At 48.1% G+C, this 288358-nt stretch overlaps 1 protein-coding gene across 2 annotated transcripts; it reads right to left on the bottom strand.

Annotated features, from left to right (window-relative positions):
* Nucleotides 1–53020: 53020 nt before the first annotated feature.
* On the bottom strand, nt 53021–279745 carry RXRA (retinoid X receptor alpha). Of its 2 annotated transcripts, XM_027823386.3 has the most exons (11): nt 279266–279745; nt 133034–133299; nt 120143–120293; nt 117787–117966; nt 97594–97650; nt 88990–89159; nt 78610–78739; nt 72451–72583; nt 71083–71174; nt 67791–67896; nt 53021–62951 (listed from the first exon to the last, which is right to left on the bottom strand). In XM_027823386.3, the coding sequence occupies exons 1-11, from the start codon at nt 279291–279293 to the stop codon at nt 62804–62806; spliced, it is 1461 nt and encodes a 486-aa protein (XP_027679187.1). In that variant the 5' UTR covers nt 279294–279745; the 3' UTR covers nt 53021–62803. The 2 variants fall into 2 exon arrangements, with proteins under 2 accessions (XP_027679187.1, XP_007061070.2); XM_007061008.4 differs by lacking the exon at nt 97594–97650 and having other exon boundaries at nt 279266–279743.
* Between the last annotated feature and the right edge of the window lie 8613 nt (nt 279746–288358).

The raw sequence follows: 288358 nt of genomic DNA, 5'->3' as shown, positions 1-288358 counted from the left end.
GCAGAAGGTACCCTCATCTGTCATCTGCATCCATGCCACAGCTGCTTGAGTTGTTCCCTATCGCAAACACCCCTGTGTCTGAGCTCTCCCCAGGAAACTCCAGTGCCAACAGAGTATTATAACAGCACGTCTGATATCACGCTCCACGAAGCATGTCTTGTGACTTCACACTAACACAAGGAGCCGGTCCCAGATGAACTATGGGCTTGTTTGTTTTTTGAGCTGCTGGGTAAAGATGTGACTGTTTTGGGCAGGATGACCCCTCACATGCACACACAGACAAAGCTTAAAGACCCACAGCATGTGCCTTCTCCCACGTAAGTCAATAGAAGTGTTGCTATTGACTTAAATGAGAGCGGAATCGGGCCCTCACTGCATTCCATCCCTGTACCTATATACCAGCCAAATCCTTGGCATGGGCAATCAATCGGGCACTTCTTTTCAACCTGCCTTATAATGCAAGAATGAGGGGACATTCTGTGAACAGCAGCACATTTTAAAGTGATCAAAGGAAATACTTTTTTCCCCCTGATGATGCACAATTAGCCGGTGGAACTCACTGTCACAGGAAATCACTGAGGCCAAGAGTTTAGCAGGATTCAAAGAGGGACATTTCCACGGCAACAAGAATATTCAGCGTTATAACACTAAAGATGAATTTAAAATGCAAGTTTGGTTCAGGGCATAAGCCAGCCTTTAACAAAAGGAAGTGGGAAACTTATTCCATAACATCCCACTAGGGGGATCCCCATCATCTATCATATTTCAAGACCTTACGTCCCCATAGAATCTGGGCACTTCACAGTCTTTAATGTATTTATTCCCAGAACACCCCTGGGAGGCAGGGCCACAGAGAGGCCAAGGGAGTAGACCATAGTCATGCAGGAAGTCTGTGGCACAACAATTTGAACCCAGATTGCCGCTGGCTGTGGCTAGTGCCCTAACCACTGGGCCATTCTTCTTGTCTTCTTACACCTTCCTCTGATTTGGTGGGGGCCGGCCAGTGCTGGAGACAGGCTACTGGCTAGATGGACACCAAGTCTGATCCAGGTTGGCGCTTCCTAAATTGCTAAAATCTGTGTCTGAGTATGGACCTGTTTCCCTAAATGCAATGAAAAGGCTACCCAGGCAAATGAAAGACCTGTTGTAAAAGGTCTCCGAAAGGATCCCAGCCCCTCAGTTCACCTGCAGTGTAGATTTCCTTTCTTTGTGCAAGTTTGGGGCTGGTGGAAGGGTCTGGGCTGACTTCTTCAGAGGCCAAAATCCTCTACCAAGCATAACACTCTCTGCAATGTCAAATAAGAGAGGGGGAAATTTAGGCTGAATACCAGGGAAATCTTCCAGCCAGGGAGCTATGGTAGATGACAGAAGAGTCTCCCAGAGTGATTGGTGGACGCTCCATCTTTTGGGCGTCCAGTTCCTGTGGAAATTCAGTGGGAGCTGGGACCCCGACTCCTTCTGGCTGCTTTGGAAATCCCAGCCTCAAACAAGATTGGAAGGAACTTCAGCAAGGGTCCTGTGGGGAACAATCCTGCCCTGGCAGAGACTTGGACTAGAGGATTTAATAGGCCTTTCCCCTCTCTAACACGTATGCTCCGGTGCTGTGATGAAACAGTTTAGCCTTCAAACAATCCCAGTAATCCAGTTAGGGCTCGTGGAAGAGTTTATCCCAGACAACAGTTAGCAGATGTCTTGTTTCAGCCACTTGTCAAGGAGCGATAGGCCTGGGATATGGCCCAATCTGGCTCACTCTGCTGGGGGAAGAAGTAGACATGGAAGAATATTATAGTAAGAGGCAAACTAGATACCATTAACTTGGGTTTGAATAGATACTGGGAGTGGCTGGGTCATTACACATATTGAATTTATTTCCCCATGTTAAGTATCCTCACACCTTCTTGTCAACTGTCTAAATGATTGATTACCACTACAAAAGTTTTTTTCTCCTGCTGATAATAGCTCATCTTAATTAATTAGCCTCTTACAGTTTGTATGGCAACTTCCACTTTCTCTGTATGTATATATAATATCTTCTAACTATATGTTCCATTCTGTGCATCCAATGAAGTGGGCTGTAGCCCACGAAAGCTTATGCTCTAATACATCTGTTAGTCTCTAAAGTGCCACAAGTCCTCCTGTTCTTTTTACACATATAATTGCCATCTTTTGACAACAGACACAGCATTTCACAAATGCATGGGGCCAGATCCTCAGCTGCTGCAAATCAGCGAGCTCAATGGAACTACATCAGTTTACACCAGCTGAGAATCTGGCCCATGGTTTTGGAAAACATGGCCAATGGCAGGCAATGTGCATTTTTTAAATTCTCTGAGATAACACCGCAAGGATAGACTGTCCTGGGACACTGCCCAAGCCGGATCGCTGCACTCGGAGAAGAAACAGACCAGAAGGAATATGCAGAGAATAAGAAACAGCTCAGGCAAGTCCTAGCAGAGACAAAACACAGCCCCCTCGTCCCAGCACTGCAACTTCAGCAAGAAGGCCACAAAGCTACCTGGTGTGAAAAGAGAGAGCTACAAGAATCCCTCCTCCCTCCAGGTTCCGGTAAAGTGAGTGGAAAGACTCCTGGTGACTTGGAGCTGGCTTAGGGCCAAGGGACACGGGATTTGTGGTTCTGTTCAGAGCACCTTCATGCCATGCCGTTGCTATTGGCTGTTCTTGGAATAGTGCAGACACGCATGTACATGTAATTATTATTATTTATATTTAAGCAGTGCTCGGGGACTCTAAGCCAGATCAGGGTCAGCTGTGCTAGCCCATCACTTTGACCATGTCATTCCTCTCTTAGCATTCCTCCATCTCAACCGTAAGCTGATTGTCTTCACTTTCACGGCCATTCATAACATCCCACACCCTCCCGATCAGCTCTCATTCACTAATGAGATGTTAACTTCTGCCTCTGGTTGGCCCATGATGACCACCTACATAGCCCACTTGTTAAAATTTTCAAACAAGCCCCCTGGGGTTCATTCCCGTGCTGCGCCTCACAATGGGGAGACACCCCATGAACAGCTTCCTCATGAGCTACTTTAAAACACTTCTTTGCCTCAGTGCCTCCAAACAACCCGACAACAGTTATGCTACTGGTGTGCAGAGACCACAGACTGTCCCGCTGACCCATAGCGACTCATTCTTTCCTTGTGCTCTCCTGTCTCTCTGCCTCCATCTATTGTCTCTTGCCTTGTACTTCGATTAGAAGCTCTTTGGGGCAGGGGCAGTCATTTTGTTCTGTGTTTGTACAGTTCCTGACACAACGGGATCCTGGTCCATTACTAGGGTGACCATACATCCCATTTTGGCTGGGACAGTCCCTGCTTTAAGCCTGTCCCAACTTTTTCAGCAAAACTGGGCATTTGTCCTGTTTGCTCTTGCCCAACGGGACAAATGCCCGGTTTTGCCCAAAAAAGTGGGGTGCGGCCACTAATGGGGTGCAGAGGAACATACTGGGGGGGAGGGTGACACCAGCCCCATGTGCGTGAGAGAGGGCTCGGGTGAGCAACTTGGGCCAGGCCAGTCTACTGGAAGTTAGGACCCCTGGGTTCTATTTGTGACTCTGCCACTGCATCTCTGAGTTACTCACTTAACTTCTCTGTCCCTCAGTTTCCCCATCTGTAATTAATTTTACTCACTTGAGTTAATTAAAGGCTCAGGATAACATTTTCAAAAGCTCCTACGTGATTTAGAAGCCAGGACTTGCACTCTTAAGTCACTTACCGGGCTTTTGCAAATCCCACCCTTAGTGCTTTTGTGTTTAAAGCACTTTGACGTTCCTGGACAAAGTACTACTACCAGATAGTAGTTACAGAATCTCTCTGAGATCTTCTTCACACAGAGAACCATATTTACACCTGTGCTGAAATGTAGGGAACAACCCTGCATTGCCTGGAGTGGGATTGAATGATCGAATGGGTCACCCAGGGTTAGATTTGCAATAGATCCATTTATCAACAGTCGTCAATGAAGCTTTAAAGCTCTGGGTGAGAATTTACTAGACACCAAACCCAAGGTTCCTACCCAAGTTCTACTCTGGTAGGCCCAACAACATGAAGTTGTATATTCTGTAGCTGCTGCCTTACATTTCTGAGCTGGGTGACATTCTCCCCCCCCCCCGCCCCCCCATCCTATTAAAAGGTATTCTTTCCCACCTCTGGGGAGTAGAATTGGCAGGTTCTGTTCCTGGCCGATACTCAAGATAACCAGGAGACAGTAATTATCAGCCCATTTTGCTTAGCAGGAGAGTAAAGTTTGTGTTTTGATCAGCACACTGGGATGCTCTTCCAAACAGCACTTGTAGGCACAAACAATGTACAAGCTTGGTGAGTGTCCCATGTAAGGGAAACTGTAGCGGGGAAACCATTTGTGTATGAGAGAGAGAAAAGCAATTTGGGAAAGAAAGCCTGATGGAGACTCTTTTCCCTTTATGTCTCAGCTGCCCTATGTAACTTGCCTTTGTAAGCATATGGGCATTTGCCATCAGATGGTAAATTATCCCCGGACCCTTTAGAATAACAGATTACTCGTGCTTATAGGCCACGGTGGTTTATTTGTTTTGTAAACCACTGCCTTGCCTGCTGCTCAAACACAAGGTCTCTCTCCAAGCTGAAACCCCAAGCTGTTAGGACCAAACAGAAGTGCTATTCATCCCCTGACCAGCCAGTTCAGTCGGGTTACAGAAACCCACCCGAACCCCCTCACGTGGCTCTGCAATGCAAAATCCCAGAGCACTAATTGGCCTCTAGCAACTCGTGCAATGGCCCTGGCAGCAGGTGCAGGGTACGCTTGCCTTCTCTTATCAGACACTATCATACTGAGATCGGGGCCCTGGATGGCCAGACCCTTAGCTGGTGGAAATCAGTGCAACTCCCCTTACGTCAATAGATTCTTTTGCTCCATCACCTCAAAGAGCTGTAACAATAGGATTCCCCTGTGGTGGGTAAACTTTTGCCCATAAGCATTTCAGTTGAATCTAGATTCCCAAAGACAAAGCTGAATGAATTTGTCCCCTCCTGACTAATACACAATGATGATGATGCAGGAAAGGAAATGCAAAAGGAAGAGAGAGGCATTTTTAGTGTCAAATGCTGACCGGTTACCTTGAGCCTTTTATTATTAATCATATTTATTATGCAGTGCCTAAGGACCAACCAAGACTAGGGCCCCATTATACTAGGTGTTGTAGAAACCTGGAGTAGAAGAGGATTCCAGCCCTGAAGAATTTACAGTCTAGACAAGACAGACACTGGGTGGGGGAGGGGTAGAACACACCAGCCAAGCGAACAACGTGACAAAAGCAAAAGTCACATTAGTTCCACAACTTTTGGGGTAATGGGGTAGTTTGGTGGTTGGTAAGTGTATCAGGCGTGTTCTGTGTTATTTGGTTTCTAATGGTTTTAAAGGCATTTATTACAACCATGGCAGCTAGCACTGCTCTCTACCGTGAGAAATAAGGTGGCTACACAAAACTCCCTTTCCCAGGACAGATGTTGGGTTGCAAAGTAGGAGTATCAATTTTGCAGGAGATACGAAATCAAAAACAAACCAAATGCCTGCCCTCAGGAGACATTCCCTTATGAAATACGGAAATATGAAAATACGAATAGGGACTGATTCCTGTCGATTGCTGTTGAAACATCCTATGGACGCTAATAGAAAATGCTACCCCACTATAGAATTCTTTAGGATGGATAAATAAGCTACAGAAAGGAAGGAGGCACTTGTGGTTAAAACACTGGACTAGGATTCAGGAAAGCACAGTTCATTTCCTGGCTCCGCAACAGACTTCTTCTGTGACCTTGGGCAGGCCATGTAACAGGTCCGTGCCTCAGTTTCCCCATCTGTAACACTCCCTTTTTCTCTCTTATCTATTTAGATTGTAAGCTCTTTTGGGCCTTGATCTTACTATGTGTATATTCAGTGCCTAGCATAATGGGGCCTGATCTCAGCTGTGGCTGTCAGACACTCCCATGATACAAACAACCACAAGAAAGGGAATAATTATTTATGGGGGTTTGGAGTCATGCCCCAGAACCCTATTACATTTCTAGAGGACCTGTGAATGGCTCCCCCTCCCACAAGGGAAGCCCTTTTTCTGAATTAAGCAGCACACACAGTCCAGCATATGCCCCCACCCAGTGTTTTCATTGCTGTTTCAGCTTCAGGTACAACACAGCAGTTATATGCAGTCCCCTGCCTGCTCCCTGGTTCAGCCTTTTATACCGCTTGCTTTCCTCCTCAGCGCTGTCCAGCTGGTCAGCTAATTACCTCATTAGTGCCTCAGGCTCCCTACAGGTGCAAGTGATCCTTCTACCCCTCCACGCCCAAACTACCTCAGTCCCTCCTGCTCTAACTCACTGGTGCCCTGCGTGTTCTTCATGACCAAGCTGCTGGCTTCCAAAAGGCACAGTTTATAGCTACTAACGGCCCCCCCGCCCCCAGTGATTTAATCCCTGTAGGACTTTTCCACAGGGTCAGCAGGTTTTCTGTAATACATAGCATGACTGCTCCTGCCCTGTCCTTCCTGGACATCCCCTAGCAAATGAATTAATAAATAAAGCTGAAGCTTCAAAAATCCTACAATATAAGAATGTGGCCCAGCCTCTCTGGGCAATTAATTAACAGTCTTGCTGGCTTCAGATACAGGGTCCATACACGCATTGTCCTAAGCATGTTCCATATGACTGGGAAGTTTTATGGAGCAGAATTCAGCTTTCTAAGGTCACCATAGAAACAGCTTCCATAATAACCCCCCCCTTTTTTTCTGTAAGAAATGAAATCCATACATAAGCCCCGCCAGCTCGTTTGCAGCAAGCCTGTTTTCACGGTGTCACGTCAGCACTATCCGCCTAGCACAAAAGCATTACTGATTCCACAAAGAGGAAAGGGCAAAGTTGAAATACTTTGGCAGTGGGGTAAGACTCCGCACCATGGGCTCTGCTCTCAGAGAATAGATCCCATTATAGGATTTACCTCCCGAGAACCGCTGAGCAATGTAATCAAGAGAAAACAGACCACCCATGACCCTGAGCAACAGGCTTATAATTTAGAGCTATAAGCCTTGTGTTTATGGGACCACCTGGTGATAGCTCTGGTCACTAAGCAAATCCAAAGGGACAATGCACTCCTTAGTTATAATAATAGCGATCTCTTTTCTTTCACAGATCTCAAAGTGCTTTACAAAAGCGGTATCTCCATCCCCTTTTTACAGATGGGGAAACTGAGACACAAAGAAGCAAAGTGACTTGCCCAAGTCACCCAGCAAACTGGTGGCAGGCAGAGTCCCAGCCCAGTGCTCTATCCAGTAACGCATTGTCAAAATGATATATGTTAACGATTTTATTATTTAGATTACAGTGGTGCATAGGAAACTCAACTGAGGCTCAGGGTACCACTGTGGTAGGTGCTTAGCAGACAAATAACAAAAATGCCAGTCTCCGCCCCAGGGAGCTTCCAGTCTTTGACTTTTGACACTGCTCCAGCCCAGAATGATAAAGCAGACCCCACTTCTCACACCTGCTAACCCGTGGAAATGAACTCACAGCTGAGGGCAAGCCAGGATCAACCGTCAAACTAAGCACAATTTTTTGGCTTGACAAAATCAGCTGAAATAGCAGCAGAGCCAAATTAATTCAGTCTGGAGGACACACAAAAACCCAGCCTCCCACACTGTTAGATTTGGACCCAGAAGTGACGGAGCTAGACACAGGGGGAGATGATTTAAACACAGTTCTTTGCTGTGGTGACTTTCTTGTTCTGACAACAAACGGAAATAAGGCTCTGCACTGAGGACAAAATGCCCAACAATTTAAAAGAGGCAGAACATCACACACCCCTCGGGCCGAGTTTTTCCTTTAAATTCCTCCTCTAAGGCTCATCTATGCATTCCAGACTAGTTATTCAGGAGTGGCTATTGCACTTTAAATTCATACCCTACCTTAATCTGAATTAATTTACAGGTATATCTTTATAAAGCTCAAGAACCAGAAAGCACTGATTCATTCCCCAAAGACTGCTTTGTCTTGATCATTCCCTGAGGGCTAGATTGCGACTTTGCGTTCTGCCACCACCCCCTTAGCCAGGAACTGTCTGAAGAGTGGGAAACTACTTCATCCCCTTTCGTGGAGCAGCTTATCTGCTGAGCTGCTCTGGCCAGCAAGTAGAAAGCAGGGCTCCTACCTCTCCATCTCCTCCACATTGGTTGGCAGAGCCGGCACTAGGCATCAGCAGACTAAGCAATTGCCTAGGGCCCCGAGCAGCTCAACGGGGCCTCCAAGTCGCTTTTTTAGTATGTGTTGTGGGGAGGAGGGGCAAAAATATACTTGCTTAGGCCTCCAATGGGCTAGCACCAGCACTGCTGGTTGGCCTTGGACTGGAGCAGGGGAGTAGGTCGTGCTCTTCTCCCTACAGCTAGTGTTGCAATCTGAGCTGGAGCGGGGAACGGAAGCCTCACTCCCCCTCAATCTCCAGTCCAGCTAAGGGCTGTGACCCTGTAGCTCTGAGGAATTAGCTCAAAGGCCTCAGGCAGCCTCTCCTTGCTGTCACTGACAAAGTGCCCAGAGCTCCTTTCACCAGGGGACCTCAATGAGCTGAGCCAGGGCTGTGAAACCCTCGGCAATAAATGAGCCAAACTTCTTGGAATGGCGACAAATGAAGAAATCGCTCGGCGAATGTTGAAGTTAATGTCACATAAAAGTCAGCCTAGTAACCCTGATTTGTCACGGAGACAGGCAAAGTGCCTAGTCCCTGGCCAGATAATCACTTTCCTTATTAATAAAAATAATAAGTCAGAGTCTTTCTTTCTCCTCACTTTTTAATGGCAGCACACCATATTGTAGCCCAGTGAGATTTACTCTCAGCGTCAGCCATAACTCATCCCCCAAACACCATCTGTCATCTACCTCTCACCCTACCACAATATGTTTTTATGGCTTCTCATGATGGACTGCGAGATAGTGTCATTTATTTCAGCAGAAGCAGGACTGCACCAAAGCACAAGAGAATGAAGCATAGCCCATAACCAGCCCCTTATCTTGTTAATAGTAAGATGATAACACTTTTCATTAAGGCTCTCACAGCACCTTCCAGTCTCTGGAGAGGTCAGGTTATCTTGTTAAGGCCGCTGATTTGGAGTCAGAAGATTTGGGTTCTAATCCTGGGTCTACCACAAACTCCCTATGTAACATGGGGCCTGTGCTCCAGTTCCCCATCTGTAAAACAGGGCTAATAATTCTGTTTTGTCTGTTTACTTGTAACCTCCTTAGAGCAGAAACTCTCTCTCACTGTGTTTGTACAGCACCTGACACAACAGGTCACAGATCCCCATTGGATCCTTTCAGCAGTACTGTACTACAAATAATAAAGAATAGTCCTTACTGTGAAAGCTAGGAGGAAATGATCTTCCCAGTGCAATATACGTTATAATGGGACAGGGCTGCCAGCAGCAGGGCATTCTCCTAAAGGGATCTTCAACTTTGGGATTTAATCCACCAAGGCAGACGGCCCAGGCCCATCTCTGTTCTCATAAAACAAAAGAATTGTTACTGAAAGCGAATGGCACAACTCCCATCTCTTCTCCGTCTAGGTGGCTGACTGTCCATACATCCCGTGGGCCAAATACAGGTCTCACTCACACCAGGGTGATGCCAGTGAAGTCAGCAGAGATTCTCCACAGCAACATATGGGCAGAATTTAGCCCCAGCCACTCACTGTAACCTTACAATCTGCCCTATAGCTGCGCTGCCCCGGGCAGAGAGCAGACCCTGTTGTAATTCCCAGTCACAGGGCCGGTCTAAAATTTTCCATCAGAAAAACTGGGTTTTTTCTACAAAACCTTTCTTACAAGCAGCATCTGCTTTGCCCTTGAACTTCTTGCATTTCCCATGAGAACGCTGAACATTTTCAGTAAATAAATAAATAAATAAATAAAACCCAATGGCCAAAAATATTATGGTTTTAGGAGTTGCAGGTGTTTTGAAAAAAAAAAGTCAATTTTTTCTGCAGAAAATGTTTAAAAAACTATTTCTGTCAAACTTTTTCGCAGGGGAAATAAATATTTTCTAACCAGCTGGAGCCACAATCCCTCGCCCCCATGTGGAGACAGGGTAACTCAGTCCCTTCACCCATTTTTAAGAAGCCGCTCATTGCCCAGCCTGCCCCCAGCCAGCTGCCATAGCCCCCCAAGGTGGGAGAGCCAGGAGAGCCCTTCGAGGTATGTTGGGCTCAGCCCAGCCCATGACTTACCTCCTATCCCTCAGCCTCACTGAGGACCTAGCAACATAAAGGGTTAATCGGTGACCCCAACTGGGTGCAATGGGGCTTCATTAGAAAAAGTGACCCCAGCTGTGGTGGTGGAGCCGGCAGAGCATGACTTCAATCAAGCTGGGAGCTCGGGAGAGAGAGGGAGACTGTGGGGGGAGGAATAAGGGGAGTTTCCCTCTAGGAAGAGCCTGCGGAAGTCAGGCTGTCACCCACTGGGAGCAGGGTAGGCTTGTGGGGGAAGAAGCCCTGAGTTAGGGCCCAAAAAGAGCAGGGCGATCCAGGAAAGGGAAGCAGTAGGGGAATCCTTCTGGGGAAGAAGCGAGATAAGAGAACCGCTGCATAAGCCAAGCAGCAGAGGACTTCATTGGAACCAGAGAGGGGCAGAAGAACTATGAGTTTGGGCATTTGATCTGGACTTCCAAGTTGCACCTTTTGTTACCCTGGAAGGGGAGTGAACTGTTACACGACTTGGCCGAAGGCTCAAGCCACAGAAAACCCAGAGTGGGAGTTGGAAGAAGCTACTGGCTGGGACTGGCCATTATAGCCAAGGAAGTGGCCACCAGGGATTGGGCTGGAGAGGTGAAGTCCCTTGTAATGTTGTTTCCCGGCATGAAGAAGCACCCTAGGGGTGAGGATGTGCATGTATAGGTTGTCACAATCTAGCCCTAAATATATTAAAATACAGCTATTATGTTGCATGAAATCTCCCCACGGTGGATGAATAATTGGCTAATTTGCCATAAAAATGTAACTGATTCTTTGGGAGATGTTTACAGTCACATCACTTGAGAGGTTTCATTCTCTACCGCTTCATTGTGCAATTTTAGCGTAACCTGAACACTAGGCTTGCCTCTCCACCGTAAAGGAAGTATCTGTCTTAAATTGTGGCATGTCCCACCCCGCCTAACTCAACTGTAATAAACCATCTGAGCCCAGCAAAAACACTGCTATCTGCACCGAACCAAAACAAACAACCCGCAGAGCAGATGCAGGCAGCTGTCTAGGAAAATCTGCACTAATTGCTGTTTTGTTTGAGAATTCACAGCCTCCATGCCATTTGAATAACTACTAAAGAAGGGCCTTCCCTGTGCAAGCCATTATAGACACCGTCATCAGATATATGAAAAAAATAAAACCCCCCACTGCAGCAGGCGTGCAGCAGATGAGCAGACCCTGGGTACTGTAGCAGGAATGCAAGAAACCTACAGGCCTCTGCATCCTATAAAACATTCACTTGAGCAGTGAGCACAAGGCTTTGGGCCCTATGAGCCTGTGAGTGAGCCTATGAGCCTATGAGTGAGCTGCCCAGCAATTACCCTTATGCTCACTGCTCAGGCGAGTGGTTTTCAGGATGTAGGCCTGTGGGTTTCTTGCATTCCTGCTACATAAGCTAGTTCTCAGACTTGAGCAGTTGGCCCATGCAGTCAGCCGAGCTGCTGTGACGACACGGCTATTGTTATCCCAGCTCTGTTTGATCGGGTTAGACCAAAGCCCGCTGCCTGCGTGTGCTGCGCCTGCGTCTCCCATCTGCAGCGTAGACGTACCTTCCAGTGGGTGATGCCACAACACAACGAGCCAGATTTTGCCATGCGGGCAATTCTCTTCGAGGTTACTGGGAGAAGAAGATGTGCATCTCTCTGTGTGCTTCTCTCGTCACTGAATGCCACCCAACGGTGGCAGAATTTGGGTATGGGAGTCAAGAGACCCACAGACCTGCTGAGGGATGTTGGGCAAGTCTTTCACTTCTCTGCACTTTTGTTGTCCCATCTGTAAAATGGGGATAGGCTGTTCTTACTTAACGCATGGGGATGCTGACCAAACACTTGGCAGCCTTCAGTAAGAAGCAGAGCTAAGCTTTGCCGCCCAGGCTCCTCTTTAAATGGTGCCAAAGAGAAGATTTGGTACATCTGATAAAGAGCCATTGTGAGACGTGAAGAACTAAAGCTATTGAGCTCTCCCTATTCTTAAAAGTACCAAATTGGAAGTCAGTAGACCTGGATTCTAATCCCGGTCCTTCCGTTTTCTTGCTGGGTGACACTGGGCAAGTCCCAGTTTTCTAAAATAGCCCTTAAATCTGAAGACTCTAATTTTGGATGCCCAACTGGACACACTTTGGATATGGCTAGCCCGTAACTGCTATTCACTTTTAACATGTGTTAACTAGCATGACGGTAAATCATAATGTAGACAAGGGACAAACATTTGTTCCTAGTGGTGTTTAACCGTCGGGTGGACTTGTTATTGCTATTATTGTCCTCTCTTGCAGTACTGGAAACCCAAACACAACAGTGGTGTGTAAGCATGCGAAAAGCAGGAAGTGAAACTGACCTGTCTAGTATCATTGTCCAGGCTGAGCTAAAAACCAGCCAGTGAGCCAGATTTTGATGTTCCTTACTGCATGTGTAGTACCATTGACTTCATCGGAACTGATCTTGGAGCAGGGTATGAATGAATGTGTGTGAATCTGGCCCAGTGCAAATGGTGAGACGCAAATCGGAGTTTCAAATCTCTTTCATCTCTAATAAATGATGGAGTTAGTAGCACATATTAGGGTTGGGGGTTTGAATGCATCATCTTGATAGTGTCCCTTTAGAAGTATAAAATGCCAAGAGACCCTGAAAAAATGATGAAGCTTTTCATTTCCCATATTGATTTATGCTCTACAAACAATACTGCACGCTGTCACTTACAATTTCATGCTGTGTTACTTACACCGCCTTCCCTATGTAACGATATCTGCAGATGGGAGCGAGATTTGGTGCGCTTCGAAAAGAAGGGGTAATATTTATATCTGACAGCCTGTTTTCTTTGGTCAGTGTGTCTAAGGATTTAAGTTCACTATTTCATGTCTAGGCTCAGTTCCAGGCCAACTGAAGTTACAGGGTAAGAAAGAAACTTAAAGACTACAGCAGAAAAATGTTCCAGTCCATGGGCTTTAAGTCTTAACTAGTCAATAAGACATGCCATGGGATACAGAAATAAATTAATTACAGGAATTCCATGATCTCTGTCTAAAGGAGCATGCAAACTTTAATTGGGTCAAATATGAATGTGATTCAGGACTGAGGCACGGAAGAATGTCTGTTACCAATGCAAAACTCAGGCCCAATGTGATCAGCTGCCTGTGAAATGTATCAGTACCGCCCATATGTGCATTACTGGGATTATAATATAGGCATTTCAAAACCATAGCTTCAACAGGGGGATCCTATGGAAGGAAGAAGGAGCTAGGAGAGGAAGCAAAGTTACCAGCACTAGGATAGCTGTGAAGTGCCAGGGGGCAATGCTCCAGGAGTCAGTGTGATTTAGTGGATTGGGTACCAGATCAGCAATTAAGAAGCCCAAGTCTTACTCTTGGCTCTGCCAATAAATCTTTGTATGGCAAACCCCATACAAGGGCTTAATTGTCCAGAGGAGTGATCATGTATGGTGACCAGCAGACATTAGGTCTTGTTCTTCCAAGGCTCTTATACATCTAGAGGAATTTCATGTGGTAGAGAGTGTAGTGCCCTAACTTTAACCCTACCTGTTTAATATCCATTCATGATTTAGGAAGATTAGTCCTGGCTCCAAACGCTGCAGCTTGTGCTGTAACATGATCTGAAATAGCACAGAGGTAATAGCCTGTGTAAAGAGTAATTGTAGATGAATAATATTTTCTTCACATGGTGATTAGAAAAGCAAAGGGGGTTCCAGGGATTTTCGGTCACCTCTACCTAGGTGGTGGTATCATAGAATGGATTATTAGGAATTACACCAAGAATGCTTTGAGGATCAGATATGTTACTTGTCATGACATATGGAATCACAGTCTGCCTTAAACAGAGTGTTTAGTAAAGAAACAGCTACAACTATAGACACAAAGAAACAGGCTTCCACACAGCTTTATTCCCAGTTTTGTCTTCCTTGTCTACCAGGTTCCACACCCGCTCTGGAATGTTGTGCTGTACACAGAGACCCCTAGAGGCTGAATGACACATTACAAGGAAACATGCATCACTTGTAGGAAGCAATTATTTATTTGTGAACTGTATGTATCAGCTATCAGTGGCTCCAAGGATTTTATCCCAATTCTCCTCTGATAAGCATAGAGCATAGAATAGAAATGTGTGTGGACTGGGGCATAGTAAAATTCATGAGAGCCCTTAAAATATTATCGGAAGTAAAAATGGGTCTGACAAGAGGATCCTTGTCGACTACCGTAGGGCTGTAATTGACCTGGGGCTAGCACCAGTGAGAATTTTGGAGTACAGTACCTTAGGTTAACAAGGCCATAGGAAGTTGGTAGCGAGGACCATTAAGTTGTAAACACTACGGTTTTATTTCCACTCCCCCTCCTCCCCATGCACAAAGATTAAGTGAAAAAACAGCTGAACCTGAAGGCTGCTAAAAAGGCCGTCTACAGCATGCTAACCGTGTACTCTGAAAGGGTCTAATTTGCCTCTTTCCAGCCTTGTCAAAAGGAGCTATTCACCGCCACCACTGAAGAATCTTGTTAAGGGTTGAAGACGTCATCATGTGGACAGTGTTAATGGCTCGTAAAGGTCAGCCAAATAAAAACCATACATACAGTCTGACTGAGGTGCAGATTGGCTGTGCAGATCGCACGTGTAAACAGGCTTAAACGGAGTGACACCCCTGCATTCTCCCTTAAACTGTGAAAGGAGCAGGACTGTGGGGGGGCTACCCTCATGCTAGGGAGCAGCTAGCTTTGCTTTCCAACTAAAGTCAGGCAGCCTGGATCCTCATCCCCGCTCAGTCCACTGCGTGACTTTGAGCCAGTCAGTGCACCTCTCGGTGTCTCTCAATAGCTTCCTCTTTAAAATGGGGCTAAGGATACTTGCCTCGTGCTGCAAAGGGCTTTGAGACCCACCAATGAAAATCTCCATGTAACTGTTAAGTATTGTTACTTTTTGCTTCAGTGGGACGAGTCCTATGCTTAAAATTAAGATGTGCTGGGGCTTTATTCAGACTTATCACCCACTAAGGTCAGTCCCACCCAACACCTTAAGCCCTGCATTCGCTTATGCTCATGCTTAATGTTAAGAGTGTGAGCAGACCCATGGAAGGCGATTAAAGCTAAGCACATGCATAAGTGTTTGCAGGATCAGGGCCTTAATTTTTGGTTTTGTGTCCATCATGTTCAGAAATGATGTGCGCATTCTCAGGTTGAATGTCATAATGTGGAAAAGAAGAGAAGGTAAAACTTCCTTTTCCCTACAGCTCTAACCTTAGTAAATAGGAGGAACAAACATTTCTGTGCATTTCTGGTTAAATCTAAAAGCAAATTTTAAGGTGCCCATGTTTGAGACCCTTGTGTGTTCACTTTCCAGGAACGTTTGAGCTTTACTGGTGCCGGGACTCATGAAAAGCGAGGGTTTAGCTCAGATATGCCGCAAAAAAGTGCCATGGATTCTCTTCCCTCAAGGGAAGCCTGATCTACAGCCCATTGGTGTCAGAGCAAGGCTCTCAGGGTGAGTCTGCACTGCAGCTGGGAGCGTGGCTCCCAGCGCAGGGAGACAGAGATACGCTAGCTCTGCTCCCGTTAGCACAGTAAAAGTAGCAATGTGGACTGGCCCTCCAAGTACAAGCCAGGCCGACCCCCTAGGTCCATACTCAGGTGGCTAGCCCATGCCACAACATCCACACTGCTATTTTTAGCTAGCGTGTGCCTGTCTACAAGGGCTGGGAAGCACGCTCCCAGCTGCAGTGTAGCCAGGCCATTCCTGGCGTCAGTGAGCTTTGCATCAGGCTCTGGACGGCTTATGTAACTAATGCACATGCAGCAGATTGTGAAGATTAGAGTGGCCTGGGCCATTTGCAATTCAAGGGGCGTTGATTTGTTACGTCAGGTGGATGTGTTACATAAGCTAGTTACCACCCGTCTTTCATTGTACTACTCACAATGCACAGGCCAAATGATCTGCAGACCAACAACTACTCACTGCGCCATTTGTTACTGAATAATAAATAAGCTGGAAACTGTTGTATTCTGTACACAGACAAATCTCAAAATAAAGAAAAAAGCAAAAGTCATTGACTAAAATATTCACTGTGAACTGTTTGCTCAGCTATGGAAGCTGGACTGGGAATCACGGCACCTGGTTTCCCTTCCCACCTCTGCTACCATCCTGCTGGATGATCTTGGGCAAGTCACTTCCCCTCTCCCTTTTTGTCTGACTTGTCTACTTAGATGGTGAGACCTTTGGGGTAGAGACTGTTTCTGATTATATGGATGGAAAGTAGCGCTGGTTAGAAATTCTTCAAAACACTTTTTTTTTTTGGTCATTGGAAAATGCCAATTCATTGAAACAAACTTTTCATGGAAACACGTCTTTTTAAATAGAAATTTCATCAGGTTTCTCAGGAGCAGGTTGAAATTTCTCGTCTGAATCAGGCAGAATAATTCCAGGTAAGTGCCCCCCCCCCCCACTGGACCGTTGGCTATTCAGGGGTGGCTCTGTGTGTGTGTGTGTCTCTCTCTCTCTCTTTCTCTCATTTTTGTTCCACATCGAATGAAAACAAATGTCAAGGTCTCAAAATTTGTCACACAACAGAATTCTTGGTTTCTGGCCAGCCCTAGCGTACAGCACCTGGCACAATGGGAATCCAGGCTCAGGTTAGTGTTATAACAACAATGCTAATAATTCTAATTCTAGATAAAGCCTAGTTCTGTGTGAGACAAAGAGGTTTGCAGGGTTTTGTGGAAACCTCCTTTTGTTATCACGCCAAAAGCTGAATTGCCCTTTGGACTTTTGCTCCAGTTTGGTGAACAAAATACCCAAACCAAAAGCCAGCCAACAGTGCCAAGTTTTGCCAAGATTTAGGTCCAAAGCACAGGAAACCATTGAGTTTTAAAGTTTCCACCTGAAACTGATAGTGTGGAGGAAGGTAGGCGAGACTTTGGGGCTGACCCATCAAGACGATAAATGTATCTTTAAAATTCTGAAGGTGGATTCCAGCCATGGGAAATATTCTGGGTAAGCAAAGGGGTGTTGCCCAGCTGTGAAATCAACAGCTGGAGCTGTGCACACTGAATTTGCAAGGGATCTGCTTCCAAATTCAGCCAAGAGACATCCAACGCCCTTTGCTTTGGTGAGGTTTTTACCCATCAGCTCTTTCTAATACGTTTACATAATTTAAGCAGATGAAGAAACATATCTTGCTGACCTGCTGATCTCCTGGCAGGCAGTGCACCTCACTTCCTGGCTCGGGGAGCCCAGCTGGGAGATGCATGTAACCCAAATTTACATTTTTAAGTGTGGAACATTATTCATGCCCAGATGGATGTCTCGGTGGGGGCAGCCCTGACGCAGTGGAGAGGGACTGTGGTGGAAAGGTTTTGAGGATTCTCTGAGCTCCGCTCAAGTGACAGGAAGTTGTGCATTTTTTAAATCCTTGCAGATTAAAGGCTGCTTTTTGATTACCCACAGAGAAGCCTCATTGTTTAAAATATTCAAGTCAATTGGCTGCACTGAGGGGGAGAAATGTTTCAGACTCCCTTCTGCACATCCTTTCCCTTCAGTAAAAAATGCCAGGGGCAGAAGCCCCAGTAATGCAGAGACCTTTGCCAGAGAGCCCCTTCTGGCGTTAAAATTCCATTTTAACTACAGATGGGCCCACCTCTGTTCTGAATATCCCTGACCCATGAAGCCTGGATCTAGAGCCAAGCTTTGCAGCTGACTCCAGTCTCAGGAACTGGCCCATGCGAAACTCTAGCTCTCCAAATACTCCCTGCACTTTGGGACAGCTCAGGTCTGGAGCCACATTTTGCATCTCATTTTCTGTGCTACAATTAACCAAAGGGAATAATGGCTGGTGTCACTGCTCCTGAAAACCCACAGTAGGAGAGGGAACATGCTTGTGGTTCCATGCACTATATAACAGGGAGTTTATTATTAACATGAGCATTCCTTGACACAGTCGATGGTTACGCTGAACAAAATAAGGAACCGGCACACCCTCTTTTAGTGATCAGTGTAAAACTCAGGGGCCTGATTCTCTGTCTTAGCAGCTGTATAGCTCCACTGACCTCCATCAAATGACTCCTGATTCACGCCACTGGGAGTCAGATCCGAATCAGATGCACAGTTCCCCTCAGCCTTGGTTCAGAATCATAAACCACAAGTTTCCTCATCTGGTGTCCAAACCGAGGGATGAACTTCCTGCAGCCAAGTCAATATACCTGCATTAATTTATAGGAGGTCCCCAACAAAAACGTCCCTGGGTGTATGTCAGTTTTAAGAGAATGCTGCACAGCTGTGGGAGTGAGTGAAAGGACCCTTTAGCTATGAGCCTCCTGGGGTACGGTACCGGCCCTCCTGCCCCAAAAAGCACGGGCCCCTACCACTTGAGCTGAAGGAGAATCTCTATTAGCAGGATAGGGCCTCTGATACACAGTTGAGCAGTTCTAAGTCCATCCAGCAGAGGGCAGTGGTGCACTTATAAACAGATTGGTACAGCAAGAGTCGAATTGGTTGAAAATTTTCCATCCAAAACTTTCTTTTAGATGGGCAATAGCTTTTTAGTCAAAACAGACCTTTTTGTGGGAAACGTCTGGGTTTGATTACTTTTTTTCATAAAACAACCAAAAAAACCCCAAAACAGAGATGTGGGTTTTGGCTGAAATTTTTCGGATTTTGGGGATGATGGTGATGGGGGTGATGGTGATGGGGTTATGAAAAACCAAAAAATTCTAAGAAAAATGTCATTTTTGCCTACTTTTTTGGGGGGGGACCCCAACATTTCCCATTCAGTACTAAGTGTGAGGCATACTCAAGGGAGAAAAAATAGTTTTTCACATTGGGGATAGGTTTGCAATAGAGCCGCAGTGTACATACAAGAGAGGAATTTTACCTTACACCTGAGATTTCTTGTGATCTCCTTCCTTGTTGCAACAGTGAGAGCCCATAAATAATAGTTTGGGACTCAAGTAATGCCTGGACTTAACTGTAAGCTTTGATCCTTCAGCTCGATCCCAACTACTGATGCAGCCTCTGCATTTGTAAGATGGTGAGTGTGACATCCTGACACCCCAGTCTTCACCACTGTCATGTAATTAGGATATGTTTTGCACAAAGGATGCCTTGTGAGGTATCATTCTAAAAGTCTTGATCTGCTAGACAGTCATATCTCATTGGATTGTATGTGCTACCATCGTCTGTGAAGTTATGAAGTTTGGCTACGTATGTATGGCCAGCCCTCTGTGGAGAAAGAGGTGGTTAGGGACTATTTAGAAAAGCTGGACATGCACAAGTCCATGGGGCCGGACGAGTTGCATCCAAGAGTGCTAAAGGAATTGGCGGATGTGATTGCAGAGCCATTGGCCATTATCTTTGAAAACTCGTGGCGAACGGGGGAAGTCCCAGATGACTGGAAAAAGGCTAATGTAGTGCCAATCTTTAAAAAAGGGAAGAAGGAGGATCCTGGGAACTACAGGCCAGTCAGCCTCACCTCAGTCCCCGGAAAAATCATGGAGCAGGTCCTCAAGGAATCAATCCTGAAGCACTTACACGAGAGGAAAGTGATCAGGAACAGTCAGCATGGATTCACCAAGGGTAGGTCATGCCTGACTAATCTAATAGCCTTCTATGATGAGATTACTGATTCTGTGGATGAAGGGAAAGCAGTGGATGTATTGTTTCTTGACTTTAGCAAAGCTTTTGACACGGTCTCCCACAGTATTCTTGTCAGCAAGTTAAAGAAGTATGGGCTGGATGAATGCACTATAAGGTGGGTAGAAAGTTGGCTAGATTGTCGGGCTCAACGGGTAGTGATCAATGGCTCCATGTCTAGTTGGCAGCCGGTGTCAAGTGGAGTGCCCCAGGGGTCGGTCCTGGGGCCGGTTTTGTTCAATATCTTCATAAATGATCTGGAGGATGGTGTGGATTGCACCCTCAGCAAATTTGCAGATGATACTAAACTGGGAGGAGTGGTAGATATGCTGGAGGGCAGGGATAGGATACAGAGGGACCTAGACAAATTGGGGGATTGGGCCAAAAGAAACCTGATGCGGTTCAATAAGGATAAGTGCAGGGTCCTGCACTTAGGACGGAAGAACCCAATGCACAGCTACAGACTAGGGACCGAATGGCTAGGCAGCAGTTCTGCGGAAAAGGACCTAGGGGTGACAGTGGACGAGAAGCTGGATATGAGTCAGCAGTGTGCCCTTGTTGCCAAGAAGGCCAATGGCATTTTGGGATGTATAAGTAGGGGCATAGCGAGCAGATCGAGGGACGTGATCGTTCCCCTCTATTCGATACTGGTGAGGCCTCATCTGGAGTACTGTGTCCAGTTTTGGGCCCCACACTACAAGAAGGACGTGGATAAATTGGAGAGAGTCCAGTGAAGGGCAACAAAAATGATTAGGGGTCTGGAACACATGACTTATGAGGAGAGGCTGAGGGAACTGGGATTGTTTAGTCTGCAGAAGAGAAGAATGAGGGGGGATTTGATAGCTGCTTTCAACTACCTGAGAGGTGGTTCCAGAGAGGATGGTTCTAGACTATTCTCAGTGGTAGAAGAGGACAGGACAAGGAGTAATGGTCTCAAGTTGCAGTGGGGGAGGTTTAGGCTGGATATTAGGAAAAACTCTTTCACTAGGAGGGTGGTGAAACACTGGTATGCGTTACCTAGGGAGGTGGTAGAATCTCCTTCCTTGGAAGTTTTTAAGGTCAGGCTTGACAAAGCCTTGGCTGGGATGATTTGATTGGGGATTGGTCCTGCTTTGAGCAGGGGGTTGGACTAGATGAACGCCTGAGGTCCCTTCCAACCCTGATATTCTATGATTCTATGATTCTATGTGCTACTGAAACCTGTTGTGAGGGTGAGAACACCCACAAGCAGCCTTTCAGGTACAACAGTAAAAAGGCCAAACAATGTGAATGGCTCACTGAGGAAGTGCACAGAAGCAAAAGGATTACCCCAGGAATTGTGAACAATAGAAACCTCTCCGAGATAGCACTACACCATGGGAACTGTTGGATCCAGGTTATAGCAAAAGAGAGGTCACAGCAAAAGAGCTTTCCAGCAAGTGGGAAGAAGATATAAAAGGGGGAAATGACATCATGTGGGCACCTCATTCTCCCTACAACAACACACCTGGAAACAGCTGAGGAACAAGGACTGAACGGGGGAAAGTGATGGTCCCAGGCTAAAGGGATTTCTAGACTGTGTATGAAAACTTGGGAAACCCAAGCTGCAAAGCCAAGGCAGCCAGTGCCTTAAGAATCTGCCAGCCTGCTTATCACTCAGGGTGAGAATCTGCTAATTCATATCCTACCTATCTAGTGTGTTAAGCTCAGTTTGCCATTTTGTTTATTTACTAGGTAATCTGCTTTGATCTGTTTGCTAACACTTATAATTCCTTAAAATCTATCCTCTTGTAGTTTATAAACTTATGTTTTAATCCAAACCAGTGTGCGTTTGACTAAGTTGTCTGGGGAAAATCTCAGCATGGTTACCACAAGTGTGCATGGTCCTCGTCACATTGAGGGAGAGGTGGACCGGGTGTTAAACCCACATACTGGCCAGATTTGACCGGGGCAGGACGGTACTGCTCTGGGGTCCTAGCCTGGGAGACTGGTGGTTAGAGAGCCTACATGTAACTGCAGCTGGGTATGTCCCTACCTGTGTGAATGCTGGTGAAAGTGCAAGATTGGAGGGCTTTGCAACTTGTCACAGCAGCACAGTGTGAGAGGGAGCTCTGGTGGGTCAGAGGGCTCAGCGATACCACAGCTCCAGGTGGCATGCCGGGGGGGGGCTCCAACACAGGTAGCATGAGTTTTTATATAGGTGTCTCACTGGCAGATGACTTTATCCCAATAACAAACACACTGAAATCCCCCGTTCGCTAAAGAAAAGCTAGGAAAGAAAGCTGATTTCACTAGAGGGTGGAGAGTGAGATTTTACACCCATTTTTCTTTGTACCTATCTACTCGCTTGTTCATGCAAAAAAGGTATGGAGAAGACGTGGGATTTTACTGCATCATTTTTTCAAAAGTTATTTATTTATTTTCTGCAATCAAGTTGTTATGCTAAGATGGTAACAGGGATAATTGCACAAAGTCTCTTGTATGAGAACTTCCCCAGAGGACTGCAGAGCAGACACAAATGTGGTGAGAGTGAAAGAGACACAATTCATGAAACTGGTGAATCAGTATCATTAACCTCTGGAGAAACAGACCCCACAACATGCATGCTTTATCTGGAAAATATTCTTCAAGGAGTAACCCAGGAACATAGAGTACATCAGCCGCAAACAGTGACTCAGGAACTCCAAAGACTGAGGCTTTCCCAGACACTAAGCCATCCCCGAAAGAGGAGCTTTCCCATCCCACTGCTGTCTCTCAGCCGCAGGCTTTGAAACATCAATCACGGTGCAATCAAAGCCACCGCAACCATCCACCCTACTGATGCAGTTGGCAAGCATTAGAGCTCCGTTCTCTCCTGCGCTGTGCAGGGGGGCATCTGGGAGCCAATTTCAGCTCCCAGATTTTTGAGATCTATCTCCGACGCAACTTAGAGCAGCTGCCGGGCGGTTCCAAGTTGTCCCAGCAGCCCAGAGTTCTCTGTGGACCCCAAAGCAATGGAGGATTGTTCTAGCAGAGGTCTGCTCTGCTAGGGCCCCAACGTGCCCATATACCAGGAAGTCAGTCTGGGGGGGGCAGGCACAGATTCAGCAGTGCTTGCGCTGGCAAGCAATTCCCATCCAATGAGGTTGCTGGTTATTTGAAGCCAGATTCTGGACCTTTGTGCCATCTCAATAGTGCAACAGGGCCTTAACTATGTGGTTAATCTACTTGCATTACTGGCCTTTCTCTGTCTGTGGTCAGGCAACCTGGAGAGGACACACAAAGGGCAGCTACAAGGAAAAGTTGCTGAGAGGGCTTCACTGAGGCGGGGGGAGATGTTGTGATTTTCACAATGACCTGAATTGCTGGGTAGTGGCTGTGACATTTCTAGGCATAGCAGGAATTGTTAGGCCCTTGTCTGGACTCTTTCATTCTCCATGGTAGACACCCAGGCCATATGGTTTATAACACTATGCGGCTGTAGGAAGCCCAAGGTTTGGGCTGGATCAGATCAAATTCGGGGCATCACACCAGTCTTTTGGATTTCAGAATCACATCAGTTTCCAGGGATGGGGCGTTGGTTTGTTGTTACCAGCAGCCTCCCTCCTGCAACCAAAAGCAAAAGGGTCTGAGATCTGAGAGCCTTCCCTAGCCGCCCCCCCCCACCCCCCCAGTTTTCATTTTAACCATCCCCAGGTAACTGGAGGGAGAAAGTGGTTTGTGTTTGTGTTCTCCAGGAGACAGTAGGAAAAGTGCAACCAAGTCCACTGCTCTGTAGTGCAACCCGTCCAGGGAAGATGTGGTCGGCTGAGCTAACAATCCCTCCCCTGCTATCTCTGCCCACCCGTCAGCCAAGCAATCGCCAGATCTCCCCACTCTTCTCATGGCTCCTGGAATCGGGAGGTCGACTGGAACGTATGGGCAGACATGCACCAGGGCGGGGGAAGGAGTATCAAGTCTCACTGCTTTGGGGCCTGAAGAGGCGGGAGAGGGGGAAGCCATCCCAGCTGGGGAATCCCTGCTCTCAGCAGCCTGGAAGTGCAATAGGAAGGGGATTTCAGGCCTCCCCTCATTTATCTGTGCTGACAGATGTCAGCAGCGGTTAACGTGCTGCTGTCTGACACAGAGCAGGTCCTGCAGGATCCTCTTCACTCAGCACAGCTGGGCTCAGCCGCTGTGATCAAACTCCGGGTTTTAGTTTCTTTCGGGTGCTGCTGAAAGAGGCTGGACACACGGCCCTGAAGAGACTGAGGCCATCACATTGCATGGAGAGCTGCCGTGCGACCTTCCCTCAGCCCACCTCAACAACATGCCTCCACCCTGACCTGGACGGATGGCCTGGACTTCGGGATGAGGGGCTAGTTCAGTCTTTGAGATGGGGGATGGTCTCATAGCTGAGGCACTGGGTAGGGACTCAAGAGATCTGGGTTGGACGCCTGGCTCGTAGGTCGTGCTCACGGGCTTAGGGTCAAACTGATGGCTGGATGTGAGGCTAGGAAGGAATGTTCCCCCAGGTCAGATTGGCAGAAACCTTGGGGGTTTTGTTTTTTACCTTTCTCTGCAGCATGGGGCATGGATCTCCTGCTGGGATCATCTGGGCATAATTCACTTAATCAGTTCTCTGCCACTGCAGGGGCCTCTGGCATCGGTGCACCTCGGTGTCTCCTGGTCTCTGCCTGGGGCACACGGTTTAGTTAGACCAAAACATTTCAGCCCTTGGGAGACTAAAGACTTTGGGCTTAATATAGGGGTGTCTGGGTGAAAATTCATGGCCTGTGATATACAGGAGGTCAAACTAGGTGAGCTAATGATCCCTTCTGGCCTTAAACTCTATGAATCTCCTGGTGTGACCTTGGGCGAGTCTGCCTCAGTTCCCCAGCTACAAAACAGGGATGACAATACTTCCTTTGCCCCATCTAAGTCAGATTCTAAGCACTCCACAGCATGGACCTTACTACGTGTGTGTACCGCACCGAGCACAATGGGACCCTGGTCTTGGCGCCTCTAGGTGTTACCGTGATACAAAGAATAGTGAGTCTCCATGACCCATCTGCCTCACTGCAATCACCAGGCAGCCATAGCTGTGATGTGAACTTCAGCAGAACAGAAACCGCACTGAGGTCACCGAGTCCTCCCCCCAAAAGCGCAGGTGGAGAACTTCAAGTTACTGTCATGGATGACCAAGAGGAGAAATAATCCTCGATCCCATTTCTGCACAGCCCAATCTCTGTCGCAGCTTTTAGGCTGGGCTCCTTTATTTCTCTTCTAGCAACAAGGCCCAGGAACACCCAAGTGTCCACCTCCCTTTGGTAAGAGACCAATCCTGCCTTCTAACCTTTGCAGGCAGTGAGCAATGCAGAGTGGGCTGGTTCTCACAGAGCCCTTGTGTTTATTGCCCACTGGTTTTTTTTGTTGAGGACAATCCCCCAGGGGCCTACGCCCGGTCAGCTGTGCCAGCACCATGCTCCCATTTTAAACAGGCAAGCGAGTAGCGAGAGAGAATCAGGATGGGCTGAGGGGAAACCGCTGTAAGCGTTAATCCACTGAGAAATCTTCATTTATTAGAACTGACTGTACTGGGGTCTATTACTACTGCACAGCAGGGAAGCTGGAGGGATGGCAGGGAGAGCTGCTCGTGGACAAAGAGCGATGAGGTGTTAGTGGAAGAACATCTTTATTTGCAGACAGCCGGGCCCTGGCAGATGTTCGGCATAAGGGAAACACTGGATAGGGATGGTGAGGGACAGGCAGACACTGTGGTTGCGTGAAGGTTATAGCTACGGGGAAATGTTCTTCCTGGGAATGTTGTGCGAAGATTCATGAATCCTCTTTTGACCTCTGCAGCTCCGCTGATATTCAGCAAAGTAAAAAAACTGGCTCTGATACAGAAGAGGAAACAAGAAGAGAAAGGCACTCACAGAGAGAAAGTGGGGCAGGGAAGGAGGGGATGTTTCTCTTGCATTTGCCATAAATAGCTCCATGCCCAGCTTTAATGAATAAGAGAGGTGGAAAAATAAAGACCATGGGTTATTCCAGTCCTAACAGGGCTCCTCGTACAGCCCTGGTGACTGGGCCAACAGTCTGGGACTGGATCTTCCCAATGGGACAGGAATTGACTTCGGCACAGGAAATGCTGAAAGACTTTCCCAGATTGCCAGAGCTGAGCTAACCCTAAAGAAAAGGACGGGGGTTGGGACCCCTTGGTTGAGAATCGATCACTCTTCTGTCTTACTGCCTTTGTCGTTAAAAGCCCCCGGGAGATAATGATATCAACAGGTCTTCCCTACAAACAGCTTTGCGTTAGCCCTCAATGGGCATTTCCAGCAGCTGATGACCCTTACCTGTTTGCCATTAGTCTTTGTCCCGATGTAAGCCCCACTGCTGTCATATCTGTGCAGCTTTGTTGCATTAGACTGAAAGCCCCTTAAGGCAAGGACAGTCTTCTTGTTCTGTGTTTGTACAGCTCCTAGCACAATGTGCCCATGAGTGATATGATACAATAATAATAATAATAACTAGAGCAGAACCTCAGTTTTATGAACACTAGTCTTACACATGACAAGTTCCCCGATGGGAAAACGATATCATATAACCAAAGTGAGGTTGGTGAAGAACAAGCTGACATCCCTATACATTCTGATGCCTTCAACTCACTGGAAGTCTCTTTGCCATGGTTGGAAGGACAAGAAGAAACTGATTCAGTGCTCCATGCTTCAATTTATGCACCATACACACTATAATTTTGAGATATTCAATTTTATGAGCTCCTCACTCCCCAATTAATTTGTAACATGGGGGTTCTACTGTGTTATAAATCGGAGGCCATATGCAGATGTTGCTAATGCCATTCAAGTTTAATAATCACATTGCACGGGGATAAGGGGCTCTCTTAGCTCTGCTTTTCAGGGTCAGGCTCTGAATATGATGCAGCTAAATTCATCTCACCGTAGCTATTGTTCTGGGCTGCCCCAAATTACTAAAGCTTTCTTTAATAAAAGCAAGCAATTGGCATGATTATAGACTTCATGTCCATTGTTTAATAACATATTTTGGAATCTGCAGCCATTGCTAAAAACAATACCTTTTCTGGACAGAAAAAAAAAGCCCAAGAAATATCAAGCTGAGTTCCAGAAGCACTTGAGCAAGTCCAGACTGCAGAAGATAATCACACATTTTCGAATGCCTTTCACCATCATGAAGGATCACAAAGCACTTTATAAACTATGGCCCCAATCTTGCAACTACGTACACATGGGTTTAGTTCCCTTGAGTTCAGTGCAACTGCTCACATGCAGACAGTTATATGTCTGGAGGAGTATTTGCAGGATTGGGATCCTGTTTAAATATCACTGAAATGCAGCCATCTCTGGGGTAATATGGAACAGGCTGTTTAATAGTGCACAGCAACATTCCAACAGTTTTAGACAGGAAGTGAAGAAGAAGAATGTGTCCATCTGAAAAAACTGAATGAAATTACCCAAACCCGAATATGGCCAGATCTCAGGAGTTAACGTTCTTACAAAAAAATGTCTAGGATCTACACCAATTGACTATAATTATTATTTGTATTACAGTATTGCCCGTACGCTCCAATATATTAGGCTTTGCGCACTCACATAGTACAAGACACTCCTTGTCTGGAAGAGCTTATAATCTAAATAGGCAAGCTAGACAAAAGGTGGGAGGGGAACCTGAGGCACAGAAGTGCAATACCTTGCCCAAGGTCACGTAGCAGGTCAGTGGCAGATCCAGAAATAAAACCCAGCTCTCCTGAATCCCAGCCCAGTGCTCAAGCAGCTAGATCAAGCCGCTTCCAGTTTGGGTTTCATGTCTCATCTGAACAATTCTGCTGCTTCTTTCATGGGGAGAAAACCCCGCCTACACTGATGTCACCAGAACTTCACCGTACCATACACCCCGCTGCATGGCACTAAAGCCTGCCTAGGCTGTTCCTTTTGGCATTTGGTTTTCTTTCCTGTTTCATAGTTGATCTCCCTCCCTCTGGCTGGGGGTTACGGGCTCCATTAGTACTTTTCAAAAGGCTGTTACTCCAAAGACACTCTACAGTAGTTTCCACACCCCCACACCAAACACTCGGTACATTTCCCATGGTGATTAATCTATTGTCACGTCTGACAATTTCACTGCCCTTGTTCTTTCCCTCCACTCTGAGTAACAAGAACAAAATTGACATAGCTTTGAACTCTGCACTCTGGCAACTCCCTCGATGCAGTCTGAGCTCTTTGAACTAGCCTCGTTGCTCCGTCTTTCCCTAGGAAAAACTCTTATCCCTTACCTCTCCCCTCCCTTGTAACTTAAGGCTTCATACAGCCCCTGTTTTAGATGACGCTCCAAAATGCCAGACCTCTAACCAATACATTCTAGTATTTTGAGGCAGCTTCTCTGCTGCAAATTTTTCCAGAGGTTCCCATTCATAGTCTCGAGCCAAGGTTTCCACTAATTACTCTTCATCAGTTCCATTCATCAAGCAGTATTTTAAGATGGTTTAACCCCTGTCAACTAAAGCCCAAATCTTTGGCACGTTCCTGGTTTTTCCACAGGAAACCCTGCTGAATAGGGCTGACAAAAACATTAGCCCTTTAAGATCCTAAGTGATGCCCAACTTGGTGCCAAACCCCTGACCCCAAAGTGTAGCCAAAGGGGGCGGGGGGGCGGTGATTGGGTGGTTTTGTAAAACCAGCGGGTTGCTCCAATGTAAAGCTTGTTTTACACCAAAACTCAGGGCCAAATCCTCAGCTGGTGCAAGTCAGCCTTCGACTTCCACCAGCTCATCTGGCCCCTCAGATTTGAAAAGAGGGCAAGAGACGGTGCCCATTTGGACTGAGAGGTCTGTTTTCAGCCAGGCTCCAAGCTGGGACTCCTGGCATGTTGCACTGGTGCTTGATATGTGGCTATTTTTTAAAAAACCGGCTTGTGATGGTTCTAGCCAGCAAGGAATTCTGGCTCCGCTCTGCCCGACGGGCATTCAGGCAGGCTGTGACAGCAGTGCTCCCAGGCCCAGTGTGTTATATAGGAGCACAGAGCTCGATCTTCTAGATGCAGGAGACTTTGGTTTTTCCCCCTCTGTAGAGATCAGTAAGATACAGCTCAAGCCAGAAAAGTAATAAAGACAAAGCCCATCTGGTCAGCTCCCTTTTCCTGATTCACAAAAAGTTAAATAAAACACCAGGACTTTTTTTAAACAGCCAGTAGGTTCTTCATATTTTCCCACTTACATCATCCAACATGGTTTGAATCTACAGCGACGGTAAACTCTCAAAGGCATAATTGCAGTAGTCTTAGCAAAAATGAAATCATATGGTGTTCCCAAGCTTCTCCTCCCCCGCCCCCCTTTTCTTTTATTATGTTTCTTGTGCAGCTTCCAGATGTTTCCTGGAAAAAAAGAAAAAACAACCCACATTGCCAGGGTTTGTGGAGTGGAAAGGGCCGCGTGGCAGCAGGGTCCCTGGGCCGGAGGGCGGTGGCGAGAGGAGAACACACTGAAAGCACTGGGTAGAATCAAAATCCCTGCTCCATTGTCCGCATTCGGACAGGCTCCCAGTGACTTCAGTGGGATTTCTATCTGAGTACAAACAGAGTCAGGAGCTAAAGATGCAGCTTCCTAACTGGACCATCTTTCTGCCCCTCTAGCAAGCCTAAGGCTCGATGGCCCCTCCATCAAACGTAATGGCTTCCCTGACTTGGGATGGCTTGTCATGGCCCTTTAGGGGCTACAGGTCTGCATGGATCATTACAGGGAGTGTGCTGTGGCCCCTATACAGAGCTAGTTATGCTAGGTTGACACCAGTTGAGGATTCCTCCATTCCAGGGGAGATCCTCAGCTGCTCATTTAGAGCAAATGTAAGGTCCCTTTGCACCACTCTGGACCTTGGCAAGTGGCAGGACCCATCCTGCAGTCAGAACTCAGGGACATCAGTGTGGATCCAGAATAACTGCTTTGGCGCTGATGGGCTTACTCCAGATTTACAGGAGCATAGTTCAGAACAGTGTCTTGGGAATACACACAAAGAAGAAACATTCTCTCCACCACCACCAACACCAAATGTACATTCAGTGGTGGGTGAGGGCCGTTTCCAGTGCTTTATTTCAGCCTGCTGCCGAATGTGCCTCTGAGTCAGCTTGGGCTGGACTGACACCCATTCTGGTGCCACTGCAGCCTTCGAAAAAAAAATCTCCCTGTAAAACAGACTCTTTCATCCAACTTTCCATGAGTCGCAGCTTTTCCATGTGCCCTGCGTCCCCTGGGCTCGCCTGACACTGCATGTTTCCAGGATGAAATGAAGCACCCACAGGAGGAAGCGGCCCGTCCTTTGCCAACGGCAATATTCTGTGGTGGACGTGAAGTGCAAAGAGGAAAGTGGGGACGCGATATGTTGGATGCCCCAAGGGGCGGAGGCCAAAGAGGGGGATCCATGTGTGATTTCTGTTATCGGACCATCAGCACCAGGCTCGGGGAAGCTCCAGTGATGGTGGCGGTCAGCATGTGTCTTTGGTTCCATACCCCATTCTGGAGCATACACCCAGGGCTTCTCTCACCCAGTCACCCTACAGCACACGCTCCCCACCCCCGACAGGAGTACATGCCATTTCCTGCATACAAGCCCTTCACTCCCAGCCATTCCTAGGGGAAAAAATCCTTCTAATAGGCCCCCTTGAAATGGCAAGATCCCTGACCACCCTTCCCTCAGATTCTAACAGTAGCCGCAAAGGCTAATGTACCTGACCTGTGACGTTTGGCCAACCACCAAGGATCAGAATTCATCTCCCCTCTAAATAATCATGAGATTGGTTTAACAATCACAATATTTTTTTTAAAATTAATCAATCAATGTTGGGTTCTTTTTATTTGTCTCAGCCTTTAGGTCACACGCAGGTCAAGTTTCCAAGTTTTGTACAACCACAACGGCTAGACACTTACTTTATTTTAGAAAATAAAAAAGTTGAGTGTCTCCTGTAATCAAATTACTCCATGAGGTGGGGATTTATGGGAAATGCCAACCACCACCAGAGTTGAGCACAACCCCATGAGGTTACCAAGCCCTACCATGCTCAGATACGCTAGGCGAGCTACTGCTAGCTACCTGAGATGGTTGACCCCTCAGTGTCCCACACTGGAGTCCCAACTGCACAGCCCCAGGGAATCTCACCCTACCTCTAAATTCCTGCCTTCACGGACATTTGGTGCTATGCCTCCCTGCACATTCAGCCAAGCCTCTCCTTAGCATCTGCCATCTTGTTTTAAAAAAATAAATAAAAAGCACCTCACTGCTAAATGACTCAGAGCTGCCTCTTGGGATGGAAACCATTTCTGTGCAGCTCCGTTTCATAGTGTATCCAGGCTCGGAAGAGCCTCTTGCTATGAATACCCAGATCGCTGGTGTGAGAAAAAGTTTGTCCTTTAAAGAAGCTCTGTTTGGAAAGTTGACTTTATGCACTTTACCACAGGGGGCTGTTGAGTTTGTGCATGGCCATCACACCAGTGGACCTTACTTTGCATTTAGTAAAGGGAGGCACAGGCATGTGGAGGCTGAATATAGGCTGTACTTGGTGGGACTTGCTTGCTGTGTACTGCACAAGAAGTCCGCCAGTTTGTTCCAGAGGCAGCTGCCATTTTGCGATCAGATTCAGCTTCCCATGAAAATAGCACATATAGTAAGCCAGAAAGGGGAAACCAGAGAACACATGGGGTTCAAATTTGCTCACATGATGGGACAGGCTCCACTCTCAGATTCATCAGTGTTCTTTCATACTCCAGATACTCTCAGTTACCCTGGTGTGAATTCAGAGTAACTGCATAGCCCCCAGTGGAGTCAGTCCAGACTTTTGCCAGAATTTGCCCTTATGGACCCGATTTTCCTCTCAGTCTAGTTTTATCCCAGTGTCACTCCATTTACACCAGTGCAAGTAAGAGGTGAATCAGGCTCTGTATCTTTAATCTGAAATGGTTCTGGCACTTCACTGGGAATAAAGGCATGCCTTCCCGACAGCAATGCAGCGCTTTAGACATCCAGTGAGTGGATCACCCTGTGGAGTCAGGAACTGACTGAGCCTCGAAAGGAATTCCCTGCTTTTCTGGGAAAAGCTAAGGCAGAAGCTGAGCCCAAGGACTGCACAGGGGAAAGCCATTTGGCATGGGGAGATGTTTCCTCTGAATAGTGACATTGGCTTGTTGGCTAGGCTTGCACGGTGCTGTTGAGCACTGACATGGATGTTTGACAGCCACAGGATTACGGTTTATATGGCTACAAACCCATGCTTGGAACCATGTAACTAAATCGGGTAATGTCATCATGGACGAATATAGCAGGCAGACCTGGCCTGAGATACGTGCAGACAGCAGTGAAAGAAAGAGGAGGATTTTTGTAAAAAGAGCCATCAAATAGGCCAGCATCGCTACCACTTAGGGAAAAAGGAGAGTGCAGAGCAGGCTGGTGAGGAGGCAGGGAAGATGCTGGAGAGAGAACACTATCCTAGGCCTGAATCTGCTCTTGTTTACCTTGGGGTTACTCCTGGATTCTGAGTCAGACTCACAACCTAAGCCTCTTGGCTGGGATGAAAAAGTGGTGGGGGTGATAGGCCCTTGAACAGAGTCCTGTCTGGAGAGAGGTTGTCTGCATGGCACGGTCTCAAAGTCAATGCTAGCGAAACAGGGCAATGGGGAGATCTTCCAAGGGGTGAGCAATGAGATGTCATAGACCTCTCCAGGATGAACTTCAAAACCCTTTTCAGCTGTGAGAGCCCCAAACACCCTTTTCCACAACCACCAGGGGCTCCATTTAGTGTCAGAGCAGGATAACAATTTAAATCATGCCCCTGTAAATTCCATCATTTTGCTTCCATGAGGTAGTTGCTCAGAGGTGCATAGGTCTCCCGATCCACAATTACTTCCCTTCCCTGTTATCTGCCTTACCTCCAGGAGCCTGTTAGCATCCCCTAGTGGGGCGGATCATGACACCTGTTAGGAGAGCAATCAACATGCTGAAAGCAAGATGCAGAAGGCGATGAGTTCACAAGCAGCATCTGTAAACAAGTAGACGATTCGAAAGGCCAGGTTTCTGGTGAACCAACATTTTTATTGGACAATAATTCACACTGTTTCTTGTTGCATTTCTCAATGCACAAAGAACACAGGGATATCCTCACTCAGAATTGTACCAACCAGCATGGAACTTGGAGGGAGGAGCACAGGTTGCAAGAGGGAAGCATTTGGAGGAGGCACCCAGAAGTAAGTCTGTGTGCCCATGGCTGGAATGCTCACTGCAGCTGCAGCATCTCTGTAAATAGTTCTCCGAACAAAGAACCAGTTTAGTTTTACAAGCATGGAGTCCTCTCATGTTATTACCCAGCACGCGGTACATGAAACAAGAATGGCCTTTATTTTAGATAAAGAAAACAAGAAAGAACAGTAATAAAGGCTCCAGGAGCAACAGTATGTCACGCCCCTCTGTGAAACACTGCACTGATCACAAAACGTCTGCCTCTGTCTGCAGACAGCAGAGTCCATAGGGATTTCAAGGTGGAGTACACAGAAAACAAAATATACCACATTTCCACGCTCACAGATGGCCATTTCTATTGGCAGGGGAGAGTGCGTGTGTATCAAACTAGTCAGCCATAGGTCCCCTCTGCTGTCAAGCTACCCAGACTGGTTACATTAAAAAGAGGCCCCCAATCACCCCCTCTATCAGTTCGGCTTCCATTTCTGCAAGCCCATCTATTTTTGAAGTGTTTCGGACACAAGGACCCCACGCCTTTCTGTTTTGAACAGTACTCCCTGCCTGTAGACCATAAACTCTGGGGGTCACCAACTTGTTTGACACAGTTTGCCTACTAGATAGCCCCCCACACTCTAGGTAAGATTTCCAAATGCACCTAGTGACCTAGGGGATTTAGGCTCCTAAGTCATGTAGGCCCCTTTGAAAGTCTCACCCTATCTTAGTAAGACTCGTGCATAGCAGTTCCATAGGACCTTGTCAATTACCACAAACTGCCTCCACAGAAATGCGCATCCAGAGACTGACACTGGCAGAACATGGTTTCAATTAAGGATGTGATTCACTGAACTTGCTCTGGGAAGTGTAACAGACTCAAAAGACCATGCCTGCACCCCTGCATTCTCCTCCCCTTCTTCGTTTCCTCTGGAAAGGAAGAGAAAATGGCTCAGACCCGCCCAGGACTGCTTGCAGTGAGGCTGGCTTACCCAGCACTCTTGGGACCAGCTGTTTGATTTCCTGGGGCTTGTAATGGAAAGGTAGGAGAATGCCATAGTGGCAAGGGGAGGAAGGATCAGCACTGGGGAGGGAAGGGTCCATTCTAAAAACCCAGAGTTCTTCTTGCCCTAACATCTACAGTGAATCAATGCTCCCCAAGTATAAGTAGATAAGGGGTGATCACAGCATCTCCAAGGAGGGGAAACTTTGCCCGCTCTAGCTAAACAAACCAAAATAGCCTCAGCTTCCCCACCTCATCCGAAGAGAAAATTGGATCCCACAATCTCTCTTTTTTTAAAAAATCTTGCAACACACAGAAGATGATGGGAGCAAATGATTTTTGCAAGAACCACTTTTTCCTCCACCCCTCCCCCTTCGCCACCCACCCAGCCTTTGGATACAAAGGGAGAGATGGATCCCACAGACAAAAGGCGGATCTGCAAATGCCATTCCCCAGCAGCAATCTGAACATTCAATCCCCAGCAGGCTTTCAAAAAAAAAAAAAAAGAAGAAAAGAAAAGAAGGAAGGATGACATCACTTGACCGCTGGACGAGACAGGGAGTCATTCCAGAGAGAGACACAGGCAATTTACCAATAATGAACTGGGCGCTTCCTAAGGACTAGCAAGTCCATTAGCAGTAAGAATGCGGGCTGTGGGCTGGGAGAGGAACAATGGCAGGGGGGTTAGGCGGGTAGAGAATACTATCACACAACCAGCCAAAAAATGTGAATAAATATATTGGATCAAATTCATCTTTGGAGCAACCCCAAGTCAAGTAACATCCAATAACTTCATAATAATGCTTCTCTTATAGACGGTCTTTCATCAGTAGAGCTCAAAGTGATCAGCAGGACTGACCCCATTTTATAGCAGGGAAAGTGACTTAGCCACGGTCACTCAGCAAGCCAGCCAGAGGAATAGAACCCAAATCCTAATCCAGTACTCTATCAACTAGGCCATACTGCCTTCCTTTCAGTGGAGATGCACCAGGTATGACCTTGGCCCCACTGATTTTTGAGCCTCCTGTTAATAACAAGAATGTAGCATGGGTCAAAAAGGGGGACACAAGCCTTTGGACTACAGATGTCTTCCCCTGGAATCTGTCAGACAGCGGAACAGCAGGAGGTGGATGGATGCGGCTAGCAGCCCTTTGGGTCTATTTCTGAGTCACTTCAGAAGCATTCAAGACTTGGTTGGTCTATCTGTTCTTGGTTGTTTTCTTTTTCCAGAAAGGGAGATAAAAAGGAGAGGTAATATTTTATTCAGGTGAAATTCACCCCTGTGCACAGAGACAAAATAAGGCCTCAGCACTGATACCCTCAAAATAGGGCTTAACTGGCACTTTTGTGATGCATAGCCTTCAGCTAGCCCTCTCCTTGGGAGAGCCCAGGTCTTCTTCTGTATTCTATACAATACTGAGCAGACTGTCAATGTTTAATGGTCACCACTGTAAAGGCCTGTACTTAACCACTAATCATGATTGTTCTAAGGTCCTCCTCTACCTTGATACACGTAATTTCCAATGGATGTTAATTGAATCATGTCCATCCAACATAAAATGAGACCTCACTGGAGGCTCCAGAGGATCAAAGGGAAGTTTGGTCTGACAAAGACTGTCCTGAGCGTCGATAGCCTGCAGTTTCATTTCCCATATCAGGCCAACCAGATGTCATAGGCCGCCGTCCAATTCCATGCTAGAGTTTGTCTGTGTTTCCTTCCACACGCTACAGCTGCCTAGTTATTCCTTGAAGAATTTGCTGTCCAGGGACTGAACTTCCAAACTGTATGGCTCACTCCACAAACCATATATGTTGCACGGTTATTAGACGGTGCAAATAAATAAATAAGTATGCCAGCCCAGGATTTCGGCCGCTGTAGAAAGAAAGAAAGAAAGAAATGTTCGGTATTTGGGTCGAGGAGCCCTGGAATCACACAGTCTATTGCACAACCCTTCTTTTCTTACATTTTGGCTCGGCGCTTTGACTGCACTAACCCCGTTTCCATGTCGCTGTTATTTTATGAGCAGCTTATAGAAATGTGTAGGGTGGGGTTTTTTTAATTACAGTTATTATACATGGAGACAGTTCAAATGACTGCAGACCACCTCCTCTGACTACCAGGGGTTTGCTACACACACACACACACACACACACACAAACACACGAAGCTTCTCAGTAGATGCTAATGCCTCAAGGAAGGAGGACGGGGCAAGGAAGACAATTTGTGGGAAAGTTCGTTACATCTCCTTCCCCATGCTGACAGTCGGTTTGTTGTCTCCACCTGTTATCTCTCACTTTATGCTAAACGCTCGGAGGCAAGGACCATCTTCCTGCTGCGCGTTTGTACAGCGCCTCGCACAATGGTGCCCCCATCCCTGATTGAGCCTTCTACTGTAAAAAAAAGAATACATCATGATGATGATGATGAGAGGAGACAATCTCTAGTAAGCTGGGCCACACTGAGTATACTTGGTCATGCCAATGAAAATATAGAAAGTGAACGGAGAGACAGGGGGCGAAAGAGACGTTCCAGGAGGCGGAGGGTTAAAGCCAACTAAACAGTATGTTCATTGGAACTCGTGCAAATGTTCCACTAGCTAAAATGTGCAAGTCTTGCAGGAGCCTGGGGAGGGGGAGGGACGTTTGGGTAACTGTTGCCAAAGCAGGCGTTACTAAGGAGACATTCCAAGCCAGCCAATGAGAACAGGGTCCCCATTACCTCAGCAACATGCTTAGTGGGGCAATGGCACCATCTGGTGGCTGGGTGTCCATCGGTGGCATCAGGCACAAAGTGCAGGGCAAGGGGGCTGCAGACATAAATAAATAAGTGCACACCGGCGGTCTTTATCCCACCGCATATTAAGCTTAGCGTACTTGAGTTTTGCTGAATTATTTTTCCGGCGCTTATAGTAACATCCCAACAGGATCTCTGCCCTCCAAACCGTAGCATGCCAAATCAGTCGTCTGCCCCTCCTTCATATGTTTTAACTTAGAAATTGTTAATCCTAGTTAGCTCATTTTAAGCATAACCAGGTTAATTACTCTTTAGATGCCAAGACGGCAACTTGGCATTAAAAGGTAGTGTAGTAAGTGTAACAACAGGGAGGAGGTTGGAGGATGGCGAGGTTAATCATGGACTTTTTCCAGGGCGAGCCCTCACACAAGTACTCCATTGAAACCAGTAGAATGACCACCACTGATGTCTTATGGTTAAAATGCTGGTCTGGGCCTCAGGAGAGCTGGGTTCAAATCCTGGCTCTCCCGCAGACTCCCTCTGTGACGTTAGGCAAGTCACCTAATCTGTCTGTGCCTCAGCTCCCTGGCTGTAAAAAGGTGCAAAATTATGCTTCCTTTCTCCTATCCTGTCTATTTAGCCTGAGGAGCAGGCACACAGTCTCACTTTGTGTATGTACAGCGCCTAGCACGATGGGACCCTGATCTCAGCAGGGAACTCTAGGTTCTACTGTAACAGCAATAACAACAATAAATAGTAATTGATTTCAGCAAGAGCAGGATAGGTCCTGGTGATGGGCAGCAAACCTCAAAGGGATCAGTTTGGATATGGGCCTCAAAGCCCAGATTGCTTCTCAGAACTCTCAGTCCACAATACAACTGGGCTGAAATTTCTTAAGATCAGGCTTATCTTAAAAGACTCCTGCGACTTCCTGCTCTGAAGTAGAGCTGAGAATAGCCTTTCTGCTGCCTTCTGGTGGGAAATCCCCCCACTCCAGAGCCCAGGCTGACCAAGAGGAGTGGAGAGCTCTAAAAATGGAAAATCTGGGCCAAAATTAAATATTAACTGCATGGTTTTTAAAAGGGGCGGGAGAGATTCAAGGCCAGAGCCTCAGCTGGTTTAGATCAGCCTAGCTCTCCCCTTCAGTGCAGCTGCAATGATTTGCGCATACACACGCACACACTCGCTCGCAGGATTACCTTGAGAAGAAATGACTCTGTGCTAGCCAAGCACTTTACACACCAGACTGCAAACCATAAATAAGCTGATTTACCCTAGCTGGATGCAAGGTTTGTGTGTGATGTGCAGGGGGGTTTTCTGATGGATCCCCCCCCACCCAGTTCTGGTGGAAACCCAAACTTGAGTAAAAGCTTCATTTACAAACATACGCTCTCGCCATGTAAGCAAGCTACAGGCCTTGTCTTTTCCCCCTGCAAACTGTTTCAGTACAGCTGCGAACTCTTTCTTGTTTACATTACAAAATGAAGGCAGCGAACAACAGCTGTGCTGTCGAAGTATTTATGAGAGAAAGGATGCACTAGTATTTCCTGAGAGCTGGTTCCAAGGCCCAGACCTCGTCCCCCCCCCAGCACTCCAGGAGTTGGGAGGGGTGCTTTCCATCTCCCGGTTGCCACTGAGCTAACCTTTGGAATCGTCATTCTGCGTGGAATATGCCCATGGAAGAAAAAAAAGGAACCCCGTTTATTCAGCACAATCAGGAGTAGAAACAGAGAGGCCGGCTAATTAGGGGCCCTGTAAACAGAGCTGCATTGACAACCTGAGAAAATGTGCCCCACAGCCCACGGGCCAGTTCGGGAGCTTGGCAGGGTGGGTGAAGGCTCTAGGGCAGGGATCGGCAACCTTTGGCCCGTCAGGGAAATCCGCTGACGGGCTGGGACGGTTTGTTTACCTGCCGCGTCCGCAGGTTCGGCCGGTCGCGGCTCCCACTGGCCCGCGGTTCGCCGCTCCAGGCCAATGGGGGGTGCGGGAAGCGGTGCGGGCGGAGGGACGTGCTTTTCCACTGCATGCATCTGACGAAGTGGGCTGTAGCTCACGAAAGCTTATGCTCAAATAAATTTGTTAGTCTCTACGATGCCACAAGTCCTACTGTTCTTTTTGCGGATACAGACTAACACGGCTGCTACTCTGAAACAGACTTGTCACTTTCCCTTTGCTGGCCCGCAAAGGGGGACACCAGGAGTGGACAGGCATAGAAGCCCTGGGACATTCTGGGTTAGGGGGTCTGGTGAGGGAGGCTATTTTAATCCTCAGCTCCCCTCAGTGGAATCTTGCCTGTACTCCCTGGTGCTGCACTTTGAGGCCCTATATGCTGACATTTACACCCAGCGTTGTCAGGTGAACCAAGTGTTTCTCTCGCTCTCTCTCACACACACACAAATTATTCCAAAATTGCTTCCACACTGTTCTCAGACCATCCTCCCCGCCCATTTCACCACCCACTCACTCCCTCTCTTGGCTTCCTCTCTCCTCCTGCCTCCAAGTTCAAGATTCAGGTTTCTGCCCAGCCAGACCCACCCCAGCCCTGCTTACATCACGTTCTTCCAGCCTTTCCCCTAAGCCTCCCACGCTTGACTCTGCACCTTTCTGTCCTGCCTGAAACAGTCTCCCAGTGTCCATGTGCCAGGCACCCGCTCTCAAACCTGCATTAGCAGAGCTTCCTATGCTGATGGCCATACCTATTGCCACTCGGCCTGTTGCACTCTGCATTGTTTCTAACCTAGGCAGGGCCTGGTCCCTGAAGCCCTTGCATGAGCTATCCTTACCTCAGTGAGTAAGTGTGTGAGTAAAGGTTGCAGACTGGGCCCTCAGGATATGTCTACGCTGCAATGTAAGCCCAGGGTTTGAACTCAGGCTCAAGCCTAACCCCTCCTTCCATCTACACATGTTGTCCTAAATCAGGGCTCGAACCTAGGGCCCCAGGACCCCATGGGGTGGAGGGCCCGAGCCTGAGTCAAGCCAAGACCTGGGTTCAAGCCCCACGGCTTTACAGTATAGACACACAGTCCCACTAGACTTATGCTCTGGGAGTCAACCAAAAGTATTCCACAATCCCACGGACTGACTTCCTTTGTCCTCTGAACAGTCAAGTTTGGTGGACAGTCAAGTTTTCCCACACGGCACCATGAACAGGGGCTACAATGGTCACATTTTGGGAGGGCATTAGGAAGTCTGGGATATGGGTGGTTGGGCTCAGGCCCATATAATGCAGTGTAGACACTGGCGCCCCAGGTAGGGACCCAGGGTTCAACAATCCTAACCTGGGGTTACAAATGAGAGTAGACATTCAAGCCTTAGGTTAACGAACCCAGGGTCTGCTAATTCGAGTTCTACTAACCCTGGGTACACTGCAGTGTAGACATAGCCATAAAGTCTAAGCGCCTCAGGACCTGGGTCTTGGCTTTTAAAGTGCTTTAAAAATCTCTGTATAATAAAGAAATGTCGTTCTAGGCACTCGAGTTAATATTAACATAAAAATAATATTCACCCCTGAGCTCGTGGCAGGCAAATAAGACTGACTGGATAAGCCAGAGAGAGCAATTTATGAGGCACCATATGTGAGGTATGTACAAGAATTATAAATGATTAGAGAGAGACAGAAATATTGTCTTATTATAGGAGGCAGATTGCGCAAAGGATTAATTCCTAAAATGCCCTCACGTTGCAGAGACCCAGCCATTAATTCCATGCCTGAATCTCTGGCTGGCTGCCTGATTCTCCTCTTTCACTTCAATGGATCAGGAGCCACTCCACTGAAACGGATGGAACTACAGTGAGAACTCAGTGACAGCTGGTTTAAAGGAGAGGAGGCGCAAGGACTTTAACCTTAGTTGTTTGCCTGTAGCGAGCCAGCTCCTATATTTGATTGGCATTTCATGTCGGATTTCTCCAGCCAAGGATATGACTTTAAATCTGTCTAGAAATTGCAAACCCAGACGCAAGTTACCTAGCGGCCTCAACTGGGTTCAGAAGCTCAGTTGTGCTAGTCGCTGTCCAGACATATAGTAAGAGACTGTCCAGCCTGTTGATTTGGACTGTAAACTCTTCAAGACAGAGACTAAGGTGTGGGGTCAAGGAAATACCATTATCGCTGGGGAACTGAAGCTCAAAGAAGATGAATGCACCAGGCCAGGGAAGCACTTAAACACGTGTCAATCCATCACGTACCATGCTGAATCAGAGCCACCGGCCACAGTGGGAGACTGCGGCAGAGCTGGGAATGGAACCCACTTCTCCTGAATCCCAATCTAGTGCCTTAGCTATAAGGTCCTCCCCACTCTAAAGGGAGCGACGCTGCAGCTCCCTGCCCCCAGGCAGTACTCTTTGAAGAATCAGGGCCTGAATCCCACTGGGAGGCAGTAAGATACAGATGAAAGGCCCTAGCTAGAAACTTCACAGGAACAAAATTAATATTGCTAGCACTGGACAACATCAGTATGCATTATACAAGGCCTGTTGAGTTAATTAAAAATGGATATTTGATACCCGGCCTGAACAGTGCCCTGTACACGTCTAGGGATTAATAACTGATTTATAATTTATTTGCACATTCATTCACTCTGTTTCCATGGGGCGCCGGAAGCCCATGTGTACCGATACATCACACGGGCCAGTATGCGCACTCTATCCATAACTGTCTCGGGGTGACATACTGGAGCTGCGTGCAGGCTGTAATTAGTTACTTACTTTAGAGGCTTTTTATGAGCGATCATACATCTCTGGAGAAAGATTAACAAAGGGTTTATTTCTGCTCAGCTCACGGCAGATGTCAAAAAAACTGAGGCTCCAGAAATTATTGATTTGATTTCCATGAGGCTTTGCTTTCAAGGTAAGTAAGTGGTTCAGCCGTTTGGCTGTTATAAGCCAGAGACGCCATATTAATTGGTTTCAGAGTAGCAGCCGTGTTAGTCTATATCCGCAAAAAGAACAGGAGGACTTGTGGCACCTTAGAGACTAACAAATTTATTAGAACATAAGCTTTCATGGGCTACAGCCCACTTCATCAGATGCATAGAATGAAGTGGGCTGTAGCCCACAAAAGCTTATGTTCTAATACATTTGTTAGTCTCTAAGGTGCCACAAATCCTCCTGTTCATATTAATTGGGGCCTCATTCACTGCATCACAGAAACAGGCCTACTGAAATGCTGAAAATGGTTTTTGATTTAAGCATGTCTCAAAAACTTTCCTGTATTGGCACCCCAGGTTGCAACAGAAAATAATTTCCAGGCCTCCCAACTCGCAGTGGTGGTCGTGATCGGCAAAAGTTAGACCATAACCCCTGGGTTTAAGTAACGGCAAGTTCCCATGGTATGTTAGGGGGTAATTTCTTGGTAACAAGCTGAGATTCAGGACTCGCAACACCAAAGGACTCTTTTCTAGGAGCTATGTGCACTATTGCTAACCCTGAGCCTTCAAATCTCATGAATCAGGCCCCGCACATCATGAGATTGGCTTCAAAATCATGGGAGTAAGACAACAACAAAAAGACCAAAAAACATTTTGAGTTCTTTTTCTTTGCCTTCTGCATTCCAAACCTTAAGGGTGCACCGAGGTCACATGTTCAAACTTTTCTCTGCAACATGAAGGCCAGAAACCGACTTGGTCGTTTAAGAAAATGCTTAAATTCTCATGTAATCGTAAAGAGTGGGGGTTGTAAGAACACTACCAAATCTCACTTGGAGACTTGGCAACACTGGGCAATTGAGTTAATGGCACAGATGTTCCGGGGTGACAGTGTAACGGCAGGGTCAATATTTAAGAACCTTGAGTGAGGGCAGGCTGGGAGGTGGACAGAATTAATACCAGACGGGAGGGTAGTAAGGGCAGGGAAGTTGGAAAGTATTCTGAATATTGAGTAAGATAGACACTGATCAGAAATGGTGAGTTCAGTTTAATAATGTTCTGGGTGTCCCTAAACCTCCAACTGTCAGGAGCTGGGACTAGATGCCAGGGGCTGGATCACTCGAAATTGCCCTGTTCTGTTCATTCCCTCTGAAGCATCTGGCACTGGCCATTGTCAGAAGACAGGATACTGGGATAGATGGACCATTGGTGTGGCTGTTTTTAAGTTCTTATGAAGGAATTAGAGGCCCATCAGAGGTCAACAGTCTATTGACTTCAGCAAGGTTATTCCTCATTTATACCAGCGTAAGATCAGAATCAGGCCCATGGCTCGCCTTTCTTTGAGCTTATGAACTAATTTACACAATAGTCCCTGGGATGACAGAATGACCATAAGACTATTTTGATGCTCTGGGCCAAATTTAGCCCTGGTATAAAAGCTGGAAAAATACTACTGAACTCAGTGGGGTTGTGCCTGCTTATGCTAGGGCTGGATTTGGCCCTGTGACACTGGCTAACTCAAGTTATGATCACTCCTGGGGCAGAAAACACTTCATTGCTTATATTATGGGAGTGCCGAGAGGCCCAACCAAGACTGGGGCCCAATTGTGCTAGGTGCTGTACATACACATAATAAGAGACTTACAGGTGAAATAGACGAGATAGACAAAGTTGGGGGAGGGAAAACAGAGGCACAGGGCAGGGAAGAAACATGCCCAAGCTTGCACGGCAGAGAAGGGAATAGAACCCAGGTGTCCAGATTCTCAGCCCAGTCTCTGTTGCTGAGCAAATAGTTCACAATTCATACTTTAGTCAACCACTTCTGCTTTTAATTCTGTTTGCAATTTGTCTGTGAACAGAATACGACAGCCTCAAACTTATTTATTATTCAGAATTATTCATGAATTGCTGCAGTGACCGGTTCTTGGTCTGCAGACTGTTTGAACTGTGCATTGTGAGCAGCACCGTGACTGACAGGCGGTAACTAGCTTATGTAGCACAAGCACCTAACGTAACAAACTGATGCAACTTGAATTTCAAATTGCATAGTCCGCTCTAATCTTCACGATCTGTGGCGCATGCCCTGTCAACTGGGCCCTGCTGCCGCTCCAGACAGCGGAAGATACTCCTCTTATTTGCATCAGTTTTACACCAGAGAAACTCCACTGGCTGCAGTAGAGTCACTCCTGAATTATACTCGTATAAATGAAATCAGACTTGGCTTTCAAGGCACCACATTCCTTGGAGAGGAGCCTCAGTGAAGTGTAAATCTGCAACGCTCCACTGATTTCAATAGAGCTACTCCAAATGACACCAGTTCTGGCCTCTTACAATGGAACTTTCCTTTATTGCTAGTGCATTATCGGTTTTTCAGTCCTGTCTGTACTCGTAAGTTTCTTACTGCTCAGTAGGATTCTGAACATAAATCCTTCTCTTTTCTTCTGCAGTGTTGAAAATCTGCCACCGGTTGTATATTTTTAGATTTGAAAAAAATGTGGCCTTCAAAGGCTCTGAACGCTCACGAGTACTTTAAGAAACAAAACATATAGCTTTACTGTCAATAACAGCAGCCTCAAATGGACTCCCTGCAACCACGGAATAGAACTAAATTATTGCCTTTTACAAAACTGATGGCTGACTGCTTATTATTGGCTTTCATCTTTATTACCTCTTCAGGCAAAGAGGTTGGAATGACAGCAGCAAATAGCTCCCAGCAAATCGTTTCGGACAGCCAGTCTCTCCTACAGACCTGTCCATCAGACCTGTCAGGGAGATGAGAGATCCCTCCAAATGCAGACGTGATGGATAAGATGGTGGCCCGGGGATTAGCAAAGCAAAGAAATAGCCGTGATAGTCAGCAGAGTCTTGCCATCTCAAGATTCCTGGTAACACTAACAAGAGAAGATAAAATATTTCTATACAGCCAGCAAATCAACAGATCATACATGTGCTCCGAGCGCATTGTAACCAGTCTGAAATACAAGGAGGCCCTCAGTTGTGCACTTTCTGAAAGCTGAGCATGCATCTGAGCAAGAGCTTGCTAACCTGTGCAACAAGGAAGTTTATTCCTCCATCATGGAAAATGCAGGTCCCAGTCAATATTGAGGCTGTGTGCATTTACTCCAGATTTTTAAACGCACACCAGTCTATGAGCAACTTCGGTGCAGGCCCCGGACTTCTGGAAAATGGCCAGCGTACCCCTTGGTAGGGCTGGCTCCAGGCCCCAGCGAAGGAAGCAGGTGCCTGGGGCGGCCAATAGAAAGGGGAGGCGCTCTGTCCGTGATTGGGGCGGCACGTCCGTGTCTTCGGCGGCAATTCGGCGGCGGGCCCTTCACTCCCTCTTCGGCGGCAATTTGGCGGCAGGTCCTGCTTCTTTTTCTTTGCCACTTGGGGAGGCAAAAAAGCTGGAGCCGGCCCTGCCCCTTGGTGTTGCGAAGTTGGGTGCATCCCAGTTTGGGCCCAGCCCTGTATCTCATCAGTGCATTGAGCTCCCCTCAGAGTCAATGGCAGATCCGCGCTACACATGGAGATGGGGCCTACACAATCCTGCCCTAAGGCCATGTTTGGATGGCCTTGAAGATTGTTTCTCCATGCAAGGAAACCAAACCAATGCCAACCACCTCTCACGGCAGGGAGTTCTAGGGAGAGTTTGTGAAATCTCTACATCGAAGGGAACCACCAGACCAGACTTTAGTAAACTGTAGCAGATGCTCAGTTCACAGGACTGATCTTGCTCATCGGTTAGATCCTCATACAAAAGTAGAGAGTGGGGGAGGCAAATTTGCATGCTCAGGGCAAGTGCTCCCACGGGCTACTTCCTCCGAGTTTTGCTATTTTCAAGCGGACAAAGAAAGAAGGATGTGGCAGGAGGACACAGGGTACTGATATGTATTTAATGGTAAAACAGTTGTTTTTTAATGTAAGATTGAGAACTGGGAGATAATAAAGTAGTTCAACCATTTCAGCAACTGTAGGCAGCGTTGCCAACACTCCAGATTTTATTCACAAAATTCCAGAATTCTCACAAAATCCCAGAATTCTCACAAAAGGTGGTGTTTTCTTTAAAGCCTCAGCTCCTGGACTCACGTGATTGTTTGAGACTCTCAGCTTGCATTTAAAAATTAAAGTTCCTAACCTTTATGGTTGTGAAGCAAAGCCTGTCCATATGACTCTAGTGTGACCTAAAGGTTCAAAACCCAGAAGGTTAAAAAGAATCCAACATGTATTTCTGGTGTCACCAGCTGGTGCTATTACACTTAGTCTTCCAAGTTCTTTGTGTGCGAGAAGATTTAGGTCTTGGAAGAATGGCCGTATTGTTCTCAGTTTTGTTATGCGGTTGCCTTTTGAGAGAAGCTGTGGCAAGCAGTCAGAGGGTTTGCTGTCCACCTGAATCTCTCTAACTAGGATCAGTTCTTGGGACAGAGTAGCTTCCTGTGCATGGGCTGTGGGTGTGTGGTTCCTGGCCCAGAGGATTGCCTGCATCCGGTTTGTGACTGCTTCTGTTCCAGGATCAGGTGTGTGTGCAAACAAAGCAAATTACACCCTGCACATACCCATACTCGGTGTCACTGGTTTCTCCTCCACTCTGAAGCCAGCGTTCTACGGCCCCAGAATTCTGCCACCACTCAGCGCAAGGGTGAGCATGATTTTTCTTAGATGACGTGATTTTTAAGTCAAGCTCCTGAATTTTGTGGCTGTGACTCATGACTTTTGAACACTTGGGATTGGCCGTAGCGAGTATGGTTAAACAGATAAAAAAACTGGCCAGGCCAAAATCCCTATTAGCTTGATATTCCATAGTCATGGAGCTGCCACGTGAGCCTCTGTATTTGCCTCCAGGAATCACCTGTCACTTAGTCTCTTCCAGGAGGCAGATTAGAGTCCATAGGGCTCAGTCGCAGGGTATTTTTCATGTAACAAGATGGGGAAATGTCATTCTTCTACTGTGACGCGTGCAAAAATCCCTCCATCATCTGAAAGGGAGGGCCCCTCGAGACAAGGGCTGGGCTGTGCAGGGTTTATGGGGTCTTAGTCGTGTGCTTTCCTGACGAACACAGTACGTTCTTTGCAGTAATAAGGTAACTGTTAGTTCTGAGCAGGAACAGACAGGCTCAAGCAAGCCTTGTTCAGCCCTCTGGAGTAGGACTGGTGCATCTAGTTTCAAAGATTGGGCAACGTCTTCAAATCCCCAGAGACCCACGTCCTGATCTGCCTGTTCAGCCAGTGAACAAGGGACAGAAGAGTCTGGATATCTATAACTGCAAACACCCTGCAGGTATTTTGAAAATAACATGCTCTGCCCGGGGCACTAGTGACTGGAAGTTGTTAGCAAATTACAGCTTCTGTTGTGGGGGCCTCAGTTCCGTTTGCACAGAAGAGGTGCCCACCATCACAGCTGGTGTCAGCCAAGAGGCTGCGAAACTGATAGACATGTTTCAGTTCGGACTCGTGCTCATTTCAGGTCAGGGCTAGCGGAATACCAGGGAAAGCTTGTCTTGCCACCGCCCATACTGTGCTCTGGTTAATCAGTTGACTTGACTTTCCAACACTGTCACGGTTTGGCACCTTTCACCCCATGAAATGCACAAAGGAAAACAAATACTGTCCTCTGCTTAGTTTGCAGGGTTGAAATATCTACCTACCTTAGGCTGTTCCCTTGGCACATATCACCTTGGTGTCTATGTAACCACGTTCATGCCCACTCAAAAAATGTTCTACAGAGCATTTCCATGCCATCTTTGACTCCCACGCTAATTATGCTTTCAACTACTCTCTAAGAGTGAAGACCACCTATGAACTCGGAAACCAGTAACTGCTTGTTTGTACCAAAGAAAAGCCAGACGGTACCACCAGCTACCAAAAGCATGAGTTCCATAATGGCTTTGTTATTACGCCGTCCTTGGGACTTACCCTCCACGCCAAGGATGGCGCTTTGGGGGATCAGCCCACAAATGAACAACATTTTCCCCAATAAAACCATTGTGATGTGCCCTTATGTTTACCTCTATGGAGTCAACCCTTGTTTCCTCACTCAGTCCAGTGGGGATGGCACTGGGCTAAAAGGAGTCAGGCCTATCTGAGTCAGTTGCTGTTTGACCCTGAGCAACTCACCTCCTTGCTCTGGGCCTCAGTGTCCCCCTCTCTGCAGCAAAGACTGGTGGAAACATAAAATCCCAAACTTTAGACCATCCAGCAGGGACCCTGGGAAAAATGTAAGGCTTAAATCTTACCCTAACCTTTTGAAAAGAATCCATCTGAAACATCGTCTCCGATTTCTTCCATGACAGCATCTCACTGGTGCTTTCTCTCCAGTGCAGCCGGCAGCCCAGCCAGCAGTCCATGTTGGAGAATCAGACCAAGTCCTTGTTTAAAGCCATTCAGAACAGCAGGTATGCAGCTAAACCTAGCATGCATTAACCAGGTCTGACTGGGTGGATTGGCTGTGCATTTCCATAGCGACAATTCCAGGAACAGGCACTGGAGAGAGAAATTAACTAGACCAGACTTGAGGCAATCAGCTGCCTCAGCTTGGCACATGGAGAGAAGCCAGGAGGCCTCATTCAAAGATTAGGTTCCATTGATCACCGTTGACAGAGCACTGGACTAGGCACTCAGGAAGGCTGGCTCTGCTGCTGGGTGACCTTGGGCAAGTCATAGCCCCTTTGTGTGACTCAGTTTCCCCATCTGTAAAGTGGGGGGTCACGATGCTGACCTCCTTTGTACAGTACCTTGTGGTCTTCAGATGAAAAGTGCTAGATAATCGCTAGGTACTGTCATTAGTCCTCAGAGCTAGTCAGACTGCTTGCTCCTCCCTTGGTTAGTGCATAAGTGGTGAGCTGACCCCCAGCACCAGCGCCTGTGTTCGTTGTTCGTAGGGATTCACCGAAAGGTCCAGATGGATAATTTTCAACCTGTGAGTTGTTTGCAAAGTATCACTGTTCATCATTCATCTTGTGTGACTGGTCCCCTAAGTCACGTGGTATTCTTTCTGCTCCTGTGATTGGATAAGCAACTGTTTTTTTCCCTCTTAGGATGACAAACAGCAAATAATGTCTTTTATTTTTCAGACAAAAAAACATTCACGGTGAAAGAAGCAAAACTCTCAGGATTTGGGAATAACTGCAGGCATAGAAATTTGTCATGGGCTAGTAGATGAGGCACTGGGTTTGGAGTCAAGAGGCCTGGGGGCTATTCCCAGCTCAGCCACTGACCAGCTGTATGACCTTGGATAAGACACGTCACCTCCCTGTGCCTCAGTTTCCCCTCTCATTCTTTGCCTCATCCCAAGCATTTGGGGCAGGGACTGTCTCTTACTATGTGTGTGTACAGCACCTAGCACAGTGGGGCCCTGATTTTGGTTGTACTATACTACACTATAAATAATAAAAAGTCCACAGAGAGCGAGCAACTGATAATATGACCCTATGAATCACAGTGAATCAACCACACAGTGCTTTCATTATTTCAGTTGTGAATCAGAGTCCTTCTGGTCTTCAGTCAACTCCACCTTTATCAGTATATTAATAATTATGCATATTTTAATTATTTTAATTAGGTTCTCCCTGGCATAATAGTTTTCTCTCTCTCAAACACCAGCTAAAGTATATTACCGAGAGAGTGGTTGCACATAAAGCCCTTCTGATGAATTTCAGTGTGACCATCTGAATGGGTTTAGATTGTGAGGGACTGAGTCTTAAAAGCATCTTTTCTTTTAGCCTTCTGCAGTGGCAAATCACCAAGCCAAGAGTCATTCCTCACTTTGTTAGTAGAAAAACAAAACGTGGGTTTAGTGGAAGTGAGATGTTTTGGAGTGCCATATGGAAAATGTTGCATGTAAAGCCAAACAAAGGTTTGCCACCAGCTTTGCAGGGGAAAGGGATGCTAAATTTTTATGGCTAGTATTTCTCTCCTCCCTTGGGATCTCAAGACCTTTTGAAATGAAAAGTACACATTTTACGGAGTACTTAACTATAAGCTTATTTTTAACCCTTTCCCATATTTTAACAACAAGAATTCCCCTCATTAATTTAAAGGAAAATAAGAAGAAATACTGCTTTACACAGTGGTCAGTCAACTTATGGAACACACTGCTGCAGGAAGTTAGTGAGTCAAATACAGTGCAGGGCGTGAGGGTGGAAGGTTAAAGAAGCTATGGTGAAAGTAAAGCACATGCTTCAAGGGAGTAAGCTGATTGGCTGCAAGGGTCAGGAAAGAATATCCTAAATCTAATCACAACGTTACAAAATTCGCAGTGTGCCTTTATTGGTGGTAGGGAGTGCAAACCAGAAAGAAGCAGCAGCCATGCTTGAAACAATAGGAGATGGCTGTGAGAATTCATGCACACGGAGCTGCACACATTAAGTAGGGCCCATGGATGTGTACAAACCAGAGAGCGAGCTGCAGGTCCGAGTTTCAGGTGAGCCAGGGGACAGTTGATGGCCTCTAGTTTCAACTGAGTTTCTCTTCTAGTTCTGGCCTTTGCTCAGAACAGAAACTCAGAGTGACCACAGACCCATAGGGCATGAAACAAGATTAAAGAGCTCCCCCGTGAGCCTCTTTGAATTAAAACCACTGAGAGCCTCTCCCAGACCTCTGCCTCCTCCGGTTGCAAAGATTTCCCAACAGGGTTTCTTAAAAATGTTCCTCTAAAGGCAAGTACAGCACCTTGCCCAGCAGGTGGCAGCATCACTTTGCGCTTGTCAGCATACCACTTTGCAGGGACTCCAGGCCCACCCTGAAACCTCTATCCCCAGCAAGTTTAGGTAATCAAGAGGAGCGTTGCTTTTTCTGAAGGAGTCTCCCAAAGTACAGCCTCCTACAGAGAGATTAGAGCAGATCTGGCCTGATGGTTTGGTGACAGCCAGAGTATACAGTTCTCTGGACAGCTGGGCCTTGCTATTCAATATCCCTCTGTGTTAATGAGTGTGCTAACAAAAGCAGACACTTAGCAAACAACAGAATGACACTGATGCTTCCCTTTCAATGAACAGGAATGCAGATTAAGTGGGTTATATCATTTATCCACTGCTATAGATGAGCCAAACAACCAATCATAGTTTGACATCACATTCAGAACGGTTTGACTGCCCTGCCTGAAAGCAATTATAATGGGGCAATATGGGACAAAAAATATTTAGATGATTGCTATATCCTATGTTAGGGGTCTAAGATCCACAGGGATAACGCAGCTAGAACCCAGTCCAAATCTCAGATGTGCTGGAGGCAAAGCTATCTTGTCCATCTGTGGATCTCTCTGCAGCAGGAGACCAGAATCAACTCGTGCTTGATTCCAAAGCCCTTAGAACTCACTGACTTCCATAGGACTTTACAACACAATGCAAAAGGCATCTCTTCGCATAAACCTTTCCTCAATTCAGGCTAGGCATTTTAGTCTCTCTGGGCTTCAGTTCCCCTTCACATTCTGTAAAATGGGTAACAATCTGCTTCACAAGGGCGCGGAGAGGGTAAATACATTAAAGACTGTGCAGTGCTCAGATGCTCTGCTAGGTAACCGGTGCCATGATGTAAAGTACTAGAGATAGACAGACTGTGATTCAGCGTGAGTCCTGATGGTATATTAGTATTACTCCTAGACCAGAAGGAAAATTCAAGGGAACTCGCCCTCCATTCACCCTGCTTTTACACCCAGCATAATTCAACACCCCTTTCCACCTGTGTGTGAGAGAGGAGAATCAGGCCAAAAGGCTCGAGCTTCTTCACACAGCAAACTCAGCTAGTCCAGTATCTCTGTTCTGGGGAGAGATGTCACTATGGATACCGGATGTGACGGGGAGGCCTGCAGAAGTGTTGCTTGGCAACTTGATGCAGAAGATTGAGGTCCCCACTCAGGCCGCTGGAACTGTGCCCACAGTGAAGGCTGCCCCGACCCTCCTTGGAGGCATTACGATGATTATCCTAATGGGCTGGTTGGGGTGAAAAAGCCACTCGAGAGGGATCATTAGGAGAGAACTAGCCCATGCTCCTTGGACAGTTAGTAAATGACAAAGTACCAGAGAGAGAAATGATCTCTCGTGTTGTATTCCCAAAGCCCCTATCCCCGCAGGATTGAGTCCTGGCAAGAAATAATGGAACTTTGCCCTCCTATCTAAGGATCTCAAACCACTTTACAAACCCTAGCAGCTGATGGCTCACAATTCCCGCTCCCCACTGCTCTGAGGAAGGGAAGTGGTGTCACTTACTACAGGGCATGAGGAAGTTAAGTGACTTCCCCATTGTCACAAAGCAAGTTGGTGGCCCAGCTGAATAGAGCCAAGGACTCCTGACACCCAGGCCAGTGCTTTAACCACAAGACAATCCTTCCCAGGGCTTCGCCTGCAACCGCAAGCATGCACTTAGCCTCGATCTGTTTCCACCTAGAACGCTGGACCAATAATGGATTTGTCAGTTCGTTGGCAATTTCAAAAAGTCGGGAAAAAAATGTTTCGGGTCAAACAAAAGGTTTTCTGTTGGTTTCAACCATTCTGAAACATTTTTGGAATTTTTTTAAAAAATGAATTTAAAACCATAATGCAACTAGCGATAGCCAAACCAATAGACCTGGACTTCCCAAACGCAACCTAGATGTCCTAGTATGTCTCCACGAAGAGCTCTACTAACATTAACCAGCCTGCACAACCCTTCTGGGACTGGCCACTATTATTATTCCCATTTCACAGTCACAGAGCCCAAGGCAGACAAAGATGAATTCAGGAGACTTGCCCATCGCCACAGATGGAGAGCTCATGGATGCCAGTGTTGGAACACAGGAGTCCTGTTCCCTGCAGCTCACCTCTCCAACAGCTCCTGACTCTGGCTGTGGTTCAGACAAACCCCTCTTGATTCATTCCCCTCCCCGGCTCCTGCTTTTCAGTGTTGCAAGTGCCAAAATACATCCATGACACCTGTTCCTGCAGTATTTTCTGGCCTGTTGTCATCAGATTTTGGATCAGCGCCAAACTTCTGGATGCTCGCAGTATTGCCGGCCCCGAGCATTCGAACATCAGGAGTCAGGACCCAAAATATCATGAGACTGGCTTAAAAATCATGATTTTTTTCAAAACGAAAGCTGAGATTTGCCCTTTATCACATGCCTCCAGGAGCTGGGGATTTAAGAAAAAACACCAGCTATCACAAGACTCATGATAAAATCAGGAGAGTTGGCAACACTCTGAGTGGACCTAGCTAGTCAGATCTCTGAACCAGCCGGGGTAGCATCCATGCACCAGTGTCCAGCTTCTCATCCACAGGCTAAAGAGATCTTTAAAAATATAGATGAGTTTTGTACGCTCAAGGCCCTAATTTCTGGTGCCCAAAATTCGGACAGAAGAAAAGCCCCCACACATTGATTGTATGTAACAGATTTTATTACATTAAACAATAATCATCTGATACCAGCAAATCAAGAAAAGTTCAAAACAGGCGCTTTGATCTCTGCATAAGACAGAGAAATCCCAAAGAGTTTTCCAAGCTCCCCGCCTCTTACTCCCTTCATGTTCTAAGGCCATGAGAAAGCAGCAAATTGATCATGAACCCTCCCCCGGGAGGAGAGGAAAAGAAAGGAGAGGGGAGGGCAGAATAGAGAAACTTCACAAGTGAGATTTCGACAAACACAGTGTTGATCACCAAGAAGCTGTGAAGAGTAAGAAAGAAAGAAAAAAAGCTGTTTCATGTTTACCTTCTTTTTTAAATATATAAACAAATCTTATGTTAAAAATAAATGTATTTTAAAACCAGTGAGCAGCTTTTAAGTCAGACTACTAATCAATCACTACAGTGAATGTGAGTCCTCTGTTAAAGAGAAAGAATATCACATCGCCACCGGTCCTAGCCACCTAGCTCCACCCTGGGAGAACCAAAAAACACAGGAAAGGGAGGTAAATATTTATTCTCCAAACACATACTGTTGCCTGCAGATTAACAAGACAAATAACCAGCCTCTGAGACAGGAGCAAGGAAATTTGTCAGCTCAACAGGCTCTGTGTGCCGCCTGCTCCTCCCTTCACCTGAGATACTGCCTTGGGGGTGGGGGGTGAATTTCAGCCCTATGCAGAGGCCCAGAATGGGCGCTGTGTATTTAAGAGCATATGTGGGATTTCAGCGGTGAAAAGGCCAGACCTTTCTTCACTCAGCAGCATCCGACTGTGTCCTTTTCCCCATTACCATGTAAAATCTAACCCAGTTGTAAAAACCCCTCTCCATTTTTCTTTAAATTGTCCTTAGAAATGGGGCAAAGCTGGAAGCTCAATTCCAAACATTCCCCCTCAAACACGATGGATTTGGAGGGGATCCAGCGGTGAATGGGATCTGTTTTCAGACTGGATGCAGCCAATATTTCCAGGGGAACAGCACAAGACGGCTAACATCTCATATAGCCAGCTGCTCTTTCCAGAAGTCCCCCGTTCAAAATGGCCCAAATCAGCTGATCTCCCCAGAATCCCACAAGACAACATTTCACAAGAACAGCTCACACCATTTTTGCAGCTGTCAAACCTGAACCACAACCCAATCCCTAGCTCTCAGAGCTTCAAACTGCTATCTTAACCCTAATCTAGATCCAAATACCAGGCCTGACCCTGATCTCTGTTACAGCATGAATCAGGAAAGATTCCACTGAAGTCAATTGAGCTGCACCAGCATCAGCTCAGAGTCAGGTCCAAAGCTCCTTGGGGCCCATCTTCTGCCATTTCACCCTGTTGCAGTATTGCATACTTAACCATCATGACTATAGTACTGTGCAATAACAGCCTCAAACTCTGCAGTAACACTACGCTGTAGCATTAGAGATTATTACTGCAGTATATTTTCCTAAAGGCTTGCACTAGTGAGCACAAAATGCAGCGATCTTGCTAAATATGCTGAGTTTAAGGTAAAAACTTCCCCCACCTCCCTTTTCAAACAAAATGTAAGTGCTTTTTAAATTCACAGATCAGCACTAACTCAGTTTAAGCCCCTCCCCCCCCAAACATTTTGATCTATTCTGTAACAATTGGAGAACATTCACCTCCACTGTAAACCCAAGAGCAAATCCAGTCTTCTTTGTAGCACCAAGTTCAGGTTAGAGCCCAGACCACTGCTAGCAGCTACTGTTCACACACAAACTGCCTTAGGAATTCAGTGACACCTCCCTACACTGCAATGCTCCCACTTGAGGGCACAACTTGGACATCAGCAGGGAAGGTGGGTTTAAAACAACACAATCTCCTGGTATCTTCATGCCAGCCCTCAGGGGACAGAGTGTCAATATAACGTTGTCACTGTGTGAGTGAGAAGTGTCACAAAAGGACCGGGGTGCGCCTACGCTCCATGCTGAGCCGAACACTTGGTGGATCCCAAAGGGGCGTGGATTAACGTCTCCATTGTGCAGTCACGGTCCTGCTATATTAGTTCAAGGTATCGATGTTTTACAGTGGAATAGGCTACCCAAAAGGCAGCCTGGCTCCTCTCTATATTGGCTGATCACAAGCACCAGAGCTGCACAAAACAATCCCCCTCAGCAAAAGAAAAGCCAAGGGGTAACCTCTGTTCCCAGACCCTCACCCACCCCTCCCATTGATATCAATTGTCCACGTAGGGCCTGATCCAAAGCCTTCTTGATGTCAATGAAAGGACTCCATGTGCACAGGACTCTACACCCTTAAGTCTGACTACGGCCCACAAGGTGCAAAACTGAATTGACATTGGCTTTGGATCTTCCATTGTGCATTCACAGCGCTCGTCATCAGCAGTAGGGGTTTTACACTAGGCACCATCCCTATGACCTGTTCACCCTAATCTCCAGTGATCAGCCTTAACAGCTTTCCAATGGCCTGCATTAATTACAATACCTGAGTATCTGCAGCATTCCCTCGGGATCCCCTATGCTAAACAGGGAGAATTATGCCACCGCTGTATTTCTATTAAGTTATCTAAGGCAAAATCTGGAAGGTGTTATGGGTGGTTTGCCTATGGCAGAGGGAAAGCTTTTTCCCCACAACAGCTAGTATCCAGTTTGCTTCTAGGAGTGCCTGGAGTTCTGAACTGTACCACGAGCATTCTCTGGTCCTACAGGTGTTTCGGCGAATTCAAAGGCTCATCTGGCTGAGCAGCAGGCAATGGGGGAAGGAAAATGTCTGTTTTCCTCCACCCACCCAGCCAACCCAATTGAAAGGTTTCGGGCCACTTGCGATCATGTATCGCAGAGCATAACACCAATACAGGCTGCGTATTCTGGAGCGCGTGGCCTGGGAGGCGAGGAACAGCTTGTGTTTTACACTGGAGTGGACAGGTCTGTGGTTCTCGAACGGGAATACAGCTCTCACACAACAGTGGCTGGCTATTGGACTGAATTTCTGTCCTCTGTCCAACCGTAGACAGATCATGTGTAAACCAAATGGTAACAATAACCTAAGAGAGCCGTCGAATCTCAGCCTCTCTTCTTCTGACATCAAGCAGCTCAGGTTGCCCAGTTCAGGAAGGGAAAAGAAAAAGCCAAGTGGAGTAGAAATGTAAACAGGACTAAAGGTGGCCACAAGGTGGAGCTGTGCACACTGGTTCATTACAGATACAAGTGAGAAAACATGAAGTTTGCCAATGATTCCATTGAAGTACTGGTGGAGGACACGCTCCAAAGCCCAGGGAAGTCAATGAGAGAGTATTTACATTGACTTCAATGGGGTTGGGATCAGGTCTTTAAAGAGCAAACCAAAGAACACCCATTAAGAACAAAAGAGGGCTTGAACCAGATTATATTTTAAAACGCTCGTATATTTTCTTTTTTTTCCTCTCTTTTTTTTTTTTTTTTTTTTTACAATTCTAATACAATTGTTCATCAAAATACTGGCGTTTCCAGCAGCATTTTGTGTGTGTGTGAACAATAATATACGGTAGTGATTTCACAGTAAAACAGACCTGCAGGAACGCCGGATAAACATGACAAGAGACCAAAAAATTTTTTTTTTCGGAAGTGGTGGGGGAAAGAATAAAAAGTCCATTAAAAAAAATATTTCCAAAGAGATTTCATAGAAAGCCTTTAAAACACTGTCAATTTTTTCTCCCTCTCATTCAGGTTTCCGTCCCTTTGGTGGAACATCTATACAGAGAGAAAGAGTTTACAACAATCTCTATAGAAGCAGAAATAAAACAAAGAATATGTAAGGGATAAAATTACATTTGTACAAAAATAGATTTTTTAAACTTTATTGATGATTTAGATATTTTTTCCTTATCTTCTTTTTTATTTATTTCTGTTTTTTTATTTTTGTAATTCTTTCTACATTTTATTTTATTTTAGCTATGCACCCCATAGCTAAGGCATCTCTCGCTAAGTGTTGGGAATTGCTAAAGCTATTTTAGTCAAATCACCTGCTTCTAAAAAAAAAAAAAAAAAAAGCATCTTAAAATAGATGCATTTCCTTTGTCTTGAGTTATAAAGATCCGGTCTTGGTGCAAGCCAATCCAGAAGGGGTTCTGATACAATGTACTTGCTTACATGAAGCAAAAATGTATGAGAAAAAAAAAGAATCAAATTAAAGAAAACAAAAAGTCTGTAATTGCTACGGTTATAATATATGTATATGTGAGTGAGGATATTTATACAGTGTATATATCTACAGTACATACATGTATACACACACACATATGTATCAACTTAAAATAGATCATGCACTCTGGTCACTGATGGGGACATCATCAGCTATTTAGCCACTGCTGGTAACAGGGGCCAGCTACAAGGTCACGTGTCTCCATCCTTGACCCCACTTCGACCACCACCATTTAGGATTGTCCTCAAAGAGTGCCAAAAGGTTGACTGGGAGATCGGTGGTCAGGTGTGGTTCCTTTGGTCCTGCTCTGATGATAAAGAACCAGCCTTTGTTCATTTGCTGATTACAAACATTTAAGTTCCGCTTGCCCTTTGGAAAAGAGCAAATCACTTCAGGGCTGCTGAACAGTCCAGGTAGAAGGTTGCGTCAGCTTTGCTGCTGGATGTGTGCCACTTACACCCGCACTGGTTTCAACGGGCTGATGGGTGGTGGCAGTGTGGGAAGGGATGAGCAGGCAAAGAGTCAAAGGATGGGTGGCTGAATATATTCTTCAGTTACGCAAGTGGGCTGCAGTCTGTTCCAAAGAAATATACGACTCCGAGAGACCGGATCTTACAGTTCACTGGAGAACTCCAGGGACTGGGGGTGTAGCCAATTTGCTTTTCCAGTCCTGGACGTTTGAGACAAAACCAATCTGATGTATTACTTTTCCCCCGCCGCAGACTTCTCTGGGTTTAGGCTGGAACGTTCCCCTTCAACGGATGTGACGCAGATTTGAGTTGAAACCGCTGTCTAAAGGTTGAAAGTGCAGAGATCAGCTTGGCTGCCAGGAACCATGGGGCCAGTTACACTGTATGTTGCCTAAGTATACAGTACATGTACGTTTTCAAGGCCTTTCACGCAAATAGCTCCGCGGTGAAGGTTTTACATGAAGTGGGCGTTTGGGAGTTAGGGATTGGGGGAAAAGAAAGTGGGGGGAAGGTGCAACGGCTTCTTGAGGAAACATCCTAAAATGCACATTGATTTAAGCTCAGTTTGTTCCAGGATCCAGTGGAAACACACACACAAGGCAGCGAAGAACATCCAGTGTGGCAGGTGGGTGGCTGAAGAGCTGATGTTTGTGCTATCTTTAGAAAATTAAAGATTGTCCCACCAAACAAATATAATAATAATAAAAAAAACCAACCAAGAATTAAAAAATAAATCACCTTAATCGAACCAGATTTTGCGAGAATACTAATGTCTGGTTAAGTAAAAGTCCTAGCTCTCTAGTGAATAATGTGCCTTTCCTTTTTTACCCATGTATCACCTCTTCAAACAAGCATGTATTATAGTTATAATAGTTATAATGATGAGGAGGGGGAAAAAAACCGACGTGAAGGAAGATACAAATGAAGGAGTCAATTCAATCCAAGTAAAAGCGGGTCACTTTAAGGCTGCTGCTGCTGCAAAAGTCACAGAGCCCATGTGGGCTTCTGTGTCACTCCAGCTGGGGAACTAGCAGGGCCGGGAACATTTGGGTTGGCATATGGTTTTGGTAACTGTCGCTTGCAGGTCCTGAAATGGGTCGTTCATGTTTGGTCAGGGTAAAATACGTTCCTACAAATGCTGCCTCGACTCCCTACGGGCCAGATCTTCAGCTGGTACAAATCACCATAGCCCCCACTGATGTCAATGCAGCTCTGCCGATCTGCACCAGTTGAAGATCTGTCTCTACCTCTGCTGAAACACCCCTCGAAATTAAAAAGAACCTCATGCTCCATGCTTAGGAGGCATTATTATTATTATTCTCATTTTAAAGAAAGGGAAACCAAGGCACAGAAACGTGCCCAAGGTTACGCAACAAGTCACTGGCAGGAGTCCTGACTGCCAAACCGCCTGCTGTAACTGCTGGATGATACTTCATCTTTACACTACAGTATTCTGCAGGGATGCTCAAGTTTCTAATACTGGTACTGCAGTGTTTGACGCTATTGCTCTAGGATACTGTACTATTTATTTACTGAAGAGCCGGGGAAGCCGTTTAGACTCAGACGTGGTTCTACATTAATGTGGGTGAGATGTGCTGAATGCTCATTAGATCGCAGCTCTGCCCACCTTTCCCCAGGGGGGCTCAGAAGTCGTCGTCCCCCCCGCACAAGTCCGTCTTTGGCCTAAACCAGCCCCTGTTCCCTAGCTCCTTCTGACGGCTGATGAAAAGCTGGCTAAGAGCTCACATTTGCAACCTAGAAAAACAAACAGCAACTTAGACTTCCAGCCCCAACAGAGCTCCTTTCAAGCATCCAATTGAAAAAAAAGGGGGTTCTGCCCAATGGAGATAAACAAGAGTAAAGGTTTATTACAGTGCTAGGTTCAATGGGCTCTTTAATAAAGCACCCTGATATTCTCGGGCAAGCAGGCTCTAGGCAGACATAACACATAATCCAGGCTTCTTAGACTCCTAAAACGTTTAAACACCTGAGATTCAGTAGCAATGACAGGGATGGTGATCCAAAATGCTGGTTAAAAAATAACCATGATGCTTTTGGGCTCAGATCCCATGTGCCAGCCTGGTGGGAAGTTTACAGGTACCCGCAATCCCCTGCTGACCGCTCTCTCACGCTTCTGATGGAAATGCATAGACCATGATGGCCCACGTTGGCATCCTCTAGATAACTATGTTCTCTTGCCTTGTTTCCTTGGCAAATTCTTCCAGGACGAAGCTGTTTAATAATATTTTCAGCAGCGCCCAGGCTGCCAAAGAAACACAGCCAAAACACGTTCCCTGCCTCTGTGGATTTGACACTTCAGGCTGGCCTGGGGGTCAGTTATGACCTGAAATCCTTGTTTAACTACAAGACGGCATTATTAGCTGATGGAACTTGAACTGCCAGCGTGCTTGGAAAGTGGGCAGCAGCTGCAAGATTGAGTAGCAACCATGCCTCTGAATGAACACAGGTAATAGCCCAGGGCTGGATTTGCTTGATCACACTTGACTGAGACACAAAGCAGCTATTTAAAGAGCCAGTTGTAACGAATGGGGCAGGAGAAGAAATAGTTTTGGACGTTAATAATTTGTCATTTTAAAGCACAAACCAAATAAAAGTAGCAGGGAAGTCCCTGGTAGGGAGCCAACCGCAGGCATCTCGTTCTTGGCTTGGCCCAAATGCTCCTTTCGTGTGTTAAGAATAGCTACTTTCCTCTGAAAAAAAATCAGCAAGATACTTCATTGTTTCTTCTGCTTTTCCTTTTAATTTGTTTTCTAGCTTGGCCTCAGGCGACACCTGGCTGATTCGCTGCCCCCTAAGAAGCATGAGGATGTTCCCCAGAGTTTGTGCAGTGCTGTGTTTTGGCAAATGCACAGGAATTAAGTGAGAAACCAGCAGTCTGTTAAAAAAAAAAAAAAAAAAACTGATCCACCTTCCCCACACATTTTTTAAAGCGGCTCCTGCTGCCTGGGACAATCAGCCAACAGGCTGAAGAGCTGGAAAAATCTGTAAAAGTGAGATCCAGCAGACTGTGAAATAACCTCCCTACTCAGGGAAGTGGTGGAGTCCTGGTTGTTCAGGTCATTTCCAACTGGACTGGACAGAATTCTGGGGAATAGACTGTAGGGAACAATCCTGCTTTCTAATGAATGGGCTAGATAAGATCTTATTAGTATCTCTGATCAGCAAGTAATTGCTCCTCAGTGGTTGTGTTTCTAGGATCGAAGCATTTAGGGAAGTACCTAAAAACCCACCAGCCACCTTGCTGTCCAAGAGATCAGAGATTTTTGAGTGATCAAGCTAAAGTTACTGCATTTTTGTTTCCTGGCTAAAGCAGAATTTTTATAATACAGCTTCCCTCAGAATTACCACAGAAACATGGAATATCAGCCAAAGGTACTGCAAAGGTAAGTAGTCCCTTCAGTGCTCCCTGCTGTTCTCGGATATCTCCCCAGGCATGGCAAAGGTTTCCTGCCCGGGCCCTTTCAAAACGGAGGTGTTCCTGAATGCTCATCACACGTTGTTCTAAGAAAATGGTGCGAGAGTCCAATGGAGAAAGCAAAAGGGTTTTTTGCGGGGGGAGGATGAGGGGATTTCTTTGCAATCTCTATTCTGAGATGGTAAATTTAATATTTAACCAGAAAATGGAAAATCACCTTTTTGGCCACTAGGACAGAGCTGCACCCCCATTTCCTGATCCCTGTCGGGAGCACCAAATCACCCACAAAAATCAATAACTAGAGCAGACGGGGAAGAGTTTTGGGGAAGGCACAGCCCTCACTTCACCAATCAATCTCACCAATCAAGTGCTGCCCTAAGGCCCAATTTATCATTGCCTGGCACCCTGTGCAGTCATCTACACCCATGCTGCCAAATCGTCAGATGAGGGTGGTAACATTTTGCACTGATGTCAATGATTTGCAAAACGGTGATGAATTGGGCCCTATTGACATGCACGTGAGCTGAAGAATTGGTTATTCGCACCACTATGCCCATTACGAGCTCCTAGTAGCCATCAGTCCTACTGCCAGGCAAACTGGCTCTCCCAGAAGCCCTGACAATCTGACTAACATCAACTAGTTTGCTTGGCCTGGCTGAGCAAGTGTGCGTGGACACCAGAATGTGAAATGCACGTAGCGTTATGGGTCATGACGAATGCCTGTGTGTTAAGGGAGAGGTAGGGATCCCAGTAAGACTCTTAGGAGGGAGTGGGAATTGGAATCACTGCAGCCTTAAAGCAACCGCTAGAGACTTGTGCAATCCGGATGGTTCGTGTTGTGATTGGCTAGCTCCACAACTGAGAGAACAGTCATCTTTGGAAAAATCATGACACGCTGTTGCTTTTCCAGAAGGAAAGCAGGGCACTGAAGTCACCGCCGTCCACACTGCCCTCCACACACAGAGGGGGGCTCAGTCTCTCGGTGTGACCGGTCATCTCTCCGTTCAGGTCATTAGTTTGGGGAGGGCGAAGGGGATAAGCGATCAATCACACAATCCCCTGCTTTTCAATTAAAAGAGAAGGCTCTGCAAAAAATCCTCATTCGCGACATGGCAGGGGCCATTCCAGAGCGGCTTTCCTCGAGAGAAGTAAATACTAATTGTTAGAAACCAAAAATATATATTCTTTCCTCTTTCAAAAACTCCATCCTCTGAAAATATCCAGCTGTGGGTAAGCAGGATTAAACCACTCCCCCAGTCCATCCAAACCCCAGCAGCTCAGAGTTCCTATGGGTGGGATCAACCCCGCTGCCTGCTTCCAACCAATCATCTCAGCCACATGCAGAAATCCAAACCCAACTACGGCAGGGGCAGACAGGGAGCTGAGAAGCCTGGCCTTCAGTTTGGCTTCAAACTCAGGTGTGCCAGGAGGCGGAGCAGGGGGGTTGTTTGCTTCTGAAACGCCACCTCTCTACATCTAAAATAGTAAAACAATCGTCAGCCCCTTCGATGCAGCAGTGACAAAATGAGCAGAAGTCAGTGTGACGAGGAGGCAAGGGCCAGCGGGGTGTCACCCTGGGTCAGACGGAGAAGAGCGGATGCGGTCTCTGGCACTGGGGAGAGGGAGGAGGAAGAGGAAGAGCGGAGGTGGGAGGAGGCTGCTGAGGCCCCTGCTGGGTGAAGGGACTGACCCAGCTGAGATTCTCTATGTCATTTGGTGGGGTGCTTCCAGCATCTCCATCAAGAAGGTGTCGATGGGCGTGTCTCCTATTAGCTTGAAGAAGAACAGGTGCTCCAGGCATTTCAGGCCAATGGATCGGAGGGCGGGGAGGCGAAGCAAGAGTTTCGCAAACCTGCAGGGGGGAGCAAGAGTGAAGAAGAGAACATGGTTAGACCCCTCACACTCAGCTGGTGTTGTCTATCGGATTCAGAGGTGCAGTGCAGCACGGAAGGGAGAGCTCGCATGGCTCCTGTGAACATTCCTGGTAGAGATGGGTCTAGTCCAAGCACAGGTCACCCTTTGGGTTGGACCTCTCTCTAGTTACTGGAAGTCACATGGCTAAATCCCCCGTGGACTCAGGACACCGAGAAGTTACCAACTGACTCTCTCCCCTGCGGGACATCCAATCAAGGTAAACAATGACAATAGTCTGCGGTTACCAGAAGTGAAATAGGGTAGAGGGAATCTCTCCCTCTGGGGTGTTGGGTTTGCATTTGGCAGCACTCTGTGTACAGCCATTTAAGTCATTTTCCTGTTGTCGTTTGTGTGAGTCTTACACAATAGTAGGGGAGAGAAGAAACATATTGTGGCAGGGCAGCAGTCAGTGGAGACAACACATCAGCATCTGGCCCTCTTTTCTTTCCCCTTTAGATATAGGAAAATGTGACTATAAAAGCACAAAAACCAGCCAGGGGGGCTGGGGTGACTTTTTACTCATTTCATGAAACTGACTAGAATTCAGCCTGACTGCATCCCCTTAATGAAGTAACACGGCAACTCACCATAGCCAGCAATGCCACAAGTCACTCTTCACACATATCCCCAGATAGGTACCCTGCTTCAACGGCTCTCTGCCTTCGGGACCCGCTGGCAAAGCGGAACTGTGGGCTGAGGGGCACTATACCCGGGGTGAATCAAATGGAAGATGGTAGCATCTTCTCAAGCAAGGGGTTGAAGTTGGAGCTCAGACTTGCCCCCCAGGCAAAGAGTCCACTGTATGTGCCAGGGCAGGTGTTAAAACACAGCCCCTCCTCCTCTCGCTGGGGTGGGTAAGCAGCTCCCACTTCTCTTTGGCTGGTGTTTTGGAAACTGCCCATCTACTTTATCCACCGGCTAAAAGGAGCTCTCTCCCTCAGCTCAGCCCCGCAGAGGTGCTTTTCCCGTTGTGCCCACGATGCTTCAAAAAAATTGCTGACAAGCAACGAGTGCTGCATTCACATACAAGGGCTTTGATGCTTCATGGGAAAGACTTTCAAACCACAGGAGAAACAGCGTTTGGCACTGAGGGACACTCAAAACCGGAGCAGGATCACGGGTTTAAGGAGCTGGCTCTGTGGCCTCAAAAGCTCCCCAAGCAGTGGGGGACAGACAGGCCCTGGTGATTTTCAGCAAAACTCTGGATGTGAGAGGACCTCCCCCACCCCCCACCGTCGCCCACAAGGCTGGCCAGCAGCTCTGCGGAAGGCTGTGCTCTGCCTGCCCTGAATCTAGAGTCCAGTGGAGAGGAGCCAGCTGGTGGGGAATACACGCCAGGCACCAGTGATCCAGAGGGAAGAGAGGAGGCCAGGAGCTCCCTTTAGCCGGGGTAGCTGCAATATGGCTTCTCAATGTGATGTGGATTTTGACCCCAGGGTAAACAATGGGACTCACCTGCAATTCCTGTTCCTTTGGGTTGATAGGCTCAGGCCCAATGAGTTAGGAATTGCATAGGGCGCAGATGCAGAACTGTCTCTCCAGAGACCCTTCTCCACCCCCACCGCCACAGCGGCTCCATGAGATCTCTGCTCAGCTCATTTGGCTCCCCCTCCCCCCACCCCGCTACACACCGTTGCGCTTTGGATGAATGTTTTTAAAGAATTCCTATTAATAATAGAGAATGTCTTTATTTATTTATTTGTATTGTCCCCATGCAAGCAGGGCTTCAAAATAAGCAACGCAGTTTCAAGGCTGGAGCTGGGCCAGGGAAAGGAGTGTGTGTGTGTTGGGGGGAGGACAAGGACTGTGTGCTCGTGTGTGTGTGTGTGTGTGTGTGTGTATTTGCTGAGCTGGAAAGAGCAGTGGGACAAGGGCCAGAAAAAACAAATCAGACCTGCCATCCCATCCAGGAAGTTTCACTCTAAACCAAACCAGATGATGGTTGCAGCCTTCGGATACATTTAACCATGAGATAACCAGCCCACCGCGCAATGCACCAGAGCTGGGGCTGGGCAGGAGAGAAGGGAGCTGATTGTGTGAGGCTGCTTCATGTCACGTACACACCAAGCCCGCCCTGCTAGAGCAGCACAAGGAGGCTGGGGCTCAGTTATGTTTGGCCTTGGAAAGTTTCCCTTAGCCTGGCTGTTGTGAAGGAGTTGCTTATTTGGTGCACGAGCATTTACACTATTCTCGTGAGCCCAGTTCCTAGAGTACAATATTTATTCATAGTCTTGCAGGAAGAGCATCTGAAACTCACCAGTGGACTGTCTAGTCTCTGGTAGTGCCTACTGTGGGATGATCCAGTAAATCACCCACAAAGAATTCAACTGTCCATTGTTCTACCAGGGGAGGAATTTCTTCCTGACCCCAGATGGGAATCACATTGTGTCATTTTTTAAAAAAAAAAAATTATTTTTTTATTTTTAGGGTTGGAAGAGACCTCAGGAGGTCATCTAGTCCAACCCCTCGCTCAAAGCAGGACCAACACCAACTAAATCATCCCAGCCAGGGCTTTGTCAAGCTTCTCGTCCACTGTAATCCCCAGGTCCTTTTCTGCAGAACTGCCACTTAGCCAGTCAGTCCCCAGCCTATAGCAATGCATGGGATTCTTCCGCCCTATTTAGGAATAGAACCCAGGACTCCCGTCCACTGGACTATGGTATCGGTCATCTGATGCATTGAATATTTCCTTCCATTTCACGGTGATCACTAGCGTAGTCCTCAGAGCAGAGAGATCTCCAGTGGAGTCCTCACACCTTAGTCCAGCTGTGTCAAAGCCATTTAGATCTTCATGGGTTTTGGAACAGAGCTAAGCGAAACGGGGTGATCTTGCTTTACAGGGTTTTCTGAGAATATTTGCTTTGGTTTCGATCCAGGTAGGTTCACACCTCCCAAATCTCAGGTTCCAATGAATCCAGAAACTCAGAATCCCAGAGCAACTCAGAGCAAAACTTGGTCGCAACTCTGAATCCCACCCTGCTCCCATGAAGTCTGCTCAGATCTGAAGTGCAAACAAAGGAGTAGTGATGAGCACAGGCTGGAAAGTTCAATGTGGATTTTGCACACCTCTCCAAAGACAGGGATGTTTGCATCTGGGGGTTTGGGTCAGTCCATTGCTGAGGAAGAGGGCCTGATTTTCAAAGGCAGCTCCCATTGTGGCAATTATGGCTGACCACTTATTTCGAACCCAAATGGGAGTTGAGATCTTTTGAAAATTACTACAAAAGTTCAGTCAAAATTGGGTCCAGGCTTACTTGAAAGGTGAAATTTACATGAACCTGAGTTGGCTTCAGAGCTGGCAAGAGGATCCAAAACTTAGGTGAGTTGCATGGGATTTTCTGGGCTTCAACCAACCTTTCCTGTCCTTTTCTTCAAGGTTGCCAACCCACCTCCCACCATCCTCCAAACCAAACAGGGCAGGCAATAATATTCACACTATTTTTAGCCCATTCTAACAATCTTACAAAACACTGCTTGATTACACTCCCAGCAGCCATGGGTCTGAGCCTTGCTTGATCGCACACTGAAAGGGTGTCTCTTGTTTACCCAGCTGCAAAATGGGTAGGTGATCCATTAGGTTAGAGTAGTCAAAGGTGGTCAGACATAATGCTTGCCACTTTGCTCACTTGCGTACTACTGGCTATGGAAACTGATGTGTCTTAAACCGCATCAGCCTGATGAGCCATCCCTGGCTCAGGGCCGAATTTGACTTTTGATATTGAAGTCCAGAACATTGCAACCTCAAAGCAATTTTGGTTGGCACAATGGCTCTCAATCGTTGCATGAATCAGTTACTGTTGTAAGAGGATCCATTTTTTTCTACTGTCCAGCAAAGGAAGCCCAGAAAGCCAGATGAGATGTGAATCTAAATTTCTACACTATTTTGCCATTTTTACTGATATACACATTCCTTAACTGACTTGTACAAACAGGCAATTCACAATGCGTTCCTTCATTTTGTTCCTGACCGTATCTTAGCTGGAAGTTGCCAACACCAAGCTGTGACTGGGAAAATGCGCCCACTCAATTCTGGAATGATCCAGGAAAGCATTGTGAATTTCACCTCCTGTACCCAGCTGGATTGGGGTGGGGGGAGAGAGAAAGGGGGAGCTTCAACTGAGGCTTTCGCTTCCCAGCAGTGATGCTCATGTGCCACTGAAAATTAACTCCGTGTGTGTCTTGTTTTTCAGTGGTTTATTCTTGGTGGTTTCCCCTGGGGTGCACTCATCCCATTGCTATGTGTTTCTAGTGGCTACAGTAGGGGATCAGAAGGAACACAATGGTTCTTTTCCCAGCACCGACTCGCTGCGTGACCTTGTGCAAATTGCATCCCTTCTCTCTGCCTCCATTGGCCATTCAGTAAAATGGGGGTGGTGACACTTCTGCACTTCATAGTGGGGGGCTTGTGAGGCTCCATTGATCAAGCAAGGCAAAATTAATTGTTTAGCTTCAACCGTGTTGCCTCCACTTATACCAGCCGGGAAATGTAGTTCTCAGTCTCCAATTACTCATCTATAAAAGGTTCACATTACCTACCTATATGATTCTTGCAAATCTTAAGGCTTGTAAAGGGTCTGTGTTCCCCAGACAAAAGGCACTGCTTCCAGTAAGTGCATAGTGTTGTTATTACTTGGAATGGGGAGGGGACGACACTTCTTGGAACCCTTCCCCAGGAGCAGCTTTTGGATGGCACTGCAGACAGGTCTTGTCTAGTAGCAAAGAACAGGAGCTTGGTGCCAGCCCTGCCCATGGCAGGCATCCATGCTCAGACACTCACCTTCCAGGCTGGTCGGGGTATTTGTGTTTGCAGTATGCCTCTAGTGACGCGTACACCTTCTCACGCAAAGCCTCCACCTCAGCGGGGTTGGAGAGTCCTTTCGAGTCTGAAACACAACAAGGACCCTTAGCTGAGACGAAGGCACATTTTGGAGCTCGTTGGACATTTCCAGGATGGAGACAGTAGACGAGTGAGGAGTATTGACTGGTGGGCCGCGTACATGCAGAGCCGTCCCCTAATGGCCAGCTAAGGGGAATGGATGTCTCCGGTCACTGGTTTGATTCTGGCCTAGTTTGGTGGTGACTGAACAGCACTTTAGGGGCACCTAATTGGAGAGGATTGTTTGGTGCCCGCTGTGAAATGAGTCGGGGCTGATGGGGGAGGGTGTTTATCTCAGTTTAGCTCCCAGCAGTCGGGTTGTTGGCTGGCTCAGCACAAAGGCCGAGAGCAGAATGGAAATGGAGACCAAATTGCTCTGCAACCCTAGAATGGAGGCCCCCCGTCCAGGCCAGGGTTGTGGTACAGCACTGACAAGCAGTGTGCTGCAGGGGACAGGGAGGGGGACCTGTTTGGATAGTGCTTTCATTCCCCAGCTTCTTTCACAAGCAACAGAACTCAAGTCAGGCAATGGTTGAGCGTCTCTCCCCATTTGGGAAATCAGCGTCCCCTTCCGGCCCAGGAAACCAGCTAGCTGGATGAAGGGAGAGAGCCAGGGAACTAGACAGGGGATGGAAACAGGAACTGATGGCCTTCATCGGCCAACTGTGCCTGCTTTTACGCTGCGAGCGAGGAGTGGGGAGGGGAGTTAGGAGGCCATCTATTGTTTCTACCGCAGCCCAATTAATCCCCTGTAAGAAAGAGCTACAAAGAACAGCTCTGGAGCTAGTGTGCTAGTTACATCCTCAGGACGGATACAGCACTTGTGTCAACCCTGCCAGCTCTCTACAAGCCAGAGGGGGAGTTTGTTCTCTGCGTTGATTTAATCCCTGGCCTCTTTGCTGGGATTGCCATTAAAGGGGCTGGCTGTACAGCTCCTGGTGGATTTTGCACACTGGGAATTGGATTTCGATTGCCCTAACTCAAAAGCAATAAGGGTCAGCCACTCTAGAGCTGGCCTGGATGGGAAGCAACAGATTCTCCGCTCCATTCCTCAATCCCCGGAGCCACGGGACTCAACCCTCATGTGACAGGAACCCTGTAGTTAGGGGACAAGGGCCATTTTAAGCCTTGGCCTCCTGGCAGAGGCTGCCAACAAGGGGGACAGTTAGCACCAGCTATAGTGCTAGTGGTTTTTGCATCATGGACACAAGGGAACTGGTCTGAGACCACCGATCTCATTTCATACAGGCCACTGAACTGCCATCGGAGGGTGGCAACTTCTGGAGGCTACCGATCTGGATTGCAAGAGTAAATTAAAATATCTTGAAAGGGTTTAAAAAAAACCCCAAACATGGCAGAGTTACACTCAAATATTTCCTACTCGGACAAATCCAGTTATGCTGACTAATCTCAGATTTGGCTTTACCCCCTTCGATTCATCTATTGCGCTGTGCTGCCGTATTCATCCATAAAACCTGCGATCGGAATCCCAGCCCCTTTGTGCATCAGTTCAGTGGGTTCTGGGAGAGCTCAAGCGATTGTGCGTCTGACGATGGCTGCGGGACAGATAATCAGCTGTAGGATTTGCTTTGCCTGACTAAGGTTCTATCCTGCCCACTCTGAGCATCTCAAATCCAGCACTTTGGTTCACTCCAGCGATTATGAGCCCTCATCAAAAAGACTTAAGCTCCCCTCAAGCCACTGACTTGTGGTTTTTCCCAAATGCAAACCACAGCAGCAGGGCCAAAAGAAAGCCCTTTTTTTGGCAGCTCCCTATGGGACTTGGTAAGTATCTACATTCCCTAGCTGATCCCTTTGACAATCCCACACCTTCTGCACAGCAAGGCCTAAGTCACTTAGAAGCCTAAATCTCCTTTCAAATGCGACTTAGGTATTTAGGAGCCTAAATCCTATTGACTTTCAATGAGACTGAGACTCCTAGCTCAGTGTCGCAATGCTGAGTGAACCAATGGCTAAATGCTTTTAAAAATCTGGGCCCTTGTCCACTTTTTGGAAGGGTGAAAGGACTCCCAAGAGGATATCAATCCAATGATATCCTCGAGCAAATGTATCACGGGAACCTCTCCAAGACTTTCTCTTTTGCCAGACATGGTCATTCCCAAATTACTGATGATTAATGAGAAAACCACCACCAACGATCATCAAGGTCTGCTGGAACACGCAGCTAGTGGCGTGTCAGTTACATGGAGAAATGCCATCCTCAGAGTTGTTTTGTTAGGGATAAATCATCTTAATCTGATGAGCCCTGTGTGTGTGTGTGTGTGTGTGTGTGTGTGTGTGTGGTGCTGTTTCTCACAAAATCCAACAATTGTGGCCTAGTGAGGGGTTGTATAATACTCCCTATCCAGCTGCTATACGAGCATTTCACATGGATCCAGTTACTAAGTTTTCTAGAGAGTGTTGGGCACTATATGGAATCAAGAATAATTAACACTGGCCACCATTTTAGTCTTGCCTTGGAGATATCCTTTTTTAGAAGGCAGCTACAAAGTAGTTCTCTAGTTTCGATCCACTTTTGAACCTGTTTGGAGATAACAGAACAGCTTTGACTTCTGAAATCTCAGATCATTTTGCCTTTGTTGGGCTGCTGGCATAAAACGGTGCAGGACTCCCTGAAGATCAGTTCAGCACTTCCCATTAACACTATCTGAGAATCTGGCCTGTTGGACGCAACTAGGAAAACCCTTGTGACTAAATATGGTCCAAGCAATCTTCCGAAGAAGTGGTATCAGCTGGCTTTTGCGCTGTGCTAAGCTCAATTCCTAGCTACCCTGCGCCTACAAGAGAATCCTAATATCTGTAATGTTTCCTTCTCCCCAGGAGGAAATGCCCCTTAGTCTGACAACAAAATATTATATTCACTTTAGAATAGGTAGATTTAAGATGTGATTATGGCTATTTCTCTAGGCTTTACCTACACCAGCCCTAGATGGAAGGGGGGACTACATATAATACACTGATAGCGTAAACAGGCATATTTATAGCATCACACACTCCCATCCTTGGCACTCCCCCTTGATTTTCTGTCTCTTCTCTTTCGCTTGGCTCTCATTGTGTTTGGTGCCTAGAGTGATTTGCAGTAGCATTTTACAGTCAATAAAAGAAAGAGCCAAAAGAACAGAGCCCCAGCCAAGCCAAAATTGGGAGATTAAGACAGAGCATCTGAATGTACCAGGGTTGAAGAGGACAATGGCTCGCAGGCAGCCCAGCTCCGTCTTGTCCATCTGCATGTCTCGCATTTTTGACACGAGTTCTGTCAGTACTCTGCAGGGAGACAAAAAATTCCATGGGATCAGCATGAAAAAAAAACAAACCCTGGGCCAGCCCCTCAACTGATGTAATCTGGAGTAGGTCTATTGAAGTCTATGGAACAGTGCCAATATGTGCCTGCTGAAGATTTGCCCCCCTGATCCCTTCTCTTATTCTCCTGTTGCACAAACATAAACCAAGCTGGGTGCCTACGGTTCCTGAGAGACATAGTGAGGACCATAAAGACTATCTTCAGAGCGAGTTTAGTAAGGGGCTTTGACACTGGAGAAAGGCTAAAAAGTAAAAAAGCCAGGTATCCAAAAGCAATTTCCTCCGCTGGTAATTTTTATTGTTCCCTTTCCTCTTATTGCAGGTGTGTTTGCGCAGCTTTTCCTGTGAGATCCTGCAGTGAAGTCAGGATCCCACTCCTATGATCTCACAGGAAATGAATATTATCACCCAGCTCAGAAGAGGGACGGAAGGAGGCAAAGAGGATGAGACGTCCCTTGGTCGCAACCCAGCTATCTCTGAGAATTATCAAGGGCAGATGATGCAGTCACAATGTGAGTGGTGTTCTGAGTAATAACTGGGTCAGACAGTAGGGAAGGCTCACGTTAAAACGCTTTGCCAAAGCAGTGAATTAAATGCGCCCTAAGAGCAGGAGCATGGCGCCAGCTGAGTATTTTTGGTGCTTTTATGTTGTTCAGAGTGAAAATCAAATATTTTGGTCCAATTAAAGATGAAAAGCACAATAAACAAGCATCCTCTTCATGGCATTAGAGCCAGCTGGCCCCCATGAAAGATGTATTAATTTGCTTTGGGTGAGCAGCTCACAAATTATTCCTAGTTGGACGTTTCTGTGCGTTTAAAAGGAGAGACTTGAGGTTGCAGCCTGGACCGACGTGGATGGCAAGTTTCCATATGCATAGCACGGCCTTAACTACACTTTACAACTGCATGTGAACTGCATGAGAATCGCTGGCATCATGCTGGAAGGTGTCATGTGTGCTTCCTCCATGTAGTTATGTCACGTCACATCCGGATCCTCTGGAGTTCCGGACCCAGACTTTCCACACAGCTTTAATTAGTGAAATTCAGTGCTGGCTTGCAGCCCTTCTCAATCCTGGCCATCAGTCCCATCCCCTCAAACCAAACCCCCATGTCACAGCTCTGCCAACAAACCATAGCCCAGACCCGCAGCGCTCACTGCTATTCCAGGCTCCCCCGCCCAGGGCTCTGCCAATGCACCTCAGCCTAGAACCCTTCCACAACACCTGGCATCAGCCCCCACCTATCAAAGATGGCGCCGACTCCTGCACTGTGAGCGCTGTTCCGATGCACATGGAGGCCAGTGGCCAGGAGAATCCCGTCTTTCACAGCTATGGAACGGTGGGAGAAGGAGGCGATTAGAAGCTCATTCCAGCCTGGAGAGAAGAAACAACGAAGGATGATGGTTAATACCAATGGCTCCCCTACGGCTTTCGGAATCAGTAGCGCCACCTCCCAGGCACTAGCCTGCTCCAAGAGTCGAGGAGGGGTCATTGCAGAATGGGTCTTGGCCCCGCCCGGTTTTCTTTGGGAGCCACCCCTGTTGCAGGAATCCCAAGTTAGATGCCAAATAGTCTATGGAAAGATCCCTTTCCCGGTTGTCAGAGGGGAAACTATGGGAAGAAGCAGTAAAAAGATTTTTAAACAAATCTATTGCCAACATTAGGTAATAGAGGCCATCTCCTCTACAAACAAAATGCTCGCATTACAGCAAGTAATTCCCCTCCCCAAAGTTTCTCTGTACAGACAGCAATTGACCTGTGTATGTGTGTGTAACTACACATACCTAATGTGGCCTAATACCCATGACATGTGTCCAATAAGGAGCTACTATTAAAGTTGTTTCCAAGCAATAAGCATGCAAAGGAGCTAAGAGCCTATGATTCAAATGCGTGCTTCTGAAAACTGTTGGGGATATTGTCTGTTTCGGTCCTCTGCTTAGACTGCAAAGCTCTTCAGGGCAGGTACCATCTCCTTGCTCTGGGTTTGTACAGTGCCTAGCACAATGGGGCTCAGGTCTGGGGCCACCAGACATTATTCCAACATAAATAAATAATGTTTTCCATGTTGTTTTATTTCTTTAAAGTGTAGGTGCTTGTCTTATTAGAAGTTGTCACTGGAAGTCAGGCATCTGTGAAGGTATATATATTATACCTTCTGTGCTTAGATATTAAGGGGATAGCTACAGCTGGTTAAAAAATATATATGTGTGTGTGTGTGTGTGTGTGTGTTGGGGGGGGGGGAATTTCATTAAAAAAATATCCCCAAATTTCCACATTCAAATTTTCATCAAAATATCAAAATTCCGGAATCTCTTGACATGCTCTACTGATGTGTGCCTTGGAAACATCCAGGATGGATAAGAAAAGATGGGTCCGCTAGGAGAACTGGGAGCCAGGACTCTGTGATGCAATTGCTTGGCTCTGCCATTGACTTGCTATGTGACCTTGGATAAGTCACTTCATCTTGTGTGCCTCGGTTTTCTCATCTGTAAAACCGGGCTAACAACCCTGACCTACCTCACAAAGAAGGGGGGAGGCTTACTTGATGTTTGTACATTGCTTTGAGAATCTCAGGTGAAAGGAGCTAGAGAAGTGCAAAGTATCTGATTCCTCATCTGACAGAGCCGCCTATTGGTGAAAGCTGGAGACTCAAATTCTAGTCCCACCTCCAGTCACTGTAATTTACATGCTAATCAGTAGACAAGCCCGTTTCCAAAGAGAGGTGTGTACTGCCCTCTCTTGGCACCCGGATGAACTGCAGCAACATGTCAATAAGCTGGAAAAGCAAGACAGCCACAGAAGAAATTCTTCTCTATTAACCGTCCGCCTCCCCCATTCCATAGAAGGCACGTCTGGGAGACGTCCTGGAGAAAACAACTTCTGCTGGTGGCTGATACTTATATCAGCAATAAGCATTACGCCCAGGTATGCTGGTGAGTAGCTTGTTTAGGGATTGTCATATTTACATACTTTTGCAATCACGGGCTATGCACAAGGTATGTCATTAGAATGACATACACGGGATAAAGTCCACCATTTCTAAATGGCCATAGGATGTTTCGACCCCAATTAAGAGAAGTATGCAACACTGCATACCTCAAGAGGGAACAAGGGCAAACCATGGGGGCTGGAATAGGGAATAGGCATTAACCACACTTTACAACTGCATGTGAACTGCATGAGAATCGCTGGCATCATGCTGGAAGGTGTCATGTGTGCTTCCTCCATGTAGTTATGTCACGTCACATCCGGATCCTCTGGAGTTCCGGACCCAGACTTTCCACACAGCTTTAATTAGTGAAATTCAGTGCTGGCTTGCAGCCCTTCTCCTATTCCTGTCCTCAGCAGGCCCTACATGGCAATGCCAATGCATCTCAGCCCCATCCAACCGCACCCTGCCAGTCCTTGCCATTTTCCCCTACAGCTCTGCAATGCTGCCAGGCCAGCTTCTAGCATCTCCCCTGCTATTCCATTCCCGGGCCTCTCAAAGCCAGGAGTGCGCCCACCATGCATGAGCGGTTTTGTGTGTGTGATGGTTTTGTGAGGTCAGACGACATCTGCATTATTATTTCAAAGAAGGAGAAATTTCAGATAATCAGCATAGCCCTACTTATTTGTCTTTAGCACCTAGAGGATCCAACCCACATGAGGTATCCATTTATGGGGACTACTGTACACACACATATTAAAACACAGTCCCTGCCCCAAAGAGCTTACAATCTAAACAGACGAGACAAAGAAGGGGAAAAAAATAAAGTAGTATTATCCCCATTTTGCAGATGAGAGATGCAACTGAGGCACACAGATTATGTAGTTTACCCAACATCACACAAGAAGTCTGTGGAAGAGCTGCGAATAAGGAACATGGGATTGGAAGGGACCTCCTGGGTCATCAAGTCCAGGGCCCTACTATTGCAGGCAATCGCTGGTTATCACCCTGTTCATAAACCTATCGAACTTGGGTGAGTTAGGGTTCTTGTCCTCCCTAATCCTTGTTTGTAGGCGACTCTAGAACCCCCACTCCTCTGATGGTTTGAAACCTTCTGATTTCCAGCCACATCTGATTCTTGGCTAGTTTATCCTCATTTGTTCTTGTGCCAACACTGTTCTTTATGTTACATAGCTCTTCTTCCACCATGTATTTATAGAGAGCAATCAGATCCTGGCTCAGCCTTCTTTATGCTAGGCTAAACAAGCCAAGCTCTTTCAGTCTCCTCTCGTGAGATGAGCTCTCCATTCCCCTGATCATGCTAGTGGCCCTTCTCTGAACCTCTTCCTGTTTGAATTCAACTTTCTTGAACACGGGCAACCAGAACTTATGCCGTATTCCAGATGAGGTCTGACCAGTGCCTTGTACAATGGCATTACTACTTCCCCCTAGCTCTACTGGAAATCTCTCTCCAGATACATCCTAGGATCACATCTGAACCCAGATCTCCTGGATCCCAGTGGCTTTATCCCAAGACCATCCCTTCTCCTCAAGACTAGCTTTCTTCTCACTGAAAGTAAACCCAAAACTGCCCATGCTGGTTTCACTTGTAACGCGAACCTAGGCACATGACAGCAAAGAGGCCAGCGTGTTAACTAACTGCACCACCAAGAGTCTCAATAAGCCACTCGGTCCCATTAAAAAACCCTCGTGCCTCACATACCAAACAGAGAACCTTTGGCCAGCCCACTGTCTAAGCTGCAGGACCACCTCAAATTATCTTAATCATCTCAACTGTAATTCAGACTTGGAACGGAAAAAATAACATGAAAGCAGGTTTAAAAACTTGGGTTTTTTTTTCTTCCCCTTGAGAAAGTTCTAAGAGGGCGGATTTTAAATGATTAAAGATTACATGGCACGTCTGATTGAGGACCCGTCTAGCTCCTGCTCCTCAGAAGATGCGAGTTCCATTTATTTTGCCACAGAGGATGCATGGATGAATCCGACCGACGCTTTTAGCTAAATTTTAATACTTAAATATTTCATAAGCAGCTGTTCTCAGCAGGCCGCTCTCTGCACTCAATAATAGATAAAGCTACTAGTTAAAAGACTTTAGGGAGGTTATCTGAGGCCCCACTTGATAGAGACACTTGGATTCTGATTCTCTGTCGGAGTTGTTCCTGGCACTGCTTTTCCAGGTCCTGGCACTTTGCCTTCCTCGGTAGCATCAGCCTCTTGGGCACATGGTTAGGAGACATGAAAACAACGCTAAAGGTCAGAGCAATGATGGAACCTACATTGCTAAGGTGCTATGGAGTTGGAGTAGCCCTTGTAAAATTTGACTCACCCAAGCTGGTAAATTTTACAAGGCAGCCTTAGAGAATTAAGAGTTTGAACCGGGAAAGTCAATACAGATTGACAGCAAAAAAATGCGGGGGTAGGGTAAGAACATTCACAGAAAATGGACCTGACGCTGATCACACTAACAAGCCGTTAACTTTGAAGGTGTCACTCCAGATTTACACCAGTCTATAGCTGAAATGAGTGAGAATCATGCAACTGTTTGAACATAAGAACAGCCCTACTGGGTCAGACCAAAGGTCCATCTAGCCCAGTCTCCTGTCTTCCGACAGTGACCAGTGCCAGGGGCCCCAGGGGGAATGAACAGATAATCATCAATTGATCCATTCCTTGTCGCTCATTCCCATGCTCATGCTTAAAAGGCAATACCAACAAAATTACAGGGACAACATCAAGTAATTTAGGCCTCAAATTTGGGTTTTGTTCATTTTATTTTATTTTTTACAAAACTGAGAACTGTTGTCATGATTTTTTTAAAATACATGGAATATTGATTTTTGTTTAGATTCAATCAATCATTCTCCCTCTATGGTTTTTGCATACAGTTCTCACTTTGAAGATCCATTTCCATAAAGATTGTTTTTCCAAATACTTTTCTACCAGGAGGCTTTAGAGATGCTTTTTTAAAATAAAGCGTTTTGCATTTTTCATAGAAGGCCCTGCAAGTGCTTTACAAACACTGATTTACTGATCCTCAGAACACTCCTGGAAATTAGGGGAAGTATTATTACTGATGCGTCAGCTGGAGCACAAAGGAGGTTATACGACTTGCCCTAGGTCATAGCGAGTGGCAGACCTGGGAATAGAACCCAGGAGTCCTGATTCCCAGACCACTGCTGTAACCAACAGATGAAACTGATGACTTCCTGTGCCAATCCAATTAAAGTCCAATGAAATTAAAAGGTGAGAAAGTAAGACAGGGCCTGCCTTAGGTAATTTACAATGTAAGTAGGCAAGGCAAACAAAGGAAGTATTATTATCTCCATTTTACAGATGGACAACCGAGGCATAGAGACTGATTTCAATGGGTGTTTGGCACCTAAATATCTTTGATGATCCGAGCCTAAGTGACTCGCCCAAGGTCACACAGGAAGTCTGCAACAGAGCCAGAAACTGAACCCGGATCTCCAGTGTCTTAGTTCAGTGCCTTAACCATTAACAGCACCCCATGCAGTGCTGTAACTCACCGGTGCACCAAACAGAGCCTTGATTTCTTACTTTCTAAATAGTAACACTTTTTCATTGTGAAGTACAGAGCTATGAGTTATGGCTGGGTTTCAGGGTAATTTCTTCCTTAATATCAACTTTGCCATTTGCTGCAGGCGCTTTTAATAAGATAATGTATCCATCCACTTTGAATATGCAGGCACAATATTCTGTGATGACAGGCCAAACCCTTTTAAAATCAGCTGTATTTACCTTATCTGACAATCAGAGCTATGCAAACAGTTTCATGTCCAAACCCGCACCTGTCAAGTTTTAGTTTTGGATTCTCACTCCTTCTGTTTTCTGTGCATACCTTCCAGCATTTGGTCTGAAATCTGCACAAGGGGAAGACGGCATTTTTAACCGCTCACTGCTTTTAGCCTGCCCCCACTAGTTCCTCTGCAGGGAGAGGCAATTCAGAATGAGCCTGGAGAATTGTATTTTTATCTTTGTGGGTGGGAAAGGATGGGTGATTTCCACTCCCCTCCCCCCCCATTTCTGTTTTTAATTTTGATCACACATTTTATTTTTGTGAAATCTGGCAAAGCCCCCAATCCAGTTCTCTTTCAAGTCTCTGTGAGCGAGGAAGATATTACATGGTTCCTTCAGATTTCAACAACCCATCCAACTTCTGATACGCTTGCCTCTCAAAAGATGAAATGGAGTGATTCTCGGGCTGACTGGCAGCGGGCTCTGCACTTTGGAGCAGGCTTAGTGACATGTTTCTTAGGGCTTTTAAAATCCTTCTTGGCAACTAAATTATCAGTGACTAAAAGGCAGACGTGACTAGTAGCCTTCAGGTTGTAGTGTACTAACTGTAAATATAATATTCGTCCTCGGCAGAGCATCCCACCTACACCGACCAGCCCTGTTGAGATCTTCCTCACTAAGATATCCCTCTTACCTGCTCTGAGTAAGATGACCTGGTCATCCAACGGCAGTTCTGAAAAATGGGGAATTCTCTTTGCCCATTCCACCAAGGTGAAGAGCTGTTTATCTGCCGCTTGGCATATGTTGGTTACCGGGTCATTGGGCTGCAAAGAAAAGAAGACTTAAAATGAGGCACAACAATGTAGCGCAGGACAAAGAGGGGGAATCAGACAAGCAACTGGGATGGATCCGCTCGGTCTGAGGGACCCAAGGAGAAAGATCAGCTCCCTCACACGATTACTACACTGCGTTTGCCTTTAAAGGAGGAAATTTCACGCAATGCACAATTTTGGCCAGTTGAAAAATGGAAGGTGACCATGAACACATATGAAATGTCAGGATTTCTGACACTGAGGGTTAATGGACTAGTCTCTGGCCACTACTGATGTAGATTCCATCTGTGCGACTGATGTCCCATTGCACAGAGACCTGGAAGTTAGGAGGAGGAGTAGCTAACCTGGCAAGAACTTATCTATAAAAATATTGCCAGAGCCTCTAAAGACCAGCCAAATGGGCTCTTACATGCAAAGGGGGCTGAGCTAGCTGGCCTAAGAGAACCCTTTACAGCAATCTATCAGATTCTGAAAGCTCAGGTCTGGCTGTCTGGAGGACGCTCACAAAGCCGCTCGCATCTTCGTACTTATTATCTGTATTACAGTAACACCACAAGGCGCCAATGGAGATCACGGCCCCGGTATCTCAGGTGCCATACCTATACCTAGTGAGAGACAGGCATTGACCTGAAGAGATCTCAGTCTAAAGAGACGAGGCAGACAAAGGGTGGGAGAGAAAGATGAGGAAGAGAAAGGAGCAGAGACTCGTGCAAGGCAAGCCAGCAGCATAGTCCAGAGCAGAACCTAGATGTCCTGATGTCCAGCACCATGCCCTATCCACTAGAGAGACCATGGTCCCTCTCAGTACCTGACTCAAGTCAGTGCTGCTTGGGTTTCATAATCATTGCAATCCAAGCCGACACAAAAAGGAAAGAAAAACCCTTCTCCCAGATTCCTTCTGCGGGGGAACGGAACAGGTCACGTGTTCCAAGCGTCAGAATGTCATAATTTAATAAAACACGACAATAGGGATACTAAAGCAAGAGAAAACCCCTTCCCTTTGAAATACTACCCAATAACAAAAACCATCTGCTCGTTAGCTGGACAGGCAGCCTAAACAGACCAAATCCCTGTTTAGAGGAACTGCTAACAGCTCAAGTGGGATTGTGATTACAAATTGGATGAGACTATCCAACCCTCTGGAAAAAGTAAGAAAAAAAAAAAAAGTCTTCCGCTATTTATTTTACATCTCGGAACATGTATGTCTATCTATATATATACACACACACACACACCCCTCTATAAATTTTTATATATAAAAGTCTGTCTATACATACATAGCACCGTACGGCTCCATTTAGAGGCCGCACCTTTTATTAAGCATAATTGTGTCTCTCAATGTCCTTAAAACAACGTGTACAAAACCAGAGAATGTGTAATTAATTATATTACCTTTGGATCCCATGGGAAAATCATACTAATCCGGTGCAGCCTATAAATAAGACATTCTATTTAGAGACAGATTCTGCCTCCCTTACTAACCGCACACAGAGATCAGGAAGGAAAATTTCCCCCTGATTCACATCTAGCCAGACGTATGCTGGTGATGTTTATTTTTCCACCTTTCTCTGAAGCATCAGAGACTGGCCAGAGCTGGAGGTGGGACTCCAGCTAGGTGGCCCAGTGCTCTGAGATGGTACAGAAAATCCTCTTTCTAGGTGCCTGGCTGACATGTGTTGCTCACATGCTCAGCATCATGCTGATGGACAGATTTGGGATCAAGAAAGAATTCCCCCTTTAGTTCAGATGGGCTGGGACTGTGGGGCCTTTCACCTTCATCTGCAGCGTGGGGTGTGAATTGCCTGCTGGGTCATCTGGGCATATCTCACTTAATTCCTCAGGGCTTGGTGGCACCTCGATTTCTCCTGTTCTCTGCCTGTGACATACAGTTCAGTCTCCTGAGGACTGAATTGCATTGGTCTAACTAAAGTCTTTGGGCTCAATAGAGGGGTAACTGGGTGACATTTAGTGGCTGTGTTATACAGGAAGCCAGACTAGAGGATCTAATGGTCCCTTCTGGCCCTAAACTCTCTAAAACTACGAAACAAGTCCTGTTTGAAAATTAAAACACTACTCGGTGGCACTACTTGGTAGATCCATTTATTCATGCTGACAAGTAATTTCTACCATGATTAGTCCCACCAAAATCAATGGGGTTATTTGTGGAGCAAGGTTCTACTCAGTGTGAGCAAGGGTATTGCTTCCAGACCAGTACAAGTGATGGTGGCCAGATATAGCCCCTCAACTATAAGCTCCTTGGGGCAGGGATGTCTTCCTCTGGGTCTTGTACATAGCACCAAGGGCACTGTCAATGGATATAAGTATATATAAGCTGTGTGTATGGCTGACATAGTTGTACACACGGTGATGTAGCTGAATAATAGAGAAGGCCTATTAATGAAGATGGAGCAGAAATGCAACACAGGTGCGGTTAGTCTCTTGCACCGATTTCACTATACAAATATACAGCTCACACCGGATATCTGGCAATTGGTGTCTTGTTTTTACCATTCACAGAGGAAGTAACAGTGATCACACGTTGACAGGCAATTCTGAATGTCCATGAGAAGCTTCATCTGGGGAGTGAGGGACCTGGCCCATGATTGTAAGGGGGACAAAAGACTGGTGAGGGAGGATGTAACATATCCTGTGGTATTTCCCTGAACGTTAAGGCAGACAGGGACAGGAAAAGAATGTTAAGAAGGGAACGATGGTGAAGACCACACAGTGGATAAGATGGGAATTGTTGACCTAAAACAGGGCGCTCAGGGAGGTAGAATGTTGGGCAGTGTGCGGGACAAGTTGCTACTCCAGAGACCAGTGAATGAGTCTGGAAAGGGAAAGTAAAGACACTGCAAGGGAGACTGGGGGAAGGAAAGAGTTGTAAAAATAAATAAAATGAAAGTGAGGTTCTGAGGTTACTAATGCAAATACTTCCCTTTCATTTTCACATTGACTGTATTTTACCCAGAAACCACATTAAACATTCAAACGCTGGATGAAAAGCAGAGAAAATCCTATTTTTGAAGGAGCTAAGATTGAAATGTTGAAAAATATCCCCCCTTCCCTCCCCATTCCATGACATGGCTCTGAGAAAGCCCTGCTCTCTGCCACCTAAATGTCCTTGTTCTTAACCTCTTTAAAGATACCACTATGCTGCTACTCAAAGTGCTTGCCTAGGTTATTCTGCAGCCACATAAAAGGAAACATTGACTTTTCGCCTAGGTGGCCAACAGCTCAAATCCTCAGTACTTAAAAATAACAAGCACTTGGCAAGTGCTTGGAGATCAGGCTCCAAAGTGTCTTCACCTGCTGCCTGCAGAGAGGGCTGGGGGCACGGACTTGGTTTTAACGCTCTCTCTAAGATGCTGGAAATCTCTGCTGAGGAGTTTTCCCTCTTCTTGCTCCTCTCGAGGAAAAGGACATGAGAGAACACAGGTATCAGGGCACTATTTTCTAGACTAGGGGCCAAAGGTAGAAGTGTTGTCCTGTGAAGGATCCTGCAGGGTTGTCACTCTGCCTTGGAGATGCCAGTCTGAAAAGAGGGACTGCTGGGTCTGACAAGGATTGGGAGGGGAGGTCAGGAGATGTTCAGATTACCCTCGACAGCCCCCATATGGTTACGCCAAGCCAGGAGCAGGGTCTGGCACCTTCTGATTCCTTCTCCCTTGGAAATGCTGAATTCAGAGTCTGCAGCATTCAGAACAGTCTGCAGACTGAGGCGAGCAGGGACAGTGATACGAGCAGTTCACCTGAGGTCCCAAAGCGTTATACTCACATCAGCGACTTCGAGCCTTACAGCCCACCCTGGGGACTAGGGCAGGATAATCCTTGTTTTACAGGTGGGAGGCTCAGAGGAGAGGCTAACGGCTACAATTTTCAAAAATGGCCACAGATTTGGGGAGCTCAATTTGAGAATAAAATAATAATAATAATAATAATACCAAAAAAAAAAAGATGTTTCAAACTGGGCACCCAAAAATTTAAGCATCCAGAATGAAAATCTGGGCCTTAGGGACTTGCTCACTCAGCAAGATGGGAGCTGAATTAGGACTAGAACCCAGGAGTCCGGGCTGCCACAGTGTGTGTGTGAGGGATGGAGCCTGGTACAGCTAACAGGGGCACACTCTGATAGGAGACTATGTATATGCTCTAAAAAGGCGCCAGCCATGGCCTGATGGGGGACATTAGTTTGCCTACACTGGGACATGCACTAAAACTGGTATTCTGCAAGAATTCCACACCACAGCAAAGGCCATTGCATTTTGCTTTTGCTTTTGAGTAGGTTACCGGGATCCATAAGGAAAAGGCCTCCCAAAAAGTGCAGCGAGTTAGTTATCAGCGAGGCCTCGTTGCCTTGACGTGGCGTTGGTGATTCCTTAAAAGCAGTTCAGGGCTCTGCTTAAAATTCCTCAGAGGGGGCCACTGCTGGAGGGATCATGCCGTTGGAGACAACAGCAAGTGTCAGCAAGGCCAAGATTCTGCCCAGCGCATGCTTCAGGCTAGAGAGAGATGACATAGGCCTGTCATAGACTGATAATCCATCCAACGTGCTTTAATTATACCTCCGATTTCTGTTCCGGGAACAGCTATGGCATTTACTGGCCTCATTTTAATCACTGTAGCATGAGAAGCAGCTAAGGTTATAGCAGCCCGGCCTGCCTCCAAAAAGCAAGCTGGGCTTAGAGTCTTTGGAAGCCTTCCTCATTCATGGCAAGTGATTCCCAAGCCTTGCAGTAAACGGTAAGGGCAAAGCATCAGCGCATGATAGAATTAAAGGACAGTCAGGCACCTGATCCTGCTGGCGAAAGAAGAACTTGGAAGCATCTTCCAGAAAACGATCACTCAGAACCTTCCCTTCAAATGCCAAATAAGAGCTACTGAGGATAAGGCTGATCACAGTTACAAGCTTTCCCTTTCAGTGCCTAGGAGGCCATCCGAGGAGAGACTTAGACTGCAGAAGCCCTAGGCACAGGGTTGTCAGCTGATAGGCATGGAAGGGCAGTGACACAAGGGGACAGCAGTGGAGAGACAGAATTCCTCCTTTCCATGCTGCTGAGTTATAGGAGTCGGTAGAGAGACCTTAATGCTGGCCTCTAATTGCCAAGCTGCAGGAGGTGATCAGCTACCTACAGATGGGACAGAGCGCTGCTCCAAGAACACCCGGCATGAAGGTGCTCTAGTGGCTCTGGGTGCAGACCTCAAGAGAAGCCCCACGATGAGCTTATCCCCACGCTGCTCAGTGTCACGGGAGGGTTTTGCAATATGCGCTACGTGAAACCGAGACCGTTTAAAACAGGGAGCCGTGTGAAATGACAAAACTGCTCAGCGTCACGATTAGCAGCTACCCACAATCACTAAAGAGCCGCCCTTGGGTGCGATCGCTCTCCGAGCAGGTGTTTTAAGGGCGACCGTTTAAACCACAACTCTCAGAGCTTGTGTGCAATGGACAGGTCTGAGCATTTTCATGGGCAGGTCTCTTCTCGGTCACTGCAGCGTTAGAGCCCTTCTGCTCGGGAGAGGCGAGTGGAGCATGGGAGTCCGGTGACTCAGGTCAATGCAGTGTTTTGTTATAGCTAATATTCCCCTCCCCCATCCCACTGGATCCTGCCACCCAGCGGGCTCAGTGGGAACCTGCCATATCTCCCCTGCAGCCAACGTTCAGCTCCAACAATGGTCTGGGCCAGCTCACCAGAGACAAGCCACACCTGCTCCGATTCCCCTCTCAAACCCTGAGAAACCTAGGACAGCCTCTCCCCAACGTGCCCCCTGCCACTTGAGGCCTGAGGTCTTTACACAGCCCACACAGAGCCCTGCTCTGCCCTGGGTCTTGCTCGTGTGCCCACATTCAGCCTGAGCCGCTCACAGTTGCCGCTGGGTGGATCGTTTGGGCTCTGGTGCTGGTGGGCCACACATGGAGCGAATTCCCTTATTCTCCTCCCCTGCTGTCCACTTGGAGAGCAATGCTGAGGTCCTGCTCCTACTTTTCCAGGTTTACACAGGATTGGGCAGTTCCCGGAGATTACAGAGCCTCACAGACCTGGGCGAGGATTGCCACAGCCTGAGCAAGGATTGCAGGCACGCAACTGTAGCCCGGCGGGAAGGATCTGGTTATAGGCAGGGAGGTTGTAGGAGAGGGTTAGTTCATACAAGGCCTTGTTTTCGCCAGCCCAATCTGGCACAGCCCTGGGAGAAAGTCCCTGGAATCACAGCTGATTCCATCCTCCCAGATGAATTCCATGTGGCAGTGCTGGGAGCAGATGCATCGAGGTGTGGGGGCTTCAACACAAGGACCCAACACACCGGGCTAACGGGAACCAGCTTGTATTTTACGCTGAATCTATTAGGTACTGAATTTGTCTGCCTTTCCATCACAACAGCTCTCCGGGGGGAAAGCAGACTCTCCTCTCTACCCACCCTGTAGCCTCCTCACTGCTTAGCCACTGATCTCATACATCTGCTAAACCTGCTACAAATGTCACATAATTGACAGAAGCCGCTTGACAATAACAGGACATTTCAACAAGCCTCCCGCCTCTATTGAGATGCGGCACACATCCTTGTTCACCGTAATGTGTGCTGAATTATGCAGGAACCAGCTTTCAATTTGTTACAAGAGGCTAGGGGAGAGACAGTGCCAGATGAAGCCATTTATTTTAGCTCCCTCTCTGGGGTTTGTTTTCAAGTTGGCGCAACTCTGGCGACAACTCCCCCTGAAGTATTTTTAATCCTGATCGCCCACACAGCCGAATAGTATCAGAAGCACCATCATTAACTGAGGCACAGATCTCCAGCTCCTCCCTGCAGGGAAGCCCCGACTGCTTGATGGGGATGGGGATGCTCTGCTGTTTATTTTGAACAGGAAGAGAAGCCTGGCATCCAACACCTAGGAGGGTACAACTGAGCCCAGTGTTTGGTGCATCACTGAGCTATCCGATACAAGTCAGAGGCGCATACAGCAGTTCATAGGCTGGTAGCTTCATTTGTGATTTTCTGAGGTGCCACCAGACAGGATATTCCCTCCTCCCAGTCCTATGCTCAGCTCTTGTTATTTTGTAGCGTTGCTGTGTGCTGAGAAAGAGCTGCCTTACCCCACCCCAAAAGCGGCTGCATTTTCATGATTCTCATAGATATCCAGTAAAGCGTATCGGAGTCACTGGGAAAAATGCTACAGAACAATAAGATATTACAACATATTATCGCTGTCCCATTGCACTGCTGGTGCCAAGAGCTCAGGTGCTGCCGAATGTCACGCAACATCATAGGTGTGCCTGGGGCTTCACGCACAAATAAAACGGGCACAGTTCCTTGTCCAGAAGAGCTAAGCACAATAAACTACGAGGGCAACTCAAAGTTTAGAGCGGAGAGACGGCATCTTTCTGAGTGCTCTGGACACATTAGCATGGCTTGGAGTAAACCAAAATAACTGACTTAGAACATGCTCCCCACGCTTCTTACAATTAAAAGCGGAGGTGCCTCTCGGCAAAGAGCTGAGTAGAGATTTTTGCCATCATCCAGTACCACCTCTTGAAGGAAGAGGCCTTAGGAATGGAAAAGGATCTGGGAGAAATAGTGCAATTAAATCTGGGGTAAAAAAATCTACATCATCAGCGTGGATTTCCGGTTACAGAAGACAATGAGGAAGCTGTTGGGGAGAACATGTGCAGTGACAAAAGACTTTTAGTGGAAGCTCAGACACATTCTGCAGACATCTCCCTTACTATGTTGTAGGGCAGAGCCAAGCACCTGAAGAAATGGTCAGCTAGTTTGTAGCAGTATACAGGCATGCTGCAAGCTGATTAGATGACCGTATCTGCCCATCTATTCGATCTGAGCGTAGTGGGCCTCAAACCACCGGTGGCGCAGAAGTTATTCATTTTAATGCTGAGAGCTGGTGGTTCTCTACTGCATTCAGCTGTGCCAGGATCGGGGGCAGGCAAAGCTCAGTGAGTGTAAAGTTTTCCAAACCTACCCCACTTAGTTTGGGTCTGCCCCACTAGCATGTGGTCAAGAATCTTCTTCTGTTTTTGACCGTTTAAACTTTGACTCTCTTTCCCAAGAGGAGAAATTAATTAAAAAACAAAAAACTAAACATGTTTCCCCAGCTAAAGGGCAGCCTGTGTCCTCTATTAGGAAACAGAAGAACATTGCTAGACGGGCTCAAGTACATGGTTTATATACAATATATGCATAGATTACTATATTTTTTTCTTATAATCTCTGCCCTTTCCCCCCCCACTCTTAGCTGCTTTCTGAGCGTTCACCCTCCACCCTATCTTATCCTGCAGTTTTTTATTCTCTGAAGTGGAGCATGAGCCCAGTGTCACTTGAGTCAGAATCAAACTCTCAAATCCTTAACAAGATTAAGCAAAATGATTAACACCACATAGTGCATAAACATAACTCTCAGTGTTGCCAGCTCTCATGATTACACCACAAGCCTCACAATACTTGATGTGGTTCTTAATGCTCCAGATGCTGGAGTCATGGTAGTACACGAAAAGCTCAGCTTTCCTTTAAAACAGCACCCTAGTTTGTAGCCCTGATAATTACAGAGAAAAGTTGGAAACATGTGACCCAAGTTTACTTTAAAGGCTTAAAAAAATACCCCCCCACATTTATTAGTTTACTTTAAAAAAATCATATGATTTTGGGGGCCTGATGCATGACTTTTGAATGTTTGGCAGTGAGAGGAACATAACTACAATGCATTATAGCAAAGATCTCTAAATGCTAATAATCAGAAATCTCCCTATGAGCTTTACTGCATAGAAATGTAAGAAACCTATACTTCCCACCCCACTACCAGCAAGACTGTGAAAAGTTAGGACCATTTGGACTTTATAAGGCCCTTATCCCCTCCCCCAAGGAAAAACTCATTCAGGCCAGGTACTTCCATTTTTGTTTTTATATATCAAGCCATTCCATAGGGCTGCCCTTTTCACAAGTGAAGCTGCAAACTCAATATGCATGACTGATATCGGCTCAAACAACATGGGCAAAAAAGTAAAATGACAACAACTGTTTCTCCCCTCCCTCCAACCAGTTGTTTCTACTTAAGAGACTTCCCAGTCCTCCAGCACCCCAGTGTTCCCCTGGTTAAAACCAAGGGGAGGGTTTTGGGGTGGAGTCACTAGCCACACCCACTGAGCCTGATGCATTATAAATTTGCTCAAACTGCATGGTGACCTCCCCTAATATGGCAGCTATTCTCAGAGGAGCAGGAGTTCATAGACTATAAGGCCCGAGTTGTTATAGCTGAGAACCACCACCTAAATGAGAAAAACAAATGCTCTTTATAAATCAGGGCTCTTTAATGGGAGTGGTGGGACCATGTGTGGGTTATTGATGGGGCATCTGCTGTTCAAAAAGGGTCCCACTGGAGTCCACACCTTTCGAAGGGGCTGAACCACAACTCTGGATCCAAACACCTCAGAACACTGAGTGGGTTTAAAGTCCAAGCCCTCATCCATATAGATACACAGTATATATAAATTTTACAATGGATCCAAACAATCCTCAAATTTGTGGTGTTTAAAAACATACAGCAATATTTTTGCACTTTAGTGATAAAGGGGGGGAAGGGATAGCTCAGTGGTTTGAGCATTGGCCTACTAAACCCAGGGTTGTGAGTTCAATCCTTGAGGGGGCCATTTAGGGATCTGGGGCAAAAATTGGGGATTAGTCCTGCTTTGAGCAGGGGGTTGGACTAGATGACCTCCTGAGGTTCCTTCCAACCCTGATATTCTATGATCCTATGATCTATGGTGTGTTTATAGGGTTCCTTTGATTGCAAGTTTTTCAAGGCAAGGCTTTTACTCCATTGTTTATATAGCGTACAGTATAACAAGCTGTGTTCCCACAATACAGATCATTTCTATGCACCCTCCCAACCGCACTTCATCACTAGCACCTGAGCACCTCACAGACATGCAATGGTTTTTTCATCACTACACCTCTAGGAGGAAGGGAAGTGTTATTCCCATTTTATAGATGGGGAAACTGAGGCACAGGGCAATCAAACATCTTAGCCAAGGTCACACAGATAAGTGTGGCAGAGCTGGGACTAGAACACAGCTCTCCTGCGATCCCAGTGCCCAAGGCCCCCCTTTCCCCTTAACCATGCTTGTCTGTATAGTCATGCAGTGACAGCATTCAAGGCCTTACCACCGATTCACTCCATTGCATTCCCACAAATGGGATGGCATTAGCGCACAGGGGAAAGGGGCAGGCGTCCTTACCGAGCTAGGAGTCAAGCCCATATTTGCCTCAATGTACGTCTCTGTCTTTGGCTCCACTGCGAGTTCAGCTTCCAGGATCTTCTCCACGGGCATGTCCTCATTGGCGCTACTTGTTGACTCCACCTCATTCTCATTTCGGTCCTTCCCTCGCTGCCTCTCCTCCTGCACAGCTGCAGACACAAACAGGGAAGAAGGGAGGCACCGTAAGTCTGTGGTTCGCAGCTCTGGGATGGGGAGTTAAAATACTGAGATTTGGGGAGCTGTGAGGATCGCTAGGCTTCAGAATCTAAAGGAACATTGACCTATGGTAGCACAAGCATCTGCTGGCATGTGGGAAGCCTGGGTTCTCTTTGACTTAACCCTTTCACTGGCATGGCCAGTGGGGACTCCAACCTCTGGAACCCAACTGAGGAACAAAGCAAGCGTTAGTTCTGAGAGGAGTTGCAGTACAGCTCTCTTGGCCCAAGAACAGAGCTGGACTGGGCATGTGCATCTCTGCAGACGAGTTTGGGAGTAGAACCTAAAGAGATTTCTCCAGATCCCGCCCCTCAAATTTGTCCTTGACCAAAGTTTGGGCAGCTGCAAACAACCCCGCTCTTGGAAAGAAATGCTAAAAGGTTAAGGAACTTGCAGTAAAGAGCTAAGGAGGGGGCTGGACACAGGTGATGCAGCTGAAGGGAATGGATCAGTGCTGGGATAGGGAGAGGAAAGGGGGCGGCTGGGTGGCAGGATGGGGCAATCCTGAAGAAAAGAAAGAAGATAATAATTGTAAAGCGTGAGTCCAGATAGCCCAACCATTTCTGGAGGCTGTTCAGGCTGAATTTCCAAAGAGGTCACACAGGGTTTTTCAGCTACTTGATTTCCACTGTCTTTGACGGCCGCCACCAGGCCATTATTATTATTACAATACCACCTAGAGGCGTCAGCTGAGATTAGGGCCCAGTCATGCTAGATGCTGTACGTGCACCAAGTAAGAGACAACTCCTGCCCCATACTGCTGAGCATCTAAATAGACAAGACAGACACACAAAGGAAGCGTTATTATTCCCATTTTACTGCCGGGGCACTGAGTCAGGGAGAGAGAAAGTGACTTGCCTAAGGCTACACAGGAAGTCAGTGGCAGAACTAGGAACTGAGCCCTAGCCTCCTGAATCCCAGCACTTGTGCCTTCACCTCAAGACAGTCCTTCTCCTCACTTGTGTCTTTGAAGACTGGCCACCTCGACACTGAGAGGGAGTTTCTTTCTGCACCTGAGTCCCTTCCATATTGTCCAGGGCTTTGATGTCATGTGTTAAGACAAGCAAAACACGCAGCCTAAGAAACCCTCCCACCCATCCAGCTTGGTCCAGTCTCACCTGAATTCCATCCCCATCTTGCCACGTGTCTGCTCTGCTTTGACCATCCTTGTCCCTCTAGAACCTGGCATTAGAAGCGACAATGAGTCACCAATATTTTAAAAAGCATAGAAGGGCAAAAAAACCCCATTCGCTCCCTTGTGACATTTGGAGGGGGAAAGAAACCAAGCGAGAACTGGAGATTAAAAGATGGCTGATCGGAACCTTACAGTGCACTCTCCAGCCCTGAGTCACACACAAACACTGAGGAAAGGGAATGCCTCCTGAGTTGTCCACACCACATCCAGGGAACGCAACAGATCTGGAAAGCAAACCCTTTAATTATATGGGAAAAGCCACTGCAAAAGCCCTTGTTTTCCAGGCCTCCCTACCTGGCTGTCATCCCAAGACGCCAGCAGGAAAGTGCCCCAGCAGCCACCAGACCTCCCACAGATCAAGAAAGAAAGGCCTTTTGCAAGGGGACTCCTAGGGAATGCAGAGTGTGCCAACCCTTCCTCCCCTCTTAGGCAGTAACACTGCCAGCCACGTGGCACTGTCTACCAGTATGTGGAGACGGGGGGCATAACTGCAATACGCATTCCCAGTTTGCTGCCTGGAGGTATCGGCACAGTCCCATAGTCTCTGTCTCCAGAGAGCTGGCTTCCCCACGCCTCTCTTGGACCATAACATGTTCATTTGCCAAGACAACATAAGATGCCACATACTTTACTGAAAGATGCTTCTTCCCTTGAGAGAGGTATGGCCTAGTCGTCTAAATTCAGATCTGGGAGACAGGATCCTCCGATGTTCTGGTTCTTACTCTGACACTGATTCCCTCTGGGACCAAGGGCTTATCACTTAACCTTTCTGCCTCAGTTCCCCAAATCTATGCCATGAGGATAATCTTACCTATCTCACAAGGATGACAGGCCTGTGACTTAGCTAAAGTCTGAAAAAGTGCTCTGAAGAAGAAAAATACTGTATAAGTGGATTATTATTGATTATTATCATTCACGCTAGTCCCCATTTAAATGTAGCACACACCGTTTTAATGGCAATAACCTACGAAAGCAGCACATTATGGAGCTAATTGCATTAGCTGATCTTTCCAAATACAAAATCAAGCTTTAGAAATGGAAAAGAGCCAACAGACATCTCATTCATCCACTCCCTAGTACAGAATTGTTTCCTGCAGTACATTCTAGCCCAGTGCTTCTCAAGCTATTTGATGTGGGGGACCGGCATTTTTTTTTCCAGTGTACGCACAGACCGGCAGCTGATGGCTCGCGGACCACCACTTTGCGTAGCACTGATCTAGCCCATTCTAGTCCAGAATGACTCCAGCCGTGGAGCGTCCATTGCTTGCCATGAGGAACAACCGCATCATTTCACCCAGCTCTTTGCTCAATATTGAAAGAAGCTCAGTAATGCAGAGAAAACACTATTAGCAGCTATCCTAATCCATTATCTCTTTGCTGGATGAAGCTGATTATGTGACACTAATGGGAAGTAACAGGACACAGAGATTGTTCCATTGAAATCGGCACAGTACATAACACAATAAAGCTTTTAAATCAGATTATCAGGTAAACTGGCTCCATGCCACGTGGCAACATAAAACAACAAAAAATATGGGAAATTCAAACACATGCTAAAAGATTACACAACAGAATATGGCAATCGTGTTAGTCTTAAACTCATCCTCTATATCTAGATCATGCAAATGCTTTTCAATTTTATCATTAGCCTCCAGTCTTAAACTGTAGTGTAGTGTTGTCACTCTGCTGTTAAACAGCAATCACATTCCACCCCAGAGGTGGATGCACCTCTGTGGCGGGTAAAGTGATTCTTGTACATAGATAATATGTAACTACATATCTCTATAGTGTCTAAAGTGCTTTGGGATCCTTTGAGATAAAAGGTGCTATGTAAAAATAAGTACTTAGTTTTGCAAACTGATCTAAAGTTTTGTACTGTGTTTGCTACTTCTTTAAAGGCACAATGCAACATCTGCTAAGTGGGAAGTCAGAACCTGATATTCGGCTGTTGTAAAGCAGCATAGATCCAATTGATTTTACATCAGCCTAGGATCTGGCCCTGGTCTGACTTGAATTTTTCTATTTACTTTTATAGGCTGACATTAGACCCTGAATCTCCCTGTTACTGGGGGACGGAGGTGCCTCTCTCTCTCTCAACTGTCATAAGCCTAGAACTTTATTGCTCATAATGTCAACCTTTCATTCAATCTCACAGATGCGGCCCCCTTCACTGGAACTCCTTTGGGCATGTTACAGGAGATAAATTGGCTACAAATGACGCTGAGCAAGCCAAAAACCCAATTTAAAAACTTACGACAGAGGCAGCCCTGAGCAAATGGGATTTTAACAATGACTTAAGCTACAAAGATCTAATATACAATAGCAGCGAGTTCCGAAGAAAGAGTGCAGACAACAAGTCCTTGCTCTGAAAGTAACAATTACCAAGGGAACAGGCTAAATTCTCCCTCATCAGGAGTTTTTACATTGACTGGAAGTCATTCTAAAATAAACACAATAGTTCAACCACAGGTTATTGGGCCCAATGAAAGAGTCACTGGGTGACTTTCTATGACCTCAAGAGGGCTGACTGGATGATCACAGTGGTCCCTTCTCACCTTAGATCTATGAATCCTGACCCAAAGGAAACCCACTAAAATGCCCTCAGGTATGAGAAGCTGTATGCGGGTATGGAGGGAGCGGATCTTACAGAACATGATGGGACAGGGAGACATCTGAACAGGCTTTGCTAGTGAAGAAAGTGAATCTGGCTGATGATATAAATGATAGACAACAGATGGAACAGACACAGAGAAGCCAGAGAGAAGGAGAGATTATATAAGTATTGTTGTTATTACGGATCACTGCTGAAAAGCACTACACCAAAAAGTTTGTTCCACAGGCAGTCTGTGCTTATGGCTGGTGGAAAGCCTACTCTCAATTCTGCTCAACCCAAGTCTAAACTCTTGAGGCAGGCTTGCTCCGGCCCAGCAGAACCCGGTTAGCAGAAGCAGGTAGCACGTTGTCATCAAATGCCCCCGGTCCAAAACGAAAACAGAAACCGTGCATTAAATTCCCAGTGAGGAAACTTGCTTACTTGCCGGTTCAGAGCTTCCAGGGTCACAAGGCGTGACGGGGTAGCATAATCTGTTTTGTGGTCTGTTTTAAAGAGAGGGAGTTCCCCAATATCAGAATATGGTTTTCCCCCACCTCTTCTGACATGGGTACCTCCTCCTCTCTCCTTTCCAACCACAGCTTCACACACACACACCTCATCGCTTGTAAGCTCTTCCTTCCATCCGCTCCTCTTACCAACCACGTGAAAACTAAAGGTCTGACAACAATGAAAAGCGATAGCTACAATTTTCCATCATCACCGAATTCTACCTCCCTCCGCAGTGAGGACGAAAGGCATCACGCATGTGAGTGCAAATCTGGACGAAGTCACAAAAAAAAACTAGCACAACAGTCTCATTCCAGTCTTCAGTGGCTTCTTGCCCATATCAGAAAGTTCTGCCCAATGAACAGTCTCTACTCAAGAGAAGCCCAGGGCTGGAATAACACGCGTCTGGATTCACTTCCAACACTTTGTTTTTTAACCATTACATTGTCTATGTTATTAGGCAATTGAGTAACAAGTCTTGTGGGTAAATGTTTGGATTTATAGGAGATTTCTCTTCCCCCTGTCACCATGAATTCTGATGGGCCACAGAATGCAGAACCGTGATGCTACAGGTTTGAGACATGCTGAACCTGCGGGGGGAAGAGGTGGTAACATACAAGAATGGGGTGGGGGGGAATTAGATCATTTAACAAGGAGGTCATGGGCCTGAAACCAGGAAAGTGAAAACTTATCTTAGACATTCAGGAAAACATTCTGATTGTGGGGGCACTTCAGGAAGGGGGTACCTCACTAAGGGAGGTCACTCAGGAGACTAGACAGAGCACTAGTGCTGAGGGAGGCCAGATCATACATAACTAGGCCAGAGTAGCAGGTGAGCTCTTTAGAAAGGGAGATTTGAGGCCACCTTCATTGGTACACTCAAGTGATGCAAAACAGCTGTTAACTTAGTTTCATCAGCCACTAAAGCCGAGTTTGCAGATGGGTCCTGTCAGCGGGGCAGTGCAAAGCAGATGGAACGTATCAGTGAATTTACCCCCCCTGTTTTCATGCAAGTGTCCCCCAGGGACACACCACGTGCTGAAGCGATGGGCTCTGCAAACACAAAGTGGGGGTTGGAGCCTGAATGGTTTCCAAAGATGACTGCGAAAGCAGCGATTGCTCTGGAAAGGTTTGGGATTGTGTGTCCACGCTGGATTTCACATCTCATGCACATTTGCACCCCTGAGGGGCGGACAGAATGAAGCAGGAACCATGCCATCCTAAACATGAGGCAAGGTTTTCCACGTAACCAGATTGATACATGACCTGGGTTCTCCCCTCCAGGTGCACATTTGCTCCCATCGCTGGGGCACTCCAAAAAACGAAACAAAATCAAATCACAGCACATGTACCTCCCGCCCAGTTCAATGCACCACCTGCAGCTGTTAGTTTTACAACATCACACTTCCGGATGAGGGATCTCTGCAGCAGAAGCTGCTCCTGTGCCCCAGACTGGGAAGCCAACTTTCTTGTAAGGCCTCAAAGCATCAGGACTTCACGGAGACAGTGGCGGCAGCCACAGCAGCGGGCTGAAGCTCAAATTGGACAGCCCCTTAACAACCATTCCAGCCCCATCCCTGTGGCCACAAAAGCATTCTAGCAGAATCCGTGGAGCTCTCCTGCAGAGAGGAGCTGTGTGTGTCACAGAACAATGCTCCCTGCAAGCCCCTGCCTTGTATGACAGCATGCAGTCATTGCAGGGGGCAGGGCATAGTTGGTGGTGGGATCTGCTGCCATGCAGCTCTGCCCATGCTCTCCCCGACATAGTTGGCTTCAGAGCTGCAGCAGATGCTGCAGTCACTCCTTGCCCTGCAAGTGAGTGAGGCAATTCCTCTCACTTTCCTCCATCCTGCAACACTGCCTGGCCTCTCAGGCTCTGTGCTGGGCTCAGGGCATGCTCCTAAGGAGCAGTCCCGCAGCTCTGGAACCTTGCAGTGCCCCACCATGGGCGAAAGGCAGATGTGCGCTGAGCTACGAAGCAGCGACCGGACCGCTCTGCTGCGCACGGAATAATTAGCTCATCCTCCCAGGCTGTGTTATCGACTGGAGAGCTATTCCCTATTGATTCAGCACTGGATGTTAAAGACCCACGTGGCCTGTCTGAGCACGTGTTAGCAAGTGATATCCCCGAGCATGGAAATCAGTTAAGCACGCTCGTGAGAAATGCCACAGGGTCCATTTTTTTTTAGGTCAGCATTGCCAACAAAAACAAACAAACAAACAGAACCAATCAAAGGAGACTTGTACGCAGCGTGAAGGAAACGGAACTGATTAAACATGGGCACTAGTGCCCCAGTGACCCAAAGGACGCTCTTCATACCATCACTGTTCTGAACGTCCAGAGGAGAGACCTGGCAATGGGCTGCTATTTGCAGACACACAAGGGGTGTTGCTGTTTTCCTCTCACGGATGCATTTTTAACTAGTGTTGAGAACATGCTTGGGGTGTCTGCTGCATATAGGTCACAGCAGGGAGATGACAGAGCAGCAAGTACTCGGCAGCTCCTTGAGTGGTGTTCTGTGTGGAGCAGAGCCTACGCCCCTCAGATCTTTTGTGTATGAACGTAGTGCAGATGCAAGGTGCCGGCCTATCTGGTGACTGGGCTTGGTGGGAGGAGTCTACCAGAACGAAAGGCCGCCCCCTCAATTGCAGGAGGGGCCACAGAAACCAGATATCAGCGTAAAGAATGACCAAACGGCAATGGAAGGCAGGGTCAAAGGAAGGAACCAGAAGGCAACACCGAGCAAAAAACCCCAGACAACGGTGGCCGTTGCAAGGAGGCCAAGGACTCAGTGGATGCTTCCCAGAGGATCCCTGCTTGGACGCAGGCATGGACAAGAGACTGGAATGCCAGGGGCTGGATCAACAGTCCTGTCAGCCAAAGTTCTCAGTTTATCCACCCTAATGGGCAGTGCAGACTTCCCAATACCGCCTCAGTCCTGACCTCTTCTCAGCTGAGACTGCCAACGGCTAAGCTACTAGCAACCAGGATATTTGTGACGCGTAGGCTCTACGCTGAGGCCCACAAATGCGTCTCACGCAGGCTGCCAACAGCCGCCGGACGGAGGACGACTTTTAGACCCTGCCACAGAGATTTGCACTTTTTGTAGGTTTGGTGGTTGTTTTTTAAGACAAAAATGATCATCACTGACAATAAAGAGGATTCGGCATCTCTAGATGTGCCCTGGCGAAGACAAATTACAGCTATAAAATGATGACTAGTTCCACAAGCGTGCAGTGTTGCTGCAGCCAGGTGGGCCCCAGGATATTAGAGAGACCAAGTGGGTGAGGTAATATGCCTATGCTTCAGAAGTTCAAGGAGAAGGTGAGAGGTAGAGAGAGGGAGAAACAGAATTTGCACTTTGCAAGGAGCAAGCAAACCTGATGAAGGGACTGGGTTTAACCCTTCAGTCCCAGGCTTCCTTAATGCAGACACCTCTACTCCACCAGCTCTTCCTTGCCTCCTTTTCCCTCTCCATCCTGGAACCCCAAGCTCTTTCCGGCGGAGATCTCTACAGTATGTTCGTCTGCCGCTATTCAGCCACGGGCGAGAATCCTTCCCCCTCCCCCACGTGCCTGGAGAAACCTAACCAGAGCTGACCCTTGTCCACAGGAGAGAGAGGTTCTAAACGAAATGTGTGTGTTTGGAAAGAGAGGGGGATCCATTTGTTTTTTTACGTGCAGAGAACACAATGGGGTGGGTTGAACTGGGGGGACTAGGAGGTAGCTGGGAGGGAAAGCTGAGGATACAGATGGATCTGCTCGTTTTGGGAGTCAAGCAGATGGACTGCTTATTATCATGCAATCTGGGAGAAGGGTGCCAGGGACAAGTTCTTTAGTGGCTGTCAGGGAAGCCCTTGTCATGTAGACTTGGGACACTGTTGCTGAATCTGTTCCCTACTCCCGCCTGGCCTAGGGGCTAGTCACAGGGGAAAAGGCACTGCCTGCTGACAGAGTACATGGAGCAGTTTGCAATTAGATTTTGGCGGTGGCTGTTTTAACTCTAGATATATAGATATATAAACTTGGTAGCTGCATGGCAGCTTGTCTGGTAATATTGAAATGGGAATACCTTGTTCTTCTTGGCTTCCCAGAAGTCTTGTGGGCCGGGATGGATGGTGCTCCATCCCTGTAACAGAATAAAATTTAGAAACAAAAATCATTATATCGTTTGGTGGTCGCTGCTTTTTTTTTTTTTTTTATGCTGGTTTCGTCTTTCCTTTATTTACACATAGTTGCAAAGTTTTTGGCTTGGTTTTGTCATTTCAAAAAGGGGTCCCTCTCTACAAGGGGTGGGAGGGTGTTCCCTCCACAGGACACTGTACAATGACGTTAAGGGACGGCTCTCTCAATGTGTGTTAGTTGTGTAGGGAAGGCCTCATGAGATTGTAACCCTACTGTCCTCTCTCCTAGGAATGTGACTCTCTCAAGGAGGCAAAGGGCATGGGTGGCCTGGATCCTAGCACTTCTTAGTATTTTCTCAATGCAGCTGCAGGATGCCTGTCTGAACAGATTGTGCAACTTCCGTACATCTTGATAAAGGAATAGTGTGGGAACCAAAACTCCGGGTCAGAACACCACTGATACCAGCTCCAGACTTCGTGGCTAGTCCTGTCTCTATGATGGGGCTGAAACCAACCTTAGAGGTGAACCCCCTGAACCTGGGGAGGGTGTGGATTCTGATACAGACGTTGCATTTTGGGCCCTTCTACTGTACACAGCACATCCAGCTCACACCCTGGATGACCCAGAGCAATCCTTCGTGGTTTTTCAGGGTACAGTGGCGACAACCCAACATCCCAAAGGAACACCACGGCGCAGCAGCACGTGACTATGGCAGCACAACTGGAATGGGAATCGAGTGGGGAATTGCAACAATACTGCATGGCAAACTGGAAAAAGAATTCTCAGCGCCAGAGGGGCTAGTTTTGTGCCTCTCTCCCCTACATCACATGTGAGAGGTGAAAGACAAGACAGTGTGGTTCAGTGGATTGGGCCCTGGCCTGGAATTCATGAAACCTGGGTTCTGTTCTGGACTCTGACCTGCTGGGTGAAATTGGCCACAATTTCTGGTCCTCGACTTCCCCCTCTGTCTAGTCTGTCTTTCACGTTTAGATCGTAACTTCTCAGTGTCAAAGACTATCCAGTGCTGTGTGTCTATCCAGTCGGAATCTGATCTCAGTTGGCCCATCTAGCCTTTACTGTAATAAAAACAGTAATAATGAGCAAGGGGCTGCAGAACATTGCCCTTTCCCCTCTGCATAAAGCTACTGCTGATCAGAGCGGCCAAGCTGAGTCTGGAATCAGCAGATACCCTGTTTCGCGTCCCTTAAGATCAGGAACCCCATCTCATGAAAGGAGCCTTTTATTACACAGCATCAGCAGCAGACTTTTGAGTACATTGATGTCCTGTGAATCAGATGCGTGACTGAGAACTGGGAATTCTTTCAGTTTTAATATCCCTCCGTCAGGGGACACTGTATCATAAAAACATAAGAATGGCCATACTGGGTCAGACCAAAGGTCCATCTAGCCCAGGATCTTGTCTTCCAACAGTGGCCAATGCTAGGTGCCCCAGAGAGAATTAAAAGAACAGGTAATCATCAAGTGATCCATCCCCTGTCGCCCATTCCCACCTTCTGGCAAACAGAGGCTAGGAACACCATACCTGCCCATCCTGGCTAACAGCCATGGATGGAACTATCCTCCACGAATTTATCTAGTTCTTTTTTGAACCCTGTTATGGTCTTGGCCTTCACAACGTCCTCTGGCAAGGAGTTCCACAGATTGACTGTGCATTGTGTGAAAAAATACTTCCTTTTGTTTGTTTTAAACCTGCTGCCTATTAATTTCATTTGGTGACCCCTAGTCCTTGTGTTATGTTATCCTGGCTTTGTTGATATAGTGGGCCTTTTCCATCTCTAATTAGGGCAAACCTGTGATTTGATTCCAGTATATTTATTAAATGATTTTTTATTCAAAGTCAAAGTTCTACCCCAGAGTGGTACATAACAAAGTAACTGTCATTAATAAAGCTGGCTAGAGAAACTTCAGTGGAACCATATTCCATTGGAATATGCAGTTCCGTCTAAATCAAAATCTTTCACAAAATCAGGTTAATTTTGTCAGAATTTTCATTTAAGAAGAAAAATGGGGGAGGAAGGGGAAGTTCCAACACAGTCAAAATAGCCCACTGCAACATTTTTGGGACAAAATCTTTTGATTTTTCATTTTGAAAAGACTTTAAAAAAATAATTAAAAGTCAAAATCAACATGAAATGTTTCAATCAACCGGAAACAATATTTATTCTCAGAATTTTTTTTTGCAGAGAATATGGAAATATTCAGTTTTTGCTCCAATTTGGAACGATATCAGATTTGGAAATCTCAAAATCCTTTGTGAAATAGAACTTCCATCCTCCACAAAGCGCTAGTCATGAGACACGAGAGAACTTTTTATGAGATTCCCTCTGACCTATAAGTACAAAGTCTACCAAGATCTTTACAGAGTATTTTTCGCAGCCATCCCTTTAGCCTCTGTGATTTGGTCCAGTTTTGTTCTTAAGCAATCAGTGAGAAGCAAGGAAACAGAATAAAAGGTGGCCTCTAAGAAGATTCAGGAAAAAATACACCCCCCCCCACCATTACTTTGCCTGATCACTTTAATAGGTAGATATTTTCTCCTTGCAGAGTGAAATTAATAACAAGACACTATCTTTTAGAGCATGTGAAGATGAGCTACCACCATGAGGGTGTGGATGAGTAATAAATCCACCAGCTGCTGGAAAAGAACAAGAGGTTGACAATTAGAGCTTTAACTAGGAAAGGGAAAATATTGGTTACCACTGCCACGTCACCAATGCTTGTGATTTTATAACGAGTCTCATGATACTTCACAATTATCTTAAAGCCCCAGCTCCTGGAGTCGTGTGAATACACCAGAATCTCAGCTCCCAGTAAAAAAGAAAAGGAAGATTTTAGCCCACATGGTTGCAGAGAAAAGCTTGAAAATGTGATCCTTACAGGCTCAAAAACTAAAAGGTGAATGACCAGAGCTCCAAAGATAGTATTACTAATAATCATGATTTTTAACCCCAATCTCCGCATTTGTGGAGCCTGACTCGTGATTTTTTTAGCACTTTTCTTTAGCAATATTGCAAAGAGCTGAGGTGTCTTCTAAAGAGCTGAGGTATCTTCTGGGGTTGGGACTGAAGATGCCTAAACCACTAGGATATAAGGTGCTCTGCCAGTGGAGTGAGGTCATGCCGCTCTTATATCCGTCTCTCTGCCTGTGCCTTGCCCTCTGAGCTGGGAAGGGGCTGGATAACCAATTCCCAGAGAAGTCCCCTCCTTAGTCAGTACTCTGAGATGGAACCTTAACGGTTCTCATCATCAGACCCGTCAGTGCCTGGTGCTCTTTAATGGGGGCGTGCGCTAAGCAACCAGCTCAGTAACTCACCTAGTCTCTCAACTGTATTAACCCATCCTCTGAAAGGCCTGTCCTTTTTCTGCTCAGTGAGGTCTGACAAGTGCCTCTAGGCCAAAATAATGAGGAGTCTGCTGGCACCTTAAAGATTAACAGATTTATTTGGGCATAAGCTTCCATGGGTAAAAAACCCACTTCTTCAGATGCATGGAGATGCCAAAATGCAGCCCAGGACCCAACACCTCCCCCCTCAACTACATCAGCTGCAGTTGTGCCCCGAGAGCTGAGAGCAAAGGGTCCTGGGGTCTATCAGAGACCCAATGACACATGATTGAGCAACAAGTGACATGCTGCTGGAATGGAGAAGGACAACAGGGAGGGTCTGTGATGCTGGAGAGCGGTGATTTACGACTCACTTGTCTGCAAGTTTCCATGGGGACTGCAGTGCCGATTCAATACCCCTTTGGATGGGGTACCCTAAGAACCATCTGCTTTGGTCATGCCTAAGACTGCTCCCCAGTTTGTGTAACCTACCCTTTGGTACCAACAATCTTGCTTGAGAATTCAGGCTACACTGGGCTCGATCTTGGCTGCTTTTCCTGTCTCCATGAGAAGCTTTGCCGTGCAACTACGTTCATCTTTCCTGCACAGCCTTTCTGTCCATTTCAGTTTCTGGGGAGGAGGTTGGCAGGGAGGAAGATGTAACAGGCAAAGCCACTTCCAAGCAGGAGCTAGAAGATCTAATCCCCTCCTGCTTACGCTCCCCAGTGACCTGTACCTTTAAGGTCTCTCACAAATGTGGCACCGTCAAACAGCAATGTGCATGACGTTCTGTTCCAACACGTGGACTTTGCATCCATGTCCCTGGGCACCGCGTCAAAACCACCTGCCATTTGCAAAGCCAGATTCAACATCCCAAAGTGCTTTTGTGTCCAAGAAGAATTTTAATGAGGGCAGCAATGGGGACAAAAGGAGACTGGATTTTCCACCAGCAGAGTTGCCAGAATGAAGCATTTTGAGAGCCTCCCTTAGTGCTAATATTACAGCATTTGTTTGTTTATTCAGGAAAAGCAACAGGCTGTGGCAGCTTCTAATGACCACTTACCCTGCACTAATACAGATAAGCACGTTTTTCCAAGACGACAATGTGTACTTACAGGAATAATAACTTGGATGGGGTGATGCCATTTTCTCACGGTGCATGTTGCTCTCACCGGAAACTAATGTAATGGAATTGAAGCTTTTCATAGGACCCAGCACTCAATCCCAGTATGTGATGGGCAGGGTGTGAAAAGATAGATAGATGGACAGACGGATGGAGAGAATTTTCCTGTGGTAATGAAGCGCAATCTATTCCGAAACAGACCTACTGTACACCAGGTCAGAGGGAAATCTTTTTATTTTATATTAGCTGTGCATGGAGCTTTAGAGATATCTACAATCACAGGAAGAAAAGGAGTACTTGTGGCACCTTAGAGACTAATCAATTTATTTGAGCATAAGCTTTCGTGAGCTACAGCAAAAGCTTATGCTCAAATAAATTGGTTAGTCTCTAAGGTGCCACAAGTCCTCCTTTTCTTTTTGCAAATACAGACAAATACAATCACAAGGACACTCTGATTTCAGTGGCAGTTAGGAACCTAATTATGCTTAAGGATCTGGGCCAAGGTCCCCGCCCAGAGGGGAAGAGAGTACTTCTGAGAAATGCTATTCTGAGATTCAGAACAGATTACGGTGGTGCAGGACAGCAGTCCAGTTGCTGCATAAAGTGTTATCGTACCCACTGTTTAATTAACAATGGGGATTTTAACCTGGTTCTTCCCCTTCACATTCCTTGGCCTTTCCTTTCTCTCCTTTTCAAGCCCTTCTGTTTCATGCCATCTCTTCTGACCACTTGTGTCACTGTCTTGAGCTAGTTTCCGATCCCACTCGAACACATTATTGCTGTTGCTTTCCTAGCTGGGAACAAAGCCACGTGCTGCACTCTGGTGCGTGCATGGTATATGAACGGGAGTTACTTACTTTCCAATGAGCCGCCCTGTGCAGGCGTACAGGGGAAGGGATGCCCTTCTTGTTACTTAAACCATATCTCCGCTCCGTGGTGCATTTCTTCTCCATCCACATTGCTCCTCCTCCTCTCTCAATCTCTCATATTTTTTAGCCCAATTCCCACTTTCAGGCTGTATTAGCATCAGAGCCATTACCAACTGCTTGGAAATACCCCAGAGAGGTGCAATAGCTGCAGATGCCAAAGTTGAGCTGACACGTGGCCTGGATCTTTGTTTGTAAAAAGTCTTTTTCCACTACCCCATCAATCTGCCCTATTTTGCAAGATGCTTTTTTTTTAATAGCACGTGGCCCTCATGGAGGTGCGACTATTGAGTGCAGACGACACAGTTGATTAGTGATCAAAGAATCCTAGCGCTCATTGATGGAAAAGGCCTGCTGGGATTTTTCCCCCCAGGAGTATATTTACCAATACATGATCTGGTCCAGTTTTAAATGATGCAAGAGATGGGCCTAGCTGTTCCTCAGTCCCTATTTTTAACACAGATGCCCACATGCTTTAAGAAATGCCTTTGAGAGCTCTTGACAAACAGCTTCCTGTTCCAGGGGGGACTTCAATTTATCACCGATCAGCACTCATGACAATCAGGCCACTGTCCTCTGGTATTCGCAGACCAAAGTAACACAACTGCCCATGCATCTCCAAGAAGTCCACCAGCCATTGTGTGGGGGACTGTTTTCCAGCCGCTGCAATATGTTTGCTTGCAGACACCCCTGTGAGAATATACGAGCCGTTGTTAAGAGACCTGGAGCAGAGTTTCAGGTGGTAAAGAGCCCAGAGGTTAATACTACACCCAAACACTCAAGTTCAGAAGAGAGCTTTCCCAGCTTTGGTAAGATCTCATAGTTCCCGAGTCTTTTGTTCCCAAACCCAAGACGATAGCCAAGCATCAGTGGTCAGTTCCCTCTACGCTACAGATTGTTTCCTGGACACAACTGAACTGCACACATCCTGAACAAGTTTCTGATTGCCTGTGCCCACCCAGTCAATATGGTGAGCTAAGTGGCACAAGCTCTGTCCACCAGGCAGGGATTATGGAGCAGTACAGAATGCTGAAGGGGACGACCTGTCACTCATTGCCTTCAGTAATGTCTGCATAAAGCTAGCAACACCACACACAAAGGGTAGGGGAGTGGAGTGGGGATCGTCCCTGTGCAGACCCGACCGTGTCTGGCCAAGGTGGTTTGGTCATCGTCTACCCAATCCTAACAGAGATGATTCCCCGGAGGAAGCAGATAAAAAGCAAGGTCCCTGCCAATGTGCGCTGGGGGGAAATCCCTCCCTGACCTCACATCTGGCGATTAGTTTAACCCTGTAAACGTGAGCAAGGATGGCCGTACTTCAGCATCTAGCCTCGGTTATACCCCAGGACTGGCGTCCAAGTGATTGTCTAATCCATTGTCTCTTTCAGCTCTCCCCAGAATCCTGAAGCTACAGCACACAATCAGGGAGGCCACCCTGCTGCTCCTGTCTGGGAGAGCTTCTCTCACTCTTTCAGCAGGGCTGCCCCCGGGGCCAAAATGTCACTGAAGACAAATAGTCTCCATAGAAATTCTGCACGCATGTGCTCTGCTGCCAGAACTGAGAAGTGCATGGACAGAAAGCATGGGGGAATCTGGGGCGTTGGATTAGCCAGAGCTGTTCATGCCAGGGATTACATCCATCTCCGTCACGCACGCAAAAGGCCGTCAATGGATGGTCAATTGGATGCACATTTTCTCTCTCGTGTCTCCATCTTTCCCTAGTGCTGCCTGATCCTATCCTGCTGCCATCCCAACCTCTCAACTATAGTTCTACGGTGGACATAAGGATCCACCAGGAGAGCAAATGACAAAAGAAGACAAACCAGCGGTGAAGTGCATCCTTTCTGGACATTGCTATTACCAGCCTATCTTTGGTACTTACATAGCCCCATCAGCAGGAGATCTCTGTACCTCACAATGTATGTATCCTCACAACATTCCTGTGAGGTATGAGTGCCCCCATATTACAGAAGGGAACACTGAGGCATGGATTGACTGAGTAACTAGCCCAAGGTCACACAGGAAGTTTGTGGTAAAGCAGACTGAGTCCCAGACTAGCACCACAACCATTGGACTGTCCAGCTCTATTCAGTATTTGTTTTATGTCGGACATCCCCTTACAGCAGCTATGAGCCAGCAGAATTGGAAGTACCGAGCATCCCAGGGTATTAGTAGGAGTAGACAGCGGCAGGGGCAGCATCCCCTCTCCATTTGCAATACTCCCCCTCTCCTTGTGAGCCAACGTCCTTTGCTGGCATCCTCAAGGCACAGCCTCAGGAATATTTAGTTTCCTCTCTAGCCTTCTGTGAGAGGGTGGCTGTTTTATTTATGGAGCGTTGGGAGGGACAGGTTACTGGGGATTTCCGTTCCACCGCAGGTGGAATGTATTGTGTTCTGTGCCTTTTTTATGAAGTTAGGTGTTAGCCATATATTGTTAGGAACCTTGGGGCTCTTTGGCCAGGGAGTGTCTGTATCCCTAAAAAATACTGGGGACCTAAGTTACCTAATTCAGCCTTAGATTCCTTTTTCTTTGGCTTTTGAACCAAATATGCCTCTTTCAAAGACAGAGCTTTATATTGCTGGAAATGAAAAAAAGCTGAGAAATAAAAAGTTAAATTGTAACTCTGTCCTGTAACTTGGACCCAAAATTTGTATGTGTGTTTTTTTTAAGTTATGCAAAATCTAAAGTTAATAGAAACATGGTCATGCTTTTTTTAAATGAAAAGCCCTTTTAAAAAAATGGATTTAAACATCCCCCCTGCAAATGCTGCAGCACTGGGAAGCAACAAGTGAAACTGATGGTAAACAAAAGTGAAAATTATGAATCTATTGTCGTCAAAGTTGAGTGAAGTGCAAAATATAAACAAACTGCATCAATAGTTAAAAGTAACACAGGCACACAGGTTAAGGAGATGGAGGGATGGATGTGATTTTTCAACCTGACAAGTGTCCCTTTAAAGTTGAATTATTATTAGAAGTAGAATTTTTAATGGCATGGTCTGAAGAACAAAGCATCAGGCGGACAGAAGTAACAAACACATTAAACTGAAGGGACAGAATTTTGCAGTCTAAAATTATAGCTATAAATAATTGTTCTCTCTTGAACTTTGCTCTTGCAGTAGGATGTGGCCATTTGCCTGCTTTTATATTCATGCAGAACAACAAGCTGGAAAGCTGAATTCCCTATTTCTCTCTGGACTCCTTTTGGTCCCCACCCCCGAGTCATGCCAGCTGCCACTTAAATGAATCGACAGGAGATGGCCATGCTGTGGACGTCCCAGGATTTCCTGAGCGTGTGTAATTCCCCGGGGGGTTGATGCACAGCCGGGGCATCAGGAGAAGGAGATTAGGCATGGGTCAATGGCAACTGTGTTACTGCAGGACCTGGGCTCTGACTAAGTCATTTTAGGATAGAACAAGGGGAAAGTTTGGTCTCTATAAACTCAGTGATTTATCTGAGAAATTTCTAGGAGAAAAGGAGTCACAGAGAGGTCTTGAAACTGCAGGCGGAAGTAACTTAATGCGTCACAACAGCCTAAATTCATCCTCGGTTTAACTCCTTCAGCTTCAGTGGGCTAACACCGAAGTGGGGAGTGGGGAGCAATGTGCAAACCATACTGCAAGCCCTAGGGAAAATGCAGCGAGAAGAAGGGAAAAGACAGTCCTATACTGGGAAGCTTATTGAATGTTCAGAGTCAGGGATCATATAGTTTACAGGAGGGGGAATGCCCCTGGTCTTCAAGGCACTGCTGCTCTATTGTAGACTTTATGGGGCATGGATCACGTCTCTCTCTCTGCTGGCATGATGGGGCCCCAATCCTGAATGGACACATCTCTTTCCAAACACAAAGAAGGTAACGAGGCACGTCATTGGTGCATGCCTTTGGGAATGAGCGTGGGTTTCTTTTGCAGCAATGAAGATGGAACCTGCAGTGATTGTGGAGGTTGGGGAGGAGTTTTATGGTCTCAAGCTGGGGGAACAGAACACTCTGCTCGAGTGGTCAGAGCAGGGTGCTGGAGCTTGGCAGTAGCAGAGTTGGGATGAAGCCGTGGCTTCTTCACTCGCTATGTAAAGTGGCGTGTGCACCAAGGATGCGCTATATAAATGTATAACAGTAAAATCATAGCATGATCTGTGATGGTGGGTCCCCAGAATTAACAGATTGCGGTTCTCAGGACATGGGAAATGGAGAGAATTCTTGCTGAGTTGGGAACCACCGGTGCCAATAAACAGGTAAGTCTGTAACAGGGAGGGAAGGATGGGGTGGGGGGATATGGCCCCGAGCTTCATCTTGCAGCTTTCCCAAAGTCTGCACTGTGTGAGATGTCCCAGGACTGTCGGAGGGAGCATGAGAAAGGGCTCCCGACTGCTATTTCCTGCTTGGTTTGTGTGATCGCAGCAGTTTCTCCAGTTTTGGATGCAGTGGGATATCATCACACAGGACAGCAACGCACAGCAAGGAAAAGGAGTGGAGTTTGCCCTATCTCCGGTGCTGCTTGGACGGCAAGCCTGCTGGAAGAAGCCTGGCCAGATTCCTTGTTCTGGTCTGGACTCTGTGCTGCTCAGGCCGTGCAAAGCAGATGCACACAGGCCATAGCTGGGTCAGCAAAGAAGTTTCCTGGTGGAACTCCTCAGTATGGCAAAGCTGGCCAGAGACAGCTTCTTCACCAGCCATCCCACACGCTGACACAGGGGCACGGCCAGGGGTTGGGAGGCACGGTCAGGGATTGGTGGGAATGGCTGTCGGGGAGCTGCTTTTTGCTATGCTGATTCTTTACTGGTATTAGGTCCCTTAGGGATCTTCGGCTAGAGATAGAAGTTAAAGCAGCTCCTACATGGCGCTAGTTGATGCCAGGATTGGGCCAGCACAGAATAAAAGAGCTGTAACTGGTTCCTTGATGCCCTCCCCCTGCCCTCACCCAAACACACCTACTGTACCAAGCAAAGTTCAGACACAGAGGACATCTTGCTGTCCATCTCTGGAAAGGCACTGGGCCAGATCCTCAGCCACTCTGATTCACACCCGCTGAAAATCTGGCCCCCTGTGTTTATCTGCCACAGGAAAAGGAGCCCCCAAACCCCATTCTCAGCACATAAGGACTGTCCATTTGGGGTTTCTGGTTTAGACCTAACGCCCCTGGGAAACACTGGGGTAATTTCAGAGGAAAGTTTTGTGCACACAAAGATAACAGAAGTTGCACAAGCTCATCTGAACTGAAGAGCCACTGCTCTTCCCCAATGCCCATTCTCCAGGGTTCACTGCTTCCCCACCTTACTGCCTATTTCTATAGTCTTGTTTCCAGACTCTAATCAATCCAAAGTCACCAAGAGAGATCTCTAAGCACTGAAGATGGTGAGTGCTTCCTACCAACAGTGTCCTGCCATCGTGAGGCACTGCCTCAAAGAGAAGGCTAAAGACAGAAAGAATGGATACATAAAAAAACAAACCAACCAAGCAATAATTATGGGAATGCACCCAGCTCCACCATACCACCTGCCTGCAAAACATATTGTAGCTAGATAGGAAAGCCAGGCAGCCTCCAGACTCGTTTCAAGTTCAATCAGAAGGATGGTGTCCACCCACTGTGGGTTGAACTACAGCTAGACCTTCTATTGTATGTTCCCAGATCTAGGAGGGATACGTATCGCTCTGGTAAGTGGTAGCTTACTTGGTTTGCTGCAGAGGAATATAGAATGGTACAGAACGTACAGGTCAAAATTTTGTACTAGGAGAGAGAAGGACAGAAACCTACCAGCCAATATTCAGGCTAACTATGATGAAATAGAAGGTGATGGTCAGTAACTGCATCCATGGGGAAGATTTCAGTGGCCTCTCCAGTAACACGTCGGTTAATCTTATTCAGAGAGCAACATTTATCAGGCAGACAAGACGGAGGGGGAGAGCCAAACAAGAGAAATGAAGCTGCAGTTCTAGCCAACAGCGAAATGAATTCCAGGGATCAGGTGCACTCGGAATCCCTCTCAGAAGAAAAGTCCCCTTCTTTTGAACAGCTGTGAAGCTGCCAACCAATGTGAATATGAGAAACTCACAAGGGGCCTAATCCATCCCTGGGGTAACTCCACTAAGCCGCCGGAGACAAATTTGTCTCAAGGGCCTTCACCCCAATTCCCACCTGCATGTTCCATGCACCCTACTGATATTTTTTGAAGCCCACTTGGGAAGGCCACGTCTACCATTTCAGCAGAACATGTGGTTGTCGAAGAGCAAGCAAAATGCACGGTGGCTGTGACTTAGGTAAATGAATGCCTGTGGGGCCATGTGGAGAAGCAAACCATTCTTAGACCCAGTGCTGGCTTCTGGCTATTCTAACTGCCCCATCCCTTGCTGAGATCACTCGGCTTCCCCCATTCCCAACACATGGGAGCTCAGCTCCTCTGGGAAGAGAGGGATATTCCCCAGGCTCACCTCCCTCGGAGTGTGTCCCTGTGGACAGTGGTAGCATCACTTTCCAGGGGGCTGACTCTGTGACTTCCTGTCTCACACTGCACATTGACAGTGAATTCTCTCCAGCCCAGCATTCAGAACTAAAAGCAACCCTTAGTTCAGCGACTAATATACCCACCCCTACCCCCGCCCAAGAGTCTGGCAGTGCACTGGAAAGTATTAACACAGGCTATGAGAGGCTCCTTTCCAGGACCACTTTGACACTGTGTCACACAGTTCCACCAAAATGAAGTTTAATGGTGATGACATGCGAACAGCGGAAACATGGTTCCTAGCCACTGTCCCGCCAGGAAGAAAACACAGCAGAATAACTCCCTGGTTTTCTGGAAAGCTGGCATCAGGAACAAGAATTGATCTGGGCCAGTTCATGGCAGTTGAGTGCGCCAGTGGTTTTTTTACTGCAGGCTGCAATTTTGGGAGAAAAGAAATTCAGCCCCTCTGGGGGGACGCAAGAGCCTCTTTTGGCTTTCTTCTGAGCGGGGGGAAGAGCCACCTGCAGACTCCACTCCTAAGATTGTGCTCAGAGGGGCTCAGATGGGGCCAACGTAAAGGAGAGGTCTACCCTGGCCTGGATCAGAGTGAAGCCCCAGAGCCTTCTCCATAAGGTATGTTCTGAATCTGAGCTTTGCAAGTTCGCGGCGGAAAAGAGCGACAGGACCTGCACTTTGCAGCAATGTACGTCTCACCCAAACAACAGAGACAGCATTGGTGATCATTGCTCACGGAGAAAGAGAAAAGGCAGGAGACACAGTTCTTGAACATGGGACTCAAGGCACAGTCCCAGACCGTGTGGAGGGAGCTCACAGTATGGGGGAAAACACTACCTATACCAACTATATTAAAAATTCCAACTATGCGAATATAAACTATCAATCAACTACTCACAAATGTATTTACGAAGTATAAAAGCTGGAGAAATCCGTGGACGCAGGGACACCATGAGGTGGTAAAAAGGAACAGGAGAGGCATTGGCCCGCACTACCTCTTGTGCCCTCAGTCCGGAGCACAAGGTGAACTACTGTGCTCGTGACCCCGCTTGTCAGAATTTCTGGACTTGGGCACATGGGGCACATGTGCACCCAGGTGTGGAACACGCATAGGGACTGGCACTTGAAGAAGAACAGAGAGACAGGGTGGGAGTAGGTAATATTATTACTCTATGTTAGAGATGGGAAACTAAGGTAGAAAGAGATGAAGTGATTTGCCCAAGCTCACTCAATCTGTGGCAGAGTCATGCACTGAACGCGGATCTCCCAAGTCCCAGTCCATTGTTTTAGCCACAAGACCATCCTTCCTCTAAGTGGAGTCTTGTTTGGGAGTGGGAAGCCGGGTAGAGTTCCATTACTCTTCTCCCCACCATCGTCAAACCCTGGGCAGGAGTTCTTTGTGCGTGGGCTGTTTGTGGAGAAGAGACACACAACAAAATGATGCATCTTCAGGGTGTCCCTCACTGCAGCAGTCATTAGCTGAGTGCTCATTCCTCCATCAAGGCCACCACCTCTCCCAGGCTGGCAGCACCAGGGACCTGTGGGTGCGCGTGCGCATGTGTTTCATGGATTCACTGCAGACTTCAGGGCTGAATTTGTTTCTCCAAGCATCAAAAACTGATGTCAAGGAGTGAGATCTATACTACTTGATGCAAACCACTAACCCCACCACAATATCCCCTGCATTGGTGAAGCTCTCCAGACTGTAACCTTAGTTTTGGTGAACGTCTGACACTTAGCGGAAGACAAAGTACAGAAAACAAAGGCTTGTGCAGCTGGCAGTAATTTATATGGCAAACAACACTTTCAGTTAATCATTTATTGCAGCTTCCGTGTCTTGGAATCAATAAGGCAAGTGCACCATGGATATTAGCATCGATATCTTACTTAAATTTATCAATAGACAGCCTTGAGAAGAGACTTAAATGCCAGAAAAAATGTTCCATTTATATGCTTTTCCTCCATTAAACTAAGAACATCACACAGGCAAAGGCTTAAATTTTAACACCAAGCCCAGAGCACAGACAATTTGATCCTTTTCATTCTAAATGTCAACCCTCTTGCCTTTTGATGTTGCCAATGATATAAAACACAGGCACTCCTAAGCTAGCTCCCCAATGCGGGGCTTCTGATCCTTCCCATGCTGTCAGACATTGCTTAGGGCATGAACCAGGCTCTGCCATCTCTGTCTATCGTGAGCTGCTCTTTGCACTTCCTCCAAGTTCAGTCCCATAAGTTTTCCCTCTCTGAGTACTCTTTGACAGAGGGATTCTTATGGCCCACCCCCTTTTGTGTCTTCCACCAGCTGTCTAATGGCAAACCTGCACTTAGGCTCCTTAAATAAGCATGTTTCCTTCCTCAGCTATTTATATAAGAGGGTTTTTCCTCTTGCATAAATTTCCATTATTGAAGTGTGGCCTACGTCTCTCTCATTCCCCATATTGATTCCCTGGGTCACAACATTATTCTCCTTTCCCATGTGGGAAATGATTTACCGTTGTGTTATTCTTCTGTTAGAGCGAGAGAGCTTGGTAAGAGGGTTTTACCGTACGTCCCTGGCATATAAATACTGTTGGGGCGACAGGAATCAAGTATTTATTTCCGTTGCCATAAATGTGGTCTCCAGAGCAACATATTTTGAATGGAACTAAGGCCCATATCACTGGCTTTATTGTGAATAAGATGTAGCCGTTTAGATTAGGAGTATGGACAAATGGGGCTGGATCATACAAACCAGCCCAAAATTTCAGCCAAAACTAGAGTTGACGCTCAGTAGGGGAGGGGAGGAGGGGAATCAGAGAGATATCAGGCCTGTACAGATCAGATATTGAGTATGATGACAAGTCAGAATGAGCAGGCAACAGATGAGGGAGGAAGATGCAGTGGGAAGGAGCCGATGTTGGAATGTGGTGCTGGTAGGTGAGATGAGCAATGGGAAAAGTGAGTTGGGAAGAGGTCTCAGATGGGAAATGGGTGGAAGGGAACCAAGTCACAGCAAAGGTCTCATTCCCAAAGATGCAGGCTCAGAGTTGCATGTGGAAAATACATATGTGTTTGCTTTGCACACAATTCTTGCACCTATATTTGCAAATTGTCTCTGGTGTATATGTGGGCAAATGGCCAGATGTGTATCTCACTGACCATTTGCATGTGCAAATGGTCACTTCCCTCTGTCCATTGCAATAACTGCATGAGCAAATTCGGTCAATAATTGCATGTGCACTCTTTGCACGCATAACTGCACCCATGAACTTCTGAAAACTAGAACCGTATCCAACTTATTTTCAGGAATAAAAAAAGTGAAAAGGCTGCTCCAAAATGGGCAGAAGATGCTTCTTGGAACTGTATATCTGAGCCAGATGGATGGCTCATGTATAGACAGTTTTTACCCACAGACTTCAAAATACTTTACAACGGAGTATTATTCCCATTTCACAGAGAGGGCAATTGAGTCGCAGTGCAGTGCCAAGAACAGAATCCAGGTCTTTATCAACATAGCACCAAATAGCTATTTACTATGGGCCAGATCCTCATTCGGTGCAACTTGGGATAGTTCAAGGGAAATCTATAGAGCTCTGCTGTGCTGATTCACTTCAGTTGAGGATCTAGCTCCGAACGTCTACTCATCACATATGCTAAACACAAAGACTTTCTCCTCTTTCTCCTCGCCCTCCATAATATATACACTGCACTATAAGATCAGTCTGCCAGTAGTGTGTGAGTTCAGTTCTAGGGTTATGAAGGTCCCATCTGTCACACTTTTAAATAATTGGCTGATTATTATGGATTCATTCGGTATACGTTGTGATAATGTGAATCAAGATGAATTAATAGAGTCCTCACACAGATGGCATACAGTCTGCACTCCCTTGGGAATTGCACTGCCGTTTAGAAATTAATTAATGGACCTATAATTTTACAGTGGCGCTGCCCGGGCAATTGCCGTAATTGTAGGAATTTAATAGTCACCTGATTTACAGGATGTCAGTTCAGCAGAGCCAACAGAAAGAAAATGAGAAAAGCCACATATCACCTGGGGCAAGCAGCCAGGTCCATTGTTTGAGCCCCAAACCACTGCACTTAAATCGATCTGCAACAGTGGCATGCCCCACCCCCACGGGGTGCTGCCTCAGTTTCCCCTCTGACTTGCCAATGGGTGCCCACACAACCACATTTCAAGTAACATTCCCCTTCTTGGGGCCAGGTTTATTAAGACACAGCAAGACAAAGAGTTTCCTCCGCCTTTCCAGGCGCAAGCCGTTCCTTTTCTGTTCCTGCCACCACTCAACTCGCCTTCAGCCCAGCCCAGTTCCCCCTAGCTCCTCCTAGTGAGGCTTCCTGCTGATCTGAACCCACTGAGCTCCTCCTGGGCCCCAGTTCACTCATCTCCAGGAACTCCTCCAGTCCCAATCCAGACCTCCAGCCACTGCCCTTCCGCACCCAGACAGCTGCCCACTGCAAGAGCGCCCCGCACCAGGTCTTTCACAGTATACTCTCCTTCCTGCTCTGAGGACAGCACCTCTTATCCTCGGTGCCAACTGTGGGCTTCTAACACATCATCCAGAGTTCTGAGGCCTTAACCCTTTTCCAGACCCAGCTCGCCCTGTGACACCATCTCAGGGAGTGCGGATGATTCTCGAAGTAACCCTCTCACATTAATTGACACTTCCAGGGAAAAAACAGATCCTGAAGTGCATGAGAACCAGAACCTTTGGGCTCCATTTTGATTCAGGACAAATAAAGATAAAATTCACTTGGATTTTCTGAAGAGCCTAGGGGAATTAGGTGCCCAGTTCCAATGAAATTTAACAAACTCCAGAGACAATCCCAGCCTTCAACAATACATTTACTGCAAATAAAAACAAAAATGAATACGTTCCTCACCTCTCTCTGAAAAGCAAGTGCCACTGCTGAATATACCGTAGATGAGCTGGCCTTTGTTAGTCACTTTTATTCTCTCAGTGGAACAATTCGGTGAGTACAAGTTATAGAGCTGACCTCCTGACTTGCAACTTTTATCCAGCAAAGAACGCAACACCCATCAGTTACCGCTAATGCAATCTGACAGCGCTCTGTTCACACTGGCATGGCAGCTGTGCCTTTCCTCTGAGGACTGTTTCCTTCACAGCTTTACAGGCCCAGGATCATGCCAGCACAGATTGCCAATATGTACTAGTGGGTATCTCGGTGGGCAAGGGGCTAAGGAGGGGAGACGTGACAGGAAGAGGGGAGTTGGTTTGTTCTTCAGGATGAGTCTTCCTATGCTGGCAGCACCACAGAGAACAAACACCTGCAGCCAGACACCAGCCTGGCTACTTCCGATGCTTTTCACACACAAAGGCTGACTTTGCAGGAGCACTGAGTGGCCACACGTCCTTGCGAGAGCCTCACACGGAGCCTGTAGAATCTAAGCCACAACACACTTTTAAGGAGGGCACGTCTACACAGCCAAAAAACCCCACGGCCGTGAGTCTCAGAGCCCGGGTCAAACTGGCTGGGGCTCACACTGCAGGGCTAAAAATAACAGTGTCAATGTCCGGGCTCGGGCTGGAGCCTGGGCTCTGAAACCCAGGGAGGGGTCAGGGTCTTGGAGTCAGGGCTCCAGCCTGAGCCCAAATGTCTACACTGCAATTTTTAGCCCTGTAGCGTGAGCTCTGCAAGCCCTAGTCAGTTGATCTAAGCTCTGAGACATGCTGCTGCAGGGGTTTTTTTTTGCTGTGTAGACGTACCCTATGACACTCTTTATAGCCACGGCTGAGATGAAACTCCAATAACAACCAGTCCTCCTGAGCCCAATCCCTGCCTAACTCCAGGTACCTGCCTCTGCCCACAGCCAGCATCACTTGTGAATTTTCATCTGAAGTCCAAAGACTTTCCACCCTCTTCTCCTTTCCATCCATATCCCCTGCTGGTTTTGCTTTCTTTGCACCAGCTTGTGGCTTTGTCTGTCTGTCCACATCCCAGCACTCAGTCTCTTCCACCTGGAAGAGACAGGGTTGATTCAGGACATCGCGCGCTCTCTCCTTCTCTCTGTTGTCTGTCAGGAACGCACCTACTGTGCAGTCAAGTCAGGGTCTTGGGGGAAGCTCAGGAAACCAGCCTCAAAGCTGCTTTACTTTCAAAAGGTAGAGAGCCCTCTTGCCTTACTGTGAGGGAGGGCTGTCATCTGTTTGCAGAGCCAGCCGCACAATCCCTGCCCCTTAAACAAGGAAACAAATGTGACTCGCACTCTTTCTGCCACTGCCTGACATGTGGAAGATGCAGACTTGTTGCTAGCATAGGGAGGGATGCTCACATTTCTAACATACCTGTTAAAACTACAGCACCCTAAACAAAATGCTCTGGGTCCCACACAGACACCCTGATTCATGTCTGAAACATACCAGAAGTACATTCTGTGTCTGATTAAGACCATATATGTATATCTTATACATGGTTACCCCATGATAAAAAAAAAAATTCCTTATATAAAACCCAGAACATCTGCCAGAGTTTCCAGCCTTCCTCACTGCAAAACATATTACACTCCCCTCCGGAAATCTCTACTCCGGACACCCAGGGTTGAGTTTGCTGGGGTGAGGAAGGTTCCCTTTAGGAATTCAGTCCTCTGCAGTTTGCTCTCTCTGGAGAGCTAACCCTTTCCCCCAGCCCCATCCAAATGCCCTTTTAATCAGTTGCCTTTGGAACTCCAAAGCATCCCAAGCAGAGATGGCTTTGACATTTGAAGAATCTGCATGTGTGGGTCCTTATATGACCCCATAAATCAAGCATGTCAGGGTTTGTTAAACACTAGACACAGCTTCAGCACTGCCCTATTTAGCTAACGCTCCAGACAAGACTAACTGCTCTTCAAAGAGACACATCCTGCAGCTTTGCTCTCCCACGACTATTGTGACTCCGCAGAACAGAGAGCAGTAAAGAAGTGGATTTATGTGTCAGTGAGCACAGCAGATGTGATTCAGAAGATGTAATGAATGCAGATATCAGTGACTGGAGTGATACCAGTGGAGGATCATTCACACAGTCGCTCTCAAGTCATAAGCACACACCGACCAACACATCATTGACGAGCCCTTGTTAAGTCGTTTAGGTCCAAAATTAAATTTCAGGAGGGGAAAAATTTTTACAAAAACTAAAAAAAATCATAATTATTCTTCCTCATGGAAAAAACAGAGTTTCAACTATTTTCCCACTATACTGGAAACCCAAACACAACAGCACGGGGAAAGTTCATAGGAATCAAAAGTAAAAGTGACTATAAAGAAAAAATGAAACTAACCAGTCTCGTTCAGGCTCAGAGAAGTGCAAAATATAAACAAACAGCACCATGAGAAATAAATTAGGCGGATAACATTCTTTCAGGTTTACTAATCTAAAGTGCTGCAGGGAAAGCATTTTATTAAACACACCATTTGTATCTTGACAGTGTCCCATTATAATCTACACCAATCTTCCAGGATTTAACATCATTTCAGATCATGTTATCTGTAAAAGGATGGGCCAGATCAGATTACAGTGCTTGTCACCCAACATAAACCTAAAATGCTAGTCCCACATTCACCCCTTGATCTGGGCTTTACAGCCTTCTGAACATTGGAAAAGAAAGCTTTTTAAAATCAAGGCAAATCTGTATTTTCCTGTTGCCTTCCTCCATGCCACTGGATAATAGTATCTGCTTCTACCCATTCTCGCTTTGCTTCGCCCCTCTGAAACGAACACTATGCTTGCACCTTCGGAGCTTTGCTTGTGCACATTAACACACAGTAATATCATGTCACGTAGTGTAACCTTGCTCAGGCCTGGGTAGCCAGAAGAATCTGATGAGGATGCTGCTCCTTATGAGAAATAAAAGCATACTCTGGCAATGGAAGCTGGACAGACACATTCTGTTGCTGGTGAAGGAACTAAGTGAGTTACTCAGGGCAACGACTTCCTCTCAGATACACATCTGGCCTGATTCCTCCATTACAACCTTGCTAATGGTCACTGTCGAGCGAGCATAGAACATACGCAAGAGAGACATGCACAGGGGAGAAAAATCCACCCTTTATGTAACAGCAAACAGCATGGTTCAGGCCCAGGAGCAGCGATTCCACAGTGAGATCATTGGCATATATTCCTGGCTGCATTCACAATCACCAACAAAAGGGGCTAAATGCAGCTTTGGTGCATGTTACGTTGCAGGGCTAGAAACAGGAGGGAGCCTCCTAGGAAAGGAGTGTACCTGAGCACCCGCCGGGTCCACTGCAGCGTGCCTGCGTGCGTAGGGGAGGTCACCGCTCTGCCTGCCTTACCTTCTCGCTTCATGCCCATAGCCAGACACTTCTGATACCGGCAGTACTGGCACCGGTTCCGCTGGCGCTTGTCAATCAAGCAATCCTTATTGTCGCGGCAGGTGTAGGTGAGGTCCTTCCGCACTGTGCGCTTGAAGAAGCCTTTGCAGCCCTCGCAGCTGTACACCCCATAATGTTTACCTGCCGGGGATTGAGGAAGGTGAAGAAACACAGAAATCATGCAGGCCCACTGAGCAACAAACAGGTCACCTACCTGCCCCCCCACAACCCTCTTATTACTACTCCTGGGTTGTTTAATTACCTTAGGCCTTGTCTAGCATAGGATTTGAAGGGGGGATCAGGCTTTATCTTGGCCAAATTAGCATGTGCTAATATACAATTGCTTTGTCTCGCCTAGAGTTTTAGACAGTTTAATGCAATCAAGCTAGCTAGCTCAGTCTAGACACCCCTGTCCGGACAAGGTCCTGCCCACTCTTTATTGATCCACAGAATAGGTACAACATCCAGGCAAGCTTCCCCCATGTTGCCCTGGCAACCTGCCTCAACCATCATGTTTACCGTCATGTCCACTGGTCGTGGATCAAACCCAACTGGAAGTACAGGCCTTGCCACAACCAGATGACAAGATGTCCCTGTCCATACGGGCTGCAAATCATGTTTAACATCATGATCCACAGTCATGTTCTAACACAACCTAATTTCCAAGTGAAGACAAGGGACCAGAGAGTAGTTGATGTCTCCAAGACTCTTTCAGTCCTTGACCTCTCTGCTCACATTGTGGACACAGGAGCCAATAGGCTAGCGTTATTTGTGACAAACGGCCCCTGCTCTCTTTGTCCATGGCATTTGGGCTATCATAAGAAATGAACAATCCACACGGCTGCTCATTGCTGAGGAGACTTCTCCCCGCACACGCAGTAATCTATGTGAGAACAAACAGCCTCTCCACAGATTGGACTGAGTTGGCACGGTTATTCTCCAACATGTTCACTACGTGCACAACCTTGCGAGAACTCCCCTCTTTCCTCAGTGGGTGGCTCTTGAGTGGTTTCATTCTGAGCACATCCCCAGGGAAGACTCCTTGCAGGGGTCACTCGTGGGCCAGAGAGCATAGCTTGGGAATGGAGTCAGAAGTTTTAGGGAAATGTTACTGATGGAGACTATGTACTGAAGTTTGCTCTGAGTTACACATCCAGGCCACCTTCTCCTAGAAAATCACTTGGGCATAACAGAGAGCAAAGTTTGCCTGGAGAGAAAGACAAGCAGGGAGCCCACTGTGATAAGAGTTAATGACATGAGAACAAAGGGAATTAACACATTTTATTTTACAGAGTGGGGATAATCAATCAGAAGTGTATCTTTTATCTGGTACTGTCTGAGAAGGTCATCATGGGATAAAAGGACGCGGGAGAAGGAAGGATATGGGATAAAAAGGCTACGGTAGAAGGAGGAGCTGAACTGCCCCAGTGGTAGCCAATTTCCAATATATAATGAAGCAACCAGCGGCTAAGCAGAGGTTGATGCAAAATTTCACCTGTTCCCCACACCAAGTTCTTCTCTGACCACAGAGGAACCTGCCAAGTTTCACCTGACTTGGGAGATCAGATCAGGCTCCCTGGGGTGCTCTGCAAGCCGAGTCTCCCTCTGAGTGAACCTGCCCTGAGCAGAGAGGTGGTAAGGGCACCCTCAAACCAAAGCCGGCTTTGGTTTGTTTGGTTGAGGATATTCTACACAGCCCTGCCACTCAGTTAAATCCAATCCCCTCTGGCATATCCGCAAAAGGGGTTAAGGTAGGGCTGCTAAATGGGATCATCCCCCCCATATTTTCCTGAGGCGTCGTTTTTACTGCTCCAGCCCTAGCTGGTTGGCCATCAATCTCCAGATGCAGGGGAAGGAGATGCTGGGAGGTTAAGGTTTGGGGTGGCCCTGAGCACTTGGCATGGAAGAGCGAAAGGTTCCCCCCAGAGGCTGTGCTTGTCTTATTTATTCCTATGGCACCGTCAGAAGCTGGGGGATGCCTTTAATGTGATTAAAGAACAGGAGTACTTGTGGCACCTTAGCGAGTAACAAATTGCTCCCAGTGGTCCCTTGTGGCTTTAACAGGTCACAAGACCATTCGGCTCTTTGTGCCCCGATGGGAGGGAATACATGCTGCATATTCTCTCCAAGGCAGGGAGGCAGGACACAGGGGGGGAAAGAAGTCGGGTAAAACCAAGGCGTTGCATTGCCTTGGCTCAGAAACCTAAGACATGTGGATGCTCCTGCTGGACAAATAAAGACCAGGAAAGGGGATTCTCCTTCCACTGAGGTCCACTTCCCCAACCCCCTCCTCCACTTGCCATCTGGGGGTTTTTACCTGAAGATCTGTCCCCACAGATGGCACATATGTGCTTGGTGAAGGAGGCCATGGTTCCTGAGGGGTGCGCTGGCACTTTAAGAACTCCATTGAGTCCCAAGGGTGGTTTAATATCTTCTGTGCTGCTGATGGGGTTCATCGGAGAATTGAGCTGCGCAGAGGGAAACACAGGGGAAGTGGTTATCATTGAGCCCAGGATAAAGGCAAGCTGAGGGGTGCTGTACACATGGCATCCTCCCACTCGGGCCTGGCCCTTCACCCAGAGCTCAGGTGTCTCCAGATGCCACTCAGGGTGCCCTCAGTTAATCTGCACAGAATGGGCAAAGTCATGCTCTCCAGAGCGGGTCCTACCCATCCCCAGTGTAAGACCCCTACGGAAGATTCTTTGCACACTCCTCCATGCACCTCATCTTGAGCTGATCGCTCCAGACCTGGTGCCCCACATGGCTGTGCTATGAACCTCAATCCTGAGTGGCAGGATTCCCTCCTATTCAAGTCCCAGGACTCACAAGGATCTACCTAGATCCCACGTAGATCCTACTTGTAGAGCCCCTGCTATTTCGGTGCGAGGCTCTCCCACCGCTCTGCTGATGCCCTCCCAATCCTCACCCCCCAAATTTGCTAGTCCACCCCAGTCCTGACTTGCAGCACCCCCTGCTGTTGCAATCCTGAGCTTCACACTCATACACTCCTCCTCATACACTGCACACTCACACACCCCTCAATCCTGGTTTCAGATACCGCATAGGTAGAGCCCTGTGCGGATACAAAAAAGTGGATCTGCATCCAATCTGCATCTGCTAGGATCAACCCGCGATCCGACCCGCGATCTGCTAGCCATCTTTTACCTCTCTCCGCACCCGCAGCAGCAAGCCATCCCAAGGTGGGGGAGCAGAGATGAGCGAGCGGGGGGATGGGGTCTCGCAGGGAAGAGGCCGTGCGAGGGCAGGGACTGGGGGTAAGGGGTGGCACAGGGCAGGGTCTCCGGGTGGCGCGAGGAGGTGGGGGGGAAGTGGTATGACTTCATGTGGTGCTCCCGGGGGCATCCAATAGCAGTAGCGCATGATGGGGCACAAAGGGGTGGAGAGGTGGGGCGCCCGCTCCAATCCCCGTGGCTGGGGGGGCTCTGCTGCCTAGGAGCCGGTGGGCTGGGAGTGCAGCCAGGGCGAGCCATGGTGGGGATGCTGGCGCTGCCCGAGGGGCCCGAGCCGCTGGACGGGAAGTGGCGTGGCAAGCAGGTGCTAGACAGCCCCGACTCCAGCCTGCTGCCCAGCCCCAGCCATGGCTGCTGGCCCCGAGCACACTGAGCCCCCTGGGCAGCCCGAGCTGGACGCCACGGGCCAGGCGCCACCCGTGTTATCCATTAGGCCACGTGGCTGCCGTATACTAGAGCCCTATTGACAGCCATAGGAAGCTGAGAACGCCTGGCTGCTGCGGATGATGCCATCTATGCTGGGGATGGGAGCGGGGAAGAGAGCCAGCAGCCCGAAAAAAAGAGCCCAGCAGTGTGGGCTGGTCCCTTCGGGCACCGCCCCCTGCACAGCCAGGATCCGGCTGTAGCCACGAGACCCCGTCGCTCGCAGTGCGGCCAGCAGCAGCCGCCACGCCACCCGTGCAGGCAGGGCAAAGCAGCCCCAAGCTGCGGAGTCAGCCGGTGAGGGGCCCTGCAGGGCTGAGCCCATGGGGGGAAGTTACCCCCTGGAGGCTGAGACCTATGGGTAGAGCCCTGCACAGTTGTATCCGCATCCGCTTCACTATCCGCCAAAAAGGTCCGGGAATATGAAGTGGATATCTGAGGATTTGCAGGGCTCTACTCATAGGGGCCCCAACCTATGTAAAGTTCTTGCAATTGCACTCAACCAATGTGATGATCTGGGCACCATTCACAGCCAGGGATGGAGCCCGATGGGGCCTCACTAACCTCGGAGCTGACCTGTAAGGGACTGCGGAAGACTCTGTGACGGCCTAGCTAGGGAAGAACGCTTTCTCGTGCAGACGGTTACTATCGGTCAGTGTCGGACATGAGGAACCAGTCGAAACCGGTCCTCAACCGGCCTTGACTGCCTCGTGTGGCCCCATGCCAGTAAAGGAGCACAACCCCGTAGTAATTATACATGAGCTGATAATGTTAAGTGTATATTAATGTCTGCTACCCACCCCTTCGTTGGACTCCGTCCCAGGCATTGCTCTGGTTCGCTGGGCTCTCCACCGCCGTGACAGCAACGCTTGGAGTCCCTGTTGTGGGTGTGTCACTTATCTTCAATAAAGCCAATAATTCACCGCTTTTGCCGTGTTTGAGCCTCGCTTTTTTGGAGCACCCCTGCCAGGCCTCCCGGGCCTAGACCAGAACATGACTATTATTCCAGTCTTCACCCCCACCCTGACAATTGCATTAAACCGAATGGTTGTACCAAATTGGGTGTGACACGGGAAACATTCCTTAGTGGGCACGATGCTAGCTTGAAATTACCAGTATCTTATGAGCCAAAACAAGAATTCAAACACAGATCTCCAAAGATCACTAATCCACTGCCCTGGAAAAAGAGCAAGCAGCAAACATCCAATCCCACTGTAATAAGATGACAAGGGCAACTCATCCCTGCAGCAGGATAAAATCATGCCTCTGTGAATATTCAGATCACAGGCTTCATGTTACAACAAGGGGAAGGGGCCGGGGATCCAACTAATCCTTCCATAAAGCCAGGGAAGCAGTAAGAGCTGACACCACTCTCTAATAAGCTAGTCCCTTAAACCACTGTTGCCGGTTGATTTAATGGGAAGGCAAATTCCTTTCCTGCTGCCAAATTTCCACCCACCTCCGCAGGAGAGCCCTTATCTAAATGTGTTAGGAAGATTCCCCCTAATGCCGCCTCAGGACACCAAACAGAGAAAATGATTTGCAGTGATTATATGTGGGAGCACCCCGGCTGAGATCGCCTGCACAGATGATGAAGACCAGGACACCACAGTTTGGCTGCCCTAGACCTTGGGATTTATAGACCATCTTCTCGTGTTATCTCTTGAAGGGAAAGATACTTAGTGAATGGCTACAGGTCACAGATGCAGCAGGGCTGGAATTAGGGATCTGGGGTTGTGTAGGGCCCCTCAGCTCAGTTTCTACTTATGTTCCCTCTGCAAATCCCCTTGACTTCTCTTTTCCTTGTCCCCTTTCTTCTACTTACTCCATCCCCACCAGGTCAGCCAGAAAGGGTTAGGGAGGCTTAAATAGCTCCCCGGATGTATAGCAGCAAACACAGCAGCCATTAACATCCTAGTATGTATCCCTTGCGAAGTGTTAGTTACATGGAAAGTATTATGAAGTCTCAGTATGGGGCAGAGGTGAGAACAGAACTCAGAGATGTGAAGTATGATATTTAACCCAGCAGACCATGTGACTGGTGATTTGGAATTACTTTGCAGTAGATAGATAGATAGTATGAAGGAGGATAGGCGTGTTGGTGCTTTCTTCTCATTCTATCTATCCCCATCCACCCCCTCTATCTAGCTATCATAGGTACTTATATGGGCCTCATCACCACAGTAATTCACGACCTTTAATGTACTTCTCCTCACATCAGCCCTGCGAGGCGGGGCAGTGCCATTATCTCCATTGTCCAGATGGGGAACTGAGGCACAGAGAGATGGGGGATCCATCTACACAGCAGCAGGGAGGTGTACTTCCCAGCTCGGGTAGACGTATACATGTTAGCTTTGATTGAGCTAGTGCCTAAAAATAGCCGTGTGGCCACAGGCTAGCTGCCAAGTACATGCCCAGGATTCTGGACCGGACTGTGCGCAGACAGCTAGCCCAAGGCACTGAGGCCCACTGCTCTTTTTAGCACAGTAGCTTGATCAAAGCTGGCACGTGTACATCCATCCAAGCTGGGAATGAAACCTGTCAGTTGCAGTGTAGACACAGCACAGAAAAACCCACAGCTGGCTCGTGCCAGCCAACTCAGGCTCACAGGGCACTGTGTCGATTTTCTGCTTGGGCTGGAGCCCAAGCTTTGGGACCTTCCCACCTTGCAGGGTCCTAGAGCCCAGAAGTCTACACTTCTCTGAAGTCAAACAGCCCACGTGAAACAGCCTGAGCCCTGCTAGCCCAAGTTGGCTGGCACGGGTGAACTGCGGGTGTCTAGTTGCTCTGTAGACATACCCTAAGTCAGGGGTTGTCACCCTGTGGCCTGCAGATGCCCACCATGTCTAAGACTTCTAAAAAAGGGCCGCACCTCCATTTGACATTTTTTAGGGGTCCATAAATGAGAAAAGGTTGAGAACCACTGCCCTAAGTGACTTGTCCAAGGCCATACAAGAAAATACAATGGCACAGGGAACTGACCGCCTGTCTTCCAAGTCCCAGGCTAGCACCCTAACCGCTGGTCCATACTTGCTGTTATGAACACTAGGGACCTCTTGCACCAAAGTGTTCTTTTCCTTTTAACAATCATCTAGGTGGCAAAAACATTTTGTGCAAAATTCCATCGTGAAGGAAATAGAGCTCTCCAGATTGTGTGTCACAAACACCAGCGGTAAATAGGCAATTTACATCTGAAAAACCAACCCCTGACGTACCACCACAAAATCCCTTTTGCTGCAGATATTTTGCCAGGCCTCTCATTCATTCATTCTTGCTATGAACTGCTCTGCTCTTGAGTCCCTGGTGCATGAGGATCTTAGCAACCAGCATGGCGTGGCGGGGAGGGAGGATGTGTACATGTCATCATCTCAGAAGGGACCAAAGTGATGAGAGAGCATGTGGTGGGAAAGGAAGGGAGGATTCCCACTCTTATCGGGCTGATCAAATGCCTGGCATGATGCACAGCCTGGGGCTTTCCAATCCGCTGTGCTGGGAAAGCACCGCATAGCCCCCCACCCGCAAGACACAATGCCTGAAAAGAATCTGAACAGTCATCTATGAGCCTGATCCAAAGGCCTTTCAAGTCAATGGGAGTCTCTCTGTCAGCTTCAATGGGTTTTGGATCAAGACCTGTGGTCTTATAGTCAAATTCTGCTCTCAGTTTCTCAAGTGTGTACCCAAGGAAAGGCTGCTAAAGTCAGTAGGATTACTTCAGACTCACCCCAGAATCCCTGAGTGTAGAATTTGGCCCTTAATATGTTATCTAATACACGAGGACTTCTCCCAGCCTTGCAACAGATGCAGGAATGGAGAACACTGGGGTTCTCATGATATTTCTGCCCTCTCTACATTTCTTCCATTAAAGCAAAACCACTCCCTCCCTCCCTAGAGACATGCATTGGTTTAAAAAATGTAAGTCTGATGGTTTCATTCATACTGGAGTACTGGTGTTCACACCTCGTGTCCACACTTCAAGAAGGCTATTGATAAATTGGACAGGGTTCAGAGATGAGCCATGAGAATGATTAAAGGATTGGAAAGCAGGCCTTCTAGTGGCAGGTTGAAGGAGCTCAATCTATTTTGCTTACCAAATAGAAAACTAACAGGTAACTTGATGAGTCTAGAAGTACCTAAGTGAGGAAAAGAAATTTAGTAATAGAGGTTCTTCAGTTTAGTAGACAAATGTCTAATGAGATCCAATGGCTCTAGTTGAAGCTAGACAAATTAAGAATAGAAATAAGATGTAAATTTTTAACAGTGAGGGTAATTAACCATTGGAAGAACTTACCAAGGGTTATGATGGATTCTCTGTCCCTGGAAATACTTTAATCAAGATGGGATGTTTTGTTTTTCTTAAAAGAGATGCTGTAACTCAACCACAGCTATTGGATTTCAAGCAGGAATTAATCCAGGGAGGTCCTATGGTCTGTGCTATGCAGGAAGTCAGACTAGATGATGACCATGGTCCCTTGTGGCCTTTAACGCTGCACATCTGTGACCCTAGGAAATGTGTCTGTCAGATGATTAATAACCACAGAAAGGAGCAAGGTAAACCCACCCACAAGAGAGAGTTTTAAATCTCCTCCCTACCTCACCCAAAAGCCCTGCCTGGTTTGCTGAGGAAACGACAGATCCTTAGGACCTCTGGGCCCCATCCTCTGAGGTAAGGACATAAGAATATATGAACATCTGTATGGAGGATCCACAGGTTCGTCGGAGATATACGAGAGACTTGAATGGCATTCAGTTACCATGAGGAGTACGGGCTAAAACCCCTGGACGGATAATAGACAGATGGAAAGACCTGAGGGATGGACACACAGACAGATTTCCATGGGATTAACTGGGACGGTCACACGAAACTCAGCCGCTGACATTCTTTATGGAGAAAACCCCGTGTATGCCTAGGACGTTCGAGCTACCACTTTGGCACACAAGTGTCACAGCCTCAGCAGGGGTAGAAGTCAGGGCCTACTGCTCGGAAGGCACAGGTCCTTGCCACTGGGGCTAAAGGGGTGTTTCCGTTAGCTGGCAGAGGCATAGGGCCTATCACATACAGCCAAGTTGTTCTGATCACTTCCAGTGGAGGGCAATGGTGCTCATTCACATTTTGCCTATTCTCTACGACATTCAGTCCCCGTCTCATGAATGACCCTGCACTTTTGGTTCCTCAAATGCCCATGGCAAAATCTGCACTTCCCATCTTGCCCGCCTCCGACACTCCTCCTGAATCAGCTGATGTGGTCTCGTCTCTCAGGCGATCATCCCCTCTTCCCCATCCTGTCTCCGTCAAGACTTCTGCTGAACCACTCCATTGTTCCCTTTCAGCTGACTGGCACGTTTCCTGTACAAATCTAGGAACACAAGGGTGCTTGAAAATCTCTTCTCTGTTCTGTTCAAACTGCCCTGTTGGCAGCTGTCCCTGAGAGACGGGGAGGTGGGAAATTTGAAACACAGAAAGGCTGCTGAGTGCAAGATTCAATTTCTGGGAGTCTCGGCTTTAGTGTGCCCACAATATTTGTGGTCTCCCCTTTCTTACTAGCACCCTAAGCCCCAAAGTACGCAGCACTGAATTTTTATTCCAAAATGGGGGAGAGGAAAAGGAGGAGCTAAAGCAGGCTTGGATCTCAGGACTAAAAAATGTGTTTCTCTGGATTTTTCTGTTAAATGCTCGCCATGGGCTTTGATTTTACTTGAGGACATGGTGGGCTCTCCATTGCTTGACACTTTTTGCCTTTCTAAAAGGGATCCTCTAGCTCAGCCAGAAGTTACGGGCTTGATGAAGGAACCACTTGGTGAAATTCCATGGCCTGTTTTATTTGGAAGGCCAGATTAGATGATCATAATGGTCCCTTCCAGCCTTAAAACCTATGAATTAGATAAGGATCCACACTTTGAATCTTCATAAGGTTTAGGTGCAATCAAACCCAACAGTTTGCTTCAGCGCTTTATAGGAATATAGGTCCGATTGCAAAATGCAGCTGATGATTATTAAACATCTTTCGACAGCACGCATCACCACAGCTTCTGGGTACCCCAATAAGGTCAAAGAACATCAGCTGCCTGTTGAAGATGAAAGTTTCCTTCACCCTCCTGGTAAGCTGCCTTTCTCCAGTGCTCAGGTTGCTCCAATGCTTGTTGTGTGGCCTACAACAAATACAGTTGTTGGTTGTGTTGTTTTTTTTAAGGGGTTGACACAACTCCAGATTTAACAAGTGCATCTTGTAAAGCTCCTTAAAGGGAATGGGTAAAAGCTGGTTTCCTGTAGAAGTAATTCCCCAGCTCTGATCAGTGCAAATTCAAACCTGTGCCCCTCAGTCAAAATGTTCTGGTGTGTTGTGGGGAGCAGGCAGACAAGTTCTCACTGAGATAGCCAGTCCCAAGCCCATTCCGGGCTTTGAAGATGAGGAGTGGACCAGAATTTGAGAGCCAACCAATATACAAGAGGAGCACTGGTGTATGGCATTCACATTCATCCTGTCTAAGAGGCATCACTTCCTGCTGCACCTTCTGGCGTGACCTTTAGAATCAGGCCCAGATGGGAACACATTTCAGTGGTCCAGGCTGCAGGTACCAAGAATCGCTGTTACTAGGTCTGCCCTGGAGAGGAATGGTGCAGTTGAAGGTGATCAAAGATGTTTCTGGCTGTATGGACATCCAGGAGCAGTGAAGAAAATCCAGACAGCGTGCCCACTTTGACTGCTGGGCAGCAGATACCTTCAACAAGCAGAGGAGAAGTCACCAGTTGATCCCAGTGCTCCCCTACTTTGAGCTAATCACTCACTCCATGTAGAAACCAAATGTCCTTCTGACTTCAGGGGGTGAGAGAGACTAGCACTGTCAGACCGAGCATTTCTGGGGGGCTGGTGCAGTGTGACTGCAGAGAGCAAGGGACTGAATATAGGCAGGGAAGGGAAGGCTGGTATAAAGGGCAGATCCAGTGGAAAGCCCCATTGTCCCCCTTGGCACATGGCTAGGGGTCAGCAGTCCCTGGTTCTTCGCTTGCCCGTCCTCTAGGGGCTGGGACCCGAAACTGATACAGGGAGTGTTACCCCATGAGTCAGCAGGAGCCCCAACTAGCTGCTGAGTCAGCACATGGGAATGGGAACCGCCTCCGTTTCCTCTTTCAGAGGCTGCCCGAAACCACAGGCAGGCTACACGTGCACCTCTTGGTTCCCACACTCTCCCCTGGCGCATACTGCTCCTTCCTCTTGGGTTTAAGGCTGCAGAGCAAAAACCTGAAGCTGGGGTAGTGAGAAAACCAGCCAGCCTGGCCCAAAGCTTCACCCTCGTCGCCATATGGAACCTAGTTCTGCTTTTGGTGAGCACAAACTCAGCTCAGCGTGCGCAGCGGAGGGCCACAGGGCTGATAACAAGGAAGTGCTTCGAGTTAGCTCACAGTGGAAGTGGGCAGCATTGCCTAGCAATTGGAACAAGTTACTGGGTATCATGATTCCTGGGTTCCATTCCTCTCTCTACTGTTGACTTTGTTTTAAGCTCTGGGGATCCGGGTCCTCTCTGTTGGGGCCCGATAGCAGCCAGGTCTAAAAACTGCCACGGAGTCCACAGATGTCCTTAAAAAGAATAAATTGTGTCTGAAGGAATGAGACCGCTTTGAGAGAGTCGCCACAGCTTAACTCTGTGTCTGATCTGTCCTCGCTTTCCCCAGGCATCCGCAGAGCTGCTACAAGAAATGCCTGGGGGGGTCTGCCACAGTCCTATAGGCTGCTGCTGCTTCTCCAGTTTTGCACCTGGGTCCTGCGAATGGCACTGAAGTGAGCAGAAGAAGGGATTATGAAATATACTCAAATGTAATTTCCTTTTTCTTTCTTTCTTTCTTTCTTTCTTTCTTTCTTCCTTTCTTTCTTTTTCTTTCTCATATATGTTCTTCAGAGATTCCTGGGGTTGTCAAGAAAAAAATGACGATCCCACAATTTTTTTTAAAAAGAGCTAAGTCCTGATCTGTTTATCAGGACTCCTGGGTTCAATTCCTGGCACTGCCAGGGACTCACTATCAGACCGGATTTTCACGAGAATTCAGCACATTGGATATCACCATGGAAATGGCTGGATGCTGAGCCCTTTCGATGTCATATGTACACACGTGTGCGAGCAAGAGAGAGCCCTTTCGATAATCTTGCCCTGGGATCTTCTGCAATCGTGCTGTGGGTGGCCTGCGGCAGACGTCTTCGCCTCTCAGTGCTCTGTTTCCCCGTTGCTAAAATAGAGGTGACGGTACCAACCTCACAGGAGGGTGCTCTCCGAGGCTGGAGTATTTGAAAACCAGTTTGGGATCCCCGGACGACAGAATCCAGTAAGCGTGAGGCATAGCTCCAGCAAGACTGACTTGCTCACTCCCTTTTATTTCTGGATCACTCACGAGAGGGACAATCGGGAATGTTGCAGGCCAGATCAGTAGAGCTGTGCAGGGGGCCCCAGACCTGGAACAGTCGACCGAGACTAAAGTGCAGATTAGAAGTGAGGTGCATCAACAGGCCTGGAATAGCAGAGGGAGCTGAAGGGGAGAGTGAGGGGTACTGGCAAACTGTGCTGCATGGGAAACTAATATGACCCCTGCCTGCACTATGCCTAGCTCTTAAGCCAAGTGCTACCAGCTCCTCGAGTTCCCCAAAGACATCAGAGAGGCCAAGCTCTGCCCTCTGGATGCAGCTGGAAGCTACAGCCCTGTTTGCCCTAAACGTCATTTCCCTTCCTCCTGAAACACTCTGCCCTGGCCCAGTCCAGCACTACAGGAAGTCTGGGGAAGACCCTTGCTGGCCCAACCCTTGGCCTTTCTTTAGGCCCATCCGCAAAGCTTACGGGCACCAGCATATATTCAGCAGGGACAGAATGTTCCATGGGGGAGAGAACAAAACAAACTTTGCAAAGGAGAGCGAGCGGGGCTGGGAGGCGTGTGGCTTCGCGGCTCTTTGCCCGGCACACCTCATCCTTCTGGTGTCCTTCTGGTCTGCTAGGTTTCCAGCTCTAACGAGGCGTAGTCTGATGGCAAGTGGCATCTGCCATCTGATTCAAACCACCTTCCATCAGTGCCATCTCCCCTCTGCAACGCGGGGGACATGCTTCATTAACCTCGGCGCTTTGCGGGCTGGTACAAAGACAAAGGGAATCGCATTCCTCTCCTGTCTGCCTGCCCTCCTCCACACTGTGATGATGGGGACTGCCTCCCTCCCCTCTCACTGCAGGCTCAGGTAAGTCCTTCTGCCCCTAACGATGACAGGGGCCTAATGCTCACAGACAGGGGACAGATAGCGAAAGCCATTAGACTGAAAATATCTTAAACTGTCTCCTCCAGGAAAACCATTTAAGACAGGCCATGAGCAAATAACAGGCACTCTTGGTACACCATCAGGGTCTAGAGCTGCTGTAAATGCTTGGGTTCTGCTAAGCGCCATCTGATGTGCTCTCAATTCCCCTTTTCTGTTCCGTGGCTTCTCATTTCAGTTCCTCTGTCTTGTGCATCTCTGCTTCCTAAAACAACCGCGGTGTGTCATTGAAACTCTGGCGATGTCGCCCCTTCCCATCCCAACCTCTCACTCTCTCCCGCTCGCAGCTCACACACTCACATTGTTACATGTCTCCCACTGCCCTGGCTTCATGCCACAGACAGTTGTGAAGTGTTGTTTCACTTCTCACCTCCTGACCTTAAGGTGGAAGGCAGTCTGTCTACCCAAGGTGCTCAGTGTTGACACCATGCTGGGGATAGGCATATGTATTGATTCGCCTAGTGGACAGAGCACCGGATAGGGAGCCAGGAGACATGGGTTCTGGGGTTGGCAGAGTGGAGGAGAACTCAGCGCAGGGGCAGGGGACGTGGCATGTTCTCTGGCAATTCTGCAACCCTGCGAAGCCCCATGGGGTCCATAAATCAGAGCAACTGTTTTGGCTGCCCTAGGTGGCATCAGGGGCCCCAGTGGCCCCAGCAGCCCCTGAACAGACACATGCTATAGCTATTTACACCAGCGGCACTGACCCACCCAGCACCAGACACGTGGACATGGACGAGGTCTCCATCCCCTCCGGCACCGGCTCTCACGCTTGGACAGTCGGTGCTGACAGAACTCCAGCAGACTCGGGTTGATTTAGGACAGGCTCCCACGAGGGACTCTTTGTCTATCCCTGCACCCCTACGCTGTTCTCTGGGGCACAAAAGTGGAATCCTGAGGGTGATGAATGGGTTGGGGGACAGAGGAGCCCAGACTTTATAGCTCCATCTCAGGCATGCACAAAATGCCACTCCCCCCCATCCCCAGCCAAGAAAGCGGTTATCCCTCGAAAATAAATCAGGCTGATATAAAAATAAAGGTGCTGGCAGGTGTTTGACTCCCGGAGAGGCTGTGAAATAAATAAACCAACAGCAAGCGGCAGGTGGTAGCCAACCCCTTAATCTGCCCTTTTGCTCAACGTAATACGCAGTCAGCCAGCAACAGGTGGCAGGGCCGGGGCGGCTCTCCCAGCTCTGGCTATTTTTAAAAGGCGCTTATTTCTTTATAGCGGGAGATTTTTACATAATCTTCAGTCAGCAAACCCCAGCGCTTCCCTCCGCCAGTGAAGAGAAGGGGAACACATTCGGCCTGGGAAACAAGAGGGAGCAGTATATAGGGGCGATACAGAAAAGGGGGGCCCCAGAACAGCGCTATACCCGGCACGGGGGCGTATGATAGTTCTGGCTCTTCTCAGCTACAGGACAGGACTGCCCCAGCACGAGCACAGGTGTTAAAACAGCCTCCAGTTTATGCCAAGAGCAGGGCAGGTCTCCAGCCGGCCCTGACAGCTATTTTTGCCCTGTCTCCCATTTTGTTCCTGGCTCATCCCAGGATGGAAGCCCTTGAATCCAGTTGTTTCTGCTCTCAGTGGCACCCGTGTCGGCTCTGCTGACATCAATCAACCAGCTTTGCAAAGGATCCCAGACACGCTTGCACCAGCTCCGCTCGTAGGCTTTTCAGCTGGATTTTTGCTGTTGACCAGGACTGTTCTTTAAATGGCCGAGTGACTCTGTCCCCATTGCAGCCCAATAACACGAAGCCCAGGCAAACAGCCTGACAACATCCCTGTCGGGTGACACCTTTCACTAATGATGGAGGCTGACTCTCTTCTCACATACACTGGTGGAGCTCGGGAGTATATGCCCCTGGGATCCACAATGGTACACCAGGCTGAGGCTAGCGTAAGCCAGAGGAGAATCAGGCACATGGTTTGTAAAGCCAAGCTCCCACCCCTGATCGTACTGAGCCACCGCCCCACAAAATTCCATGAGTCCAGGTGCACCACGCAGGGAACCTTGCTCATGTTTGGAGGTGTCCGGATCTGGAGGGATCCCATCTGTGTAGTTCAGAACTGGATCTGGAATCAGAACGCCTCACCGGCTGTTCCGGTCTGGGGCCTTGGTTTGAGCTCATTGCTACGTTTTTTTTTTTTTTATAATCCATGTGGATAAGATACTTTTCGTTTCCCACTGTTTGTAAATAAAACCCTTCTCCTCCCCCATAGCCCCCAGCTCTCTCCTCCCCGCTCACCTGTGGGCTGCCGGTTCCGAATCCAAGGCTGGGAGTCGAAGGGACAGACATTGAGTGAGGCCCCATGGGGGAGCTGATGACAGAGAAAGGAGGGCCCATGCCATTGATGGGGGAGCTCAGAGTGCTGATGGGCGAATGGAGCTGACCCGGAGAGCCCAGCGAGGAGCCAATGCCTGGCCCGATGGATGGATGGAGGGAAGGTGCGGCCATAGGCCCCCGGCCAGTTGGAGAGTTCAGGGACGTGGAATTGACTTGAGTAGAAAAATCTGTAAAACAGAAAGGAAAGGTGGTGGTTTAAAACCCCGTCTGTGGCATTCTGAGGGGATCTCTCCTGAGCAGTCATGTTGCATGCTTAACGAGCCGGCCCCCACCTGTGTTCCGCTAACGATGCCCATCCTCCAGCTTTCCCTCAAACACCTTTGTGCTATCTTCCAGGCCATCCCTGTGAAAATCTGACCAGGGATGCCCTTAAACCTGTCCTTAGAGCTCCTCTCCCGCAGGGGACAGGCTCAAAACCTTTGACAACGGCGAGGCAGCTGGTGTGTGGAGGCCACTGCTTATAACACCCATTCCGGTTGCCTCACTGTTACCTTGTGCTGCCCTTGGCTGTTTGTTGTAATCACCTGCTGTTTCCTAATTGCAATTGTAACCCACTCACCTCCTGGGTGTGGTATTCTGTCCCCGCTAACCGCACGGAGACCACTTAGAGATTAATGAGTCTGCCATAGCCTTTGCTAAGAGCCATGCAGTAGAGACTCATGCATTTAGCTCCAGAGATCCCAGGTTCGATCCCGCCTGCCGACGACCCGGGTCTGTCGGGGTTACACAAGCTCTTTGGGGCTGAGATCAACTTTCCATTGTGTGTGGGCAATAGCTCAATGGGGCCTCTAGGAACCACCCCAATAATGACACTATTAAGCAAGGCTGGTTGTGTGTCCGTGAATGAGGGATGTACTTTGGTGTCACTCTATATGTAGGCTATTTGTGTGGTATTTGGGAGGGTTGTGTGTCTTGGTATCTGTGTGTGAGATGGAAGTGTGTGGTGTCTGAGAGAGGGAGATGTGTGTTTATATATCCGTGTGTGTGGGTTGTGTTTGTGTCCATATGGGCGGGTGGTATGGTTTGTGTTCATAAGGGGGAAAGTGTGTGGCACAAGTGTATGCAGAGGAGGGGGGTGTGTGTGTGTGTGAGATAGGGAGCAGTGTGTTTGCATGGTATGTTTGTGGGGCAGAAGTGTGTGTGTGTGTGTGTGTAGGATAGGGGTGTGGTACGTGTTTGTGGGTTGAATGTGTGTGTGATAGGGGAGCTGTGTGTTTGCATGGTACGTGTTTGTGGGGTGGAGCGTTTGTTTGCTCACGGACCCCAGTGAGCACAAGATGTCCAGGTTCCTATACATGGCTTGCATTTCCCTGGGTCGCTCCATGCCCTTTCAGGACTTTGAACTGGAATTCAGCTTGGCTTGGGAGTTTTCTGTGAGCAGCGTCCCCACACCTCCAACTGCTTTGCAAGTCCCAGGGGAGTCGGGGGATGTTTAAAAATAGACTCCAACTCTATGGAGAGTAGATGGAGCCATTCCTGGCACATTTCCTCCTCATCCTGTCACGCTGCCTGAGAAACAAGCCTAACCAAGGCAGAGAAGGGCTCTTAATAGTGCTTTCCAAAGGCTGTGGTGAGAAATCGCATGACAGGGCATTTGGCTGCCAGGGAAGCAGCTCAAACGGTCCCCATTTAGAACGGCTTGAGGGTGAGGGAGGAGAGTTAAGAAGAAACCCCAAGCCTGAGTCCATGTGATTGTAGATGCAATCATACATGTCTAGGCCAGAGACAGCAATCGTCTCCCGGTGCTGGATTAAAGAATTTTGGGGCCCTCTGCACTATTGAAATTGGGGGGCCCCCACCTTCACTCAAATTTGCCCTCCCTCTCCTCTCATCTGCCCCCGGTTATATGACCCAAGCCAAACCTGGAATGGTGCTGTGACCATATGTGCCAGGCCGCACGGTCACCCCCAGCCAGTGGTCGGGGCCCCCCATGAGATGGGGGCCCTGTCCAAGTGCACTGAGTGCACATTTGTTAATCCAGGCCTGGCCCCACCTTTGTTGTCCCAGATTTATCGCTGCGGAATCTGAGCCCCAGAGGCTCCAAGGAAGGCTCAAATTTTCAAAAGTGGCCACTGATTTGGGGTGCCTCCATTTTCCGGAGTCCCCAGATTAGTGGAAACGCTGTCTTTTGTGATTTGCCTGAGAGCTGCACAGCTGGGCTGGAGGAGAACCCAGCAGCTGAGTCCCCGGGCCTGGTTCTTCTCTTCCATCCACGTCACAGCACTGTCACTCCACAGGCTTTGGTGGTGCTGCTGATTTACACCCTTCTAAGAGAAGAGGCAGGCCCCCTCTCAGACCACTAGACCATCTGCTGAGCCTGAATGTGATCGCAATAACACCAGTGAGCAGAGATCAAGCCCTCTGACCCTTAATAAACAGAATGCCATGTCAATATAGTGCCGGGGGATTTCTGAGTAACAGAATACAAGTTTTTGCAGACACAAAGAAATATACTGCATGGTTCTACGGCAACTCTCATCTGAAAATGTTTCACTATTGTCCATTCAGCCTTATGATGCTCACTGCAGGCAGGGAAATAGTATCTCTGTTTTCAGTGGGGGAAACAGAGAGCTAGAGAAGTGACATTTTCCCCCCAAAGTTCACATGTCAAGTCAGCTGCAAGGTCAGGAACCGAACCCTAGAATCCTGTGTCCCAAGCCTCTGCGCTAACCACCAGTCAAACTGGCCCCTGTAGGCCTGTTTGGGCAACCTGATAAATTCAGATGCTGACACTGCCGCAAGATGTCTCACTGGCTGCCTGGCTGACCAGTTACCAGGACCTGTTTGTAGGCCGGCTCTATAAAGCTAGGACAGGAAAACTTGTTTCGGGAATCTCTCTGTGTGAAGAGGCATCACAATGGGGCGTCGTGCAGCAAGGCCCTCTCAAGCCAAGCAGCAAGCCAGACAAAGGGCTGCTGTGTCCTCTCGGCGCTGAGCGCTCCAATCCCATCTTGTAATCCCTTGTAGGCTGGTTCTCATTGTGTCTGGCAGGCAGTGAAGTTGTAGACATAACAGGATTACAAGTGTGAAGAAAGAGGCTTCCTCCCTGAATAGATCATTCTTAAACCTCCCAGACAAGGGCAGAAACTGGCTCCACGGGCGCTCGAACACAAAAGCGGGAAGGGATTAGGCTCCGAAACCCTGCACTGCAGCTGAAGTTTCAACATCTTCCATGGAGGTTTCTTTTCCTGCTGGTTGCTGTGACATCGTGGGACAGGTGGCTGTAGAAAGTCCAGCCCGGACTCCTGGCAACTGGGAGAAGGTGTGCAACGTGTGGCACAGGTGATCTGACCCTGCACACTTAGGCTTGGCCCACAGTGGCACGGGCCCCAGATGCACACTAATGCTAGATTCCTGAATGCCCTGGGCTAGTGGAGAAAACAAGGCCACCCCGAGTGACTGAGGCATGTAAATTCCTGGCATAAAATCCACTCCATGTCATCACCCACACTGGGTGAGTGTCAGGGTTTCGGTCCCTGTGAACTTTTCATTTGGATGCAGCCCATGGAGGGCCTTATGCCCCTCCACCCCACCTCCAAATCCAGGTTTGCATTTGACACTGTGGGTTTTACAGGGGTTTGGTTCAAAATCACCAACTGGCCCCAAGACTGGGAACCTTGGCAACCCCTCTGCGGAATCTGGGCGGAGTGACATGTTTGCAACAGAGCATGAACCCAGGCAAGTTTCTTATGCTTTCAGAATGTGTAACAGGCACTTAACACGGATCGAGGGCTGGCTCTCTTGCTCTGCCACTTGGTTTAGAAACAGCTCAGAGGAAAGATGGTCCTGTGTTATACAACACAGGCCCAGGTCCCGGGTCTCCTGACTCTGCCATTATATCATGCTCTCCACACAGGGGATAGAGATCTGAAGCAAATCATTTTAACTTCTCTGAACCCCAGGCCACGTCTACACTACAATGGCACAGTTACGGACCTGGAGCTGTGTTGCTGTAGCGCCGTAGTGTAGATGCTCCCAATAGCAACAGATGGTTTTTTTCATTGCGGTAGGAACTCCACGTCCTCGAGCGATGGTAGCTAGCTTGACGGAAGCATTCTTCCATCAGCCTAGCTGTGTCTATGCCTGGGACTAGGTCGGCACAGCTATGGACTTCAGTGTGCGATTTTTTTTTCACAACCCCTGAGCGCTGTCAATGTGTAGACCGGGCCTCAGTTTCCCCATCTGTATAGCAGGGATAACAATACAAAGCCACCCCGCCGGGGTTTGGCTAGATAGCGGCTCACACTTACTTAGCAATGGAAAAACACTACTGCTCTAGTCCGCTCTTCTAACTCATCCCCAGCACGCCCCGGGATAGAATGCAGGCTGCTCCATTTCCTCCTATGGGCTCAACCAGCTTGACTCCCAGAGGCACTGTTCCAGTAACGTATGCCTCCAGAGCATTGCTAAGGGCATAGCGGGAAATGAGCCAATAAACCAACCAGATGAGAGGCACAATGGCTCTCAACGGCTTGAAGGCAGAAGGGAGCAGGGGCAGAACAACAGAAGCCCTCAGCAGTGGAGCAGAGATGATTCCTGCCACAAGGTGCCCCTGTCCTCTGTTGTGTGGTGGGTACTCGAGATGAGTCTGATTGAGGTGTTCTTCCAGCCGGGAAGGCCCCCTATGAGCGTCCCATGGGTTTCCCCATTTCCAGTCCTATGAGCCACTCTGACATTACACTAAAGAGCAGGCCAGAGGATTCCAGTCAGGAAGAGGCCCATCTCCCCCACCCTCTACTTCCCCCTCCAGACCTGCTGCGAGCCCCAATGTGAAATGAGTTTGATGGGCCTCAGCCCTGTTCCCCAGTGGACAAGTCTCTACCTGGCCAAAAAACACGACCGCAGTGGCACTGCTTATCACAGCCCAGGCTGGCTCTCTGTCTGTCGATCCGACTTGGCTGGACACCAATCCATCTGTCCATCAGTCGGGCTAACCTGTGGTGACTGGTGCTTTGGTCAAGGATGCAATGGGACGGTGCAAACTGCGCCCCTCTCTCAGCCTTAGAGAGCACCCCCCTCCAGGGCAGGGCTAAGGCACCTGGGTAGGCCAGCACACAAGAAGCTTACTCTGCCCTTGCCTGAGCTCTACCTGGATAAACAGAGGAGCATCATAGGCAGGATGGCAAGCAATTGTGACCAAGCAGCTTGAGTACCCCCAGGCAGGCCTCAAAGGAGCCAGGAAGGGACAAGTCCCACTTTGGATTAGTACCACCCAGAATGCTATGTTGGAGAGATGGCGCTGAGGATCCAGGCTGAACCAGCTCCTAAGAGGTGCACAGCAGAAAAGAAAAGGCCCATGAACTGAAAGGAGAGCGAAGGAAAGGAAGCCGGGTGAGGGGCAGGGAGGGTCTTTCCTTTTAAAACAAGGCCCTGAATATTTAAGGCAAATGCACAAAGTGGGGAAGGTCATGGGCAGGTTACTGGAGATCAGCCCACATCCAGCAAACTCTAACAGCAGAAAACAAAGAGCTTGATGGCCCCAGCCTGCTGTCCAAGCGCCTTTCCCAAAACACACAGCCACCTTTCAGTAAAATTAGAACCAAAAGCAAAACATCCCCCCTCCCCGGCCGCCACACACCCTCACTCTCCTGAACCGGCTTCTATTACTCATCCTGTTTACACATTGCTTTCCAAGCAGACACATTCCCAGGCACCCAGTGAGGAACTGGGCGTGTTTTCTGGGGCAGGTCTGGAGAAAATCATCTAGGCACAAAGAAAATGGAGACAAATCTTTTGTGTGGACGAGACACGTAAGTGTGAGTGCATGAATGTGTGGGTCTGTGTACATGTGTGCATGCCTGTTTGGGTATGTTTCTGCACACGTGTTGTATGTGCATATTTGTGTGCAAGTGTATTGTATAAGTGTACATACATGGCCATTGTTTGCATACGCGTGGATATATTTGGTTCTTGTGTGCACGTGCTGTGGGTTTGTGTACTTTTGGGGACATGTGCACAAGTGTGTTTTGTGCATTGGTGCGCACGTTTGCGCGTGCGTGTTTAGCAGAGAAAACCACGCTCCCTCAAATCTGAACCACATCTGAATTTTTCAGATGGCCTCTCTATTCATAACAAGAAAGACCCAAGCCCTGGACCCAAACAGCCCTGGAACTTTGGGTGCTTAATATCCCAAGCCAAATATTGCTATCTTGCGAAGTACTGTCTCACAGCGAGTCTTAAGGAGGCGTTTAAATAGGGGATGATCAGTAAAATTTCACCGCAAATAGAATTTTAATTAAAACAATAAAAAAGGGAAAGAAAACTTTCAATGAATTTCCCTTCCCATTTTGCAGCCAGCTCTCGTGTACACGCTTTTGTGTATGTGGCTGGATGCAGATGTCAGATGTATTTTTCACAGTGGTTTATTAACGCCACCCAATCACCACTCCCTCAAAAGGATCAATAATCCTCTGATCTCACAGGATACTGTGGGATTTTGATTCTTACGGGTGCAATAAGAGGTGAGCAGCTCAAGGGTTCGGTAACAAGCCTTATGCCCCTAAGTCACCAGTTAGGAACCCAGTCTAGGTCGGTAGAGACTAACCTCTGCTCATTGACCCGTGTGAAATGGATTTGGGGGGTCTTAGTCCAGCCCCAACAGAGGAGTGCCTGTGTCATACAAAAACCACTGACACTAATTGCCCCCTTTGTTTGCTCTCTCAGCCAAAAGACTAAGGACTGAAGACAGCATTGAGACTGAACTTACTCACCCCTGCAAGGGCTCTCTCCACGCTTGGGTTAAGGCACATTGACAGGGAGGTTAGATTGTCATTGCCTTTCACTGTACATGCTCTGTGCAAAAACACAAAGTCTGGCTGGTGAATCTTGCCCACATGCTCAGGGTCTAATTGATCACCATATTTGAGGGCAGGAAGGAATTTTTCCCTGGGTCAGATTGGCAGAGACCTTGGGGGGGGGTTTCGCCTTCCTCTGCAGGATGGGGCACAGGTCACTTGCAAGTTTATGGGTCTGTTACAGGAGTGGGTGGGTGAGGTTCTGTGCCCTGCAATGTGCAGGAGGTCAGACTAGATGATCATGACGGTCCCTTCTAACCTTAAAGTCTATGAAATGGCGATCTCCAAGAATGTCAGTCTTGTTTCACCAGCACTGAATTCACATTTGCTTTTGCTTTTTTTTTTTTTTTTTTTAAAAAAGGCAAAAAACCCAACAAGAGTCTACTGTAGACTAACACAGATGCTACCAAGCCCTTGGCTCTAGCATAACCATTTCCAGCAGCAAAGTTCTGTCCCGGGAAAATCATGACTCAGGGCGCCAAGGAAGCTGAAGTAGCGAGCTCTGTGCGCGTGTAACACCTTTCATCCACAGCCGACCTGACAAAACCCTTATGCAGCTTTCGAAATGCAGTTCTCACCCAAAGAAACCCTTTTCTCATCTCAGTGAGGAGGCTGCAGCCGCAACCTCACAAGGACAATAGTCTCAGCAGTGAAGGTGAGTCTCTGTACCCCAGACAGTCATGAAGGAACATGGGGCCTTGCACTGGGGATGGGTGTTAGCACCAGAGGAAGATATTTCCCTGCTTTTCCCTGCCCCCTCCTTTATCAACACCTGTTGCTAGAAACCATAGGCTCAAAGAGGGATTTGATATGTGTTCTGCAGGACTTAAAGCTGTATCCAAGTAGGGGGAAAGGACAAGCAACACCAAGATCCATTCACTCCTTCTGCAAACAACAGCCTCTATGAAAAGTCAAGAAGAGGATGGCAAATTCCACAGGAAATTCACCCTGTCTGGACTATACCTTTGAATGTCAGGGCCATCCTTTATCGAGCCCGCTACCAGCACAGCAACGGTCACGCAATTACAAAGCAGAAGCCTCTCTTTTTTTTTGTGGGTGGGTTTGTAATTATTAGTGACCCGTGCAATTAAAATACATGGAGGTCCTGACCTAATGACAAAGAACGTCTGGGTGCTCCTGGGTGGGACGGGTTCCTGCATCTGTCTTTCTTCTCTCGCCTTTCTTTGTCATCCACCTCTTCTTTCTCTCTCCCTTTTGCTGGGTCAGCACCATCCAAGGAGGATGCTCAGTTAAAATGCAGCAGAGAGCCTCACGCACAGAGCAACTAGCAGGAGGAAACTCACTAGTCCCTTGTGAGGACACTCACTAGTCACTGAAGCTGGCTGTGGGCTTGACCCTTACACCAAATGTGGCTGCAGGTTCAGACATTTCTTATCCTCTAGCCTTCTGGTGCCAGGGGGCATCCTGGCAGGAGGAGGATTAGCTACCAGGAAGCATAGCACTAGGCCAACAAGTCATGCCAGACCCAACACAAGGGCATGTGGTGCTTTGACGAATGTGTCTCCCTTTGAATGCAATTGTTTCTCCTCTTCCCTCTTTCTGACTGATCTTCACCCTGGAGAGCGGCTATTTTTCCTTTCTCTTACTCTCTTTGCCTCTCTCACTTGGTTTCTCTCCACACGGTACCTTGAAAATGTAAATAAACACTCTGTGTGGTAAGTATTCCTTTAAAAAAGAAACCAACTGCTGTACATACAGAGAAGACACAAATCTTTCTTAAAACAAATAGCTCCACTGAGGGATCATTGTACAGCAACATTTTAAAACAGCCATCTCGTCCCCCAGGCAGGGCAGTGTTATGCCCCAATCCCAGACCCATCCTGTTTGGTTTCAGGGTATATTTTGTGGGGAGGTTAATGACCAAGGTTTTGTTTCCACGTCTTGTGTACACCCGTGTGCCAGACTGTAGGCTGTGCCTGGCTGCTTTAACGTGGCAGATGTATGAATACACCACTTGGAGGTGCTAAGGAAGGATGGCCCAATGGTTAGGGTGTTGACTTGGCAGACCTAGACTATTGCTACACTAGAGATCTTATAGCAGCGCTCTCTAGTGTAGCCGCTCTAAGCCAGTGGGAAAAAGCTCTCCCATCAGCTTAATTATTCCAGACCCTGCACATGGCGGCAGCAAAGTCAGCGTACGTTATGTCACTCCAGGGGGGCTAATTCACACCCCTGAGTGACATAACTTATGTCGACTTAAGTTGTGTGTGTACATAGCCCTAGTTCATTTCCCTGCTCAGCTACAGACGTGGGCAAATCATGTGGTCTCTCTGTGCCTCATTTGCATGTCTGTAAAATGGGGACATAGTATTTCCCACCTCACAGGGGGGTTGTGCAGTGCTCAGATACTGAGGTGATGAAGGCCACATTCATGTGCAAAGTTAGATAGCTAGAAAAAAACATTCCAAAAATTCACAATTCTGGATTTTTTTTTTTTTAAAAAACCTGTCAGAAAAGAAGTAAACTCAAAAGTGATGGGTGTTAGTTGTACTGCGGCTAAAAGAGAGACGGGGGGGGGGGGGGAGCATTTTCCAAGCACATTTTAAGTTAAACAAGGGAATTATTTATTCGCCTGGTATGCACTATTCATTTTTCTTGTGCAGTTCTGTCATTTGGAAAAGGTTTTGTATGACTAGTTTGAGACCAAAATAAACTGTGTGTTATGTGTGCCTGTTTCTAAATCAAAGAAATACATTATCAAGGCACTTTCCCCTCTTGCTCCCTATCCTAAAATTGCAGCGCTCTCTCTCTCTCTCTCTGCTTTCCTTTTCTAAGCACGGATGAGCTTTATATATTCACAAGGCTCCCCACGATACTTAGAAATCAGAGCTGGGTCTCTTAGGCAGCTAAATGAGTTGCAATGAAATTCTATTTTTTTTTCTCTTTTTTTTAAACTAATCATGAAGCCATAATCCACAAAGTCTGGACTGGACTTTTCCTAAAGCTCAAGGATTTTTAGACCCAGGAGGTTTGGTTTGACCTATTGTAGAGATAAGAGACCGACTCTTTCTATCTTGGGTACTCATATAGGCTCCTATTACTTTAATAACTTAAAAGCCTCACAGCCTTTACTGTATTTCTCCTCAAAACACCCCTGGGAGGCACAGCAGGGCAGGACTATTATCCCCATGGAACAGATGAGGCACTGAGAGGCTAACAGACTTTCCCAAGGTCACACCAGAACTCAGTGGCAGACCTGCTATCCAAGACTTGGCTTAGCGTCTGGCCACTGGGCCATCTTTCCCCTAACCTTCCCTATTGCCTTGCTCATTATGTCCTCGTTCGAGCCAACTGAAATTATTTAAATTTTGAACATGTTCAGTGGAAAAAGGGGACATGATTTCTGCACAGATTTACACTAAGTATTTTCCAAGTTTCAGCCAGCTCTAATGGTCATTCACACCAGTGCAAAGTGAACATGAAATGCCACTATTCGGAGTCACCAGCTGTGATGCAGCAGGGAGTGGGGAGTATGGACCTGGGAATGTTGCAGGGGTTGGGAGTTTTACTGGGACTGTCTGCATTGGGGTTGGGAGATTCTCCTTGAGGGAAGATACCTGAGCATGTAACATGAGAGCCCAGGAGGGGGGTTGGGGCCAGGTGACACCTTCTGCCCGGGGAAACTGGACAAAGGCTGGAGGAGGAACCAGGGGGAGGCGGGGTGAGACGGCTGGAGGGGGTTTGAGTTTGGAGCTGGCTGACAACTCGGAGGGAGCCCCAGGGCTGGGGTCTAAGCTCCCTGACCCCCAGAAGGTCTTGACTGAGTGGTCCTGGTTGTACCTACAAGCTCTGTTTGGGACTGTGTTCCTGTCGTCCAATAAACCTTCCGTTTTACTGGCTGGCTGAGAGTCACGGTGAATCGCAGGAAGGGGAGGTGTAGGGCCCTGACATTGTGTGACACCAGCGTTTTACACCCATTTGCACAGGTTACTAGAGTCTTGCTGTAAAGTCACAGCCCGATCCAAATTCCACCAAATGTTGGGGTGTGTTCGGATGTGCAGGGGTGGAGGCTGGTTTAGGTCCCCTTGAGTTTGCTGCTGTTTTGGAGTTACACACACTGAAAGCCTCTGAACAAAACTGGTCCCTGGAGGTCATTTTGTCATGTGGCGCACTGGACGGGTTTCTTTTTTTGCTGTGTGTCTCCTTCATTGGGTGTCTCTGGACTGGGTTCCCTTATTAACCCTGAGGCCGGGTCTACACTGAAAACTTTTGCCGGTAGCAAAACATCAGTTAGGAGGGTGATTTTGTTATAACATTTCGATACCAGCAAAAGCCCTAACATGGACACAGTTATTCCAGCATAAAGATGCTTTTGCCCAGCTAGCTTATTTCGCTCACTGAACTGGTATGAGCTATACCAGCAAAAGCATTCTTTTGCCAGTATAAGTAGGGTGACCAGATGTCCTGATTTTATCGGGACAGTCCCGATTTTGGGGGCTTTTTTTTTATATAGGCACCTATTACCCCCCATCCCCGTCCCGATTTTTAACACTTGCTATCTGGTCACCCTAAGTATAAGCTGCATCTATGATAGCATGGTTTGTCAGTCTAGCTACACTGGCAAACCTTTTCTAGTGTAGACCTGGCCTCGATCAGATACTTTCATCAGACTGGCTTAGCAGTTTGATGCGACACAGAGAGGATGTAAAAAATCAAGTCACAACAGATTCTTCTGTCTAGGCTCCCTGCAGCCAACGAAGGCTGCATTCACCAGGGCAAAACCAGAACTGTGTAGCAAAGAAACAGCATCTGGGAAATCTGAAGGGCTGCCTGATACTTCAGTTTTACAGCTCTCTGTGGTCTCAATGGGGAGGGAGTGCATCAGGCTTTCTGTTCTAAGTCCCACACGCGGATTGCAGCTAACCCCGGGAATTCCAAACCCGGAAACGAACGCAGATTTGGCAGGCAGCCCACACCCCAGCTCTTCCTTTTTTTAATCTTTCTCAATCTCTCTTCCTCCAGTCAGAAAGCAGATGAATTCTGGGTATTAAACAGCAGGAAATTCTAAATGTGGGCTGCCACTCCCTTCCTTAATTCAACCCATTGCACATAACATCTGCAGCATGTGGAGGCCAAATTTTCAAGGGCTGGGATTTTCCAAAAGGCTCCTTTTCCCCCTCGGCCTGCGCTTCTCGTTGTGACCCATGGTGAGATTCGCCGAAGAGCTCAGCACCTATCATGCACCCAGCGGGTTGAACTTTTGAAAACCTGGTCACATATTTTAGGGCCTAAATGGGAGCATGGCGCCTTTGAAAATCTAGTACACAGCATATATGAAAGATCATTCATTTCCCCGAAATCCCTGCAACAACAACTACTGCCATATTCTAGCGTGCCTTTCAGCCAAAGAACCTAAAGTGGCTGACAAACTTCGCCAATGTACATTCAGGGATCACCAAAATGCAGCCATTTCTGGGGTGGACTGTGGCGGCTGCCTATTGTACACAGCAACACCACACAATGATATAGGAGAGAAAGCAGTGACAACTATTGTACTGAGTTGTGACACTGTAGGAAAAGTTCAACACACGCAGAACAAACGCAACTGCCAGAACTGAAATTTGGCCAGAACATCAGAGCTGACCCTAGAATTCATGTGAAAATTGCCTCCAGGTATTTAATGACCACAAGGGGTCAGGACTTCACTTTTATGCCGGATGAGAGACACGAGTAAGCTTATTTAGAGTCTTTTATTTATATAGATTCTGGCCCACTGTCTTTAAGCAGAGCTGCTCCTGATTTACAGCAGCACAGCTAAGAACAGAATCAGTCCCACGGCCTCCAATCACTGTGGCTCACTGCAGTTTTCCCCCCAAAGTTCATCCCATCCAACAAGGAAAGGCGGAAGCAGCTTTCTCTGCGGCAATAAGGTCACAGCCAATTTCCGTCAGCCTGTCGGAAAGCTCAGATCTCTACCCAAACCATGTGTGTGTTTGTGAGAGAGACAGCCAGACAAGGGCTAAGGATGATATGAAGAGGCAGCCTGGAGCAATGAAATGTTCTCTCTGTTTCTAAAGAAGCTCAGTTAAATACACTCAGACATGTGGTGGGATGGGGAGAGGCCAAGATCTGACCCTCTGCTCTCCAGCTCATGGTTCCAAACATCAGCCGCACAGAAGAACTTCCAGGGGAGAAACTGCAGCTAGTCTCATGTGAGCTTGTGACTGGACATGATACGAGATATGAGCAAACCTGCCTGCCTGCCCCTTCGCGAGAGAGCCCTCCAGTGCGCGTTCCCTTATCCCAGTTTGGCCTCTTCCCCATAAGACCGACCCATCTTCTGTGATCAAGGAATCAGAGGGATCTTCCGGCCCAACTACACTGCACTGCAGTATGATGGGATGACATTTGTATGGCTTTGTCCTGGAGATCCGAGACTGGAAAGTGCCCCCCACCCTCCCGCCGGAATCGACATGAGGTTCTGTCTCCGACTACCCACCAGCCGTCCATATGCTGGAAACGACTCGGGAGCTTGAAATCCACATTAAGCCAGGAAGCACTGAACTGCTTTGCTCCCAACCTGTCTTTGTCCCAGCATCGACATTTGTGTTCAGTGGCCACTGAACAAAAACCGACAAAGTTCAGGGCTCCCTTGCAGGGCTGCCAACTCTTACGACATCCAATGGTTTTCTTACAGCTCCGGTGTGTGGTTGCTATGTAAGCGTCGCCACTTCATTCCACGGGGGTTGTGAGACTCTTGATTGCCCCAGAGTTCTGATCCGGGTGGGCTCACACCCATCGAGTTTCACTTCGAACAAACTCAACCGCAAAACCAAACACTAATGAGGCCACAACATTTCTCACCCCACGCTCCTACATCTGGGCCTAGGCATGCCTGAAAGGCAGGCTATTCGGCACTCCGCCCTGGCTCCGTGAAACATGCGAGACACTGATGTGAATTTCAGGACTGGAGCAAAACATTTGGGTCTCACTATGGAAGTTTTTCCCAGCTCTAGGAAAATCAGCCTTGGCTTAGTCTGTGGACTCTAATCCTCCACATGCTATGACCTAAGGCCCTGCACCACACACACACAGAAGTTCTTTATAAATGTTAGATGTTGCCTCCTACCAGAGTTTCAGCTTACTGGGCCGACATCATATGGGATGTGGAATAAAATTACATAACTGATTAGGTGCTTTTCCACTGTAACACTGTACACTAATCTCTCCCTCCTCCAGCCCCAATCCTATCAGCCATAATGGTTTGTATGAAACATCTGCTTTTCTCCTACAAGGACGGGAGCGTGGTGAGCTACATAAAAATCCCCGCAATCAAGAAATGGAAGCTGGCAGGGATGTCTTTTAAAAAATAAAAATGTGTTTTGGGTCAAACTGAAGAAGAATTTTTTTAAAAATTTCAGCAAATCAGAAAGTCGAAAAAAATTTATTTTGGTTTTGACGAAGTTTTTTTCCACCCAAGTTGAAATGTTTCCTTTTGATTTTGAAGAGTTTTTAACAGTTTTGATTTTTTTAAAATAAAGCTGAAGGAAATTTCTAAACGAAAAATCATTTTGAACCAAAAAATTGAAATGTTTTGATTTTTTTTCTGAATTTTTGTTTGGTTGGTTGGGTTTTTTTTGTTTTTTATATACAAACAATTCAGAGAAACCCACATGAATTCACAAAACATTTTGGTGTCAACGAATCGACAATTTTTCACCAAAAAAAAAGTTATGGCCAAAAAATGTTGCCCACCTCTAGTTCACACATCAACCCATCCAGCTTCCGTGCACTCTCTCTTTCTCTCTCTCTCTCTTTATCTCACTCCTCTTTGCTTTCCATATGCAACTTAGGGATGGGCGGACCAGGGTGGATAAAATTAGAACAGAGCAGCACCAGGAGGAAGGATGACCTGGCAGTTAATGCACAGGGCTAGGACTCAGGAGAGGGGGCATTCTCTTCCCAGCTCTGTCACAAACTCACTCTGTCACTTTAAACACAATTTTCACAAGTGACCAATGATTTTATGGGCCTCCGTTTTTGGGGGCCCAGCCTGGGGCTTACTAGGTCTCGTTTTTGGAAGTGCTAACCACTCGCAACTCCCAGTTAAGGTCGGTGGCAGAATACCTCAGAAAATCAGGCCCCCCAAGACATCCCAAGACAGGCACCCAAAATTAGCAGACACTTGAAAATGGGGCTCCCCTACCTCTTTTTGCCTCATTTCCCAGTTGCATAAAATGGGAATTCTGCAGCCAAGGATGCTTCACTAAAAAGGAAAGAGGTGAAAACACCCACGAAAAGCGAGCTGTCAGGAGACGCCTGAAAATGCATGGTTCCCAGAAGATGCTGTGGAGGAGACAGCCCAGCCTAGCACGGAAGAGTTAATTGCCGTGGGCTTGATGCTGCTGTCTATATAAGCCAGGCAGATCCCACAGGATCTCCTAGTAGCTGCTGCCTAGTGCTGGAATCACTGATTCAGCAGGAAGCCAGGCAGGGCTATTCCCACCTATATGTGGAAAAGCTTCAAGGACGAACAGTCCAGAATTGCGCTTCCTGCAACTCCCAGGGAGCGTCACTGGGAAATTCTGACACAGGCCTCCCCTTTCAGGAGTCAACAGGCCCACCGCACTTAACGATCCCGACTTGCCTGCGGTAGCCTCCAAAAAGCTTCCTTCGCCCAATATATTTCAATGGGATTAAAAGACATGTCCTATTTTTCTCCCCATGGATTCAAGCGGCGGCACGCCATTGATCCATGACAATGTTTTCAGGATGATTCTCGACCCCGTTCCACTTGGTTTGGGGTCGGGGTGGGGAGGTTGGCTTGCTGCCATGCGCTGAGCAGGGATCTCCATTGAGCTGCCCTCTCAGGTCTCTTAGCTGTCAGTAACTGAGGAGAGAATCTGGCCCACAGGATCGTAGCCCCGTGGTCAGCGGGAGTGGAGAGAGTGGGTGAATGGTGAAAGCAGGAGCAGGAAATGTGAGCAAGCAGGAGAATCGAAGGGACTGGAAAGCGCGAGGATAGTAAAGAGACAGGAAATCACAATGTGAAGGAGAAACAGGGGGAGGGGAAGGAGAGAGAACAAGCTGTTCCAAACTTGGCTCTTTCTGTGCCCAGGAGCATCATGGGACAAAGCACTGGTGTGGGGCGGGGAGGAGGGAAGGCATTGAGGCAAACAAGGATTGTGCTGATAAAGCAAATGTGACTCAATCGCACGCTTGTGCAAAGATGTCACAACAGTCCTGAGAAATTACAGGCTCCTATTTCATCCCTCAAGGGCCAGCGCTGTCCTGGCTCTCACAATGCGCTCTGTTCTGCTGTCAGCATCTCTCAGCAAGTGCCCCTAATTTACTGGCTGGGAACCCACGGTAGAAATAGGCAATAATAGGGACAGTGTAGTGCGGGCCACTGGGAGCTCTTGGGCCAGCAGAGGGCTGGCTGGCAGGTTTTAAATGAGTAAATACGGTGACCCTTTCGTGTCCATACTGCACTGACTTGCCACTGATGTTAGTGGGAGTCCGGTAATCCAGAGCATCTCTTATCTAGCTGCCCCATACATCCTTCTGCTCTGCCCCTTCCCCCAGAACCTCCCTGCCAGGTCGGCACTGCCACAGCCAAGGGGTCCCCGTTCTCACAGACACGAGCGCTTAGCTTACCCACGAGGGGCTGACGGGAACACTTAGAAGCTGGTGCGAGTGTGCTGTCCCCTCGCCCCCATGCCAGGCTCAGTGCCCACTGCATTACCCAGGCCGTCCCGCACTGCACCGGGGACATGGGAATGGGGGGGACACCGACCCCCAGGCATGAGGGAGGGGGAGGGGGACTGACAGGTGAGTGCCTGAAATAGAGGGGGCTGGAAGGGTGGCTTCGGGGGAGAGATGGAGGGATGCAAGGAGCCCCTGGTGCATGTGCTGAGCTTGGCCAGCAGAAGCTATGAAAAGTGTAACCTCCCCCAGCCAGAATCCATTCCGGCTCAGGGCCTAGGCAACATCTGAAACCTGAGCCTCCAGAGGAGCTGAAAGGCTCAGTGCAGTAGCACTCTGGGCCCAGAGACTCTTGAGTTAAGAGCAAAAGATCAAATCCTTCACTCCTAGATACTGATGCGGCCCCCACCACGACAGCATCTGAACGCCTCCTCATATTAGTGTAGTTATCTGCCCAGCATCCCGGCTAGGCAGGGTACTGCTATTATCCCCATTGTACAGCTGAGGCACTGCAGCTAAATGACTTGCCCAAAGTCACACAGGAAGTTTGGTGGAGCAGGGACTGAAACCCAAGTTTTCCAAGTCCTAGGCTAGCCGATTAACCACCGAGTCAACCTCCTCAAATCCTTCTGCAGGCTAGCTCCGCTGAAGCTGAATAGAGCTACATCAAGGGATGAATTTTGCCACTCTCCGAGCTATGGTCCTCCTACATCCCACAAGGCATTGCGTGTGTGTGTGTGCGTGTGTGTGTTGAAATGCCCAAACTGCACCAGAAGATGGGTATGTATGAGCTGTTTGCACCAGACTTGATTTTGCTGTTGCACCGTGGTCAAATGTCCTTTTGAAGTGATGGGTAGGGAAGTGGTACATTCCAGATGTGCCATCCAAGATGAGTTGAGATCGCTGAGCCCGGGCTGCTGGAATAATTTGTATATTTGGGGTGCTGAGAGCCACTGAACCCAACTGTAAACCCTGTATTTGATGGAAGCCACTTCAAGCCAGGGGGTGCTGCTGCACCCCCAGCACCCCTTGTCCCAGCATCTATGTCTGAGCCCCTCTCCCTGCTATCCCAGCGAGACAGTGTCCATTCCAGAGCCATTCGCCACGCCCGATGTCATATTTAAGGGCAGCCGATGAGCCTGTAATTTTCCCCTCTGGTGAAGCGCAGCGTTTGAGCCTCTGTCCCCACATTGCTGCACCGCTGCTGTCAATCATCCCAAATGGCAGCCTAGAGCCAATTCAGTGCAGATGCCAAACGGGTGCCGCACCCTAAGGATGGACCTTTTCCCCAGTGGCACCTCTCTGGCCTCTGCTAAAATTAGCTGCTTGAGCGAAAGAAAGGGAACAGGGAAGGGAATGACGCCCACTTAGCCCTGTAAGAACTGCAGGCAAAAGGGGGGGAAATGGCCTGAAAGGGGCAGTCAGAGTCATTCCTTTAGCTGCTAGCACTAGCTTTCTATTACACTCTGGCCTCGGGTGTGAATGGTCAGTAGCAGAGACAGGAGACGTCAATAAACAGCCTCCATACTTTCCTGGGAACCGGGCAGTTACAATGCAGTCAGCCTGCTGGAATGCCTTGCAGACACCGGCCATTAATGCCTTCCCTGCAAGGACACCCTAGAGCCAAACCAGTGAGCTGCGGAGCTCACCAGGCCAAGCTTCTTCCTCACGCCCCTCCGCTTCCTTTAGGGCCTACCCGTTCTCCGCGGGGAGCATGCCAAGAACAAAAGCATCAAGGGCCCACAGGTTGTCGAGGACTATTATGGTTTTTTAATTACACTGAATTGGTTTTATGGGTGACGGGCAAATTGGAAATGATCTAATTGCCCTTGAGGGGGTGCTGCGCTTTGAGCGACACAAAGCAGATCAGGATTCAGTGAGCTGGGCTTTTCGAGGAGGAGCTGAAAACATGAGGCTGGAACCGAACAGAATTTGGTTTCACTGGTAACCTCCCAGAGGGCCTGACGATAACGAGTCACACACGCGGAGCGGGCGCTGACCATGCAGGTGAACACAGCAGTCATTGAGCAACGGATCACACATACATTTGGACAACGCTAGGGTTACACCTGGCTTTTTTCATACAGGGATTTCAGTTCTCCCCTGAAGCAGCCGCTAGACCTGGGTGGAAGAGAGCTCAGCTGAGCAACTCATCTGAAGTCCAGCATCCACAACAGCAAAATACCTTACTCCTCCGATGTCAGCCGCAGGTACGGGCCCAAGTCATTGGGCAGGACTCAAACTCACATCTGCTGGGCCAGAGAACTCACAACTGAGCTACGTGGGAAGGGGCATCTATTGACATGGAGAGAAGATGCATTTCTGAAGCTGGGGCTAAGAGGAACTCTTAACTACTGGCCGTCAGCGAATAAGTAGCAGCCTTCCGCAGGGTTACTGCCACGCAACAGAAAGCCAAGGAGGAAAGGAGAGTCTTGTGGTTCAGGTATAATGAGCTGGGACTGAGATCAGGGGTCAATTCCGGATGAGGAAGAATGCCACAGACTTCCTTTGTGCCCTTGCGCAAGGCACATGAAGTCAGACTTTCCAAGTGCTCAGAACCCAGCAGCTCTCATGGTGACACTCAAGTCCAGATTTTCAGATGGGGTCATTTACCCATTGTACGGAGCTCTTTGGAAATCTGGCCACCTCTTTTGGTGCCTAAATGAGAGCTCTGAGGTCTTTTGAAAATCTGATTGCTCCGTGCCTCAGTCTCCCATCTGTAAAATGGGGACAATAATCCTTCCTTTCTCCCACCTTGTGTCTATCTTTTCTATTTAGAATATAAGCTCTTTGGGATAGGGGCTGTCTCTCACCATGTGTATGTACAACACCTGGCACAATGGGGCCCTGATCTTGATTGGGGTTTCTAAACACTAGTGGAATACAAGTAGATAACAATAATAGTAATTTAACTGTGAGGGAGATAGATCAGTAGCTATCTCTCTGCCTTCCTATCTGTAGTAGTGAAAGAAGCTAAAGGAAGAACTGAAGGTGCGTTTAAAAAAACCTATTCTAAATCCAATCTGGAGAACACAGTGTTTGTTGCAATTGCTAAAGGAGAACGACTGTGCTGAGGAATTTGCACTGTTAAATAGAAAGCATTACAAAAGCCTTGCACACCTGGACCGGGACAGTATCAGGAGACTGGCAGCAAAGGAAAGTTTACTCTCTGCTCCATGAAGATTGCAGTGTTGATTTAACAAATCAAGGGAAAATTTGGCCCAGACCTTCTGACCTTCTCTTGCCCAACTCTCCTCTCAACTTAACACCGACCCCCTTTCTGCAAACAGATCAGTTACAGCAGCAACCGGTGCAGGGTTGATTGGTGCTAGTGGATTCTGATAGGGGTAATATGAGCTTTCAGCAGCTATCACAGTCAGCATTAACCCTTTGAAGGAACACCCATCCCACTCCATCCATTGCAGAGGGGCAAAGATGCTGTCAATATTCTCTCCACATACTGCCGCAAGGAACTCCAGAGAGTCCAAATACCAAAGTCTCAGGATACCACAGAACATCAACAGCCAGCCGGCTCCTATTTCCAGCGGGTTTGAACTCAAAAGGCCCCAAAAGTCGTCAGGTTGACCACAACAGCTGACAGATCTCACTGGCACTCCAAGCCCCGTGGGGGCGAAAGGCACTCCAGGAATCTAAGCTATTTTTATTAATTGCAGAGACTGGCCAGAGGCACTCAAAGCTGATGGGGAACTGACAAAATTATATTAACAGTGGCAGATCCAAAGAGGTGGGCTCTCCCCTCACTTCATTGGTGGGGTCTCCCACCTCCTCAGACTCAGGCTGCTCTACGGCAGGAGAGCTTTGCTTGTCATTAAAATATTGGTGAGGATTTTACTATTGTTATTATTTAATATTTGCACTGCAGTAGTTCCTCTGAGTACCAGTCCTGGTCCCCATGGCGCTAGGTTCTGTACAAGCTCAGAACAAAAAGATGGGTCCAGCCCCAAAGAGCTTACAATTTGCACCTGCAGCTTTGTGGCAGTGAAGCCATACCAGCAGCACCTCCTGGGTGGCTGCTTTTCTTCCCCAGAGTAAAAACATCTGATTGTTTAGAAATGAGTCTAATTTTTTTGGTGATGACTATAGGGCTGTCCTGCTACACAGCAGCCCCAACCCACTGAAACAGATGCACCTAGGCTGCTCTCCGTTGTCAAATGAGGACGGGAACACCACTGAATTCACTGGGAACCACACCAGTATAGAGTGAGGACAGAATTGGGTCCAACGTCCTTTACACCTGGCTTGCTAGGAATCCAGATTTGCCCCTAAAGGAGACAAGCTCAAATTTGGTGCTATGCCTTGAGCACCAAAAATACAGCCTGGAGGAATGGGGGAAAGGTGGTTTTACACCATCTTCGCACCCTCTAGAGTCTGGGGCCTGAAACTGTCCCTGGTGTTAGTTAGAGCAGCCCTCAGCTGTGCTAACTTACAGCAGCCTCCCTGGGGCTGCCTGGCCCGGAATCCCTGCAGCAATGTACACTATGGGCACTCCGATTTCTCAGCCCCGTCTATGTCAAAGCTTGAGAAGGAGGCAGCATATGCTTCTTATGGTGGCTCCACGTTGTGCCTGTTCTCCCCTGGCCCGTTACTGTATAGTCATGGCCCGTCCCTACTCCCAGAATAGCACATAGAGGCCACGATCTATCCCACAATCCCAATTCACCAGTGGGGTAGAAGAGTGCAACTCTACATAACTCAATGGAGCTGCACCTGATTCCACCAGGGTTGAATCTGGCCGAGTATTGAAGCTAGGCTTGTTGGTTAAGAAGAACATCAGGAACTTTCTAGAGCAGCTGGTCATGTGTAGTCTCCTCCGCAAAGGAAAGCCGGCAATGTACATGCAGCCCCAGCGGCAGGAGCAGCAGACCTGGGAGAACAGGGGAATATGGACTTATCTGGTGGAGTTTCTTTAAGACTAGTTTCCAGGAACACTGGCCTGCAAACACCCGGCCGGAGAGATCTGATTACGGTGCAGTGTGCATGCATTAATCCACATTTGAGATAATTACAGTCATTCCCTTGGCATCATGGGGTTTAATTAATCCAACATGGCTGACTTTAGTGCTTGCCACTATGCAGCTGGCATTTAAAGCCCCTGAAGCTGCTTTGCCACCAACAACATGACTACCTCCAGCAAAAGGAGAAAGTGCTAAATCAGGGGGGGTTTCCTATGACCGCCATCCTCAGGGCAAATCATGAGCTTTTTTCCTTTTATCCTCAATTTTTATTGACTTCAAACCTTGGTCTCCCCTTTTATGCCATTTACTTTTCTATTACGTGGGTGACTGTTTTTTCCCCTTGGCAACAAAAATCTCTCTCCCCTCTTCTTCACCTCAACCCTACAGACTGCTCACCTATGAGTTCCCCAGGAATCATCTGAGCATACAGGGCTCACACTTTGCCATCAGCCTTTTGAACCAGTCACCAACACTGGAACAGGCCAGAGAATTTGGTGACGGGGGAGATGTGCTCTGTCCTCAGCGAACATCTCTTGAATTGTTGTGTGTGGAGCAATGTCTCTGAAGGCAGCATTTCTGCTGTAACTGTTAAGCACTTGGATGCCGTGAGTTAAAATAAAATACCAGGTGCGCAAAGAGTAGAGGCATATCAATGACTCCCAAGCACACTATTCTTTTGGCCCAGATCCTGGTCTTCTTGGAGAATCAGCTACCTCCTATATAACAGAAGCACGAAGCCTGAAATCTCATGGAAGTGCCATCTATTTGAAGCAAGGGATCCTCTATTCCTGCTCTGGAATTACAGTCATAGTCAGTCCCCTCCAAGCATCAGGAATAACACCACCCAACTGTGCTCCTCTTTTCGCCAACTGGAGCACGCTCCAGGACAAGTCAGTGGCCTCAGGGCTACTGTGTCCTCCCACCCACCCACTCGCTTTCTGCACCGCAGCTGGAGGGTCCGGGGGAACAGCAAGCCTGAGAAGCGGGTGTCTACGTGCTGCAGGAAGAGGCCTGACAAGATAGGGAAGGCAGCTGCCAAATCCAATTCGCCTTTGCTCCTCCTGCAAGCTTGACAGAGCGCTCCTTTTAAAGAGACAGGACCAGATTTGACTTTCCTGAAAACCCACTGACTTCAGGGACCTTGTGTGTTAGGGAGAGCAGGATCCGACCACTATGCTTTCCCCTTCAGATCATCCGTGATGTAGCTGCCTGTGGCGAATGAAAAGAGTCACGTGACTATTGACAGCAATATATTAATTACTACTGTCCTGTTGTTTTTGTTCAGTAGCTCTGCCACTTTTGGTCACTGGCTCTGACCTCTACCAAACACTAAGAACTGGGGTGGTTTGGAACTCCCATAAGCCCCAGGGGCTGTCTGCAGCCGCCTGGAAGCAAATGACAGTCTGTTTGGAAGTGCCCTCTGCGCTTTCATGTCTGGATTGGTTCCAGGCCTAATTAGGATGTTCTAAGTCCCATCGGATAACCTCAGTGATTTCAGTCCGGAAAGGTCCAGTCAATGGCCAGTGGACTTCAGCATTCCAGGCATTCAAGGAGGCCTCTGGATAGATAAAGAGGTTGGGGGCGGCAAAGGAAAGGACCCTTCCAAAATAAAAAAAGCTTGGTTCACACACCCATAACCCTTCCTCAATGGAATAGCAGTTAACCCCTTCTGTGCCATGGGCTCACACCTTGTGCTCAGGTTACCCTACCTCCTGCAATCACCAAACCCAGCCCTGCATGAAGACCCCAGTTCGGCAGCCAAGGGAGCAAGGCTCAAAGTGAAGCAGCAGTGAAAGCAGGGGAGTTGTCTGGATGTCTCGAGCATCCCCTCCCACATTTGTCAGCATGCCGGGCTCACATCTAGCCTCTCCCCCTCCTACCACTCCACTCCTTTCAGCACTGACAGACCAGCAGTTGCAACTGAGTAATTTACAAAATGTGAAGGAACTGATGCAATGTGCCATGGCAAAGGATGGGCGTTCTCTCCTGGGGGCCTATGCAACCACCAGGACAGAGTGTGGCAAACTTTGAGAGCAAAAAGCACTCTAGCACCAATTGGCATTCAGATACCAAGTCCCCATAAAGTTCCAAAGGTGCTACATTACTGAATCTCAGACTGACTAGAAACCCAGGCAGTCCCCAGTGCTACTCATCTACAGCTGTTAATACCAGAGTAGCACCATGGCAGATATTTTAGAATGCAATCCTTATAAGAGGGGGATAGTATGTGTTGTGCCCATTTACAGATAGAGAAAACTGAGGCAGAGAGAGGAAGTGACTTTCCCAAGGTCACAGAGCTGGAATTAGAACCCAGAGCTTTTTATCCTCAGTCCTATGCTCTAACCATCAGACCAGGCTGATGCTTAGTGTTTCCACTACGCCAGCATGTCAAATCATAACAGATGCCCCCATTTTGACCACCTGAAGCGTGGAACCAATGATTGGATAATAACTATTATTGCCATTATTCACATCTGGTGCTTTTTCTTTCCTGAAAACCAAAGCAAATCATAAACACTTTAGGAATCATGCAACCAGTAAAGTCATCACTAGTCAGACAATTGACATTAAACACAGTGTGGGAAAAGTTTTGAACTCAAGGATGCTGGGAAAAATACCAAATCTTATGGAGCGTGCCATGGCCATCTTTAATGTTCATAAAGAAAAGACAAGACACTTCTCCAGCCTTTTGGATCATCTCTGAAAGACGCATACAAACTATCGACCTGAGATGGATGAAGGGCTGATATGAACCTGGGTGCTATGGCACCATATTTGTGACCTGACTTCCCTTTTCACACCAACATGACTCAGAGGAGAATCAGACCCTTGACAAGTTGCATGGAATACAATTTGTCAATAATTTTCTAGAGAGTGACACAAACAAGAAGAACTGGACTACATCAATTGCAAAGGGGTTACTTAAAAACCACTGACACTAAAGCCAACCACCCCATAATTCTTGGTTTATATGACGTCTTCCTCTATCAGCAGCTGTGGTCATTCCTCAGCCACTGCACTTTGCTACTCTAACTAGTGAGAGTAAACTCACGGTCGGGGTAAACTCCTGAGACTAATGCAGCTAATGTTCACAATGCAGTAATTGCCACGTATCTCATCCACACCTTCCAGCTGATTTCCTCCAAGATTAACAGTGTGGAACAGCAGGAGCAGAAGCTCACTCACTGTAACACCCCTTGTGAAAACAGCCACTAGCCTCTTTTTTTACTATTTCCTCCTTTGAAAAGCAGCTTTGGGATGTCCCTTCTCCAGGGGCAAGCTGCCATTGAATGAAAGGAATGGGTGCTGTCCCCTGGGCAGGTTCTGAACTGAGTCGCCAAGCGGTTCTTGACCATTCTCAGACAATGACCTCGAACCAGCAATGCCCTTAATCCATGAGTGCCCTCCATCCATGTTGCACCATTCCCGTCGATGCCGGTGGGAAGTGGGATTGCACTTTGAGGGCATTATATGGTCTTGGTTGTTCCAAGAATGAGCAGGAGTCCGGGATGCAAAAAATTATAACAGAAGTGGAATCATCATCAGCATTTGGTTTTCACACCACAAGCTCTCCAGACTCAGTGTATATCCCAAGATGATCCTAGGAGCGCAGTGTCCAATGTGAGAAAATGCGGCTCCTCTTATACATTCAGCAACCGCTCATGGACAGACTTGGGCATGAGAACCTGTTTTTGTTGATAGAAGGAATGCACGGTGGGACTCCGTGGTTGTTAAGTGCTAGCTATATTAAAAACCTCCACCAAGACAGCTAGCAGGATAGCAATGAGCATCAATATAAGAATCTACATCTATAGGATGGATAGTTAGATAGTCAATAGATAGACACGAGACAGGGTATCTCCTCTAGATGTTAGAACACTGATTAGGGCATTTTCAGATCTATGAAATAGTGTCTCATTTGCAATGTGTCTGAATTTCAACAATCAAGAGTTTACTATCAATCATGTTTATTACAATAGTGCCTAGGAACCAATCAACAACACGGTCCCATTGTGGTAGGTGCTATACAAACACAGAGTAATAGTTTCTGCCCCAAAGACCTTACAATCTATGCCAGCTGACTTCTCTGCTTCCACCCATTCCAACTTCTCTGCTTGGACCCTGTCCAAAGTAGCCTTCTCTCAGTTAACAGGATTATGATCTCACTTATGCATCAGTGGCATAACGAGAATGCAACTGAGAGAAGAGTATGGTTCAGAGACTTAAGAATAATGAGGCAGTGCTCCAGTATTTGTATTGTCAGATCTTAGAGCCCGTAATGGTGGGAGCTGTAGAAGAGCCTAAAAGAGAAGGATGGATGGATTTATATTTGAAATCAAAGACGTTTCACAGACGTTGAGTATTTGTCCCTTGATCTCAGTGCAACTACAGGGCATGAAAAAGGGAATAAATGCTTAAGAAAGGGAATATCAGGCTTTTCCTCCTTTCACACCAGGTTTACTCCACGAGATAGATCTGCAAAAATTAGCAGCCTTTCAATAACTTCAGTGGACCAGGAGTGAAAATGAATAACCGATATGGCCATGCTCAGATGGCACATTGACTTCAATGGAGCTACCTCAATTTATCCCAGCAGTCGGGATTTCAGTGGTGTTACCTGCAATTCACGCTGGGGAGAGCAGAGAATTGGACTCCTAGCTACAAGACTGGCGAGGGGCCAGGACTCAGCTGGTGTACCTCAGCAGAGTTGCACTGATGTCAATGGAGCCCTGTTGATTCACAACAGCTGAGGAGCCAACTCTTGCTTTCTACAATTGAAATTACAGCTAGGAAAACGCAACATCCACCTTCCTAGCAAACGTGCACCTCCTCTGTAGCCTTGCTTTTGCCTTCTGAAGTCAGTGTCATTAATCTCCAAAATGGCCAGCAAGATGGCAGCCCAAAGCTTTGTTAAGCACCAGACCCGTCACCCTCAGTGGTAATGCCAAGTGAAATCCTGGCACTTCCATCCCCTCTGTCGCTGGCTGCTCTGAGGAAGGCTGGTCCTTTTCCGCTGACAAAGAGATGAGCCGTTTCATTAATAAGCCTTGGCTCCTCCTAACCCATCTGATTACAATCTCACTACTAGGATCTGTGCTCATGTTACATAGTTGTCTCGGGTCTATTTTCCTTTCTCTTTAAATCCCCACTTATCTAGTCTGCCACGTAAATTACGAAGTCTCTGACTGTATTTTGAAAATAAACACAGGTGGGTGAGTCATGGAAATCACATGGGATAACTGTTGCAACCGGGGGCTCATCTATAGAGAGGAAACCTCTTGTACACAAGCCTTTAAATCTTCTTGCTGGGACTGAGCCAACGAAGTCGATGGAAAAGCTCCCCCTGACTTCAGTGAACTTTGGATCAGGCCCCAGGAGTGTGTATTTTTCAATCTGCCTTTCCAAATGTGCACGCTACTTCCTGGTCACTATGGGCCAGATCTTCACTCAGGCTTTACCAGGGCTAAGGCTCCCTAAAGGGCTATGCAAAGGGCTGAAGAGGATCATTTGACCTTATATTATGGAATGCAATTCTAAATTACAGCCAAGCAAAGAGCAGGCAGATTCCCCTCCCATCATCCGTGCCACACCCCTGTGGCAATTAAGGCAATTGCTTGCATGGGAGACGTAATTAGATTAGGAAAGTATTTAGTCATTTTTAACTGTTCTGCTGGGGTGGTTTGGCTCCCTGATAGCAGCTATACTGGCTTATGCTTTTTGCAGCTGCTTTTAATAGAGAGAGGAGCAGCGTGGTCTAGGAGCTAGAGTCCTGGGCTGGGAGTCAAGCGATCCAGGTTCTGTTCCCAGCTATAATGTGTAACCTTGGGCATATCATTCCACCTCTCTGATTCTCCTCCCACACTTTGTCTGTCTTGTCTAGACTGTAAGATCCTTCAGGCAGGGGCTGTCTCTCACTAACTATATGTACTGCACTAAGCATAATGGGGCGAGTAGCTACTACTGAGATGATAATAATGCGTTTACAGGTAACCAGGTTTTTCTTCTAAATGAGGAGTCTTGACAACCTTAAGCATCAAAGAGAGCGGAGACAGCACCCTGTGATCTCCTTAGCCCTTCCTTGCCCTCTGCTGCCGTCTGAGAGCCAGGGAAGGATTCACGAGGAATGATTTGCCTCTCAGTCATCGTATGAGGCAATAGGAATTTTAGTATGTTCCGGATCATCCCAGACGCGTATTGATCATTTGAACATTATCGTTCTAAGGGAAAACTCCAATGGACTAGAACAACGACAGAGACACAGAAACATGATTCATCCTGAAAAGGACCAGCTGGGAGATTCAGGTTTGAAGCTGGGTTCGGATTCTCTGCTTGACCCCCACTCCTGCACCCCAATGGTCAGAACTGGGGCTCAGCCGCACTAAGCACTGCTCAGACAATAGTTTAAGACAGAGTTCTTGGGTAATATTTGTCACAGTCGCCTAGTTGATGTGGGGGCATGCATCTCATTTTCAAATGACTTGGGCACATAGGAGCCGAAATCCCGTTGGCTTGCAATGAGACCTATGCTCCTAAGCCACTTTAGAAAATGAGAATTATTCTCCTAAGTCACTTGGACCCTTTTGAAAATTATACCCCTTATCTGGAAGCACTTATACTGTAAATAGATGAGCTAGACAAAGGACAGATTATTATCCCCATTTTACAGATGGGGAACTGAGGCACTGGGAAATGAAGGTCCCATTTCCAAACGTGCCTAAGTCCTATTTTCAAAAGCACCTAAGCAAGTTGCCCCCAGTCGCTGGGGAAGAGCTGCGAATAGAACCCAGAATTCTTGAGTCCCAGGCAAGATGATCCTTCTGCTGTGCTTTCGAATTAAGCTCGCCTGTTTAAGTAAAACAGCAGATACACGTTTCTGTGAAATCCCACCTGTAGCGTTCCTGAAGGAGATGGAGCCAAGGAAATCCATCCGCAGCCTTCCCTTCCCTTTACTGTAACGGGGAAAGCCTAATAGCTGTGCTGTGTCTTTAAGAGGTGAGGAGGGAAGGTCTACAGTTAGTTTGCCAGGGTCACATGTTTCGCAGCTGCAGCCTGGCAGTGATTTATAAGGCCCTGAAGTTCATCAGAGGGAAAAGTACTTTCCAGACGTCCTTTCCCACCCCCCACCCCCCTTCCTCCTCAGCACAGAGCTCCCCATGGCCAAAGCCATTCTGAAAACCAAAGGAACTGTTCATCATCCCAATGTGTTATTTCCCCTGCTACTGCCCCTGCCACCGGGCACCCCCTTCGTCTGCACGCTAAGAAAACATCCTCTCACTTACTCAAGTCACTGACCCACCAAACAGCAACCCATTAATAAGGGGCAGCTCAGACCTGGCTACTTCTTGAACTGCGGCTGTCCAGTAAGCCTTCCCCCGCCCCCTCACACCCAGTCCCCATGGCCAAAATAAACCACCTAAACAAAACAGATCTCCCCGCCCCCATGCCGCCACCGCTCCACCCCCATTACACCGTCCTGCAGGGAGGTTCAAAAGTTCAAGATTTTCACATTTCCCTAACGTTATTTCAGGAAATTGCTGGGGAAAGGAAAGAATATGCTGCCTAAAAAATTTAATTCAGAGGTGGAACTTTGTTGAGCGAGTCTGCACTTGGCAAACTGGGCTTGGCGTGGCAGTAACTCAGAAAGCACGTCAGCTGTGCAGCGCTGCCTCCCGAAATATACAAGGCCTGATTCTCATCACCTCATGCCACTTTTACACCAGTGTATCACCACTGGCGTCAGTGGAGTTGCTCCTCCTTGATACGGGTGTAACTGGGATCAGAATCAGGCCTGAGGTTCCCTTGCTAACGTTCTGAGAGAGAAGTAGCAAACAATGAATATATTGTAATGAGGGGTTTGCTTGTGTCTGTCTGGGAATGGGTCTAAATGTAGCCAAATCTCCCCTACTCAAAGCATCACTGTCTCTATAATTTTATCCAACAATAAACGATAGATAGATAGATCCAACCCAAAAACAATCTCCCCTGAATGTTGGAATGTTTCGATCCGATTCCACATTTTGTGCCTGGCTCCTATCTCTGTGAAGATTCACATTGGTTTGAGTCAGGATCCAAACTCTCTGGCTGACTCCATTTCTATACTGAGCAAAACCAAAATGTAGGATTTCAGTGCTCCAATCTTTCAGAGAAGTTGGGATTTGGAACAAGATAAGTTGAAACTTGGGTCCCAATGTGCAAAACTTGGCCATTTCAGAACATTCCCAGGGCGTCATTCAAACATTTCCTTCTGTTTTGATCTGTATATTTTTCTCCCTTCCCCAGGGAGTTTAAGTGTGACTTTCAAAGTTGCCGAGTCGCACCTGGCTTTGCGTCCAAGCTACAAACTTTGCATTGTATTGCTAAAGATTCTTGGGAAAAGATCATAAAGTGACCCAAACTTTTCACTAACCCAACCTTGGGTTTGTAATGAAATATGAAAGCAGGCAATTTTCATGTGGTTTGGGGTTTTTTTTTTTCTTGCAACCATTTTGTGTAGCAGCACTAGAGACAGAGGCTGAAGTTGAATTACACTACGGTGTGTCTCTGGGAGCGAGGAATTAATACGCTAGAACAGTATTAAATTGACAGATTGGTAGCTTTTATTTGAAGCCATCTAGCTAGCCTGGAGATTTGCATGGAACTAACATGCTGGAAGAGTCCTGCTTGGAATGCACTGGGTCTTGCATAAACCTTGGAATGGATGCCTTCACTGCTGTAATTCCAGCGTCACTTTGGATCAAAAGAAAGGATATTTCCAAGGTGTTTACACTTGCAGCAAAATGGAAAACCACAGAGCAGACAATCCCTGGAAGCAAAGCTTTTTTGCACAGTGCTTTTGGCTCCTTTTGGCCCAATGTAGTGGTAACTAATGACACCATGGGGAGACCATTGAGCGAGGTTCTGACCATGGAACCTCTGTGATCAGGAAGTCCCTAGTAAGACTTGTAGTTTGTTTGCTCCATTTCCTCATTCTCCTGTAGGGGCTGCACGTCATCTTGCAGCCATAGGATTCCCACAATGCACCATCTCTCCTCACCAAGAGCGGAATCAGTGGTGCATCATGGGAGATGTAGTCTGACCAGGGAACCCAGGCTATAAAGGAGAATGAGAGTAAGAGCTGCCCAAACTATCACTCTTATGAGGCACCACCGTTGCATTTCCAAATGGTTATATTTCAGTTTTCAGCCAAAATATTTCGGTTTTCAATTTCTGGCCAAAAAAATCAAAATTTCCCATGGAGGGAAAAAACTCCATTCAGCTTTAGTGCACAGCTTCCAAGGCTGAGACCTTTCCCTTTTGGGAGCAAACTGCAAGGTTTGCTAATTGATAATAATCGCCTCGAATGGGGTCTTGGAAGCCCTCAAGCCAGAGTATTGTTTTATTTCTTCCAAGCATAAAGTGTAAAAAAATAAAAGGGGGGGGGCGACATTTGGCCAATTCCTTTGATGTACATTGCAGTTTTCCTGCTTCAGTTCCCCAGAAGCTGTCTTACTCAAGAAAGGTGCGCTGAATAAAACCAACACATAAGGCTTCTTTCATAGCATTCACCAGCGGAGCGTCACCCTTGGCCATTCAGGACTGGCTGGTGCACAGCCATTGCCCATCATGCTGAACGACAGGTTTGGTGCTGCAACTTTACAGCCCACTCTGGAAAGCATCAGAAAGGAATTGCACCCCACGCCCTGACTGACAAGGGTGCCCAGAGGAGGTCAGTGCGGGGGATGATGAGATTGGAAACTTGCTACCAATCCCTCACCCAAGCTTGGAATTAGAGATGGACCTGCAAATCTGTGGGGTTTGGGGAGCTGGGCCCATTTTAGAGACTGGTCTGGATTTACACTTCCATGCAGTTAAAAGGGGTGGTTTGGACCTAAAGTTGCTGGTCGCATTTCTGCCTGGACTAGAGGTTCATATGCTGACCAGAATGAGAGGGGTTCTTATATTCCAAATGGAAACAATAGACCTGAAACACGGGTTTCTGTTCATACAAATACATGCACTTGCAAACTCTACAAGCATGATTAAGAAGGCTCATTGAAAATCAGCAACATAAGCCTCACCGTAATTGATTTCCTTGAAGGAATGTGATTCTCACTGATTAGTTCTTTCCATGTATCAATGACCCTGCTGGCTTGTGTTAATCCCTTGCTTTTATGCTTGAAAAACGCTCAACGTTTGGCTTTTCAAGGGTTATTTGCATAAGAGAAAAAAGAACAGGAGTACTTGTGGCACCTTAGAGACTAACAAATTTATTAGAGCATAAGCTTTCGTGAGCTCTTTTTATCCCAGCTTCTGCCCATCAGCAGATCTATACACCCCTATATACAGCTCTGTTAATGCACCCACAAGGTCTTTCTTTATTCCATTCCTGGAGCCGCAATACAGCTCTGCCGAAGCTCAACCCCAATGGCAGCACCCTGCTGCTATTCAGTACCCTACGCGCCACCCAGCTCAGTCTGTCTGTCTCACTCTCTGTGTATTTCTAAAGCCACCACTGCCATAGTATCTAAGCACTACCAGAAAATCTGAGACCCATTTCACACAGATTTATGGTTACATTGCAAACAAGTTGAAATTTAGTGGCTTTTAATGCAAGACCAGGAGAAAACTGGTGGTTTCAGATGAATTTTTGCCTTGAGTTTTTGGGGTTGTTCAAAACCAAAACTCCAGAGTTTCAAACACACACAAAGTGAAAACAAAGAAAAGATCTGCACAAACTCCAAGTGCATGATGCAAACTTTGTGAGCACATCCCCATTGCCGAGGAACAGGAAAAGTGTCTGATTTTTTTTCTCCCTCCTTATGTCTATGCTGAGACTGCAACATGCAACTTAATAAACAAAAGAAGCAACTCTTCGATACACTAAATTCATTTCGTGGGCTGCCCAGCCAAAACTAAGGTTTTGCAGTCTGCATTACATAAAGATGCTTATAAGCTTGGAGGAAAGTGGCAATTTTCCCCTTGCAAAAACGTTATTTAGAGCTTTTCTCCAGCCGGCAGTTGTGTGAAAACAATTAACAACACCAGAAACACAGGAGTGGGAGGACCAGTAACAGGGCGTGGGGTCACTCTCTGGAGCACGGTCCAGGCCAGGGAGTCACTGAAAGTCATTCATAGCTGAGCAGTAATAATAAGGGTGTCCATTTGTGCTGTGGAATTTTTGTTCAATACGCCTGGCTTCGTCAGTGATCAAGAGTAAAAGTTTTCAAAACCACCAAGTGACTAAAGAGTCAAAGTCCCATTTTCAAAAGTGCCTGCGTTACTTTTGAAAATGGAACTCGGGGTTCTAAGTCACTTAGGAGCTTTTGAAATTGTGACCCCCTGTCACAAATATTAAATTAGCCCCTTAAAACCATAGTGCCTCCAGCTACAATCAGTGTTCTGTATTATTTCCACTGTTGGCTCCTCAGGGGCCTCTGTGCATAGGTGCTAACTTTTATTTTCCCCCGGAGGTGCTCCCCATCCAGGCCCCGCCCCCTCTCAGCCCCTTTCATGGCCCCGCCCTCACTCCTCCTCTTCCCGCCCCCACTCTGCCCCCTCCCCGAGGCCCCTGCCTGCTCACTGCTCTTTGCCATCCCTCAAGCCCCGCCCCGAGCTGTCATATTTTTCCCCTGTGTGCTCCAGCCCCAAAGCACCCACGGAGTCAGCGCCGAGGCCTATGTGAAATGAGTTTATGGTCTCAGCCCTGCTGCTAGAGGGCAGGTGACTGTGTTACAAAACCACCTGCTCCAACTAGTGACTTTACTGGCAACATCCGTGATGAACCAAGAGGTAAATGGGGCAGTTGAACGCTGTACGTCCCAACCACTCCTACAAAGGCACTTGTGGGTCCAGGTCCAAGGCACGTTGTCGGGATGCAGAGTGAGGGACACTAGCACACACACAGCTATCCGCTGAGTTCACTGTTCTCCAGCAATAAAACAGCAAAATAAGAGTTCAAGATCAAAGGAGCAATATAGAAGTGAAGGGGACCTTTTCCAAATGTAGCCCTGTCCCAGGCACACAGGAGGTCAATGCCACATAGCAATCCACATCTGGGACCTATCCCTTCCATATATCACAGAACACGCACCGCCTAGGCTGATGAGCGTCTCCGTTTGGATCTGGCATTCCCAGGGAAACACGAGCTTCGCTATTGATTTGTGCTCATGACTCATTTTTATAACCTGGCCAGCACTTTCCCTGACGACTGTGACTAATTTCACTTCAACATGCGGAAGAGGTCAGAGCATTTAACTCCTTGAGAACGCAGACCCGGGCCCTTGCTGTTGGATTGACTATGCTGAAATTCCCTTCTAATTTAGAGGGCTTTGGACCCCCAGAACAAATATTCGCCCAACAGTAGGAGGGGGTACTGAGGAAGGGTTGATCCTCTGTAATTTACCATAACGCACCCCAGAATCACTCAGATCCCACTCAAAGCAACTCAATCATGGGCATCTTAGTTTTGTACCGCATGGTTCCTTCTTCTCAGCTCTAAGCCACTCTAACAGAAAAGAAGAACCCATTAGCAGTTGTGATCCATCCTTCCTATAGAGATAGGGCAGGAGGAAATTGACTCCTCCTGGCTGCATAGATAGATGAGAAATGTCTCGGTGTTTTCCCCAACAATTTAAGCCAAACCAAACTATCTCCCCATCCTGTTTCTGTGATCAGTTACCTGCTGAACTTGGATTGCAAGTTCTTTGAGGCAGGGACCATCTTTTGGTTTTGTTTGTACAGCAGCTAGCACAATGGGGTCCTGGTCCACCACTGGGGTTCCTAGGCATGGCCGCAATTGAAATAATAAGTGAAGATAAGCAAAAGGAGTCAGTCTGTTGAGAAACTAATTTGTTTAAGAATCTGACGAACTATAATATCTAGCTCTTACAGAGCACTTTTCAAGGCTAGATCTCAAAGCACTTTATACGAGAGGTCAGTAGCATTATCCCCATTTTACAGACAGGGAAACTGAGACACAGGGCAGGAGGTGACTTGCCCAAGGTCGTCGAGCTGGCCAGTGGCCAAGCTGGGAATAAAGCCCAGGTTTCTTAAGGCCCAATGCAGTCCTCTATCCAGTAGACCAGACTGTGCCCCCTAAGGCCCATTGAGTTTAGATCAGGTGCCTTTCCATTGAGCTCAACAGGCTTTTGATCAGATTCTGAATAAATAAGACAGCTTTTATATAAAGTGACATTTTCATAAGTATTCAGCACATACTGTTTACTCATTTATATAGACATCTGGGATTAATAAAGGGCTACGGTGTATGTAATGCTACACATTTACATGGCAGGGCAATATGTCAGTCTAGTATTGATTCAGTTATGTTCAGCCTTACAGCCACTCGCAAATGTCCTCAGGTCAACCAGCAGGTGTGTCCCTTACCTCTGTCTCCAGGAATGTATAATGGATAAACCTGCGCAGCCAGACAAGTCTTAATGAACTTGTAGCTAACTCATGCCTCCTGATCTCTGGCCCAGACGAAATACAATCCTGGCAGATTGTGCCTTCTTCAATATCTGGCCAACCAGAACCTGAGGACCCGATGTCCCTGTGAGACAAGGGCTGATAACAGCATCCATCTCTCAGCAAGTGTTAGGCTCACAGATCTCTTATCATGTAGTGCTTCCCCGAGAGTGCGAACAATACCCATTGGAGTGCTACAGGGGACCCAATGAGGCATGGTGAAGAGGCTCAAGAGGTAAGAAGCAGATTGCTTCCTCACCCACATGCAACAGAGCCTTGCCCAGCACTTGAGCTGTTCATTGTCAGGGAAAGCAGCCTCCTCCACCAAAGGCCCACTCAAGCTAGACCGTTCAAGAACCCCCTTCAGAACTCAAGCAGCAAGTGCCCAGATGAGCCCAGCAACTTGAGCATTGGTATGAACACCAGACGCTAAAACTAGTGACATGAAGTCTATTCACACGGAACCAGTCCAACTTAATCTTGGGTTTGATGCATTCAGAAAATCTCCACTCATGCTCATAGAAATACCGTGAATCGGGGCAGCGGCTGTTCACACAGCTAGAAAACCGAAGTCACCTCCTGTTTGCCAGCAAGCACCGGGACCTCCCTTATTACCTGAGATGTCTTTGCGGAGTCCTGAAATTGGATCGAGTTCCCTTGAGAGGTTCAGGTTTGTCAGGCTAGAAACTTACAAGTGAGTCCCCAGGAGGTAACGGACTTCCAGCCCCTGCAAATCCAACCCCTTGTGTCAACTGAATCCTCTGCACACCCTTAGCTAGCACCTCTGCACTCTTAGCTAGCACCTCCTCCTAATGTGCAGATTGACCGGAGGAATGTTAAGAGCTGATGGAAAGGGCTGTGCATAGAAAGCCACATACAGCGCAAAAGAGCAACTTGCATTCGTCCTAGAACACCCGTCAACAAGGCTGCATATTCTTGAGTGCCATCTGCTAACACCTTTTCCATGCATTAGCTTTTTACAGATAGACAAACACCTCCGTTAGGAGCACCCTCTCATGAGGGGAGCACCAGGTGCACAGATGGATTGGAAGAGCCCCGAATGCTGCAGCAAAGTCAGTCGAGGAGGGCTAGAGCAGAACACGTATCAAATATCTTTTCAAACTGTGCTGAAAATAACAACCAAGGCCACGCCCTGATTTGACAAAAACCAGAACATGGAGAGCGGAGGCTGCAGTGATATTCTTTAGACCAAGGGATTACAGGGAAAATCAGAGCAGTGAGTGCTTCTAAATATTACTATACTGTTGCTGCAATAGTCAGATCCGACAAGTTGCATTATGTTCTGCCACCCTCCCTTTCAGAGGCATGAGTTAAACAGTCAAAAGCTGATTACAAATGTGATTTTCTGATCAGTGCACCACTATTTTATGATCTTGCTGGGATTTAAAAAACAAAACAAAACCAACACCACCAGATTAACTGGTTTGAGACTGTCCATAGCCACTGCCCCTTGGACTGAGATCTCTGGTCTAGCAACAAGCTAAACAGGGTTGTTAGATATAACATGCTGCTGCATTTCCCCCGAGGTGGCAGCATTTCAGTGGCAGGCAGAGTGATTACATACATGTGCTTTGTGAAGTGGACTGAGATCCTGTGGGAATGGCAGGCCCTGTATATGTGGAAAAATCTATGGACAGCAGGGGCGGTCGACGGACAGCAGGGGCGGTCCTCCTGATTAGCAGTGGGGTGAGCCTCAGCAGAGCCACACCCCTTGACCCCGAGATCATGCTGGTGGATTGAAATTTGACTCTTGGTAAAACAGCGACCTGGGGCTCTCGTTGGGGTTTGGGCCCCTCTGCTAAGACAAACCTCAGATCCAACGTGGGCAAAACACTGACAAACTAACGTGCAATAAACCCCCTATGTGACTGCAGGCCCACTGTCCTTCAGTGACCCCACTAGGATCTCACCCCGCAACCATGGCAGCTCGAACATGTCAACCCCAAAAATAGCAAACGCCAGATCAAACTGGAAGCCTGGAAACCTGCATCCATTCCCCCTTACTCTTATGCCAGCTTTAAGCCTAATATGACATTAAAGGGCCCAGTTTGGGGCCAGAAGACATATTTCCCATCTGTCAAGCCTTCCAGCAATGGAAGAAATGATCCAATGGTCTGAGATAACACCCCCTCCCCCCACCCAATCAGTGGGAGCTTGGAAGGGAACTAGCAATGACCATTTAATGGCAGCTGCCCCGAGCACAGCCATGAAAACCCAGGAGTACCTAGAAGCCAGTAGTGAGGAAATGTGCTCCCACACCTCTCCAAGTGCCCAGAGGCATTCCCAGCAAAGGGCGTGTTGAGATCCATCCACCGGGGAAGGCAGTTGAGTTAAATGCTGTACACGGCATTTTCAAAAGGGCTGGATAAACTTATTATTGTTTATTGCATCTGTCGTTGTGCACATTCAGATATGGGAAATTCAAATCTCATGCTTCAGGGTTCGGGCTGATCAGTGCGAGAGTCAGAGAGGACTTTATTTCCTCCTACAAAGCAATGCATGATTGGACAGATGAATTAGAGAGAGGGGCGGGCGCCTGATTTTGAAGCCACAGTGAGAGGCAGAATACCAGACTTGAGCAAACAATAATCTAATCCGGTATGGTGAATCCTGGGAGGTCAGATTCTCCTTTCACTTCCACTAAATCAGCATCACTATTCCTACTTAGCAAACCATGTGTTGTGTAACTGGAACAAACTCCAAGCAACCTATCCCTGCTTCATCCTCATTCCTTTTGCTTTGCTGATCTCACACTGATCCTCTCTCCGATACTGTCTACTCCTACTCTCGTGCCTGATCCTTAATTACTTGTACTGCAACTGTCTAAATTATGCTGTAGGCTCCTCAAGGCAGGGCCCTTGTCTTCCTGTTTGTAAAGCACCATGTACACCTCTGGCACTATTTAAATAATAAGCAAGAGTAATAAAACTTGAAACCTTGGCTTGGAAAATAATTGCACAAGGAGGGAAGGGGGAGAAAATCAACCTAAGACTGCTGAGTGCGCTGGAACAGAATGACTGTAAGTGAGATGTGTGACATTTGATGTCTTTTCTATCCTCCTCCAACTAACAAGTGAAACTTATGTGCAAATCTGTGGGGAGAGAAGCTACTCCCATAGCGAAGCCACGCAGAATGGCCAAAGCCACATGTCTCTTTGCCTGCATGTACTGGAAAGGGCTCTTGATAGAGGAGGCTGCTCTTGTATTACGCCATCTTTAGCACCTCTCCTCCTTAAATATCACCTCTTTACCACAAAAGAGGTTTTACTCATGATGGAATCAACCTCAGAAACGGGTTTGGGTTTAAATAAAAAGCAAACAAAACAAATGAAAAGACTGTATAAAAAATATCTGTATCTACAGTAGGCCCTTGCTAATCCGCACTTTGCCAAACCACACACTTTATAATCTGAGCAAACAATTATTGGTCTTTTCCCACTGCCGGGCAAATATTTAACAACAGATTCTGTGTTGCAAAGGGCGGCGTTTTCAAAACCACTCTGGAGTCAATTTTACCGCTGATTTCAATGGGACCAGAATCAGGTCAATGCTGAGCACTTTCGAACATCAGACCCTTAGATTTCACTGCTTTTACGAAATATATGATGCATTACCACTCTACACTCACATATGAACTTAAATATTTAACACCGCAAAGGAGCCAAGTACATTTGACATTATCCTTGCTCTTTTATTATGATCATTCTCTTGGGGTCGAATCAGCTGAGCTTTAAGATTCGTAGATTTTAAAGGCCAGAAGGGACCATTAGATCATCCAGCTATAACCTAAGCTAAGCTATAACACAGATCAGAGAATTTCATCCAGTTTCTCCTGTTATATGCCTGATAACTTGTGTTTAACTAAAGCATGCAAGGACTCGCATCGAAATCAGTGGGACTACTTGGGACTTGGTTCTTGCTTGCTCATTTGCACCATTTATAACTTAGTCAATTGCAGTGAGTTTCCCAGGCAGTGTGAATTAGCCAGGCTCTGGTTGGTGAGTGTATATATCTGGGTATATAGCTACCACGCAGCAGGAGTGTAGCATATGCACAGATCTGATGCATTCTCTGTGTGTGGGGACACGTGCACATGTACACAGTTTGCCAGAGGCAGAATAAAAGGCGTAACGTCTGCTTTAATGTGGATCCACCTGTGCGGACTTGATCCCAGCAATCCAGAGGCTGGGCCAACAAAAATCAAAGCAGGAACAGAATGCTCGGAGCCAGGAAGACGGGAGTTTCACTGCTGCAAACACATGGCAGGCAAATGGAAGATCTAAATGTAGGGGCAGGTTTAAGGGAGCCTGTGGGGGCTTTTTAAAATTCTCCTTGAGGCAGCTCATCTGTTGTGGCCAGCAGCTTTAATAGTCGCATGGAGTAGCATCTCTCATCAGCACAGAGAGAGCTCTCCTCCTCCTGCCTGGGAAGGCATTGTCGCTCTGTGGCTGAGAAGCAGTGGTTGAGAATGGAAAAACAGAAGCAATGGAAGACATGGTGGAGAACAGAAGACAAGGGATCACTGCTTGGCAACTGAAAGCAGCCACTGCCTGCGCACAAAGTACAACGGCTCCCAGAGGGGAAGGACTAAACTATTGGGACTGAGGAATGCTATAGAAACTGGGCTTTAGCTGGGTGGTAGACTGGATAGAGGAGACTGAATCAGCACAGCTTGGTTCTGTCCCCTGACTCTACTCTGAGCCATTGAGCAAATCACGTAACCTCTCCGTCTGCCTCAGTTTCCTTACCGTTAAACAGATCTAATAACACTCACCTGTTTTACCGTGCCTCCCAGCGCCACTGGGTGGCTGAATTAGATAATGTTTCAAAGGTGCCCTGATGCTGCACATGTGCTGAGAGGAGCTGCCCTATGGTAGAACAAAGTGAGGCAACAATTTCTGCAGCAAATTTGGGACAGGAAAAATCGGCCCCTGGTCTAGGGTGCCTCAGTTTTTGGCCACTGGGCCTAATTTCCCATGCGCTGAGCACCTGCAACTCCAGCTCAAATCGGAGCATCGCCTCTGGAAGTCAGGCCCAAGGTGTCTGACGTTGGTTAACCAGAAACCAAAGCACCCAGAATCAATGGGCTGCATAGCTCCAACTAGCATCCCAGAACTCAGCTTCCTTTCCCTTCCCCCACCTCCTCCTGTCGCTCACACTCTGCCCTGGTTTCGATTACAGCGGTGAAATCTGCCATTTGCCACAAGCGCTGACAGAATCTGCTTCAAATTACCAAAACAATGCTGGGCCCCAAGCGGACATGTAGAGTGTCTCAAATTTATTGTAATTTTAAGCCATTCCTAAAACTCCACAGACATTGCTGGGATATTTCCGCCTCCTTTAAGACGCTGTGACAACTTTGCTACCCAGGCAGAAAAGAGTAAAAGACAGGGAAGGGTGAGGGGTTGGGAGGAAGATGACCGAAGCCAGCTGGTTTTCAGGGGGTTGGGGTATTTTCTTTGCCGGCTGTGTGGGTTATAAGAAGAAAGCAGAAGGATACCCTGAGGTGAGATGCAGGGGAAGGTAACTCTCCTGAAGGCAGGAGGTGATGGATGGGGGCAGAGAGGAACGGGCAGGCCAGGAAGACTCTGCTGCCTGATGTTTCAAGCAGAAAAAGGATCAGGGAGGGACTGAGGATGGAGAAGACATTGGAGGGAAGGAAATGCAAAGCGGGTCATAGAAATTCAGGGCTGGAAGGGTCTTCAAGAGGTCCTCTAGTCCAGTGCTACTCAAAGTGATGGTCCGCGGACCAGTGCCAGTCCGCAAGCCGTCGGCTGCCGATCTGCACGCACATTGGGAAAAAAATTGCCAGTCCCCCACATCAGATAGCTTGAGAAGCACTGGTCTAGTCCATCCCCCATGCTGAAGCAGGATAGTCGATGCTTTAGTTTCTCTGGAGTCTAAACACCATGGAAGAGGAAGCCCTCACTATATTCCCAGCCTGCCCAAAATCAAAGCATCTCACAAGATAACCCATTTTTGCAGGCCCCAGATCCCCAGATCATTCAGATGAGGTTTGGATAAGCATTCATCTCCCACTGCTCCTCTCTCCCTGTCATCTCCTTGGGGCAGTCCTGAATCTACCACTTCAGACTCTCAGTAACCAGGTGAGCGGGCATTCCCTGAGCTCTCCAGATGCGATCACACACACTAACCCAATGGAGCTGCGCGGGTTGCCACACTGTAACTAAAGAGCCAAGCAACTCCTTAGCTTGCTTAATCCTTCGCCTGAAGTCAGCATAACGTCACAGAAATTACACCTGTGAAACTCTACAAGAAATAATTGATCGTATAAATGCAGTAATTGGAACTTGCAAAGCATAGATAATTACCCTTTATTAGTTCCTGCAGATAATCCATTATGCACTGATTGGGTATGGGTAAGGATCTTATAGTCTTAGGTTTGATTAATGACAGCTTATGGATATTAAATTCAAACTGGGGCAGATAACATTACTGTTTGCTTTCTTCATATCCCACCTAGTGAGTTGCTCTTTGAAAAGCTTTTCCTGCCCTCTGATCTGTCCTGGGTAGAGAGGCATGTCTGAATTCTGATGCAATTGGGAGCCATTCTCCCCAAAGGCAGCTGGGACAGTGGGGTGGCCTGTCTGCGGAGTTGAGACAAGGCAAAACTGAAGAGAGACAAGGAGAATTGTGTTCTGAACATCTGAGTGTCCGCTGCTGTGTGGTGGGAACTCACTGTGCCTGGGAGAGGCTGTTCCTTCTCCTTTTGTTCTGCTTTTGCTCAGCACTTCTTCTCTCACACCCCGCCAAACCTACAGGAGAAACCACATGGGGGGCCTGATCCGAAGATCCCTGACATCAGTGGGAAGACTTGCATTGAATTCAGTGGGATTTGGACCTCAGTCTTGTGTAGCATCAACCCAGGTGTGTGTCATTAATTGTAGCATCTGTTAGGTTGCCAGATCGGCAGCAGGCTTATCTACCTAGCTGGCTGGGTGCCTATCTGCTCCCTGCATATTACCAAACCCTGGACTTCCAGTGGGGACCCTTGCAGTTCTTACTTCTCTGCCAGTGCAGCTAGGCAAGGTGCACAGGACTTGGTGGGGTCTGTAGAACCCCTACTTGGGTTTGCATTGTGTTTGTACCCCATAGGAAATCACCATACATGCATCGTTGCCAACCCCAAACCAGGTCACGTCGACCCCAAACTGGTCCCAAGTTTGGTTCGCAGAAAGTCTTGGGGCAAGTTTGGGGCAAAGTTTCAAATTAATAACAGAACCTGAGACTCAAGGAGTTGGGTTCCCTTCTGAAACTAGGTCCGGCTCCAGCTCCAAGGCCATGTGAGGGGAAAGCTGATCTCCGTACGGGTTTGGTATCACTAGCACGGTATTCCTGGAGCATGTCTAGTACCTTTCACCTTGCATTCTCCTCACACTGCTGCCAAAATGGAGAAAGAGAGAGACACCTGCCTAAATTAACGGGGCTGGAACAAGCTGCAGATCAACTGCAGGAATTCTCAGAGAGGAGCTTCGGTTCTGCTTAAAGAGACAGCAGACACAAGTTCCTGCCCAGAATAAACACTGATGAAATTGGGGATGTTTATTATTATCATAATTACAGATGCAACCAAGCCCAAAAGTCAGATCCCTATCTGAGCTTCCCTGAAGATTAGGCAAGGAAAGTGTCTTGGATCAGAGGTGTCATAAAGTCTGCACTTCTCCAGCACCTTTGATCTCGGGATTAAAACCTCCAACCTTTTTGAAATGAGACAAGACATTTTCATCTACGTTAAAAAAAAAATACAGTGGTGGAGAGTCTTACTATGGTCTCACACTTATAGTCCCTGTACCTGGGCCAAATCCCATTTTACAGATCTACATTGAAGGGGCAGGGACCCTCTATGTGTGGACTTCTCATGGCCTTCCTGGCAACGTCATCCGTCTGTCCACCTTCTCTATCAATCACTCGCCTCATATGAACTCCTCCATAGTATCTCAGGACCTTTCTCCAGGTCCTCAAAGGGTATGTCTCCACAGCAATTAAACACCTGCAGCTGACCTGGGTCAGCTGACTCGAGCTCACAAGGCTTGAGCTATAAACCTGTGATTATTTGGGTTTAGGCTGGAGCTTAAGCTCTGGAACCCAGAAGCATCCCCCCATATAGGGTCATGAGAGAGAGGCACAGACATCATTTGCCTTCCTACACCTCTGTAATGAAGCCACCAAAATATTAACACATCCCAAAGCTTTTCTTTTCCCTGGTCTTTTTTTTCATCTTCCTCCTTTTCTTCTTAGATTCTTTTTATTTTCCCTTTTAAAAAATTGCTTATATTTTGGGGTTTTTTAATATTTTTGATTATTTCCTTTTTATTAAATGTACATTTTCTCTCATTTTGATCCTTTGGCAGGGATTTTTTAAAAAGCCAATATTTTGATCCATTGATTTTTGTTATACCTGTTTTTGTAAACAAAATGAGCCTCTTTTCCCTCAGATTGCGAGTGCTCACTGACGAGCTGTCTGTACTTGGGTGTGATTTTATCTGTTAGGTTTTGAAAAACAATTAAAAGTTTTGAAACTTTGGAAAGAAATATTTTCACACTTGTCACCATGGAGAAGATTCATAACAGGATTTACATCTGCCTCTCGAAATTTCTACTACGTGCATCTGATGAAGTGGGTGTTCACCCGCGAAAGCTCATGCTCCCATACGTCTGTTAATCTGTAAGGTGCCACAGGACTCTTTGCCGCTTTTACAGATCCAGATGAACACGGCTACCCCTCTGATACATAACAGGTCGTAAGGCCAGAAGGACCCATCTGATTTCCAGTATAACTCAGACCACAGAATGTCACTCCATGATTCCTGCATCCAGACTAATAACTTGTGCCTCAACTAGAGGTTCTCTCTTAAACGACCTCTCACTCTTACACTCTATAGGTCTCAAAGTGTTTTCCAAAGGAGGGAAATATTATTACAGATGGGGAAACTGAGGCACTGAGTGATGACTTGACTTATCCTAGGTCTTCCCAGCAGGCCAGTGGCAGAGCTGGGAATAAAACTCACATATCCAAGTCCCAGCACAGTGCTCTCTGCACGAAGCCACAGTGCTGCGCACACTCCTGTAGCAATCGGGCCCAGTGTAAAGGGTAGCCATTTAAACATCCGGGCTTACAAAGCGGGTTGGGACATCTTGGGAACCAACTCTGTGAGTAGATCGCTAGTAGTCTGAGTCCTATCTGGATCCAGGAAATGCATGGGAATGAAAAAGAATGAGGAAAATATGGCTAATTTGACCATCCAAAGAAAAAGCTTTGGCTTGCATTGCATTGTGGGAGACAGCCAGGCCCATCCTTATTTGAATCTCCTCACCCTTAATTAGCAGTAATCTCACACTTGGTGACGCACGCCCCACGGAAGGCACTCCATGTGTGTGAATCATTTCTCCCGCAACGAGGAATCCTGCCTTTGCTGCTATAACCCAGCCACGGGGAGGGTGAAGTGTTAAGAGACATCAGCAAGAAAAATCGGCCTGACTAGCTGACGGGAAGCAGACTTCCTCTCCTGGAGGAACACGAGCGGAGAGAGAAGCCCCCGTGCCCTCGCCTGGGTGAGTCCAGGGGTCACCTCTCCGGGGGAACGAGGTCTTCTCTGTAGGTTAGGCTCCTGCGTCAGCGTGTCACAGTTACCAGCAGAATGCCCTTTGCAGTGTCCCTCAGGGGCTGACACAGTGATGGTTCCAGAAAACAGCCAGCTTCTTAAAGGGACAATCGCTTGGGTTTCACAAGACCCCAGAAAAGGCTCTGGTTTAAATCTTCCGTTGGTTCCAAATGCCGCATCTCAGCCCGCGCTCTGTTTGCTCAGCATCAGCTTTGCTCGAAGAGCCTCGCAAAGGAGGTGATTTTAACCAAATAAAAACACCTACCCGGCTCTTCCTCCGCACCCCCTGGAAGTTCAGACATTCTCCTTCTGCTCTCTCCTGGCAGTGCCCACCCTGAAGCCATAGGCGCTGGGTGGCAATGGCACTGGAAAACGCTATCTATCGAGGGTTTATATAAGCTGGCTGGAGAATTGCTGCCGTGGATTGAGAAATTGGCACATGCAGACAAAGGTGCAAGAAAGACTGATTGGGTAATTATGCAACAGTAATGGTAATTTCTGCCTAGCCCCCTTAACTAGCCTCTGACATGGTTTGTTTGGTTTTAGACCCTATGTCACTATGTGGATCTGCTCATCACCTATAAAAATGCCCAATCCTTTTTTAAAACTCTAAAAGCTCTCAGCCTCAGTGATACCTTGTGGCCATGAGTTCCACAGGTTAATTGCATGCTGTTTAAACAAGTATGATATAAATTATGAGTACAACTCCCTTCCCCAGCACTATATGACTGGGGAAAACATAATTCAAAAGTGGCTTTGATTCTGAAGTGCAAAGGAAACTGGCTAATGATTGCACCATGAATCTAGTCTGCTTCCATATCTTCTTGTACTGGGCTCATCACCGTCGTACCTGAGTGCCTTCCAGCTGGGCATTAAGCAATGGGACTAACGTCTGTCACATGTGATTTGCTCCTTCTTTCTTCCTCACCCCAGAAGGAGAACTGTATGTGTGCAACAGAGCACTATGTTTTGGTAGGGTTTGGGGTTTGGATTTGTTTTTTAAATGTCCACACTGCTCTGTGTTTGTTAGCTAGGGCCAGTCGGAGAAGCGAGCCTGGCATTGGGAGTGGAAGGTGGGGAGAGTTGCATTGCTCCTTAGTCCCTGCAGGAGTCCATTCCACAGGCTGGGCCCGGCCCCCAGGGACAGCTCTGTTTCCTGCACAGATGAGCTTTACCCTGATGGCAGAAAGCTCTCCCGTGCCAGGGGAGCAGAGCTGTCAAACACGGTCCTGCTCCCGGCACTGTCGGGGATGTTTTCAAGTGATGAGGGACACGGAAACACTTCCAATGCCCAGAATGAATATTAGGATTCAGAGCAGACAAAAACACACTTGTACAAAGCGGCTGCTCCGCCTGCCCGGTTGGGTCTGGGATTTTTTGATCAACACGGCACACACCACTGCAAGCCTGAACAGCTGCACATAGTGTCGAACACAGCAGGGATGCGTGTTCCACCGCAGATTCCAGCAGCCCGGCAGGAACGGGCTTGTCTGTCAGACAACAATCTCCAGGGGTGGACTCAGCTTTGGAGCCCTGGCTGTCTGTCAAGGGGGTGCTGTTGTGCAACAGTTGTGCTGCAGCTCACGGCTAATGTGATGTGGAGTGCTGGCAGTGCTGTAGTGGAGGATGAAGCCAAGCCCCCCCCATGCCATGGATCCTCTTATGTCTCTGGTTCTTCCAGCCTCCACCCTCCGCCGCACTCCGCCTGCTACCATTTGGATTAAGTGCCTATCTAGGAGGCAGACCCAGTGTCAAGAAGGTGGCTAATGGGGAAAGCTTGGAAGTATTTCATCTCTCTCCACTGTCTGGCGCTGCCTTCCCAATTCCCTCTCTTCCTTCAGCAGCTCGTCCAGTTTCATTTGCTTCTGCCTGCGGTGCCCCAGCGATCGTAACTCAGTGGCTCTCCGTTTAGAGCGCTAAAAATAAACACCAGCCAAGTGGCATGCTTCCGAATCTCTGCACACAGAGGTGCGTTCTGGAGATTCTGGCGTGATCATAAACTCATAGAAATGTAGGGCTGGAAGGGACCTTGCAAGGTCATCCTGCAAGCGCAGCTCTCTGCACTGAGAGTAAATACAGTCCATCTCAGACAGGTGTCCAACCTGTTCTTAAAAACCTCCAATGCCGGGGATTCACAATCTCCCTTGGAAGCCTATTCTAGTACTTAGCTATCCTTAGAGTTAGAAAGTTTCTCCTAATATCTAACCTAAATCTCCCTTGCAGCAGGTTAAGCCGATTATTTTTTGTCCTGCCTCCAACTGAGAACTTACTAGTGCCGAGTAAAGCGGGACAGTTATCTCTCATGTCTTCCATACGACACTCCTGTTAATATGCCCCAGAATGATGTTGGCCTTTTTTGCAACGGCATCATGTTGTTGGCTTATATTCAGTTTGTAATCAACTATAACTCCCAGATCTTTTTCTGCAGTACTATCACTAGCTACTTACTCTCCGTTTTATATTTGTGCATTTGATTTTTCCTTGCTAAATGTAGTACCTTGCACTTGTCGTCACGAATTTCATCTTGTTGATTTCAGACCAATTCTCCAGTTTGTTACGGTCATTTTGAATTCTAATCCTGTCTTCCAAAGTGCTTGCAACCCCTCCCAGCTGGTGCCATCTGCATATTTTATAAGCATATTCTAAACTCCATTATCCAAGTCATAAATGAAACCACTGAATAATGTCAGACCCAGGACTGACCCCTCTGGATCACTAGATATGCCCTCCCAGTTTGACAGTGAACCATTGAGAACTACTCATTGAGTATGATCTATCAACCAGTTGTGCACCCACGTTAAGACTAATTTCATCTAGATCACATTTCCCTAGTTTGCTTATGAGAATGTCATGTGGGACTGTGTCAAAAGCCTTCCTAAAATCAAGACATATCACATCCACAGATTCCCCCCATCCACTAGGTCAGTAATCCCATCAAAGAAGGAAATTTGGTTTTTTTGGCATGATATATTCTCCACAAATCCATGCTGGTTACTACTTATTACCCTATTATCCTGTGGGTACTTACAATTTGATTGTTAAATAATTTGTTCCAGTATCTTTCCAGGTATAGAAGTTAGGCTGACTGGTCTATAATTCCCCAGGGCCTTTTTGTTCTTCTTTTTAAAGTAGGTACTATGTTTGCCCTCCTTCAGTCTTCTGGGACCTCACCCATCCTCCGTAAGTTCTTGAAGATAATCGCTAATGATTCCAGGATTGCTTCAGATAGTTTCTTAAGTGCCCTAGGATGAATTTCATCAGGCCCTGCCAACCTGATTACATCTAACTTATCTAAACATTCTTTAAACTATTCTTTCTCTATTTTGGCTTGTGTTCCTTCCCCCTTGTTAATATTAATTGTATATGGTCACAATGAACCTTTGTGGTGAAGACTGAAGCAAAATAGTTATTAAACACTTCAGCTGTCTTGATGTTATTATCTGTCCTTCCCCACTAAGTAGAGGACAGACACCTTCCTCCATCTTTCTCTTGCTCCTAATATATTTACGGAGCCTCTTCTTCGAGCTTTTTATGTCACTTGGTAGGTGTAACTCATTTTGTGCCTCAGCCTGTCTGATTTTGTCCCCGCATGCTTGTGCTATTCTTTTGTACTCCACCTTAGCAATCTGTCCATATTTCCACTTTTTGTAGGATTCCTGTTTTGATTTTCATGTAATTAAAGAGCGGCTGATGGAACATATTGGCCTCTTACTATTCTTTCCGCCTTTCCTTCTCATTGGGATAGTTTGCTGTTGTTGCCTTTAATATTGCCCCTTTGAAAAACTGCCAGCTCTCGTGAGCTCTTTTCGCTTATATTTTCTTCCTGTGGGACTCAGCTACCAGTTCTACCAGATCCTCTGTGCCTGCAAGTGTATTTTCACTAGAGCGTCTACATCACCTTAGCATCCCCCAAGGGCCGAAAGGAAAGTCCAGCTATCCTAACAGTGGCCCTACTGTACCACTAAAACCTGCTAGAAAACAGGGGTGGAGCAAAGTGAAACACCGTCTCCCTACTGAAACAATAAACAGGGACCAGTGCTGCACCAAGAGAAGAATAATATACTGTATAGCAAACCCTACAGGTAGGCTCAAATTGGAACTGGGTTTTATCTGAACCGCCCTCCTCTGGCAGTCTGGTTAAAGTGGAACCTTGATTCATAGATTTTAAAGCCAGAAGGGATCACTTAAGATCACCTAGTCTGACGTCCTGCATGACACAAGCCAGAGAATGTTGGCTAGAGATCCCTGCATCGAGTCCATTAACTCGGGTTCAAGCACAGCGTGTCTTTTAAAAGACATCCAACCTTCCTTCAAGCCACTCCCCTGTTTTGCAGAGTATAAGTGAGTGGGCGGTAGACAGACAGACAGCAGTACAGATAGCAAGAGACAGCGAGAGAGAGATCTTGACCGATGATGTTTTACAACTTAAATCTCCCCCCAACCTTTCTGACCCATCTTTAATGCACACATCTTGCACGTCAGAATTACTTCCAGCGTTAGGTAGTGATGAGCACATTTCAAAAGCTTTCAAAAGGCTTGAACTATATCATTTTCCATCTCTGAAAGTCACAGCCCCCGAAAACAAATACGTCACACCAGGCCTAGTTAGCTCTGAAATAACAGCTCAAATCCTTGAAACTACTCATCAATGACCCTTTACACTGAAAGCAGGAAAACTTTCTTAGTCACTCTTCATTTCGCTCAAACATTTTCATTTATACAGAAGATACGTTTGTGTTATTATGGCTGATATATATTACCTAACAATCTATTTTGGTAGATATTTTGTTCTCGCTTTTCAGTGCCGTCACTAAACTATTGAGATATTATCAGCCATGTAATTTTTTTCCCCTTTCATTGTGTTAATGTGACACTCTCCCCGCTGATTCCCTCAGGGGCCGAGATGCTGCGGTTTTCAACACGAGAGGAATCCATCAGGAAAATGGGATTGTGGCATATCGGCACCCTAGATGCGAGTCCTGCCGTACTGCTTGCCAGGTTCAGTTTTGAGATCTCTGAATGTACGGGAGCTTGGGGGTAGAGAGAGAGAAAAAAATCTGACCGCAGGGGAGAGAGGATGATGACTTATAAAATACTGTCTGTGATTATCTGAGGCTAGTCTCCAGCTGCAACCTAGAGACAGAAAACAGAGGGGGGAAAAACATTTTTCAAGCAAATAAACAAAACCTAGCACAGAACGGATATGACAGACTTAATCACAAGCACAGAACCCGAATTTCCTCCTGACCAGATAATCTCTCTGGTTTATCAGTGTCATGAAGAGGATTAAAAAAAGGAAGGGAAAAAATAAATGCAAGCAAGGGGAGGAAAAGAAAGAATAAGCCATGAGATGTTTCACAGAGGCAGGGAATCCAAGAGCACAGACGCAGGGACCCTGCAGCTGAGTGTGAGCCCATTAATCCTGCGTGCTCGTGACTGCCAGCGCTTGGGATGAATGAGATTTACTGCCCATTAAAATAAAGCCCTTTCTGTAGTTTATAAACAACCTTGCTGCTCGGTGGGAGGTTGGACATTTTAGTTCATTAAGCAGCAAATAATCTCTGTCACTTTTTATTTTGAAGTTTATTTACATGTAGCTTTTCCTCCCCCTCCTCCCCCTCTCCCCCCCCACCGTGGTGGGCTGCAGGCTTGTTTGCACACGAACAACAATGCAAAGGCGATTGCTGAACCGGAGGCTTAATGGCCCAGCTCTGATTGAGAGCGAGAAAGAGCGCACACATGGAGGGAATCGCCATTGAGAATACCAAGCTGTCTATTTATGGGACCACTGGCCATGCCATTAAAATAATCCTGCTAATAAGCACAATTATATATATGCCAGGTTGGGTGGTCAGTGCGTCATAGCAGTTGCCGAAAGCAGCCCAGCAGGTGCACCGGGAGACATAGGCCAAATGCAATGTTTGGTGTAAATCCACTGAAGCCAACGGAGTGGAGGGGAAAGGAATCTGCCCCCAGGACAGTGCAGTGTACAATGCCCCGCCTGCAGGGACGGTACTGTTCAGGGTTCCTAAGGACCCTCACCCTGTAAAGCCATTTCCTGGGAACAGTGCCCTGACTTAATCAACGCCTCGCCCACGCGTGGGGTTTGCAGGCCAGCGCCTGATCTGATGGCTCTTAGGCAGATCAGAGGATAGTAATACAGGGAGGAGGGGGTTGGGAGAAATATCTCAGGCTAAATCCTTGCGGCCCCTGTAACGCCCAGCGACTTCAGCAGGAGTTGATGTGAGTGCTCCCAAGAGTTGGCCCCTTACTTTCAGAATGAACGTCCCCAGGTGGACGAGTCGAAACGCTAGTGGCAGATTAATGCATGGGCCCTGGCGAATCTGGGGGCTCCTGCAGGAGCACCAGAACCAGGGTAGAAGTGGGGGGGGGGGGGATGGACACCAGCACCAGAACTGTGGCCCCACCCCCTGCTCGTCCTCTTCACCTGAGGCCCCGCCTCCTGGCCAGCTTTTGCCGGGCTATGGTAAGAGCTGTCCAGAGAGCCCAGGTCACTGTGGGGAGCCCAGGACCCTCCCCCTGCCCTATGCGGCGGGCCCGAGAGCAGCCCCAGGCCTGTGTCCCTGCCCCCCGGGGCGCACCTCCCAGGGCAGTTGGAGGGTCCAGGGCTACCCACAGCAGCCCAGGCTCCCTGCATGGCTCTTACCACGGCCCAGCTCCGGCTTCTGACCTGGCGGGGTCTCGGGGGGAGAGGTGGAACAGGGGACAAGGCCCCATGGCGAAGGGCATGTGGGGGACCCAAAAGTTCTTTGTGCCCAGGGCCCCAATAAATCTTAATCTGCCTCTGCATGCCAGCAGTCCCATGATCAGCACACATCTGTCACGCTGCTCTGAGTCTGCCCTGGGACCTCACGGGCCCATACGGAGGCAACAATGGATTCCAACAGGGGACTATTATTGTGGTTTTGGACTGGGAGGATCCTTAGTACAGAGATGGCAGGAGCTGCACTGCCCAACAATAACAAAGTAATGTCCTGGCATGATGTTAGTAGTGAGTGAATCTTTCAGATGAGTCTTAAACTCAACATCCTGGCATCTGCTGGTCAATAAAGACCCCAGGGTACCATTTGCAAGAGGAAGGATGTTAACTTCCTAGATATTAGCCCAACTTGAATTTGGGTATTTACTTCTGGCTGACCTACACTTCCCCTGCGGTTTTAATTTGATCAGCATAATTCTTCACTGTCTATAATGAACTATGGTGGTATTTTGGTATTTTGTTAAAACAGCTACCACGTTTCACCCCGATGGTGGGTGAAGCAGCTCCTGCCCATTCAGCCTGCAAAGTGCTTTGGGATCTAGAGGGACCATGTGAACGTCATGATCACATGCTGACATGATGGCGCTTAATTACCGCCCTGGAGGCAAGTGCTCCCTTAATACATCGAAGAAAAAGTAAAGATGATGCACTGAAAAGAGAAAAAAAAATAAAGAGCTTACAGTTTCCTGCTGTGTGTCCCCTTTAGATAACAGATGCTCTCTTCTTAACCTCTCACTTCATCCGATCAGCTCCAGCTGTGTTTGGATCAAGTGCACAGCCTGGCCAGCATCCAGACACCCTGTTTCCTGGGTCTAATGCCAGCCACATCACTTTGGTTCAGAGTCAGCAGCCACTAGCTGGATCTTAAGGGGTGGTGAGGTGCAGGGGGAGACGTGTGATAAATTCATGCCTATTCCTCTAATACCAGAAGTGACTCAGCTCCCCTCTTAAGCACTTCAGGTGGTCTAACACAATATAAGAGAAGGACTAACGGACCAGAGCAGACCAGTGGTCCATCTAGCGCTAGTATCTTGTCTCTAACCAAGATCCTTTCAGAAAAAGGTGCACGAAACCTTGTAATGAGCAGTCAGGCTATAACCTGCTCATGGGGGATGTTCTTCTCTGCCCCTGTTAGATATTAGTCCATAGTCTTGGCACAATAGCCAGGCGCTGACATTGTTAGTAAACTGTTTCAATAGACAGTGCTAATAGGTTGATACCATCTCAGATATAAATCACAGGACCACCACCTGGAAAGTCATTCAGCCTCCCTGCTTCCACTCACAGCACCCAGTTCTGTGTTTATTTGTAAATGTCTCCTCTTCTGCTCCCTTTGGCTCCAAGCCCAAAGGAAAAGCCATTGATTAATAGCACTATAATAGAAGTAAAAAGGATCCTTTACTGCAAAGCTGTGCCAATGCACCGACGGGCAAACACGTGCTAGGATCTTTATTTGCCATCCAACTGCAGTTTCTCCAAACATGATCAGATGAAGTCTGCACTCTTGCTCCCTGTGTATTACCATAATTGGCTTATTAACCAGGACCCATAATGCCTAATTTGTTGTTTTCAGACCCTGCACACACCGCCTGCCCCCCCCCTTCCGAGCACCATGCTAACCCTATATAAAAAGTCCTTGAATTAGCCCTTCAGAGATGCCTAATTCTCAATCGGGAAGTGGCTGGAAATACAACAGACGCATTTTACACGGTAGCAGAAGCTGTTGCCACAGTAGGACCAAATCGCCGGCTGCTGTAAATGGGCAAAACTCCACTGCGGTCAATGGCAATGGTTTTACACTTATAGCAGAGGACAGTTTGGGAATATATTTCTGCATGCACACACCTAGTGGCAGAGAACTTGGTCCTAAGGTGACAGCAATTTATACCATCATCAAATGTGCCTGCTGTATTTCCAGAAGCTTTCTGCTGGAGATCTGGGCTTCTCTGACCAACTCCAGGACTATGGTTCTGATCTTAGCTGGGCCTCTGGTGTGATGGAAGGAAGGTCCCACAGCTGAGCCCAACACCAGAAGGGAAGTGGAGAAGCACTGACAAAGTGAATCCGTCTGATCAGTACGCCTCTCACTCCAACAAATTCAGTGTGGATAAAGTCTCTTCATAAGCCTTTGACAGATCCCAATGCTGCTAATCCTCCAAGAGCACAAAAATAATGAAGCATTATCTCATCAGGGCCTTAAACCCAGTAATTTCCCCAGAGGTAAGCTTAATAAGGAAGAGACATCCGCCTGCCAAATAAAACTCAAGGCTCGCTCCTCATCAGTTATACAATACAACCGGGGGGCTTTACCATGCTATTTGAGGGGTTAGGGTGTGAAAAAATGCTACCCAGTGAAGAAGCAATTGTGGAGGTTTTACCTCCCTGCCCTTTAACTCAGCCAGCTGATTTTTAGGACTTCACAGATTCAGGGATACGAGAGATAGATAAGACCCACTGGCACCAGTCACTTTGTCCATCCATCCCATCCACAGTCAAAGCAGGGGAACCATTCCCTGCACAAATACTCCAGTGTTGTGTCCCAGTCTAGTTTTACACGGCATAGACCCAGGTTGGATAAGGGCAAGCCCAGAAAAGATCTCAGGCAAAGGTGTCTGCAGCAGACGAGAAAGGTTCTTCACCATCTAATCCTCCTACAGAGCCCCACAAATCTCAGCCGGTTTCTTGGTCTGTTTGCTTACAGAAGTGACTCGGAGCCATTCTGCAGGCCTTCTCTGGCACCTTCCTTCCGCCTCCTCCCCATCTCAGCGGCTTCCCTTCACCACATCCTTCCTGTCATGACCTTTCTTGAATAAATATGACAGGTAGGGGAAGGGGAAGGCCCAGGCTGAGCGAGATGCTCAACCTGCTTTCTACCATGCACCAGAGAAAAGCTGTACAAATCCCTCTACATTGTCATCTCCCGTTGTCCTGTCTTCACGGCCTTGGCCCACCTGACAGCGCTTCACTGGTGGAGTTTTGCAGCCAAACTCCAGCCTCCAAGAAAGGGATGGGTCACCGTAATTGTGAACCCAGATCCAGAGACCACATCTGCTGACAGGGTGCTACCTCACTGCATTGAAAGGTGGAGAGACTGAGAATGCATCATATGCCTCTTGAGCTTTACAGACATCAGCGCCAGGGGCAGACCCTAGAGCCCTTCCTCACCTCGTCACTCACCTTGTCCTGGTGACATCAATGGGAGCTTTTGCCTGAACTGAGGCCAGAAGTTTCAAGAATGACTTTGGACGCCTGACCTTACAGGGGCTCCATTTTCAGACAGCAGGTGCTCAGCACCTTCGGCAAACAAAGGGTCTCTTTCAGAGCTCGCCCGCACCCCAAATCACTATCATTCCTGCAAATTCTGGCCACGGATTTAGCCTGTACCTGCAGCAGGAAAAGGGAACCAGCCACACAGGAGAGTTCTTCCCTTACAGCTCACAGCCGCAGCCGTAGGAAAGAGCCCTGGCGTCTCTGACAGCTATGGGCTACTCTCTGAGCCGCGATATCATGAGATCTTGTACAAATAAATAGCATCGCTCATTATCTCAGCACTCAAGTTATGTGCTGGGTAAGATGGGTACTGAGAGTTCTCTCGCTGATCTAAAACGGATGCCAGGGTTTCTATATGATTAATCTCCCAGGTCTTTCTCCCTCATATACTCTCCCTCTCCCTCCTGCCTCTGATGAGCTGCAATAACAAGGCTGAGAGCCCACGTGGAGGAGGGACCTGGTATGTGCCTCCATCTCTGGCTGTCCTTCTCCATCCAGCAGGAGATGCCCCCAGCCACCCGCCCACCCCCCAACCACCCAGACTGGATTGTTTCCAAGCTCAGAAGCGGTCTTACAACTGTAAATCCTTCTCAAACTCCCCTAATTGCTGCACAGCGGGTCGCCAGTGTCCAAGAGTTTTTGTTCCTCCACTGAGCCCATTTCTGAATGAGATCCTGGTAGACATGGTCATTGGGAGCCAGGCACCTCCGCTTTCCAAGCTGTCAAACAGGAGTGAAGAAGGCCAGCTGTTAGCTGAGATGGCAGGAGGCTTATGCGTGGAATAGTATGTAGCTAGATAGTACAGCTAACTTAGGCCATGCCCACTGGGACTGGACTCAGACGGAGTGAACCTCTGTAGCTAGTGAAAGCCCCAAATGGTTTCAATGCATCACACTGGGCAATTCATCGTACAAACCCTCCTCCTGCTTGGGCCTTGTCTGCATGGGGATTTTAGCCACTCATGTAGTTGCATTGTAGCAAATCCCCAAGAGTCACACCTGGGCAGTGTGATTTGCAGCCGGGGCTGCAGACCCTAGTTTGAAACCTCCATATCAGCATGAAAGCCGGATAAAAAATCCTTAGCGCAAATTGTGTCCACACTAGTGAGATCTTCAAAAGGCACAAGTGAGTCTAGATGCCTCCATGCGGGGGGGGGAGGGATCTGTGACACTGCAAAGGGGCCTCAGAGTGTCTGGAGGGGGCTAGATCATTGTGGCTTTGGGTTTGGCCCTGCTGCAGTGACTACAATCCCAGTGTCAGCCAGGCCTAATACTCTCCATGTGCTCTCTTGTACCCTGGCCCTGCTCCAGCGGCAGTGCAAGACCCACGGACGGTGAACACACAGCCTACACACAGCCCGGCGCCCTTGCTCAGGGAGCAGCCTCAGTCTGGTATAAACGCCAACAACCCCCACCCCCACCCCGGTTGAGGAATCAGGTTAAGTTTTCTGCAGCAAGGTTAACGCTGCCACATTGTACATGCTGTAAATCTTACGGTGTACGCTGCACCAGCTGTCCACACACGGGCTTGGCCGCTCTGAATTGGCACCTTGTTCTTGGCCGAATAAGAATGGGCAGAAGCCTCCAGCACAACCTGTGTCCGATTCAGACAGAGCCTTCTTTATTCATTAGTTCTGCCTCTTTATCTCTGGTTCCTATTCCTGGCTATGGAGACTTGCTGAGGTTGCCGGTGGGGTACAGCAAGGCTTGGTGAAAACAGAGCTGAGAACTAACTGCCCAGCACTTCCTTTTGTATTTCAGCACGTCCAGCAACGGCTTCCTCAGTGCCCAAGGGACAGTGAGTCACTGACACAAAACCACTTGAGTCATCACCGCGGCTTGATTTGTCATTTTGTTTTCTTCCCCTCACCCCTCCCTGATTTGACTGAAAAGGAAACAGGAATCGCCTCTTATACCCCTGGAGTCAACGAGCCAAATCCGGCTGGCGGTGCCAGGGAATGCACAGAAAACTTCCCTGGTTCTTGAACCCAACCCAACCCAACCAATATTAGTCATTATTATTATTGGTACCAAGGCAGCATAGAGGTCCCAACCCAATCCCATTGTGCCAGGTGCTGTACACACAAAGAGTAAGGGTAATCTGCAACAAAGATCTTACATCCTAAATAGACAAGCCGTAGGTGAAACTGAAGTATTATCCCCAGATGAGAACTGAAACGCAGAGAAATTAAGTGACTCCTCTAAGGTCACGAATGGAGTATGTGTCAGAGCCAGGAATGAACGTCTCCTGAGTGCCACGGCTTTAGCCACAAGACTCTTCTTCCTTCCTAAGGGGAATATTAAACTTTGCCATTTTGCATCCCACTATAGGTAGAGAATAGCTTTGATCACAGTGGTAATCCATCCTTCAGTGGATCACAGCCCCCAGATTCACAGTCAGCACCCTGCCCATGAGACAGCTAAGACCCAGGGACTAGACACTGATTAGCTAGTCCCCCTTAGGACCAGAGATCTTGTCCTCGAGATGCAAAAATCCCTCTCTCACCCATTAGTTTTATGCCACATGATTATCTAAAATAGTCCCAGAGGCCCCTTCGCCCCAGGCTACTAGAGTAGGTGGGTAGTTCTGCTGTGCCGCATTACACCGCACGCCCTGAAAGAGAGAGAGCTGCTGACACTCCAAGCGGGGAGATAAATGTGTATTTCGACACACTTTCACTTGTCAGCTGTTCATTTCAACATTCGCAAAACTTGTCACTCCCTTGCAATCCCTCGCTAAGCATGAGTCAGTCGAAAAGCTGTAGTTGTCACCTCCAAATAAATATTTATTAACGGGACTATAGGTGTCTCTGCTCACTGCCTCCTGATCTCTTGCAGCCACATGTACGTCTCAGCTGCCCTGACTCTGGTCTTCTGCCGAGCTCAGTGACTTCAACTGGAAAAGGTTCTGATGATCATCTCCTCAGTTTCTGTGAGTTTTGGAGTTGAACAGCCCCCCCCCTTTCCTCCTCCTTCCCTCCCCCCCCCCAATCTCATAGCCAGGGGCTTCTTACTGCATTTGGCTACACAGGAGTCAGCAAAGAGAGGGCACTTCCCAGGGTCAAAAGCCCTGAAACTGGAGGTATACTCCTTCCCTGTCATAAGGACCTGGGCCAATGGATGAGATTCCATGGCACCAAGCCAACTTGATAGCTCCAGTGGATAGAATCTGGCCAGCCTTGTGATGTATCACCCATGTATCACCTGAAGTAAATAGGATGAAATTCAATAAGGACAAATGCAAAGAATTCTACTTAGGAAGGAACAGTCAGTTGCACACATACAAAATGGGAAATGACTGCCTAGGAAGGAGTACTGCGGAAAGGGATCTGGGGGTCATAGTGGATCAGAAGGTAAATATGAGTCAACAGTGTAACGCTGTTGCAAAAAAAGCAAACATCATTCTGGGATGTATTAGCACAGGGGTTCTCCAACTGGGGGTCGGGACTCCTCAGGGGGTCATGAGGTTATTACATGGGGGGTCACGAGCTGTCAACCTCTACCCCAAACCCCGCTTTGCATCCAGCATTTATAATGGTATTAAGTATATAAAAAATTGTTTTTAATTTATAAGGGGGAGGAATGTCACACTCAGAGGTTTGCTATGTGAAAGGGGTTGCCAGTACAAAAGTTTGAGAACTACTGTATTAGCAGGAGTATTGTAAGCAAGACACGAGAAGTAATTCTTCCGCTCTACTCCACACTGATTAGGCTTCAACTGGAGCCAGTTCAACTGGTGTCCAGTTCTGGGCGCCCCATTTCATGAAAGATGTGGACAAATTGGAGAAATTCCAGAGAAGAGCAACAAAATGATTAAAGATCTAGAAAACATGAGCTATGAGGGAAGATTGAAAAAATGGGGTTTGTTTAGTCTGGAGAAGAGAAGACTGAGAGGGGACATGATAACAGTTTTCAAGTACATAAAAGGTTGTTAACAAGGAGGAGGGAGAAAAATTGTTCTTCTTAACCTCTGAGGATAGGACAAGATGCAATGGGCTTAAATTGCAGCAAGGGTGGTATAGATTGGACATTAGGAAAAACTTCCTAACTGTCAGGGTGGTTAATCACTGGAATAAATTGCCTAGGAAGGTTGTGGAATCTCTGTCATTGGGGATTTTTAAGAGCAGGTTGGACAAACACCTGCCAGGGATGGTCTAGATAATACTTAGTCCTGCCTTGAGCGCAGGGGACTGGACTAGATGACCTCTCGAGGTTCCTTCCAGTCCTATGATTCTATGTGCTTTGTAGCTATTAATAAAAGCCAGCCACCCGCATGGAATGTAGAACACATCCCTTGGAGAGGAAGGAGGGTCCAGTGCTTAGGGCACTAACCTAGGACTGGGGAGACCTGGATTCAAGTCGCTGCTGTGCCCTGGGCTTCCTGTGTGACCCTGGAAAAGTCATTTTGCTCCCCAGGTTCTTATCCGTACAATGAGGACAATAGCACTGCCCTACCTAACAGTGGTGTTGTGAGGATAAACGCATGAAAGGTTGTGAGTTGCTCAGATTCTGCAGTCATAGGGACCATATAAGTACTATAGAAAGGTAACAAGTGAGGGCCCTGGCTACTGTCCCTACCCAAGAACTGATTCTTCCACCACTTACGGAGCGAAGCTCACTCCAGTAACTAGGGTCTACTATACCCTACCTTTACAGTTAAGAACCGCAAGCCCAAGCATGCCCTCCTCCTGCCCGACTGCCTCCCCAGGGCATTTCAGTCCCTTGCTAGTGACCAGGAACATCAGCTTCTCCTTTCAAGTTAGAATCCTCCGGAATCCTCTGACACCTTTCAGAGAAATTCCTCCAAGGGAAAGACCCTCAACGTTTCAACACCTGCCATCAAGCTCTAGGCTGTGGAATGCCAACACCGACCTAAGAAAGGGCTCTGAGCCTTCTGCCACTGCCAGTGACTCCTGCCAGGCTGTGAGCAACACTATCACGCTGCCTTGACAGCGCAGAGAATGAAACTGAACATGCCACAGGAGCGGAGATATTCCCCAGTGCTGCTGGCAAGACAAGCTCTTTCTCCTGCTGGGTCTACTAACCCCATCTTCCTTCCCTCGGTGGGTTTTATTATTCGGAGACCATTATCCCCCTATTGATTCTGCGGACCAAGTAACACTGCACTCTCCTGCACACACACACCCCCACACAGGGCTTTGCGTGCTTCCCATTGTTCCCAGCCCTCCTCCAAGCACAATGGAAGACTTGTCAGTGCAGCACCCAAGATGCTGAGTCGCTTATGCCCCTGCATTGTCTGGAACTGTGTCAGTTCAAGAGAGTAGCCTAGAAATCAGCCTGCTGCTTCCACCTAATGAACCAGGCAAAAAGGAGTGGATGTAGCTCACGAATCAACCACAGACGACTGGTTAGAGCAGGCGAGTGGGAGATAGGACTCCTGGGTTCTATTCTCAGCTCCGCAGCAGGCTGGGGATCTGTGCCTCAGTTTCCCCATCTTCCTGTTTCTCCTGCCAGGTCCATCTTCCCTATGGGCAAGAACCTAACTCAGAGGTTTCCAGTGAGAATAATTAACTAGAGTCAGACTATGGTGAGGCTGGCATTGGATGGGCAGGGGCATTAGGGGGTTGGTCTGAGTGCATGGGAAGAGTTGGGTTTGGAATCTTGCACACCTCCTGCTTTTCCAGTATGTCATCTCCACTGTTTCTCCCCCCCTTTTTATATATGCTTCTTTCTCCTCCCTTCACCCAAACCCTCACCCTGCACTGTACTGAGACCTGGGGCATAGACATTTCACAAGAAACTGCTGAATCCACTTAAACATCAGTCAGTCCATATGGCAGAACTATCTGTTGCTTTGGACAGGATCGCTGGTCTACCAGGATACTGGCAGCCAATGTCCATAGGCTGCCACTGGAATCGAACCATCAAGTTTCTGAGGCCTGAACAAAATTAATCGGTCTCCCCCTCTGCTATCTATGCCCCAAGACTTGATACAGTTTTCTACTGAGGCAGGGAAGGAACATAAGAATGGCCATACTGGGTCAGACCAAAGGTCCATCTAGCCCAATATCCTATCTTCCAACTGTGGCCAATGCGCCAGGTGCCCCAGAGGGAATGAACAGAACAGGGAATCATCAAGTGATCCATCCCTTCTCGCCCTTTCGCAGCTTCTGGCAAACAGAGGCTAGGGTCCAGCTTTCAACAATGACAATGATTTGGGAGAGGTGGGCTCAGAAGCAGATCCAGATCCAAACTTCCCCCAAACCCTAGGAGCTATGCTTGGGTTTGAACCCATCTCTAGCCTATCACATTCTGCAAAATGCAACCAGGGCAGCGTCTTGGTTGTCTTCCTTAAACATCACCAGCTTGCTAGAGCACAGAAACTCAGCCCCTCATCCCCCTATCTGCTCATTAAAAATCCAATCCAACTCCAACTGAAGTCAATGGGAGTTTTCAACTAATCTCAAAAGATTGGGATTGGGCCCTAGATCTGTCGACACAAGAGGCTCCAGCATGCTCCATTCTCTAGGAATCCAGCACTTTGTTTGCTAGGAGCGCATGCCATTTGCCCATTGGGAAACGTGGTCTCTCTTTCTTTGCTATGTCCTGATGCTTTTAATCAATTCTTTGTCTTGGGAAAGCGTCGAAGGGAATCCTGGAAACTCTGTGCAGCAGCATGTCTCTCTTGCCTTTAATTCAATGGAAGTTTTGTTTTGCTTTTTTGCCACTGGTAATCTGCAAAACACATGCTCTGTTCATTTTTTAAAAGTCTCAGGTCAAAGAGCCCAGCACTTTTGCTTAGAGCTAACCAAATAATGATCCAGCGACTTCAATGGTAAACGGCTTAGCAGGTCAACTGCTTTCCTGCCTCAAGGAGGATCTGAACTAAACGCTTGGTTAAGCAAAGTAGCCAGCCTGGTGGCAGTGTCAGATTTAATTGTAATTTTACCAGGGGATCCCCTTGCTGTGTTTTGATATTGGCCCCATGCCGTTTCTGCAGGGTATTCTCTCTCACCTTTCTCCCTGCACTGCAGATGCACCATTTAAAGCAGGGGGAAGACTACGTCTACAAGGCGACTCTTGCCTGGCTCTTAGCTTTAATGGCAGTGCACAGGATGTGTTCCGCACAAGGCCCTGAACCTGCAATGAGCGCCATATGACCGGACATCTGGGCTTGGAAGCAGTCCTACCCCATTTTACAGATGGTGAGATTCAGGGACAAAGAGCTTCGGTCCAAAATGTTCAGTTCTGCCATTTTGCGGGTGCCTGACTTGAGTGCCCAAAACCCGAGGAACCTGAAATTAGTGGCCACTTTTGGCCTTCTGGCTGGTGACTTGTCCACAGACACCCAAGTGAGATGGTGGCACAGCCGCAAGTCCTAGTCTCCAGCCCTTCACCACAAGACCATCCTTCCCCTCTGTATTCCCCGCCCTGTCTCTCCACTACATTCAGTGAAGAATGGCAGTGTCTTCCCAAAGCCACGCTCCATGCTGCTGTGACCGAGCAGAGACTCCTGCAGCCAGCGATAAGGAGCAAATGCATTTCAGGTGAAAAGATTTGAAATGCAAAAGAAGCTTAGCTGCGTGTGAGACATGCCAGGGGAATAAAACCACCCCCTGGCACCGCACAAACCGCAACTGGGGAGACAGGACACCAAGGATGATGCAGATGAGACAGTCTTAGAATCAGAACTACTGACCGACAAGAGTCCTGTGGTTTCTGTGCTTTAAATATGGGGATGTATTACTCAGCGCAGGGGCTGGCTCTGCTGCTGGAGTGATGCAGTCATCAGCAAAGGAAGGTCAAAAATAGCTGCAGGGCATGGTGAGCTGACTACGAGCACCAGCCTTTCACTCCAGGAGGCCTGGGTTCAAGCCCTGGTTAAGGCCACAAGGGAAGTGGGTTTGATGGGCTCGTTCCATGCCCTTGTAAAAAGAGATTAGCCTCCGAGGAAAGATGCACAGAGCAGCAAGGCTGGCAGTGTTTGCTTAGGGCAGGCCCAGGATGGGGAGGTGCTTGAGATCCAGACTGAGGTATGCAGAGCTCAGGTACAATAGCACAGGCTTCTGAAGGCAATCTGCAACTGGATGCTGCTGGGCAGGATTTCAGAGCTGTGTGAGGGCCAAGAGACGAGGGAAGCTGGGTCATTGTAGAGGTTCAAGTGTAGACCCTCATTTCAGCAATGGGAGGGGTTCTCCCATCACTGTAGGTAACCCACCTCCCCGAGAAGCAGTAGCTAGGTTGACAGAAAGAAAAGGAGTACTTGTGGCACCTTAGAGACTAACCAATTTATCTGAGCATAAGCTTTCATGAGCTACAGCTCACTTCATCGGATGCATAAAAAACAGGTTGACAGAATAATTCTTCTTCAACTTAATGCCGTCTACGTTGTGGGTTAGGGTGGCTTAACTCCATCTATTGGGTGTGTGGATTTTCCACACCCCTGAGCGCCGTAGCTGGGTCGACTGAACTTTGGCAGGTAGACCTGGCCATAGCCTGTGCGTCTTTTGGAGTGAGTGTGACAGTCCTTCGCGCCCAGGAGCATGGAGTTCACCCAACATTTAAACAAGAGAAAACAGAGCTGTGCCTCGCAAAAGGGAGAGGTGAGAGCGAGTGGTGTGTTCCAGGGATGGAACCAGCCCAAGAGCAATGCACTGGAATTGATATAAAAGCTGCAGCGTTTAATTATCAACTTGCTGTACTGACAGGGTGCAGAGATGTGCTGTGAATGGCCTGATCTCCATTTCCCTCTCCCTTCTCAGTGACCCCGCTGGACTTTGCTTGCTCGTGATTCAGCCCCTGGGCTGGGGCTGGCTGAGGGGCAGCAGTTCTGGCTGAGTCCTTCTGAGAACCAGTGCACGCGACTGGGCCGGGACAGCGGAGACTGGCTCGTGAGAAGGAGGTGCCACAGATAACAAGCGAGAGACAGCAACATGGCAGAGCGAGTGGCAAGAGGAAGCGGCATAGTTTCCACAGCTCTCCAGGCAGGCAAAGTTGCACTACAGTGCGGGGCTCGCGGTGGCCAAGGGGCCAATGGAACATGAATTTACGTTGCCTCAGCCGATTGCTGTACACAGGGGTGGCTGGACACTGCTCTCCTAGAAGGAGGAAGGACACCACCTCTCCACCATCTACCAAAGGTGGACCACCTACCAAAGCTCCACGGACTTGTTAAACCGCAGCATAATGTTCTTCTGAGGATCCTAGAGACGTGAAATGCAAGGTGCATGCTTGCTTCACACTCTGGCCCTCAGACATCGCCCCTTAGAGACGAGGATGAGGTGCATGGATACAGTAGATGAATACCTGATCCCTTAATGCAGCTCCACAAACTTTGCAGGAGCAGAGAATTCCCAGCTCTAGCAGTAGTTGGCCAAGCTGCCAACTCAGAGAACTAACCCCAGGATGGGTTCAAGAATAAAGCCCCAGTCGTTGAAGCATCTAACAGTGAGACTGTGATGGACACACACCCTCTCCAGAGGCCAGTGAGCGGGGGATGACCACTCTTCCTAGTCCCCTATTGGCCAGTTTAGGGGCTGCCCCACCGGAGCCCCATTCACCAAGGGACACAAGTACACCAGATGAGGAAAACACATGTAAGGGCCAACTCTTCAATGGGCCTCCTTCATGGGACCATAGATCGCTGCTTAATAGATCTGTCCATTAGGCTGCCATGCAGGTGCCAGGATCAAGGATGCCCTTGTGATTAAGAGTCAGGACTCCTGGGTTCTATTCCCAGCTCTGCCACAGGTTTCCTGTGCGATTTTGGTCAGGTCACTTAACCTCTCTATGCCTCTGTTTCTCTGAGATCCTCAGACAGGGGCCACTGGAGACACGCAAAGAGCCACTGATGGGGCTGAGCAAATGTGTGGGCCCTGTGTCCATGCCCCCAAGGGGCAGCTTGATTCACTTACCTGGTTTGCAGGCAAAACTGGGGGTGGGTCACACACAAGGTACCATGCCCCAAATTTTGCAGGTGCAAAAAATCAGCCACCTGAGAAATTTGACCCTGGAGCAACACTGAAAGAATATGCAAAAACGACACGTAAGAGCACTGCCCCCGTCCCCATCACACATGGCCCCATGTGCACATGGCCCCATACTGGTAACTGCCCTCCCTGTGAGCCAACCAGTGGAATTCACAGCCCTGGCTGAATCCCACCCAGCAATGAAGGGCTCCGTGTGATTAAGGGACTCGACTGCCTGAGTTTCCTGACCCGCTGGCTGGTTCCTCTGCAGCTCATCACACTGTTGAGCCTAACCAGTTAAATGTACGGGGGGAGAGGGTGGGCAGAAAACGGAGTCCAAAAAACTAAAATCAACCCTGGGAGGTTTGACTGTGGGAATGGAAAGTTTTCCAAACCACAGCCTTGGGAGGCCCGGAGCATCGGTGGAAGAACAAAAGGGATCCACCAGAAAAGGAAAAGCAAAAAGGAAATTTAAAGCTCTGCTACAAGTCTTATGCGTCATCGGGGATGCTAACTTCTTGGGGGGGTGCTAACTTCTCCCCCAGTCCATCGCCATCTGTCACGTCCCACTGAAAAGGGCCTGGGGTTCCCCCCAACTCCATTCATTTCACGGGGGGATGAAAATGGCAGCTGCACTGGAGTTCTTTCCAAAGCACTTCAGGATAAAAAGTGTGTTGTGAATTCCCGGGGTTGGGAGGAATCCCTGCCCTCTGCAGAGAGAGGGGGAGCACTGTCACTTCGAAAGAAATGCTTAGCCTTTCCCCGACCCAAGCACTGTACAGCCCATAGAGGAAAGTCCTATTATCCCCATATTACAGATGGGAAGACTGAGACAGAAAGGTGTGGTGACTAACCCAAGCCCATAGAGCAAGTCAGTGGCAGAGTCAGAATTAGAAATCCCCATCTCCTGATTCCCAGCCCAGAGCTCAGTCATGCCTGGTGCTAAGCCCCTCAGAGCACGTGGAGCTCTCAGCCATCAATAGCCACGTCCGGGCCAAAACACCCACTTGGCCCTGGCAGAAACACCAGCTTGCAGTCTCCCCACCGGCTTCTGCTGGCTTGTAGGCCTCTTGCATTTGGCTGGACAGTGCCAACAGCAAGAGGCCAGAACCAAGTCCACAGGGCAGGAGAGGCATTCCCCCCTCCTCCCTGCTTGGTTCAGGTGAGATGTTTCCCTCCTCTCATCCGGTGGATGATTTCTGGTGGGAGTGGATATTTTTACCTGAACTTGAAGGAAAAGCAAATGTCCTCCCTCCCCCACCCCAAACATAACAATATAATAATATTATAAATAATATTAGACAATGAAATGGGCTGGAACAAATGCCTAAGGGGACAGTCTTCAGCGAGCTGTGTGGCCCACTGGCAAGGGTGTTAGTCTTAGACTCAGCAAACCTGGCTTCAAATGCACACTCTGCCACAGACCCCCTATGTGACCCTGGGTGTGTCACTTAGGGTACATCTATGTTTGAGCCAGGAGGTGTGGTTCCCAGCTCGTACAGATGTACCCTGCTAGTGGCTAAAACTAACCACGTGTCAGCAGCTGCTCGGGCCAGCTGCCCCGAGTATGATCCCACCTGACCCCCTGACTCAGGCAGCTAGCCAACTCCGCCAGGGAGACACTGCTATTTTTAGGTGCTAGCTCGAGAGAAGGATAACTAAGCAAGCTGGGAATCACACCACCCAGCTCAAGTGTAGACGGACCTCGTATGCCTCTCTCTGTGCCTCAGTTTCCCATCTGTAAAATGGGGCTAACAACCTGCCCTAACTCACAGGGGCACTGTGAGGAGAAATACATGGATGACTGTGAGGCGCTCACATTCTGCTGTCCTGGAGGCCAGAAATAAATGTCATAAATAGAGTGGGCATTTTGACATTGCCTTCATTAGGAGCCCGATAAAGCCTTTGGTACCTAAAATCTGGGTTTCTTACCTTCCCCTCTTTGTGCAGCTTGACTGAAAAATTTGGAGTTAGTTTCCATCGGGTTTTTTTTGGTCTCCTTTTCAAAATAGCAAGCATTGATCTCCCCCCGTGGAGTTGACATTAATATGGCAATGTTTGTTTAACAACAGCTCCCACTGATCTGTAAGCTGAGCTCTGAAGTCAATAAAGAGCTTTGCCTGAGTCTCTAGAATGTAGGATCAGGCCCCGGAGTGCCCCATCGAGCCACAATGTCTGCGTGTGCTGATGTTATCATCTGATGTCAGTACCGCTCTGGGAACATTAGCTTTAATTACCTGACGCTTTACAGTCCACATAAACCAATGGGTCGGATGGATCCCTGGTGCAACATTATTGACAGTGGAATTAGGGATCCATTTGGCCTGTGCAGGGTTTATAAAACCTGTGCCTGTTCTGGGGGCTTTGTTTTGTTTTACTCGATTTTAAAATCCCATATTGAAGGGCTGCGCCAGTTTAATAACAAAACCAAAATTTCTGGATGCTTATACACTCTGGAGATCCCCCTCTGATATCCGACCAGATGTTAATAATGTTAAATCTGGGCACATTTAATAACGTATTGTGACAGGGTCGGGCCAGATGGCTATAGGAGAGTAATAGAAGGCAGATATATTAGCCCCAGGCTAAGTAGGTCCCTTTTCCCTGAGTAAAGTAACAGGGAAGGTTCCAGAACAATCAGGAACCTTCTGGAAACAATTAAGACAGGCTGATTAGAACACCTGCAGCCAATCAAGAAGCTACTAGAATCAATTAAGGCAGGCTAATCAGGACACCTGGGTTTTAAAAAGGAGCTCACTTCAGTTTGTGGTGTGCGTGTGAGGAGCTGGGAGCAAGCGGCACTAGGAGCTGAGAGTGAGAACGCGGACTGTTGGAGGACTGAGGAGTACAAGCATTATCGGAGACCAGAAGGAAGGTCCTATGGTGAGGATAAAGAAGGTGCTGGGAGGAGGCCATGGGGAAGTAGCCCAGGGAGTTGTAGCTGTCGCACAGCTGTTCCAGGAGGCACTCGAGACAGCTGCATTCCACAGGGCCCTGGGTTGGAACCTGGAGTCAAGACCAGGCCCGGGTTCCCCCCAAACCTCCCAACTCCTGGTCAGACACAGGAGGAGTCGACCTGGACTGTGAATTCAGAAAAAAGGCCAAGCTGAGGACTGCCATGAAGCTCCAAGGCGAGCAAATCTGCCAATAAGTGCAAGACCCACCAAGGTAGAGGAGGAACTTTGTCACAGTATAGAATCATAAAAATGTAGGGTTGGAAGGGTCAATTAGCCCAGCTTCTATAGGTTCATTTGAGAACCTGAACATGCTTTACACACATTCAATAATTAAGCTGCACACCCCCTTGTCAGAGCCGTCAAGACCGTTACCCCAGTTTTGCAAATGGGGAAACTGCAGCACGGGAACACTCCTTTCCAAATGTCCTTTGGTCTGAGAGATGTCATTCATTTTATTCCAAAAGTTACCTGTGCTCCGTGCAAACTTGGTGCCCCTTCACTGTTATGGCTGAACATTATTTCTGTCAGAATTGCAGAATCATGGAGCTGAGATTATAGAGATCATTATGTACCCTAAGGGAAATGAGTCTCACAGCGTCTTAAGTTTCTTGTAAGAATAAAATGTTTGTGCTTGTCATTCTGGGCCTTTGTCCCACATTTTGTCCCATGGCTGCTTATTATATTCAAAAGCTGTGTTTGCATGCTCTTCAGCCGTGTCACCAGGATGAACAAAACACCCCAGACTCTCCACTTACGTGCAAAAGGGTGCACGCCCTGATGCCACCTGGTGCCGTCTGCAGGGCTGCGCCAGAAATTTATGGAATCCCGGGATGTGAACCAGATCTGGGAACTTCACTACTCAATCTCTGCGACAACACCATCAACCATGGTCACTCTGGCTGGTGCCACAGTCCTCCATAGACTATGTATATTTGAGGAGGAGGAGGAGTTTGAGAGGTATACACAGAGAGGCTAAGGGACTTGCCCTTGGTCACATAGACAACCAATAAGGGAGACAATCTTGAAGGGAGCCCGGGAGCCCTGACTCCCAGCCCTCTGATCTAACTAGAAGACAAGGCCATCACTCCTTTACAACCCTGGCAGTTCCCTGTTCACTATGAAAACAGAACCTGGATGAAATAAATCCACCATCATAACAATGCTGACGGTCCCTAGGGCACCTTGTAGCTCTCCTAACATGGACCCTGTCAGCACCAGTGGAGAGGTTTAACTCCCATCAGCAAACTGCTCTTGAAACTCAGCTTCTTAAGCCCCCTGGAAAGCATTTTACAGACGCAGGGCCCGATGCGCCAGCGCGTGACAGCCCTTTGACGCTGTGCTGTGTTGCTGGCCAGTGAGGAATTCCCTCTGAGCAGGTCGTGGAGACCTGGCATGGCATCTCTCCCATGCCATTCCCAGATAGCCTCCACGAAGATGGCATACAGCGCATCTCCACCCGGACGGGGAACCAGGCGCCCAGAAGGGGATGAACTGAGTGGGTCAGGCTCTCAATCAAGATCCCTCAGCCTGACGAACACACCGCCTCTATCTTGCTTTGCAAACTGCCACACGGAACACCAGCCTTACTCCCGAGCGTGAAACCCCAATGAGTCCCTGCCAGTGTGGACTGGGCTAGAGAAGGATCTGGAGTCAGAGAGACCGTCAGCTTCTCCGCAACCCCTCCCCCCTCCCCGTCAGCGCTGTGTGGTTCCCCCAGCTTGTCCGTCACAATCGTCCATTGTGCCGCAGTGAGCCCTTCCCCCCACCCCGCACCCCCGGGTTCTGTTGGAAGGGAGGAGCTTTAAAGATGGGCTTTATGGAGAGGAGAAGGAATGGGGTTTCTTTGGGGGAGTGAATGCCAGCCCTCGCTCTGACGGCTGACACCCTGATGTAACACTTTCCAGATGTGGCCGCAGGAAGACAGAAGCAGAACTGTTCCCTGCTGAGGAAGCTGGAAACGGTTTGAGATAATGTGGAATTCCTGAATGTGGGCCAGGGCCTGCCTGGGCTGGAGAGAGACACAGAGAGAGAGAACGCCTGAGTCGATACAACACGACTCCTCTCCCTTTTGTGTGTGTGGGTTTTATTTCGGGAACTGCATGAAAAAGCCCCCAATTTATATGCTGTTTAGGGTGCCTGCCAGCAAATGGAACATGTTCTCCACACTCTTACATGTGAGAAAGAGCCACTGTGGAGAGGCAGAGAACAGAGTCTTTTTTTGTATGCTGAAAAATATGCTCCCAGCAGCACAAAGTTTCTCAGCTCAGATATTTTCTTTTTTCTCGGCCTCTTGCCAGGTGTTCTGTACAGCACCAGGCACGCTGTCGGAGTGCAACAGGGAAAGAAGTGTGGTTGAGAAGGGAGGGCAGTGTGTGGGCTATTGGTCAGTCCCACGCCCCAGCAGGGGTGCCTCGGCTCTCGAACTTCTGAAGATTGTCGTGTGGCTCAGAGGGTGTGTAAATTTGGCCATCCCTACTCTAGCTTGCTTTAAACGATGTTTTGTCTAACAACCCCTTCTGTATTCCCAACTGTACTGTACTAAACAGACATGTGTGACTCTCCGTTTGTGAGCAATACAGTACTACAGTAACAAGCCAGCATGTGTGGTCCTGTGCTCACAAACAACACTCCAACAGTAACAAATCCATCCACACGCCCCATCGTGAAAACCCATCGTTAACAAACCAGGGAACGTAGCCCACCATTCACAAGCAACAAACCACGGTGTGCAGCAAACCGCGCCATCACGAACCAGTTTGCACAGCTCTTCACTCGTGAACATTCCTACATTTGCAGAAAGCCAGCATACACAAGCCAGCGCCCATAAGAAAACCATGCTGTCGCTAACCAATGTGCCATCTTCAGGCAACCCTACAATAACAAACCTGTGTGTGCTGCTCCGAACGGCAGGGCAGGGGTGTGCTGGGGAGGGAGATCATGTTTCATTTAGGAAACATGCTGCCATTTCAAAGTTCCAGTGAGTTACATTTGTGACGAGGAAGACTGAAAGGATACCCATGCGTGTCCCCTTTTTTAACAGCTTTATGGAACAACTCCAAGGCTACTTATAAAAGCATTTCACAACACAGCATACATTTCACTACGTAAAAAGAAAAAGAGCAGCCATTTGGTTTCTTTTCACCAGAGATGAAGGGGTTAACGCCCTGCAGGTCCAGTGGGACAGTCAATTCCACCCAGCTCTGATCGCACCAGGTTCAAGCAGGGAATCTTTCAAACAATCTGACACAATTAGGAAACGTTCATTCAGTCACTCTTGCTGTCTTTGATTATTTGCCTGTGATAGGGATCATGCAACATAAAATGACTTCCTTTGCTGCCTGTGTATTTTCCCCTGTTTGCACAGCCGTTCCTGATGGCCGTCCAGTTAAGCTGGTGATAATGAACTTGCCTGGGACAGCAGAGGGATAAAACAGATATTTGCAGTGAGTGAAAAGGGCACTCCAAGCCAGAGATGAGAAATCTGCATCCAAATCATTCATGCTCCTGAAATTTCGGGGGCTCTAATACAATGGAACCCAGATCAGCACCACTCCTTGGTTTTGCAAAGCTAAACTCCACATGCAAGAGTCTGTCTGCTCAGAGCACACACTGTGACACATACGGGTGTGCTCTTGTCTCAGAAGGAGCTAATGGTATATTCCAGGAGTCTGGAATCTCCTTAAGTTCAAAGTACTGAGACTCAATACGGTACGTAACCAGATCTCCTCCAAATGGCTATCCACACACGGCACTCAAAGTCCTGTCCCAGTATACACAAGGCTCAGTGTAAAATATGGGATAGATTTTCTATTTTGTGTTTGTTCCAAAGTCTTGGTCTGAGCACTGGAAGGAATGCCCCTCAAGAAATTATACCTGATGTTTCCTCGGATGTCCCATTACTGAGGAGTTTCTCTCCCATGTTTGCCATTGCCACTCATCTAGTTTTCACTATATGTTTGGCTGCTTCTCTAAACTATCTGAACGTCATGGGGCTGCAATATGGGCTAGAAAGCTGAGCTTTCCTTGAAGATTTCTGGTATTTCCAGCTTCTTGCCAGGGCAGATATCTGACAAAAACAGCATTTCCTGTGGTATTTCAACATTTCCATTCCTGGCCAGAACCAGGGCCCGACGGAATGACTCCCACTGACTTCCAGGGACTTTGGATCAGGCCCAGGAGAACAACAGAATGAGGATAATCAAAGGGATTCAGACTCTTTTGATCATCACAAAAAGTTTGGCTGGACTTTGAGGCAAAAGCCTGAGTCAGTTTTTCCCCCGACCTGAATGGTTCACTTAGCCCACGGAGCAATTCACACCGCAATGCGCAGACATTCACACAAAGGGAATGAGGGGAAAGGGGTACTATTGAAACTACAGTAAGATGCATGGTAGATAGAGAGCAGACCAGGGCCTCCTTCTCAAGACAATGCTAAATTCCTAGGTAGAGAAGGTAGTAGACTTTTTGCAGCGGGGATGACATTGAGGACCCTGCAAAAATCCACAATTGACACTGGAAATTGTAAATATCTTCGTGGCTCATGTGGCATATGATATTAACTATACAGTACAACCTGAGATACCCGTCAACCACACGCCTCATTTGGGACCAGACGTACACAATCAGGCAGCAGCAGAGACCAAAATAAATAAATAAATAAAAAGCAAATACCGTACAGTGCTGCGTGAAACATAAACTACTCAAAAAAAGAAAGGGAAAGCAGCATTTTTCTTCTGCATAATAAAGTTTCAAAGCCGTATTAAGTCAATGTTCAGTTGTAAACTTTTGAAAGAACCACCGTCATGCTTTGTTTAGCGTTACAGAGTTACAAACAACCTCCATTCTCAGGATGTTCGTAACTCTGAGGTTCTACTGTATCGTTGTTCCCTAGAAAGGCTAATGACTAATCCCATTTATAACCCATCTGATGTACTGATATGAAGTTCAGGCATCAGTTACTTAGGTGGAGCATGGCATTTAGCTTCTTTTCTAAAAAGACGAGTAGTATCCTGTGGTCCCTCAGACGGCACCGAATGTGTCAATTCACGAACAGCGTGGAATGGAGAGTCCCCGCTTGCCGTGTTGTAACGATTTCCTCCAGAGTAGGATTCTCTTTGTGTTTTTTGTTGGTTTGGTTGTTTGTTTTTACAGAGCAAGATCCTGATCACAGTGGTGAAAGCAAAGGACGAGCTGTCCCGAGACAATGGGTCTAGTCCTGGTGCTGCCTTTCATGCGCTGCGTGACCTGGGGCAAGTCACTTCCCCGCTCTATGCCTCAGTTTCCCCATCTGTCAAATGAGACAGAACAGGCCCCACCCCTTGAGTTGGGAAGCTGAGTTCATTCCTGTTTACAAAGTGCTCTGAGGTCTTCAGATGGGAGGGGCAGAGCATTGCCATTTATAATGCAAAAATCTTGTCATTTCATTGCAAGCTGGACAGGTAGAAGGAACATCCCAGAGACAGGGGAACATTCCATCATGGGGAAAACCCACCCCTTGGACAGGCATTCTCCCTAGATTTCAGGGAGCAAATAAGAGTGTCCCATGATGCTGAATGGCAGGTCAGGGGAAGGTAGGGATGTTAATACAGCGGAGGAGAATCATTCTATTGCAGGATTAGACGTCTCCTGAATGCTTGCCACCCTCCCTCCCTCTGTTAGAGGATTGCTACACCCCAACGCTCAGAACGGTTTCCACATGCCCACAGCAAAGGGCTGAGGCAGCAACTAGGTCCAGTCGAACTGGATTCCTGAAGTGAAAGCACACAACCCTGTTGGATGCAAGGAGGTCATGCAGTCTAACTAGCTCTGTTCCACCTCCCTAATTAGTGTTTAACATGCCTGGAGACTAGGTGGCTTGGGAGACTGGCAATAGGCTACGGGGCCCTTTACCTCTAAGGAATGAGTTTGGCTCTGGCCCAGCGAGTGATTGAAAGTTATCATCCGAGGACCATCTGGTGGCATCTGTACAATGAGTTTGGTGGGTCTCAGCCCTCTTCCTGAGAGCAGTTCTCCACATCACAAAACCCGCAATCCTGAGACCCTCCTCCCTATGTTGGCAAGAGAGACCAAAGACTGATTAAGCCACGGAGAACAAATTCCTCCTTCACTCCTCCTCCCTGGGCAGGGCTCCGGCTGGCAGGTGGAGGAATCTGGCACGGCTGCCGCCAGTGCTGTAGCTAAATGGGGCACTTCGCTCTCAGCACAGAGAGGAAGGGAATACCTTAAACGTGCCACGAGTCGGGGGGACAGCTCCCCCCATCACACATATTCCATCCCTGACAATATAAAGGCCCAATTATCCCTCAGTTACACAGGACGTGTCATGCCCCATCACACCAAAGGTACATCTCACCCAGCATCCTGTTTCCCACAGTGGCCTGTGCCAAACAATGCAGGGGAAAGTGAAGCACCCATCACACACGGGTATGGCAGGGAAGGTTACAGCTACCTGCCCGTAGGTTTGAATTTCTTACTAACTCCCCAGTTAAAGCAGGATATTTTCAATGAAACCGAAGGGAGTTTGGCACCCATTGGAATGCAATGGTAGTTGAGCGCCTAATTCCCTTAAGCACCTTTGAAAAGTCCATGAAGAACTTATGCCCTGAAGTAAGGCCCAGACAACTCAACTGAAGTCAGTCAAGTGTCTGGGGCTGGGCTGTTCTGAGTGCTGTCAAGGGCAGAGAACTCCCTATTATTTCCACAAACACCAGCATCAGATTCATCCAGCCTTCCCGAAAGCAGACAGAGAGACGGGGAAGATCCTACTTAACATTTCAACACTTATTATCTTGTGGGCTGAGACCGGCCTTTATTTCCAAGCACATCGCTTACTTGATCTTAACATCCTGCATCCTGTGTCAAGTCAACACAGAATGCCCTCAGTCCCATATTTCAATAGCAATGATGGAGACGGGCACTCACTGTTATACAAATGTAGAGTTATGGGCCACAGCTAAGACGTCACTGGGTGCTGCTCTCCCTCAGACATAAGCAGTGTCCTGTATTTTCCAAACAGGCTGTCCCGTGTTTCTTTGAGACGCAGGTAGGTCACCATACTACTGCTCCGTGGGACACACAAGGCCCCGGAGATTCCCGTTCCATGGTGGTTCCTTTAAAAAATCTCATTTCAAGTTTTGCTCTTGTGTTCATTTGTAAAAGGATAATGAGAGTGGATGGGGCACGGAGGGAAGAAGAGGGTAAAAGGCAAATCAGGTGGCAGAGGCCCTCACTAACAATTTCCCAACAGATCATAACACTCCCCTTTTAACCTCTGTCAGCAAGCCAAAGTCCGTGAATTATATGGCCAAGTGAACCTCCCTCCCTCTTCCTGTCGGACCTTTCACATTCTCCAAACATCCGCTCCTTCCTCTCCCCCCACCCCACATGCCTGCAGCATTCTAATAAATAAGCTCATCTTCCTTCCCACCCCAGACCCAGACCAGCGTGAGAAGACAAGCTGGTCCTGAGGCTTTTCCATCTCACAGAGAGAGAGAGAGAGAGAGAAATGCCAACTGAGGCTTGCAGGCCTGAGTGGCTTAGACTACAGGCTTCCCTGCTTCATCCTGAAAGCAGAACGGATGTTTAAGTGCAGCAAAGCTGATACTAATGGGCATGAAGGTCAGCAGAGAGTCAAGGTCATCTCCTTCAGTAGACCCAGCCACGCTCCTGAGCCCCCACAGGGAGCACGGAGAAACATATTCGTTCCCAGAGCACTAGCCACACCAGGATACCTCTTCCTGAAGAGAAGCCTGGCAGCAGGTTTGAGCACAGCTTCTTCCATGCAGAAACAAACCTTTTAAGCACATCATCTGAAAACCACATCTGCGTTTACCTTCAGTGTCGCTCCCTACATCCTCGGTTCCCATAGTTATCCCTCCCTTCGTTATCTCCATGGTTAAAGCGGAGAAGGTCAGCTCCTGGATCTCCAGTCTCTACTCCCTCTCTCATTCATGCCTGGATGCCCGCCCTCTCTAATGGCAGAGTCTGTGGCCTGACATTTGATTGGGATCAATATTGGTGGGGGAGAGGGAGTATGTGGGATCTGGTACCACTGGAGAAGTCTCCTGCCAAGGTGGACTGGGTGGAGGTTGTTTGCTTAGACCATAGGAATGTACACTGTGCTGGGGGACCGTCTCTCGGAAATCCACAGAGGTTTCAGTAAAATGACCAGACATCCTGGCTTGTCAGGGCAGTTCCCGACAATTCTACCAGAATCCCCAGGACCCAGGCCTCCCTTCACCTTGCTGCTCCCACCTGCCTGATGTGCAGTGGGTTAGGGGAGTTGAATCACTGCAGGAGCAGCATGGGAAGAGAATTCAGAAGGCAGCCTAGCACCCACAGTAAAGGATACCTAGAGTGCTCAGTGAGGGGACACCACCTCCCCAAGAAGTTAAAGAACCATCTCTACCACCAGCCTATTCATCTAATGGTCCCAGTGCCCATCCCAATCTCTGGCTCCAGGAGCAGTATTCAGTTGCTGGTGGTGCAGAAGTCACTCAACACTCATCCCTCTGGCCAACAAAGGGATGATAAATCCCAAAGGGGATGAGCCCTTCCCAGTCTTCCTATCTATGGTACTTATCTGGTCCCCATTACTACAGTATCTGAGCACCTCACACTCTTCAATGTATTCGTTACACTCCCCTGTGAGGCAGAGCTGTGCTATTATCCCCATTTTACAGGTGAGAGAACTGAGGCACAGAGAGATTAAGTGACTAGCCCAAGGTCACCCACGGAGTCTGTGGCAGAGTAGAGGCTTGAACCCAGGTCTCCAGCATCCCAGGGTAGCACCTTACCCACTGGATCATTGCATAGGTAGCCTGGAGTAAGTCAGCACAATTACTCACATGAATAAACGTTGCACGTTCAGCCGCTAAAGTAATTTAGAAAAAAATCTGGGTGTCAACTTCGCAAACTGTGGCCTTGTCATAAGCCTGCTGTGCCACAGCTCCACTAACGAATGGCACCGCTTGGCATAGAGCAAACGGTACAGCCACAGAACCCTACAAGCAAGTAAACTGGCTCTGCTGGGCCAGAATTCAGACCTACTTCCATCTATCCAGGCGCTCTGGGGATGACGTCTCTCCTGCCTATTCAGAGGTTGTCGACAGAGTTCCCTCTGATTTTAATCAGAATCGCTAGGCACTTGTACACACAATTAGGGGACCCAAATTACAGTATGGAAAAGCTCATTACAAACGAATGATGTGAGACAGTCATTTACAGCGTCTAATGTCTCTGAGAAATTGGTGCCCGTTAAAACCACTTAGTGCGCTGCAATCTCAACCCTCCTCGAGCGCCGAACTCATTTGTCAAACATTCTCTTTCGCTCTTACCTTCCTTCTTCCTCCAGGGAAACAATGGGTGTCGGGATAAAGCCAGCCCGGGGCTGACAACCTTGACAAAACCATTAACGGACAGTGGGGGCGGTTCCCCTAATGCCCTGGATGCCCAAACCTTTGAGCCATGGATAGTCTCTGGTTTTGACCTGAGCTCTGTGGCATGGGGGGCATGCATCCACTCACAGGGAGTGCCCCTGCTGTGCCCCGTCACCCCCAGAGCCTCTAATGATTCTGTAACTAAAGCACACAGCCACTTGACTGGCTTTACTTGAAAGACAGCTCCTGGCTTATTGAAATAGTCAGAAACAATTGGCTCTGGTTCCTTGGAAACCTGGGCCCCATTTGTGGGTCTGAGGCAAAACCAGGCTCAGCCATTTAGACTGAGACTCCCTTTGAAACTGGGATGTGAAGTCTCCAGACAAGGGAAACGGGTTGTATCAACCGAGCCAATTGAAACCACTGTGGTCCCCACCACTCTGAACATCAGCGACTTGACTGCGTGGGAAGAAAACTTGTGAAGGCACTGGACTGGGACTCGGGAGATCAGATTTCATTTCCTGGCTCTGCCACCGACTCCCTGTGTGACCTGGGGCATGTTCCTTCGTCGTAATCTCCATTTTACAGGCGGGGAACTGAGGCACCGAGAGATCCCAGGTCACACAGGAAATCTGTGGCCAAGCCAGGGATCGAACCCAGGTTCCAGTCAGTCCACAGAACCACCCTGCTTCTCAGGCAAGTCCACTTCGCAGTGTCAGCAGAGAGGCCGAGAACTGAAACGAGCTCAGAGAACGCGCTCCCCTCTCACCATGATGACAGCCGTCTCTGGGTGGGCAGGGCACAGCAGGGAAATTAGCAAAACGCACGCAGTGCCCGTTGTGTGGATAAACACAGGGCACCCCTGACTGGCATTAGAATACACAAAACAAACAGGCTTAAATCCTGACCAGCCACATCATCCACCGAACCCCCTTTCCAGAGCCACCACACAGCGTCGACCAAGGCCAGCACTATCCTGGGGTCTATTTCACGGGCCTTTTTTTCCCTCTCTCTCCTCTCTTTAAGCAGCGGGTCTGATGCTAAAGCCCACATAGTCTTCCAAGCTCCCGACCAATTAGCTTCAGAAAAAAGGCCAGAAGAAGCCATAATCTCCTCTACACTGTCTGCTGCTCAGAGTTCATGCTCAAGTGAGCGAACCCGTCATCTCCCAGACGCAAGAGGAGTAATTCAAATTAACTGCCTCGTTTCCGGAGCTGCATCCATTAGGGCTGCTATATTTAGAGAGTGGGGAGGATGACCAGGAGAGCACAGCCGTTCTTTGGAGTCCACCCTGATGCTAGCTGCGTGTCTGTATATAATATAGAATCCATACAGTATATCTATCAAGGCAGCGTAAACCCATGTGGTCATGCCACGAGCAAGACATTACTCATTTTCTAGTGTTGCTTCTGCGAGACGGTGCGTTTTTGGTTCAAGGGCAGAGACGTGCATGAGGACTACGTGTTTCTTATTAGTACTCCTTTGTGGACGGAAGGCAGAGGAGCAAGGGGTGAGATGGGAGCAGTGGGGGAGGGGCAAGTCTAAGAAAACACAGATGAGTGACACGGTATGAGACTCAGGATAAGGGATCGCTCCTGAGCCATGGAAAGTCATGAGGAAGGTGCACCTGACCGTGAGTCTGCAGATCTGGGTGCTAATGCCAGTTCTGTCACTCAGCTAACGAGAAAGATGCTTAGGCTGAAGTTTTCAAAGGAGCCTAAAGAAATGAGGTGCCTAAATCCCACCGAATTTGAGTGCCTGTCTCCTTTAAATGCCCCAGCCTTAACTACTCTGTACCTCAGTTTCCCTTTCTTTAGATGGGGGATAATGATCCTTGCTACGTAAAATGCTTTGAGACCGATGGGTGAAATACTGCCTTCGGGTAGGAATATAAAGCAACACTGATTTCCATTTCCCCACCCCCCACTTGGACAAGCCAGTGGGGCTCCAGCAGGGCTAATGTCACTTGTGATTTGTGGTGTTAATATTTCAGGGCAGGATTGCAGGCGGGAGAGTTGTGAGACAGGCTGGGAAGAGCCATTTCTTGGAAGTCAACTAGCAGGGTTATAGCTGAAGGCACGGCAAGGATGCTTGATGGATCTGCAGGCTTGGCACTGCACAGGAGGGAGAGGAAGGAAGAAAGGGAATAAAAAGTAAGCTGTTGATCGAGAGTGACTGATATTATTAATAACACTTTACCCTCATACAGCTTCCTTCGAGTGAGAGTCTCTGAGCCTGTTACAAATGGTTAACTAATCAACCCTCCCCAACACCCTGAGAGAAGGGGCATCACACCCAGCCTACAGACAGGCAAACCGAAGGGCAGAGAAGTTATGTGGCTTGACTAAAGCTATTGAGGGAGTCAGCAGAAGTTGGCACAGAACCCAGGAGTCCTGGCTCCCATCCTCAGCTCTGGCCATTAGGAGACGCTGCCTCCAGGAATCACCCCTTAATGCACCGCTCCAGTTTCCAGCTGAAAACTAGAGCTGAGTTTGGCTTTCCAAAACAGTCTCCCTTTCACGCTCCAGCACCCTTGGCGGGACCCCCAGCTGGTGAGCCCCCGTTCTTCCGCAAAGCCGCCATCGCACTCGACCAGCTGTCCTGCTGCGAGCAGAGCGCGTGATGCTGTGGTGCACTGACAGCAAATGTGGCATGAATCTGGCTCTTGCTCAGGTTGAGCCGGGCTGCGACCGCGACAGGATATTTCGGCAGTTCCTCCTTTGCCGTCAGGATTTGCTCCTGGAAGTGGACAGCAGAACGCCAGCACGCTAGTCTGCCGCGCTGGGCAGTCTTGTTCTATTGCCGACCGAAACGCGCATCCTCTCTGTGGTGTCCTCCACTCTTCTCCGTCTCACTCACTTCCCCGGATCAGCCCTGCCCTGCGGCATTGTGGGAGTCTCCCTACCTCCCCATCTTGTCCTGTGCTCCGCTCCCCAGCTCAGACCTGGGAAAAACTCACAGCATCTTCTTCCTCCCCAGCCCCCCAGTGCTCAGCCCCCCCAGAAGCAGTACACGCGTCCTCCAATGTTTTTCTAGCACACAAGTTCCTTCAGTCATGATAAGAAGAAATAGGAGGGGAGAGAACAGACTCTGTTAGAACAAAATGCCATGGTCTGCACATGCAGGAGAGTGCCCCTTGGAGCAGCCCTCTTCTTTGGAGCAGTTCCTAATCCCAAGGGTACTCACGACGGGTCCGAGGGAGCTTGTGTCACGAGAGCCTCACACAGTCTCAGAGATTCCCCCTACACAGGGTCCAGGGGTCTCTGCCCCACCAGGAGGATGTACCTGACACACCCACACCTGCAACGCTTGAGAGTTTACAGGCAGGAATATCTCGGTTATCCTGGCACGGGAGCCCTCGGGCAGGGGGGAGCGGCCGTGCTCGAGAGGCTTAGAGGAAAAGAATAACCTCTTTGATTATTCACCGTTGTTCCTTACACTCCTCTGAAGCAGATGCCCGCTTTAGCGCTTGTCTTGCGCGCGCGCACACACACACACACACACACTCTCCACGCTACTTCTGGGGAAGCAAAAAACTCATTCTGGCAATTGTCAGCGCCGGCTGCTCCCCAGCACACATCGCACCTGAAATCTGCGGCGAGGCGTGTGTAATTGGCAATGGGGCTACCGCCAGCCCGGATAAAGAGTCAACATGCAGCGCGAGTAATATTTGGCAAGGAAAAGGGCAATTTAATTATTCCATCTTGTGCTTCGTGACAACACAGGAACACGCTGCTCTGACACGGCGAGCGCCAGGCAGACAAATAGCATCATTGAGGGCAATTTTAGCTCCGACACTAACCCTGCTTCTCCTCCTCCCAGCTCCCCAGTGGTGGCAGCCCCTGACGCTGTTCCCCTCCCTCCTCCCTCTCCAGCAATATTGGGGGCCAAAACTTTCAACAGAGGGGCAAGAAAGGGAAGCCCCGTCGGGATCCATAGTGCAGGGGAGAGCTCGTTGGAGAGGGGAAATGTTTTTGCAGATTTCATTTTGCTGGATATTTTCCAACCAGGAGACCATGTAGGGAGGCGGCTGTAGGACTGATTCCCTCCCACACCGTGGCTCAGTGTAAAGGGGGCAGAACGGCACCCCTGGGAAATACCGTCTCTGCCAACGGGTCCTCCCCCAAGGGCACAGGGCGGGTGGAGCAGCCCCCAGTGTGGCAGCAGCGTGCCAGGGGCAGCTCAGGGAGAGGGGCATGGGCCAGGCCCCAGACCCAGGAGCTACCATGCAAAGCTGCAGTGACTCAGAGCAAGCCAGGCAGGTGCAGATTTTCGAGTGGCACGAAGTTGGCGTAAAGCAGAACAGAAGCAGCTCTCGGTGACACTTCTACTCCCAATCCCAGCTGGCAATATGGGGATATTGGGAAAAAATGTTACGAGAAAGCAAATAGGAACTTTTCTCAGCTTCCAATGAGGTCAATGCCCAGTTGCGGGTGAAATCCATCTGGGTTATTAATTATGACAATGATGATTTATCTGTATTACTGTAGCGCTCAGGACCTCACTGTGCTCGGGCCTGTCCAGACACAGAACAAAAAGATAGTCCCTGCCCACAGGGGCTTTCAGTCTAACATCCTACCCTCGAACTAACATTCCCTCACTTATTCACATCAGAGACAGGCCAAAACTGGCACTTTTTACCGGAGCCTTCTCCCCAACTTCAGGGATCCCCTGCCTGAACAGCCCCTAGTTTTGTGAATCCCCGGCCCATCTCTAAGGCCTCACAAGCTCTGATCTGGCGAGTTACATGTGCCAGCCCTTAAGTGTCCACAGCAGTTCAGCTTTTAACCAACCTCCTTTGGAGGCCATCAGGCAGGTTAGAGCAGGAGCCCTTCCTGCTAAACCATGGCCACGTTTCTCCTCCTGCTTCAAAAAGAAGCTGCTCCCCCAACCCACCCACCCACCTACCTCCCTACCTCCCCACAGGACACAAACTGAACCAGCTGACCTGCTCCCATGGGCTGAAATGCCCAGGCTGCTTGCAGCAGAGAACTGCCTTTCTCAAAGAGATCAGTTTTCTACACAGGGAGAGACACCAGGAAAAGAAAAGGAGGACTTGTGGCACCTTAGAGACTAACCAATTTATTTGAGCATAAGCTTTCGTGAGCTACAGCTCACTTCATGGGATACAGACTAACATGGCTGCTACTCTGAAACCAGGAAGAGATGCATTCAAAGGCCTGGAGAGGGTCTTGTGCCTTCACACCCCACTCAAGCGCCTGGTACTTCTAACTCTGGCTTGCCTGAGCTCTGGCGAGTCTATGTGCCAGCGTGCCCTGCCTCTCGACCTGAGCATACTGGCTGGATTCGGCGCACGTACGTTTCTTGGGACAGCTCGCCGGTTAGCACATGGGATTCAAGGTCGCCTTCTCTCTCTTTCTCACACACAAGCAGAATGCCCCTCCCTGAGGAAACGGGAGAGCAGTCCTAATTAGTACATTAATCAAATTCATTTGCTGGGCGAATGCATGTGTGGGGGAGGGGACCTGAGAGAGGAGTCCCACCGGCGCTGTATGTCTGCAACACCAAGCTGCAAGGAGCAGCGGGGCTAAGGGAGTTCCTGGCCATGGTCCCCCTTTTGGGGGCAGCCACGTTCGGTCAATGACTGGGAAATGTCCCGATTTTCTCAGGTCCCTGGGCACAACTTACTGCAGAGCCCTCGTGACCAGTTGTGCGCGGGGTCCGTGTGTGCTGGCTGGCTGGCTCTCACCTGGGGAGGCAGGTGTGGAGATCCCCCCAGCTCCAAGCCACTAACGTGAAGCGGTGGGGTTGGTCCGAGGGGTATACCTAGCCCGGCATTCTGGGCCCATTCCCCTAGTAGATTTCCCCTCTCTCCCACCACGCACTCAGCACACGGCGTTTGGAGCACCGCACAAGGTGGGGTGATGGATTTCTCCCAGACTGTAACACAAGCAAGTTGTCTGAGGAGAAGGCAACAAACAGTCGCATGCCAGAATGTGGGAGCATCCCCTCTGCGATCTACCTGGCCTCGGACCAGTACAGAACCCAGACAGCCCGCGCAGCGTGCAATGCTGTCTGCTGAGCCTTAGAGGGTGCAAACGCTCCCAAAGCCAATTGTCTGAAGCCACACAATTGAGGATTGAGGTGCACAGCCACAGCTGGGGAGTGGGGGAAGCTAACGACAGCAGAAGCAGGGGTGTATCACATCAGGGCTCTCACTGCACCTGTTCTCACTCAGCCTGGCTCCCGCCAACCACCCCAGTCCCTCCTCTCTTGTGGGCGCATCAAAGCCCTTCAAACTCATCCAGAACACAGCAAAAAGTGCAGCAGGTCTTCCCAAGAAGGACAATGCTCCTGAGCCCCCTGCACTCCCCACCACTTCCTCTCAATGCCCTCCATCGACTCCATAACTGCAGTTAACATCTTCACAAACCACAGCGAGGACTCACTGCTGCAGAATGGCCGGCAGGATGGAGTCTCTAGCCCGGGAACTGCTTTGAATGGCCTGCTTTTGTGGGGGAGGAGTGTCAAATATTTCTGTCTAGGGACTGACCTCCCTGTAGTTTACTGAGCAGGGGTCTTTCCGTTTCTGTCTGCATTAATAATTCCAAAGCCCAGATGTCCCTGGTCCAAACTACCCACCCCACACACAAACACACACACACACCGCTGCCGGGCACTTGCTGGCTGCCACCCTCCAGCCCAGAGGTGGCTGCATCCTGGTGATGCTGCATCTAATCCCAACACTCTGGAGTCCAATGCGCCACAGAAATGCAAACCGCTGGTGCGCTATTATAAACTGACTCACAGCCAAGCCGGCTACAAGTGCAGAGCAGAGCCCAGCAGAAGCAGTCAGCTGGGCATGGTACACTCTTCTCTCAACCACCCGGGTCGGAAAACATGACTCCCACCGCAGGCCCAGGGCAGGGCATGACCCCTCTCTTCAGAATTCAGTGTCGAACCCGACACCGCCCAGACTCGGGCCTTGGCTCGCTTTCACCCTCTTTGGATGGCAGCCAAATGGTTACGTACTGATTCAGGCCAGACAGTTTCAGAGCAACGTTGTTCCAAAAAGCCCGAGCATTGCAAGGTCTCCAACAGGGATGAGTGCTACTGTGGAAGGCACTCCTGTTCCTTTCCTTGTCCAGCAGGAGGCGCTGTTCTGCAAACCAGCCGACATACTTCTCCCACTCTTCCACTTTACAAGTAGGGCAGCCCCCAGAAAACCTTGCCAGCACTGCAGTGCTCCCTAGGCCCCGTGCTCCTTTCCGGCTCTGGTGTAGGACTGACACCAGCAAGTCCCAGGCCTGGGACTGCCCAGTCCCAGCGTAATTTGCCAGCCTTGCGAGCTGAGGGCAGGGCTCAGTTGATGAGGAATATGTGAGTGACATGACAAAGAGAGAGAGAGGGACCAAAGACCTTTAGAAGAGGGCCGCTTGTGGGGCATGACGGGCGAGGCCCCCGCTCCATCTCCGTCCTGAGAGCTGCAGTTAGTTCCAGACAGTCAAGGCTCTTTGCAGATCTCGCTGTTCCGTGTTATTTCAAGACAAGAACGCCAGTGATAGTAAATAAGTGCGAGGGGGAGGAAAGGGGCGTTGCAGATAAGAAAGCTGGACTCCTGCTGGAGAAGGGGAGAGAGAGAAGAGACAGATTTCTCTGCTGACTTCCCACTCACCACTAACAGCTACTGAGAAATCTTAACATGATCACCCTGCTACCACGAGGCAATAATGAAGGTCCTGTTGGATTTTCACGCCCATACACTACCGGGTACAGATGGGCCAGATCTGGTCACAGGCTCCTGCCTGTACAAGGAGCCTTATCTGAAACCTCCCACCCCCAAATCTTGGGGCAGTTTGTATCCAGACCCAAACTTTGCTGCTTGGACCTGCCTGTCCCATGGCCCCAACACAACAGTGTCACCATCACAAACCTTTGGGATTCACAGCGACCCCTACGAACCAGGACACGATGCTGATCCAAGAGAGGCATTAGCTGTTCAATGGCCTGTTTGGTGAGTTGACGGCTTGGGCTGTGCTACAAATGGGCAGGTGACAAAACAGCCTACTCTAACTTCCACCCTTCTTCATCGTATCAGCACAGAGCCCCACTACCAATCATGCAGACTCACTACTGCCCTCTCTCCCCCCCAGAGGTGGTTCCCAACAGATCACGCCTGAGGGACCAGCTTGCCTCAGGTCTGTGGCTATGTGGTAGCCTCCAAGGTGTTCTCCCTAGTTCCCCTCATCACACACAAAAGGCAAACACCCAAGCTGACGAACAGAAATGAAAAGCTGCTTCTTTGTTGGTCCCTGAGCACCAGGGGTAGCAAGTGGCGCTTTCTGTAAGCACGTGTTTTCATTTCCTAGGAAAGGAGGGTGCTGCGAGCCCCAGGACTTTCACTTTGATGCTGGGCATGTCCATCAGAAGCCTCTGTTCAGACTGTATCCTTCGAGTTCAGAGGGCAGAGAAACAGAGCCAGATCCTCCATTGGTGCAAGGCCGCATAGCGCTGTTAAAGCAGCAGTGATTTGCACCAGCTGAGGATCTGGTCCATGGAGAGGAGGGACCAGCCGTGACTAACCCTTGCCCCTCCAGTACCCCCAGATATGGATATTCTACTACACTCCCATGGGGGATGACATTTTGCCACGGTAGGGGCCTGCACACTGTGGGCCCTCACGGACTGCGCTTCGCATTTCCAACTGGCAAATCAATGTCAATCTCCAGAAACGTCTTGAGCGGGCGAGACAGAACGAACATGCTTAAAGCACTGCAGCTTCTCGCTTCAGATCAGCAGCAATAATCGACCGGGGGAGCCGCTTCCCAAGTACCCAGTACGACAGAGGAGGCCCCACAGCAAATGTCTGATCCCAACGCGATGACAAAAAGCATTTCTCTCCTCTGGGAAATCTGTTCACATGCGTTTGCCTGCGACACAGCCAGGCTCCGCCTTGTAAAGTACAGTTGCCACGGCAGAGCCCCAACTTAGACACCTGTTCAAATCCTCCCAAGGGACAGCAGGGTTATTTTTCCTCTGATTTATGTTGTGTGTAAAGTGAGGAATGAGCAACAAAGCTTTTAAAGGGTTAAGGTGCTACATGAGGGACGGGGGCATTTCTCGAGGGGCAGAGGTGTTCCATCGCCTCTCCACCCAGGGGAAAAAAGGGTTCCTCTTAGCTCAGTTCTGCCCCTCTCCTCACGCAGGTACTCAAGGGAAGGACGATACCTTTGCTGAACAGATGTCGAGAAGCACGCCTTCCGGAAGGTCAGACTCCACACCCAGGTGCGTAGGCTGGTTGAGTTTTCCGGAGCTTATGTCAACTTGCTCTGACGGCTGCTCCTCAACATTATCCCTTGAGGAATAACCCTTGCTGAGTGCACCTGGGTTTTGCTCCTGCAGAGTCAATCCACCAGCCTGTAGTGCCATGCAAAGCTTAGGCTGTGCACCCAAACTTTGACCTCAGCCCTGGAATTCACTGTATTCGATCATCATCCCCATCCCCAGTAGGGGTTTCCAGTGATTGGGAAGAAGGCAACCGCTGATCTCAATGACCGGGTCCAGAAACGAAGTCATTTTGCCATGACCTTGCGGGGAGATGGAGGGGAGGGTTGAATGACGCATGATTCGAGTGACTTTTGGCTGACCTCAAATCAACAAAAGTCGAGGAAGAACTGACCAAACCCCTGAGCAGGTCGGATATAGAGGAGACAGTTGCATGACACATCCCAGCTAGTGCATGCTACAGCTTCACCTGTTCTCGGCACTGATCTGGAGAGCCCGGCAGTCCATATTCACTGAACTGAGTTGGGCTACACGTTGCTTTCACCGGTATCTTAACGGAGAAAGGAGTTCAGAGCAAAGAAGAAAAAGGTCTGAGCTCTATTCCTGACTCTGCTGCTGGGCGACCTTGGGCCAGGCACTATATGTCTCAGTTCCCAATCTGTAAAAGGGGGGGCAGTTTTCGTTCCTTGCTCTCTTTTGTCTGCCTTGTCAGTTTAGATTGTAAACTCTCTGAGGCCAAGATTGTGTCTTACTATATGTTTGTACAGCACCTAGCGCAACGGAGCCCTGATCTCAGCTGCCTTTTAATCTCTACATGATACAGAGAAACCTATCTGCACAGGAGCTGTAACAGATCTATAGCACTGGGCTGCAGGGTTGGTCATAGGGACCCTATTCGTTTTTCATCATAGAACATAACAATTGGTCCAGCTAGCCTGGTATCTTGTCTCCAACAGTGGCCAATGCCAGAGGCTTCCCAGGGAAGTGTATAAACCGGACCAGGACCCAAACCACAACGTTCAGATCTGGATTCAAACTTCAAGGATGCTTGGATCCAGATTTGGGAGGTTGTTTAGGGCCTATTTTCTACATAATCCCCTATTAACACACCCAGCTGTACGATATTATACCTTGGGGACGTTTCTTCTGGATCCCGGTTAGTGATCTCAGTATCCCCTGCCCGTACTCCAGAATTATCTAGGGGAGCTTTGCCTGCTCCCAGGAGCAGATATGATCTTTCAGGCAACTCTCCAGTGATACCTGCATGACACATCGGAAGCAGCCCTCGCTTCCTCTGTCCTCCGCCTTCTGCAACGGTCTGGGGAGAATTTCTTTTTCCAGGCTTGTTAAGGAGCCAGCTCCCCTCCCTGCCCTTCATGGAGGAAACTTAGCAAGAGCAACACAAGGTGTTTGGAATGTGCTATACGCACACACCCCTCCTTGTCCCACCTGTCAGCAAGTTGCACGTACTGTGGTTGCTTCATAATTCTGGCTCTGTTCCCAATTAAACGAAGCACTCAGGCGGTTCACGTTCTCCAGCCGCGGTGAGCCTGACTTCAGCAGCCTTTTCCATCCACGCTGATGGAGTTTTAAAAGCTGTGCCAGGATTTTGATGATGATGGTATTGATGATGGTTGTTGTTGCTGCTGTTTTCCCAGACATTAATGCCTCCTCATTTCACCCACAAGACGTTCACGGGAGGATCGTTCCCAGGGTACAGCACCCACCCCTGGCTACAAAACCCAGCCAAAAAAACCTCGGTAGGCAGGGAGGGAGCATGTCTCCCTGATCTTAGCAGTTCTGCCCTGCCAGCCCCTGAAATCCGCCTCAGAACCAGCAGGAGCACTAGGTCAAGATTTTAGGTGAGGCCCTAGCTGCACATGTGTTCCTTAATTAAGGGCTCTCTTTGAAAGTGATCTATTTGGGCTACCGTACTGTTCAGTGGGGCGTGGGTGCCTCCCTCGAGTCATCCTGCTTCTGCTGCTACGGAGCCCTCCATCCTTATCGTAAAATGCCCCACTGTGCAGTCTGGGATCTCAGAGCAGCTGCCCACCCCTGGATCTGATCTTTATCCATTCTATTGCTTTGCCAGCGTGCCCCCTCACTTTAGCTTGCGGGCAGCATGGATCCTTCATCTGGAAGGGCTTCTAACCGCTGGGACTGGGGCGCAGAGTTGGGACGAAGGTGGCTTTATTTTACACTGATGCCCATTGGCAGAACCGCTGTTATTCCAAGCGACAGGCCCCAAGAAGCTTTAATTCAGTGCCCAGCCCATTGAACCAGGGCTCTGAGCCCTGACAGCAAATCTGAGACCCCCCCCCAAGGGGGTACACAAGGCACTGAGCCACCCCCAAATTGTTACCATCCCCACGGGCCTGCTTAAAAAACCACAAGGGAAAGGCTGGACACTCAAACTCGTAGGTGGGGGAGGAGAAGGAACTGACTTTGGGGGTCGTACCTGAAAAGCCCATTCCCCAGCCACACAGGGGTTCTGACCCATTTGACCACTGGGCCAGAGAGAGCTATGCCTGTGGCTCTCTAGCGACCCCCTCTGGCTGTTTGAAACGGCAGCACGATGGACTAGTCTGCCCCGTAGCTGAGAGTGAGCCTCCCAGCTCGGGCAGACAGACGCAGGCTTGTGGGGCCCAAGCTGGCATGCTAAAAATAGGTGGGTGGATGTTGCAGCTACAGCTGGAGCCCTGGCTCTCAAGCCCTCCTGACCGGGGCTGCCACATCCACAAGGTTATTGTTAGCACGCAAACTTGAGCCCCACCAGCGCACGTCTGTCTGCCTGGGCTGTGGGGGGGCTCGCGGCCAGCTGTAGTGTGGACATACTCTGGGTGGCTTTTCCCGGGGGCAGGGCAAGGAGATAGGACCCAGAGAGGTGCCCGCTAAGATCAAAGCAGTTCAGGGAAATGACCGTGCTTAAGAAATCAGCCAGGAGTGCAAAGTTATGATTCGAAGACATTCCTGGTTTTGTGTGGCTTTCCTGAAGGAAGGCTCAGAGGAGAAGATGCTTCTCAAGCCACGGCAGATGATAACAGCTCCAGATGAAACACTTCCTGTTCTAACAATGGGAGACAATTAGCACAAGTCATGATGAGGGGATCATCTTTTATCTGCTCTGTTCTATCAAAACAAAAAAGCTTAATGGTCAAGTTTGTGGGAGGAGAGGGGGTTGTTAAAGTTTTTGTGCCATTTCTTGGCCCAGCGCTCCCCATTTAGTGGTACAATCCAAAGCGCATTGTCTCTCTAGAGAAACTACGATGGAGAGACTCAAAAGCTAACATTAGGGCTGCTGCTCAGGACTCCTGGGTTCTATCCCAGCCTGGCTCCTGACTCACTTAACAGTTTTGTGCCTCAGTTTTGTACGTAGGGTAGAACAATATCTGCCCTTGCCAAGAGGGTCGTGAGAATTGATGAATAGTTTGTCAAGTGCTTTGACAGCCACAGATCAAAAGCACCACATGGAAATTGGAGGCTAGAATATCCCAAACAGCACAGCTCCTATGTAGGCACCAAAACGGAGCGTTGGAAGTGTGGCCAATAGAATTCTGCTGTCCCAGCAACCTCTGACCCGGCCACTCCGCTCATCATGTAGTTTCACGGGAAGGCAAGTTGGCTCCAGCTGAGGACAGATATGTCCACTGGCTTGACTCACTTGCCTCTCAGCTAGGAAGGCCTGGCATTCAAACCCTGGCTCCGATCACAAGTGCAGTGAGGTTAGAGGTTTTGCCTTGTCCCTTAGCTGTTAATTGCTCACAACACTACACAATCTGGCTTTATTGGCGGTCCCTGCTCAGAGCTGCATGGACGGTGAGCTGCAGGCCAGGACTGAGGGGAATTGCTGGAAGGAGAGTAGCCGAGCAGGGCTGAGGGGCTCACAGGACGGAGTCCTCCTCTCATGGCCATTTAGCCTTGCTAAATTCACGCACACTAAAACCAGAAACGAAATCTCTTCCCAAAGAGAGCGCCCATAAACCAGCACATCACTTAACGCACACCCCCTCCCCTTGTGGACGAACAGCTGAGTGATGGAACTGCCCTCCAGAGCAGAATGCATCAGAGCCACCATCAACGCACATTCACGGAGCCGCAGTTCTTCCTACAGGGCCTGCTGCCATTTTGTGCGGGGGCGCCCTCAGCTCCTATTGATTTAGTGGGAGTCGAGGGTGCTATGCGCAGGTGGAGAACCAGGCCTTTAAGGTGGAATTGGTCACAACCACTCCAGTCCCCTGTGTGGTCTGGCAACAGCTGCGGCCAGGTTCCAGTCTGTTCACGGTTCTAGATGCATTAGCCCTTCTGCCTGTTGATTTGTTAAGAAGGGCCAGGGAGGGGGAAGACTAGCTACGCTGCAGGCTTCTTCGAGTGCTGTGTTCTTTATGGGAACCATGCCCATTTACTAGAGCACAGCCAGGGAAAGGGCTCCGGACTTGGTTATTTATCAGTGTCTGAGAGTGGGGCATATGCTTAGGCCACTTGCAAGGATCCCTAAACTGGTACTGAAGCCCTCCCTCAGCAGGTGGCTACATCTCTCCAAAGCAGCCTCTATCAATCCAGCTTATTTGCTCAATTTCTGTCCATCAGGCTTCCCCCTCCTCCCCCCCCTCCCCCCACACGCCTCCCTCAGCCATCCAAAAGCTGTTGGCCATCAGTGTGTTTCCTGCAGAGATGGCAACCTCACTACAGAATGCAAGTTCTCCTCTGAAAAGCACACTCCCTGCGTGGACCTACTTACAAGCTATTGGAAACAGAAGCAGACAAGGATGCAAAAATTAGGCACAAATCCTTAAAAAAAGAAACAAATGCCTTCTGGGCTAGCCGGCATCCTAAGCATCAGATAAGCCACACGCACCTCCCACTCTGACCTCAATGCAAAAGAGTCCAGCAATGCAGGAGATCAGCCCCCTCGGCTAGACCTATATCTCAAAGACTTTATTCTAGCATTTGCGGATACCGACTAACACGGCTGCTACTCTGAAACCTGTTTTTATTCTAGCATTGCAGTTCTTCATTCTGCTGACACTCCAAAGAGAAAGACAGACACTCCCATGGGCCCACTCCACTCCCAACCACGCAGTGCCCCACAGCACAGTTCTCAGCACAATTCAGTCCACAGACCACCCAGCAGGGATGCACTAGTCCAACCCATGGACTAGAGTTTGGGAACCACAGTGTGCCAGAGATCAAATGCAGACAGGAACAGCAATCAGCTCATTTCGAGTCCTCTTCACCTCCCATCTCCCCAGGAATCTGAACTCCAGTTGGCTCGCAATTATCTGTTATCATGAGTTCCCTACTTCAGGAAGTGGCCCCTTTTCTTCATATCGGATGTTGTATTTCACTCCAGACAAGGTCCCAGAATGAATTCCCAATGGCCAGGCTGGAGGGAGGAGACAGATTTCCAAGGTCTAACCACTAGGAAATATAATATTGGGGAGCACCCCAGCACTGGCCAGTGGAAAGACTTGGGTCTTTCCCATAACTAATTCCTATGACTCTTTACCACACAGTTCCATGAAAAATTACTGTCCCACAAAAGGGAGAATTCCTGACGGCAGGGTAGATGCCAAAGACCTATAGGAATAACCAGGGTGATGTGATAGTAGCTAGCTCCTTATTCTGAAGGCCTGAGCCTCCTGGCCTTCAGAATAATCCTAACGAGAGGTAAGAATCTGACAGCTGCGTAGGGCACTTGATCCGGATGCAGGAATTTCTGAGTTCTAATCAGTAGGGATTGACTCACCAGGGAACCATTCCAAAGCCTATTGAAGTCATTCCATTAGCATCATTAGGGTGTAGTATCGGGACCTAGGGTGCTTTCAGGCAAGTTACATACCATTTTATGCCTGAATGTCCCCATCTGTAGATCAGTGATAACACTGTTTCTTTACCTATCTTGCAAGGATCTTCATTTGTTCCCTTCTGCAAAGGACGGTACGTGCTACATGCTATTGTTGTGATAGAATCTACAGTCTAACACTGTGGTTTTGATTCTCAACAATATAAACAGTTCACTCTTCCTAAATACGTAGATTTCATCCTACCTCTAATCTATACGAGAGCAGCACTGAATCTGAAACTGTCCCTTTAAATCTGTCCATCGGAAGCACAAGAAGAGGCACCCGCCTTGCAAACCCAACTGTGCATCATTCAACTCTCATTTTGATTGTTAAAAATTCATTAATGAGAGCAGATTGGTATTATATCGCTGCCTTAATTAAAGAGGGCTACGGAACAGCATTTTAAATAGCAATGTCATTTTCTAATTGACACAGCTACATTATAAAGAAAAATACTTAAACAGAACTTGAAACCGAGCTCGTTTCTCCTGATGGCAGGGCTCATTTTGGCTTAAATTTTTAATCCACTCATGAAATATTTACCGGCAAGGAAAGGGATAATGTTTCTCAAGGTGTACAGTTCCTCTTCTCCTGCCTGTGTCCACGACAGCAGACACATTCCAAGGTTATTGTTGTGGGGAGTGCTGCTTCATGGCTGCTGACTGGAAATTCCTTAGGACCATTTCAAGAACATGCTTGGGCATCTACATGTGTATAACACCAGAAACCAGCAGTTGCTTCTTCATCCCCCATGAGGAGCACCACCATCACGGCCACAGCTGTCAAACCTTCCCACAGGAGCTAAGAAAAGTCCTCCCACTTCTCCACCAAGGAAACTGTGTTTCTTCTTCCAGCAACCAAACCACTAAGAACATCGCCCCAAGCACCAAAATCCTCCAGACTTGCAGAGACACATGCTGCATGACAACTTTCTCTGCCGAGGAACCAAAGAGCTAAATGCTGAGTGATGCTGAGCGCTTGCGAATCGCATACAGTGCAGAGCACGGGATGATGGATGGATCTCCTCTGACTTCACTGCAAGTTGCATTGTTTAGGATTTGGCCCCACGCCTTCTGCCTTCCATCTCAGGCCACCTCCAGATGCCAAATCTCAACAGAAGACACCCACATGCTCACACACACACACCCTGCCCTGCAACTACCAACCCTCTCCCACCCTATCTAACACGTCCACACACTCTGACCCCTTTAGCCGGCACACGCATTCATACCCTCCCATCACGGTGTCATTAGCAGACACCTCCTGTTTACCATTTTAAAAATCAGGTCACCTCATCAGCACCTGGGCAGCAAATATGGCATGAAAACTGCAGCCCATGCAATCAGGGCGAGCCACAGTGCTTAATTCTCCTTTGTCCTCCATCTGGCATCGCCACTGCACCTGTGTGACGCGGGTGCCAAGTGACAGTTACACGCCAGCGCCGAGGAGAGGAGAATTCTCACTTGCTAACGTTTGATGGCTGCTTTGGCCAAAGTGGCGTGCATGTAAATGGGGGGGGGGGGAGGAGGGGCAGTGGATAGCCACGCCCACACGTGTGCCTGGGTCACATCCCAGCACCAGAGAAGCCAATGGCAGTTTGGCAACTGAATTCAGTCGGACCCTGGATTTGACCATGTGAGTCTAGTGCAGCACCAGAGCAAAGGAGCAGTGGGGTCCTGTGGATGGCAAAGTCAGGAGATGGGGGAGGGGGGTCTATTCCTAGCTCAGCCACTGACCTTCTAAGCAACCTTCAGGAAGTCACACACCCTGGCGGCCTGTCAGGTTACCTCCCTTCTGTAAAATGTCACTGGGTCCCTCCTTTAGGAAGTGCTTCGACAGCGGGGGCTGCAACGGGAAGTGCTAATGGTTAACAGCCAGCGCTGGAGGTACCTGTTCAAGGTGATCTGGGAGGGGCAGACTCCCAAGACCTGGGCTTTAGCTGGGGGAGGAGGAGGAAGGTGACATTACACCTGTCTGTGTTTGTTTGTTGAGATCCATGCCCGGCCCTCCCTGCTGTCCCCCTGCTGCCTCGTCACACTCTGCCGTTTCACAACTGATCAGGATTTTCAGAAGCAAAAATGTCATCACACTGCAGGGCGGTTTGGTTTGGGTTTTGTTTTGTTTTTTAAGGCAGAAGATTTGGTCGGGGGCAGGGGGGAAGGAAGGCAAGTCACAGCGAGCAAAGGGCAGCCACATCAGTTTCTTCCACCCGCCTCCATGCGGTTTTCCGAGCAGCCTCTTACAAAGTAGTCTCTTCCCCTCCCTTCTCCCTGTGTCTTTGGAACAGCTCCCTGATTTGGACAATAGCCAGACTAAGGGCCAGATCCCTCATTCTGCGGTGTAACGCTGCAGTAACGCCACAGACGCCGACGCGGATTTACACCGGCATAACTGAGGTGAGGAGGTGTCCTGACGGCCTTCAAGCTGGAGGTGTAATTCTCAGCTCGGAGAGACATACCCGTGCTAGCTCTTGTCGAGCTAGCATGCTAAAAATAGAGAGTAGCCATGGCGGTGTGAGGGGGGCGCTAGCTGACTGACTATGGGCCTCGCTTATGTACTTGGGACGGCTAGAGCCTCTCCTGCCGCTCGCGCCTGCAAGGCTACAGTCTATTTCTAGTGTGCTAGCTCTCCTCGCGCTGGGAATTACACCCCCAGATCAAAGTGTAGATGTCCCCTGAGTGTCCATGGCTTCGTATTCAGCAGTGACTTTCATTGGAATGGTCACAGCTTGACTGGCGCATAAACCACAGGGAATTAATTCTCAATCAACCGAAAGCTGGTTTGGTTTTGTTTAGTTTTCTGCAGTGCTGAGAATTAGCTTTGGAGGATGAACAAATAGGAGGCGTTCTTAAAAGAAGAGCCCGGAATAAAAATGATGAGGGGGCTGGAGCACATGACTTACGAGGAGAGGTTGAGGGAACTGGGCTTATTTAGTCTGCGGAAGAGAAGAATGAGGGGGGATTTGATAGCTGCTTTCAACTACCTGAAAGGGGGTTCCAAAGAGGATGGATCTAGTCTGTTCTCAGTGGTAGCAGATGACAGAACAAGGAGTAACGGTCTCAAGTTGCAGTGGGGGAGGTTTAGGTTGGATATTAGGAAAAACTTTTTCACTAGGAGGGTGGTGAAGCACTGGAATGGGTTACCTAGGGCGGTGGTGGAAGAATCTCCTTCCTTAGAGGTTTTCAAGGTCAGGCTTGACAAAGCCCTGGCTGGGATGATTTAGTTGGGGATTGGTCCTGCTTTGAGCAGGGGGTTGGACTAGATGACCTCCTGAGGTCCCTTCCAACCCTGATATTCTATGATTCCATGAAAAGAAAGACCAGGGGAGAAGCCTTCAGAAACTTACACTGCAAAACTCACCACTGCCTGCAATTTCTCTCTGCCTTTTCCCACCCCCCAGACCCGGAGCTTATGTCTCTGTTCCTCACGCCACCACAGGCTAATACCTCACATGAGCCTGCTCCTTCATTTTACATCCTGTCACGAGAGGTTGAAATTGTCCAACTGGCTGGCAGAGGATCTGGACAGGCTATTTAATCAGAGAGAGCGATTCAGCTGTAATTTCTTCTGATGAAGTATTACAGATGCTGCATTTCTAGCCATCTGGCAGCGGGTCTATGTTTCCTGCTTCCCTGCAGCTCGCGTTCTTGGGAGGAGAAGAGAGCAAGAGAGATCAAAAATTAATGGGAGGACGGAAGGGGCTGGGGTGGGAGAGAGACAGGGTTGGGGAGGGGACATAGAGAAACCCACCCCACGTGCCAAGCAATCCATCCTCTACAGCTGCCTCCTTGGAAGCTACAGAGCATGGCACTGCAGAAGACATGATGGCAAAGGAAAGAAGTCGGAGCACTTGAATGATTCCCGAGCAATAAGCAGGCACAGAGGATGGCACAGCACGCTGCAATTTGATCTCTTAATAGCCAATCTGTCCCCATTTGTTTGTCCCAGCCATGGATCCAAAGCAGCAGCCACTGCCACAACAAGCCATGAGTGAGATGCCAATCCACCCCATTGTCCATCACACCAGGAAAGCAGGCCACCGTTTCAGGAAGCAGCAAAGCCACCTGGAGTAGTATAGACGGGTGTCTTGCTCTTAGCCCCCAATTCCTGTGCATCGCATAGGGCAGTGCTCTGTCCCCTGTCGGCAAACTCTGTGTCAATGATTTATTATCGGTAGTGTAGTAGCGGTCATGAGCCCCAATCCTGGACTAGGGCCCTATTGTGCACAAATCTGGAGTAACCGCATTGATATGCGCGCCAATTAAATTAAACTGGATTTACACCCAGGTAAATTCATCATCGGTATTATTACAGGTGCTCCAGTGCCTAGAAAGCTGTTGTGTTTGGTGCTGTATGAAAGTATAGTGAGAGAGATTCCCTGCCTCAAAGGGTTTGCAATCTAACTACACAGTCAAAGAGAGCAGTATGATTATCCCCATTTTACAGATGGGGAAGAGAGGCACGGATTTTTTAAAGTGATTAGCAATTTGGGGTGCCTGGATTTTGTGGGGCCCACCTTTAGTTTTCTTAAACCAGTCTGTGTTTGGAAAGTGCTGAGCACCCACCCTCTGAAAATGAGGCTTTTTACGGCGCCTCCAACTGGGCACCCAAAATAATTAGTCACTTTTGAAAGTTCTAGCCGGACAGACTAAGGAATGTGGCCAAGGTCACACCCTGAGTCTGTGTCAGAGCCAGGAGCAGAACCCATTTCCCCAGTGCCCTAGGGTAGTGCCTTAACCCCAAGGCCACGCTTCCTCTTCGAGTGAGCTCTTTCACCAATGTCACTCAAGTAGCTCCACTGAGGTTAGTGATTCATGCAGGCAACAGTGAGCAGAGAATCAGGCCCATTGACTTCACTGGAGTTACTCTGTATTTACATTAGCGTAGCTGGGTCACAAGGAGGGTGGTCTTGTGGAAGCACATGATGCTGCACGCACATAGAGTGCTGAAGCTGGGATTAGCACCTGGTTGTGACTGGAGAGCACATTCAGGCTCCCAGCTGATGGGCAAGAAGTGTCTCGCTTAACTTCCCAATGGGAATTAGGTGCCTAAATACCTTGACAGGTTTCAGAGTAGCAGCCATATTAGTCTGTATCCGCAAAAAGAAAAGGAGGACTTGTGGCACCTTAGAGTAAATACCTTGAGGATCCCAGCTATGCCCTGCCTTTCTCAGCAAGACACAAGACTTCTGATGATCATACAGTCCCGGGGATGGCACTGCCCATGGAGGAGGCAGAATTGCAGGGATGGTCACAGCACACAGCACTGCCACTGGGAAAGCACAGTGCAAGCCACCTGGACCAGCAGCCTAGACTAGAACCGGTATTCCAACAGCTCCAGCGTTTGGGGCCCAACACCAAACTGCAGATGCTGTCACTCTTTCAAGCACTAGTACAAGGCATCTGTGCTTATGCTAATATGACTAGATGCGGAGGGGCCCAGACACAAATGCAAGGGAGCCCATCAGCCCTACTAGCCTAACGAATAATTTACACACAGATGATCAGTTCTACAGCTCACACACACACACCCAGCACCGGAGGTGGAATCAGAAACTCGGAGGTGCTTGGCTGCTCCACGCTCTGCTTTGCAAACAAAGGGCAGCTCTCTCTTATTGCCAAGAGCTGGAGCAGAACCGTTGCAGGCTCAGTGCATTAAAAATAACTGAGGGGAAGGGCTCTCACTTCATTACTTTCGACAGAACTGGGTCTTGGTCACGCCAGCTGTTCACTTCGGAGAAATCAAAGGAGCTGTTTGCCATGGATTCCCTCACACAGCTCAGGTGTGAAGTGCCCAAATTCAAGCTCATCTAGACCTTGGGGGCTTTTTATTCCCCCTCTCTCCTTGACTAGAGCTAAACCCAACTTTGTAAAATGTACCGGTCATTTGTGTCCAGAGCTGCTCCTGTCTATGCCCAGCTTGGTCACTGGAGCCCCTGCTCTGCCTGCTGTGACCACACCCCTCAGTTTGTCATGTCGCCATCAGAGGTTTTCCTGAATGATCTCAGTGCTAGTGGAAGTGAGGGACGGATAGCACAAGCTTGGAGTGGGTATAAATCTGGCAAGCCTCATGAATGTAAGCACATAGGAATCGCCGTAGCAAATCAGATCAATAGTCTACTTAGATTGTTGTTCTGTCTCTGACAGTAGCCAGAGCCAGATGCTTCAGAGGAAGGTGCAGAATTCACAAATATGGAATAATCTACCCATAAGGGAAATTTCTTCCTAACTCCAACCAGTCAGAGGTTGGCTTATGCTCTGAAGCATGAGGGTTTATGCATATATATACGAATGGAATAGTTGTATACTAATGTATAACTATTATGAAAAGAATTATGCTAATTTAATAAATTACATTAGTCAGATTATCCTATCTATTGTCATTTAATGTTGCTGTTGTTGATTGTGTTCCATGAGCGCCCAGAGGCCCCAACTGAGCTCAGAGGCAGGCACTTTTATGTACACGTAGGAGTAACTGACAGTCCCTGCCGTAAAGACCCTAATCCCTTTTCAGTTCCTGCTAAACTCTTGGCCTCAACATTACCTTGTGGTGGTGAGTTCCAAGGGTTATTTATGCACTGTGTAAATAAATATTTCCTTTTACCAACTGTGCAAGCTTCCCCCCTCCCAGCTCTGTTAAGGCACCTAGTTCATAAGTCGCAGCACCCCTTGCTAGTCCACCAGGCACCCATGCCCCTCTGCTGATGAACCTCACTTGTGAAATGCAACATCCCTGCTAGGCCACTTCTTCCCCCCACAACAATGCCAATGCAATTCATTCAGGACCCGCAGCACCCCCTGGAGTTCCAGCCCTGTACCCCTGCACCTGACTCCTGACCTGCAACGCTTCCTTTGCTAATCCAGTCTTGCCTCTGCCCATACCGTATATCCGGTTGAGGCAGCATTCCCTGCGACAGTCTGGCTGTAATGTTCAGAAGGGCTCAGCACCTGCGACTGGGATCAGATTCTTCTCAACAGCGTGCTGGATGCTGAGCAGAGTTATGTGGCCTGGCATGCCAGCCTTGCCCATGTTAAGGACAGCGAACACTGCACAGAGCCGTACAGTTAGTCCAGTGGTTCTGACACCAGGTAACTTTAATCAGCACCAGATACATAAAATGAAAAGATGAGGCGAGCCTCCCTCTCTCCCCAGAGAAGCCGCTTTGGGTTTCTCTCTCACACACACAGTTCAGTGCAGGATTTGCAATGGAACACGTAACTTGTCACACTAAGTTCCTATCTAGACTTGGGTGCCTAGGGCTGACCATGACCAGCTAACATGGTGTCAAACTCTGCCTGGACTGGTAGCTAAAAATCAGTTGGTGCAAAGGCGTGAGTGACCATTTTCCTAGTCGAGACAGGGCCCACGGCATGATCGTCACTTTGGCCTTATTTGGTAATATTAAAAAATAAAGGCCGAGGGTTGTTCTTCCTTTGTTATGAAGCCATTACCCGCCAACCCAGTCAATGTCACTGCCTCCTAGACCCACCGATCTCAGAGCTCAGCCCCAGGGGATACACCGGTCTGAGATTTTGCTTTGTTTCGTTGCCTTTGCAGTGGAGTTTGGATTGTTCTTTCGGGGAAGGAACAAAGCCCAACTGGGCATATGCAGCAGCCAATTAATCTTGATCAACGCCATCCGCCAGAGTGAGTCATCCACCCGAAGTCAATTTACATTTTTATTAAATCACACAGGAAAATTAGAAGCATTATTACTTCCCTCTGATTCAATACTCCCTCCCCATTCAGGTGTGGGCAAACAGCTGGGCTTTCTGGTGTAACCATTCCTTCCCAGCGGGCCTGACCCAAAGGATCCCTTGATTTTGCCTAAGAATAAAGCAAAGGCCAGTCGCACTGAAGGAAGCTATGGCAGAAATCAGATACCTGCAGAGAAAGCAGCATCGCTCTTACACACACAACATACACACTTTGTGTACAGGCATAAATGTACATGAACCCATGCCATAGAGGTATGCTCTACATTGTGCTGTTGGCTGCATCAAACCCCAGCCAGCCCATATTATCCACAATCAACGTAGGGAGGGTTCCTCAGCTGGTGGGAACTGTCATAGCTCTTATCCCCGCTGAGGATCTGCCTCATAAAGTTCATTTAGACATAAATGCAGACACATACACACCACAGCCCAAGTACAATCAATACCCATTTATTTCTGTCCTTAAAACCATCCCCTTCTGCCATTTCGAGTGTGGGCAAGATTATATCATCCTCCCTAAAACTCCGCTAGCATCTAAATACAACCTGGGTGTATTTATGGTCTCTACACAACACAAGTAGATCTGCGAGAGAGCAGGAAGTATATCTTGTGAGGGCGATAAAAACATGTGTCTGAGTGAGGGTGATGATAGTAGTCCCGTCTGGGGATAGATGTGTGTGTGGACATTGCTGTAGTACAATTAGAGAGAGAGAGAGAGGGAGGCGTGTGTTGTAAATGGAGAATTATCAACAACTGTATGATTAAATATTATTTGCATTACTGTAGCCCCTCGAGGCTGATATCAAGGCCTCGGCTCTGTGCAAAAACATAGGAAGAGACACCCCTTGCCCCGAAAAACTTACAATCCAATGAGCTACTTCATAGCTGGGGAACGAAGGCCCACAGGGTCTGTCTACGCTGCATCTGGGAACGAGCCTCCTAGCCTGGGCCCACAGACCCAAGATAGCGGGGCTCGTGCTAGCCCGCTACAAAGAGTGGCATAGGCAGTGTTTTGACGCTGTGACTCAGGCGGGAGCTCAGGCTCTCCAGCCCACCCCATCCCCATCCTGGAATGTCTGCCCAGCTGATTTTAGCGGGCTGGCGCGAATCTGCGGACCGGGGCGGGGAGGCGAGGCGCGCTCCTAGACGCAGTGCAGATAGACCCACAGGGGGTTAAGTGACTTGCCCTATGGCAGAGCCATCAATCGAACCCTGCTAGCCTTGTGCTTCAAACACAATCCCATGCCCCTCTCTGTTAGCAAGTTAGAGTTGGCAGTGTCTGGTCTCAGTCACTTTACAGACGCCACTGGCTGTAGCCTTCCAAAATATTCAAATATTATTAAAAGATTATTTTTAAAAAGATCTTGCCTCTTTTTGGTTTTAAACAGCTCCACCTCCCATAGGGCTGGAAATAGGATGCTGACATCTGACCCGAGAAAAGGTTAGGGTTAGGGTTGGAAATCTGCTCTGGTTTGACTGACTTACAGGCTATTGAAAATAGCACTTGGCACACAAGCAGTGCACTTTGCATGGGAATTTTCTCTTAGGCTTGTAAAGTGCTCGGTGGAAAGCCAAGTGAAACCACTAGGAGTCTTCCCATTGCCTTAGACGGGTTTTGGATCAGGCCTGAAGTACACAGCTGGGGAAGGTCATGCTGCACATGTGGGCATGGCGAGCTGAAAGTGAAATGCACCCCTCTGCAGAACGCATAGAACTTGTGCCAGCCCTCTGTTGAGGGGTAAATTTCAGCCCTAGTAAGCATGGAACGAGGCAGGCAGGGCTCTGAAGTGGATACTGAGATGATACAGACTTATCTTTTGGTCTCCCCAATCACCAGCTGTTTGGTTAACAAGCTTTGAAGTGGACCTTTGCTCCAACCCTTGTGTCTCTCTGATAAAATCTATCTGCATCAATTCAGACTCAGTTTCACCCCGACATTTTGGGATCCCCCAGTCCCATCCCATGCATTCAGCGCCCTCTGAAGAAGGGACCCTTTTAAATCACCAGCTGATTTCCTATTTGACCCACGCTTTGTATGCTCAAAGCACATCCCTTTGTGTCTCCCTCCTTATTCCTCTCTTGGGGCATGTCTAGACTTGAAACACCCTGCGGCAGCACACTTCAGTGCGGACACTATCTATACCATCTTCCATCAGCGTCAGTCATCCACCTCTTCCATCAACCTAGCGCTGTCTACACCAGGAATTAGGTCGGCTTAACAACGTCGCTCAGGGGTGTGGATTTTTCACAGCTGGGTTGAGCTAACTTTTTAGTGCAGACCACGCCTTGGTCATCTATTGTCTCTTCTGCTGCTCCTGCCAGCCAAACGGCTGCTCCCCCACCACCGCCTCAGAAATGAAGCCAATGGTGCTCTTCCAAATGCCATGTGGAGGGAATCCCCCCTCCAAAATGAAGTGTCTGAAATACATCCTCAGATAGAACTTGCATGCCATCCAGCCAAAGCGGGGCGGGGGAGGAGTGATATTTCTCCTGGGAAGAAAGGTTGCAACTCTGGGTTTCCCAAGCTGCCCCAAACGCGCTTTTGTGAATTACTTTAATGCCTCCAGCGTTTCTGAAGTCCTGTTTTTCCGTTCCGACCGCCGCCCCCCGCCCCTTGTTTTTCTTCTCCGGCTGCTGACCCAGATTTAGTAATGAATGAATCCATGCAGCACTGTTCAGACTTTAATTATTTTTTCACTTTTTCTCATCATACATTATGCATCAATAAAAAAAAAAAAGCACAATTAATTTAAGCTTCAGTGGTTAACTCCTGCCTATCACTAACAGCAAAAGTCTCTGGAAATTGCAGCTCTTCCATTTTAGATCGTCTGTGGCATATTTGGAAACCAAACTAAGCATTCTGAAGGGGCTGATGCAGGCTGGGTAAGATGGCAGGGAGAAATGGTTATATTTCTTCGAAAATATTGTTTAATTTCAATGTTTTTTCCCTGCCACAGAGGACCTGATTCTTCCCACATTCTCACACTGAGTAGTACCTCTGAGAACGTAATTAGTCCTCTGCACTACTCAAGAAGTAAGCTACTGCTTAATATAAAGGAGACAGAATCTGGCCCTAAATACTTCCTTTAACATAGAGCATTGCCTCTGTATCTTGGCATCTCGGACAGGCCACTGTCAGAGGCAGGATAGTGGGCTAGATAGACCATGGGTCTGAACCATTCTTATTTAAGAGGCAAATTCTCTTCTAAGATACACTGGTACAATGCCACTAATTTCAAAGGGGTGATACTGACACAACAGAGAGGCAAATCTGGCTCTAGTTTGGCACAACTTGGACTCAAGGGTTCAGATCCCAACTCTTCTGCCTCCTGAGGAGTACCAGGCAGTTAACTGTAGGTGGGTCTTTTGAACCAAACAGAGGCCTTAAAGGTTTTTGTAAGGGTCTGCCCTGGTGATCTAAAATTCAGGCCGCTGTCACCTTCTGCCCCAGAGACAGTTGCATGTACAGAATTTGTGAAGCTCTTGGGATGGTCTGGGCAGAGGACGGTAAAATAGCATTATAGCCATTTGCTAGAAATGGGAAACTGAGGCACAGATCAATTAAGTGATTTGCCTAAGGACAGAAATGGCATTTTGAATGCAGAGCAGGGTAGGAAAGCTGGCCTAGTGGATAGGACCGGAGCTCAAGAGAAGTGGGTTCAATTCCCTGCTCAGCCACAGACTTCCAGTGTGACCTTGGCCAAGTCACCTAATCAGCCCTAAGCTTCTGTTTCTCCTCTGTAAAATGTGGATACTATGTCCCCACCTCACCGGGGTGTTGTGAGGATGGAACCTGCAAATGGTTGTGATGTGTTCAGGTACTACAGCAGGGAGGGCGGAGAAGAGACTCATATAAGAACCAAGATAAGGTCGTGGCCCCTCCACCCATGGTCATACCATTAGATTTTGGCACTAGCATGGTGATCTCCCCCCAGCAGGGATGTCCCTATGGGATATCACACTTAATCACACATGTAATTAAAAGCACCCCACATCTAGCATTAGTGGAAGGCAAGAATTCCCTGTCTTCCCTGGGCCCTTTCTGCTCCTGTTTACTCAGCTGTTATTGCCAGACTAGAAGGGCAGTCAAGCAGACAGTCAGGCTGCTCCCTGAAGTACTGTAATGTAGCGATTGCAAAAAGCACCAGAAGCCCAAGCCGGTTGAAAATTAAAGTAACGGCTGGCTCATTGGCTCAGCTGAAAAGCAATGTGGCGTCGTGGAACAGGCCCCACTCAGAGAGACGAGACGGAGACCGCAAGAGCGGAGGAGTGCAATGCATTGCTTTTTAATTTCACTGTTAGTCCTCTCTTGATTCCCCATTGGCTGCCTCCTGCTCCGGTTCTGGATCCCTCCTTGCCCATGGGTTAGCGCTGGCTGAAAGGACAAAAAGGGAGCTGGGTTTCCCCCTCCTGCCCTCGACGAATTAAGGCCCAGTCCTGCAAGGTGCTCAGCACTTTGTACAAGGTGTTGGGCGCCCTCAACTCCTAATGACTTCAAAGGGAATTGTAGTACGAGTGGAACTGGGAAAAGAGAGTCAGATTGCAGGAGGGATCTAGCTGATGTTACACCAAGGGCTATGGGGTTCCAGCTCAACAGAGGTCTCTTATCATTCAACACTGGCCCCTGTGCATGCTCCATAAAGGTCTCTTTCCTCCAACGCTACCTGCACACGGCATCACTTGTTGCTGATGAATGAGGATGCTCAGCTCCCTGAAGCATCAGATCCTTGGTCTCTGGTGGGTCTGGGAATGATCGCTCGCTCTCGCTGGGCCCCACACCGCCTTTCTCTCCCTTAGAATCTCCTCTCAGTGTGAGTCCCATTTACACCAGTCACATCAAGAACTCATATTATCTCCCCCTATGGCTTCCCCCCTCCCGTGTCAGGTTTCCAACCATTACAGGCCCCAAAACAGGCCCAACTTCAGAACACCACTCCCAAGGTCCCTCTTTGTGCCTTCTAGAGAACACTGGCGGGCCTGGCAATGACCAAACCATGTTACCACTGACGTCTTTGTTGGCGACATACATTAAATGAATGTGGTGGTTTCGACTGGGTCAAGAGAAACCAAGAAACAAGCTGGTACCTAACAGTCCCACTGTTGTTAGAAGAGAATGTCTCAGTGGGCCACGGAGACTTAACTATCCTAATACCACTAGGTCTCTCCCAGGATGGGAAGAGTCGCATGGTCAGGGCCGGATGGAGGAAGGTCACATTACCCACTCTCGATATCAATTCCGAATTTTCCAGCTGAACTCCCAGCCCTGTGGGAGTCAAAGGGAGTTTTGCCATTGACTTTGACAGGGCCAGGATTTCACCCTCCATCTTCAAAGCTCTTAATCTGGCCACGCACACACGAGCACTAATCCACTTAAAAAAATTAAATAAAAAATAAAGACAAAAATACCCTAATTTGTTAATATTCCTCTGTAAAACATTTGGGCTACATTTCCACCACTCCGGTTGGAATTTACCCTATCTATTGTCAAAGGATTACTGTTTAAAATAGACATGTACTCAAGAAGACAAGCGGGCGTTAGCAGGTTATGCAGCTATCATGGAGGCTTTTCATTCAAGTGCATGGGAGAGGTTATCACAGCTGGTGACATGAGGAGATTGCGATCTGCTTTCTGTCTGGTTGGACTGGTGGAAAGATCTGTGAATTATTGGCTTAACTGCTTTGTAGCTAGCATTTTGGGAGGGGGAAGGGAGGAATCGCTCAGCTCACAGCACCACGCCAACATGGTCACTCCACTTGCCCCATCCCTCAACAAAAGGAAGGTGGATCCTAGACTTGTCTTTTCTCCTGGCAATATCACCTCAGCAATTTCCAAGAATCCTGTGCGCATGCCCAGGCCATAGGATGGGAAAGGCGCTGTATGTAGGCCACGCTTCCCTCATGCTTAGCACAACTGCCTGTGAAGCTAGGTGGATCCAATTTTTAAGTGTAGACCGGGCCTTGGTCTTTATCACTGAGTTTGGACTTCTAAACAGCCAACTGGGATTGGACATTGCAGTGGAGGGGTGTTTGGGGCAGTGGGAGGGGAACATAAAAATGAAGTAACACATGACGTCCTGCGTGTTGCTTCTATGTTCTGGTCAATCATGGGCTCAGCTGTAACAGGCTCTGAATTTGTCATCGCCTTTGGAATGGGCTTCCTGGGGAGAAGGGAGAAAGGAGATTACCAAGTGCTGACAAGTTCATAGGATGTTTTCAAGATGCCCGGCTAGCTGCTGGCTAATACTGAAGCCTGTTCCTTCTGACTCTGCTCCGCCAGGAATGCTGCATGGAAAGGGGGAATCGAATGCTATGGGGATTAACTGTGAGATCCCAACACAGCCCACCCTTGAAGGACCTCAGCAACCATCTCAAACGCTTCTTTGGAAGCAAGCAAGACACTGTGGGACAGAGCAGGGAAAGGGGTTAAGACAAGCCAGGCTGAGCTGCCTGAACCCACCAGCTTTAATCGACCCTCCCGGCAGAAAGACCAAATAATCCTTGGGGAAAGATGTTTTTGGAGGCTGCTGAATTATTCTTGGCAGAGCTCAGGGAGCGTCAATTCGCAAGACAATCCCAAGCATTTTAATATAGCCAGAACATTTGCTTACGGGACAGTCAGCCCCGTGAAATGGTTTCCAGTCTGAAAGGGGCCAGTCCGCAGTGAGAAAACCTCTCTTTGTAGTTTAAAGCGTGAGAGGAAGGACAGCAGGAACCAAGCTCTGGATAAGCTACAAAAGTCACTGAGGGGACTCAGTGCAGCAGGGCCCCACAGCCCCTGGTCTCTATGCCTCTATGGGCACTTCAGCCCTGGGACCCCACACTACACTAGCATCCCCTTCTTCCTCCCCGACGGCCTGCTCTCGCTCGCAGTGAAGACAATGGGAGTTAAGTGCTGCTGAGTAGAAGCTGGACATGGCCCCTAATGATCAGCCCCTAGCATAGGGGTGTTGCCACCATCCCAGGCCTGCAGCCTCTTCTTATTCAGCAGCACGTGCTCTAATGAACCACTGAGCTTGGGCTTCCCACAACTCCAGCCTCTGTCTTTCTGGGCTGGGAGGGGTGAGACCACTGTGGTCAGCGAGGGAGCAATACTGTTGGGCTCTGCAAGGGAATCCCATCCAGGCTTCGTCGTGAGCCAGGACAATGATGGCCATAAGGCAGGGAATCTATAACAGTGTGTGTTTAAAAGGCAGGGGAAATCTTCAGGATTCCAGAGAGCGGTGGCGGCAAATCAGCTACATTGGATGGTGCTGCTGTGTTGTTGACTCTCATGACTTTATTGTGAGCCTTGCAATGTTTGATGTCTTTCTTAAAGCCCCAGCTCCTGGAATCCTGTGATTATGGGAGAATCTCAGCTTTCCTTTTTTAAAAAAGTACATTTCTGACCCTCATGATTGGGGAGAAAAGCTTGAAAAGTGCATTCGGTAAGCTCAGGAACCAGGAGGGAAACAAAAAGAATCCCCTATTGTTTGGGGGGTGCTGTTTGATTTTTGAACATCTGGGATTGGCAATACTGTGCTGATGCCATGGTGATAGGACATCGGTGACATGCATGGCACCATCTTCATCCCAGAACTCCAATTCAGGAAGACACTGCCATCATCCAGAGAGATTTGCAGGACACAGGACAGACTTGTAAAATATCTGCACAGTCCAGTAAGTGTCAGGTCTTGTAGCCCATCCCTGGAGATGCCTATGGGAGAAATGCATATTCCATCCACAGTCAACCAGAGCTGGAGGGATGGTGAGAAGAATGTGGCTCTACTTCAGCTGTTCTGGTGCACACAACCAAAAGCATACACTTACATTTCATGCGACAATGCAACGGCAACCCTTGTGAGAACCTCCATCCGGCATTGCTAGAATGAGAGACCCATTGCCATCACCAAACGGCTACAGAGCCCAAAATGAGAAGGTTATTGCTGAGAACAAGTTGGCTTGAACAGAAGGAGCACAATGGACCTCCCTGCATAGGACTGCAGTCTGATCACTTACCGTTAGGCCTGGTTGTTCCAGATATCTGGGAAGATAAACGTTGCTATTCGTTTTAATTCCATGCAGCCCTGACTGAAAACGGAGAAGAAGTGGAGCTGCCCTCTGAGGAGGCTTCGAAGAACCGCACAAGGCTCTGAGGCATGCGGGGGAGGAGTTAGAGAAGTCAGAACAGAGTACAAATCGGAAGTGGCATGTGCTGTTGAGTTAGGTCCACAAATCTGTGATGGGACGGACTCAACCCTAAATCTCTGGCTTTCCAGACATGTGACTAAACCATACAAGGATAAATCACAGATCACTCTAGTGCCTTTTTTGGAAGTGGCTCTTCACCTTGGTTTCCTGGCGGCTGCTCTCGTCGCAGGCACGTCTGTGAACTAACTTGCATGAAATGGTTGGTTTGTATTAAGTGGTAACAATGAATCACTCCAAGTCCATCCACACACAGGCTTGTAAATCCCTTGGCACAGGGAAACATCCTCCTGGATGCTGTGTACAACTCTGAGCACACTAACCGTGTTGCTTAACATGGAGCCAGGATACTGATGGGACCAGTCCTGCAAGGATTTCCATGGATTTCCAAGAAGATGGGGGGTCAGGGGCGGGGGGGGGAGAAAAGGCAAAGAAATAAAGTCCAACGTCCTGCCTGCCTTGGAAGATACCAGATCCCAGGACTAACCCAGTTGCGATCATCCTTGTGAGGCACTCAGGTACAATGGTGATGAACACAGCGTGAAGGCTGGCTGCATGTGTGGGTGGCTCAGAAGCTGTAGATATTTGCTGCCTCGTCAATAAGCTCCCCCCCGTCCCCGTCCCCCCCGCACAACACACAGACACACCAAACACCCTACTCGGGATCCCTGCCCCTGGAAGATGGCAGTTTTGAGCCCCACATCACCGCCAGGTAGCCCAGGCTGGAGAAGAGTGGCGTTCCTCCATTTCTAGACATTCCGAGGGAAGAGAAAGCGCCCTTCCTGATGCTCTGTGACATACACAAACACCCCTTTGGCCCTAAGCCCATCCCTGACGGAAAGCCACAGTGTGGCCCAGATGCCCCAAGGCCCATTAGACCTCACTCGCGGAGGAACTTCGCTGTGTGGCTAAGGACGCTCCACCAAGCCTGGTATTATTGATTCAACAGAGATGTTTTCTGTTTTGTTCTCACGCTGCCCTCGTGGGGTGGGCAGTTGCCAGCCTTGAGGATGGCTGGCTCCCTGGCTTGTTGACATTGGTTGACCACCCGCGAGGCGGCCCCGGTGAAGAGACACTGACGCAGCCAACCAGTGTCTGCTGAATATTTTCTCTTGGCTCGTGGGGAAACCCATTTCCCTTTCATCTATTTTAACATTAGAGAACTAAAGTTGTGGTCACACAATGAACGTCTGAGTTTTAATTCCATCCACATACAGACACACCAGGTTCAACAAGTTTCTATATGTGAGTTTTTTATATAAACATTTTATGCCACCAAAATAAAAACTAGCAATAAACCCTGTGCTACATACTTCAGTCAAATGGTGCTTTACAAATAAATGTACCGCACACTGTCTGATTGTTATTATGTGCATAATGAATATTAATAAAAACACTTATGTTGTGCTTTTCATATACATGTGACACCACTGAATTTCTGCCACTTCTGGGGTGGAGAGGGAGAAACTGATAGCCTGCTGCAGGGGAAATATTTACCTAAGGGTGTAAAAGCAATCCCTTATTCCTACAGAACGGGACACTGGATTGGCAATGTCTCAGGCAGATAGAATCAGCGTTTGAGAGACTCACAGACTTTAAATTGCATAGATCTCAATTTATTTATCTCAGAAAGACAGGAGTAAGTCAACTGTGTTGGGATTTGAACCCCTGATTTCAGGAGCCCTATGTGTGTAAAGTACAAGTGTAAATAAGAGGAGAATTTGGCCCATGGGATTTAATCCCAGCTCTGACTTTAACAATCCTTGACATCATGAGCAAGTGACCTCACTATCTGCCTCAGTTTCCCTGTCTGCAAGGTGGGGATTATTACATATCCTGACCACCTTCACAGCAAGCCAATTAGTTCACATTTGTAAAGCACTCTGAAGTTAAGTCCTCATTAATTATTAGAATGCACTAGCTAGGCTTTGACCTTGAGGCCCTGATTTCAAATCATCATTTGCTTCGCAAGCGAAAATGACACTCTGTGGATGTTGAAGGCACTCATTGCTCCTCGAGACACCCGGCACCTCACAGGATCAGGATCCTGTTTGGATTGAGACAGGATCCCTGTCACTTGCTTGTCTGCACGTCCAACACCTGCCAGTCTAGAACACCCGCGAAAGAATCCAGGGGCCGGGTGTGTTACCCGAGCTCCTCATTCATGTCAATATTGACGCCATCTGACTCCTCCATATGGTGTTTGCCCCAAAATATTGATGCCGCGGAGGCATATTTGCTGTACACCGCCGCTGGAAACCAGCAGCAAAATCATGTCATTGCTGTGCAGCAAACAGTGCCATGGCCCGCCTTAGAGCGATCTGCACATGCAACAAAGCTGAGCAACGTCCCACACTGGGCACAGCCTCCCCATTCCTCCTTCTGCAGTCCCTGCTGTTCCCTGAATAGACACGGCCTTCCCAGTCCCACGCCCTGGCTCCAACCCGCAGCCTGGCTGGGCCACCGTCCCATTCACAGCTTTTGGACAGCACTCGTTAATAACCCCAAAGCTTGGATTGAATGCAGCGCCTTGCATCTGAGCGGGCTGTACGGCTGCCCAGAGTGAAAGCTCGACATTTCCACAGGGGGTCCGTAGCGTGGAAACAAATACCCATCTGGCGCTAGAATACGACCATATGCTTCTCGTATTGCAGTGTCTGTCTCGTGTGCAGCCAGGAGGGGGGCGGGGGAACCCTCTCAGGCTGCATCTCACTACCCTCTCTGGGTTGTTTCCCCCACACCACCAAACGCACTCTCTTCCTGGGCCTCTTGCTGTTTCCTCTTCCTCCTAAGCAGTCCCAGGCAGGGCAGGAACTAGTGATAAACAGAGCTCCGATCCACCACATTTCAGAGCCCTCCCCACCCCCACCCTACCCAGAACGGACTCCTCTTCCCAACCCCAGTGCACATTTGTCTTGCTGTAACTCCTGAGTCCTGATATTCCTCCCAACCAAGACCACACTGACATGTCAGTCGGGGCTAGCCTCGCTGCCTGCTGCATTACAGCCCCCTCAGTCAGTCCAGGACCTAGATCCTGCCTCCTGCCCTTAGGGGTATGTTTGCAAAGCAGCGGGTGGAGCGTTATCCGCACAGCGTGATCTCAAGCCAGGGTGCTGCCAGCCCATACGACACCAGCTGGCACTAATTGTGAGAGGCCCGTCCTGCATCCTGCGAGGCTGCACCGTGGAACTTAGGCGCAGGGAAAGCGCTCCTGTGCGCATCACACTGACATCATCATGGCAGTGGAATGATGTCATCAGCTCGTGACTTGGTCCCTCAGGGCTTACACCGTGAGAGTGGCAACCGTAGAAAGTCGCTCCGCTAAAATCAGCTCCCCCCTAACCCGCCTGGAAAACTGACAAGCTTCTCTTCTGCTGAGTCGATTTCGAATGAACCCCAACTTCCAGTTCAGCGTGCAGCAATGCTATCTCCCTGACTTGGGCCAGAGTAAAGTTTCACACACACCCAGCCCAGTGCAGCGAAATACCCCATTAACCAGCCCCCCTAGATCCAGCATTCGAGAGCTCTGCACAAGTTCATATTGGAATCTCCCCCATGCTAAATGGAAGCACAGCCAACAGTCCTGCTAGGTTTCTGGATGACTCGCTCCGCTGGACACGCTGGTAAACAGGGGAAGCTCAAGCAATCTACAGCTCTCCACAAAATCCATCAACTTAGTTTGTGACCCCGATAGAGAGGATCAAAACGATACTTCCTTAAAGTGACAATGGCAAAGTCAAGCTGGCCCAGAATTTGACCAACCTTTTGACTTTCTTCCATTCGCTAAGGCCGTGTATTTCTGCACAAGTGTATTTTTGTGTTCTTAAAATAAAGCTTCCTGTTAGCTCAGCCCTTATGAGCAACCCTACAATAACAAACCAGTGTTCACCACCAAGCATTCAGGAGAGACCCTACAATAACAAACCAGCGTGCCCTACGAAGCATTCATGAGCAACCCTGCAATAAAAAAGCAGTACGAGACCTTCTTCAATAACGAAGCAATGTTTATCACCAAGCAGACACGAGTGACCCTACAATAACAAACCAATGTGTATCGGTCAGTTTTTGTGAGCAACCCTATAATAACAAACCAGCAGGCACAGACCTGCATTCAAGAGCAAACCAGCACATAAAGCCAAGATCTCAGGGACAATCCAACAATAATAAACTCGTGCATGAGCGACAGAGGGAAAAATTTAGTAAGAAAGTAATATTCAGCTTGACTCTTCCATGAGAATATTATAAATAATGAGCTTACATTTCTTATTTAATTATGAAAAATACCTTGGATTTTCCTACTAATTTGTGAGCGCTCACGTCTACTAAGGCAGGAATGAGGGCTGTACATCCCCACAAAGCCCCAGTGTCTGGATGCTGCTGCTTCTCCAAAGAGAAAAGGAAGCTCTTCTAGGGTCTTTCTCTGGGTTTGTGCAAAGTAAAGAGAAATCTGTTGGGGAGGAAAGATGGTCCTGTTGCTCAAGCACTGGGCTGGGACTCAGGAGATCAGCGTTTAACTCCTGGCTCTGCCACAGACTCCCTCTGTGACCTTGGACAACTCACCTAATCTCTCTGTGCCTCAGTTCCCCATCTGTATAACAGTCACTGCAGTTGCAGGCTCTCTGCTGCACCATTAAGGAAGCACTTGGGCATAGCAAGCCACAGCACCGCTAAGAGACCCCAGCCCAAAGGACATTGTCAGAGGGCTGGATCCTGCTCCCACAGACGTCAACAGCAAAACGTCGATTAATGAGAACCGTTGCAGGCTTCCCATGCGACCTAGCTGTTGTAGGGTTGCTTGTGAGCGCTGGCCAGTGGTGGCTGCTTTGTTATTGTAGGGTCGCTCATAAGCACTGGGCTGCACACCCTGGTTTGTTATCATAGGATTGCTCATGCCCTTATTATTGTAGGGTTGCTCAAGACAAGGCCTAAAGAGATGTAACCAAACCTACCAGCAAGCTCTCTAGCTGAATGCTACACTTTTTACCATCCTGATTTTCATGTGGAACTGTGCCTAATAAATTCAGTGTTACCAAAGTGTCACCCCATCCCAATCACACCCCGCCTACGCCCCCAATGCCCGGCAGTCTGCTCTGGGAAATCTCAAGTCCCTGGGATCCTCCCGAGTTCCCATCCCGAGCTCTTGCTTGTGAGGCGGGGAGGAAAGCGAGAGGATTCTCCACGCAACCTGGCAGGAGCCTGGCTCTTGGCAGGTGCCCAAATCAGCCTGCCAAGAGCAAGAGGATGTACTTCGCATCCCCTGCAACCCAAGGCTGTAGTGCAAGAGCTGGTCCCAGGAAGGACTGGAGCAGGAAAGGTTATGGAGCAAAGGTTTGCAACCCATGCAGTGTCAGATCAGCACGGCTCCCTGCAATGGCAAGGAAGGAAATGTCTTAGATGCTTCTGCCCTCCCCCACTGCAGTGCGGGAGCAACCCTAGAATAACAAAAGTGTGTGTACACCCCCTAACCCCCACCAGCAACCTTACACACTCTTTTGTTATTGTATACCCCAGCTCACACAACCAACCCTGCAATAACAAAAGGACGTGTATATCCCAGTCTGTATGAACAACCCGACAATAACAAGACAGAGTGTATGGCCCAAAATTCAGGCAACCTCACAGTAACAAATGTAAGGCCCAACATTCATACGCATCCCTACAATAACAGACTACTTCAAAGAACGGATTTACAGCGGGACATTTTCACTATAAATTTCTGATCTGAGCACTGCCCCTCAATGCGGCAGGCCAGTTAACTATGCTGCTTCTCCTTTGAGCCTTCTAGAATAACGCCTAGCTCTCATATAGCACTTCTCAGCTCTACATCGCAAACCACTTTACAAAGGAAGGGTAGTAGCATTATCCCCATTTTACAGATGGGAAAATTGAGGTACAGAGACTTGCCTGGCAAGCAGAGCCGGAAATAGAAAGTAGGTCTTAAAAGCCCTAGTCCAGGGCTCTATCTAGGGCACACTGCTTCCCACAGAGGGGGACTAGCAGCTGTAAGTAATGTTTGTACAGTGCTTTGCGAGGCACTGACTATAGGATGCAGTGCACTAAGTCCTGAGGGTCTGGCTCAAATTTTACTTGGTCCTTACTCAGGCTAAACTCCAAATGAATAAAGAGCATAAGAATTGTCAGACAGGCTCAGACCTGTGGTCCATCTAGCCCACTATCCTGTCTCTGATAGTGGACAACAGCAGATATTTCTACAAGAAACCCTGCAGTATGGCAGTTATGGGATAAGGTGCCCCAAGCAAGTCGCTTCCTGACCTCATGTAGTTAGAGGCTGATATAAGCCCTGAAGCCTGGGGGTTTGTATCCCTTCCAAAACTCTTCTTGTATTATTTACAATTACTATTCTGGATATGCTTGTTATCCATGCACATGTACAATCCCTCTTTGAATACTATTAAGTTTTGAGCCTCCAAGACGTCCTGTGGCGTGAGTTCCACCGACCAGTTGTGTGGAAAAACTCTCTTTTTTCCTCAGCGTTAAACTGAGCGCCTCGTCCTTGTGTGGGAAAGTATTTCCTTTTATCACTTCTGAACTCTCCACCTGTCCAGACTTCAGGCCCTGGGCATGACCTGTCCCAACACCAAGAAACTTCTGACCAGAGAGCACCTGTGGAAAGCAAAGGCAATGCTCAAAGGATTCAAACCAGCTTAAGGAAAAACAAACATACAATTGCAGAGCAAAGCTCAGTCCCCAAACCAGTAATAGAATCAGGGGAAAATGCAGGAACACCATCTGGTGCTGACGTTCCAACACAGAACCCTCCCTTCTAAGGAATCCAGTGAGGATTCTTAACTAATCCACTCAGCACTCACCAACATTTCTTTCTTTTATTATTATTTTTTCCGCCTGCTCAGCAGACTTTAAGTTCGTCTTAAATAAACTAACAGCCGGGGCATACTGTAGTAGAGGGATTTTTAATCTAAATCTAGACGAGCCAAGTTTAGGAAGCCTGAAAATGACACAAAAGCACGTGCCCCATTTAGGGGGCACAAAATGAAACCAACCCACGGCTCTACGTTTGTTTCGTTGTTTCACTTTTATATTTAATGAGGTCCCAGAAATTAGAGATGGTAAAGTTCTGGAAAGGGAATGGCCCAGGAGTTGGGGAACGAGGGTGGGACTCGAGAGACCAGTTCCCTGTTCCGCCACAAACCTCCTGGTGCCACCTTCGTTCAGTCACTCAGCCTCTCTGTGCCTCCGTTCCCCAGCTGTGGAGGGGAAACCAGCACTGCACGATCAGATTCTGCAGTGATGGGGGACATAGGAGTACCCAAGGTAGAGAAGATCATCCAGTGACCATTCTCATACCAGCTAGTAGAGCACTTTCTCCAGCCTACTTTAAATGTGCTAACTACTGTACTATCCATTCCTGCACTTCCCTTGGGAGACTATGCCATGGTCTTAGACCTCCCCATTAGCCAGCATTTTCCTTTGCTCACGTCCAACCCAGGAGTCCTGACTTGGAGTGCCCTGAACAATCCATCTCTCTCTCTTGGCTATCTACACCCTTTGGATGCTCTCAATCCCCCTTTGTTCTCAGTGGTGTGGTATCTAGTGCTGCCTCCCCTGCCTTGACATGAGAACTCAAGAGAAACGATCGGCGGATTGAAAGATTTATCGGTTTTTGCGGCAGTTCCCGCAAGTGGCTTAGAACGCTGCAATGTGCTCGGACAGTGGCTCCTCCATCAACCACAACCGGTATCTCGACATCTCCTTCGGCACTAGCCGGCTGGTCAGTGTCGGGGTGGGGGCCACAGTAACGTTCCCACCATGGTTATCAAAGGCTCTGAGAGGGAACACAGCCCAGGACTCTTATGGTTTGTTCTGCGCTCTGACACTGATTCAGCATATGACTTCAGGCAAGTCCTTTAAAATCCCCATGCCTCACTTTCCACACTGCACACTGGGGATAATGATACTTCTCAAGGGTGTTATGAGGCTACATTTCATTGGCATCTGCAGAGCTTCGCATGGAAGGCACTAACCAAGTACGAAGTGTTCCAGGGATCCCCAAAGGTTACCACATTCTTACGGACCACACCCAGAACGACGAGTCAGTGCAGAAAGGATTTCATTTGGCTGCCTCGAACAACCTCCCATCTACTCACTGACCCAAATGTAGCCAACCAGTGTTATTTATAGGTCACTTTAAATAGCTTCCACCCCTCTGAGAGCTCAGTTCATGTCACACTTGTCCTGGTAAAATAGCAGCCAGTACATTACAGACTCTGCATCATGAGATTTCGCTCAGTGGATCCCTATCAGCGAGGACTTTAACTCTCAGGAATTTGCTAATCCCCTGGCTGGACGTCACTGACGACTGGTTAATTTCCTAAATTGCAAGAGATCCACTAGGAGGCGCAGCTCGAGGGAAGTTTTCTAGGCAAGGAAGGGGCAGTTTGAGAATCTAGAGTGGGTCTGGACCAGACCCTACTTTTCTCTTACCCTGCCCTCGTGGGGGGATCCTGCTTCTGGTTCCCAGCCACCCCATCAGGCTGGAAAATAGCAGCCAGGAGGCATGTTGTACCGACAGGTCAGGCCAGGAGGCATGGAAGCTTGCAAAGTGTTTTACCAATGGTTTTGGAAGCTTGCAAAGTGTTTTACCAATGGTTTTGGCACCAAGTCCCACATCCCTCCATGGGGCAGGTACATAGTATCACCCTCATTATACAGAAGGGGAAACTGAGGCACGGAGCAACTAAATGGCTTGCCCACGCAAGTCGGCAGCAAATCTATGACCAGAACCCAGGAGTCCTGCCGCTCCCTCCCCTGCTCCAAACACCACACAACAATTCCTCTTATAACAGGAATACATGATTTACCAGGGCAGTCAAAATTCCAAGCCAGTTGCCCAGAATGCGTTGAAAATCCTGAGTTTTTGAAAAACCCTTAATTGCCTCAAGATCCTAAAGCCTTTCGTGAAAGCTCTGCCTTGCCTTTCTCAGAAAGGTGCCCATCCCCCACCACTTCCCAGCACGGACGGAAAGAAGCCATCGCTGTGGGCGGCAGGAGGACATCATAACAATAATGATAGTAGCGATGTGATCAACAAGGTGCTGGCGGAATCCTAACTGCAGTGATGACAATTTCAGAAATGAAACGATCACTACTGGAAAGGGAGGTCCAAATTCTCAGCGGCTGGGGAAAGTACCACAGAGCTTCAGTCAATTTCTTCTTCGGCCTGGGCAGATCCCTGTGTCCCTGCTAGCTAGCACTGACCACTTTCTCACAATTTCCCAGTTCCTAATCCTGAGCAGAAGGATGGTTTTGTAGTTAATGCATTGGACTAGGACTCTCTAGACCTGGGCTCTGCTTGCGCCTCTGCCACAGACTTTGTCTAGGACCTTGGGCAAGGAACTTAATCTTTGGTGCCTCTGTTCCCCACCTACAATGGTAACAATACTTTCCTGCCTCCCAGGAGCATTGTAAGGATAACCAGGGGCCAGAACCTCAGCAGATATAAATCAGAGTAGCTGCATTGAAGTTCTGCACCATCTATATCTGAGGCTGTCAGATACAGGGTGACAGAAGTTATATAACTACATATCTATATCAATAGAGGTCTCTTGTCACAATTACCTCCCTTCAGAACGGATCTGCACCTCCCAGGCATCCTGAAGGATCATGGGCAATCAACCTAGGGCAACAACCTCACTCCTTACTGACCTAGGAAGTAAGTCACCAAGTCTGATACCCTCGTCTCTTGCAAAGCAACACAGAACATTGAAAACTGAACCTCAGTGTTCGTTCTCCTTATGTCATCGCCAGAGAGGAATTACCACCTTCCAGTCAGCTGAGAGACATTGTTTTTATTCCCAGTGATACGCACCTTAAGGAATCCTCATTTCATTACTTTACAGGAAAGTCTATTTAATTATAGGTATCATGTTGGCTTCTTTCTTTTGCAAGAGCTAACTTCCTGATCCCCAGTAGACGAGAGGGTTTTATGAGTCACTTGCTCCTTTTGTATACAAAGGGTGATGGGTTTTTGCCAAAATGTGACAGAAGGGTTAGATCCTGGACGAATGGGGTTTAAATTTTTACACCATTTCTTCAGAGGGTATGCAGTTTCCTTCAAAATTATGGTCACTTTGTCTCCCCTGCTGGTAAGAAGAGGAGCAGGCTCGCTGCAGGTTATTCAAGGATCAGTTACACAGTTTCATACAAAATTACTCAAAGGATCATAACCACATAAGGACATTCTGGCATATTCCTTACATGTTCCTCATAATCTGGCCAGTGTGGGATCTTTCTATGACAGAAAAAATAACAGCACTTTCCCCAATCAGGCCTCAATTTTTTTATAATCTAACGTTAGAGACAAGGTTATGGCATATTCTAAAGTAGATAGATAGATAGATAGATAGATAGATAGATTCCTCAGAAGCTTAAAAATTGCGATAGCTTGTTGAAAATTTTCAAAACTTCAAGGAACTTTTTCATTGCCGTTTCAAATTTCAGCTAAAAACAATCAAAGTTTTCAACAACATTTTCTTCAAAATTTCATCTCATTTTTCATTCAGCTCTCAGAAGGATTAACAAACCAGACACTTAAAATGTACATAACTTTTTTAACCAACATTTCTCAAATTTGATTTTAAAAAACCAACTTTTGTACAAGCAAATTGCCTGGTCTTTTTCACAAAGGTGCCCGTTCCCCGTCCTCTCCCAGAATGGATGGAAAGAAGGAACAGCTGCCGATGGCAGGAGGAATTAATAACAGTAATGGTAGTGATAGTGCAACTGACAAGGTGCGCGCAGGATTCTAACTTGCAGGGACGGCAACCACCCTTTTTCAACCGTTTCCACAAATTGCACAAAGGATAACTAACGCCTGACTGGGGAAGATTTTTCACCAGACACACAGACACCTCAGTGGATTTAGAAGTTGGATGAAATTCACCCCAGGGCATAAAACCTATGCAAAGTGCCCTGCATCACTTGTCTTAGATCCTCCAATGCAGCATTCAATGGATCAGAAAAGTTTGTACGCACCCACTACGAACGAATGAATCCCACACTAAACAAATAGAAATTAGCGATCACATAGACCAGCTGGTTCTTACTCAGCCTCCTGAGCTAACACAGTATTGTTCCTCGTAGTACGTTCCCCAGTTCAGTTTTAAATGTATCAAGCCGTTGGGTTTCAGCCACATTCCCTTGACGGGAGACTATTCCACCGTCTAAAATACCTCTCATTTAGCAACGGTTCAAAGAGCATTCACAGTTAAGGAGGTTGTAACAATTTTTCCCCATGCATAAGATTTCAATTATAGCTAATAATATTAGTAATTATCACAGAATGGCTGGCCTCCTTAAGTGGAAATGGGTCCAGCCCCACCTGTGACACACTTAGCTCGCCTCCCCACGTGAAGAGAATGAGGAATATCAGGTGGTTCACGTGATATTCAGGCCTTTATAGCTAAGGCAGAGGCCTGGGGAAGGTAGCCAGAGTGGAGCAGAGTGTCACAAGGTAGGCAGTGGACCCTGGGTGGGCCAGGCTCTTGGATCCTCTCAAGTAGGAAGCTTTCAGAAGACAGTACGGAGCCAGGAACCACTAGAAAGGCTGGAGTGTAGGGAACAAGCAGGGTGAAGGAAAAGCTTCCCCAGGGAGTTTTGTTTCCCTTTGAACTTTATGTTAATAAACCAAACACAAAGAAGGAGTGTTGACATTGGACCCACGAAAACCTTTGTGCATTAATGAGGAGCCCAAGAGGGAAAACTGAGGCTGCAGCGAGCTCGAAACCAGACTAGGTAGTCAGTGCTGCTGCTTCCGTAATATACATGTTTAAAGCATTTCTCAAACATTAACCCTCACTAGTAAGGCAATCCCGATCTTCCAGATAGGGAAAGCAAAGCACTCAGAGATGAGGTGACTTGCCCAAGGCCACTCAGTTGCAGAGTCAGGATTAGAGCTGTCGTGTTCCCGAACTCTAACCATTTTCCTCAGCCCTTTAGATCATGCTCCCTCGCAATCATAGGCTTGTCTCTAATGGAGTTTTCTTTCCAGTGGTTTTTAAAGAAACTCGTTCACTCCGATATAATGAGGGCTTTCCTCTGTATGTATAACCGTTATCCAGCACAAGGAGACATGAGAATCGTTAACAAGCAGATAAATCTATACAATTTATGAGAGAATCACAGAATCCAGTGATGGACAAGGCCCATTAATCTATCTCCCCTGCCGAAGCGGGGTTGTTGCTTATTGTTTTGTTCAGTCTAGTTTGAAATGTGCCAAGTGATGGGTTTCCTGCCTCAACCCTTGTGAGACTGTCCTGCAGCCTGACAGATCTCTCTGTCCGGAAAGTTGATCAGACATCCAGCCTAAATATTACCTGGCCAAATTTCATCCTGTCATTCCTAGCGCCAGCCAATCCCTCTCCCTTATTCGCGTCTTCATCAGTGTCAGATCCCTCCCAGTCACCAAGCTGCAAATAACCAGGCCCCGATCCTGCAAACACCCATTTGTGATTCAATTCAAACCTAGCCAGAGGACCAGCATGTGGCCTGCGCACGATTTAAGTCCCTCTTAAGGCCTATTTTGAAGACCCAAATGGTGGATACAGCTGGTGTTGGCTGCTCTGCACATGGATGAATTTCACCCTCAAATAACTCTGTGCCCCCCAAGTGCCCCCATGGGTTTCATGGAGTGCAGCATCAGGGTCCCAGGTCTTTCAGTCTTTCTTTACGGGTCTACATCCACCAGCCTCCTAACCAATGAGCCTGCCAGCTACCAGGTCCCTGAACTGCACTGCTTTCCATAAGCATAAGCTGGAAACTCCCATCTCCGGCAGAGCTGGGACAGGACCTAAGAAGAAAGAAGTCGCTGCTAGCACGAGCTTCTTGGATGCCATTTGGGTTTGGTTTATAATCAGGTCACGAGCTGGGCAAAGGCTGCAAATAAATAACCCAGCGCAGAAGCATCTCTTCATTTGGACCGTATGGGACGTGGGGTAAATGACAAGGCCCCCGGGTTTCCTCACCAGGTGACTAGGATGCACTGCAAGCATGACCTTGACCGATGGAAATGGCTGTTGTTGGCTCATGCCAGGAAACTGGTGGCACATGGTATCAGGGGCCCATCTAGTAGCACCGAGACCACTTAAAGAGAGAGAGTTAAAGGAGTCTGCTCTACAGCCTTAGCTAAGAGCCAGTTGGCTCATGCAGTAGAGGCTCATGCACTAAACTCCAGAGGTCCCCGGTTCGATCCCTCCCGCCGCCAGCCCAGGTCTGTCGGCATTACGTTTACACCTGGTGTCATCATGTATACCTGTGCAAAGTGGGGTGTGAGATGCCCCTCTCCCCACCCCCAGACCAGAGCTGCCCACCCACTCCCACCAGCTGAGTAGTTCACGCCCCCTTTGCCAGGGTGTAAACGATGACGCGAGGCGCAGGGCAGGAGAGAATCGGGCCCCCAGTGTTTCAGATGCCTACGGAGCACCCATCCACAGTAAGGGGCCTACTCCTGCAAAGGGGACCTGGGAGCCCTCACCTCTCAGCGGCGTAACTCCATCAGGTTCAGTGGAGTCGAGGGAGCTCAGGATTGGGCCCTAACAGGCCTACAACTCCCTCCAGGTTTTGAGCTCATTGCCACAGTGGGTAGAAGGATCTGAGAGGCCCTACAGCCACCTGCAATGCCATGCCAACCAGTAGCCACGGCGGCAAGCCTTGCTGCATGCTCTGGGTGCTACAGGCGTGGGGCCCTATTTCCTGGCCAGCCTGCTCCTGCATGGGAGGTAGGTAAACAAAAAGAGAAAAGCTTCTCCCTGCCCCCACACAGCGTAAACAGCTGGGTGGCAGGGCTCAGCCAGCCTGGCTCTTCCGTAAAGGAGCAGATTGAGCAAGGCAGGTATGCAACCAGCCTCTTCCAGAACCTTCACGGAGGCGGTCGGCCGAACGCACAGCCCCAGCAGGGCAATATGGAGCACACCGGGCCCAAGCGAAGGGTCCCCTGAGCTTGGTCGGGGGCTCATTCGCCCAGTCTTTGAGTCACACAAAGAAGGGACGGAGCCCTCACGAGTTCAGAGCATCCCAGAGCCCGGGCTAACTCTGGCAGACATGTATTAGATTGGCCTGACAAGCCAGTGCTGACAGAGTGTAAAAGAGACACAAAACCCCCCAGCCTGATCCTCCTCTCAGCTTGGTTTTACGCTAGGGTCACTGCAGCCGAGCGACTCCTGCTTCAGGCCGGAGAAAAGGATCAGGCCAGATGCAGCCAGCACTCAGAGTTTGGGATTTGAGCCTCTGTGAGTCTCTTTCTGACAGGATGCTATAGCTTGGAGCATGACGCTCCCTTTTCTCCCTCCAAGGGTTAGACACAGCTCTTTTCCCTCCTGGCTTTTTAAAAGAAATGTGGGGTTTTTTATCATTTGAGGAAATCTCTCTCGCTCGTGCTTTTATATTTTGGACATTGGAGTAGGAAGTTTTCTTTCATCTCAGTCTCTGCTCTGTCACACGCACCCCCACACCAAGATAAGTGCGCGTTGTAACACTCACACTCTCCCTCACCTGCACACAAACCAAAATAAATGGGTACAACGCACACACCAACTCTCAATCACGCACCCCCCCACACACAAAGGGAAGTGAATATTACAACTCTCACTCTCACCCACACACACCATGACAAGCGAGCATTATAGCACTCAACACAAGAGCACACAATGCAGAAAGGATTTCTGTTTCCACCTTCCAAAACAAGGGAATCTTGCCAAAGGATTTATGAGGCTAACACCTTTCCTAGTAACAACCTACACTACTCACTGAGGGTCAGATCTGACATAACATCTATGCAATGTCTCACATTTATTTTCTTTTTAAATGGACAGTGTCAGCTTGAAATCTTGTCCATTAACACACCAAGAAAAGAAACGAAACGGAGTTTAAAGTAGTTCCAGGTGCTACATTTGTGCACCAACCTCTCTTCACAATTTTTGGGGGTCTGCAATCACATTTTCCTCTCTTTTCAGTTGATTTTTCTCTCCCCTGCTGCTGTGTGAAAGACCCACCCAAACAACAGAGGAAAGCATGGCTCTAATCCTGCAGAGATTTAGACATATACACAGTCCCATTTATTTTGATGGACTAATTACACGTGCAAATCTAAGCACACACCTACCTGTCTGCAGGAGCCTGGTGTAATTGACTATACAGAGAAAACAGTGAAACTGACTACTCACAAAGTGCTGTCAAAAACACTAAGTAAACAAAGTGAAATAACAGAGAAATAATGTGTTTTTCTTCTCTAATCTCTCTCAGTTACAGTAATCTTCGGTATTATCTGTAACAATAGCAGGGTTTTCTCTTTAAAATTGCCCACAAACGTGTGATTTTTTTTTTTATTTTTTTTTTTTAGGTTTACGGTGTCCCTTTAAAACTACTGAGGAAACCAACAAAACGATGCTTGCACAACGAGCAGCAGCAGTGTGAGGAAGTGAAATTTTAAAAAAATTAAGTTGAAAACCCCAAACCCGCATAAAACACAGAAAATCAGAAAAATCTGAGCAGGTCTCCAAAGCAGAAAACACAATGGGTGACAAAAACAAACAAAACAAACTTTACCCAGTACTAAAGGGTTCGTGTGTGTAATTTCTCACCATAAAATAAGCTTCACTTACTGAGAAGCTCATGCGACTGGCAATAAGGCACAAAACCTTTCTCCCCCAGAACAAGAGTGTGAATTCAAAGCCCAGAGTCCCCAGAAAGCCAGTATCACCTTGCGCGGTGTGCAGTGTCATTCAGCCGTGCTGGTCCCAGGATAGTAGAATGACAAGGTGGGTGAGGTAATATCTGTTATTGGGCCAACTTCCACTGGTGAAAGAGACAGACCCAGCCCTGAAGTAGACCTGTGTGCTGCTCGAAAGCTTGTCTTGCTCACCAGCAGAAACTGGTGCAATACAAGATATTACCTCACGGCTGTTGTGGGTAACCTCCGTTGGATGATTTCTCAGACCCTAACCTAATCCAGGGACTAGTCCCTCAGGTAGTGTAAATCAGTGCAACTTCAATACACCACCTCAGAATCTGGCAGCAGGCATCTACCTGCACCGCAGAACCCACCAGCGTCAATGACACTAATTTGGCACACCCATCGGTGACACGGCTTCCACAAGCACGCTTATTACAGCCTGCTCTATCAGCAGAAAATCACTGGGATTGGCTCAACATGGATCTGGCTCTCCCTTCTGCACCTCCTCCCATCCATAGGGAGCCTTGGACTTCACCCAATGCCTGCTGAAACGTACGGGAGCTTTTCCACTGACTCCCCCTGAGCACTAAACCTAGAGGAAAGCCAGGCACATCAGCAACTCCTGGGACCCTGGGAAAAACCACGTGTGAACACTGTACGAGTTCAGCCTGATGATAAATACTTTCCGTGATGTTCCCATCTCCTTGGCCTCCCAAACGCAACTATGGCGAGCTCTGCTCAGCAACAGACAAAAGTCACAGATTTCACATGACTCAGGCCCTTTAAATGCTAGCACGCCTCCTCCCTCGTTGGAGCGGTGTAGCCCGCGGACGCATGGAGCCGTCCACAGCTGCTGCAAATTGATTGATTCCCCCTGTGATGGTCAACACAACTGGCTGCAGCATCAGAGGGAAGCTGTCTTTTGATTTAGTTTCCTGGACTAACTTTAAACCATTTTCCCCCCCCTTCCCCCACACAGTCCAACTCACTTTAACATCTGCACGGCCTTCGGAAACGTTCCTTAGAACCACGTTCCAAGTCTTACGGGACACTAACTCTGGTGAGCAGCGCTGGCCTGTGTAATCTGCTAGAGCCCTCCACTGGACTCACCCAAAGGAAACACGATTAGCAGCCTCCCGACACCTCTGTAAAGTGAGGAGGGGCCAAAACAAGCCAGGGGAAAGGGGCTGGAGTGGCAGCCCTGAAAACTGAAGTCTTGTCCGTGCTGCAATGCTTGGGGACCTACTGACCGGGTCCTCGCACATGTCTTTCCCAGCCAACGTGCCTGAACCATGGAGGAGCCATCTGTACGGTGGAGAAAGGCGCTCGGTCTGTGTGGCCCATTCATTCTCTAGCCTCTCTGCAGAGGCTGCCAAATAAGGCGGAGGTTCGTGAGACATGGAGGCTTGTCCACCAGGAAGTGGACTAACACCCTCCCCTCTCCAACATTTCTTGTAATAAATGTACGCAGTAGCAAGGGGCTCCGTTAATTCCTGGTGATGTGGAATGCAGGCTACACTCGTGGGTTTAGAGAGCATCAGACACACAGGTTCCGTGGCCTGTGATGTGCAGGAGGACAGATGAGATGACCATGATGGTCCCTTATGACCTTCAAGTGTCTGAGTCTCTGACGTCAAGGGGAGCCGGCACCTCATCCTGCTGAGCGCAAATAAAACAGGCCCAAGGGGGTATCGCAGCCAGCTGTGAAACGCTTTCAGGTCTGGTCTCACAGAACCGTCTGGCTGGAAAGGACTCAAACGGTCATCCGGTCCAACCCTCCGCACTAAGGCCGGACCAGCGTCAATCGCAGTCAAAAACCAAGTTTATCATTGAGCGTCATACGGTGTTGAAGGGTTTTGTTTACAGTGCCGCTGGCCAGGGGAGGAAGGAGAAGGAGAGTGGGGAACCGCCTCTCAAATGAGCAGGGACACGAGAGATGGAGCCAGCGCATTTAACCTCGGGATGTCACCATTGTATTGACGCCACCCACAGAAAGGGCCGCACACTCCACACGCATTAGGGACGCTGGAGATGACGACCTGTGAGCTCTTTAAAGTCCTCCTTCGCCGTAATATGAATCTAGCCCTGAATATTCTGGCCCCACCGAAGTGTACCCTTCCTTCCATGCCATGGCTGGGAGGCCGAGCAGGGCAGTGGAGGAAGAACCTGAAATCCACCAGGAGGGAATGTGCTCTGTCTAGCAAGAGGCTCACTCATGCTGTAACCCAGACATTCCTGAAAGCTGCCTGGCCTGTTCAATTTCACTGCGCTGACACAACAGGAGAGGGGAGGCTCTGCCTTAACTACCTCCCTTTTCACAGTCCTCTAATGACAGCCTGGAGCAAGAAGCCAGCCCCAAAAGGAGGCCACTGCCTGCTGTTTTCCTGTTGGCCTTTAGAAAGAGATTGCCATGAAATAGTTAAGGGATCCAAGTTCAGGTCTCCCTCTGGCTTGACTGAAAGTCCACAGGGCACTTTCCTGCCACGGGCTTTAGCCCTCCCCTTATGGAAGCTGATTTTCTTGCTCGCAAAACCATTCCACCCTGCTCTACACTGTGATCGTCTAGTCTGACCTCCTGCATGGCACAGGCTGTACACACATCCCCAGGCCTCCAGTTCAAATCCAGCCCAGGTCAGACAAGCCTGGGGGGTGGAGCTCTATTGAAGTCATTCACGCTAGCGGAAGATCCGGCCGCAAAAGTCAAGGCCTGCTTTGATGGCTGCTCAGCAGCGCCCGGGGGAGTGCGTTTGGGAGGTTTCAGTCCTGTGTGTAGTGGACAAGTTGTCCACACCACAGAAAAAACCACCACATGTGACACTGACTGGATCCCTCAGGAGAGAGGCAAAGAACTGAGCGGTCATGAGACTTAATTCTTCTTTTGCTCTTTGGGATGCAGCCCCTACATAGCAGGGTGAGGGGCCTTCAAGCACATGGCTCGGGATAAAGAAAAGATCTCTGTCTCCAGGGTTGTCAATACAGCCCCTTTCAGTAGGGCTACACACACCAGTTTTTAAAACACCAGGTGATGTAATGATAAGCCAGTATTTACAATTCTGAAAGCATCCCACGGGCTCCATCTCTTCCAGCCGCCAAGCACACTCTGTACTCTTAATAAAATAATTGAAATGATGAATAGCCCCGTACAGCATTCCTCTTCTACAGCTCCTGACAGGGTCAGGGATGGATGGAGAGTCCTTCTTAGCTTTCTTTCAAGGCACAGAGAGGATTTCACCTTTTTCACAATGAAATATACAATAAAAAATAGAAGTGTGAACAGTAACCATGATAATTCCTTAGACTTCCACAGAGCCTTTTCTTGAAGGATTTCAGCACCATTTACAGATGTTAATTACTAGCACACCAGTGAAATCATTGTCTTAATAATAAAGTCAGCAAATCACTACAGGTCAATTTCATTTCTTACTTTGGCCGGTGCGAGGCTGAATCAGTTCAGTAGAATCAATTCTGTCGACCCTGCCGATTTTAATGGTATTACAAAAATCTCACACCAATCCATGGCCGGCTCAGACTTTAACTCCTGCTAGAATATTAGGCACTGAAGAGCATGCCATAAGTCAATGGAAAGCTGGCTTTGAAATAAGACATCATATTGGATCATTTGCTGCCAAGTCATGATGTATTGATGATTTCCATACGAATAATTATACAGGCAACCAAATGCGCTATTTTTAGTAGACTAGCTTCTACCTTGTTCATTTGCCAGGATACATTCAGTGGGGTGAACACAGTTTCATTTTTTTCAAACCAGCTCTCCCTTTTAGGTGGACTGGAAGTTTCACTATCCTAATTCTTGTTAATATTTGTATGACTGTAGTCCCTAGAAGAATGTTGTCGTAGGCACTTCCCATGGTAAGAGGTGGTCTCTGCCACAGAGAGCTCACAGTCTGGATAGTAGAGAGAGTTCATTTTACAGCTGGGGATATAAGGCACAGACAGATATAAGTGACTTGCCCAAGGTGACACAGGGAGTCTGTGGTAGGGATGGACATTGGACCCCACTCCCCTGAGTCCCAGCTCAGTACTTAACCACTAAGCCATCATTCCTCTCACAATGCTACTGAGTAAAGCGCATTATTGGACACCAACCAAGGTAAAGCTAAGGCTTCTTGGGATCTATTTATTGTCCAGTCTGCCCTGGTGGCAGCTCGTTAGCAGCTGAAAACCCTGCCCTGAGTTCCAGCGACCGAGGTCCCAAGAATCAGTGGGAAAGCAGGTTGGCTGGCTTTTCCCTGTACCGAGTGGAATGCAGCTGAGTCAGGAAGGCATCTCCCTGAACCGCCCCGACGCGGAGGCTTCAGGCATGAGGCAAAGCTCACTCACTCTGGTTGCCTCGCCTTGTCTCTGAGTCTGTCACTCACCGGGATCCATCTGAAGCCGAGTGTCAAACACGGCTCAGGATGGGATTTGTGCAAGGTTTGCCTTACAGCTGGCACGCTGAGTGGGAACCATGGCCCAGGCATGTCAGGGACAGTAGCTGATCCTACAACAGCTTGCTCCTACTGAGTGAGCAGACCTTGGGGCTTCTGTGCTCTGGCCAGCGCAGACTGCAAGCCTGATCCTTGGTTCCTCTGTTTCTGCACTGGGGGTTTTGAAGCCACTTTGACACGCTCTGTACTCTGGGCCTGGCCCCCAGTGTAAATTAGAGTAGCCACAGGGCTGCTCTAACTTACACTCTCATTTCCCAGTCCCCCTGTGGGCTCTGAGAGACAGACACTACCTATGACGCAGTGCACTCTGGCCATGCCCCGACACACCCTCTACTCTGGGAGCTGGGATATGTCTGGCACAGAGCTCTTACACTAACTGGGGAGGCCCCTTTGCAAGAAGTATTCGCAGTGGGTCATTGCCACATGCCAGCGCAGCAAAAAGGGCCTCTGTGTAACTGGGAATCAGGCCCTGGGGGTGTTTCAGAGGAGTTGCTCCTTGGCAGAAGGACAGACAGAGGATTGCCCAACACCACTCTCTGCTCAAGCAGCAGTGGCCTGGGCTTTTGGGTAGGAAGGAGCAGAGTTTTAGTCCCACAGCTTGGATGGGTGTGGAGTTTATATAGTCACTGTGTCTGTTAGCTGCAATCCCGGATTTGTTGCAACAGGCTGACAATAAATCCTCCTCCACGTCGTTACACACACAGACACTCGGGCCCAGCTCTCGCCCACGGGCACCTTTCCCCCTAGTGGGACCCAGCCTCTTGTTATAGATGCTGCCAGCACCCACGTTGCTGCAGCACATCCGGCCTGCTACCCAGCATCTCTGAGTAATTGGGGCAGTAATGCAGTGTCCATGAAACAGCTGTGAGAACAGCTGTACATGGGAAAGCTCTCAGAAGGAGGAGCAGCAGCATTTGGGCATAGAAAGAAAACCGAAGGAGGCAGAGAAAAGCTAGAGCAAATCTTGAATTGGTGCCTCTGGGTTTTAAGGATGGAACCCATTTCTCGGCTAACGTAAAACTAAGGATCTGGCCACTAACTACCATGGAAGATTTGTTGATTCTTTCCCCATAAGCAAGGGTGAAATCTGAACGACCACATTCTTCCTGTCTAAATTCCTCCTGTAGTTCCCCTTTGGACCCAATATTCTCCACCCCCTGGCCTAAAGAGCTGTGCAGTGTTGCTCTGGGTTGTTAAACAACCGCTATCCAAAAGTGGCTGCATTTCCTTTGTGGCTGAAAAGTGATTCCTGGCAGGCAGGCAGGCAGGCAGGCAGGCAAGATAGATAGATAGATAGATAAGATAGATAGATTCTGTGAAGCATTTGGAGATTTTGGGGATGAAAGCAAGATCTGATTTTTCTATTTGGCACTTCATCGCTTGCATTTTCAGAAGGGCTCAGCACCCACACCTGGGAACAGGTTTTCAAAAGTGCTCAGCTCCCTTTGGGCACCCAAATCAGTGGCCAGGCTCTCAAAAGAGCTCAGCACACTGGGTACACCTTGAACGGTGACAAAGCTCTTTGGACAATCCAGCTGCACATGCCGCATTTGAAAATACTACTGCAAAAGGGACTAGAGCCTTAGAACTGGGCTACAGGGATGGGGAAATAACTCCCTCCCATCCCTAAGAACATCTGCTGTGATACACCGAGGATTGCTACAGAAGGAGAGGGCCCAGCACAACATACACGGGGGCACTGGCTAAGCGGCTCTCCAATATATTTATTAACGTGCTAGTGAGTCCCATTTCCAAAGCCAGTGGCACCATCTGTAAAATGGGGATAATGACATTGACTTCTTTTGTAAAGCGCTTTGGTATCTACTGATGGAAAGGGCTATATAAGAGCGAGGTGGCATTAGTTATTCTAACAGGAAGGTCGTGTGGATGGCAGAAGAACGTAGAGGAAAGACCTTCATCTCTCCCAGCACAGCTATGTTTCTCCTAGGTTTCTTTCCTCTGATTTACGCCTTAGACTGTTTTTCTGTACCCGTAACTCCACTGCCATCAATACCATTGCTCGTGCACTGTACATGACAGCATTCTCTGGCGGCCTGAAAACTTCTTAGCATGTGTTCTGTGAGAGATCTCATTCTCTGTAACTCTTCAAAGAGCTCTCTTTAGCGGAGAGAGAGCTCAGGCAAGGATAAAGTCCATTCATGCTGCATCCTGTGCTCTGCAGCGCTGTTTGCTTTGGGGGCGAGCAGACAATGTGCGATTATGTGCAGCCAATGGAATCTGTGTTCTTTGCATCTGGCTGGGAGACGGTGGACAATGCACTTGAGCAGTTAATCTGGGACCTGAGGGGTAGGTCCGACCAACAGGAAATCAGAGACTGAATTTTACACTGCCTTGGAATGCAAACAAACATGAAAGGGAGCAATCAGGGCCTCTGACGTGGGCAAATAAAGGACTAACTATGCCTCTGTGTTCATTAGCAGAGGGGGAAGCACAAATCGCAACCACAATATACTAACTGTGTACTCTGAATGGGAGACAATTATAACCAGGGGATGTGAGGGGGAGCGTACAGCCATGGGTTTGTCACTATCGGAGTGCTGTATCAGCTCACCATTTGAATACATCATGCTGATCCTGCACCAGTAAATGTAGGATCTACTCCTACTAAAGCCCCAGTCATTGAAGTCAACGAGCTATGGTGATTGACACCAGCTGAGGATTTGGCCTATTGACTTCGATGAAAGCAGGATCAAGCCCTTGTAAAGAAACGAAGGGCTTGATTCCCATATGGTATAATTCAGCCTAGCCCCATCCAAATTAATGGAACTAAGGTCAATTTACACCATTCGGGGACCTGTCCCCTGGACTTCAATGGAGTTACACTACATTATACCAGCTGGAGATCTGACCTATTGACTTCAATGGAGAAATGCTGATTTACAGCAGTTAGGGATCTGGCCCATTGCCTTCTATGGACCTATGCTGGTTTACACCAGCGGAGGACTTGGCCCTACGCGTGGCACCCCGCTACAACCCTGAGTTTCTCAGACACAGATGCCAGGACCTTACAAAGCCGCTTCATTTCATCGGCATGCTTTCTTGCCACCCCACCCCCCCAAAACGTCCATGCTGTGTCTCTGGAGGAGTCCAAATTAACAGGTTCCCAGAGTTGGACGGTGCTGGAGCAAGGCGTAAATTGGCCCAACCCCGCTGAAACAATAGAAACCGTAGGTGACGAAGAGGCGGCAGACAAAGCTCTTAAACATGGACCCTGGTTTTTTTTATTTTTTTGGTGGTCCAAAAATAGTGCCCGGTTTATTTGACTTTTTAAACCTCCCGAGAACAGCGTTCTTGGGGTTGGTCGTTTTTGAATAGCTAAGCCGTGGACATTTCCAACCAAGTCAAAGCAACTCTTGAGCTAGGCTGAATATTGGGCCTAAAGGAGCTGGCAGCCTTCTGGGTCAGAATTAGCACAGCAAATGCGATTCTTTGACGAGGCTGCGAAATGCAGCCCAGAGGGGTGGAATGCAGTGGGCAACACCACGCTATAATTGCGCCAGCTGGAGCTACCAAGAAACCTCCCACAGAGAGCGGTAAACACGTCCCTCGGTGCCAGCCCGAGGTCTGGGGTGGCACAGAGGGAAAGGGAGAGCAGGCAGTTGGCCGCCAGAATCCAACTTGACTTTCACTTAAGGGCCTTCTGGGTGGTCAGATTAGCTGCTTATTCCCATCCTGTGAGGGATCTCGCAGCAGAATGAGTGAAACATCAGACAATGTCAGGAAATATATAAACCTCCACAGAGCTAATGAAGAGAGGGTATCATGCCCATGTTAAGGATAAAGGTTTCTGGGCAGCGGTCTGAGGATAAAGGCAGGCAGTCGCTAGGAGGATGAAACTTAGCAAGGGGCTCAGTGGAAAGTGGGGGAGCAGGAATAGGAAGAACTAAGGTGGGCTTATTCTTATAAGTGGGGGGCTTGTTGATGACCAAACGACACAAATGCTGAGCTGGGCAATCAGGACTCATCGAATTTAACAGGCCAAATCTACAGGCCTCCGTTTTTGCACGTGTGACTGACTGCGTCTAAGGAAATGGACATGCCACCGTCGTTTGCATGCCAAAAGTGGAAGTGGGCTGACCGGTTTATACCAGGGTGCTCAGACATGACCAGTGGGGCAGACAAGCAAAGAACAGAAGCTGGCCGAGCCTGGCTGGAAATCAGACTTTATGGATCTTTGCTGCACCCAGGGTTACACCGCAGGGGTGTCCCAGGGCAACAGCAGGGTCCGGTCATTGGACCAATGGTCATTGGGCTAGTGAGTAACAAGCTCTCCAGGGCAGGGACTGCGTAAGTTACACAGGTCCTAGCGCAATGATCCTTGAGGGAGGCCCCTAGACACTGCTGTAACCTCGGTAAATAGAAATGATACACCGGACAGCAGCCCCCTGGTACTGCCCGCTTGCCCATCTCAGCCAAGGCCGAGCGATGCTGCTCCAGCCACAGCTATAGCAACCAGCCGGCTGCGCTCAGCAGAGCAGACAACTGGGGGGGGCGAGGGGGGGCAGCAGACACAACGAGCTGCATTGATCTGGGTTTTTAATTTCATGCCACAATTGGCGCTGAACTTCCAACTGGTCCATCGATCCTGTTAGTTACCATTTGTAACCGGCCTGGTGATCACTGGCCTTATGTGACTGGGCCGGCACCCACAGGGGTGTACATCAGGGGCAGGCAATAGGCGGCCCACGGGCCAAATCCGGACAGCCACATGGTTTTGAACGGACCCCGAAATCTTTCTATTTACTTATTATTATCGTTATTGTTAGTATTTTTGTATTATTTTCTCTGGAGTCTGGACCTTGACTATACCTTGAGCAAGAAATTTGGACCCTGACAAAAAAAAGAATTGATTACCCCTGGTGAAAAGCCAGCCCTTCTCCTCCATAACCCAAAGAACCAGATTCCCACCCTCACCACACAGGGCCAAACATGCACACAGGGGCCAGACACACACACACACAACCAGATTTTCACCCCCGCAACCACACACAGGACCAGATTCCTGTCCCCGACACACACACACAGCCAGATTTCTATCCCCGGCACACACATACAACACACATAACACCCCCTCTGGACCAGATACATACATAGACCAGATTTTCACCTCCGAGACACGCACACACTTCATCTTCAACTGGTGTAAATCAGCTCTGCTCCACTGACTCCCATAGACCTAAGGAATTTTACACCAGCTGTGGATCTGGACCAGGAGAAGAGAGAGCAAGCAATGACAGCATCTTGAAACCTAATTTCCACTGGACCTGGCGCGCCACTGCTAACCAGCACCCGCTTCCAGCGGTCCCCGGGTCTGCAGTGCAGCCACAGCAAAAGGGAAATGAAGTTGCAAAGGTTATCGTTTGAATGTTTGACTGAGCATAAAAATCCAGCTCTGAAAACAAAAAAGGGAAAACAAGAATGGAAATCGGAAGGGGGGGGTCGAAATAGGAATGACTCGCTCACCCACTACATGTATTTTCTGTTAACAAAAAACATCCACCCAACTAAACAAATTTACATTTTTAAGAGTTTCTATAAAAATAAATGCCAGCTCTGTTGTAAAAGTTTATCTGTCTCTGTGTGTGTATGAGAGAGAGAGAGAGCGTGTCTGACTCCAGTATATAGATGTCATTATTTTCATGCATCTGCCTTACCCAATTTTATTTAGTTGCTTTCTGCACCATTTCATGCTCATTTCTGCAGCTGAGCTAGACAATTGCTTTATAACTCTAGGGTGCAATTTCACTGTCTGTGAGACACACACACACACACACACACACGTGCGCACGGGTGGGTTCTGGGCTGAGACAAAGCCACAGATAACCGTTGCCTTTATTATCCCCCAAACATTTTTCTTTTCTTTTCACTAACTTTAAAAAACAGGGGAATGAAATTTAAAATTCCGAGCCACCTATCTTCATTTATGATTTGAAAGGGATCGTGGAGGGGGAGCAAGGAGATTAGCTCTAGTGAGCTCCGTCTTGCTTTAAGAATTCGGAGGGTGCATGGGAGAGCAATCTTTTCTCACGCTAGGTACACTTGGAAGGGGACAGGGAGAGGGAGAGACTTGCATGTTGCAGGCTGGAGGGCAAAAGCCCGGTGAATGACACTGGATTTTCATGATCAATTGAAAGTCACACTTGAATAAGTGCAGGTCAAATGCTAGGGCTGGATTTCAGGTACAGGTTCCAAGAGGATTATTCAGGTGGCTGAAGTTTCACTGGGACCAGGATGGTTTGGATCACAGGGTCCTCTGCATCTCTTCGGAAGCCCTGTCTTTACCTCACCGTTCCCCCTGTGCCTCCCCGCCCCCAGTCTTACAGCCACCAACGTGCATCTCTAAGGGACCATTCCTTCACCTTCAGGAGTGGTCACCACTGAACACTGCCCAAGGGGCTGATAACCATGCACAGCAGATCAGGGAAGACTGGAGCTCAGCTTGAAGGAAGCACTTGCAGCTACCGGGTTCAAAGAAAGAAAGCCACGGGTCTAATAAAAACGGGGCAGGAGAGGAGTTCTGCCTTTGTTTGCGCCCAGGTGATATGGCCCCACCCTGCCTATTTGCCAAGTGGGTCGTCTGCACAATATCTGGGGCAGAGGAGTAATGGGGACCCGCAGAAGATGGGCACCTTGAGCCAGAGCCTGCACAGAAGAGCAGGCGCAAGGCCGGAGAGCAGCTGGCACCAGAGGGACGTAAGAAAGGCACCTGTAGTAAACACGCCTGTAGGGATGAAGAAAGGGAGAACGCTTTTCACTGGAAACCTGAAGCATGGCCAGAGGAGATCAAGCGGGCTCGATGCACGCATTTAAACGCAGAAGAATTAAGGGGTAAATACAGCTCTGGGTGGGGTGTGAGGCTCTGCGTTAAGCACACCCCTCTGTGGCAAGGGGAAGCCTTCACTCCCAGATGAAGCCTTCACTCCCACAACCCGCCCGGCTGGCTGGCAGGGGGATGCCCTCGGGCGCAGCAGCACATGCCCCAGCGAACGAAGGCAAATGAAAGGATCGGCCTCACCTCACGGCTGCTCCTCAAGATGGGAGTGGGGTCGGGAGAACGAAATGGTGAGGCTGTTTTTTGCAGATCAAGCGCCCCCATCCCTGGGACACTCCTCCGCCCCGTCCTGCTCTCTCTCACCTTGGCTCTGGCGCCTCCGGCCTCGAGTCGGGCAGCTCTCCTGTGGAGCGACTGCTGCCGCCTGCCTTCTCCCGTGTACAAAGAAGTACAGCTAACCTCAGGGTCATTCCCAAGCGACTCCGTTCCCTTCAGGATCCAGTCCCAAACTGCCTTCGTTCACATCGCTCTCCGTGGCTTTGCTCCTGCCTCTCACTTGCCAGGTTTCTTTCTAGCCCCTTCTACACTTTCCGCTCCCCTAAGGCCAGCCTGCTCTCTTTCCCGCTACACAGTCGCCACTGCTGGTGTGTGAGTCCTCTCCTTTGCAGCCTGTGCCAATGCGGAGCAGCCCCGCCGAATTTCTCTCTGTTTCAGATCTCACCTGGACATATAGCTATTCCCTTATGCCAGCACCTTCCCATGGCTCACCCTCCTATCACCAACCTCTGCAATTGTATCATTGACTCTGGAATGTGTTGGTGGGACACACACCACCCATGACGAAATTGCATCGAAACAGTCCACAGAAAAACTTTCCGGCACTAACCTTCAGCCAAATATGTAATTATAATAGGATGCTTCTGACTTAATACTGAGAGCCCCAGAGTCGAAACTAGACGACATCCATCCCTCACATTCCTGGCAGCTCTGAATACAAAGGGGTCTCTCTGCAAGCTGAGCGGAGCTGTAAACCTCCAAGGGCGGGGATGCGTTAGGGACTTTGGGTTCGTGTTCTCATCCCCCTTTTTCTATCCTTCCCCACACCCAGTTTCTTTCTTTTTCTTGAAAGTCTATAAAAGCTGATAGAAAGCCAAGGCTCTACAAAGAGAAAGACACCATGAAAAGTAACAACCAGATGGGAATCCCGTTCCCATTTTATGGGTCACAAATACCAGCCCTGCACCTTTTATCTCTCCGCTCAGCCGCAATCACACACACGATTCAATACAAGGAAAAGGGGCACGGTTCAGAGGAGACCCAAATCCAAATATGCAAACAATAAAAGAACCTGACCGCTAACTGTGATGGGAAATCCATCCGACAAACTTGATTCTGGCAGTTCCTTCTGGCAGCCCCAGCAAGCAAGTAATTAGCCAGAAAGGTCTCCAAAGCCACATTTTCTTCCACTTCAAGTTAAAAAGTGAGGTTGAGATCAGAAAAGTCACTCCGTAAAAAAAAGGTGACACCTGGTAAATCGCACTTATCTTCTCCCCCTGTATTTTCCGAGGCTTCCCTGCTCCATTAACTAACCAAAACAAGATTTTACTGCCCAGCAGCCTTGCAAAATCGTCAGGAACAATAGCTAGTGTCAGGATGGCCAACCCCAAGCATTTAAAGGTCATGAATCAGGCCCCGCAAAATCATGAGATTGGCTTAAAGATCATGAGAATTTTATAAAATAATACAGTGGTTGGTTGTTTCCCCTTTGCCTTCTGGTTTTTGAGCTGTTCGTTTTCATTCCTATTCATGTTTTCAAGTGTTTCTCCCCAGCCATACGGGATAGAAACTTACTTCATTTTTTAAAGGAAAGCCAAGATTCTCACACAATCACCTGAGCTCAGAGAGTGGGTGTGTAGGAAACACAACAAATATTATGAGACTCACGATAAAGTCCTGAGAGTTGGAAGCACTGCCAGGCCACACACCAAAATCTATTCACCGTTCTCCGCAATTCAAAAAATACACCTGATTCTGATTTCAATTTTACCAACATGTATCTCCATTGACTTCCGAGAGATTACTCTGGGTTTACACGAGTGTAGATGAGCTCCAAATGAAGGCCAATGTAAGCACAATGTTGATTGGGCGTGGGGAGAGATGAAAGGATCTAGAACCTCCGTGTAAATGTTGCCCTGTTTTGAAGGGGCAAGTGCTGCCTAGATCTTGCTCTGACTTCTCCGCACAGGGGAGAATTTCACCCCTTGATTTCATTCTGCTTAGCTCAGTCTCCAGATCCAGACCCTCCTCTCAACAGTGAGGTGGAGCAGAAAGAACCCTGCTCTGTTTCCAAAAACCTGCCTGAGGTGCCAGCGGAGGTGGCCAGAAAAATAACCCCTGTTGCCATGCCTAACCAGAGCGTATTCAACGCAAATGCTGTTGTTGGGGAATCCAAAAAGCCAGGCTGTCCCCACACATACCCAAGTTACAGGGACTCTGCCAAACTTAACACTTCCGCTTGGTTCACCTCTTGCTCACTACCGTGCTAAATCAGGAGTGACTCTACCAAAGTCAGTGGAGTCACTCCCGTGTGAAACTGGTGTAAGTGCTGGGAATCGGGCCCAGCATGAACACGGAGCCCTCTCCAGAGTCTCCCATCCCAGTTTCTCAAAGCTCTTTACCAGCAGAAATGAATGGAGCTGAACGACGTTGGACATATGCAGTAGAAGGTGATGCATAGGCCCCAATCCAGCACAGCACTAAAGCACGTACTTAACTGGTGGGGCAGTGGGGCCTATATCTAGTGCACTAGATTGGGAGCTCACAAACCTGGGGTGAAATCCTGGCCCTCTTGATGTCAACGGGAATTTTGCCAGTTACTTCAACGGGACCAGAAACTCATCCCTGGGATCTAATCCCAGCTCCGCCATTGAGTGGCTTTGTGGGACTTTGAGGAGACACTTCCCCTTTTTGTGCCTCTGTTTCCCCTCTCACTTTTTTTCTATCTCGTGTATATTTAGGCTGTAGGCTTTTCAGGGCAAGGACTGTCTCTCACTATGCGTACACACAGCCCCTTGCACAATGCAGCCCTGATCTCAGCTGGGGCCTCTAATGTAGACATTATTGTAAGACAAAGAATGGGATGATATTAATAAATCATTTTAAGCTGGTGAGTAGTCCTATCTGAACTGAAATCACACCCCAAGTCAAGAGGCCTTCCATAACCACAAGCCCAAGTTTGCTTAACTCAACTTCAAATAAAAAGAGGGGGTTCGGGCCAGAATACCAGAAAATCCCTTGGCAACGTGTTCAAACCACAGCACGAACAACTGACACATTTTAGGGAAAACCCCCCTGCCCTAGAATGTCGGCTCAGCACAGCCAGTACCTGCCCCCATCTTCTTTTCTAATGCCACTTCACTTTCTGTTGATCAGTTGCCAGGAAAGCTAGTCAAAACCCGGAATTTCCATTCCCCAGGGAATGCCGACATTTCAACATTTGTTTTAGTTCCGACTAAGAACATTTAAAAAAAAATCCCATGAAACGAAATTTTCTGAAATATTTCATTTTGGATCAATCCAAATGTTGCGTTTCGGTCAAGCATTTTGTTCTGATTTTTTAAAAAAAATGTTATATTAGCATTTGGAATATAATTTTTCAAACAAAAAGTAATTTCAAAATGAAAAATCAAAATGCTTCCTTCTGGGCGGGTTTTCCCCCCAAAACAAAACTTTGTCAAAATAGACACATTCCAGTAGAAAGTTTTGATCTTAACAAAGCAGCATTTTCTGATGGGAAAATGTTCCACTGGAAGATTTTCAAGCAGCTGTAGTTGCTGGCACGCGAGGGAGAAGACAGATAGTTTGTAGGGTTTTTTAAATTCTTATTTGTGGATCTCCCTTCAACTGCTTTGCTCTTCCTTCGCATCGAGAAGCCTTTGGAGAGACGCAGCCTCTGGTCTCTTCTACTCTGTCCTCCCTCCCCCATCTCCATTTCTTTGAGAAGTAGGAGGGGGGAAAAATAAAAGACCTTCAAAGAGGAAAATGTCAGAAAGCTGCTTTTTGTGTGTGTATATCAAATGTTCAGCGCTATCCCACAATCTGGTCTTTAAATGCAATAAAATATGGCAACTACTGACAAAAACAATCAAAATAAAACCACCCAGGCAGCTTCCTCATCACTTTGTAGTTATGGGAAGGTTTAAAGCCCACCTGGGTCTTTTAGGAAACATTATGGAACCCTCTCCCTGGTTTGGATTCTGCACTGACACACGGCTTAGTTCTGCTGAGCGCCTTTCCATTGATAGGTTTCAGAGTAGCAGCCGTGTTAGTCTGTATTCGCAAAAAAGAAAAAGAGGACTTGTGGCACCTTAGAGACTAACAAATTTATCTGAGCATAAGCTTTCGTGAGCTACAGCTCACTTCATCCGATTGATGAAAATCCATTGATAAAATCCCAGACTTCAGAAAGGAAGGATAGACTTGTCATTAAACAACGCAGGAGATCTGGGTTTAATTCCTGGTTTGACCTCAACCTCTCTGTAAGACCTTGGACAAATTACTTCATTGCTCCGTGCCTCAGTTTCCCCCGCTCTAGAATTGGGAGAACGATACTTCCTCACCTCCCAGGGGTGCTCTGAAGATGTCTAGGAGATGCTCATATACAATGGTGCTGAGGGCCATGGAAGTGGATAGTAAAAGTCCTACTAGGTCAGCTAATCACAAAGGAGTGTCCCCTACAATATACACCACTTCCCTCAGCCTCGTTTTCAATGTATGGAGCCATGCACATCCATTCTCTATAAGAGGCAGCGTGGTTTAGTGGCTAGGATATTAGACTGCAAGTGTGTGGAGTTTGGGGATTAGCACAATCCCCTTCATCAGCGAGGCCCTCTGTTCAATTCCTGGTGCATGCCACTGGTGGAAGAAGAATTTGATTTCACCACACAGATCAGCAGCAGCACCGTGGTGCAAGTCTGCATTCAGGAGGCACCAAGACTGGACTTCTCTGGGGTACTACAGCTCATGGGGGGAAGGTGCATTGGCAGCACTTGGAGCGGAGCAGCTGGGGATCAGAAAAGTTCAAGCCCTAACAAACGGTACCAAAAATGGGTAAACGCTTTTGTACCTGAAGGTGTATTTGTCTGATAAACACCAGAGCTGCCCTGCCGTAGTGACCAGCTACAAAAGCTCCCCAGAAAGAACTTCACAGCCTTACGCTAAGTTGTTGGCCACTGGCGTATCCAGCAGACCAACATCAAGCATGAGGTCAAGTGAGCTTTCTCCTTATCTTAGTTTTTACCAAAACACGCCCCCCCCCCACCACCTAGTAAATAAAGGGCAATCCCTGAACCAAACCCTGCATGTTCTCGGTGTAAGGAATCACTCTTGACTTCCAGGGCTTTCTTTGCCCCAGAATGTAACATGACCCTGACATCTGGATGACTCCAGAACTTCTGTGAACTCGGGTCTCGGGGGGGTCGTGACATCATCTCGAGCCAGAGGCCCTACCCCGCTCCTGCAAGGAGATCGGCTCCAACATAGCTTTGTTTCTTTATTTTTGTTAACGGTGCCATGAAAAATGCAGACGGGTGGCAGAACCACGGCTGCGAGGAACCTGCCCCCCTACCACAGCCCTCGACACAGAGTATTTTTAACCCATTTCTCAAAAAAATATTTATCTTTGCATTCAAAAGGTTGCGGGACAACATTGTGGTATATTTCTCCAGCAAGATGTTTTGATTCTCCCTTGGTCTGCGAACAGGATGGAAATGCCAACAATAATATTTGTAATGAATAACTAAAATTCTGTGGATTCCGCTCTGTGTCTCTTTCTTTTAAATAAAATAAAATGCCCCTAATAAGAGAAGGGTAGATTCTGCTCTCTCTCATACCCGGGGAAATGTGGAGTCCACTGACCCTCAGGGAATTGATTCCACATGTATAGCAGAGATCTGAATCCAACCAAGGCGTCTTATAAACACGAAAACCCCTTTCCAACTTATTTTGCATATGTAAAGTCGGGAGGTCTGGCACCATATTAGAGTCAAAGATAAAATAGCTGAACAGAAGAATTATTGTGCAAATCTCAGTCCCCTGAGGGCCTGATCCTGGGCTCCATCACCTCAAGGAGATGCTAAGCACCTTTATTTGTCCAGGTCACAGGATTTTCTTTTATTTACAAGCACACCCAATGAAGACTCAATTGTCTCAAGATCCAGGAAAAAAATATTTTTAATAAAAACACGTCCTGTCAAAAACTGGCCTTTTTCTCAAAATCGAAAATTCTGCCAATTGTTTTTTTACATTTTTCTCCATTTTTTTCTGACAAAAACCTTTTTTTCATTTTGCAGAGGAAGGGGTTCCTCTTTTGCCCTCTTTTTTCTTTCCCCTCCTTTTTTTTCAGCAGCAAAATAGGGAAAAGGAGGAAAGTTTCCCCAGAGAAAGAAGAAAACAAAAAACATTAAAAAAAAAATTATCACGTTCTAAATCCATCCTTTTCACAAACCTGAAAATGAAAACAGCTTTGAAATTTTTAACCTTTTGGGGGTTTCTCCCCCACCCCCTCATTTTCCACCCAGCTGTAGGCTACATCACATCTTCCAGCTCATTAACAGCATATCAGGATACAGTTGGGGCCACAAACAGGAGGAATCAGTCCGATGTGTCTCCTCTGTGACGCCTTTTGTTCACATAACGAAATCCGCCACAGAATTCTGCCCAATGACCAGTCTCGGATGGTGACCAGGCCCCACTTAACACGAATATAAGCAAGTCAAGATGAAGGTACATAGGCTGTCCAGAAGTTTACACACTTGGTGGCCTTTACCCAATCTGGATAGTTTCTTATTCTCCCCAGCACTTTGTTCTCTACCACATTCCTTCCTTCAAAACAAAACCCTGCCCTTTTTTTTTTTTTTGGTAATCCTGCCTGACACTTCTGCTTATTTTGATTGTACAGTTTCTTGGACAGCCAATACTAAAGCCACATCTTGGGCTGCTGCAACTGTCCCTGGCTGAACAGCCCCGATGGGATGGGAAGACGGACTTTATGAACATTGAAACCAAACGAACTGAGCCACTCTGCGACCTCTGGTCGGGAAACTGACCTTGGATTCAACAAAAGCCTCAGGTTTAACTGTTTCTTTCCTCCAAGAGCCTGGTGCTCAAGTGTGATTGTCCTAAATGCACCTGTTCCGCAAAAACAGGTACAGCTGACTAGTCACAATAGATTTTTTTCCTATCTATCCATGAAACAATGAAATAGAAGCAGGTACAACAGTTATCGGTTTGTAACGTTCAGACATAGACCAAGCAAACAAAAACAGAGATTAGTTTTGCATCTGTATTTCTCTTATCAAACTCTGTCTATCTTGGTATTTATAAAGTCCTAGTTCAGCCTAGTGCTAGAGCATAACCAAAGTAACCCAAAGCATACCATCAGCCTGAATGTCTGTAATCTCGTCCCACCAGCCTGTGCTGAGAGCATGCACGATAATATCTTCTTGTTTTCCTCCTTCTGGGGAGCTAGTGCAGCATGGCTGATGTAAAGGGGTGAGTCCAAAAGTAGGAAGGTCCCCGGCCATTTCATACCTAGATGAAATCTATAGCCAGCTCCCAAGAAGGCCCATGTGTACCAAGAGGTATTTGGGAGTTTCACTCCAGAGAATAATCCACTCCAGTGTCCCTGAGCAGCACAGCCATCTTGGTAAGGCAGTCATGGGAAGGGAGGCAGATACTGAGATATCCGAAGATATTAGGAGTCCTGAGATACTAGCCATTGAAAGACTTTTGGAGGGGAAGTTTAGGGCCTGGTATTACCTGGAGAGCATCAAGGGACCGTTCTCAGAACCCCGCGGCGGTTAGAAGATGTACTGGCACACGGTGCACTAACTGGAGTTTCTTTATGGCATTCACTGGTACTTAGAGAGGTACGTTAGATTGCAACCTTTAATGGGCCCAGCTCTGCCCTCATTTACACCGGTGACATCAGTGGGGTTACCCGAGTGCCACTGGGCTCAGAACTTTTGGCCAGAAATCTTTACTTACTGATCCTCTTTAGGCCAAATTGAACCCCAAGGAGTCTTCAGGGGGACTGCATAGTACCCACGACCTGATTTGGGCCCTTTACCAATATGTGTTCTCTGTGATCATCCAACTAAGATCCCTATGGTTTGCAGAGAATACAGGAACTGCACAAACTTTTTTGTCCGTAATTCACCCTCTGATTACAACCGCCAGCTTCCCCCACTTCCCGCTAGTATTTCTAAAACAGTCCTATGCTCAACAAAGTCAGCCTCCAGTCACTTCTCCCTGTTCCTTACCAATCAGACTCCACAGAGCTGCAGACGACCCCGGTCCCAATGAGACACTCTGATTTCGCTGGGAAGGACTCGGCCGATACTCCGAGGGGTTCCTCTCTCTTTTTTGAGCTCTGCGTCTGCCCTCTGTGACCAAACATGAACCCTCATCTCCCCAGTCTGAGCCTGGTGCCCTACACACAAACCAAACTTTTACAAAGGCAGGTGGAAAACGCCCCTGGGTAAAGCCTGGGAATTTTTAACACCCGCAAGTCACTAACATTGATCTCCCATTTCAAACAGCTCCTGAAAGCGGACAAATCTTTTAATAAACAGTCACGGTTTGCTTTTATTTCCCGCCCCTTTACTGAAAACGAATGGGTTTAGCTGGCATTGTTGATCTCCTCTGAATGCTTCACTAGACAGATCCTGATGGGCTGAAGTGTATGTTGCAAATTTCCATAGCAGAGAACTAGGCCCTGCCCCCAACATTTATAAATGAGTTTATAAATCAACTTTTTTTCATTTGCAGCAGGGTAAAAATCCTTAGACGAGTCATCAGCCTGGTCCCACATGTTTTTCCCCCCTCGAGATCAAATTTCTAATAACACTACATTTTGTTTAAGGCATAAAGCGCCCAGCCATCAGAATATCTCAGAAAACCGTAGAAAAACACAAGTATCGATTTAGGAAGTCAGTGGAGGTTTTTGCCTTTGTCTTCCATGCGAGTGCCTCGGTGCCTCCCAACGTGAAGCGTAAATAACATGCAGGGCTGCAAATAAAAGTAAGGCATGTGTTGGGGGAAGGCAGAGAGAGAGAGCATCACAGTACTCGGCAGAACGTGCTTTTTTAATGGTTTGGGTTGCGCCACCCCAAAATAACGGTAATAAAAAAATAAATCTGTTGGACTGAAAATGAAAGATGTTATGGGTGTCAAGCTGCACAGAGATCTTGCCACTTGGAACAGCCACTTGGGCACTTCGGGGGCATTTTTATCTCCCATCAAAATCAAGTTCACGCGGCAATAACACCCCAATGACTTTTAGGACCATATCAGGTCCAGAGGACCTGACACAGCGCGCAGGGCTGAGGCTGCTCCAGCAGTCGCATGGGCGAACGGAAAGGGCGGCTTTTGTTGTTGTTGATTCCGGCGTACAAAAAGAGGCTTGCGTTAATTAAAACGGCGACTCTTTAAAAAAGGGGCCATGCACGGATATGAACCAAGCAAAGGCATGAGAATTCAGAGTTCAGGACAGCACAGTTGCTCTCACTGTCCTGCATCGGGCTAAGGTGCTGTAGCTCATGTCATGTGTGTGACCAGCCCGAGTGCCCCACTAATACAACCTGGGGGTAAAAAGGTGAGATGGAATTTAGGGCCTGGTCTTGTGCCCATTGATACATCATCAGGAGTTTTGCCATTGAGCTCAATGAGAGCAGAATTGCAAACCCCCCCCCCCCCCATCTGAGCTGTGAATTTCCCTGCTTCTGTAGCTCAGAGTTATTCTCCCAGATGAGTCTGATATAATTTTTTTTAATGCTGACCTGTAGGATAAGTGCAAAACCACGGCACTTTCCTGAAATCGAGACACGAGGAAGCTTTTACTCTTACAAGCCAAGACTTGACTCCCTTGCAGAAACGTGAGCAAAATCCAGCTGGAGATACATTTAAAACACAGTAAAACAAAAACAAAGAACCATCAGGTGTGGCCCATATTTTCTGGAACAAGAAGGAAGATGCCACCGAAATACATCTTTTGGGTCCACACTTGCCTGTCAATGTTTAACCGGCAGGCACCTTTAACCCCAGCGATTAAATTTATCTCTGCCAGACGGCACACTGCAAATGCCTACAGAGGAAGGAGAGGAGAGGGGTGGAAAAGCAAAAAAAAAAAAAGGGGGGGGGGGAAGGATGAAACAAACAAAGAAGTAAATAAAGAAAAGAAAAAAGGCCTGGTGACATGTCAAACACAGCTCCAGAAATAAAACAGAGCATTCGCTCAAGGCAAGGCAAAGCCACAGCCCTCTTGTGCAAAACAAAACAAACCAGTGCCTGGAGTGGGGGACGCCCCTCCAAATGTCACCCACCGAACGCCCTGCTTTCACTCCAGAGCTGCGTTTTCTTTTTAAAGGGACAACTCGGAAGGGGCTGGCTTCTGTGCCCCAAACCTGTGGCCGGAGTCTGAGGAGCCACTTGGAAGGCAAACTTGAGTCCTTGTTGTTGTCGCTCTGGCTGCGCCGTAGCTGGTCCCACGTTTGAAAATAGCGCTTGCGACTGTCACTTTCCTTCGCAGATCTCTCTCCCTCGCGAGCGCAGTTTGCTCCCTAAAAACGTCTCCAGCTTCTCCAGTCTCCCCTCTCTTCTTGCCCCCCCACCCGGCCCCACGCCAGCGCGGGTTCAACGCAATGCCAGCCCCCTGCCATCTGCCAAGCGCCCAGGACACGACGCAACCCACATTTCCAACCCAGGGTCACCTCGCTTTGTAAACCAAAAAAAAAATCAACCCCCCCCCCTTCCTGAGCAGTAGTTTAATCTGTGGTTTCCCTCTGCAAAACACAATGAAGCTCACTCGACACGTTGTCTTACCCCAAAAAGGCTGGGGGGGGGAGGGAGAGTGAGAGAGAGAGAAAAAACCAAAAACCCCAGACACTCATCGGCTAAAACTGTTCCTTGCAAAGCGGGACAAACCGAACAAACAAGGATCGAGGCTTCCGAGGGCAGTCGGCGAAACTGACAACAACTCTCCACGCGGCAGCGTTCACCCCAAATGCCTCCCGTCCCCATGCATTAAACAAGCTTTCTCCAGCCAGCCGGCCTGCCTGCAATCGCCTGTGGAAAAGGGGGCACGGGGGTGTCCCGGATCAAACGATCAGCGCTGCCATTAAGCCACTTTTCTCAGACACCCCCCCCCACACACACACACACACACACACATCTCCTCCCTCCACTTCTCCGACCGTCTCTCCTTTCCCCGCTTGCCCCCCCCAAACCCCTAGCGAGCTGGAGCGTTTCAAGCCCAAGACATCGCGCCGTACGGCAAGAAGAATCCTTTGAAACAAACTCACCCAGTGGCAGGAAATGTTTGGTGTCCATATCGGGTGTTTAACTCATGCCAGAACGATTTGTGAAGATCGGTGGAGGCAAAACACACACACGCGCGCGCAGAAATCAAAGCAAAAGAGAGGAAAAAAACTGGGGGGGGGGGAGGCAAAAAAACAATCAAAGACTGCAGCTTTGCATGGATTTAACAATAAGCAGCAGCAGAAGGCACTCAGCCCGGGAGCGCGCGGGGGGGGATAGGAAATCCAGCCACAGTGTGTGTAAGCCCAAGGCAGGGGGAGTTGTTTCAAACTCACCCAACAATGTAACTAAAGTACTTGTGTCTCTGTGTCTCTCTATTCCAACTACAGAAGCTGCAATGCAAAGGGGACCCCGCCAAGGGGGAGCGGGAGGGCCAACCTGGTAGCAGCGACGGCGCTGCCCGCTGGGAGTCTGCAACCAACCAACGTTAAGGGTTGGCGGCTGTGTGCTTCTGTCCTCAACTAGTTTCCTTGAGGGTGGGGCGGGGGTTTTAAGAGGGGGCTGCTTTAGGATCAGAAGAACAACCATAGCAAATGGTCTTATGCGTGCAAATGTTAATTTAACAAAGCTGCAGGATTTAAAGAAGACTATTACTGGCAAATGCTGGCAAAGTGCCAGCTCACAGGTACATTTATTTGAGGAGGAGGAGGATAAAGGACCTGCTCTGTTGTGTAAATGCTACTAGATAAAGCCCTTGCTGGAGTGACTCCCTTCAGTGCTTTTATGGGGCTTTTTGTCTGGGTTAGAAAGGCTGGACCCAGTCCTGAAACTAGAGTGTGTACAGGTAAGTAGCTAGTAAGGTGATTGAGTAGAGCCAATTACATCAATGGGATTACTTCTGAGAGTAAAGGATGCAAGATGGGGCCCTTTGGGCTGAGATTTTCAAAGCTGCCTAAGGAATTGATTTTGACGGGAGGTTGGAGTGTTCGTATTCCGGAGGCAGCTCTGCAAATCTCTCAGCCTTATAGAGAAAATTGGTGGGTGGGTAAATAGGCTAGATCTGCTGGTCCATCTGTCTGTCGGTTGTTCAAATGATCAGTCGATCTACCATAGATTCATGCACGCACACATGACAAACCATGTTTAAGTAACTGACACAAGTCACAAAGTGCAGGCTTAAGGAAGACAGGAACAAGCTCCTGCCCCTCTGGAAAGAGCCAAGTGTGAGTTCTGACTCAGGTTGTCTCATAGACTTTACGGTCAGAACAGGGACCATCATGATCATCTAGTCTGACCCTCCTGCTACTTAAACCTGCTTTATTTCACTTCCTGTAACGGAGATACAAGTCAATAACTAATGGTAGGTGTGCAGCTTATCTGAGAGCTCACATGCCCACTCCAGCCTCTCGGGTGCAAACCCACCTCGGCCTTCTTCTGGTTTTAACTGTCTGTGCTACATATCCAATATGTTGGGGTATCTCCAGCTTTAACAAATGATGCTCAGCCTGTTAAGAACATATATTAGTAACTTGACGGACTGGAACGACTCGACTGTGAGTAAAGCATAGGAAGCATCATATCGACCCGTACTCTGGACGACCACAATGTGCATAACAAGTAGGTTTGTTCCATAGGTTGGAGTTGCTCTCGAGCTGTGGGGACGGGGGCCTGGAATGAGTGGCATGATAGCACAGGTAGCCTGAAGTGGTATTGGACTGAGGGCCAGGGTGTATGAACTCAGGTGAATGGCCCTACATTTGAGAGACAAACCATTTACAAGAGCAAGTAGGATAACACCAGGGGATCCCAACCTGGCAACCCCTTCTCACCTGACTGATCCTGTTGAAGGAGACTCATGTGAACAAGGACTATGAGTGTAGCAGGCCTTGAGGATCAGGCCTTGACTTTTTTGGGGGATGGAACGAAATTTTAAGTCTAAAATGAGGACAGGTTGCAAATGTATGCGAGGGTGACTGCTGTCATGGCATGTCTGTCTGTCTGTCTGTCTATCTTGTGCCCGTCATTGTGGTATCTGAGCCCCTGTAGACAAGGATAGAGAAAGGCTAAGGTAATTTACTATGCTAACAACTCCTCCTGCAGCCTCTTTAGCACATCCCTGTCAGGGGACAGGCACTCACCCTCCCTTCTGCCTAGAGGGCGGGAGGATTGTGATCACACCAAAGGGGCAAACTGCTGCTCATCCCCAGCATCCTTATGTGGACCAGCTCTGGGACCGTGAACAGAATGGGGCCTCCCTCTCCGTCCCTTTCATAGCTCGGGATAGCAAAACATCACAAGAGGAATGAAAAATGCCAGCGGGAACCATTCTCCGTCAGCCGCAAGTGGCTGCAGCCTGGCACTCATTGGGAGCTGTAGAAGGAAAAACAAAATAAAGCAGTGCACTCCTTTTTATGCTTTGTTCCTGTAATTTAAGCAGGCCCAAACAGATTGGTGTGTGTGTGCGTTTATAACTGGTAACATCATTTGCTCCCAGGCTGGGACCTTGCGTGTCAAGTTTCATCTCCCAGTCAATTTTTATGGCGGAGTTTGTTATATTAACTCCTGGGGGGAAATAGTAACAAACGGGAGTGGGATTGTTAGAGGAGAGCAGGTCCAGCCTTTCGAACTATGGTGCAGCTGTGGGAAAGTCAGACACTTAATACATGCACGTGTGTGACACCCAACACGACAAGGGCAGAGATCAACATCTCCGAATCGGAAGTCGGCTATAATCAATGGTGTCCGAACGCACTAATCTAAAAAGGGCTGAACTCATTTATAGGGGCAGCAAACCTCGGGCTCGCCACGGAAATGAGAGAGGTAAATGTGCGTGCGTGTATAGATCAATATATCCAAATTCTGTGCTCGTTGACACCACTGAAAACTCTATTCAAGCCACTGGGGTCACATCAGTGTCAGTGAAAGAAAAAATTGGCCCATTACGAATCTGTGTATGTTTATATAGGTAGATTGGTAGATAATAATGGGTTACACCGTCAGCTGGTGTATGCAGCCTACACCCCTATGAGACGCTAGCTGAGGATCTGGCTCAGTGGTGCATCCCACACCATGTTAAAGCTGAGATACACAATAACACAGTAGCCACTGCCGGAAACAGACCTTTGTAGACTATAAAACATCACATTTTCATATCTAGTATGTTTCTCCTAGCAAGCTGTTTACAGTAAATTACATTTTCCCCCCAACCAGCCCAACAGAGTGCAATCCAAACGTTAATTGTAGTGTCAATAGGTCTGATCCTGCAGTCCTTATTCCACTGATCCTGCCAATGGGAATTTTGCCCTGGAGAAGGCTGCCAGACGAGGTCCCATATTTGCAGTCTCCGTGAGACGCCGGAAGGTGGCAAGGATATTTTTATGCTGTTACAAACGATTCCCCCCACCCCACCCCCCGGCAATGAATTTTAATATGCTTTAATAACCTGCATCAGGCTGTTCTGTGCTACACTGAACTCTGTCTTGGCACTTTTTAGTAAAGACTTGAATAATTTAAAAAATGATCCATTTTCAGGGCCTTTGGCTTGTACGTCTGTTTGGCATTGGGCTTCTTGGAGTTCCGACACTGTCTAAGAGGGAGCTGTCCTGCAAAACACCTTCCTTGCCTCTTGGTCTCTGTTCATCATTGGTTGTCTCCCCGATGCCTTGAATTTATTTTTAATTTCACAGTTAGGGACAGTATGAATCACACCCCACAGCTTTTGTTGGTGCAGGATAACAGCTCATTTGCTCATGTTTGGGGACTTCTTGTTTCTCACATAACAGTGGGAAATGGATTCGCTGTGGTTGGCTCTTGCTATAAAATCTAGCAGTGTCTGAAGCTCAGCTGAGTAAAGGCAGTGCTACCCAGCACAAACTCCCCCTTGAATGGGGATTGGGTGTTTAAATCCTTTTGGTGGCTTTGAAAATTGCAGTCTTGATTATTTTTCCTACTGGGATTTATTTATTTGATCTCATCTGCAACTCAGAGTTGACTGATGGAACAAAATTAGGACTTGTTGTGGTTTCCTGCTGTTCCATGATTTCCCACATAAAGAGCGAAAAGCAGGTATTTTCCACTCTAGATTACTTTTATAGCAGATTAAGGAAAACGGTGAACAAAGAAATAACTAATATAAGGTCTCCATGAGAAATAACCCTGTGTATATTATGGAAATTTGCCTGGCTATAACTACTTCACTGTGGTTGCACTGATCTAACTGAGGGAGAATTTGGACCAGTGGGTAGAAATGTCTCAATGCCATCCGATGAAGTGAGCTGTAGCTCACGAAAGCTTATGCTCAAATAAATTGGTTAGTCTCTAAGGTGCCACAAGTCCTCCTTTTCTTTTTGCGAATACAGACTAATACGGCTGCTACTCTGAAACCTGTCAATGCCTTTAGCGTACATGGTAGTTCAGTGTCCGAAAGATGTCATGCTATTTTCCCTTTGTCACACAGATGCAAATTTCCCTCAACTTGGCAACCCCTAATGCACTGCATCTGAAATGGACACACAGTGCAGCAGACAGGGAGACAGCTCTACACTGAAAGGTGTGATGAGGAAAAAACAGAATGACACCTTTCATACAGGCCTACTGTGCTTGCTAAACCCATCAGGGCCTGACTCTGATCCTCAGTCGGACCAGTTCAACCCCATGAAAGTCAATGGGGTTGCACCGCACTGCAGTCAGAATCTGGTTCATTTCCTTTAAAACTGGACACTGGTAGTAAGGGTCCCCTATTACACCCACCCACCCCCCACCTCCACCTGCCGCCAGCCCCTGTCCTTTGTAGTGTTACTGTTTTGCCCAGGAAAACAAGATACCTAGAAATTGTTCCACTTGCCTTTCAAGCACTCATAATCCTAAAGTTTCTTGACCATCTCAAATCCCTTCTGACCTTTGGATTTTGCTAGCAGATCCCAAATAGCAAACAAAATGCCCGTCCCTCAGCCCAGTATTCTACTTCCCTCGTTCCAAACACATGCAGATTAAATAAATACAGAGCACGGGGCGAGGCAGGAGCTGGGTGAACAGCCTGAAAAACCTGTTTTCCCTCCCACTCTTCTTCTGTCTTATCTCTCTAGATTGTAAGCTCTTTGGGGCATGGCTGTCTCTCGCTGTGTGTCTCCACAGTTCCCAGCACAGTCTCCAGATCTCAGCTGGGATCTCCAGACACTCCCCAAATACAAAGAATCAACAGTAATGATAAAACCTGTTGAGTCCAGTTGCTGATTCCTACAAGACACATTGCAAATGTAAACCTAAACAATCTTAAAGGTATTTCCATAAGCATTGTAGATTCAAAGTTAACAGTTTATTTTTCCCAGAAGCATTTAACTGGCAGAGGATGCTTGTTTGTAAAGTGAAATTTACATGATATTTTTGATCTTTGATCCTGGAAACCACATTCCCACAATGAAGTTAGGCAAAAAGACTCCGCACCCTACTCTCTTTTAGAAACAACTTAATCAGAAGAACAAGAAAGTGCAAGACACATTGTCTTATATGGTCAGCTCTTAGTATGGGACATAAAATGCTATGAAAGATCCTTATCACTTCTAAGCCATAGAAGAGCATTTGTCTTTGTCTGTCTATAGCTATGCCTATGTAGTTTATCTACCTAGTATGGCCAAGTACTTAAAACAGGCATGGGGAGTCAGGACTCCTGGGTTCTATTTCTGATCTGTTACCAGATGACCTTGGGCAAGTCTAGCCTCTCCTGTGCCTCATTTCCCCTCGCTGGTGAAACTGGAATAAGTTGCTCACCTGTTGCAAAGGGATGGTGGTTGTGAGGTTTGATTAATTCATATTTGTAAAATGCTTTGGCAACCTTGCAAAAAGGCTCTGAATAAGTGCAAGCCCAACTTGCATCTGCCTTACACAATGGATGGGGATCCATCTGATTATCTGGACCAGAAGTTGATTAGCAGGGAAGCTAAAAAGAAAGAAAATTTCAATTGATTGAAGATTAAATGTCACGCATTAAATATCAGATTTACAGAGCTCTGGTGAAAGAATCTGAGTTCCCCTTTTTGAGTTATTATGGCCTAGATTCTCGGCCCGTGTAAATCAGCATAACACCAGCCAAGTCAATGGAACAATGCTAATTTGCACCAACTGAAGATCTGGTCCTGTGATATTACCAGTAACTCCAATTGCACTAACAAGACAAATAATAGGGCCAGATCCTCAACTAATGGAAATCAGCATAGTTCCAGTGAAGTATTTCCAGCTCTACTGAGTCACATCAGCTGAGGATCCGGCCCAGTGCTGCTTTGTCCTCCAGCCTTCTCACTGTCTCTGCATACAAAACACTTTGCAAATGAAGTGTGACGATAATATGCTTTATCAGGAGCATTTATTCCTGACGATTGTTATATAAATCATTCCCCATACACATACATATACATAAGGGGTGAATAAATATGCAACCAGTATCTGGCGCACCGTCTCCTTTTCGATGATGTCAACGTAGACCCCATAAAGACAGTGGGAAATGATTCATAATATTTATATGACAGACATGATATGAACCGTAATAGGCTGTTGGGATTGAGAATATCCATAGGTCTCTGTCAGCCGCAAATGTGATTTAAATATTATATATGTGGCAACTGTAGCATTAGTAATATGATAGCTGTTATTGATAGCGGCCATAAAGTGCAGTAGTTTTGCACTGAAGAATGTGAAAAATAATCTAGTGGTTTACCTAATGGTCTTCTCAGCAACGCATTGAAAGAAACTGTCCTTTCAAATGTCTCTCTCCCCCTCCCCGTCATCACCATCAAGTTCTATCAGATTACTGCCAGGGTAATATTTTATTCTGCTGATGTCAGTTCATGGCATCCCAGCCTTATAGGCCCTCCTGGCAAGACTCCAGCCGACTGCACAAAGTTTGTAAAGCAAAGAGGGTCCATCAGAAGTCCCTTTCCTTGAGTGTAAGTTTGCATGGTAGGTCATTTGGAGGTTATCTGTGTGTCTGAGTGAGAGTGTAGGGGGTGTGTGGCTTGTGGTGAGCCAAGTTCAAGGTGTAGTGAGCAGAAAATTGTTCCTTCTGGGCTGTAAACACAAAATGTATGAAAGGGGGGAACATCAGGACGAGATTGTTGAAAACAAGGCAAGATGGGAGAAATTCAATCCAACTGGGCCAGACTGGGCACTGCATAAAACAAGGGCAGAGGAATTCCTAATCCGGTGGGCCACACAAAATTATTCCTGGATCTAAAACAATGAGGGATCCTCATCAGGCATAAATAGGCATAGACCCATAAAACTCCATGGACCTACTCTGACCCAGTGTGTCTGGTGGTTTTGCGAAGTGGGAGTCAGGACTCCTGGGTTCTGTTCCCACTGACCCTCTGTGTGGTCAATTCACCCATGTGGCGCTGGTGGTGGGAGGGGGCTAAGAGGCTCTCCACCTCATTTAGGCCCCAGGATCAGGTTGCATTACAGGGCTGAAGATGGAGTGGTCTCATTATTGCAGGGAGTTTTGCACCCCTGTTTGTCACAGAAAGAGTTCTGTGCTAGCCCCGCATAGCCCAGAGTAGAGGGCAGAAAAGGGGACATGATCTGAGATTACACTGATCCAGTGACACTAACACCTTACGGTGCTGAGGCCACTATTGCTGACTGTAGACTAGTGTACCGGGGTGAGGGGAGCAGGGGGTTGCATCCTATCCCTGCATTGAGAGGTGGTGGGTTTCACCTCTTCATCTCTCTCACACTTCACCTGCTTGAAGACCAGTTATCCAGTCTTTATGCAGACTAAGTGAATTTCAGGCAAGCCACTTCATTTCTCTGTGCCTCAGTGTGACCATCTTTAAAATGGGGATAGCCAGACTTCAGAAAGGAGTCAGGAGGGAGAATTACCAAAGTGCTTTGAGATCTCAGCTTTCAAGGGCCTATAAACATCCCAAGGGATGACTAAATTCCTTTATTAATAACAACAGAGCAAACTTTACCATTCGTCTCTCCTTCCCATCTCCCTTTTCCCAGGTCTCAGATCTGATCCTTTCTTGCAAGGAAGCTCAAGCTTCATGCAGAAAAACGCCAGGATCCATGAATGTTTGATGAATTGCATGGTCGTTAATTACAACTGGCCCTTGTTTATCTTATTAATAGAGTGCTTCACTCTGTGAGAGGCAATCAGTCTTGCCAGGGTAAACCCTCACCGAGGGAAGGGCATTGCTCTCATACGTAACGGACAAAGAAAGGCGGATGGGGCGGGCTTGAAGACTAAATTTCAATGATCAGGAGACTCAGCCGACATGATCAGCTGTCAGAACAAAGTGTGGTTGGCGCGTTTTGAGCAACAGCAGTGAAACCCTCTTGAGGTTTCCACCCTGCCTTAAGAAGGCCATTTTTATTCAGTGAATTGGCCTTTAAAAATGGAGAGGCTGAGAGAGAGAGAGAGAGAGGAGGGAGAGCTAGCCGACTGATGTGCTTACTGGGCGCAGCTGCAGCCCACTGAGAAAACATCCCCTTTTTCGCAAGGATAAGGTAAAACTCCAGCTTGGGAGAAATGGCAGGTGCTCCCCACCGAGGAAGGATTGCTCTGTGGTTAAAATGCTGGGTGGGGCTGCTGGTGCGCTGGAGGCTACCTCTGGTAATCTACCGCTGGAGTCAGCTCTACCACAAGCTTCTTGTGTGACCTTGGGCAAGTCACTTAACTTTTCCGTATTTAACTCCCCCATCTAGAAAATAGAGTGAATAGTGCATCGTCCCTCCCACTTTTTGCCTACTTAGAGTGTAAGCTCTTTGTGGCAACAGCTGTTCGTGCAGTGCCCAGCACAGTGGGGCCCAGATCTCGGGTGGTGACTCAACGTGCTGTGGTGTTATAAAAACATTGGCAATGCTTCTCAGCCTGGGTGCAATTGTTTTCCCAGGGATGTCTCCGGAAAAGATCCGGGCATCAATTTCTGATGCCCTTATGATGATACACATGATTACCCTCCCTAAAACACTCCCTGACAGTGCAGCTCGGTTGGCTTCAATGGGAGTTTGGTCTGTGTAAAGACAAAATACAAATTAAAGACAAATTTTATTCTCAGTGGGTGAGGGTTTCAAACGTTCTTAAGGGAGTTAGTCCCTGTGAAAGTCAAGGGCAGGTGCACTGGTGTAAAGCCAAGGTAATGTCA

Source organism: Chelonia mydas, chromosome 16 (assembly GCF_015237465.2).
Source record: "Chelonia mydas isolate rCheMyd1 chromosome 16, rCheMyd1.pri.v2, whole genome shotgun sequence".
NCBI lineage: Eukaryota > Metazoa > Chordata > Testudines > Cheloniidae > Chelonia > Chelonia mydas.
The sequence above is the reverse complement of the archived record's forward strand: the minus strand, read 5'-3'. Positions and strand labels throughout refer to the sequence as shown.

Coding starts and splice junctions, on each gene's coding strand:
- RXRA (XM_027823386.3), bottom strand. CDS start 279,293: ATGGACACCAAACATTTCCTGCCACTGG. Junction 117,967..120,142: donor CTGTGGGGACAGATCTTCAG/GTAAAAACCCCC, acceptor AATCCCCGGCAG/GTAAACATTATGGGGTGTAC. Junction 67,897..71,082: donor CATTGTCCTCTTCAACCCTG/GTACATTCAGAT, acceptor GTTGTGTTTCAG/ACTCGAAAGGACTCTCCAAC.